Below are 243,793 nucleotides of genomic sequence, written 5' to 3'. Positions count from 1 at the left end.
AAACAATAGGGTAATATTGCCCCAGTCACATCACTCGGTTGTGTGATGTTCTCTTCTTCGAAAAGAGCTTCCGTGTCAGAAGGGTCGTGTTCGTCTCCCATAGTAGGGTCCACCGCGTGTTTTCAATGGCGAATGAATGTCCAAGGTGACGTCACGGGCAGGGGATGCAGCCAATATGGCGACCACTCGGATGCCATCGAATGACACTTCCGCAACTTGGCGCATGGATGACGTGCTCCCTGCTAATATTTATTTTTTCGTATAGACATTGAAGTGAATAATGTTATATGTATTTTTTTTTCATTACAATATCTATTTTAGAATGTTTATGACACTTGACCTTTAAGAGTCTTGAAGCAAGCCACCACACATTTTTGGAGATGTGGGAGGAAAGTGGAAACCCCCGCAGGAGTGTGTGCACCCATACAGATGAGATCTGATTTAAACCTCAGAACTGTGAACTGTGTATCATTTCGATAACCTATAATACCTAAATAATTCACCTTTTTCACACGATTGGAGGAAATTAGAAAATGGACAAAGTTGTTGTTTGTGGTCGTAGTGAAACTGGTTAAACACAAAATAGTTTAAACATGTTGGAGTTCCCCTTTGCCACCAGAAATAGCCCAAAAAAGAAGAGAAAGGAGAAGACTTTGTATTTTGTCACGTCTGTATTTTGTCTCATTTTCACAAAACATTTACAGGGGAAGGAAAAGCCTTTCAATGGAACCTGAGGTAATCTTAGCATCAAGCAGCCTAGGTATCAGGATTTTTCACTTAAAAACTCAGTGTTCTTCCATGTGTTGCTATTTACAACCACTTACTCATAATAATAACAATATAGAAATTCAATAACAGATTTAGCAAATGGGACAGCCTGCATCATATTTGTTACATATAAATAATCCGAACAACAATTTTAAAAACAACATGGAGGAGGGATTCAGGAGCTTGATTGAGCCTTGGGCAAACAAAAGGAATCTATCAGAAGTTGTAGCAGCACAAGGTCAAATGCAAGTCAAGGGTCAAAGGACAACACGGTGTACACGATGAATAAATAAGCATCTCGCACCAGGAGAGCAACATGTTGTTTTTTTTTTTTTTAACTGTTGTTTTTAATTAAAGCAAAAGGGTGAAATAAAAGCGCTAGATGTCAGAGAATTCCATGTGTTGTGCTGGGTTTGGCTCACTGAAAGATCCCCTGAGAAGGACAGAAAAAGGTGTGTGTGCGTATGTGTTTGAGGGCCTAAGCTTTGCCTGTGTAGAAATAAGTGCATACAGTATAGGGTGTGTGTGTGTGTGTGATGCATTGCGCTTTGGTGGGACACACTGGAATTGGCTTTGAGAGGGCAACTGGTTGATCAAGAAGTGTTGTTATGCATGGCCCTCCCAGTGTAATGGCCAAAACGCTCATGTGTTAAAGCCATAATCACAGACTTCTTTTCAGATTTCACTGCGCCGTCCCACAATAGAACTTGGTTACCAGAAAGCATAAAAAGTGCATTTCCAAGTTATATGTCACGCTCCCAAAAGAAGGAACAGCACATATTGCTTGCTTGAATCCGACAAATGTATGTACTGTATTCGTATGAGTGTTCATAAATATCATACAGAAAATAATAAGTCAACAAAAAAAAAGAAATAAATCCACAAAACATTATATTATATCTCATTACCAGAATGACCAATAAATTAAAAAGTGAACATGAAAGTCCTTTTGAGTTGCTATACATATACAGTATATTCATATTGTATATATAGTTATTAGTCTTTCTGTTGCCAGCCATTTGTGGTACATGCTCAGTGGTGACCACAAGGAGCAATGTGATCTGAAACCTGTCTGATGATGCCGCAAAGGCTGGCAACCAGCGAGCCAGCGTCACTGTGCTGTAGGCTCACTGGTGGTAGTGCAGGTGAGCTGAGGCCTTGTCTTTGTTTTGGATGCACTGCGGGGATCAGAATGCTGTCCGTTTTCCTTGTGCTGCAGTGACATGCGCTCTGAAGATGATGTTGCAGATGGACTAAACTGGACAAGGACGTTAGGAGCATTTGAGGCTGTTGGACACCGAACCGGTGGACGCTTTGGGGTAATGCGGGACGCTTGGTTCAGATCATGAGTTGCATACCCATCGGACCCACTTTGCACTTGACTAGAGACAGGATGTTTGTGTCCGTGCTCCATGTTAAGTTATTCTTCGATAAGGATGCAACACAACACAGGCTTTGGGCCCTTTGACCGCAGAGGGTCGGTTCCTATAGCCCACCCTTCACTACTGTGAGAGAGTTCAGAAGGTTGTGGTCAGGTAACCAGCACATTGTCTCTGTTAGAGTGTTTGTCCATCCCTCAGTAAGAGTCTTTAGACAGTCTGTGATACAGACATAGTCCTTCTAAAGAGGGCTCCTTCTGCCTCCAGCAATGTTAATGTCTATTATCTGTCAGGATACCTCAATGATCTCAAGGCTCCCGGAGAAACTCGACTGTTTCCCAATCTTTCCCAGTTCTTCCCGGGACCGTGTATCTGACATCCCCTCCTCGAATTCCATCTGACAGCTGCGGCGCTTAAACTGCTTCTCTGTGGCCGAGCTACTGTTGTTTGTGGTGCCGGATGACGTGAAGTCTCGCTTTTCTCGTTGTGGCATTGGGGGTTTCTCCTTCGGTGCTTTGTCTCGTAACCGCACCTCTTCGCTACATCCGAATGCCAGGTATGCTGAGCTGCTACCGAATCTCACGGACGACTCTGTTCCTCCTCTGCCGCCACCGCCGTCCAGGTCCATATCACCCCCCTCCTCTGCCCCAAAGTGCCAGGGGGCATCGGTGGTGGGGGTCACGGGAGTAACAGGCGTGGTAGCCTGGACAGTGTCTCTATGTTTTGTCCACATGGCCCCAGATCCAATGGAAGGCAGAGAGGGCAGTGTCAGAAGCAGGGAACTTTTCAAGTTCTCATCTTTGTGGTCAAGAGACAGGTTGAGGGACTGTGGCGGATGTTGTTGGAAATGGACCGGTGAACTGCCTGAGCTATGCTTGCCTTTTCTTCTGGGTCTGGATGCTGACGAACCAGGTCGATGGACCCCCTCGCTTCCTCCTTGCCCCAAACCTTCAATGCTTCCCACGGTGCTTGGTGAAGGGAAGGGGGAGTCAGAGAAGCAGGGACTGTCCAGGAGGGGTGACTGTGAGCAGACACCATTGGAGGTGGCTGTTTCAGGGCTGTCCAGTTTGCACAGCTTGGGGACATCTTCAGAGTGTATCGGTGCCATTGGAACAGAGTGCGGACTGGGAGAGGAGTACACAGATTTAATGTCCAATGAGAAGGAGCGTTTCAGACGATTCGTGTCCACGATCCTCTCCGCAGAGAGGTGCAAGCCGTTGAAACCTTGCTGGAGAGAAGTAGGTGATGGCACCTTGGGCTCTGGTGGGTTTTGTGGCTCGACCACAGATGAGTCATAGTTATTGTGGTGACCATTCATCTCGAAAAACTTGGTGACACCATTTAAATCGGAATTTTGCTTGGAGTGGACTTCAAGAATCTTGTCATCAGAGCTTGAAGTTAATGCCTGGAGTAGTCGCAAACCTTTCTCGAACTCCAGCAACTGACCCAGGAAGTTAAAGTTGGGGGATATAGATGGTCTTCGGTCCTTTACAAACCTGTCAGGTGACAGAAAAAGTTTGACTCTATTATAAAAGGCAAAACGTGACCTCATAAAAAAAAAAAATGTTGGGTTTGAAGTCTGTTAATGGTTTCAATGCACTCTACATGACAGAAAAGGAAAATGAGCTACCTTTTGTACATAACCCCTAGCAGCAGCCACATTTATTCTCACAGCTGGCACATTTCTTACAAAAGTCAGTTGGCTTTTTAATATGGCCGTCACCTGAGCTCAGCTGGGTGGGAGAAGTAAGTATACCTGTAGGCATCATCTGATGACAGGCCCATTGTCTTCATGATGTATGCAATGGCGATGGTCGCCGAACGCGAGATTCCAGCCAAACAGTGAACAATCACTCTGCAGTTTGACACCTTAGCTTTGTCTGTTGGAGGAAATGAACAGGTAGGGCTCAGTCCACACAAATAGCGGTACAAAGTCTGGTGACAATCAGCCTCTATTGAAAGAAACCTGACATTTCCTGGATAAGGACAGAAGGACACCCTTAACTGACGTTTTGCATCTGATGCTATTGTTTGGTGGGCTACACGTGAACCAAAAGTTTCAGATATTTTGGTAGCATTTAACAACTAACAAGTCTAGTTATCTTCTATTATATGATATATCGCAAACCAAATTTAAAAAGTAAATTTCCTTCCATCTTACCGATGAATTCATTTGTCTTGTCAAGCCAAGGTAGCAATTTTTCACAGTAGTTGTCGTTAACTGGGATGCGCATGAAGTGACTCTCGCTGATGAAGTCTGGCTTGGGGCAGGTGTTGCTGGCATTTAGCACATATGTGATACCATTCTGAGCCATCAGCTCCTGCACAGATATGAAGGAAACATTAGCACAAGGTCTTGTTTCAATGTATTTTATTTGAGTTCACCAGGTACTTTTTAGATTAACTGTATTTAGTACTCAACTCATGAGACAGACACTACACATCCCACCTGAACTAAAACTTTGGCAAAAGTGGTAAGGATCCCATAAAACTAAGAATTATTCAGGAAAGACTTAGACTGCCGTGCAAGTTCCAGTGCACTACAAACCTTATTGAGAACATCTTTCTGTGAACCCAGGTACAGGTGTGGCAGGATGCGAGTGGGCCCAACATTTGCCACAGGCAAGCAGGGCTGGGACAAGCTCATAGGAAGAGCAGTGGCTGGCTTCCCTTCACACAGGCCGGGGAAGCAGGAGGAGAACGCAGCAAAGCCTCCTGCAGAGACCGAACGAGAACAGCTTGATTACACCAATGGTTTACAGCAATGAAGTCATTCACCATAATGGGATTTATGCAAGGGCACATGAGTAAAAAAAAACAAAAAAAAAAAAAAACAAACACCCCACCCCTAAGCTCCGACAACCTTGCACCATTAGCAGAGTAAACACTTTCTAAACTTTCATAGGTGACCCTGGCTAGTGCAACAGAAGCAAAGAAGAGGCTGTCTTGTTCTGCTGTGTTAGGTTAACTGCAGGGTGGCCAGGAATGTGCGTGTCTGGCCCTTTAAGAGGCAGGCGGCTCCACTTTTGGCATACGTGTATGTCTGTGTGTGTGTGTGTGTGTGTGTGTGTGTGTGTGTGTGTGTCTGTTTCCTGCATGAGCTCATGTCCTGTAAAAGTGCATTGCGTCAGGCTGGGGGAATGAGAAAGGCCACAGGTGCACAGCCAGGACAGAGGCCCAGTAACATCCCCCTGACAAGCCCAAAGCATGACACACACAGAAAACACACACACTTTGACAAATTGTTGCATTTTTTGAAAACATGATCAGATTATCTTTAGCTCTACACTAACTCTTCACTCTCAATGACTCACAATGGCTCCGTGAAAGGCACCATCGCTTTCCAACACACACTCATCATTACTCTGCAGTGCTGTGGTTGTATAACTACAGGGTGGGGGCCAAGGGAAGGAGATGGGGATGGTGTGTGTGTGTGTGTGTGTGCATATATATTGTGGGGGTAATGACCTCTCAGACAAATGCAGAGAAAAAAATTGGAACAATTCTAAGGAACTCTCAAACCTCAGAAGAGATTAGAACCTAATCTAAATTCAGCCATGCCTGACCAAATTTGGGACAGACAAACACACACACACACACACACCACACACACACACACACACACACACACACACACGTCCACAGAGTGAGAGTGAGTGAGACATGACATCACTGTAAAAGAGTAGCGCACACAGCACTGTGCAGGCTGCTGGTCTAAAAGCACACCCAGATGCCCACATTCGAAGCACTGCATCAGCAGTGCTTACTGTGAACTTGGCAAATATGCAGGGAAGCAAAAAGAATCCAAATGTGCCAATGAGGGCACAGCTTGGAGAAATAAAACTACAGCCTTTGAGGAAAGAGGGCATCGGTAAAATTCATAATCTCGCGGTACGGTTGGGAGGGGCACCGTGCCTCTCAGTGCAATGTGGATCTCTGTTAGACTCCTGTTATTAATGGCAACTGACAGATGACATCAGCGCTCCTCCGTGCATGACGTTGATGAGATAACGCCCAAGAACCAGGACTGAAGGCTTTAACGCAAACTGCTCTGAAAATATGCCCCCATACTTCATCTATTTGGCCTCTGTGCAATCCTGTCAGAATATTCTCTATGGGTGCTGTGCCTCTGATAGTGACAACGTGAAAGAGAAAGGGTCGTTTACAAGGGTTTCTTCCTGGACTGCTGTTACATTTAGCTTCAGTGCATTGTAACAAGGAAGCTGTATGTTCCTGGCGACAGTAAAAACAAGAGTACGTTCATGTCACACAACAACCATTTCCCTTTCTACTTGAGAACATTGTTAGAGAGTTTGTTAAAAGTACACAAGACAGGACATTCCACTGTGGACATAGCGTGTTTGCACAACGGCATGTGTGGGAGAAAGTGCGTGTCAGGGGAAGTGAGAGCGTGATCGGACAGACTCTCTTACTTGCAATGACAATTAAATCTGTCTCAAATAATTCAGTGAAATCATATAGTGTGGGGATACACAAATGGACATAAGAAAGCACGGGAAACATGTCAGGCCGGTGTGTGACTCAAGGAACGAGTGACAGTTACTGGAATGAAGGAGCTCAAGTCAGAGATAAGAGACCTGGAGTGAGTGTTGTTTTAATGGGCTGTTACATGATGTCAGTACAATTACAGACGCCTCCCTGGTAGGCAGACAGCCAGGAGATAGCGCGTTATTGTCATCCTATCACCTGACCTCCCACGCCAGTGAGTTGTCACTACAACAAGGAAGGACAGAGGTGACAGTTAGATCATGGTGTTCCCCTTGTGTGTTGTCACGATGTTATAGTACACACGACCCAGTGTCAAAAGACCTCAAGGACGTACACTTGGTACGAAAAGGTATTCAGACTCCCTTCAATTTTTCACTCAAGAAAAAAAATGAGAATAAATTCCTGAATGCACACACGGCACCCCATATTGACAAAAAAAAAAAAAACAACTGTTGAAATTTTTGCAGCTTTATTAAAAACAATACTGAAGTATCGCACATCCATAAGTATTCCAAAAATCATTAGATCAAAGGAAAGATGAACGCAGCCAAGTACAGGGATATCCCGGATGAAAACCTTCTCCAGAGTGCTCAGGATCTCGAAGGTTCACCTCCCAACAAGACGAAGCCCAAAGCTGAAATAAAGTGGCTTCAGAACAACTGTGACTGCTCTTCAACAGCCCAGCCAGAGCCCTGACTTGAACTCAAATTGAGCATCTCTGAAGAGACCTGAAAATGGCTGTCCACCAACTTTTACCATCCAACCTGACAGAACTGGAGAGGATCTGCAAGGAGGAAATCCCCACATCCAGGTGTGAAAAATCAGTTGGATCATTCCCAAAAAGACTCATGGCTGTATTAGCTCCAAAGGGTGCTTCGATAAATACTGAGAAAAGGGTCTGAATACTTATGGTTGTGTGATTTCTGTTTTTTTTTTTTTTTTTTAAATCAATCTGAGGGGAAAAAAACAATATTGGGTGCTGTGTATACATTTACACACGTAAAAAAACCCAAACCAAAACAAAAAAACTTAAATGATTTAAAAAAAGGGCTACAATATAACAAAGAGTGAAAAATTTAAGGGAGTCTGAACACTTTCCATACCCTCTGTATACCCACTAAATAGAGACATGACCTCACATTCTCCAGAAAAGAAAACGACAACCCATTCCAATCTCAGAGCATAACAAAAAAATACAAGCGAGGACTGACAATGAAGTCATTGAAAATACCCTGTGACACACACCACCCCAGCTGTCTCTCAACATGACATCAGAAGGTCAACTGGGAAGGATGAGTTCATCTTCAGTGCGGCATGATTATCAGTTGAGCGTGACAAGCTGATACTTTACACATGAACACAAACGGCGGCACATATTTGCATGAGCCGCTGTCAAGAATTGTCGTCATCCTTCTGACAAATTGCGAGCTATTCTTTCAATGTTTGCGGAATCTAGGCTTTGGTGAGGGGAAAAAAATACTCTCGATAGTTCTTTTCAGAGGACTTCAGTCCACCTGGAAAATTTACAAGATGTGACAAACCAATTCAGGAACACACCAGCTTTAAAAAGGCAAGCACAGATCTGGGAAAGAGGGCACTGTGTCGCCACCGGCAGCGTTCTGGTCTCCAGTGGTGACTTCCTTTTTCCGATTCCCTCTGCCCAATTCATCACTTATGCAACTGCTTACTGACTCACTCGCCACCCCGTTCCCTGCGAGAGGGGAGTACTCAGGCCTCATGGCTGCTTTTCTCCATATCCTTGAATCTTACGACAAACGAGTCAAATTCAAATCTTCAATCTCACTATTGAGGATCAGTAGCAGATGATTGGATCACACTCTGCGCTTTTGTGAATCGATGCAGAGAGTTGAATGGTGAACGGTCGAGTGAAAGCGGAGAGAACTTTGGGCAGTGTACACATTGTGTGGCTATTGTGGTTAAAGGGAGCTGCGCTGTTACATCTACTTTACTTTACTTTACTCTGACTACTTTATCAATCCATATCAACTCACTCTCCCGTCTCTCTTCAAGCTTCTGTAAACTGTGAAGCTTTCAATCGACTGTTAATGGCGAGGGTAGCCCTGCCAAACGCGCGCACTCGCACACACACACAAACCACCCCCTACAGCCTGCGTCCATTGATCTGCCTGAATGGCCACCCCACACGTCTCCACTGCTCTCCTCTTTGGTTCATATCAGAGGAGACATGACGCCATCCAGTGTGCACCTCCAGCTGTCCCCTCAACCCAATGAGGGTACATTAGCATTTCAATGTGACCCCCCCCCACACACACACAGCCCCCAAAACATGACATCATTGCACACATGTCCCACTCAGCTCGACAAAGGCTGAATTGCAGCCTAGAGAAAGGAAGGGTTGATGTTGTGTGCGTGTGTGTTTAGGGGCGGGGGGGCCGTTGACCAATTGTGTCAAAACAGTCAAGAGTGGCAGTGCACAGATGAGACAGGAGAGTGATGTCATCTTTTCAAGCAGGCTTCAAGTTGAAGGCTGCATGATTAACACGACGTCTTAATGGTTAAACTCTCATTGTTCCTTGATCTTAGCAACAATATGTCTGTCACATTGATCAACTGCTGCACCACGTTAAATATAATGATGTAATGTAGGAGAATATATATATATATATATATTGTACTGTAATGAAGACTGCACCCACTGGAACATTTTGCAAAAGGACAGACCTAAACAACCTGATTTATGAGTTTTTCTGAGAAAACCAGCTTGTCACCTTCAGCAGCTCAGCCTCTATCTAATATGAACTGTAAATGCCGCTTCGCACAAACTCAGAGAGCAGTAGGTGGCTTTGCAAAAATCTCTTACAATAAATGTATACTGTACATGCAAAACCTGCATTTACAGCCACGGGATGAAGGAATCCCTGCGTTGTACTCTGTCCAGTATGCATGTATTGCCTCATGCCTGTGTGAAATTGTTGTCTTAGACACCTGCAGTGCGCACCACACACAATGATAACATAATCTTCACATATATCCTGAAAAGAGAGCGAATGTGAGTACTGAGTAAGAAAAGCCAAGAAGAGAAAGAATGGTGCTTTTGTGGCCGTTTTACATCTCAAAGGCTGCCGGCTGTGCGAGCATGAGCGCTATGTCATACCGTGGGTCACGGCTCTCATTCTCTCAGACGAATCCCTTTCTCTTGACTTTTCATTGTACTTTAGTTTCATGATGTCATCCTCCTAATCCTCCTTCCCATTACATCTCTAAACAGCATAACCGTGAAGACAAAAGATGAGAAACCTCTTGGCAGGTTTAGCAGGATCTGCTCAGAGAGGCCTGTCTGTCTGTTCGCAGCAGAGCCACTTCGAGTCCACACTTGCACATGCCTTCACGGTCTACATAGTAAAAGCATTATCAGTCTCTCCCTCAAATAAATTTGGCTAAACTTGTGAGCGTATTGGGATCAACATGACACTTTTTGGGCCATATTATATATTTCACAAATAAGTAGGTTGTTTTTCATATTACCCTCAATCAAACACAAATACTGTGCACACACATTACTTTGCCTCATGTGTCAAGGTGGGTACACACCTCGTAGCTCTCTCCCCTCCTTCATTCGACGGACCCTGATCTTCAGCCTCATGTCTACGTCCTGCAGGTCCGGCCAAAAATGATCCTCCGCTGGGGATATCACCACATCGAGTGGCATCCCCCAGAACACACTCTGGCTTTTTCAGGAATGGAGAGACCCCTTGCAAGAGTTTCTGACAAAAATGTCCTCCTTAGAAAGCCAAAGGAGGTAAAATTCCAAGATTTTCAAAAGTATATTCGATGTCAGAGTGCACACTGATTATGTGAGCTGTTCCAGGGCCTTGGAAATCACCCCGCAGAAAATGGAACTTGAGCAGTAAAAATTAAGGCACACGTGTCAAAGTATCTGGGGTGCTGCACCTAAAAAAAAAAAAGTCAGGAAAAATCCAATGTGAATGCAAAAATCCCCAAAACACTCTTGTGTAAATATTGATTAATTCTGTGGTTTTGTGAAGATTAGCAGCAACTGAGAGAGCAACAGCAAAGCGAGCGCGTTTCCAGCTGTATTCTGCCTGCAGCCGGTCCGAGAGCTTCTGTGTGTCTTGGTGAGGGCTCTCTCTTCCTCAGTGAGTCCACAGCAAGAAGAGCAACCCACTATTGTTGTGCTCCTCTACTCGCGACGTCTTTCATTGGCTTGCTTGTCAGCCTGAACTCCTCCCTCTGCAATAGACGATGACGCCGCCACTCGCAGGGTGAATGAGCTCACTTGCCGCGAGTCCAGAGCCTGCCCTCACTCCCTCCCTTCACCACCTCCCCTTCCACTCTCCCTCTCCAGAGCTCCGTCATAGCTAATGTCCAAGGCATGTAACCACATTCCTTTGTCAGCCAACAAATATGTAGTCACCTCAGGGGCCGAGCTGCAGAGCTGGCCTCTATTGGGAAAGGTTAGAGGCTAACAGGTACTTCAGCAGCTAAACAATAACTACATTACTTAACAAGTCTTTTCTTTTCTTTTTTTTTTTTAATTTAATGTGGAACTAAACTGTAAAATTGCCACTGAGCACGAGTGATATGTTTTGTAGGACAAGAAAATCTGTCAGAATGCGAGAATGTGTGCTATATCACTGTCCTGCCTGGCCATAGTCCACAGTCCTGTCCAGTGTGGTTTTGTCTTTGAGGTTGAAAATGGAAGTAGGGAAAATATTAAATTACCGTAGAGAATGGAAAAAGAACCAAAGCAGACAAGAGAAGAGAGAGAAGATGAGAGGTGAAAAGCCAACAAGCTTGTGGTGTGCAGACATTCTCCATGTGACTGGCCACTGACGTTTGGTAATCTACTACGGAATGACAAATATGTAGCCCATAAGTTCAGCTAATGGGGATGGGAGCAGCAAATATTACATGACTGCTTTGGGAAACTGAGTGGAAACCAATTCTTTCCTAATCTTAGTTAAACCAACTACTTCTTCTTCTTTACCTTTCGGCTTGTCCCGTTAGGAGTTGCCACAATGTCATCTTTTTCCATCTAAGCCTATTCGTGCATCTACCTCTCTAAAACCCACTGTCCTCATGTCTTCCCTCACAACATCCATCAACCTAGTTGTTAAACCAAAATTTTACAAAAAAAAAAAAAAAACAAATACTATGTCTTAGCTACCATTATGGTTATGTTTATTTTTGCCCACTCAGGCCTGCATACTAAAGTAAACTATTCCAAATACATTTGTCTCTTTCACATTAAGCTGCACTAGTGATGTGTGGGCAATTCCCGAGAGTCTGTTCAACCTCTGGTTGCGATATCACTCAGCTGGCCAGGTGGTCTGCATGAGGTCATTGACAAAGATAAGGGCAAAAAAGCTCTGTAGTTGGGGGCCAGCTGCTCCCATTCTGATCTCATCATCGTCGATCACCGCATATGATCGCAAAGTGATGAGAAGAGCCAAACACAAAGCCTACTTAGTGTGATTAAATAGGTCACTTGGTGGTGATGACCTTTCGAATGACTACTTTGTTTAATGTCTAACAAAAAAAACAACAATAACACATAAGCTATACTTTGATCATTGCAATGCATTTAAATAGACTACAACTGTGAAGAATGATGACAAAATGCAGATCACTTAATAATAGGGATTTGATTAGGTCTACTGAGTAACTCAAGTGAATGATTTTTGTTTTTAGTAGATGAAACTAAGCTTTATTCTTGAAGATTAAAATTCCCCTAAATGTAAAGCTATGTAAGATAACCAAAAAAACATTGTGATCAAGTGCACATTTGTTAGTGGAGTAATGTTATGGTCAAACAGAATTAGAATCACAAACATCTTGATTAGTCAAAAAAAGGGGCAGAAGTGTCACTTGTCTTACAGCAAAAAAAAAAAAAAAAAAAAACACAAAGTTATAGATTCCTGTAGACAGGCAAAAATTACGAAAATAGACAAAAACAGCAATAAGACTTGAGATTACAGCGCAGAGGGTGCCATTCTCGGCTGGCGGGGTTAAAAAAAAAACAAAAACATTCCCAATATGACATGACCCTGTTGCTTCCCGCCTCTCCCTTCTCCCACCCTTCCAAGTAATATGGTTTAGAATAGTAGGTGTGCTAATTGGAGGATTATTGCCGGACATACGGGATAGCAAATGGCAGGCAGGCTGTTTTATTGACCGCACGTGCATTCCTTGCTGCGACAGAAATAGGTGGTACTGTCATTCTGGGCACCCCCCTGATGGCTCGAGGAGCACAACACATAAAGTGCCACCCACTCACTGAGCGCCTTCAATTCAGGAACATTTAGTTAAATCTTTTACAATGTGATGGAATTGTGAATGCAACTCTATTCATGAGTGGACATAAATGATAAACCGCATCACCCAAAAAAGTTCACTTGTGAATTAATTGATATCTTAATAATAAAACTCGATGGATTCACTTTTTATGAAACTTTGAGCTTCATTTGATGTGTTGAGTTTTTCACTGTTCCCGGTCAATAGTGTTTCAATTTTTACAGCTGACAGCATTCGTATTTGGGTTTTTTTTGGGGGTGGAGGGGCATAAAGATTTCAGCATATTGATACTTGAAAATATATATACAGTGAAGAAAACAAGTATTTGAACACCCTGCTATATTGCAAGTTCTCCTACTTAGAAATCATGGAGGGGTCTGAAATTTTCATCGTAGGTGCATGTCTGCTGTGAGAGAGATAATCTAAAAATAAAAATCCAGAAATCACAATGTATGATTTTTTTAAATGGTTTATTTGTGTGATGCAGCTACAAATAAGTATTTGAACACCTGAGAAAACCAATGTTAATATTTGGTACAGTAGCATTTGTTTGCAATTACAGTGGTCAAACGTTTCTTGTAATTGCTCATCAGGTTTGCACACACCGCAGGAGGGATTTTGGCCCACTCCACCACACATCTTCTCTAGATTAGACAGGTTTCTGGGCTGTCGCTGAAAAACAGAGTTTCAGGTCCCTCCAAAGATTTTCTATTGGGTTTAGGTCTGGAGAATGGCTAGGCCACGCCAGAACCTTGATATGCTTCTTACGGACCCACTCCTTGGTTTTTCCCTGTGCTTCGTCCTAACTGTCATTGTCATGTTATAACCCTGTCATTCAATGCTCTGAGGGAAAGAGGTTGTTCCCAATAAAATCTCACAATGCATGGCCGCGGTCATCCTCTCCTTAATAGAGTGCAGTCGTCCTATCCTATGTGCAGAAAAACATCCCCAAAGCATGATGTTACCACCCCCATGCTTCACAGTAGGGATGGAGTTCTTGGGATGGAACTTATTTGTCTTCCTCTAAACACAGTTAGTGGAATTATGACCAAAAAGTTCAATTTTGATCTCATCTGACCACAAAACTTTCTCCCACGACTCCTCTGTATCATCCAAATGGTCATTGGCAGACTTAAGACAGGCCTTGACATGTGCTGGTTTGAGCCTAGAACCTTCCGTGCTATGCATGATTTCAAACCATGACGTCTTCGTGTATTACCTTGGAAACGGTGGTCCCAGGTCATTCCAGGTCATTGACCACGTCCTCTCGTGTAGTCCTGGGCTGATTCCTTACCTTTCTAAGGATCATTGAGACCCCACGAGGTGATATCTTCCATGGGGCTCCACTCTGATTGAGATTGACATGTCATGTTTAGCTTCTTCCATTTTCTAATGATTGCTCCAACAGTGGACCTTTTTTCACCAAGCTGCTTGGCAATTTCTTCGTTGCCCTTTCCAGCCATGTGGAGTTGTAAAATTTTGTTTCTGGTGTCCTTGGACAGCTCTTTGGTCTTGGCCATGTTACAAGTTTGATTGTATGGGGTGGACAGGTGTCTTTATGCAGGTAACGACCTCAGACAGGTGCATCTGATTCAGGATAATACATGGAGTGGATCTGGACTTTTAAAGGTGGACTAACTCTAGGTCTTTGAGGGTCAGAATTATAGCTGATAGACAGGTGTTGGAAAATACTTATTTGTAGCTGTATCACACAAATAAATTGTTGAAAAAAATCATTGTGATATCTGGATTTATCTTTCTAGATGATCTCTCTCACAGTGGACATGGACCTACGATGAAAATTTCAGACCCCTCCATGATTTGTAAGTGAGAGAACTTGCAATAGAGTAGGGTGTTCAAATACTTATTTTCTTCACTGGATTTGTGTAGTGCACGTCCCCTCTTTCCCTCCTGCTAAAACAGGCAGTGACAGAAGTGTAATCCAACACTTCAGATCGTCTGTCAGAATTGCATAGGGAGGGAAGATGTCATTTTCCTGATAGGGGAGGCTATATAAATGAAAACTGTGAGTGTCTCTCTGTGTGTATGAATTCGTGTCAATAAACCATATGAAGAGGTGTGTTGGATTAGAGGCGGAGTAGAGAACAAATTAGCCCTATAAAAACGCAATACTGCACTTTTGCACGAGTGTGTAACTCAGTACGTCCTTGCAATTTACATGTGCGTGCGTTTGTGTGTGTTGATGGTGCTGGTTGTCAGGGGATCAGTAACAAGACTGCTCTTACAGTGATGTCATGCCAACAGGACACAGCTGCCATGCCAAGGGGCTGAGGTAGTTCCTGGAGAGGGATGGAGAAAATGAATGAAGGGGAGGATGGGCAGACTAATTAAGTGAGGGGGGATGATAGCTCATCTGGTCATCTCACAGGGGATATTAGTGGTGCACTACGTAATCATGTACAGTCATGTCCATAAATATTGGGACATGGATGGATTTGAATTGGAACAAACACGATGTGCTGGAACTGCAGACTTTCAACTCTAATTTGAGGGTATTTACATTTAAATCAGATGAACGGTGTAGGAGTTACAATGGTTTTTTATGCATGCTTAATCGGATTCAGGTCAGGTTAGACTTGGCCATTCCACGTCTTTGCCTTAAAAAAACTGGTTCCTTTCACAGAATATTAATTTAACCAGAACCTTCCAAGCACATTTTGTTCATTTATATTTCAAACCCTAAAAGATAAGAATTGTGTTGATATCTGGATATTTGTAGACCTGACTGTATGTGTGTGAGGATGATCAAGTGCAACTACCACATGCAATGTTTCTCATCTCTCAAATGGTAATAAAGTATTTTTCCAAGTATGATTGACTTCACATTTTAGATGGCCACTTCTAAAACTTCCCTATAATCCAGTGGCTTTGAATAAAGCAACAGACGATATCATCATTCAAGAACATATGTGCCAATGCTCGAGTTGGGCATCAAGAATTGAGAACTGATTGGAACCGGGACTAACACTCCGGTTCACCCAGAATCCTTCAAAAAAAAAAAAGTCAGTTCCTAGTTTCGATGCCTAAAGTCTGCTGACTCAGAAAAAGAAAGTGGCAAAAACCAACAAAGATGAACACGCACAAATATTGCTTGTGTCTTATCTCTGTTCAGATTTAATTAAGACTTCAACTCAAGTCAAATTGGGTAAGTGTGAAATAATAAAATATGCCTGCGCCAACATTGAGGCAGCCAATGAGGTACACGTTTGTTTACAGTTTCACACTAATAGTTTTTAGCATTTTAGTCTTCAAAGGAACGTAAAAGCTGATGACAAAAAAAAAACTTTAACATTGAGCTACAACTGCAAAGCTCAAATTAGCAACTTTACAGTTGTCTCACAGTATCACAAACAAACTTTGTGCCTCATCGGTGGGTACGTAGGGAATCTATGTTTTATAGCATTTGGTTCCATTCCTTCTTCTTTTTTACTGACATCTAGGTTTACTTTTATTTTCAAAATTCACCAGTGTCATGCTAAGTTACTTTTGATGCCAAAATGATGAATTTTGATGCATACCTTACAAACTAAAACGCTTCAACCTTAAACAGGAAGTCAAATTAAAACTTGCTGATATAAACTGTTTACCATAACCTTAGCAAAGTGTTTATAGCGTAAAATACATTTTTGAATTGATATTGTTATGATCAGTGAGACTGCGGAAGTGATTTGTGGTAAGGGTTGGTGTTCACTCAGTCACATTGAGGATGACAACAAATCACACTCAGTCACACCTGTGGGCAATTTTGAGTCATAACTACAACAAACTGATATGAGGAAAAAACTTGAGTAGAAAGGAAGAAGATGTAAAGATTAGAAAGAGAGGTGCACATAAATCATATGGTGGCATGTGGTGGATACATACTGCAGTCAGTCAAGCAACAGAGCCCCATGCAGCAAACTACTTAACCCCCTGCAGAAACTGGGCTTACACAGTTATTGGTGCAGTTAGACTGCAAAGAAATCATTTCACCAATCTGTTCAGTGCTGCTGGAACACACACTTGGATGTATGCAAGGACACACACACACACACACACACACCACACACACACACACACACACACACACACAAACACACACACACACACACACACACACACACACACACACACACACACACATATGCAACGCAAGGAGGAGGATAAGCTATCTAAGCCACAAGGGAGGAGGGGGCGTGTGGTTTAGGAGCAGATGGGCCTCATAAAACATAAATTGTACATCATTCAAAATCCCAGTCGGAACTATTAAACCGTGTGCATGTCTTATGAGTTGGGAGACTCCATACTGGCCACTACTGTACGAACAAGGTATAGTTCGCCTTTCGTGACATACTGAACTTGAATAGGTATTTTGTGACGTGAGCGTCATCAGAGCTGTTCCCTTAAAATTGGAAGGTCCCTTTGCATTGTACTTCCTTGTGCATTTCAACTTTACACAATCGGATAAATCATTTTAAGCGCCGGTTGATTCAGAATCCTCAAAAGATGAGTTGGGAAACACTTAATCTTACCTGATTTGCTTTATGTGTGAATGAAAATGGCCGCAGCATAGTATCGCACAGTGCACAAAAAGGGGATCTTAGGCCTCTGCAACAAAGCCTGACTGGCAGGTTCTCAGATTGTTCCGTTTTAATGACCTACCCACAGAACAGAAGGTTGGCACATGGCAAAACAAAGCACATGGTCATATGTTCCTTACAGAAAGGAACACAGCGACCAGGTTCCTATCTGGGGTTAGAAATGTTCTAATGTGCATAAATATTATTAAAAAGATGATGGCCAATCCGTGATTGTGATTTTTTTTTTATAATCGTATTGACTAATAGAAAAGAAAACTTATTCTTGATCTTTTCATGCCTGGTGTAGATTATAAAACAATTGTTATATATATTATTAATGAGTAATACCATACTACAGAAGCTGACATTAAAAGCATTACTCAACTTTTAAGCAACAGTTTCCTCTCATATCCAAGTAAACTGCAGAAATGAGCACTGCACCCTGGAGACAATCAGTGCATGGTGACACCAGCTATTGCAACGCCACCAGAAGCGTGCGTGCGCACGCGCGTGCCAGGTATTGACATCACTCTGCTAGCTACAAAAGAACAATAGAGGAAGTATGACGCCATGCAGAGAGAGGAACTGGACAAGCTGTCTCCACGAGAGCAAAGCCAACGCCCGAGTGATGCTACACTATAGCATGCAAAATGTTAGAACAGGGACACATGTAACCTTTGTAAGGTAAAATTTTGTTCGACATGAACTCAAAGCTTGTAATTTAACACGATCTCCTGACATCTTCTGTTACCCCACAGTGGGCTGTCGTTCTGTCGGTTATGTTTAGCAGGAAACTGTTATACAACAAAAGAGGAAGTGGCTGTTTGTGGGTGGCGTTTATTTGGAGATGTGTGTTTCTGTTTGTGTATGCATGCCTCTGACTATTTATGCATTACAAGACAAGGAGCCATCATGAGCAAAATGAATGATAACTAAAATATTCCTTTTTGTGAGACTTTGTGCTTGCTGTGAACACCAAAATTAGCTCATTGTCATGGTGATAAAAAAAAGCGTCCACTTCACTCAGGAAGTAGCAGCTCCAGATTTTCAGTCCAAAATGGTGTGGTCATGGCGTATTGAAGTATTATGAAAGATCTGACAAGTATTTGCATGAGGAAACGCGTACCTGACGTCTGGCTGATGTCCCTAACATGGACAAGCGTTTGGGGGGGGGGAACTCACCTGGGGGGAGAAACATTGACCAAAAAGGTAAGCAAGGAAGCAGTGCTGTCGAATTGCTGAGATAAAGTGCATCAAACACAGCCCAGCGATAAACAGGAATCCACCATTGTTTGACGGAATGACGCCATAGCAGGAACGGTAGTGGGTAGTCCAAGCATGAATGGAATCTGCTGGATGCACGCAAGCGCTGGGTACAAACTTGCTCGCTTAATTCAGACTGACTCATTTCCTCATTCCTAGTTTTGGTCAAACAAATTACCACAACAGGCTAACAGTAATTAGACTCATGATGCTAGTGAGCTACCGAGCACTTGGGCCAGCCGTCACTGCGAGGCTTGTGTCAAAGGTGCTGATAAGGGAAAACTGTGGAGACACTGATCTAAGGTTAGCTGCTCTACTTCTGCTTCTGTTGACCTAATGTGTTGGCAGTGTCTAGGTAACCGCTTAAACAAACTATTTTTATTTGTCGCTACATGAATGCATTACACGGCCGGCTTGGGATGTTTAAAGGACGCTCAATGATTTCAAATGCAGCTGAAGCCACAAGGCATGCACTATGAATGGTTTGTGTACACAAAACAGCTATGGTTGAAATATTTAGGGCACAGTGGTTCAAACATCCAGCTTTAGGACTTCCACACATTTTTTTTTTTTTAATGAGACCTTAACACTAAGAGCCATTGAGACAGCAGCATTTATTGTGACTTTTTTTTTTTCTAAGCATGAAAGATTTAACTTTGCTCGAGGAAGTTTCATTATGTATTATTATATTATCAATTTATAAAATACAACTACTTTGTTGCAGAAAGGTTGACTGGGCTCGTCAATCATTTGTTCAATCTTGAGAATAAAGGATACAGGTCTGTCCTTTTGCTGCCTTTCCCTACCCAAACCTTCCGACATAAGGCCTTTATTAGATTATCTCACAAACAAAAATGCCTGGATCTTAAATTTAGGCATATGCATGAGGTGCAAGTCTGCACTCTACCCGGTGGGATTCTATATACATAATGGGGTTTTGCAAAAATAACCTCAAATTAGGAATCTGCAAGTAAAAACACACTTTTTTCTGAAACAAAAGCCAAGAACAACAAAATATTCACATTGCAATATTTCTTGACGGTGACTGATGAGCTCATTCTCCTTGCACACCTTAACCAATGAGTCATAAATTGCCTGAAAGCTAATCTCAAGAGTCATTTCATCTTTATCCAGATTGATATGTATCCACAGCCTATAGATAAGGGAGAACATTTCATTCACCTACTGTTGCAAGCTACAAACTGATGATGGCGTATGTGGTTGGGTGAGTTCGTGTCTGGCCCGTTGAGCCGGCAAGGGACTTGTGAGTGATGAAGGAGAAAAAGAAGAGGAGTGGGATAACGTCATGGTAGAAACATTTGGCAGTGGCTCACATTAAAACACATACAGATGAACACAGACACACAAACACACACTGGCCTGTTTTCCTCCCCTTTTTTCAAGGCAAAGAGGGGAAAATGACATCAAGCGCATCATGTGAGGCCAATGACACAGACAAGCTCTGGTAGAGGAACATTGTTACATAAAACTAACTCTGCTGGGCCTTTTTCTAAGGTCTTTTACCATAATGTATGTGAGTCCATATGCAAATGGATTTGATTGCATCTTGGATTACTTTGTGTGCATGTTGTGGAGCTGCACAGGACCTGATAAAGGTGGCAGCCTGAAGGAGGACCTCATTAAATATATGCAAAGAAATGGCAAGAAACAACATGATGTCAATGTGCAACCCTGAGGTTTCTCAGAGTCTGTAACACTTTTTTACAGGTCGGGAAGGTGATGTCATCGCTATTTCCGTAGACCATTTCCATTGACCTTTGCTCTCTCCTGCTGCCGACTGGGGCGGGGTGAATGTGTGTTTGTGTATCTACAGGCCAGAGCCAGCGCATCGAGGCCACTGGCGCCAGATGTGATGACCGCAGGAGTCTGGGCCTAAAAATAGATCTCTGTTCTCAGCACCGTGAAACAGAAGCGAGGAAATCGAGGTGGAGGAGGGGAGAAAAAAGGCGGGAGGTAAAGGGGCTGAAGGAGAAATGGAGGGAGAAGGAGAAAGCCCGTGTCTTTGAGAATAAGGTCAGATATCCCGGGGGAAAGTGAGCTCACCTCCTAATGGCCCCACTGACTCGTTCTCAATGAAATCATTGATTTGCAGCAGTTCCACATGGTGTAATGAAGCGGGGTCAGATGAGAGCAGGCTGAAGGGGGTGAAGAAGGCGTGAGGTCGTGCAAAAAAGCTAGGTGAGGAGGTTAAGATGGGAGTCGTCACAAGCATTCAGAGGGCCAATGATGGCTGGAGCTCAAAAATAATAAAAGTCATGCTCATTTATAAATGTCACTTAACTTTTGCTTTCAATGCTGAATTGATGAAAAGGTGTATACTTTTCCCATTCATGTTCATGCTTAGGCCTAAAAGGACAATCCCTTTATTAAAAAAATCATCATGCAAGACCGCATAACCTCAGTTCAGTATGCATCGGTGGATCAACTTGGTTACCGTTTCACTTCTGTTTTAGCTTTTTTTTTGCCATCAGATATTGAAAAGTAAGAACTAGCCAAACCACAGAAGTCGAGAGATGGAAAGATCTCGTAGATCTACACCAGAAAGTATGTGAGGTAAACTGACATTCAAAGACTCCAGCATCGATTGATGTTGTTATTTTGATATCATTTTACTAGTACCCAACTTAATTCACATGTGTATGACACTTGATAGTGTTATAATTGCATGTACTGGTGTATACAAAAATGTAGAATGGAAAGATTCTGACCCTTGAATGGAATATTATTTCCAGTGTTGTTTTATACAACACAGCAAATCATCCAAGATTAAGACAAATGTGCAAATATACTTTATCTGCTAGGGACCCATTGGCAAGGTTTTATGATGCAGAATAGACAGGATTGTCTATGTGCATATGCTTTTGTTATCCATAAATCAACACAAACACGGCGATTATTTCAAGTGGTAGGTGTGAGTTTTGTTTCTCCGAAAGCGCAGAACATGATGAGCTTATGTTTGCTGGGGTCGGTACCAAGCAACCGCGTCCCCGTACGTCTCCAAACGCTGACGCTTGTCCAAGCGAACAGAAAGCTTCATTTAAAACAGTATGAGACGTGATACATTTTCATATGGGGTGCAGCTCCAGCGGAGATGAAAACCATGACGAATGAGCACTGCTTTCAAGGACGGTATGAGCGGCATGAGGCCCCGTTATACTTTACAGCCTTGAAGACCACACACTCTCTTGATGTGCACATGAAAGGACACAAATGAGGTTGCTTGAACACACACACACACACACACGTGCACCCACACACACGCACGCGCGCGCGCATGGACTATTACCTCATCTCCTTAATAGTTCTCTTTTTGTTTTGTCTCCCTTTCCCCCTTTACACACGCTCTCTCAAACATTGGCTCACCCTCATGCACACACTACTTCATATGCACATATTCAGTCCAACTTACGCGCAGACACACAAAAACACACACTGAAACAAGCAGACCTCCTTGTGTAGCTCATTGTCATGTCTCTGTGAAGGGCCGCATTGAGAGATTCAGCTTCCACCCATTACCTCACCTCGTCTATTCCTCTCAGATGCTCTCATGTACACACGCACGCGCAAACACACAAGGGGCCACCACCCCTTTGTATAACTGCCCTGAAGAATGACACATAATTGAATTGACCTTTGTACCTGTGCTGTCACACCCAAACCTGATGTCATCTTGCTTGCCCTGTGTTACACAGCAGCTCCTGTGAGGAAAAAAAACAAAAAAAAACAAATGCAAGCAAAAAAAAAAATATATATATATAGCGGTAGAGATGTTTGTTCTTGTTTGTTTGCTCTTTTGATATTCATTCAGTTGACAACATGGGAGCCAACATTCTCACCTTTAATGTGTCTCAATAGTCTTTACATATTATTCAATTCATAGACAAGAGATAGTTGAAAAAACTAAAAACATACCACTATTCAAAAAAACTATTTTAGTATTGGTTTGTGTCCACATTGATTGAATAGCTGGGAGTGAGCATCCGGGTCAATGCTCTCGAACAACAAGAATGAATCATCCGGGCTGGTGTTGACAACTTTTCTGTCACATAACGTCACCTCAGACTCGTGTTAGGAATCCACCCTTGAATTGGCGCGAGAAATCTCTCTTCCCTGTCCTACCCTTTTCTTGCACTAGTGGTGTATGCTTTCGTTATCCTCTGAGAAAGAAAACTGCACACACACACAAGCACACGCACGAGCAGAAAACGCACAATCTCTCACCACCTTCATTTTCTTTTTTTGTGACCTACACTCTGAAACCATAAACTAACATTTATCCATCTATCCATTATTGAGCTGGTTATCCACACATGGGTCACAGGTTTCCTGGAGCATATCCAGCTATCTTCGGGCAGGAGGCCTCCTTCCTCACCCTCACATTCACACGTATGGGGAATTTAGAGTCTCCAATCAATGCATGTTTTGGGGATGTGGGAGGAAACTAGTGTGCCCGGCGAAAACCCACGCAGGAAGGAAGAGAACATGCAAAGTCCACACAGGGCGGCCAGGATTTGAACCCCGGACCTCAGAACTGTGAGGAAGATGCTCTAACCAGTTGCCCACCGTGCTGCTTAAACTAACATTTATTTATTTCAAGTATGCCACAATCTCATTTGATATGTATTTTCTGACACAAGGACTACACATTTTTTCACACGTCATCAAGAGGATCACCAGTGAGATGCGGCCTATCTTGGCTGAGTTTTGGTGAGAGGTGGAAGGGGTGTATGCCATGCAATACCAAATATATGATTTCATTATTTTAATTACTTTAATTCCGGCGGCACAGAGAAGAACTGGTGAGCACATCTCCTTCACAGTTCTGAGGACCTGGGTTCAAATTCTGGCCCCGTCCCTGTGGAGTTTACATGTTCTACCCGTGCCTGCGTGGATTTTCTCCCGGTAAGCCATTTTCCTCTCACATCCTAAAAACATGCCGGCTAGATTTATTGAAGACTCCAAGTTGCACATCCATTTATCCATTTTCTGAGCCGCGTATCCTCACAAGGGTCATGGGAGTGCTGGAGCCTATCACAGCTATCATCAGGAAGGAGGCGAGGTAGAGCCTGAACTGGTCGCCAGCCAATTGCAATCAATTGCACATATAAATACCAGTTGACACGCACAGCCACACCTTGGGATAATCACAGATCTGCACTGACATGGATATTTTTGGAAGTCGCTGGAGAAAACCTACTCAAGCACAAGGAGAACATGGAAGCACCGCGCAGGAAGGCAGCAGTCGAGCATCAAACCTAGAACCTCACAACTGTGAGGCAGATCTGCTAACTAATCGTCTGCTCTGCTACCGACACAAAAAAATGTTTCCAAAAACTTTCCGTCAAGACTCCCTTGCCTGTAGCAGTTAATTAGCTTGTCTTTTCAGTCATACCAGCAGCTCTTACGCTGGCTGTCAAAGTTGTATTTGCCCAGGTCACTGTCCTGTATCAACAGCACCCAGGATGGAGGGAAGAGAAGGACAAAAATGAGCTGGCAATATTCCACTGTCAGCGGAAGTAACAGAGGCCTGACACTGTGTTGTATGAAGGTGTTTCCTCAACCGAAACTGAGGTGTGATGTTTAATCCCTGACATTCACTCCTTCCACTCTGTTGTGTTGAAAACCACTGTTGCCATACGTCATTTTATGCCATGCTGGCGCTGACGTCTCTGACATCTAATCATCTGATTGCTGGATTCCGTGTGTCTTTGAAAGCTCCACATTTCGTCAACATCCCACCTTACTTAATAAAAATGCACAAGCAAATACATTCTGGATCTTTGGGTCAAAGAAAAAAACGTGTTGTGACTTCAGCTTTTCTTGCGAAACACAGTTTATCTGTGTCAGCATGTTTTAAATGCGTAGTTCAACATCGGAACTGATGTGACGTGACACGAAAACCCAGATGGCATCAGCAAACATTCCGGCTTGGCACACACTGTCACGAGTTGTGCTGCCTTTGGCTTGGCTGTGTGATGCAAGGTTGGTGGGAAACATGCAAACTTTAGACCTATGAGGGAGGCAGCTGGCTCCATACAAGTCACGTTCTCCTCTGCGACACCACACACACACACGCACAAAAGCACACACAGTCACAAGTCTCTAAAAGGCAAGACATCAGCCTGAGCTCCAACTGAGTGACATCACTTGTGGTAAAAATACTTTTCTCACAAACACTTTCTCACAGTCGGTAAAGTAATAACGCAAACACACTGATGTATACAAACCCAAGTCGAGCACACATTCACACACACAAAATCCTGTGAGGCTGCACGTTTTATATTAAGCAAAAGTCACTCAGTGTGTCTCATTGGTGAGCCAGGGCATTGAAGACAAAGAAATGGCTTGATTGGGATTCTACCTGCTCGATGACATCATCCATGTCGGAAGTGGTTTTGTGTCGTTATCAATCATTTAGTTGAATGACAGAAACCTAAGAGGGGTGGCAGACTGTTTTTCAATCAATACCTGCCCACCACACGACCGTAGGTTGTGTGACATGTCATTTAAGGAACTGATCTATTCCTGATTTTGCCATTGTTAAGAAATCCATCCTGTTTTTTCAATTTAGAGCAGCAAAACCTTCATAGTCAAAATTGCCCTCATACAGACATCTTCATAATTTTTTTTTTCCTGCCCTGACCAATCATGCAAGGAGCGCGACCAGGTCTCTTTTCCGCATTCACTCGCTTAACTCCTGGCTTGATTTGCAGGAGCGCTGCATTATGTACTGTTCGTGCCTGAGTGACTTGCATATGTGCAGGTCAGTCAGATCAAGGATACTCACTGCAGGAATTAGTAACAGTGGAAATCTGTTCAGTAAAAGTACACAGTGAAATGGAGAAAAGGAGGATGAGATGGTGGAATTGACAGAAATAAAAAGATTTTTTTCTTATTCTAAGGTTCCTTGAAGAATGGGGAAGAAGGCAGTAAAGCCAAGTCAAAGTAAGACAATGGCTCAGCTCTATTCTTAAATTCTGCTCTATTTCACAAAATGCTGTCAAAATGACCCTCATCTGCTACTGTATAGCTACATCTGCCGAAGAAAAAAGTTCATGTTTTGTTTCCCTTTTCCGTTTTAAAATACATAGTACATACATAATATTGTTAATATGTCCAGGATAGTAATGGATGCCCCACACACATTAATGCATGCAAGCCTTTGCACACTAATACTGATCTATATTTAAAAGTGTCATAAGTGATGCTATTTTTAGGCATACAGTACAAAGCAGTCAATTTGAAAGAAAGAATCCAGCATCTATTTTCACTCATCTGTCACCTCATCTTTCATGGAAACACCACAGACAACGACCTCCTCCAGCGTTCCACGTTTTAATGCCTAAATTCTTGCTAGAATCCAGAAATGTATAGACAACATCCAGTTTTCTGCACATGCAGCCACATAGCACGCACACAGCGCATCGCGTATGTAGAGTCACTGGCTGTCAGCACCACTGACCCCAATCATACAAACCCCTAAAAGACAGACAATTCTATTGGTTGGGTTCTACAGCAGAATATTCTCTGCCACTATCGTCGTGGAAACGGGAAAAGAAAAGAACTGAAAGACTTAATACAGCAGAGCAATTGCTGACAAGCTCTTTCCCTCTTGAAATCAATCTATGAAGATGTGTGTGTGTGCGTGTGTGTTGGGGGGGGGGGGTAAAATTTATAAGGAGAAAGACAATCCTATATGTAATATAATGCTTGGCTGTGTCCAACCTACCGCAGGATGTTTTTGACTAATTAAGGCGCTCTTGTGCTTTGAGACAATGCATGGCATCTATGAATGACTCTTGAAAAGCGCTGATCTTTCAGTCGAGGAAAAGAACAGTAGTGTAGAATGGATGCAAGGAGAGGGACATATTTACCCCGAGAGGAATGCTCTTGCTGCCTCATTTGCAATCTTGACTGAGGCAGATTACACTTTCTTTTCTGTGCTGACATATTTAACCATGGACTCATAAGCCTCTCCTGCTGTATGTGTGCGAAATAGCCTCCTTGCAAGCGATCAACATGAGACATTACTTAGTCGATGAAACCATTAAGAGTCTCGCTGCTACTAAATTAAGCCTTAGTGTGCTTGGTGGACACTATGACAGAATATTAACTGATACTTAAGGGCACAATTTAAACTTCAGCATTATTCCAAATGATGCTAAGTAAGAGAGGGACTCCTGAGAAGCTTAAACATCAGAGTCATAAGAGAGCAGTCATGGCTAAGCATCAGGGATGTACAGTTTCGTTTGTCAGGCTTATTCCTAAAAATATGTGGTCCTGCAGTAAGAATTACTCTATTACAGCTAGATACAACCCTGAGGTTCTGTTATTTATAATGCACAACAGTGACATCTACTGGTCAAACTACGTCACGACAAACTTCCTCAGCTCACTGCAAAGAAATGCAAACTAATAAAGAAGTATTCGACCATTGTGATGTAGTGTAGAAGGTATAATTGATAACGTAAAAAAAAAAAAAAAAAAAAAGAACAAAAATCCAACTTTACACAAAGCACACACCCACACCAACTCGCACTCCCGACAGATGCATACCAGTAAGCAGGGAAACTTTGTGGAAAGTGCCCTCCAACTTCCCCATGAGAATGTGCATGAAGCCGTCTTTGGACAGATGGCCAGCTTCTTTGGAACTCTGGTCATAAACCACCACTTCCTGCTTCCTGCCCAACTCCACCTGCACAGAAAACAAGACAATAATTATTAAACTAAAATGAAAAAGAGGATTAAACACAAAGAATTAATGAAAAATGTATTTATGTATGCATTTATATGTACATAGGGTGGTTGCAATACGTAAGGTATTGAACGTGTCACCATTTTAAAAAATATAGTTCCAAAGGTCCTATTGACCTAAACATGTCACCAGATATTGGTAAAAGCTAGACGTTTACATAGACTGTGCAAAAATACATCTTTAGTTTTTTTGTCTCACTGTCTGAGGTCAAATCATACTAAACCTCTCTTGTTTCAGGTCAGTTAGGATCACAAAAATCTCATTTTGTTAAATGCCCCAATAATGATAGAATTTCTTAGATAATTTTAGATTATTTTCTCTGAAGTCAAATGTTTGCATACACAAAAAGTATGTCTTTAAAGAACATGGGGAAGCCCAAATGATTAGGTCATGGCTATGGAAGCTTCTGATGGGTTATCTGACAACGAGTGCGTTAATTGATGGCACACTTGGGGATGATTTCAAGGCCAAACCTCAAACACTCTGTTTCCTTGTTTGAAATCATTGAAATCATGTCAAAAGAAATCAGACATGAAATCAGAGAAAAAAAATCATGGAACTCCACAAGTCTGGCTCATCCGTGGTTACAATTTCCAGGTGGTTGAAGGTGCCATGTTCATCTGTTCAATTATACGCAAGTCCAGCCATCACAAAACTCAGGTAGGAAACCAGCTATGTGTCTCAGAGTTGAACGTGTTTCGTTCCGAAATGTGCAAATCAACCTCAGAACAAAAGCCAAAGACCTTGTGAATATGGTGGATAAAGCTGGTGTGAAAGTGTCATTATCCACAGGTTTCACTGAGTCCTGCATTGACATGAGCTGAAAGGCCACACACTGAGAACCGTAAAAAAGATGGATTACAGTTTGCAAAAAGACACCAAGACAAATATCTTAACTTGTGTACACATGTCCTGTGGTCTAATGAAACTAAAGCAGCGCTGTTTGGCCACAATGACCAACATTACATCGGAAGGAAAAAAGGGGAAGCTTGTAGACCTGAGAACACCATACCAACTGTAAAGCATGGCAGTGGCAGCATCATGTTGTGGGGCTGTTTTCCTGCAGCGGGAAATGGAGCTCTCCATAAAATAGACAGCACCACGAAGAAACAATATTGCATGGCGATAAAAAAAATCAAGGAGGAAGCTAAAACATGGGTGCATATGGGTCTTCCGAATGGACAATGACCCGAAGCATACTGCCAAAATGGTTAAGAAGTGGCTTGAAGATAAAGTTAATGTCTTGGAGTAGCCGTCACAAAGCAAAAACTTTGTTTTTTGTATGTACATTTCTGGCTTCAACTGTATAATCAAGACAATTCAAGTAATTCATGTATACTAAGAAAGTAGAACAAATAAGATCAGAAATTAAGTTGTGGATAAAAATGTGAAATGACACAAGGAAAAGGTACTAAACACATGAAGAAAGGGAGGTGGAAAAAAGCATGGAAAGCCAAGACAACGCCTAAAATGTTTCAATTAATCAAACAGCAATCCAGCCAACACCAGTGCAAATTAATAACAGTCGTAATTTGTTGCCTAAAAAAGGTCACATTGCCAAAGTGTAAGTCAAGACATCTCACGAGTGGAAACCCAATCATACCACCATAAATTTGCCTTGATCAGGTCCTCCTCGCAAGATTACTGACAGAGGAGTGCATAGACCTTTTTGTAAAAAGTATTAAATAAATACCAGTTGGCCTGTTCAATATTTTTTCCCTGTGTCCTTTCGAATGATTACACACAACAATGTCTGAGTTTATTTGTTCGACTTTCTTTGTATGGATGGACGACTTGGGTTGTTCGCAACATCTGGTGATATTTTCATGTCATTAGCATCTTTGGAAATATATTTAATGAGAAGAATGGTAATGTTTTCAAAACTTATTTCAGCCACCGTGTATATGCATGTAGTTATTTCATTTTTTGGAGGGAGAGTAGAAATGTAATCTTGAAAAATGTTCTAAGAATGAGCACATAAAATCAACTGCAGGATTTGAATTAAATAACCAATAAACATACTGCTGACATTTATGGTACTCAATACGAGCGTCGGTGAAGAAAATGTCTGCAACAGTAAACAGTAATTTGGTTGTAAATTAGAAATATAAAGCATTACTGTATGAATAATATATAATTGCATGAATGTATAATTTTAATATTTATGTTGCTGATAGTCCTGTGCTTGGTGTGAAGGCATTTTGTAACAGGAAGATTTAAAAAGCAGATTATTCTGCTCCAACACAATGCAGTCTTGATCACTGTGCTGCTGTTGATGTCAGGCTTAAGGGAGGGATGTGCGGGTGTGCTTCCACGCAAAAATGAGCATGCGCATCTGTGCCCATCGTGTTGTTCTTCCCCATGTTGTCAGGCAAGCTTTGGTCACATGACCAAGAGCCAGCTCCTACTGCAGCTCTGAATCGCTGCATCACTGAAGTACCACTGGATGGCAACGGAGGAAAGAGGAAGAGGAGGGAGGGACGAGGCGGGTGTTGGTGTCAGAGTGGAGTACCAAGAAAAAAAGATGTAAGAAAAAGATGACAAAAAGTCACGCAAGAGACGAATACAAATTTTTTTTACAATTACCTCATCGAAAACAGCTTCCAGGCAAAAATGCACTTCCCTACAACCTTCATTCACTCAGTCCATTCAACAAAGCATATGCAGTACACTGGTGATGATGGCCCCACGGCGTGCACAGCTGTAATGCACCGTTCAAAGCTAGTGTCCTTGTGTCTAGTGTCAGACGCAGGGGGGTGAGGGGGTGAATATATTTTTGTTAACATAGAAACTGTAGCAGAGTGTCTTGGCAGACAGCCATGCAGGTTATTTGGACTGGACAAGGTCAGCGTGCGGTCACATTCGAGGCTACTTTAATCTGGTCGAGTAAAATCAAGCATATCTTGGACACACACACACACACATTATATATATATATATATATATATATATATATATAAACACATTTGATATTTAAGGATCCTTCTTTGCGCTCAGTCATCTTTCATTTTGAGTGATAATCCAAACGGGATCAGATATAATTTAACAGCTTGATGTCAATGCCTGCGGATTACAGTGAATATGTTCACAACAAACACATGCTACATAACTCATTGCAGTCAGTGGATAAAGTTTTATTGTTGGGAGACACACAAAAAACAACAAGAACAACAAAAAACTAAGCAGTGGTATAAAAAAATAGATCAGATGCTTAGTCGGTGTTAGGAACGCAGGAGGTCAAACACTGAGCATCTGCACAACAAAATTCAGAATTTAAAGACGTTTGCACACGTGACTAACTAATCTAATAAAGGAAAGATCCTTTAGTTGGTTTCCACATTTTTTAATGTTCTAAAGTCAAAAAGAATTGAAAAATCTTGCACGGGAAGAGTGTCAGGTTGTGACAGACTGAAACTTTTTAGTTCTAAAATTGTTCACGATAAAAAGAAAAGTCACATGGGTTTTATGCATGAGTTTGGCGCAGTAAAGGTGAACGATCGAGCAGTGTGGAGCTGCAGACTTGTCAGAATGCAGCATTAGAACAGAGTCTCCATCCCTCTGCAGTGATGGCCCGGGCGTTGTGACGCATGAACACTGCAGGTAAACAAGGAATGCTAGTGGTAGGACGGCAGGATAAAGGAGGGGCCATGGAGAGAGTGCTGTAGAGAGGATGGTAAAGAGGGAAAAACGGAAAATGAAAGTAAAGAAGGGCATGAGACAAAACAGTGAAGCTGAGGAAGACAGCTGCACACGCAAGCTGCCACTCTAAAATCATGTCTTCTTGAAAGGGATATGACATTATTGCAGTACCAAAATGCAGCATGCATAGAAATGAAACCGCTATGTCTCATTTACGAAGCATTGCATAAACTACAAATGTGATGACTGTTATATGCCAAATCGATGTGTTGATAATGGCAACGCTGGAACACACATCTTCAGTTCGATTCAGGTGTCGGGACAAAGCCCGTTTACTTACATTACATTTTAATTCGGCCTGCCTCCATACACACAGCTGCGGGAACAAGACACAGGGCGAGCTGGGTGGCGGTGTAAGAACGCGAAACATCTTGACCTCAGCAAGGCGACTGACCAAAGATATGCGCATGTGTTTGTGTCGAGCAACGTGATGGCCTCACGTTTGTGCACTGCTAAAACACCAAACATGCAAGCAGCTAACATCAATTACACAATATTGCATGCAAATAGGTACACCTCCTCTGGCAATCAATCTGTCATTTGAATACTGAACCACACAGGGCGTGACGGTTAGCTCTCACCGCTGTAAAGACCCAGAGGCCTGATGATGTCATTGACTGGCACTGACAGCTGCCGCTGGCGTCAACGTGATCAATGTGTCTTGGGGCTCCTTTACTTCTTTCTAACCTTATTGGGGGTGAGATTCTCAGTGCTGGTTGTGTGTGCTTTGCATGGTATTGCAATGCTACCCTTGAGGTGAGGGAGCATGAGCATATTTGTGGTGAATGGTTATCTGCGGCGTGGAACTACTAATTGCTTCTACAGAGTCATGCAAGAGATAGCTATTTAAAACTCATAAGTGTAGCTGACAAGAAAAAAAATGGTAAGCCTAAAGCACATAGTGTATGTTCCAATTGGTCATTGACTGTCTTCATTGTGTTAAGACAATGGCAGTACACTAGAATCTATGTGGTTATCCAGATGGAATTGACAATCTTATTTTTGGCAGGAGTATGGGTGGCAGTGGATGACCTCACATTCAGAGCAGTGTCATTATATATGACATTGATTATTCATTCATTTTAAGTGTGTATGATGATTTTGTGAAAGTCTGATTCGCTTTGCATAATGACTTCATCATACGTCAAAGCCTGGGTGGTATATTGTTTTTGTGATTTGTTTAACGCAGTGGTTAACTCATCTTCATATTTGTATGGCAGCTAGCTTTTATAATGTTACTTAACATTTCTTGAAAAATTAATGATTACGACAGTTTTCAGCACCTCTCACTCTCACGCATACGTGCGTCACACACACATGCATGCTGCAGATCCGGTTAAACCAAGACGTCCTTCTTACGTAAAGCATGTTTCCTTTCCAAAATAACACCAGTGAATCATCAACCCCTTCTTACACATTATTTCCCCCCCTAAATTTGTTGTAAACGATATATAGCTTTTATCAAACTGGGAGCTCTTTAAACAATGAACTTGAACATACTGTTATGACCTCACCAAAATAACGTCATTACTGGGTCAGAAAAAAAGTCATTGTTTCAACAAGTTATACAAGAAACATGAATGAAAATTCCAGGGTTGACACATTGTGCAATGTGGAAATGAATCCACATAGTTAATCATCAACCATATATGACAAAAGGAACTCTCATTTCATGTTGCCCTTCATTATGAAATACTTTTCAATGTAGTTATTGGAAAATCTATGAAGTCCAGAACTGTAATATTAAATAAAACAAATGTTTCTGGAATGTGGGAGGAACCCAGTGTACCCGAAGAACCCACACAAGCATGTGGACGATATACAAACTCCATTTAGGAGGACTGCATTTGAACCCACGACCTTTTGACTGAGGCAGACGTGAAAACCACTACCAACGTGCTTTGACGCTAAAACAACTTAACTAATTTCAAGGAAGCTTAGTGGTCCCAAGTGGTCAGGTATTTTTTTTCCTACGCTCTTCTTATTTCCAAGTATTTATGAAAACAATCAGCTATTTGCAGCCAGTGTGTCTCTACTCAGGTAAGCAAGTTAGTAGAGTTTATTCATTCAGTCATTCTTCCGTTCCGCGTATCCTCAGAAGCATTGCGGGAGTCCCGGAGCCTTTCCCAGCTACCTTTGGGCAAAAGGTGGGATACACGCTGAGTGTTTGCCAGCCTATCGCAGGGCACATAGAATTAAAAATATTCGCACTCACATTAACACCAACGGGCATTTTAGAGTGTCCAATTAATGCATGTTTTGTGGATGTGGGAGAAAAACAGAGTGGTGGAGAAAAGATGCGCAGGCACGGGGAGAACATGCAAACGCGTGAACGAAACAGGTGAGATTGGATTTGAACATTATTCAAAAACAACACTATTAACATCCATCAATTTTCTTCACCGCTTATCCTCACGTGGGTTGCGGGGAGTGCTGGAGCTTATCCCAGCTGTCAACAGGCAGGAGGCGGGGTACACCCTGAACTGGCTGCCAGCTAATCGCAGGGCACATTGAAACAAACAGCCACACTCACAATCACACCTCGGGGCAATTTAGAGTGTCCAATTAATGTTGCATGTTTTTGGAATGTGGGAGGAAGCCGGAGTGCCCGGAGGAAACCCACGCAGGCACGGAAAGAACATGCAAACTCCACACAGCGGGTCCAGGATTGCACTGGGGACCTCAGAACTGTGAGGCCAACACTTTTACCAGCTGAGCCACCGTGCCGCTCCACTATTTATATAGTTTAACCAAATACCTTCTTTATGTTTCAGCCTATATTCAAAGGAAGTAAATATTTGAAAAAAACAAAGTTGCTCAGTGTGAACATGTCTGAATTTTATTTACATTTGAGACATTTCCAAGTCTTCATTGGAAGTGAGGTTTGTGTAGTCGCCCATGAAGATGCTGTGAGGTAATGTGAAAAAGAGAAGAAAGCGGATGGTTTGGATTTCTGGAATACCAATGGATGGACGCTCAATCAACTCTGTTAACTGAAGCATTAGGAGCTTTTATAAAAGCGGGTGAGCGCAGCGCCTGGGGGATGCAGGCTATTAGAACTCAGTGGGATGTGAGGTGGCGGAGGCTGCAGCCCTACCATGAATGCCCTCAGTGCTGCTCTCCCGCTTCCTGGCTTCCTTTATTCATTTCCCTAACAAAGAGCCACAATGGTGTCCTTTGCCGTCTTGGCCGGTCGACTCGGCCCTTGGCGTTGCTCAGAGCCATGTGGGGGGGGGGGGGGGGGTAGTGTGTTTGTGCGTGTGTGTTGGGGATGAGCTGGAAGCCAGTATTAACATCGCACAGCCAGTCTGCACGTGCCGAGCCCGCGGCCTGCCAGTGGCCACACAAAAGGGATGATGTCATGCTTAACCAATTACAAAAGAGTCTTGGTTTGTCAGGCCCTCCTCTCTCACCCGGCTAGTTCCAGCTTTATCCAGTCTAGCATTAATCACAAGCCTCATCCTCTTTACTGGGTGAGTGGGGGGTAGATAATAACAAAGCAATGGGGCAACACTAGATAGGGAAATGCAGAAGAGGAAAATGAATAAACTTTGAAGCAATGGTGGGTAGAAGTTGACGGTCCAATGTTATGAGACTGACAATTATCTAATAATTCATGGCTGCATGCTGAGATGGACCCTCTAGAACGCCCATCCCAATACCAACTCTCTCCCTGTCTAAATTTGTAACCCAATCATGTGATAAGACATTTTAAAATAAACATTTCTGAGAATAAATGTGTTCTTATTGTTGAGGATGAGTTTGCCCATTCTTTCTTCAGACATAGCACAGACTATTTTTATGTTTGCACCCGAGGATGGGAAAATCCAAGAGATGTTGTAAATTTTGGTTGAGAAAATGGGCATCAGGGTTGCTGCAATACACCGAATTGGGACTCTAATTGGCTACAAATATAGTGGGAAATAGCTGGTGTATGTAGATTCTCTGCCTGGTAATAATCATGCAGTTGACATGATGTTAACAGCAAAAAAAAAAAAAACCAAAAAAAAAAACAATATATTGGATTCGAACAAGAAGTGTTTTTCCTATTTCACTTATTGACCCATACGAGTTAGACGTTTGTGAGCTCCTCATCTCAAAGACATATATACCGTCTGTGTAGGTAGGTAAGCTAAAAGATGCAAGAAAGCACAAGGAATAATAAACAAATACGTAACCTCAAAATTCCATGAACCTTACATCTAAGGGCAAAAAGAACAACAGGTGACATTTACCTTGGTGTGTAAGTATTAGATTGCATTACATGTAAAAAAAGAAACTAAAAATAGATTTTGGAGAAACAACCGGACCAACTAGGAAGAATTTCACTCGTCGTAATCCCTGCTTTGTTGCTGTCCAGTCGTTAATACTGTAGGCAACCCTCCCAACTTAGGTTTCCACTCTCAGACTTTCTTGAGTTTCACACAGTGACTAAAAATACAGGAGTCAGCATGCCAGGGCTGGACAGAACATGGAAAAAGGTTGTCATATTCAGAGAAGTCATGGCAAATGAGGATCTTATTGCAGGGCCACTGAAAAGCAACGAACCTACAGTTTGTGCGGCTGTCAAAAATATATAGCACTGGGCTAGCATTAGTGCTCTTTGCAGCAGAGGGATTATGCTGTGGAAGTGTCACCAAGGTAGTGACTTGCCTGAGGGCACTTACGCAGGGTAAATATTTGTTGACAGGAGAGCCTTTGGATTAGTTTGGTTTTAGTCCGTAATACAGCAATGTGTTGCATCCACAGAGTAAGTATCTTGACTTATTGTATGCACACAAAGATATTGTAAAAATATTTTATATTATTATTCTTACGAGTACAACATCTTAGCTTGGCTCCCTCTCTATTAAAAACTAGTCAAATATTGAACATGGGAAATTGCAGTGAAAGAAAAAAAAAAGAATCTGCTGCTTTGATCTATCATAGAGGGAAGTGTGGCGAAGCGGGCACATAAATTCTTGGAAGCCTCTTCACATATGAGTCAGAAAACGTAAAGAACGACTGTCACAAAAGATAGATTTGTAAGCCAAACTACAAACATTGAGTTTTTCACTTGTAATGTAATGTAATGTAATCATCCTGCAGTAGTTTCACTGTGACCTGAGCTTTCTGCAGCAATTCAATCGATTTTTCCACATGCTTTTGTAAACATATCTTGTCTAGCGATGAGGAGGGTGAAAGATGAGATCAATTAGAGCAGACTTGCTAGGGTCATGCGTCTTTATGTACAACCCAAAGATTCCAAAATATTTAGTGGAAGAGTTCGACATCACCAAGGATGAAGAAAGAAAAACAAAGTCCAAAGTCAAAGTCACGTCAATTGCATTCTTTGACATTTTGACATGTGATTGGTTCACGGTGACAACGCACTTGCTCAGGATGCTCACATCTGACTGAGTTGCTGACCGAGAACAATATCGCTATTGCTGGAGCATCCTTTCTACTTACATGACCTGGCTCAGTGAGATTTTTTTTCCTCTTTCGGAAAGTCAAGGGGGGGATCAACAGGGGAAGCCCTTTAAAGACATGGATGACAGCAGGGCAGCCATGATGATGGCTCTTCTAAGGATCCTGGAAGAATCCTTCCCAGAGTGCATGAAAGCGCAGCAGCGAAGGCTTAAAAAGTGTAATAGGCTATCTTTTGTGAAGTTGTGCTAAAAAAGAATAGTCACCCCTGCAGTGTCAACATTTTTTAGCACAACTGTGGTGTCTCTATTATATATATACATTTGCTTGCTATTCTGGCATTTGGCAAATATGAATAGTTTAAAAACACTTTTGAATGTTTGCTAAGCGTCGAACTCACCTTTATTTTGCCATTGGGCTGCAGTAGTTCGGTGACAGAGACCTTGTCTTGCTGCAGCCGTCTCTTCACAAGCTTGGAGCAGCAAACGTTGACTGCTCCCTGCACGTGAGAAGCATTGTACTCGGAAAACGTCCTGCTGTCTATCACCAGCAAGCGACCTGTCCCTCTCTGGATTAGGCTCGCCAGGCGCTTGATGTCCATGGAACTTCGCCTCATTGGGCCTTTCTCCCCTGCCATGATGGAGGAGGAGTGCTGTGGTCCCTCTGGGCCAAAGATGAAGGTGTGGATGAGGAGTGGCACAAGAGGAGGAAAAGATGCGCAAAAGAAGGCAGCGTCAGAGGATGAAGGGCACAATGGAGGCAGGTGTTGAGGGATTCATTTTGCCTGAAGAAAGAAAAATACATACTTAAGTCAGGTTAAAAGGCTAGATTAGTGCCTTTTAAAATGTGATAGTGAACAAGAAGTGACTGAATAGCTGATGCAACAAATATGACCCCCTCAACAATACCAGCAGGAATCGAAGAGAATACTGTCTCAGACAGGGGAGCACATTTTTATATTTGAGTTACACTTGCACACAAAAATGGTAGCTTGTTTTGTTGTTGATAAGACTCTGGCACAGCAGCTCATGAAACAGGAAACGATGGGACTGGGAGTGAGATAAATTAAGCAGGGGAAATTTGGAGCACAGGTCTGGACATGAAGGAGTAGCAGGTGAGATATATGTGCATGTGAGTGCGCGGATGTGTGACCGTGTGCATACGTGCGTTTGTGTTCAACTCGCCATAAACTTGATGGACTGCCTCTTTCAATCTGTCATTGCTGATCGCTCCTCTTGGTTCACGTTCACTTCAGCATTTGCAGCGCAAAGTATGTATAGGCAATGCATGAGTAAAACTAGGCTACGCATGAACATCAACAACTTGTGTAAAATTGTTTGACGGAAAATATGATATAAGTTTGCGACGCTTCCCTGACAACAATGCGTCGGGCGATAAGCGAGAAGGTCAGTGTGAATGCAATGCTGTTTTATTCATTCACAGGCACATGGTGTCATGAAATATAGATGAACCTCCTCTCATTTACCCCTGAAGGCTAAATGGAAGTTTAAACCTTAGGTGAAAAGAGAGAGTAACCTGAGGCAGAGGAGTACAAACAGGAAGTGGAGAGAAAGAGTCAAAAGACAAGGCTTTCTCAGAAAAGGTACAATTTAGCAAATGAAGGCGAAGCCACAGAAATAAATATATTGCCACATGATTAAGACAAAGTCAAGATAAAAATGCTTGTGAAACCTCAAAATTCAAGTCGCGCAACACTTGAGTCATAATGCGTGACCATATTCCAAAAGACTCTAGCTCAGACAGCGTCAAAATGATTTTTATCTTTATGTTTTTGGTGTCACCAGCACAGAATATTTACTATGGCAAAGATGAAAACATGTACAGTAATTATAAAAATATTGTATTAATAGGTCATTGAGCAGCACGGTGGAGCAGCTGTCGAGCATTGGCCTTACTGTTCTGAGGACCAGGGTTAAAATCCCGGCCCCACCTGTGTGGAATTTACATGTTCTCTCGTGCCTGTGTGGGTTTTCTCCAGGCACTCTGGTTTCCTCCCACATCCCAAAAACATGCATTAATTGGACACTCTAAATTACCCCTAGGTGTGATTATGAGTGTGCCTGTTGTCTGTCTCCATGTTCCCTGCGATAAGATGGCAACCGGTTCATGGTGTAGCCTGCCTCCTGCCCGATGACACCTGGCATAGGCTCCAGCACTCCCAGTGACCCTTGTGAGGATAAGCAGCTCAGAAAATGGATGGATGGATGGATCATTGATACAGGGAAAGTGAGCGTACTATTGAGAACTACATAAATATGGTTACTGTGACAGGAATGTGCGTTCTATATTGATAAAAGATACACAGTATTATACAAGAGCGGCTTACGATACGAGTTAAATTTCTTCCTTTGACACACTTCAAGCAAAACACTAGTATATCGACTCGTACTCATTAAAATGAATTGAAATGCTATTTACCTATTCCTTCCTATCCCTGAAAAAAATAGTAAACATTATAATTCATAAAAACATTAAGTAATGACATAAAACAAACAAAAAATCTGCAGCACGGTGGCTCAGCTGCAAAGTATTGATCTCACAGTTCTGAGGTCCGTGTTCAATCCTGGACCCGCCTGTGTGGAGTTTGCATGTTCGCCCCGGCCCTACGTGGGTTTTCTCCGGGCACTGCGGTTTCCCCCTCACATCCCAAAAATATGCAACATTAATTGAACACTCTAAATTGCCACTAAGTGTGATTGTGAGTGTGGCTGTTTATCTCGATGTGCCCTGCTGGCAAGCAGTTCAGGGTATATCCTGCCTCCTGCCCCTTGAAGCCGGGATAGGCTCCAGCACACCAGTGACCCTTGTGAGGATTAGTGGCTAAGAAAATGGATGGATGGGCATACAACAAATTAAAAAGAACTAAACAGCATATGTCACACCTTCTCGTGCAATGGACATTGTGCTCCCCCATTTTGGTATGCATGCCTTGGCCACCTTTGGACAGACAAGACAGATATACAGTACTTTTTATTGATACGTCTTAATTCCATTCTCAACTCATCAGTACAGCACTAAAATTAGTCATTCTTTGCGGAGGATAACAATTATATGCTTTTGTGTGAGTATTGATATATTGTCTGCATGTGTAACTTCCTGCACCATTTGTGGCAAATATGTCTGTTCTGGTTCTTCAGTTCAAAATTACTGACAAGAACATGCAAATACTATGGGAAAGAATGTTTGTATATTTGGAAAAAAATGACAAACATGCAGAAAAGTTCTGCTCAGTTGCAGATGGCCAAGATAAGATGCAACCACCTTCAGATCGACAGCCGGGGGATGGGAGAGGGGTGTGGTGAGATCATTTATTAAGCCAAAAGCAACTCAGACAGCTTAAGGTAAGGGAGTGGTGAACCTTTGAGGGAACAGAAAGACATGCCACCTGGTGACTGTAAACTGAGTCAACCAATTGCTACAGTAGAGCCTGTGGATCCAAATTAAAAGTCCTTGGAAATTCATCTGCAATGCTCAAAGGTGGTGTGTTGCTTGGGAAACTGCCTGATGCAGAAGTGGCAGTGAATGAGCATAGAAAGGAATCAGAGGAATTGCAAACATATCCCTGGAACATAGAAAAGTCATTCAATGTGTTCATCTCATCTCATCAGTTGTGTTTTCTGCGTTGCTTGCTGTAAAGCCATTCCACACCCCAAGCAGCCATTACAACCTGCCCATCATTTGTCATCTAGCATACTTTACATGATCATGCACAGCTCAGGCAAGGATCTAAAACACAGCTTCGAAAGGTGTGTTTTTCCTGTTTGCTTACTGCTGAGCACAAAACCCTATGCTACATAAGTCTAATGGTGGCTCCTCCACACCCTCCCATAACCAAGTTTTCTCTTGTAGAATGTCCTGCCTCTTCCATGTGTTTGATTATAAAACATGAATGGGAGGTGTGGGCAGCTTTACACAATATTCACCACATCATTTAACATTTCTAATATCAAGCCTTTGCGCAACCAGAAATGTGTTTGGACAAGAGAGGAAAAGATGTGGGTAGCAACAGAAACAAGTGAAAAAAACAAGCTGATGGACAATGACAGGGCATGTACTCATAACCAGGCGGTTGATGTCTATGGTGGAAAAAAACCCAAACAAAAACAAACGTGCTATTCAAGCGAAAGGAGGCAGGCACGAGGAGCTAGCTGATAGTCAGGAGCGATGGAAAAGATTCTGAGGTAAGATGGAGGAGAGTTGATAGTTTGCAGGCCCAGAGCAGATTCTGCTGTTGCCATAGAGACAGTCCAGCTGGGGTGATGAAAGGGTGTGGGGTGGGTGATGGTGATGGAATCGTTCTAACAAAAATGCTAGCTAAGGATAAAGAGGAGATGCAGCCTATAACTGACTTTCTCATCACCTGTGTCAGGAGTGTTTACTTTGATCATTATCAAAGTTCAATTTTTCCAGGTTCTTTAACCTCCCTTCCACTTAAATGTTTACAAACATGTTGACAGGGTGGACGCAGTTACGAAATTGGCATTATTGTTACACATTGAGTATAGGCAGAAGAACTAGAGAAACTGGTTCGTCAGTAGTTTAATTAGTCCTTGTTGTCAAATTTGAATATGTGAAGTTCCCTACAGAACTTGACCTGCAAAGGTACTTCATAAAAACATGACTGTCATAGGATACACACCTAAAGCAGTAAGAGACAACAACAAGGAATTTTTATGACTTTGTCTTAGTATATTAATTCTATGGGTTTAAATGGAATTCTCATTCACCTAGGGCCAGGTGTCAAACTCAAGGCCCGGGAGCCAAATCCAGCCCACAACCTTGTGAGGATAAGCCAGTTGGACAATGGACATGGGCTCACAAGCCATCAAAAACACCTTACATGGCCAAGCCAGCTAGTGCTACTGCTCACGGTGGTGTGTAAACATGCTGCGGTGCTGTTGAAAACATGATCGGACCAGAGCAGCGAATTCCAACCTTTTTGAAGACAAGGAACAAACTTTACAAATGAAAAATCTCATGGCACACCAACAAACAAAAATATCATTTCATTGTTGTATAGACTTACAGCCATCTAATAGAAGATCATTAATTTCTTCGGCCTGTCACATGCCTCACTGACATAAATATATAACCAAAGACATACTGGACTACTTAATGTAAATATGCATTTTTTTTAACAATTACACAAGTATGAACAGGTCATTTAAAGGGCCACTAACAGGAAAAGCATGATTTTTAGTATACATCCATCCATTTTCTTCACTGCTTATCCTCACGAGGGTCGCAGTAGTGCTGCTATCCCAGATGTCAACGGGCAGGAGGCAGGGTACACCCTAAACTGGTTGCCAGCTAATCACAGGGCACATGGAGACAAACAAGTCTCACTCACAATCACACCTCGGGGAAATTTAAAGTGTCCAATAAATGTTGCATGTTTTTGGGAAGTAGGAGGAAACCCACACAGGCCCGGGGCGAACATGCAAACTCCACACAGGCGGGTCCGGGATTGAACACGGGACCTCAGAACTGTGAGGCCAACACTTTGCAGCTTATCCACCATGCTGCCGATTTTTTGTATGTTTTTAATGACAAAAACGCAGCCGGAATGGACCCATCCATTTTTTCTCCACACAACATAATTTTGACGTTTATGGCTTTGGAGAAGAAGCAGAAAGTGACGTTATCAGCAGGAGCGCACTGTTTATACCAGTTTTACCAGCAGGAAGGTAGCTCTTTGTTTCTTCATGTTAGCCAAAATGCCGGCTCATTGTATTGCTGGATAGTCTTTGAATACTTGGGAAGATGGATTTACTCTTCATATGTTTCCAAAAGACCCGGTTCGTCATGAAAAATGGATTGCACAGGTGCAAAGGATGAGAGCTTCTTGGGTTCCAAATGACAGGTAGGTGTGTATAGAGCTACTCAAAAGAAAAAAAGTTGGGGCGGGAGAACGTAATCCTTCTTTCAGCGAGCGACCGGTGGCCGTTAGTATGTGATGTCACGTGAAGAAGAAAGCGTAACTGCGATTGGCTGGGTGTTCGGTTCTGACCTGAAGTAACCCTGCCTGGTGGCACAGACGGTCAATTTCAGACAGCGAATTGTAGCCGGTTGAATTTCAGATAGCGAATTGTAGCTAATTGAAGTGTTAACATTGAAAAGTTACACTGAAATACAACTATTGAAAATGTGATCACTTTCCATTTCAAATTCAAATCCTGTTTTCTGTGGCATTTCAAATTCAAATCCTGGTTGCACACATTTACTTCCATACAGTAGCAGCTATTAATACTGTTGGTAAAATATAAATACAGTGGACCCCCACATACTCACCTTTGATTCAGCTTTTCGCGAGTTTTTTTCTGATGTTTTTTCCCTTTATTTCCAATAATTTATGCTGATTAGGTTGAATTAAAAAAAGATGCAGTTATAATGATGTGTGAATTATCTGTGGAGTTTTCCCTACACCCCGCAAAAAGCAGAGGTCCACTGTATTACCACAGCAGACATTGGGTCAGTGTACGGAAAACAACTAGAGAGCAGCTCCAGCTCTTGTAACACCATAAAGGTTATTCATTAACCCGCGCGAAACATCTCCTGTGGCCAGTCTGTCGGGTGACGGTAGCCAATTCTGTGTTTCACAAATGTACAACACAATTGATGGTGAGGACCACATGCGTTTGTGAGGGTCTTTTAGTCTTTGAGTGTTGTGTGGCACCCGTGATTGTGAATAGATAATAATTTAGGGGTAACACAACATTAATAGTACTTTGCAATGAATCAACTATACAAATTAGTTTGATTTGAAAAGCATTTTTTGTAATTGAAAGTGGTCATCAGTTGTGGTTGAATTACAATAGGATGCAAATGTTCTTCACCATATGGCTTTTGATCAAATGGTAATATTTGCAGCAGCAAATGCATGCAGCTTTTTGTTAAAAATACATATGAAGCTTCATATGTTGAGACTCATTTATTTGATCTTTATATATATATATATATATATATATATATATATATATATATATATATATATATATATAAAGGTAAAGCTAGCACTGTTTAGTTTGGTTGAACATTTTCAAATGTATTAATTCAACGTTATGTTTATTATGCTTTAGTGTTCGGAATCATATTGACAGATGTTTATGACAAGGAAGATTATTACAAAATTATTATTGTGTTGGTAATTGCCTCTTGTGCTTTCTGCAAACAGACCAAGTGAGTCTGTTTCAATATTCCCTTTCAACAAAGAATTACACAAGCTGTGGCTTCTCATTTAAGAAAGGAACATACACAACGTACCCGTATGTGGAGGTTCCACTATGATTCTGAAGCCAATGAATTGGTACCAGCTTGTACAGTGATGAACCTTGAAAGCTTGAAGTACGCGAAACATTTTAGATATTGACGGATTCGACATACTAAAATGTGGAAAGGAAACTCTTAAGTAATTCAATATTTGCTAAATCATGACATGTGAGCTTAATTCACACACACACTCCATTCCGTTGACTCGGCTTGCGACAAAACGTGTCATCCCCATCCGCGTATTCACCTCATCATATCCGCAACATTTGGAGACGTACAGGGAGAGAGCCGTTTAACAACAACCAAAGATGGGGGGGGGGGAAGCAAAAATTCAGCTCTTGTTGTTGCTCGCATTCCCGCGTCAATAGGGGGCTTTGTTAGTTTGTTCATAGCGAACATGCCGTGTGTTTGTTATGACGCGTGGATATGTCAGCATGCACAGACAAAAAAAAAAAAAAACAACAAAACGCTCAATTGCTTGAGCTGATTAGTTCTTGTTGTAAAATAGGAAGGATGATGGGGTTCTTACCTCGCAACTGGCCGCTGTCAATCGATTATTATCTGTCTCAACAATAAACGACGCAATCAATCATGTTTCATTCAGGGGAGACGCACGCGCGCACTGACAGTGGAAGTGTTGGGGGGGGCGGCATTGAGCTAACGACGGCTAACTGGGGCTAGCAATGTGGAGAACGACACGCACGCGCACGCGCGCCACCGTGCCTTACCTCGTCTTTATCCGGTGTGTGTCTGGCGGCCTCTGAATGGAGTCCGTGTGACGAGAGGGGAGAGCGGCGGGGTCGTCATGAGTGCGGCCGCTCGTGGGTGGCCGCGTACCGCGGCACAGGACAGCTGACAGCGGCTGACAGCGCCAGGAGGGAGCCGCAGATGAGCATTGAGTTTTTAGGTGAAGGAGGGGTGCGCAGTAAAGTCAATCAGCTATGATATGTTCACGGCTAGCGAAGATCTGCATGTGTTTGGTTGAAAGGGATGCGGGGGTGGGTACCAAAGGTACCCTTAAAGCACTTTCCTGAACTGGTGAACGCGATGAGGTCATGGTTTAGAAAAACGGAGGGGGGAGGCGAAATATGAAGTTTACGTCACTCCTGGCCAATCAGCGCTCGCGGCTCGAGGGCTGAATGACGTCAAAGACGGATTAAAGGGCCTGCCCGATTTATTTTTCTTAAAGGAGACAAACGCAGTACTTATGACGACTACAATGTTGGGGAAAGTACTGTAGAACCATCTAACATTCGACTTCATATCATATCTATATTGTGATTTACTTGACGACAGAATGAAATGTTGATTTTGAAAAAAAAAAAAAAAAAAAAAAAAAAAAACCTCTTCCAACCCCCACAAAACCCCACGACTGTTATTTTATTACATAAACAAAGCCGCGCCTCCATGGAGCCCGAAGCTAAATTTGATTGGAGGCTACTCTATTTATTCTCGCATGTTTTACATATTCATACACTGACGTCTAGTGGCACTTTCATTGAACTGCACTGTTGCTCTACGTCGGCTAAAAACTCAATAAATGGGGCTTAATTCTGGCATTATTAGTTTTATAGTGTGAACAAAATGAAATAGATGACGATACAAGTTCATGTAAATCTACTTTATTTGCAAAAATTCACAACTTAAAGCAATACTGTTGCAGAGGGAAGGAATACTGATTGCTGGTTTACTTACTGGTTACTGTTTCATAATTTCTTCTTTTTTTCTTTCTCTCTCACAATGAGATCCCGTAAGCATTTTAGACAAGCAAAGTATTTGTTCTAACTTTTAATGGACATAATCAGAGGATCAGGTAAAGTGAATGACGAATGTTTGTTAGCCAGTTGCTTACTGCAAGAATCTATACAGTCAATTCTAAGCAGATGCATTTATTCAAGAAAAAAATATGTAAGTCTTAATCATTTTAGCTGCCTTGCACATAGCAATGACTTTCGATGTGTTTGAGAGTCAAAGATGGACAACAGTGGCGACTGTGTTACTCAGTCTGAGGTAAAATTCTCCAAGAAAATAATACAAACATACATATAAGCAAAGCATATTAAAGCAAAGCCGAAATGCACAACATAATACTACTGAAGACCAAACATAATCACATTTTTGTGTACTGTAAGGTAACTTAGGTAGTTGTCACATTTTATTCTGTCTTCAACCTTGCAATAAAAAGGGGATGTTTTTCTTAATTCACAGCATGAGCTACATACTGGTGGGGATGGAAATGTACACAAAAGGATTGTATCAAAATGTTCTAAAAATATCTCTGGTTGGTTTCACAAAAAGCAAACTGTATCAAAAGCATTGGCTTAGAGCAAGCAATATACTGTAGTAGGCTTTAACGCAATTTTACACAACAAAAAAGCAGGACAACCAATTACGTCGCTTTGATTGTGGACCTACGAAGTCCCATACAGCACATGCAAGCCATTAATTAAACAATACAAGAAAAAGAAAAAAAGGTTTACAGCTGAACATAAGAGAGAGAACCTCAGTTGCTCTATTGTGCTTCATACAGATTAGGCTGTCTACGCAACAATCATGGGCATCTTCATTTACGCAAGTGTTAAAGCTACGATTGAGAGCAGAGGCATCACAGAGCAAGCGGCTCCGAGTTGCACGATAGAAATTTGACGTTTACAAGGACGTGAGGTGTTTCTGAACACAAAGCGATCGGCTTGAATTCCGGCTCCCTCTCGACCTCGCCGGTTCTGTGAAGCCTCTGTAAATTCCTGGATGTGGCCTTAACACAAGAGGTCTTCACCGTAAACTTCATGAACCATGACAAACTGCACAGGCAGCATGGTAAAACTAGTGTACTATAGAATGGGCAAAATTCATAATGAGTTCAATAATCACCTAACTGTTATACATTCCTCTGTTCCATTACATTGCACATGCCTTGAAGGAACACTTAGCACCATGCAACCTGAAAATGAGGTGGCTCCTGAATGTATCAAATGTAGAAACAGGCCTTGTGTGTGTGATATATATATATATATATATATATATATATATATATATATATATATATATATATATAAACTTAATAGTAAGATATGATGGAAAAGGTTAACTAGCCAAGATTGCCTTAAGGTGAATATAATGCTGCAGAAAAGTAAATGTATGTAAACTTTAACTAAATGTGAGTTGGAAGTCCAGCGATGACTTCTGGAAATATTCAGTTGGATACTTCATGGGAGTAATATTAGCAATTTTTAGGAAAGTCATAAAAACTATGTTATCACTATGAAAAAACATGTTCTATTGTCATAAGTGGATAAGCAGTAAAATAAATTCTAAAAAAATGTAAGTTGGTCTTTAAATATTTTATGATTTGTATTTTATCCAATCTGGTTTCACACAGAATGGTGAGAGGTGCAGAGCAGCTGTGAGGCTATAGAGATCGACATTGGGAGAAGTTCGAAGAAACTACGGTCCATCATCTGACGTTTTAGGATTGGGAAGCTGTGCACCATCAACACTGAATAGTGGGAACGGGGTGCTGTTGTTGCGACTGGCAGGGAGAATACTTTGATGACCTCAACTCCACTGACATTACTTCATTTTGTGGAAGCAAAGTCTGGCGACTCTGAAGTGGGATCTCCTATCTCAGGGGTTGAAGGCACCGAGCTGCTTAAGAAGCTCCATTATGGTAGAGCCCACCGGCGTGGATTAGATCCTAAAGCCTCTAGATGTGTGTGTGTGTGGGGGGGCTGTCCTGGTTGACATGCCTGTGGACATTGGGACAGTGGCTCTGAATTTTCAGAAGGGGGGGATCAGAGGATGTGTTCTAACTATGGGGTGATTACACCCCTAACCTCCCCGTGGTAAGGTCTATTAATAGGTGTTGAGAGGAGGGTCCTTTGGGAAGTTGAATCTCAGAAGAATCAGGAGGAGCAATGTGGGTTTTCGTCATGGCCTTGGAACAGTTTAGCAGCTTGACACCCATGGTAGAGTCCTTGAGAGCGGGTGGGGTTTCGTCCCAGCCAGTCTACATGTGTTTTGTGGACTTGGGAGAAGGTTTTCAACCGTGTCCCTCCGGGGGTCCTGTGGAGGGTGCCCAGGACTATCGAGTACTGGACCCCTTATTACCAGTTGTCCGGTCCCTTTACAACCACTTGTAGAGTTTGGTGCGCATTGCCGGCAGCAAGTCAGATTTGTTGGAGATCGACAAGGTCACGGCTGCCCGTTGTCACCAATTCTCTTCATTGCCTGAATGGCCAGAATTTGTTAGACGCAGCTGAGGTCTGGATTTGTTGGCCTCACTAGTATGTCTCTGTTTTTGCAGATGATGTTGTCCTAATTGCTGAATCAAGCACCAATCTTCATATTCTGCATCAGTAGTGAAGAAGGAGTTTCAATGAAAGCCGAAGTTCCTAACTTAGTGGTTGATCTACTTTCTTACCCTCAACTATAGGCCACGAGCTGTGTCTCATGATAGAAAAAACAAGATCTTGGATACAAGTGGCCGAAACTGGTTTTGTCTACAGAGTGTCCGGTCTTTCCGGACACTCTACGATCACAAGGAGGGGCTCAAAGTCGAGCCCCTGCTTCTCAGCATCGAGAGGAGCCAGATGAGGTGAGTTGGGCATCTAGTTATGAAACCTCCCGGATGCTTCCCTGGTGAGGTGTTCCAGATATGTTCCAGTAGGAGGAGGCCCTTGAAATGACTCAGGACACAGTGGAGAGACCATGTCTCCTAACTGGCCTGGGAACAGCTCTGCATTCCCCCCGGCCCCAGAAGAGCTGGAACAAGTGGCTGGGGGAAGTCTCTTTAAATGCAATATTTATTTCAATAAGTCTTCCAATGGATTCCCATTTATTTATGTAGATTCACATTGATGCCACTAACCCCTCCACATAAAGTTTCCCACTTTTTAAAATTACCGGCACTGTAACCCTAACTATATGGAATCAGCTTTAAGCATCAAGCCCAGTCAAACACTTAGAAGTGTGTGACGAGTCTGTGGCGTGTCATGCAGATAAATGTGAAAACCTCAGTACTCGCAGGAAGATGAGAACATTTCTTAGTATTATGTACCACTTTACACATTAATTTTATTTTTAGGGCAATGTGAATAAGTACAGGTTTCTATTCAAGAATCCTGCCAGAACAAATCTGTCAAGGATGAAGATGATGTGCAACCTTGTTGAAAGGGTGATACATGAGATGCTGCTTGGTACAGTGGTGTATACCGCTCAAGGCGGTACAGTGTACAGTGGTGTGTCTTGGTGCGCTTGGCCGGAGTTCAAGCACTACTCTTCAGAGGGGTGAGACAGCTGCTTTTCATACAGGCTGAGGACGTGATGCACAAACTGGTACTGCTCGCAAGTCTGGATCATCCCACCCCTGACAAACACATGGTCACAATCAATGGAGGTTAAAACATCACTGTACTGCATTCATGATTGGCTGTGAGGGTTCGTTGCTGGATAATAAATTTTGGTAATCTTGGTTTTAATAAATGGGATTAATATGCTCCATGATCTGCAATTGGCTGGCAACCGGTTCTGGGTGTACCCAGGTCATCACCCCAAGATAGCTGGAATAGGCTCCAGGAACCTTGTGACCCTTGTGAGGATAAGCAGAAGGGAAGATGAATGAATGCTCGATGATTAATTCATTTGTTCATTCATTTAGAACACTGGTGTAAAAACTCAAGGCCAGAGCAAGGCATGCAGATCATTTTCTGTGGCAATCTAAAACAATTTTTACTTGACTTCATTGTTCAAGACAAATTTTAAGTGTCAGAAAATTCATGGAAAACTCGTCATAAAAAGGATAATATTCAAATGCAGGGGGAAAATGCGTAATATAATGGGGAGACAATAAGGAGTTTCAAAGAGAACATTAAATGACTATTAGGAACAGGGCATATTGGGTGCGGGGCAAGAAATGTGCCCCCTACTCTCGCCGCCCTCCCTTCTCAAGACAAAGAGAAGTAACTCAACAATCCAAACCGGCTACTGATTACAACAACCATCTGGACTAAATTATTGTAATTAAAAACATCTTTATAAGGTGGCTCTGCAAAGCCACAAACCGGTGGATCAGCTCCCTTTTGAACCGCCAGACAAGGGGGTGTCCTCAGAATTACTAAACAGTGAAGCAACAGCACCCCCAAGGGGGAACTCTTTGGACTGACAAACTCTCGATGCGAAGTTCCAAATCGTGTTCTGATTTGTGTTGCGCTTACATTGCAGATGACGAAATGTGATGTTATGTTATAAAGCGATTTGGGGACTCTTCATAGATACAGTATAGCGCGAGTGCAGTACATTTACCATCTAGCCCAGCTATCTTCGGGCGAGAGGCAGGGTACAACCTGAACTGGTCGCCAGCCATTAGCCGGGCACATGGAAACAAACAGCATTCACTCTCACATTAACAACTATGGACAATTTAAGCTCTTCTATCAACCTAATTTGGTGTAGCATTACACATCTGGCGATTGTAGTTTTACTGTTATGACCAGCCCCCCCAGCTTGCAATCTTGCAATTGCCATCTCAATTGGTTGTTATGTGTGTGTGTGAGTGCAACCTCCAGCCACAATTGACCCCTCCGTACAGGGCACTTAACCACGCCTCCTGAAGTGACGTCACGCCACGTGCACTGACGTAAGACAAACAGTAAAAATAGCAAATACAATACAATACATTCTGAACTGAGACAGACTCTACGCTTCTGATTTCATTCAAATCAACGATATATTAGAGATTCTAAATACAATACATTCTTAACTGAGAGAGACACCATGCTTCTGATTTCATTCAATCATTCACACGTAGCAATGTTATGCTAGCGGAGAACGTCTCATTCATTTATACGAGACGTGTATTAAAAATCAAATTTAGGGCATATCTTCGTGCGAACACAGTCAGGTTAAGCTTCTGGCCGCGAGCCAGCAAGAAATCAATACGTTTGTGCAGTCCGATCATCGCTAAATATCGTTCAACAAAGAATAAGTGTGTCAATCGTTTACACGCAGCAGTGTTATGCTAGCGAAGAACTTCGAATTCATTTATACGAGACATGTATTGAAAATCAAATATAGGGCATACCTTCGTGCAAACATATGTGTTCCGGTTGACATTAGATGGATTTAGTTGATGATGCGGTCTTCCACAAAGTTTGATCCATCGAAGGCATTTTTCGTACTGCTGGCTCTTCGGTTTTGGAAAGGGTATGAATTGAACTCCACCAACTAGCCTTTCAGGATACCTGTCGTCACTATTACAAAGTCCGTGACTACACCTCTTAACCATATTTTTTGTTAAATAACCCAAATACGCGATAAAACGCTAACTAAACCTATACTGGACCATTCAATGTTGTCAGAGAAAATGGCGGGAGCAAAAACGGGCTTTGGTCTATGCAGATATCTGGCCTCTGATTGGTCAGTGACGCGGATTGCGCAATATCCACGGAGGGGTCAATTGCGCGACACAGTAGATAAAGAGAGGGGAATACATCACCTGTCCAGACGCAGTTGGCAGGTGGTTCCCAGAATATCAACCACGCCCTCCGTCCTCAGCTGCTTGCACAGGATGGAGGTGGCAATGAAGCAGCCGGTCCGACCGATTCCAGCACTGCAGATACAATGACGAAGAGGAATTGATGCGTAAAGCAGAAAGATTGTCATACTGTATACATAAAGTGAAACATTTTAAATCCATACCTGCAATGCACTATTATAGGGCCACTAGTGGGCGGGGCCTCCTCTCTGGCTTTCTCCACTTCCTGTACCAGTTCCAAAAGAGGTGGCGCTTTGTCTGGAGTCTTCTGGTCAGGCCACGAGGTGTACCAGTACTGCCGGAGACTTCGCTCCGTATCGCCACACTGACATGTGCATATGGACACGCGCACAGTGACAAATGCAGATAAACAGATGGGATCGTAGTTTACTTTATCTGTGAAGCAGGAGAACTGTGAAGAATTTCTCATCAACACGTGCACAGGACATCCAAAGTAGAAGGTCTGTGTAGAAATTAGTGCAGAGCAAGACAAAAGTCCCATAATTTCCTCTCCTACACTGACTTTGCTGTTTGATCCCATCCATTGTTTTATATTTGCCGATTATTGTTGAGGCTTTTCCAGCCATGTTTGCATATTACTGCAAGGTCCTATAAATAATTAGGTAGCATCTCCCTGGACCATGTCAGGATGTCAGACCTTTGGTTTTCAGCATTGACAATAGGATCATATTAAAACAATTTGAAGATCCTATCATTGGCATTTCAAAAATATAAGTTTGAGGCCCCTTTACAAAAACACTGATATTAAACACAAAACATAAATAAATAGACATTTCTATATTTTTACAATGAAATTGTTTATTTTGAAATACTCATCCATCCATCCTTGGAATCTTGAACGAACTTGTAACTTCAAGTATTTTCAGTTGCATTGATGTACTATATTAACCAATTGTATTTAGTTAGATCATTTCAAAATGCAAAAACTCACACACTGTATTATGTAGATTCAACACACAAAGGGGAGATTCATGATTTCTTCTTTTCCTTCCGGCTTGTCCCGTTAGGGGTCGCCACAGCGTGTAATCTTAGATGAACACATATTTGTTTGGCACAGTTTTTACGCCAGATGCCCTTCCTGAACCAACGTCTCTGCATTTTAGCAGAGGAGAGAAGCTTACAGCACCTGGTATTCCCAGGCAGCTTCCGAGAGTTGACGAGATTGGGCGTTCTCAGGGTATGATCATGATTTATATTTCTAATTTGGATTATTATAGCTACCATCTAACAGAGACCCCAAATTCAACATCATGCTCCCTTTGAAGTATAAATATTAGACAAGAAACAATCTCAATTTTTTTCAATGTGTAAATTAGGAATTGACCTTCCAAAAAGTATTTTACAGTATTTAATAAACTTGTATATGGTAGTTTCACTTTATGCATTGAACTGTGGGACTAAAATGAATTTATTATGATGCAAAATCTACGCAGGCACAATAAAAACATGAAAACTGCCTAATGTGATCTCTGCTCTGAGATTTTGATTAGTCGAACCTGTGACTGTGAGGCAAACCTGCTAAACATGTGAAGCATATTTGTTTTCAAATTCATTCAAATTTCTCTTTTATTATTATTATTTTCAAACTTTGCTTGTCGTACCTTGAGAGTAAAGACCCTCAGACTGTAGTCATCCTCTTGTGTTACCGTAACAACGGTGATTTCAATACCCTCATGGGTCACAGTATCTTCAGGCCAGTACTCGGCACATTTCTGGAAAGGACACAGACAAAAACACGCAAAATGAACATGATAGTTGTAGTGACAGATCACACACACATCGTGGAATATTTTCACTGTTCTATACACCTCATTTTTCTCCTCCAAGTTAGTGATCATCACAATGATGGGGGTCTTCTCTTGCCACACCATCCTCCAGAAGTCCCCAACTGTGTTGACCGTCGGGCCCTGCGTGGCGATGTACGCATGCTCTTCACCCCCGTAACCCTGCATAACATATAATCATCGCTTTGTAAATGATGATATTCAGTTACGGACGACATTTGCAGAAATATGAAATGAAATCATGATGATCCGATTTTGTTTTCGGACACATCTGACTCACTTTGAGATAATTGGCGTTGATGTAAGTAGTGAGGAAATCGTCTTCGTCTTGTGACTTTAAGATCACCCGGCTGTGTGTGTCTGAAGACAGGCAGAATTATCAACAGACGCAAAGAATGGAAAAAGCACATTTTACTTCTCCCTTTTGGACAAAGAAAGTCTGCCTTTACAAATCCCATCCAATCAGTTTTGACTGAGACTACCATGATAATTCAACACTATGTTTATTATTGTTTATTATTGTTGTTATTCTGTTTTTAGGGTGCATCTGAAACATCGCTCAGTGTAAAGCAGTGCTGCTCGAGAGAAATATGAAAAACACCCACAACAATAAATATAGCTCTTTGACAGCATCAATCTAAACTGAGCATTGCTTTCCAAATGCAGTGGGAAAAAAATCAAAGATACAGTTAGAAAGAAAATAAAACTTGGGGCTGAGCCAGGCAGATTTTTTTTTGTACATAGCTGTTGTATTGGATTGCAAAACACTAATATAATCTTTATGTATCATTATCAAAAAAATCACATCTTTGTTCCAAATATGTATGTCATGTTGAAAAGAGCCATACTCACTGGGTAAGATGGTTTTGTAGCGGTTCTTTCTCACAAGCCCTGGGTAGTTGTACTCCTTAGGGTCTACAAAGTTCATGGGAGTTTCCTGCAAATGGACAAACAACAAAAAGGAATAAACAGTGCACAGCAACAATTGGCCGATGCTATGTGGGAGTTACAATCCACCCACAAGATAATCAAGTGGTAAAGATTCAGTCTTCGAAAATATTTGTTATGTGTAGCGAGTGGACATCACTGAGGGATTGTGTGATTTATTTGCAATCTTGAATCCATCCCTGATTGCCCAGCATGCAGCAAAATCCTCCGTGAGTCTGTATGCAAATTGGGCAAAGATTCTTTCCATCTTTCGCCCACTGTCAGACAGAGGCAAAGCTTACGGGTGTGCAGAGGTCCTTTGGGTGTACACTATGAGCGGGTGAGTCCTTGTTCATATTTGTGTATATATACTGTATCTGACAAGTTGTGTAGGTGGATGAGATGCCCTTGTTGCACTCAACTCACATAGAACTCAGCCTGCAGGCTTTGGTCATCCATGGCCCGTGTGTGGAGCCTGGCAGGGGTAAGGATGTGTGTTCCCTGCCGGAGGTACTCCTGGGCCGACTGGTCTCTCGGGGAAAGCTGGGCTCCATAGCCATACGGCTCTGTGCAGCCCGGTGTACACATGTCCAAGGTCAAGGAAACATTGGAGCCCCTCCTGTGTGAGAAATGTAGGCTCAGAAATCCACCTACTGTATATACACTTGTGAGCATGTGTACCTACCACATCAATACAAATCGAAAGAGCGCCAAAGTTTTAACAGTGGTGACTCATTCAATGGCGGAACTATCATCCCAGTTTCAATGGCTCCATTGTAAACTTTAAAATCAGTCAAGATTTGACAAATATACAGAACTGTATTTTCTATGTTGGTCTTTAAATGAACTCCCTTTTAGCCATAAACAAGCATTATTTTATTTATCTCTTTAAAAAGAAGTGAATGTTGCCATAAAATAGGGTCACGGTGCTCACAACCACCCCTTCACGCACATAATCCCGGACCAATGGAGTGGTGTTGCCATGCAAGGTGCTGCCAGGGCCACCCACAGCAACTTGGGGTTCAGTGTCTTCCTCAACGACACTGGGTTTGAATTGCAGATCGTTCGGTCACTGGACGGCCCCTCTACTAACTGAACGATGACTGGCCAAAAATGGTATAGACACTCCAGTGAAAAGAATAATGCTCAAACGGTTCACCATAGACCTAGGAAGAACTAATTATGATCAGGGTCTAGATAAAAGTATGGAAACAGAAATGTCAATTACATTTCTCAATACTCTGTATGATAATCCAATGTGTTTGCCACTCTCCGTGAACCAGGATGTAGCCTGCTGACCGTCAAACCCGAATACTGTATAGCCCACTGATTATTTTTTTTCAATATTGTTAATAGTTTGACCTTGGCATAGGTCAGATTAAATGTAATTTCAGTGTCATTTTTCTTTCATATGGTACATTTGATTTTCAACACTATATATGAAGAGTTCAGACGCAAAAGCAGATATATCACTTTTTCGTTTCTAAAGAATCTACAGAAACAACAAAAATGGACATATCTTCTTTTGCATCTGAACTCTTCATATCTTTTTTATATTTTATGCCATATGCATATAAAAAATGGTAGCTAAGTATTAGGTTGTATACAAACCAACAACGAAGTAAAATCAACCCACGAAACACATACTGTAAATGAAACAACTCTTTCAGGACAATAACAAACCTCTCCTGAAGCCCGACTGGCGTGACTGTGAGAGTTACAGCATCTCCCTCTGGCTTGATGTCAATTCCCATTTCAAAGACAGGAGTCTGAGGCACGGCATCTAGATCTATCAAGTCCTCCTGGGCATCTGTCCACTCTGAGAGGGTGAAGGAGGGCTGGCGGCTCACTGACTGACGTCGATCTCCAACGTCGTTTGAAGTGCTCACCGGTGACCACAAGCCAGAACCGTAACGCCACCTACACACCATGTGGATGACCTGAAGGCGGATGAGTGGAGGAGAATGTTATGTGTAGCGACTTGTCAGGCAAATAAACAGTACAGTTCAACAACAACAAAAAAATAGAATTACATGGATTTCTACATACACTGGTCGTAAAATATTATCTGATCTCAAGCAACAGTAAGTCAAAATAACAAACTCAGTTCTAATTAATACAATGACAACAAATATGGTAGAAGTTGCAGTGAACGGTGGATAAAGTATGTGTGTGAAACTTTTGTATTTAATAATCCAGAAATAACTATTTGTTTCCTGTAATTGACGATCAGACTTGCACAAGGGCCAAGCGACAATTGGGACCATTCCTCTTCACAAAACCTTTTCATTGTCTTAAGTTGGTTGAGGTCAAGATTTTGGTAGGGACACCTCAGAAAGAGTATTTTCTTCTGTTGAAACAATTCTATTGTTGACTAGCTACATTGAGAAGCATGGCACACAGTCATTGTGCACTTAATCCACGTTGGTTATGGATGTATGTGGTTGGATGTTCATTGGTGGTCTGAGAGGCTGTAGGAGCAGAATGGCAACTGTGCTACAGTCAGACTGCCCCAGATTTCCTGTAAAATTCCTTGATAAACCAAGGAATTATTTTTTCTTTTGAGGATAGCGATCTGTCCATGCTCTGCAGTAGCAAATCAGTCCAAAACTATTATGCCCGCTCCGTCATTTGTGTTTCTTCTAAACAACTCAACTTTGGTTTAATCTGTTCACACAATAGTTTGTGGACTGATAAACATTAAGGCTTTGAGAGATCTAAAAAAAAAAAAAAAGCATAAAAAAGAAGCACCCTCAGATTGATGGGAGTTGAGGCTGGCTGAATTTCGATTAGCTTTTGGTGAATTAATTTGTCAGGGGGGTTGATTTATTGTACCTTTCCCACCTTATGCTGTGAATGTTGATGTAGTGTGTAACCTAAACTGAAATAACCTGGAAACATGTCATTTTGTTGTATTAGTTCAAACAGACCGTGTTTGTCTATTATTGTGACTTAGATGAAGATCAGATCACATTTGAAAACAAATTCATGCAGAAATTCAGCAACTACCAAAGGGTTCACAAAAATATGTTTGTTGTCAAAAGTCCATCCTTGAAAGGCTTTCCTTCCTCTTCTTCTTGTTCTTTCTATCTGTTTTTTTTTTTTTTTTTTAAATAGTGCTCCTGTGGCTGGCAGCCCAGGCTTTTAAGCCTGCAGGTTAGTGCATAAAAGTCAACATTATGCGAATGGTGGTTGCATGTGTGGACCACCATCGCACTGGTGCCATGACCCAGATTGGGAATGAGGTTTTTGGGGGATGAGTGTAATGAATGCCAGCCTGAGCTGTCTAAAAGTACATTAGTTAAATGGCACTTCTCGGAACCCTAAAGAGTATTGCTAGCTGGTGGATTGGCTGTCTGGGTTCTTCGCCTTCTCGTTAGCGTTCCAGCTAATGTTCGTTCAAATGTGGAGATAAGAAGACCAGAAGTGAGGAAGAAACATGGCTACTACATCTAGTAACCCTGAAATGTGACTCACTACTACTGCGTTACTTTAGGTAAGGAGCATGGGAGCATTTTGTCTGCTCGTTTGGCAACAGAAATGGAACTCAAATAGTCAACACGACCCGAGCTAATTGCCGCAAGGGCTTAAAAAAAAAGAAACGCTCCCAAGTCACATGCAGCATTTCAAACGTAATAATGCAACTTCAAAGTCACCATTGCAAAATCAGAATTAATGGAGCATGTAAGAAAACACAAGTTAATTCTTTTTTCCTCCATGGGACAACGTTCCAGCACAGATGAAAAAGTCTCTCACTGGAAAATGTTCACATGGTGATGTTTCTGATGAAGAATTTGCAACTTTTTTAAATCAGCTCGGCAATGCTCTTAAAAAAAAGTTTTTTTTGTTTACGGCCATTGGCTAATTTTTACACTTTTGTGGTTTATGGCACAGATGACATGACAAGTTTGTTACCTAAACGTAAATAATGTCCACAAACAAGTTTAGATTTGATGATTTGTAACAGTATTTTGCAAAAGATTTTTCATTTATTTACTTATTTTATTTCTGGCAACTCTGTTACCTCAATTTTTACATACTTGCATCTTACAGCCCAGACAGGACGCTTGTTTCTTGTTTGTTTAGTTTTCTGTATTTTTCAAAAGTATTTTGTTTTTATATAATTTTATTTGTTGCAGAGATGGGAAGTCCGTTACATCAGACACTATAATTTCATTTGTAAAAAATTGAAGCAATCAAGTGTTTGCTAAAAAAAAAATACAAAATCTAATCAAATCAAAATCTACCCCCCCCAAAAAAAAAAAAAAAAAAAAAAACACATATCAAACCATTGGTCAGAAATGGAGATTTTGACTTTGGTGTATTGTTACAGACCGAGTTCACAAAGCATTTTTGCAACTTTAAATATATCTGAAACAACGATAAAATAATTTGCATTGCATCAAAGCACATTTAAGATCCACTACACGTATGCGCAGTAACCACAATAATTTACCAACGTGCATATCAACTTGCATTAAGATAATAATCCCTGACAAAATAAAAAAGAGCAAAATTGTGTGCCCCAGTTTGTGCATACCATAAAAATACAGATGGTCACACCAATGCCTGCAGTGACGTAAATGATCCATGTTTGCTGCGTTGTGTTGACCACATCCTTCATCAGTGCCATGGACTGACAAAAGCAGAAAGAGAGTTCAAAGACTGGATACATCACATCTTTGCATTCACAATACTTATTTGTAAAGTTGCTTGCTAATGACAAAATATCAATTGTAATATCAATAAATGGAGTATTTTTAGGAACTCAGATGAGTTACAGCTCCACGTCCATATCAAGTCACCCATTGATTATTTTGTCTTATATGAAATTGCGGATGTACTAAAGAAACCATGTCCAAATTATTAGAGTGTAAAAAAAAACTCATTTATACCCATTTTGGTTATACATGAAAAGAAAAACAATACAAATGTATATTTTTTAAACTTACATCCATTCCAAATATTGGGTGGCAGGGTAAGACAAACCCGAAATAGAAGTCGATGACCTGCAGGGCTTTATAGATAGACGCAAAGGGCCCATTTCCTTCCACAACAAAGAAGATCCAGTACCCCTGAGAGGAGAGAGGGAAGGCACACTGTCACTGTGTTGCCCTTCAGGCACGTGTGCACAGCACCAAGGCTGCTTGAAAGGTGAAAAGCACGAAGCAAAGAAAAGAGCACAGCCAATTACACAAGCATTCAAATACAGTGCGTGGAAATTGTCCGAGTGCGGCCAGGTGACGTAATCAGTGGTGCATTTTCAAGGCCTCTCGTCTTCTTTCTGCCTGTGGTACTATTGTTTACACAAGAATGTGCTCAGAAGAGCTCTCATTTGTAATAATACAAAAAAAGGTTATAGTGTACTTCCACATTCAAGCATTGTTTGGATTCCACCTACTGTACATGATTTTAGATAATCTCATTTATTTCTTATTATTTGGCTCTCATTTATCGTGTGGATGCTTCCAACAGCAACATGGGCCAAAGGTAATGCTGGAACCTATCCCAGCAGACTTCGGGCAAAGACAAACTACACGTTGGACTGGTCGCAAGTATGTCACATATAAAAATGACCAACCATTCACACTGTCACATTGTATTGGATCTGAACCCAAGCTGTTAACACAGAAGTGAGCGAGTGAACTGCGACAAATTCTGTGACTCGTATTTACACATGAACTGAGCAAATACTTATAAGCAATTTGTTGGGTTTTTTTGTTTCATTTTTACATTGGCCTACATCCATTCACATACCGTGACTTGGGAGATGACAAAAAGAGAAGCCCAGTACTGGAACTCAATCACCAACGTATACACTTTGTGCAAGAAAAGTTCTTCTCCTTGTGAACTTTGCCCCCCTGTGGTTCCATCTTTGCTCCTTAGCAACTCTTCCGTCTTTGTGGCTGCATCAACTCTTTTTGCCGTCTTTGTGGGCTCATCCAGCCAAACAGGGTCCTCGTCGGGCCTTAGGAAGATGGAGTCCTCAGTGGGGGAGCGAGTGGAGCTGCTCAGGCGGCGGGTCATGATCCTCCTGCTGATAAAGGCTCCTATCGGTTGGGAAGGATTTGACACAGGAATGTTCCTCAAACACAGTGTTGAGAAAAACAAAACAAAACTACTGTAAACATCCTACCAGTTATGCGATATCCACATTTGTGTATGTGTATATATATATATATATATATATATATATAATATATATATATATATATATACATTGCATCAACAGTATTAGCAATGCTATCTTGACTGCATATTCACAAAAGTGGAGAGAGTACTTACTTCCTGGTTGACGCGTGGTGCCATGATTCTCGAGAGTGGCTCATTTTTATAACATCGTTATGACTCAAACAGTGAAATAAAATTTCAGCAAGTACAAATTTATCCAGATTCACCCCAAAATTTCATTTGAAAAAGTTTCTTTGAATGATCACATGTGGTGACCTTTGCACACGAAAGTTTTGCTTCTTTTTTTTAAAATCTTCAGTGCGATATTTACAAAGGTTCTATCCTTGATTAATAAGTAACAATATATTAGAGAACAATAGCTCACTCTCAGAACCCTTTGACTATCTTCCATGATGCTCCTCGACCTTATATCTGCTGCTTAGCCACTAAAATACAAAATATTGGAGATAATACAATGTTTTCCAGTTCAATGGCCTCCTCATTGTGTTTCTTCTCGTTTGTCGGTTTCAGTTTGTGTGCATGATGGGTCTGATATTTGAAATCAGAGTGAGAGAGCGAGAGAGGGAGACAGCGAGAGAGCGAGAGAGCGAGACAGAAAGAGTGTGTGTGGGGGGGTGGCGAGGCGGTTGAGCGTGTGTGTGTGTGTGAGAAATTCTCCATTGTGGTGAGATGAGTCAGGGGTAACGTGTTTACAGCCCTGTCCGTTGCCTTGGCAACAGAGTGGCTCTCATCCCTGTCCTCCATCCTGAGCATTATCATCTACTGACAACACACTTGCGCGTGCACCCATGCACACACAAACACGTACACACACACACACACACACACACACACACACACACACACACAAACACACAGCCCTATCGTTGTGCTCTTGTCATGATCCATTCGGAGTTTTCTTTTTTTTTTTTTTAACTGTATGTAAGTCAGCTCCTCCCTATTTTTGGGGTGGGGTTGAGGGAGGAGCGAAGCAAGATGGCATGCACCTGCGAGCTACTGTTGATCAGCTCCCCGTCTTTAGCTCTGTTGCCACACCAGGAAGTCACCATCATGCTCCTTTTTATCCACCGTTTGGATACAGTTGGACGTTTATATCCTCCTTTTTTTTCCCCCCTGTACACTATGACAATCTCCTAGTATTCTTCCTGGTTTTGTAATTTAGTCCAGATTGGGTTGTACTTTGTTGATTAATTTTCTCCCTTCTCGGCGGTAGTGCTCTATGTTCATTAATCTTTTCGTTTCCACTTTTTATAGTATATACACGTATATTACAGCTGCAGAAGCTGCCCATAGACACATGGAATATCACCTCTCATAGTAGGGAAGGAGCCTGAATTGGTATATGAGGTTCAGAGGATCTTACTCGATAGTGACATATTTTTTGAGTGGTTATGGTCTCTTTCATTGAGCTCCCTTGGTGAAGGGCGCTGAGGAAGAGTGGTATTACTTATCACTGGCTATATGGTGGGATTCACCCCAGTGGACGTGAGGGTAGCCTCCCTTTACAGGTGGCATTCAATCATGTCCCTCATGGGGTCCTGGTGGGTACTCCATCATCACTCCATCAAGCAGGAATCTTCAACTCTCGCTTGAACAGTACGGAGATGAGTATGAAGCAGCATCTCCAAATCTGAGGCCATTTCTCGGAAAAGAGTGGAGTGTGCTCTCAGGGTCAGGAATTAGATCCTTCCCCAAGTTGTGGAGTTTAAGTATCTCGCGGACTTGTCCATGCTTGAGGGAAGAATGGAGCGGGAGATCACCAGACTGAGTGATGCAGCATCTGCCGTGAAGTGGAGTCTGATAAAGAAGGCGCTTTGGCGAAAGGTAACGCTCTCCATTGATCGCACAATCTACATTCCGAGCCTCATCTATGGACGCGACCTATGGATGAATATGGAGGCTTGTCAAGTAGTTAGCTATTTGGCATGATGATGTCTAAATCTGTTATAAGTGAGTTTGGAGCATTTAAAAAAAATTGGCTACAAACACATAAGACGAGAAAAATAATGACTTGAAGGATCATATTTGGAAAGCATCTAGGCGTCACATGGCTCACTCACTCAAGGTAGAGCAAAGAAAAGGACGGAGTGGGAGTCAGATCACATGATGAAGATAAATCCTCTATTTTGCAGCAACCAGAGTGTTGACCATTGAGCAGCAACCTGTAAGGCAGAAGATGGCAGATATTCTATAGATATTGTTAGAAGACATCTAAACACAGCTTTAATCGTGTCCCGAAATACATGCTGAAGCCTCGTTGTGACTCAAGCACGAACAGTCCTGCTGAGGCAGTGTTAGTAATTCTCCATTTGAGTAGCACTCTTGTCAGCTGCCAGCTGCGCCTTCATGCTAGGGATGTAAGGTGACACAGTAAACTGTTAATATGTCTTCCTTCGTAGTTTCCTGCGCCTTCCTACCTCTCCTTCTCGAAGAGCCAGAGATGAATCCAGACAGGCGCCCTCCCAAAACATTCCCATTGCTTTAGTTGCAATCAGTATGCATGAGCTCTCTTTTCTCTCAACCTCACTTTTTCCTCCGTGCCTTGCTGTGAACCAATAGATGAGCTCAGTGCAAAATGGGAGCACGTCAGCGTGTGTGTGCATGTGTCTGTAAACAGGTGATGCGCTTAGGGTAGCTGCAGCTATGCTCACTATGAAAGTGGTTTTGAAGTGATGACACCGCTTCGTGCAGTCCCAGGTTTCCGTAGCCATGGCAACATGCATACATACAACATACACACATACATATTGTACACCCAAGCACTGAAGGAACGCCGAGGAACAGTCTTGTGTGGGAGGAACTGTAAAATGTTGCAAGGTGCAGATGGACAGGTGTGTGGATGCGGGTATGAATGGGAGATGAAGCATGCTGAGGCAGTGACGCTGGCGTTTTGGTAACCGTGGTAACCCAAATATTATATTGAGCACTCACACAACCATATGTACACACACAGACGCAGCCTCAAGTGGAAGTGGAACAATGTGCAAGTTTGCTTTCAGTCTTCAAGACAAGTCTTTTGCCAAAATGAAACTACAAGACAATTTTGGTGTCTCAAGATGGCACTCTATAAGGCCAACGCCATATAATCTTCTTTTGTGTCGTTCAGACACTGGCAAATTTGATTTGGATATATATCAATATTTTTTTTTGTGTGGAAAACTACACGTATACGTGATTGCAACTGTCAGACGTTAGATGGATGGATTGATGGATGGAGGGACAAACGGAAATTACCAGGATTTTTTCCAATGTAAAAAGTAATGAAAATGATGAATAATTTTCTTTCATCACATTACACAACTTTATTTTTCCCCCTGATGCTTATGGGTCATTGGCACACAGAAGACAAGGATTTTGCAAACCCAAATCTGGCCCTGATATGAATATGAATTTGGGCCTCATTGCATGAGGATGCGCTTATAAGGTTAGATCACATTGTGACAGTAATCTAGACCCAGATCGAGAGGATTTGTGATGTGCAAAACATGAGGGCTGGTTCAATCTGACTCGTCAATGAGGCTCCTCTGGCTATGGAACCATACAACGCCCCCTCCCCCTTCGTCTTCATATAGATCATGTGGATTCTATTGATTTGATCACATTAACACATCAAAGTGAGTGCAAACAAAAGCATTTAATTTGCGAGATCCTTTTCTACGGGCAGGCACTTCATGAACAAGGAGAATGACTTTCATTATTTTCCTCTTTGGATGACAGATGGCTCGTGTTTTAATGGATGTTCCTGATGATCTTCTTCCTCTGTCTGGAAAATAATGGAGGCATAACAGCATGTCACCATATGGCCATTCTTTTTTTTGGTGAATGTTTTCGGAAGCTCTGGTCTGTAAGTTTAACCCCTAACCATTTTTTTATGAAAAAAATAAAGTTCAGCATCAACCACTTACTTATAGGATGCATGCAGTACAGAGATTTTTTGGTGCATGCTTTTTTCACTCCTTAAATTCATTTTTCAATGACAATGTACTAAACCACACACAAATTATAACAGTCATCACAACTTTTTTTTTAATAACTTTTCAGCTAGATGTCAAGTACAGCTCGGCAGACTTAGTTCTTTCCTGGTCAGAACTTGCTATTTGTTGCAAGATGTAGTTCATTGGCTCAAGTCTTCAATGAAAGTATGTCAGCTAAAAATGTGTCTCAAAGTTGTTCACCACCATAAAAATTACCACACGAAACAGAAAAAACAAGTTACCGTGGCTGCTTGTATTTCTTCTTCACTTATTACTACCACTACTACTATGACTATGACTGTGACTACTACTACGACTGTCGGTAGTAAAAGTAGTATTACTAATATTATGATTACTACTACTACTGGAGCTGTAAATAACTCCTGAAATTCTTACCACTACTACCACTGCTACTATTATTACCACTGGTGTTGTACGACAACTAAAACTCCTCCTACTACTACCACTTCTATCCATCCATCCATCCATCCAATCTATTTTCACAGCTACCTGTACTTATCCTCACGAGTGCCACGGGAGTGCTGGAGCCTATCCCAGCTGTTAACGGGCAGGAGGCAGGGTACACCCCGAACTGGTTGCTAGCCAATCGCAGGGCACATAGAAACAAATAACAGTCACACTCACAATCACACATGGGAGCAATTTAGAGTGTTCGATTAATGCATGTTTTGGGGATGTGGGAGGAAACCGGAGTGCCTGGAGAAAATCGACACAGGCATGGGGAGAACATGCAAACTCCAGACAGCCGGGGCTGTAATTTGGAACCCTGTCCTCAGAACTGTGAGGCTAACCCTCAAACCCATCACACCACCACACCGCCCTAATACTACTACTATACTAACATTACTACTACTATTACCAATACAACTACTACTGCGGGTACTGTACGAGGACTACGACAATTCCTACTACGACAACAACAACCACTACTACTACTTCTACGATTTCTTGTTCTTTCTATTCTCTATCAGTCTGGTTGCCCTATGGCAATATGCTGCCTCTCACATCACAAGTCTGTCATTGTGTATGTTGTGCTGCTTATCTCGAGTATACCACACAGTATAAAAGCAGCAAGCAATTGTTATGGAGCTCCAGGTGCCATAGAACACCTTACATTAAGATACACTCTCTCTCTCTCTCTCTCTCTCTCTCTCTGGTGAACCTGTTCTCGACCATAATTTTTTTCGACCCCAAAGGTGATGAATTTTTGACATTTTACTTGCTTGTGTACAAACACTAGTCTCTGGGTGTAAAATTAAGACAGAAATCCTTCATTGACCGTTTTTTTTTCCTGAAAGTGTGTCTGTGAACAAGCTGTTTGGCACTTCCCCCACTAGCCCCACTCTTGCGTAACAGTGGTAATAATTTACATAATAACCAGCCCGACAGTAAACCTTTCCTCCGTGACATGATCAACTTGGCTGGGAAAAGATGCGAAGCTACTTTCAAGAGATGAACACAGGCCAGCCAGTGGACTGCACAGTCGGAAACACCACTACACCACTAACCCTCACGAGTGCGAGGTCCCTGTAATCATGTCAAAGCCAAAAGGTAGGTAGATACAGTACTGTATATATTAATTTGTGGTGGATGGACAAGTTAGCATTTGCCATCAGTCTTAGTCTCTAATAAGAAGTTTGTACTTTCATTTATCTATAAAATTGTCGATACAGTAGAAGGCAATATTATGTAGTGGGTGAATTGTCCACTTAGGACATAGGCCAACACACAGTGTATAATCTCCTGCCTCCATAAGTGTAAATCACAATGGGAACGAAATCCGTTTTCACCATTGGTCCAATAGTATATGTTACAATATATGAATAGTCGCTCACTTGAATTAGACAGATCCTACCCTTGATGAATTGATTTCAATGAGATCAGAAATGGGGCATGTCACGTATGCTGTATTTAATTATCCTTTGTGTGTCTTATTTAAACACCTGGTACTATCATAAATTGTAGGGGGGAGTCTCCTTTAAAGATTTCCATATGCATTATGTCAAAATGACAAATTGCAGCATCTGGTGGATCTCAAATGAAGAGTCACCACTGTCTATCTCTATAGTTTCAGGAATAAAATGTACAGGTACAGCAGTATTTCCTCTTTCCTGCTGACTCAAAGCTGAGTATCAAGTGTGCTGCTGATGTGCTTGTGTGGCAGTGAGACGAGTCCAAGAGGAAGTGCAGATTCAATGTGACGATGGAATGGAAACATGAGATTGAGTCACTAGCGCCTAGGCCTTCTTCAGTGACCTCTAATTGTTGATCATCAATACAAACACTAACTTACAACAAATGACCTTAAAGTTTAAATTTGGTGTCCTGCATCTGTGGCGGGAGAGGTAATCAATCACCTTCATTAGTTTACCGGACTCCTTCAGAATTCTAATAAAAATGTAACCCACACCACATGTAAACATGTAATTCATCCTAAAATGTATTGCATGAATAATGAAAAATACGCTGCATAGCAAATGGATTTACAGGCTGAAGTAGCTAAATCTGGATTTGCGGCGACGGAAAATGCTATGACATGAGTGTATGGCATCGAAACATCGATGCAGAAATGGCAATCCCAGGCAGTCATTCATACTTAGACAAAAGGCCATTCATATCATGTACGTAGTTACGATGTGCTCGAGCAACCACACAGAGCAGAGAGGGATGGATTAGTAATGAATCACCAAGGGAGGTGGACTGTTGCATCTCTTGCTGGTAACTCCCACATCGTCTCACATTCACACACACACACACACACACACACCACACACACACACACACACACACACACACACACATGAGTCAAGCTATCAGTGATGTTAGAGGAATGTGAAAATGCAAGGGTGATGAAGAACCAACCTGTTGTTCATGTTGGCTATATCACAGTACCTTTTGACAGCCAGGAGTGCGCAGTAGCCAGATGAACCACAGGGGCTTCATTGTGCTTTTGGTATTCACCTCATGTCGCGCAACCACAAAGGGGGAGAGAAAGAGGGAGGGAGGGCCGGAACACTCATCCCCCAGCCTTAAGTCTACGGTTAGGATAAGTCCTCTTACCTGACTGAGGCTTTCTTCAAATGGCCATCTGGTGCTCTTCTCCCTCAGAGCCAAAGAGCAGCAGCCAAACACCGATTCCTTTGCTGCTTCTCTGCCTGCTGCAGAGAAAACGTGCTCGTGTGCCAGGAGGAGACAGACCGACGACGATGGGGTGAAAGATGCGTGCGAGGTTAGCGGGGGCTTAGGGGACTTGAGTGGTGGGTGTTCGCCTGCGAGGACGAGCGCCAGACAAACGTGATGGCTTCTATATTGTTTGTATCCGGAACACAGCGAGATCCACAGGCGGCAGCTTCATCTAGGTGTATGCAGCAAGAGGCTGTGCGGTAGCCTTGGCAACAGAGCGAGAATGAGGGAGTGTGAGTGAGAGTGAAGGGGTGGGAGAGAGAGAGAGAGAGAGAGAGAGAGAGGATGAGAAAGCGAGAAAGAGAGAGAGTGAGAGAGAGAGAGAGAGAGAGAGAGAGAAGAGAGAGAGAGAGAGGAGAGAGAGAGAGAGAGAGAGAGAGAGAGAGAGAGAGAGCATCACATTGTTGGGACATAAATCTTCCAAATAATCTGGTTTCTATAAAGTGCTCAACCTTTGCTCAACTAAACTTTCTCGGCAGTATTCATGTTCTATATGGTTAAATTATGTACAAATAGCCTTCTTTTTACAATTTTACTATTTACAAATCATGGAAAGTTGCCATTCATGTAGTGTTGGGATCGGTTTTGAGCAGTGAAAATTTTGACCTTGGACCTGGGGAGTACCATCAAGGGTTAGCGTCGGGGGCACTGTTCAAGCAGCCCCTTTCCTGAAGGGCACATTGAGCGAAGGATCATTATTTCTGTTGTCTTTCATTTGCAACTGATGTAGTTCTCATTATTATGCGATGTATAATTGCTCTGATTGCTCATCTTCTCCATTTTAAATATGGGAAACAGCTTGGCTCTGATTGGTCTATATCACAACATCTGGTAGAGCAGAAGCTTGGGGTGACTGAGCATTCTTTGTGGCGTTCTGTGCTTCAATGCAATGTTCAGACTTGTGCCCCTCAGATGAAACCGGAGGGCAGGGGTCATGATTGATACCCACTAATGCCCAAGGATTTAGATGGAAGGGAGCTTCAGACCAAAACACAATCCATGATCTATCAGGTAAGTGTTCACCACAGTGATTTCTAATACTGATAAACATTTACAAATATTTAATAGCGAACAAGTATCACAGAAGAAAGAAGAAGCAGAAAGAAAGAAATCTGTGTGAAACAGGCGAGACAATATAGACGACAAGAAATGTGACTGAAGTACAGTCTTCAACAGCTTGTCCCTGCATCCTTCACAGTATTTATGAGGCACTTCACTCCCCATCCATATGCCCAACCCACATGTGGCCATCCTCCACAGGTCCAAATCACCCAAATGACCTCCTCTTTCTTGTTATTGCACATCCTCCTTATGTCTTTTAAGGTCACCAGCTCACCTCGCTCTTTCTGTCTGTCTTGAGTAGACCACACAGACGCACACACGTATTACATAAAAGCGAGCACCTAATCAGTTTTTAAAAGATTGTTGACATGACAAATGTGAATATCCAGCAGAGAGCAAAGTTTGAGTGACATGCATACATTTATAAAGAGCAAATTGCTTTTCAGTTTTCATTTCTGTCAAAATGTGTCAGTCAAGAAACATTCACGCAGGTTTGTGAGGCATCTGGACTGGGGATACAAAAGGGAGACATCTAGTGTTCACTTCTGGATTGACTTCAAGCCAACTGAATGTAGAAAGTCACCTTTCAAACGCCCTTGTGGAACGACAGGAGTCAATCTAACAGAGTGAGAGCAAATTTGCAATGGAAGACTCTTTATTCCTCACTTAAGTTCTGGACGTCTTGTTTTGACAATAAAAAACAATACAAAAAGTCACGAGTCACTGCTGATGCTCATCACAGACCCCAGTGTGTCATGATCCTGCCGCTTCAGCACGAGCTGTGCGGGTGCCCGTGCGGCTGCGCTAATTGGGAGGCGCACACCTGTGCCTCATGCGGGCTGATCATCCCCCGTATATATAGGACCCGGTGACGACTGGTCCTCCGCCAGTTCGTTGAGCTTTATGTCCCGTTCCAGCACTCTCGTACTCCTGATTGATCCTGTGTGAACCGACCTCCGTCCGTTCTCCGACCAACCTTGCAAGCCTGACTCCTTGATCCTTCTGCCTGCGTTGATTGTTTCCCCGTGTACCGACTCCTGCCTGTCCGCTCATCTGTTCTCGTCGCTCGACGTCCCAACTACCGCTGCTGCACCGGACTGCCTGCTCGATCCCCGACCTCGGCATACAATAAACGTGTCTCTTCTTGAACTACCTTGCGTCTTCCGAGTTCCTGCATTTGGGTCCTACTCTCGTTTCCGATGGGACGCGACAGAATGAACTGGCCAATACAGGACCCAGCAGGAAAGACCCGGCGTCGCCGGGACCGACGCAAGGTAGACCGTCTGCCGGAGGACCAAGCCTGTCCAATCAGGGTAGGCTCCCTGATGTCCTCCGATTCCGTGTCTTACGCTCCGCCAGCGAGGTATGAATACGTCCCGAACACAACCCGTCCGGCTCCTCATATTCTTCTGGACTCTGACTTTTCGGAATATGAGGAGTATGCCGGGCTGCCTGAGTACGACTCCGACGACTTTGATTTTGAGTCTCTTTGCCCGGCTTTTGATCCCAGTCAGTTTGCCCCGCCTTCCCGCGTTTCCAGCACCCGAGCGACTTCGCCCAGTAGATCCAAGTGCACCTTTCGGTACGAGGGAACACGCTTGGCCATCTACCCGGGACCTCCGTGTGGCGGCCAGAGGAGACGCCCCGGCCGGGCGCTTCCTGGTGTCTCTCGCTGCGCAGCAACGAAGACACCGTCCTCCCACTCCTCGCCGGCAACGGTGAGACCGGCAGACCCGCAGCTGGTGGCGAAGCTTCCAGCCCAGAGGGAGGAGGAGCCGTCAAACCACGAGGCGTTCTGTCGCGAAATGCGGGTGCAGATAGAGAGGCAGAGCGCCGAATTGGCGGCTCTCACGGCCCAGGTCCGGCAAGGATTGGCGAACCGGCCGAGCTACGCTGACGTCGCAACGGCAACGGACTCACTGCTGACTCAGGTTCACGTTGCCGTGGAAACCGACCCGCCCCCTTGCCAAGTGCACGCCACAGTGGGAACAGACTCGCCACCTCAAGTGCACGTCGCAGTGTTGGCGGTTCCGAGCAGAGCTCACGCGGCAGTTGGAACTGACCCGCTCCCGAGACACGCCCACGTGTCAGTTTCGACTGACTCTCCGCCTACTCAGGTTCACGTTGCCCTGGAAACGGATTCGCCACCGCGCCACGCCCACGTTGCTGTTTCAACGGATGCACTGCAAGCTCACGTGGCAGTGGGGACCGACCCCATGCCGCCTCACGTTGCTGTCCAGGAGGTGGCGACGTCTCCACAGCCGCTTCTCGTCCGTGCTCTGGAGTGGCAGTGGCGACTGGTCCACGGACGTTCCCCGTTCCTGCTCTGTCGGCGACCGGCCCGCGGATGTTCCCCGTTCCTGCTCTGTCGGCGACCGGCACGCCCTCACATTCCTGTCCAGGAGGTGGCGACAGTTCTCCAGCCGCCTCACGCTCCCGTCCAGGAGGAGGTGGAGTTGGTGATGCTGCTGCTGCCTTCTCACGTTCCTGTCCAGGAGGCGGCGACGGGGTCGCTGCCTTCTCACGTTCCTGTCCAGTAGGCGGCGACGGGGTCGCTGCCTTCTCACGTTCCTGTCCAGGAGGGGGCGGTACTGGTGCCGCCTTCTCAAGTTGCTGTCCAGCAGGGGGCGGTACTGGCGCCGCCTTCTCAAGTTGCTGTCCAGCAGGGGGCGGTACTGGCGCCGCCTTCTCAAGTTGCTGTCCAGGAGGGGGCGGTACTGGCGCCGCCTTCTCAAGTTGCTGTCCAGGAGGGAGCGGTACGGGCGCCACCTTCTCAAGTTGCTGTCCAGGAGGGGGCGGTACTGGCGCCGCCTTCTCAAGTTGCTGTCCAGGAGGGGGCGGTACTGGCGCCGCCTTCTCACGTTGCTGTCCAGGAGGGGGCGGTACTGGCGCCGCCTTCTCAAGTTGCTGTCCAGGAGTGGGCGGTACTGGCGCCGCCTTCTCAAGTTGCTGTCCAGGAGGGGGCTGTAAGCCTGACTCCTTGACACTTCTGCCTGCGTTGATTGTTTCCCCGTGTACCGACTCCTGCCTGTCCGCTCATCTGTTCTCGTCGCTCGACGTCCCAACTACCGCTGCTGCACCGGACTGCCTGCTTGATCCCCGACCTCGGCATACAATAAACGTGTCTCTTCTTGAACTACCTTGCGTCTTCCGAGTTCCTGCATTTGGGTCCTACTCTCGTTTCCGATGGGACGCGACACAGTGTGCATATTTTGGTATCTAAAGATAGGATGTCATTATAAACAATGTTATACACCCCAATTACTTTCTTTTTTTAGTTTTCAGTTTGGGAAAAGCATCTCTCGGGATTCAAATGAGAGGTGGGGGACGTTTTTTACATTTCAATTGTTAACTCCTCTATATTAAATAAAAAAAAAAAAAAAAACATCTTCTTGATCTTGTTTGGCCTCCTGCCCGTTGACAGCTGGGATAGGCTCCAGCACTCCCCGCGACCCTTGTGAGGATAAGCAGCTAAGAAAACGGATGTATGGATGTATGGATATTTTTGTAAGTGGGAATAAATATTGAATAAAAGTGGTTGTAAACACATTTCTTTTCAGTGTCCATAATTGGCTTGGCACTGTAGCCCTGTTGAGCCACAGATGTCAATTTGGAGCTCTTTTTAAAGCACACATTGTTCTGTGACAGAAACAAAAGATCGGGAAACTGTTGTTTCAGAAATGGTGCAACTACACAAAGAGTAGGCACGTGAGCAGAGTACGTGAGAAAATGAAAGCTGCGACTGCATCCCAGTCTGGGTGTGACTTTGCCGGGAAAGATGACTCCTTTGGTCCCACTTCCAGAGAAGTGTTGGTGTGGATTGAAGTGGGACATCTGCATGATACTCAGTACTGTATTCTCCTTTTTTCATACACTGACTGTTACCGTGGGTATGTGCATGCTCATTCGTTGGGGTGTGTGTTTCCTGTGAAATAAAAGTGAAAAATTGTGCTCTGGGAAATTGAAAATGGTCACCACCTTCCCTGCAGGGCCCTGATTCCTTGCCAGCTATCCGATGACAGTAAACATCCACCCATGTTGGGGGGGGGGGGGGGGGCAAACAAACACATCATGACAAATATTAGACTTGTTTGCTCTGACATTTAAATCCAAACAACACATTATGAGAGTGAAAAACAAACGTTCAGCTACAATTATACCAATTTCCTCTGCATAAACAAGCAATTAAGATAGTTATGCAGATGGGGTGATGGGATGGCACAGCGGTCTGGAGGGATGAGGTAGACTATGCTACTGTATGCAGGCGTCACTCTAGCGTAATTGGTTACATTTAAACAATTTTGCACCTTTAAAACAACCCATAGTTGTACAGGTGGTAGTGTACATGGTCTCCATAGTATCGAGGGCAACGTTGGAGGCACATCCGATACTTGGTAATTTCGTGGCTGGGCCATATTTTATCCATTTAATGATGCCTCTTCAATGTGTATGATTTTTTTTCCCTTCTCCTGATTGATACTTTTGAAAAATTATATCCACGATATGGTTAAAATTGAACTGAATGCGCCAGTTCAGGATGTACCTTGCCTCCTGCCTGTTGACAGCTGGGATAAGCTCCAGCACTCCCTGCGACCCTTGTGGAGATAAGCGGTTAACAAAATGGATGAATGACCAATTCCCAAAAGCAGTCCTCCTCACATATTTCAAGGTTCAGGCGATGAACTTTCAGTTTGGGTGTGGGGATTTTCTCTGGGTGCTCTGGCGTTTTTCCACATTTCAAAGACATTCGGGTTAAGGGAATTGAAGAGGTCCTCCATAAGTTGGAAAGTGAGTGGGTGACTAGCTGTCTGCCTAGATGTCCAGCTGTCTGGAACCAGTTCTGGGTGTTCCCCACTTCCTGCCCGAAGATAGCTGGGATAGGCTCCATCACTCTCACAACCCTTGTGAGGATAAGCGTTTCAGATAATGGACGTTGACGTCAGTAGAGGTAGCAGTGAGTAGCAAAGTGTTGACTGTCTCCAATATGAAGTCAACTAAACTATAAAAATAACAACACGAGACTGGAAAATCTCAAGTCTGAACTCATGTTCCTCGGCAATGACCCCATTTGTGAATAATCATATTTCCAACATACAGAAGGCCATGGCAAACGTTTATTGAAATGCTTCAAAGGCATCCTCCCACATTGTTTCATCACCTTAACACGCGGGATGGTTAAGACTGAGGAAAATTGGCCTTCTTCCCATGTAGGAACTTCATACCACCCCGACTGAGGCTAAGGTTTCCACAATCCTCCCTGGAACACCTCATTAGCTTTGATAAAACATCTATTATGAGCTGATGGCAAGCAGCCAAAATATACAACCATGCATTAGTGCATTCTTCCATTGTCTTCTTTATTTGATTTGGAATGTTAAACACTTTGGTTTATTTCCTGCTTATAATCTTTGAAGGAGGGAAAACACTCACCTTATCAGCCTGATGTTGGAACTCCAACAAGGTCATTGTGCGTCTCTTTGAAGCTTTTTCCAAACACTGATAAAACATAGGACACAATTACAAGTTTTTCTTCAGTGCTCGCTGCTCAGTATTACGTAACAAACTTCTGTAATATTTAGACTGTCTACATTTGTAAACTTTTCAACAACATAAAGAAGCATATAAGAGGACCTAACAAAGGAACTAAAAATCAGTTTATAATTCAACATAAACTATCCCTCCATTTCCCAATTCATTCATTTAAATATCATTCTAAAAGCATCTTACAAAATTACTGGTCATGTTTTACAGTATACAGAGTATTTGATTTTGAAAACGTCATCTGAAGTGCAAGGTCAAACATGTCGCTTCGCATTCCTGAAAAAGTAGCAGCTGACAAACAATTAAAGAGAACTCCACGGTTTTTTTTTTTTTTTTTTGAGTTTAAGCTTGTTAAAGGTCACTCAGCAGGCCAAAAACATACATACGCACTGAAGATTTTCTCATGACTTTTTCCTTTAACTGTATGGCCTAAACTTAGCTCTTGTGCAAGGTAAAAACATTTTTGTATCACAGTCAAGACCCATCACTTGAACGTTCTTCTACAAAGTAGCACATTCCTATTAGTCACAGCTTTTAGCGTCATCATGTGGACATTACAGAAAGAGGACAAAAACGTTAGTCTGTGTTGGTCCATCACATAAAATTTCCACAAACTACAGTATGTTCTATTTTGTGATTGTATGCTCAGAAAATGCGAAAAGGGTTAAATGGGTATGAATACATTTTCAAGCCATTGTATCTAATACTGACAGCACAGTGGAGCAACTAGATAGAGCTTTGGTTTCACAGTTTTGTGGACCGAGGTTCAAATCCCGTCCCCGCCATGCGGAGTTTGCAAGTTCTTCCCATGCCTGGGTAGGTTTCCTCCGGGCATGCCGGTTTCCTCCCACATCCCCAAAACATGCATTCATTGGAGACTCTAATTTGCCCCTTGTTGTGTTGTTGAATGTCATCTGCTTCTATATGCAGAGCATATTGTATGTGTGTTGGTTGCCGTTTCCTGCAAAGTTTTCTGTGAGAAAGCTGATAATAAATAAATAAATAAATAAATAAATAAATAAATAAAAACTTGTAAATAAACTTGACACAAGCTCTCCATCTGCATTGTATCATGGCAGAAGAGGGCACACTGCCGTGACCCTGTCACAATCGCTCCAATTTTTTCCTGTTAGGGACGAGAGCAACTGTATCCGAGCTCGGCTGACTTTGGGTGAGAGGTGGCATATACCTAAGATTGGTTGCCAGTCAATCATAGGTGTATCCCGGCACCTGCCCATTGACAGCTGCAATAGGCTCCAGCACTCCCCGTGACCCTCATGAGGATAAGCGGCTAAGAAAATGGATGGATGGATGAATGGATGTTTCTCTAAGTGGGAAAAAAATGTTGAACAAAAGCGGCGAAGAAAAAAAAATTACCACATAAGCCTCGCTGCTCAGAGGACCTGGGTTCAAATTCGGCCTCACCTGTGTGGAGTTTGCATGTTCTACCCTTGCCTGCGTGAGTTTTCTCCAGGTACTGCGGTTTACTCCCACATCCCAAAAACATGCATGGTAGGTTCATTTGCGCATGAATATGCTAATTCGCAAATCCAAAACCTGCAAATATCCCTTTGTCAACCTAATTGTTTGATAACATGGGCACTATGGCGGTTTCTGGCATGTGCAAAATGTGCGGCTGCATGGGATGGGGGCATTTTTGTGAGGGCGGCACCAACAATCCAAGACGACGTAAAATGGTTTTCTACTGGCATTAATGTCATTGACTGGCATCGTGATGTGTAAATCATGAGCGTTTTGTTTGTATGGGGACCTTGCGCCCCCTTGTGGGGTGGAAGCGATCCGAACAGATGGACAACAATCGGATCATTTGATTGATGATTTCCAGTTTCATTGTTTCCAAAGAATGTTTGTAAACAAATCAATTCCCTCCTCCCCTCCAAAAAAAGATTTGTTGACCTAATGATCTTCACATCCTTTTGATAAATCTGCGAAATAACATTTTGAATAACCCTCAATACACCTCGTTCTTTCTTGAGGAGTATAACCATTTTGAAAGGGTTGACCTAAAATAACTCATCAACAAATTGCCTGAACTACACAAATGGTTTGTGATTAAAAAAGTGAATAACCATAAAGCACCCTCTGTAGTTGCTTTTTAAATATGTTTCTTTAATTATACAGAAACGTTGTGGACACCCTGTCTGTACTCCATCTATTTTCCCTGCATGCAAAACTCCCACGTGTATCCCTGTTCATCTTCTTCTCGTACTTGAGTCTATTCCTGCATGTAGCCTATACAATAATACTGCACCATCCCTCCCGTCCACCGCGAAGAAGATCACGATAAGTTTAAGGGAGATTTCCTGCAAATATTTGCCTTGGCTGCTCTGTTCGACGATGCATTCCTACACCCTTTGTGGCCAAGTTATGGTCGGAATGTGGGATGACTCTTTCAATTCTGCTTGAGCAATTGGCCCACGGTGGTGGTGATGATGATGATGATGATGATGATGATGATGACAATGAGTGAGGAGGAGGAGGAGGAGGAGTGTAAACTACTTCATGAAACTTTCACCGAATGACGCGCTCCTCCCTGTTCCCAGAGAGGAACAAAGGTTTCCCCATCGCACTCTGCCCTTCTTGTGTCTTGACGCTTTGATGGTGGAAGAAGAGGGGTAAAAACAATATTTCGGGTGATGTCAAGTGGCTAGAAAATGTTTCTACGCGAATTTTTTGGAGTGAGCATCATGAAGAATTACCCGCTGTGCTCTGTCGCTTCTCTGTGGATTTTTCTTCACTTCGGCGTGCTTCTCAAGGTAAAGTTCGTTTGCTGGGCGCTTTCAAATTCCCGCATTAGAAGCAGGCTTGCTGGTAGCAGCGGAGAAACTTGCGTGATTGTTCCCTGGTTGGTGGGTGAGCGCACCTGTTGCGCAGCAGGATGGCTCTGCTTTGCATCTGGTGAGCAGTTTGCGGAGAAATGTGACGCAAGGAGACGTTTCTGTGACAATGGCTGCTTTTGAATGCTTGTGAGGGTTTATTAGCATATGAATGCGCCGTTTTAATAAGAGACAGTTTCACGCCAGCGAATAATTAATACAGAGAGTTTCGTTAAAGATGGTGGTCTGTGCGCAGTGTTGAGTGAAGTCGAGAATAAAACCACTGTCTTGTCTATTAACTTCATCTGCACAAGCCAATGAGAGCTAGAATTAAATCTCATTTAGGAACTCACAGTCTAAAATTTCATTTAAGCATTGGAATTTGCATCGTGTTAATGTATATTTCTTAATATTTGAACAATGGATCAGATTGACCCATGAACATTACTCTTAAGAAATGAACCTTCGTGGTTATAAAGGAGAAAAAAAGCTACTTAAAATTAAATTCTAATAATCATGATTAAATAATGCATACATAGATCATAACAAATTCTAATAAAGATAGATAGATAGATAGATAGATAGATAGATAGATAGATAGATAGATAGATAGATAGATAGATAGATAGATAGATAGATAGATAGATAGATAGATAGATAGATAGATAGATAGATAGATAGATAGATAGATAGATAGATAGATAGATAGATAGATAGATAGATAGATAGATAGATAGATAGATAGATAGATAGATAGATAGATAGATAGATAGATAGATAGATAGATAGATAGATAGATAGATAGATATGGCAGCACAGTAGGGGAACTGGAGAGGATTGGCCTCACAGTTCGGAGGACTGGGGTTCAAATCCTGGCCTCCCTCTGCATGGAGTTGGCATGTTCCTCCCGTGCCTGCGTGGGTTTTGTCCAGGCACTCCGGTTTCCTTCCACATCCCAAAAAAATGCAACATTAATTAAACACCCTAAATTGCCCCTAGGTGTGATTGTGAGCACAGCTGTTTGTCTCTATGTGCCCTGCGATTGATATATATATAGTGTCTGTTACTTACTTGCAGTGATGTAGAACTGCAATGCATCAATATACGGTATAGTGCTAGAGATATCTGTCATCATGATGCAGTTCTGATTTTACACCAAACCATGACCCCAATGATAAGACATTGTTAAATTTGTCCGTCACTGAGTCACTGGTGCTGTTTGTAGTGGTACAGTCGCTTTGTATTTGGTGCAGGTGGTGTGAATGTGAATGTGAACGGTTGACTCTCTGCGACTGACTGGCGACCAGTTCAGGGTGTAGTCTGCTTTTTCTCCTGAAGTCAGTAGGGATAGGCTCCAGCCCCCCTGTGTCCCTATTCAAGATAAGTGGTGCTAAGAATAGATGAATAATCTGCCACTGTCAGCATTAGTCAATTTGTAAAACCAGGCAAAAAAATATTGTGGTCATTTTGGCCACTGTTAGATAATGCAGGTGTACCTAAAGAGGTGTCCTGTGACTGTATTAGTGTAGAAACGTTTTTTGTTTTTTTTTTGGTTTGTAGATATGAAAAACAGAATGAACCCATTAATACCAGCCGTGCGGGGGACAGAATGCATCCCAGTGAGGTGGGATTACATAATTGCATGTGTGTGTGTGTGTGTGTGTGGAGAGGCCCACCTGTCCTTGCTACACTGGTCTTTCTGGAGGGAAAAGGCAAATGGGGTTGAGAATGGCATGTGGACGTGTGTGGCCAACACAGAGGGGTCAGGACTGGAATGGGAGACCGCTCAGTGTCCATGTCACGCCTGCGGCCAACAACAAGTCTTCACACCACAAACAGTTGATTTGATCCAGCTATCCTGTTTAGTGACGTGAATTGTTCCCAGTCACAGGCTGTGTCCCACTATCTCTTCTTGGAATGATTTTACATATGTACCACACAGCAGTGACAACACTGACAAGTGGCCATTGTGTTATAGTGAACATGGTGCATTTCGGCTGACATAAGAAACCGCACAGTGGCCACGGCGCTTGTACAGATCAGTATAACATCCTGTACAGTTTTGTGCACGTTTAAGGTCATACATTCTCACCAATGAAATCGTCGCCGTTGTTTGCAACTCAGCAAATGCAGAAGTAGCGTTTTATTTTTGGAGTGCACCAATTGCAACGGAGGAAGTTGGTGTGAATGTTCACAGTAGAACAACAAAATGTCTAATTTTGTTTTGACTTTGTATAACAGTTTTCGCGTGAGGAACAACACATTTCATTCCATATAGTCTTCTAAAAAGCACAAATAACATGTTTGTCATGAAAAAATATATAGACTGCTCAAGCAACGAAAAACTTTAATTGATAACTGTATAAATCGTGATTTGTATCTAATGTTTTTAAGACACTGGATATTTCTGCTCATGCTCCATAGTGTGGTCTGAGGGTTACTGTATTTTACTCTATCAGGTCATAAAAATATATTCATTATTAGCTATATATAGTATTGAAACATTTTAACTCGGGCAGATACATCTATGGGCAAAATAAGGAAGTTCAGCCTGAAAAGGGGGAAATTTTTGCCTTCCTCATTTTGGGTGGTTTGCATACTGATACCCGTTATTTGTATTTCTTCATGTCTCAAAGTATAGTAAGAATAGTCCTCTTAACGCTGGTGTTCTTTAAAGGAAACCAATTTTTTTTTAAGAAATTGAGTACGTGCCTAACACAGCTAATGCTAATCTGCACGCAACAGAACTCCAGTTATCTCTACAATGCAGTACTTTTTTTTTCTTTTTTTACGAAGTCATGACATACTTTAACTGTATCCTCCTCACACACCAGCTAATGGCCAGAGCGTTTCATCGTGTTGGTATTCGCGGATGCAGCATTTCATCACCAAGATGGCGAGTTACATTTGTCAACTTAACATGCGGTACATGTCATCATCAAATACAAATACCAACAAAATCCTGTTAATAGAACTGAGCTGAATATTGTTATAACATTATATGGCTGCCCTGGATTCACGGTATAATATAAATAAAGTGTCATATTCAGTGAGTTGGCACTGGCAAGCCACACACTTAAATCCTCGCGGGAGTACACAATACTGTATAAATTTTTTTAATGCACAGAAGTCATTAAAAAAAGGTCATAAAACGGAAGTCGTTTTATGACCGTTAAGAGTGTCAAAAATTCTGACACATAAAGACTCCCTTACCATCACTTCTTTTGTTTCAGAAATAATCCGATATAAGGCAGAACCGTGGGAACCTTGTTAGCACATCTGCCTCACAGTTCTGAGGCTCGGGGTTCAAAACCCGGCCCTACTTGTGTGGAGTCTGGATGTTCTCCGTGTGTCTGTGTAGGTGTTCGCCGGGTACTCCAGTTTCCTTTCACATCCCAAAATCATGCAGGGTCGGTTAATTGAAGACTTTAAATTGGTCGTAGGTATGAAATTGAGTGTGAATGGTTCTTTATCTGTGCCCAACGATTGGCTGGAAACCAGTTCAGGGTGTACCTCTCTTCATTCCCGACAATGAATGAGATAGGCTCCAGCACGCCCATGACCCTTTTGAGGATAAATGGCTCAGATGAACGCTGATTACAAAGAACTTGGTTAACTTGACATTTAATGCATTGTCAGGCACTTCAAAGACCAGACTAATTGTATACAAGAGATGAAGTCAATTTTCTGTTCTCTCATATAGCTAAAGTGTTAATAAAGTTTTTATAACGTAGTAATGAAACCAAATAATTTATTTCCGTTATTGTTTACTGGCAAAAAAAACCTTTAGAAATGGATTCAGCTTTAGGGTAAAAAAAAATAAAATAAAAAACACAGCATGCTTTGTTAATGTTTCAAAAATAAATTTAGTCATGACTCCTTCCTGTTCGGTAGAACCTATTGTGGTTTGCTCAGACCAGGATTGAATAAGCACAATGCTTCCTTGTGTCCCTTCATCTGATCAATTAGTTACCAGGCCTGTGAACCTCTGAGGGGTCAGACGGATTCTTTCATCCAAAGAGGCTTAGCAGGGCATCTGGCCGACTCGTTCCAGGTGGGAAATTTTCTCCTCTGTTAATTGGGAAGAAAAACCTACTAAAACATAGCAATAGTGCTACAAGGCCGACAGCAACTAATGTAAACAACACGGAGGATATGAACGTAGAATGGCATGAATCTTCAATAAATATAATCGAAAATCATTATGAAATGGGATTGGAGCGTGTTTGAACTCAGGAAAAGTACAAGACTTCCCATGAGTTTATCATGGTATGGAGAGATTGGCCATGCCTTTATATGGTTCTACTCTTTCTCTCCCCGTTGGGCCCAGTCACTGTATGAAAAATGAAATGGTGGTGACGCTGCTATCAGTGGGAAACATCTTGGAACAAGGAAATGGGACGTTTGGTAAATTTCATAAGTGGCCTGAAGTAACTATGAACAGTGTGTGACTGATTCTGTGTCACGAGCTAGCTTTCCTCATCTTGTTCATGATACTTTTCCTTAAATTACAGCTGATGGGTGAATGATGTATAGGATACGGACATCAGATTTCTCTAAATGTATCTGAATGAGGGAAATGTCTCACGTAATGGTCTGGAGTATGTGCGCAAGTCACAAAGCAAGAGTTTTCTGTGGAATGCCACAGCCTCCACCCACTCACAAAATAGTTGAGACTGGATGAGGACGGTCCAGTTTTAAATTAACATGGTTGCCTATGACCAGGGGGCTACTTGAGGCTGTTCATGTACAAGATGAATTACAAAGAGTCACAGTTCCCCTAATGCATGTAAATGAGACACAGGCTCGTCCTCGGACCTCAAAGGCCTTATTGTCAGCAGATAGTAGATAATTTTATCAGTGACCTCCTGGCAGGTCACGGCCAAATGAGGCAGCAGGTCGAAAAGAATTCCTCGTTTTATTCATCATTGTCTGCTCAGTAACAATTCAATGCCCAGACATAATACACCTTACTGCCAAAAAAAAAAAAATATATATCTCGACCTAATGGTGTGATATTTGAGATTTGAGAGGTTTGAGATTCCAATCTTGGCTGAAGCCTTCCAAAAATATTCTCAAACCATCCTAAATAATTTATTTTAATATACTTATTCAAGAATTACTATTGTTGTTATTTGGGGAACTGGCGGCATGGTGGAGTGACTGCTTGAAGCGTCTGTCTCAAAGTTAGGAGGACTGGGGAGTTTGCATGTTCTCCCGGTGCCTGTGTGGGTTTCCTCCAGGCACTCTGTTTTCCTCCCAACTCCCCAAAACATGCTCATGGCCTTCATTAGGCCGTGATCTCCTACTCTCACTAGAGGGGTTTGCAGCTGAGTGTAAAGTGGCTGGAATTAGAATCAGCTCCTCCAAATCTGAGACCACGGTCCTCAGTCAGAAAAGGAAGGATTGCCCTTTCCAGGTCACGGATGAGATCGTGCCCCAAGTGGAGGATTTCAAGTATCTTGGGGTCTAGTTCATGAGTGAGGGAAAAATGGAATGGGAGATCGACAGGCAGATAGGTGCAACGTGTGCAGTGATTTGGAATTTTAATCGGTTTGCTATGGTTAAGAAGGAGCTAAGCAGAAAAGTGAAGCTGTCGATTTACCTGTGGATCTACGTTCCTACCCTCACCATTGGTCACAACCTGTGGGTTGTGACCGAAACAACAAGAGCCTGGATACAAGTGGCTGAAATTAGTTTCCTCCGCAGGATGTCTGGGCTCTCCTGTAGAGATAGGGTGAGAAGCTCAGTCACCCAAGAGGGGCTCGGAGTCGAGTTGCTGTTCCTCCGCATTGAGAAGTGCCAGAAGAGAGGCATTTGTTTAGAAGGACTCCTGGACGCCTCCCTGGGAGGAGACCCCGGTGACGTGCTAGGACACGCCAGAGAAACTACGTCTCTTGGCTGGCAGGGGAACACTCCTGGACCCCCTCGGAAGAGCTGGAGGAATTGGCTGAGGAGAGGGAAGCCTGGGCTACTGCCCCCACGCCCCCAACCCAACCTCAGATAAATGGAAGAAAATAGATGGCTGGATGGATGGATGGATGGATGGATGGATGGATGGATGGATGGATGGATGGATGAGTCCCCGCTGGTCTGTGACACAGGGAGGATAAAAAAGTGCTGGCTCATTCCCTACCCAATAATAGACATCTAAACATGCGTTTAGTAAAAAGCACAGTATGTATGTATGTGTTTCTTTCGGCTCGTCCCGTTACGGGTCGCCACAGTATTTTGATCAAACTACATTCCTTTTAAATCTTAAAATATTATACATCGTCAACATTGGCAATCCTATATCGAGCCTCCGGCACATTAGCTATGGACTTAATTTCATGCTTATATGTAGGAAACTTTGCTTTGAAAGTTACCTCAATCGATGTTCCAAGGGTATGCCTACATTTACGCATGTTTTTCCACCATGTGACTCTGTACACAGTCAATGTGAACAGAACTCTGATGGCTATCTGAAACACACTGTGTACACTAGGTAGTACTGTGCTGGGGACATTACATCCCATATTTCCATGTCCTCTGATCTACACAGTGATAGATAAGTCAGGATTGTGCTATGCGAGGAGGATACCAGGTCACACACGCACAAATGTAGTCTTATGGTGAGAGATATTTGGAAGTAGCCCCTCGACCACATTTTGGCTGCTCCTACAATATTCTCTTGTCGAATATGGTGTTACTATGCTGCTTTCACAGAAGTATTAACACACATAGACCATCTGAATCACAACTCATTGGATCGATACCAGTTCATATAGATCAACTTTGAGTTTCTCAAGAAAGAAGGTTTCACAAGCCTGAAAATTAAATTTACGTCAAAATTATGAGTAAGTCACACATACAGAACTGATTTATAAATGTAGGGAATTTTCAAAGGAGTGGCCAATATAGTTAATGGGAAATGAATGGTGTCATATATAATAATATAGTAACTACTTTTCTTTGTTAGTTATCAGTTTGTTGCAAAGATGCTTCATCCACATTTTGTATTTTTCAATATTTTATTTATTTTCCATATTATTTATACTTAATTATGATATGTAATATATTGTACCTTTACTTTATTCATTTTTTACTCGATCTCCTTTTGTTCATTTGTTTTAAATTTTGGATGGATGGATGAATGAAAGAAATGCTGTAGGTTAGGTATGTGTACTATAATTATACTTGGGGTATGTTGATCAAAGTACGTCACAGATATGTTAGATACATAACTTTGAGCTGTTTGAAATTTTGAAAAAAAATAGTATGGGTCCATCTAGCTAACATATTCATGCATGTTTTCCCCCTCAGCACTCTTCTGTTAAATGTCAATTTATTTTTATCATCAACAACACTAAAGAATAATGAAAAAAAAATCTTCAGAGCTCGTTATTATTACTGCCAAATCCAAAATGATTGTTCACAACATTTTAGAGAACTACAACAAAATAATACACATCATTTAAATGTGAGAGTTAATGTATTCTTCAAACTCTTGTGGTTCTTTTCATTCTTGTAACAGACCTTAATTAGACTGAGGTTAGAAATACAGCAAAATATTTATCTTAAAAGTCCTTTATGTTGATCTGTTATCCGGGGTCTCTGGGTGTGTACAGGAAGTCATGCTTGCACAGAAACAATGAATGTGTTTCTCAGGAGAAACTTCTGAGCCAATGAACTGGAGAAACAAATACTTACTCTGACCTTTAAAAATGAATTCGTGACATTTGCTGCAATGATAAATGTACACATTGTCCTACTCTGTGATGTGGGGCGAGGGGTAGGGTACACCCTGGACTGGCTGCTGACCAATTGCATGGAAAATATAAACAAGAATTCATACTCATGTTCAAACCAACATGGAATATACAGTCTTCAGTGAACCTACCATGCATGTTTTGGAATGTGCACCTGGGGAAAACCCATCCAGGCATGGGGAGAACGTGCAAACTCCACACAGGTTGGGTTGGGATTTCAACCTCGTAACAAAAAAGATACAGATGAGATTTGGTACTGTAACACTACCAGTGGCATAGAAATACTATCTTTGCAGCATGTACACACGCAGGCATGCAACCATGTACATCCAAGGCATTCCATGCCGAGCAGTATATTTTTGTTTCGACTAATCAGACTATATGTAGCCGAGGTCAACAAGGCACGCCCTTGGGTGGCAGCATTGAAGGTGATGTCTTGATTGTGCTGAAGTCCAAGCCTTGTTCCAGAGGAAGGAACTGGGGTGTTATCTGGAGGCGCTTACCAAAGACGGCCTAATAGGACCCAGAGCGGCAGGCCAGCCGGCTGCCTTTCGGGTGGATGTAATGTTTATGTAGCCATCAGTGCGGTCACTTCCTCCTCCTCCTCTTCCCCAGACTTACTCAAAGAGCAATGACTGAGGACGCAGGACCAGAGGGTCGCCGGCTGAGGTCCATATAAGACATGTTTGACCATTCAAAAATAATTTCACCCTTTAAACTTTTTCTTGGATATTATTTCCCTCCTGGGGCTTTGGAGTATGGTTTACATCTTGTCTCGGTCCTTGGTATAAAGACTTGAAACATGCCTTGTTTATTTTGGCTGAAGAGAATATATGAAACATTAGCGCACAAAGTATACAAAGCACACTCAGAGAAGTCCTATTGGTCAGAGACAGTTGAAGATTAATTTGATAAAAACAACAAAATTGCAAAAGTATAATGATGCATCTTTCACAACAATTTTTTTTATTCTTTTGGCAGTGGTGTCAAACATTTTGTAGATGATCCAGTTCAAACTAATCCCATTAAGGACTACTGAGTCATTTGTAGTCAAAATATGAATGGGGAAATGATGTCCACAACTTGGAGGCCACCAGCAGAGGCTGGTCCTGATTCAATTCTAACCTGTTGGCCACTTAAAGAAGGTATTACGATAAGCTTTGTCACCGGAAACAATTACTTTGTGCAACATGATATTTTTATAGAAACAGGAGTTTTGATGCTATTTCACTACAATTCCCTTGACCTCAACCCTTCAAACTGGTGAAAGTCTGAAAAATCCAATAACCGCAATGTTTCCTCAAAGAGAACTAATAAGTTGTTTTTTTTACTGAAATTAAAAAGAAGCAAGGAAAAATTGTAAAGTGTCTGTCTAAAGTGTCATGCAATAGTGACAAAAAGGATTAGAAGCATAAGTCCAATCTTGGCTCAAGTTAGTTTTGTCCTTGTCCAAATCATTTGTGGAAACTGACATTTTCTGACTTTCACAAGGCCAAGAAAATGGCAAACAACATGATGGGTTTCAGTTGTGTTCTCCATCAGAGCGTTTACAGCATTTTGTCCTTTGGCAAACTGACCCCAGTGCAGCACAATGTGAATGCTTGTTGCTTTTATTCCAGTATGAAAGCCAAGAAAACTAACCTCAGTCTTGGTTCGCTACGCAGGCCTGTCACATTAAAAGGACTTTTTGAAAGAATACATTGCGTAGTATTGGGAATCGTACTGTGGAAAATCTATTCAAAACAATTAAAAATAAATACCATGGCTGTTTGTCTCTATGTGCCTTGCGATTGGCTGGAAACCAGTTCAGGGGTGTACCCTGCCTCCTGCCCGTTGACAGCTGGGATAGGCTCAAGCACTCCCTTGTGAGGATACGCGGCTAAGAAAATGGATGGATGGATAATAAATACCACAACATCCCCGGAGCTTAAACTGACTGGCCAACGGCAGACATGATGGTTCTCAAAATATCTGTTCTAGAAAACCAGCAAAGCCAGTGAGATCTCGGAAGAGCGCACTTCTTGTGACAGTTTTGTGACACTTATGCCAAAGTAAGAACCTACCCCAGCAAGACACGTTGAGAGAAGAACAAGAGTACAATGTAGTAGGACATTGTGTTTGACTTTAGTGGTTCCATATGTACTTACTACTTTATGTCTCGGTCATACAAAAGGTCAGTAACTTGCTAGCACTGCCTCAACAAAACCTGGGGGCACTGCCATATTTAGAAAGAATAGAGGCCCAGAGGGTATGGCAGGAAGGCTGCGGTCAGCATTGTGATTAAAAAAATGAAATGCAAAGTCTGGTCTCTGGGGAGAGGTGGGTGGCTGTGCTGTATTAATTTGCAAAACCTTGCAACTGTGACTGTTTTGAAGAAAATTCCGCTAACTTTAGAGTGAATTACCTTTTTTTCAAATAAAGATTTATTATTTGTGATGTGCTCTTCTTGAGGAATATGAAGAAGCAAATATTTAATCTGTATTTTAGTTATTTAACTTCTATAAGAAACATTTACAAAACTATAGTCATAAACGTTGTTATTGAAAATAAGGTTTGGAGGCAGTTTGTACAACATCATTCGATGCCACCCTCCTTACATTTGCTTTCCAAATTGGTCATCGAAAATGACAGATTTAAGGAAGGGCAGAATATTCCATAAATGTTTGAGCCGAGCACTAAGGTGTAATATTTAATTTACTTGTTCATTCGTGGTTTGATCTTTTGTGTTGCTCTCTCTGTGTCAAAGTTAATATTTGGCTACCAAGTTGGACTTTTCTTTCTTTTTCTTTTTTTTTTTTTTGAGAAGTGAAACATGTTCAAATGTTTGGTCTTGTGAAACACAAATTGAAAGGAAACATCTGAGTGATTGTGGTCAATCAGTAATTTGCATGCAGAGCTAAATAAAGTCTTAACTCACATATAGGAAGGCCGGTGTATGGAGATAATGTCGTGTCCGTGGCTGTTGGTTAGAATGAGGCTATTTATTGACCAATGAGTTGAATGTCAGGTGAACTGCTTGGAATCAAATTCCAATGCACTGAAATCAACATATTTCAGGATCCACTTCCGTGTTTTTTTCCCCCTCAAGTTTCATCAGTTGCAAAGACTTGTCTGCTTCAGTATTACCAATAGAACAAAGTATCACTTTCAGTCATTCTTTCATATACAATACTGTATTTATATTCAGAGCCTTTACAAAGGGTTGAGGGAATTGATCAAAATAAATATGAGGTAGGACATTTTATGATTAATGTTTGCATTGACAGTGTTCTTCTGTTCTTGTTTTTTTCAAGGTCTGTGTTGTTTTTAGGGGAGGAATAGTATTTGTGAAATAATCTTACATATTGTCACAGACTTTTGCCACTCATGGTTGTTCCACCTTCCTTTTCTGCTTGATGATTCAAAGTCTGGACTGACATTTGCGGTTGCATGGAACTAAAAGAGTTTTTTTTTCCTCTTTCCTTGCAGGGCTCTGATGTATACTGTGATGGTGCGTAGACACATTCATTTTACACACGCATTTATAGGGGTGCAGTATATTCCTCTGAAAATATACATTTGTATTCACTGTTAGTATTGTGTATTGTGTAATGTGTATTGTGAATTCAAATGAAAAAGTATTTTGGGATCTTCATTTTCTTGTTCTTCCCATCTTTGTTGTTGTTCTCTCACAGAAAAGCCGTGTAACAGCAAGGAAACAACAACAACAACAACAAATATAACACTTGCCTCACCTCCAAGTTGCATTTTATCCCTTGGGAACGTCTTTGGAATTGGTACACTCACTGGGTTGACCCCTGGAGCCAAGTATCAAGTCTTCCTCAACTGTTCAAGCTGCTGTCAAGAGGTCACAATGAGTGAGTTCTACTGGAATGAGGAAAGGGCTATAAAACAGACAGCACTGAAAAGTGCTTGCCAATGGATGAAAATGTGAGGAATAGGCCCTGGGAGTGGCTTGACTGGGATACCCTCCAGGTCACAGCTCCCCCTGAACAGGATAAGTGGTAGAAAATGGATGAATCATGGAATCAATTAAATGAATATATGATTTAAAAATATTTATATAGTGTTATCCTAATAGCATATATATGTATTTTTTTTTCTTTTCCTGATGTCAGTGCACATTTTTATTCATCCAGGTCATGGTAATTCTCAAAAGTCGAATTGAGGCAACTCATTGGCTCTGCTTGGTTGTTGAATTTATTGTGTTATTTCTTTTTTCGTAAAATGTTCATAAATCTCGAAGACAATTATGTTATTAGGTTACTGACATAGTAATATACAATAGTATCGTGTTCCCTTGTTTAATGCAGTTACCTTTCCAAAAATACTTGCGTTCAGTGATATTCTCATAGTAGTTTTTTATTTGAAATGTTTTTTCATTCATTATATATTTTTTTACATTTACAGGATATATTTTTTGATTTAGAAGATTTTTTTTCAGCATTTTTTTTTCGTTTACAGTATGTTTTTTTATTTATATTTTTTTCTGTTTCTTATATGTTTTAATGCTGTTAAGTCCCTAACCACACAATTTATAAACTTTCGTCAGACAGGCATTTAAGTTTTCTCACAATTCTCTCATTTAAACACTCAAAGTTCAAACCTTTGTAGATAAAAAAAAAAAAATACACTACTGTGTTCCAGAATGAAACCAATGATCAAAACTTGTTTGAGGCCAAAATATTTATTTGAGAAATAAATGTAGAAAATCCATCCATTTTCTTCTGCTTTATTCAGTACCAGGTACAAGTGTTTTCCTATAAAAAGAAGAGTATTGTAGTTCTGATAAATACTTTTTATGTAAATGATCATTCTATGATGTTAGACACGAGTAATTATTAATAGCAATGTAGGTGTATTTTACAGTTCCTCTGGCCGGTTGGCGCGATGCGTCGTTGTTGGCGCCTTTTTTTCTGGCTGAGGATATTCTCATTAACAGACATTACACCTTCGATTATGTTTGAGAACTGAAACCGTGACGCTTTTTGCGGGTGCGCTGAAATGCCCCGGGGTCTGCCACCCGCCCCCGGTACATATGGCGGGCGATCACGGCGGACGCTTCTGAGGTAGACCCCGAACTTTGCTACCTGACAAGGGCACTTGAGCTCAGTGCCATCCACTGAAAGTCAATCAATCTCCTCAATGCCATGTGTCCAGAACAGAACAGATCAGAATGCGTTCAAAAAGCAAACATTTTTTTTCAATGGATTATAGCAAGATTTTGGACAAAAGACCCACAAAATTGTTGTAAGGACATGCTCAAAACTGCCAACCTGACCATTCTAGATGACACCCCATAATAACCCTTCTCCTCTTTTGCTCAGAGCCTGAGAAAGCCACCAATCTTGTTGTCAACGATTTCACAACATCTTCTATAACGGTGAGCTGGACCCAACCAGAGGGAAACTTCTCATTCTATGTAATACAATGGACTGATGGAAAAGATCCCCAAAGAGAGAATGTGACTACAACGTCAAAAACCATGACTGGCTTGTCTCCTGGGACCTTGTACGATATAAGTGTAACTACAGTAGCAGATGATAGAATGACTGAAGGTGGTCCTGCAGCAGCGTCTCAGTATACCAGTAAGTAGATCTTTGACTGTGATTTACAAAATAATGGATAACTCACAAAAGTGCAGCATAGTAGCTTATTTGTTAGCTTTTAACATAAAATCCCTGAACTGAAAAAATACATTGTTGCCAATACACTGCATAGATCTCAGTATAATATTAAATGTGAACTAAATCCAACCCTCCTCATCCATTAAAATGAACAAATGCAAAGCTATACATAACCTACACATAAAACATTACCTTTTACATGACGTATAACCTGTGGTTAACCAGTTTATTATCACTAAGCATAAAAAGCTCATTTGGCAGTTTACACCTTCACTCAGTGCTGCTTCTTGTCAACAAGAACAATCAGGTGGATGCTAATGCACGACACTGAAGAGTCAAATGTTTCCAAAAAGATGCTTGCTATACAAGTTGTCATGAGCAAGACTTGGCAACTGCCAAAAGGGGCGTGGCCACACCGCTGCTCTGGGCGGTGACACCTATCCGACCCGTATCAGAGGTTTGTGACACAAGCTGAAAGTCCTTTTCAGCCAACGGGATCAGAACAAAGAAAAAACCCTTCTGATTAAAAGAAAAAAAAAAAACCCTGCTAAATATTGTATGACATACTGTACACCCGGGGTGCCCAGACATTTTTACCCCAAGATCTACTTTTCAAGCAGCCAGCCTCTCACGAGCAACCGACAACAGGGGTTATGATGATGATGATGCTCCCAAACTGTATTGCCTGTGCTTTCATCCTGGATCAGCCTGTGGCAAGGTGGCATTTTAAAATTAGACACCATCTCATCCTGTACTTTCTACTTTGGCTTCCGACCAGACCTTTCCCACTGAAGAAAGAGAAAATCTCATCCAGTTTAACAACTTTTTCTTCGATTATTCACATACACATACACAGTCATTGGATCTTAAAACAACAGCATTTCTTTTTTAACTTTCTCTCTTAATATCGAAATTAAACATAAGCAGCATATCGAGCTCGCTTGGTCTACGTTGCTAACTAAAACAGCGGTGGTGGACGCTGTCATTATAAAACACATTGATGGGTTGCGTAAGAACTGTAACATTTGTAATTATGAGTAGGGGGCGGGTGTAAAGTAAACTAGGAAAAATAGTGTGGTAAAACAGCGGTCTTTGTTAGAGAAAGTTTTGTGTCCTGCCTAAAAGAAACCAGTGGATTCTTCTTTTCATTTTTTACAGTAAGTATGTGAATTGTGCCATTGTGTGGAACAACCAGTCATCCCTCAGTTATTGAATCACATTGCAAAATGCCACAAACTGAAGAGCTGTATGTTTCATGATCCTGCCGCTTCAGCACGAGCTGTGCGGGTGCCCGTGCGGCTGCGCTAATTGGGAGGCACACACCTGTGCCTCATGCGGTCTGATCATCCCCCGTATATATAGGACCCGGTGACGACTGGTCCTCCGCCAGTTCGTTGAGCTTTATGTCCCGTTCCAGCACTCTCGTACTCCTGATTGATCCTGTGTGAACCGACCTTCGTCCGTTCTCCGACCAACCTTGCAAGCCTGACTCCTTGATCCTTCTGCCTCCGTTGATTGTTTCCCCGTGTACCGACTCCTGCCTGTCCGCTCATCTGTTCTTTTTCCCCGACGTCACAACTACCGCTGCCGCACCGGACTGCCTGCTCGATCCCCGACCTCTGCATACAATAAACGAGTCTCTTCTTGAACTACCTTGCGTCTTCCGAGTTCCTGCATTTGGGTCCTACCTCTCGTTCCGATGGGACGTGACAGTATGTTATACTTTCAATTTGCATTGGATTTTTTTTTGCGCGTTAATGCTGAGCAAAATGAGTCAGACTGTTTACATGAAATTAATTTCTGGTGGGTTTTCTTTTTACTTTGTTGTTACATAGCAAAAATTGCCATGTAAAACAAACATGGTTTTCTATGGATTATAGCAAAATTTTGGACAAAAGTCCCCAAAAAATTGTTGTAAGGACATGATCAAATCTGCTAACCTGACCATTCTAGATGACACAACATAATAACTCATCTCCTCTTTTGCTCAGAACCTGAGAAAGCTACCAATCTTGTTGTCAACAATTTCACAACATCTTCTATAACGGTGAGCTGGACCCAACCAGAAGGAAACTTTTCATTCTACATAGTACAATGGACTGATGGAAATGATCCCCAAAGAGAGAATGTGACAACAATGTCAAAAAGCATTACTGGCTTGTCTCCTGGGACCTTGTACAATATAAGTGTAACTACAGTTGCGGATGACAGAATGACTGAAGGTGCTCCTGCAGCTGTGTCTCACTATACCAGTAAGTACAGTATCTTTGAATGTGCTTTACAATTAACATAAAGTCCTAGAACTGTTCCTCAGAAAGTTGGAAACATATGATCATTGAAAATATATTCTTCTATGACTTTGTCTGCCACCACCATGTTTTTTGCCAAAAAACATGTTTGAAGAAACCATGTAGATTCCTTTGATGAAAGTTCATTGCAAACAATGCACGCACGGCAGCATCAGGGCAGTTTTTACTGTATTTAATTTTTTTTACACTCAAGAAGGATAAATGAGCCGTGTGTGTGTTCTAGGTAAGAGTCTAAGGAGTACACCTGCTCATGGAGACTTATTTGACTACATGGCATTTATTATTTGATATCTTTCCTCGCATGTAGAACCAGATATCATGCATGAACCCTTCGCTTCTACAAACACCTCCACAATGTCTTTGAAATGGACCCCACCAGATGGTGCGGTCTTTATGTACCAGATGAAGTGAGAGGAAGGGAGTTCACCAAATACAGACTTTGATCTCTGGTACATCATACACAGTCACAATTGTTTCCATTGCTGGAAACAACTAAATAGAGGAAGAAGTCTACACATTTGCTCAAGTCACAAGTATTAAGAAACACATCTTCAGCCAGCATGGCAAAATTGTTGTGTCTGAGATAAATTAATTTCATCCATCCATCCATCCATCCATCCATTATCTACCACTTTTCCGGGTCAGGTTGGGGGAAGTAGCTTCAGCAGGGATACCCAGACTTCCCTTTCCCCAGCCACTTCTTCCAGCTCTTTCAGAGGGATACCGAGGCGTTCCCAAACCAGCTGAGAGACATTGTCTCTCCCGCGTGTCCTGGGTCATCCTCGGGGTCTCTTTCCGGTGGGACATGCCCGGAACACCTCACCAGGGAGGTGTCCGTGAGGCATCCGAATCAGATGCCCCAGCCACCTGATCTGGCTCCTCTCAATGTGGAGGAGTAGCGGCTCGACACTGAGCCCCTTCTTTCGGTCACGACCCACAGCTCATGCCCGTAGGTGAGGGTAGGAACGTAGATCGACTGGTAAATTGAGAGCTCTGCTAAGTTGATGTTAACATGTAAAACATCAGCATATGGAACAGTGTACGTCCTGTTCAATTTGGATCAAGCTGTTCTTGGCTTGCTTTGTCATAACCAACACAGAGGTGTCTTGAGTCTCTGCAGGGTGCACTGAAATGTGTAAACGTTCAAGGCCTCCTGGGTGAAATGCTTTATTTGCATATCGGTTATTGATCAATACTGGCGATGTCATGGGTGTGATCATTCCATCCCACCTTCCACGCACCTGCTCCTTGGATCACCCTCCCCACCTGTTCCTCATTTGTGTTAATTGTGCCATGCATTTCAGCCTTGTGCCTCATGTGCTCTTTGATAGTTTGTTGTACCTCATTGTCACTGTCATGCATTCTGTTCGACATTTTTGACTTGTAGTAATTTGACCTTGCGTTGCCATTTGGATACTGTTGCCTTCTGGTCTGCCTGCCTGTGTACTGATCTTTGCCTGCCATTAAACCCTCTTTTTCAACTGCATCTTGTTCTTGAGTCGTGCATTTGGGTCCTCTCCCATGTTCTGTCCTTGACAGGTCACTCATGTGCCTATGGGGCATCTGCAACATTTGCACAATTGACATTGTCCCAGATCATCACACAACTAGTCACTGTGAACCGCATACATTTATTGATGTCTCTGCACCTTTTGCATGATGGTCATTGTACATGACTATTGTTCCATCAGTCATTTCAAACTGCTGTAATTGTGAGAGGACTCTGCCTCTTCTTGCACAGTTGTCAAGAAAAAAAAAAAGTTTTAAGAGGAATACATTACAGGCAACCTTTTTATGTCCAGTGAGTGTTTTTAAGTCTTTATGTCTCAAAAGTACTGTATTCTCTGTCAATTGACTCTCTGTTGTCGTAATGGAGCGGTCCGAATTACTGGAGACGAATTCTTTGTTTGTTTGTTTTTTTACTCAGTCATCAATATAACTAATAAATATCTCTCCAGCTATAATGACCACAAGGCATGTTAATGCTCGGCCAAATGAGTAAGAGCGTTTTCATCACATGAACCTTTGGTGGATTTTCTCTTTCCTTTTTTTACATGGCACACATTGGAATGTAATACAAACATTTTTTCTATGAATGTAGCAAGATTTTGGACAAAAATGCCAGAAAATATTTGTAAGGACATGCTTAACACTGCTTATCTGATGGTTTTGAATGACAGCCCCCACTCAAAACTGCCAACCTGACCATTCTAGATGGCACCCCATAATAACCCTTCTCCTCTTTTGCCCAGAGCCCGAGAAAGCCACCAATCTTGTTGTCAACAGTTTCACAACATCTTCTATAACAGTGAGCTGGATCCAACCAGAAGGAAACTTCTCATTCTACATAGTACAATGGACTAATGGAAAAGATACCCAAAGAGAGAATGCGACTACAATGTCAAAAAGCATTACTGGCTTGTCTCCTGGGACCTTGTACAATATAAGTGTAACTACAGTCGCGGATGATAGAATGACTGAAGGTGCTCCTGCAGCTGTGTCTCAGTATACAAGTAAGTACATCTTTGACTATGATTTACACAATAATAGATAATTGACAAAAGTGCAGCATTATAGCTCATTTGTTAACTGTTAACACGAAGTCCCTGAACTGTTCCCCAGAAAGTTGGAAACATATGGTCATTGAGTATATCTTCTTCTATAGCTTTATATGCCATCACCACGTTAGTCGCGAAGAAACATGTTTGGTTCAACCATGTAGATTTATTTGCTGAAAGTTCATTGCAGACAATGCACACACAAAAGCATCAGGGCCGTTTTAACTGTATTTAGGTATTTGGTACACACAAGAAGGATAAATGAGCTGTGAGTAGGTACTAGGTCAGAGTTGAAGGAGTACACTCGCTAGTGAAGATTTATTCGACAACTTGCTTTCTTATTTGATATCTCTCCTCACGTGTAGAACCAGGTATCATTCGTAAACCCTCCGCTTCTACAAATACCTCGGCAATGGTTTTTGAAATGAACCTGACCTTTTGGTGAGGTCTTTATGTACCAGGTGAAGTGGAATAACAGAGGAAGTGAGTTCACTAAATACACAAATGACAGCTTCGCTGAGCTATCAGACTTTGTCTCTGATACATCATACACAGTCCCAATTATTCGCATTGCTGGAAACAACCAAACAGAGGGAGAAGCCTACACATTTGCTCAAGTCAGACACACGTCTTTTGGCAGCATGGCAAAATTGTTGGTAAAAATTCAATCTGGCTTCAACTTGAAACTGATTTGACAAGTTACCAAAATGCATGTTGACAAACCGCAAAGTGTCTGACAAATTCGTTTTCACAGATGATACAAACCTGGAGTTTGTTTTATGAGTCACATTAATGCCGTGTTAAGATGTAAAACATTACCATATATAAAATGGCAGTGTACCTCCTGTTCGTGGCTTGCTTTGTTTGGCATAACCAACACAGAGGTGTCTTGAATCTGTGCAAGGTACACTGAAATCCAGCTCGCTAGCAAGCTATCTGTGATATAGGTATTTATCATAGATAGCTAAATATCTATGATAGATAGGTATCTATTATACAGTAGATCTGATATGAGCAAAACTGTTAATGTGGTGGTTCCTGATAACCCCCCAGAATAATCCATCCCCTCTTTTGGTCAGACCTTGAGAAAGTCACTATCTTAGATAGATAGATAGATAGATAGATAGATAGATAGATAGATAGATACACTATGATTTATTCTGTATCCACTATAAACTCCAAAAGGATGTCGTGTTTAATTAAAACTACAGTGCAAAAGTAGCCTATTACAGCCAACACTCTGCTTTCTTATTTTCTAGGGCCTGAGAGGCCTGAAGAAATAATGGTTACAGCAGGAACTGAGAACATGAAAATTGAGTGGAACTTATTCCATGGAAGAGCTGATTTTTATGTGGTGAATATCTCAAATGAAGAGGTGTCGTATTCCTTCAGCAAAAACACAACAGCAAACACAACCAATTTTACTGGTTTGTACCCCGGCAGAGTTTATTTCATTTCAGTCATTGCCTTTGCTGGAACCCTAAGCAACACATCAAACCAGATCTCATTCGCTACCTGTAAGTTCATTCCCTTTTTAAAATAATTTCATACTGATTGTGAATTGAATTAGTGTTAAAGGTGTGCATATAAAGCTCTAGATATGTAAACATCTGACACAATGTTTTGTTGTTGTTTCCATCTATCAGTTCCTACACCACCCGGTTCCCTTAATGTCATGCAAAGGACAAATGCTTCAATTCACCTTCAATGGGAGACTCCCACCAAGATGGAGGGCGCGCCTTTGATCAGTTACCACATCGCTTACCAACAAGCAGGTGGTTCATTGCAAACTGCTAACACCACCAATAACAGCATGGTGTTGTCACAACTCTCATCTGGAACATTGTATAATGTAACTGTGGACACAGTCGGACCCCAAAATCTGATGAGCTCGGTTGTCCATAGATCAGCATACACCTGTGAGTACTCCAAAAAGATCTAGCTTAACTTTTTCATACTTGACATGCTTTCTTTATTTATGTTAGAATAACAACTGTAACAATATTATCATTTAAGTAATTGTCATTAAAATATTACCTGACTACAGTGCCTGATGGAAAATATTGAACTTTCACTACTCAAGTTGTAATGTTTCTATTTGTTAGGACTATTGTCACAAAAAGGCAAAAAGTAAAAGTATTTGGAAATGTATTGTTAGACTCATTGATCAAAGGTGAATTTTGCCATTCAACTCCTTGTGAGAGAACAGCACATTGCGCAAAACATACTGTTGCATTGAAAAAAATGTAAAAGTTATAGTGCATTTTAGGTTCATCTTTAAACGTCACCCAAATTACAAATATCGCTAACTTTTTTTTGAGCACTTTGTTTCATATTGTAAGAATTTCCAATTATTGGAGGTCATTTTCGAATAGATCCAGAGGGCCAGTCCAACCCCCAGTAAAAAGACTAAAACTGCTATCATGGCAGCAACTATCAAATTCTCTTCAAACATTCCTTCAAAGTTTGGGGGGCTTTTTGGGGGGTGATATCTAAAACAAACTACCACCTCTTTCTCATATGTATTTTGACTGGTCCAACCTTCTATAGTTGTATCAGCTTCTTTATTTTTAATACTCTATGGTGTTTTATTTTTCTCCTAGTGCCCAACCCTGTGGTAAACCTTGTCTCCAGTCCTTTCAATGCTACCTCAATAAAAGTGGCATGGTCAAGCCCGTATGGAGTGCAAACATATTACGAATACTTGGTACAAACCTATAAGTCCACAGGAACACTTGTGAAGCCACAAACAGTCAGTAATAACAATGCTGACGTACATGACCTGGAACCAGGAACTAAGTACAACATTAGTGTTACCACATTAGCAACAGCAGGAAGTGAATCCACAGAAGAGCACACTCTTGCTTGTACAAGTAAGATATGCTATTTGAAATCTGCAAATACAGGAATAGTTTCTAATCCTGACTTTGCCCCAGACATGTCCTACATGACCATATTAATTATTACAAAAAACATTTGCCTTATGTGGATTCTGACAAAAGCTTCTGGTCTGTTTGTTGTAGTGCCCAACCCTGTGACGAAACTCCAAGTTCAGGATTTCAACACAACAGCCATCCAATTGATATGGCACAGATCAAGTGACTACAAGGACACCTACACCTATCTGCTAACCACATTCCAAGATGACACAATGGTTTACAATGTGACAACAAAAACAGAAATGTATACTCTTCTCAATCTGACTCCTGGAACTCTTTACAATTTGCATGTGTTCACAGTAGTTGAAGCGCTGAAGTCTACACCACAACAAGCATGGCAATATACAAGTAAGGCTCCTTAATTTATGGTTTTTAAAATAAAATAAAAAGTAATTCTCTTCGCACCAACAAATGAATTCCCCAATTTATTGTGAATGGCATATTCACATAAATAATTAGAATTAAGGATTGGGAAAAAAAAAAAACCAACAACCTTATGTTGAAGAACAACACAGGGTACCCTTTTAAAGGGATGAGAAAAATAGATACAATTCTGACCAATGTACACTAAGCAGCAACATTATGACCAATAGGAAAGTATAATTATGTCAAATGCAAGAGCTTTATCAAATATCCTACATTTGCAAAGTTTTATAATGTCAACTATAAATCCATCCATCCATTTTCTGTACGGCTTATGGTCACCAGGGTTCCTGGGATGCTGGACCCTATCCCAGCTATCTGTGGCAGGGTACACCCGGAATTGGTTGGCAGCTAATCGCAGGACACATAAAAACAAAGAACAATTTATGTACAAATTCACACCAATTGGTCCTTTAACAGCAGAACTGCAGGATGGCTTATGACAGATTTTCAATCATAGAGGTCATGGTATTTCTTAAAAGTTGAATCGAGGAAATTAATCAATTCTTGAATTCTTCATTTGTTTGGTGTGCATAAATGTCTAAGTCAATTATGCTATTGGCTTACTAATATAGCAATACACAGTATGATACAATGTAACAATATCAGTACTTAAAAATTTGATCTCATCAAAATGTTACAATTATATTTGGGATCTGATCCAGTCTGTCACCATCAATCTTTCGAGGCAATATTTTAACATTATTATCACTAATCATAAAACTCTAATTTGATTTAATTTCAGTGCTGCTCCTTGTCAAAAAGAAAAAGCAGGCAGATGGTAATGCATGACACCGAAGAGTAAAATTTTTACAAAAAGATGCTTGCTATACTAGCTGAGTCCTTTTCAGCCAATGGGATCAGAACAAAGACAAACCCTTCTGATTAAAAAAAATGTGCAAAATATTGTATTACATAAACAGTATAAGACTTCGAGTCAGTAATTCATATAACGAATAGAGAGCCCTCCAGCTATCATGATACCGAAGCACGTTAATGCTGAGCAAAAAGAGTGCGACTGTTTACATCAAATGAACTACTGGTGGGTTTTCTTTTTACTTTTTTGTTACAAGCACAAATTGCTATGTAAAACTAACTTTTTTTCCTATGGATTATAGCAAGATTTTGGACAAAAGACCAACAAAATTGTTGTAAGGACATGATCAAATCTGCTAACCTGATGATTCTAGATGACACCCCATAATAACCCATCTCCTCTTTTGCTCAGAACCTGAGAAAGCTACCAATCTTGTTGTCAACAATTTCACAACATCTTCTATAACGGTGAGCTGGACCCAACCAGAAGGAAACTTTTCATTCTACATAGTACAATGGACTGATGGAAAAGATCCCCAAAGAGAGAATGTGACAATAACGTCAAAAAGCCTTACTGGCTTGTCTCCTGGGACCTTGTACAATATAAGTGTAACTACAGTGGCGGATGATAGAATGACTGAAGGTGCTCCTGCAGCTGTGTCTCAGTATACAAGTAAGTACATCTTTGACTATGATTTACACAACAAAAGATAATTGACAAAAGTGCAGCATTATAGCTCATTTGTTAACTGTTAACATAAAGTCCCTGAACTGTTCCCCAGAAAGTTGGAAACATTTGGTCATTGAACATATTTTCCATGACTTTGTCTACCATCACCGTGTTAGATGCCCAGAAACATGTATGGGGCAACCATATAGATTCCTTTGCCCCCACAGCGGCGGTCCTGTACTTAGGGCTGATCACAATGGTCTACAGTCCAAATCGCGACGCAGAACACGATGGGGTGTCTCCCTTAGCGAATCAGGATACAGAACACAATATGCATTCATACACTGTAAAAAAAAACAAAAACACCTGGTAAAAATCACACACACACACACATCCATCAATCTTCTGAGCTGCTTGTCCTCACAGGGGTCTCAAGAGTGCTGGAACCTATCACAGCTATAATCAGCAGTCACAATCACACCAATTGATAGATGTTTTTGGGATAGCACAAACTGCTATGTAAAGCAAATGTTTTTTCCTATGGACTTTTACGTTTAACACTGCTAACCTGATGATTCTAGATGACATGCCATAATAATCCATCTGCTCTTTTGCACAGAGCCTGAGAAAGCCACAAATCTTGTTGTCAATAATTTCACAACAACTTCTATAATGGTGAGCTGGACCCAGCCAGAAGGATACTTCTCATTCTATGTAATACAATGGACTGTTGGAAACGTTCTCCGAAAAGAGAATTTGACTCCAACATCAAAAAATATTACTGGCTTGTCTCCTGGGACCTTGTGTGATATAAGTGTGACTATAGTGGCGGATGATGGAATGACTGAAGGTGCACCTGCAGCTGTGTCTCACTATACCAGTAAGTACATCCTTGACTGTGATTTACAAAATAATAGATAACTGACAAAAGTGCAGTACAGTAGCTTATTTGTTAGCTCTTCACATATAGTCCCTGAATTTGTCCCCAGAAAGTTGGAAACATATGATCATTAAAAATATCACCCCACCCTTACTCTATGGGTGACACAAGCCCGTGCAAACTTTAAACCAGGATAAATGCAGAGGGTTGCGTCAGGAAGAACATCCAGCTTAAAACTTTGCTCAACAAATATGAGCATTCATCAAATGAATCCCGTACCGGATCGGTCATCGCCTGGGTGAACAGCGTCCACTCCTGGCACCATTAACCTGCATAACAGATTCTTTGGCAGAAAAAAAGACAGGAAAGCACAAAGCCTACAACAGAGTGTGGGGACTTTGAATCTTGGGACTATACGGGGAAACTCAGGAATTGGTTGACATGATGATTAAGAGAAAGGTTGATAGATTGTGCATTCAAGAGAGCAGGTGGAAAGGCAGTAGGGCTAGAACATTAGGGGCAGGGTTTAAATAATTTTACCATGGTGTGGATGAGAAGAGAAATGGAGTAGGGTTTATTTCAAAAGAAGAATGATCTAAGAATATCTTTGAGATGAAAAGAGTATCAGATCTAGTGATGAGGTTGAAACGTGGAAGTGCCAGTGTTGCGTACGAGTATTATGAAATTAGCGGCTACGCCCCACAGATAGGATGTGACCTTGTCATGGTCTCCATTTCGGTTGGGTTGGTTTTGCTCAGCAACTGTGGCAGGTCACCGGCGGCTGCAGCAGGCCGTAGCGGGGAGCTGTAGGAATGGGAGCCTCCCGGGGAGCAGCAATGGGGTCTGCAGTCTCCTCCTCAGCCTGCTGCAATTGAGGCTTAGAAGGTGTGGATACCAGAGGGCCAAAGTGCACTCTGGAAGGTGATATTTGAAACATGGGTGGTACGGGCCGTGAATCAAGCTCATCTTCAAAATCAGAAAAGTCTGAGTCTAGGAAAATGTGGCGGTGAAATGGTTGGGTGTGGTGAATAACTATGACAAGTGGGGGATACAGGTGAAAAGGAAGGAGAGGACAAAATGACAGCGCTTACTCAAAGAAGGCAGGCTTATTTGGGAGGCAGAAAGTGCTGGGAGGCAGACTGGCGCTGTTACAGGCGACACCATGTTCTTCCCGCTGGGTCCTGTCTTGGTCAGCCCATTCTGTCAAGGTGTGCAGTACCCAAATACAGGGAAGCAGGCCAGCAAGGCAGGAATCCATGAATCTCAAAAATATTTAATTTTTAAAGACAAATAAACAAATTAACAACCGTTAACAAACGATGTACATATAACTTAAATAAACCTAAAGCTAGATACTAGACAGGACGTGGCACAGCGAGATCATGGCATGGGCATGGACGGACATGACCCCCATGCATTTTGGAAAAAATTTTAAGACTTTTAAGTACGACTTACGGTCATTAAAATAGAGTACTTTTTTGCCATTGCCATGTTTATTGCCAAGGAAAATGTTTAGGGAGACCATGTAGATTCATTTGCTGAAAGTTCATTGCAGACAGTGCACACAGAAGCATCAGGAAAGTTTATATTTAATTTTTGATTTAATAAATGAGCCTTGATTAGGTATTAGAAGTCTAAGGAAGACACCTGCTAGAGAAGACTTATTTGCCTGTTTTCTATTTATTAATTTATATTTCTCTACTTTTGTAGAACCAGGTATCATTTGTGAACCCTCCGCTTCTACAAACACCTCCACAATGTCTTTGAAATGGACCCCACCTGATGGTGAGGTCTTTATGTACCAGGTGAAGTGGAACAACAGAGGAAAGCAATTCACCAAATACACAAATGATAGCTTCACTTTGCTATCAGACTTGGTCTCTGGTACATCATACACAGTCACAGTTGTTTGCATTGCTGGAGACAATCAAACGGAGGGAGAAGCCTACACATTTGTCCAAGTCACAAGTAAGTCACACATGTCCAGGCGGTATGGCAGTATTTTTGGTATTCTTCTATAAAAGGTCAGAGGACAGAGATGTCTGTATTGTTTGTTATGTAATTCATGCATATCACTTTTAGCAAGCTGTCAACTGTAGTTTAGGTAAAAAATAGGTTTTTATTATGAGTATTGAGCACTCCGTGAACTTACCCAAAACTCAAGACACCAGAAAAGAAAACCTGACTTAAACTTGAAACTAATTGAAGAAGCTGCCAAAACATTTTGACAAACCACAAATCGTCTGACATCATTTCATTTAGACAGATGATACAAAACTGGAAGGTTTTTTTTTGTTCTGGGGTTGCCTTGTCATAGCCAGCACAGAGGTGTCTTGCAGGGTATAATCAATTCTGGGAAGCCAGGTTGTCTAGGGCGACATGCCTCTGGTATGGTCACCTATGGCAAACGGGTTATGGGAAGGGACCAGACAAACCACAGCTCCAAAAACACCAGTGATGTTAAAAAAATTAAGAAGTCTAAATAGAGTCTTTGAAATTGTGGGGTTGGCTTGCTAACTAGTCATCCAACGTGGTGCCACAGATGTATTTACATCCTAATTTTGTAAGTCTGGGAAACCTCATTTCATCAACCTAACAATTTTTTTTTTTTGCTCTCTTCATATTTAACTTTTGCTTAGTTTTTTCCCAGCACATGTATGCAGCAAAGTAGTTGATCCACATAGTCACCACCATTATTGCTGAATTTCTTTTACACACACATACAGTACTAGAGTTTCTTTCTTTTTTTTTTTTTTTTTTATTGTCCTGAATTATCAGGCCACTCCCTTGGGCAGACAAAGTGGTTCCCACATTAGTAAAAAAAAGTTCCTGGGCAAATCCATGCAGTGTCTATGTTCATTGCTGCTTCTTGGTCAGCCAATCCAAAGGAAACATTCTGCCTGTGTTTTCTAGGACCAAACAAGATTGATAAACTGGAGGCATACACTGTAAACTCAACGGCAATACGCCTGGTTTGGATGAAACCGCAGGAGCACAAGTCTAACTATACGTATAGGATTCAGACAACTGGCTGTGGCTCCCAAAACACAACTGCGGCAGACAACGTTGCAGTGATCTTAGAGCTCAATCCTGGCACACAGTGCACTTTCTGTGTTTTTGTCCAAACAGCAGGTGGCATAGAAGGGGAAGCAGAGTGCATCTCTCAGTTCACAAGTAAGACTTTAATTTTGGCTCATTCCCCTTCATTTTGTGATCTTAAATAATTGTTTTCTTCTCATATGTTATCAGTGCCTGAGGCAGTACAACCTAGTATCTCTAGTCAAGGCTCAAATATGTCAGTCCTGGTGTCATGGATAAGACCACCAGGAAATGTAGACGGGTACAGTGTTCACCTCAACAGCTCTTCTGCATCACAAACACAACCAGTAGGGTCTACCGACAACTCCTTGCTTTTCAAGGGGTTGTCTGCTGGAAGGCTGTACAGTGCCATGGTGATGTCCCATAGTGGAACATTCAATGCATCATCTGAATATGTTACGAGTGCTACCTGTAAGTACAAATTTATTCCTGTGATTTTCTGCAACACAAATATATACACTCCCCAGCCACATTAGGTACACCTACACAATCTGAATGTTTTCATGGCAAAAAGTGTGTTGAAAGTGAATTTATAATTAGGTCAGATTTTGGGGACCTCCTTTAGCAACATTGTTCAGTGTGACACTGTCCATCTTAATGAGTCAGAATTTCAAATATACTCCTCGGAATGTGTCTATGCGTGATTAATCCTGTGGTTAATGTATTTTTTTTTACAAATTAAGGGAGTTTTGTCAGTTTAATGATACCTATTCCCTCTGATTTATATGGTGTTTGACAAATACTGTATATTATAGTTATTAATGTAAACCTATATAGTTTGCAATTTGAAAAATGTCACATATCACCAAACCAGCTATCTAAACAAAAATATACAATGTTGTAATAAGACCTTATTGAAAAGAAAAAAATATAGTCCGTATGATGCCACATAAACCTTAATGCATCATTCTGAGACAAGGTGCCACTGTCATTTACATGACACTTATTGTTTAAGTAGTTTCATTTAATAAGTGTTTAAAACACCATTGACAGTTACCCAGTATCAAAAAAGGACCAATTTATGTGTGCTTGGGTTCTTTCTCAGTAACATGCACAAACAATTGCATCAACACAAACTTCTCACTGATGACGATGTGTCGAAACATTAATTCTATTGTTTGCGAAACTTAAGATACTAAAGCACAACGGGATCCTCAATTGTCCTCATCCTAACTGTAACTATATCTTTACTGTATTTATCATCCCCCAAAGTTCCAAACCCACCTGGGCCGATTGAGATCCTCACAAAAACAACAAACTCAATAGAAGGAAGGTGGACAGAAGCTCCCCTGATGGAAAGCACATCGTTCTACTACCAGCTAACAATTGCTCCACTTGACGGACGTGGATATATTAATACCACAAACTCAAGTCATACTTTTGAATCCTTGCACTCTGGGACGCCTTACAACATTTCCGTAGCAACAGTTGGGGTTTTGGGTTTTAGGAGTGAAGTGATCCAAGCCTATTTGGTTACCACAAGTAAGCACCTTTTTTTTTCTTTTTGCTGTGCCTGCACAGATATGCCTGTTCTCTGGGTTAATTCCTATCCCTCTCAAATTCTCTTAGAACCCTCGGCTGTGACGTTCCTGAGCACTTTTGCGGAGGAGGATTACATCACAGTCACATGGCTTCAACCTGATGAAAACAAAGAAAGTTATCTTTATTATTTGACCTGGGAACGTACAGATTGGCCATTTAATGGCACTATTGCGACTAACGAAACAATGTATACTGTCAAAAACCTGGTGCCTGGCAGTAGGTATAACTTTTCTGTCATCTCTAAGACTCAGGATGGAACTCAGAGTGCTCCCAGATGGATTTCAAATTGCACAGGTATGGTCATAACACACCATCTGGATTGACACATAGTGCACCAGTGTTTACTTTTCTTACTGGTCTTCATGATTATAGGTTTAGTAAGAATATTGCAGATGGGTATATGGGAGGGCTGAATTTTGCATGCTCCTTCATTATTTTCATACTTTAACAATTACACAATAAAATGGTTATTGATAGGTATTGTTAAACAAAACAAAACTTTCTGAGATTTGCAATAGGGAAATAATTTCTCTGGGGGAATAGCTTATCCTGCTGTTGTTATGAACGCCCAATTTTATCAATTGAATAAACACTCAGGAGTGTGTGACTGGCTCAACTCCAGATTAGACCACAGAATCTCCACTCCACAGCAAGAATTTGTCTGCCAGGAGTGCGGTTGTGCACTGCACATTACAACTACACTCTTGAGTGATCATCTGTGTTGAGTTCTGTTAGCAGGGCACTCCATCATTTCTACTTCTAACTTCTGGAGGCTGTCTCTTAAACAAAAAAAAAAACACACACACAGCACGCACATGGCTGTTGTGGAGGTGGTTGTTTCTCCATCAGCTAGAGTGGCTCTGGATCGTAAATAAAGTAGATCGTAGCAGGAGAAACCACGATTTAGCAGTAAAGTTTTGACATAGTTTCTATTGATGCAAGTTATTCTGCTCATCCCACAAATTAATATTACTTACCATTTTTTTTACAACCTTGTATTTGATAAATTTAAATTCTTGTATTTCTTCTCCAGGTTCAAGCCCTGTAAGAAATGTAACTTGCCAAGGTCCGGACAATCCAAATGCAGAAATCGTCTTGTCCTGGGCTAAGCCCATTGGTCAGTTTAATGACTTTCGCATCACTATAAATAATATGGAAATCATCTGTGGGAAAAGCACTTGTGACCAAAGCTGCAGTCAGACCATTTCCAACCTAAGTCACTACACTTTATACAAAATCACGATGGAGACATTGAGCTGTGGACAATCTGCTACTCCGGTGTCTCACCACTGCAGGACTGGCATCACAGGTTGTGCATGTCTTCAGTATAGCTTTTTTTTAAAAAAAAAAAAAACACAAGACAAAATCAATATTTTTCCATCCTGTTTTGGTAGACCCACCAATTCCAGTGGGCTACAAGTCATTGGTTAGTGTGAAAGAAAAAGTGTACAACAGATTCACCATTCAGATCAACACCAGCCTGATGGTTGAGACCATGGGGCCAATCACTCATTTTGGTGTGCTGCTAACAGACATTATAAAAGGTTTGCTTTGTTTTTATTTTCTTTTTTTTCAGATTACTCTAATTTCATCATCCTCACTTTAAACACTGTAGTGCATGCTTTGCAAGTAATAAGTTACAGTAATAATCACTCTCTTCTGCCTGTACCTTTAGAATCTGGCATGGCTAATATGAGTGCCTACTTGGGGAAAACACATCAACAGTGGCTTGGCAAACAGACTCCGGTATACCTGGCAACAGTCAAGGAAAGAACTGGTCAGTCACGCAGTGAAGACAACATGTTGTCTGTAGACATTGGAGACGGGTCGGAATGGAAGGGCTACACCAATGGAGCCCTTCTTGCCAATCGAAGATACCAGTAAGACTTAAAAAAAAAAAAAACATGCCACTACTTGTAGCAACTAAACCATTTGCACAAATATACATCTGAGATGTAATAAAATAGCCAAATAATATACCTTTACAAAGATAATAGCACACAATTTTTATTAACAGTGGATTAATTCAGCCGTATAAATTATTGTTATAGTAGCTATAGTTTGTAGTGGTGAAGAACTGTTGTGCACCATAGCAAGACGTGTTCTGAATATTTTTTCTTTCACACGTCTAAATAAGGTAACTGAAGTAAAATAAAAAAACATAAACAATGTAAAGACAGAAAATGTTTAATTAACAAACAGTTGCTTTTGCTCAAAAATGATTTAGAGAACAATAATCCAATCAGACTCATTTTAGTAGACTTTGCTTGTTTACGCAGTACTTTTACTCTGGTGTTTTTTTTTAACAAACATTTGTACTTTTCAACTATAGCACATTTTTTAAAGTACGGTACAGTTCAGTTGTATTGAACTTTTAAGTAACTTACAGCTGTTTGTTTTTAAACATTTGTTTGAGTCATTTGTTATTTACCTTATTTATAACACATTTAATTGAGTCATTGTTCAAGTACACTTTTATTGTCGCTCCATATTTAAGCACATTGTTAATGTTCAAACTGTGCATGTTGGAGTTGCTTATCGATAACCGAATCATAAAACCTCCTATCTGAAAAGTCTTTGAAGAACTAGGCCCACGAAAAAATGTCATACAGAATTCTGTGTCAAGGTGAAATCCGCAAATCAGTAATTGATGTTGATTAACCTTTTGCAGTAAAACCTCTTCTTTGTTTTTAATGAATCTGTTGGCCATCATAAGAGTGCCTGCACTTAGCAAGTTACATATTTTGGGATGTGGTACTTCGGGTAAAATATTTGAGAATCACTGCTCATTTTTCCCCTTCGGAAAAAAAAGTACCTGAGGTGCCACTGTACGTATCTTTACTTTACTACAGAAATTTTTAAGGTACTGTGCAAAATGTACAAGTAGACTTTTGCTTGAGTTCCAACTAATCGGAGAATCTAATCATACGCAGTCATTAATTTTGAACCTGGCTTTCATTACGCAATGTTCATTACACTATTCAGTCCATCTCACATGATTGTTTTGGTTTCAGATGTTTTATTTGTTTTATCCTACAGGTATGCCATTGTTTTGTTCACTAGAATGAAGCTCCAAGACAACATAGCGTTAGTGTCATATGAATCAAAGTTCTCTATTACAAATGTCTATCAAGTGATAGAACTCCCACAAAACCCAGGTACCATGCAGTTTCACTGTGAAATCCTGTTATCATGTGTTCACTCTCCATTACTTTAACGTCCAGTCATAATCTTTATCAATGTCGTAGTTGTTATCAGCGTTGCTGTCGGAGCAACTTTGGGGATTTTCATCATTCTCTTCATCATTCTCATTGGCTTCATTGTCTACTGGAAAAGGTTTGTCGCCATCATGAAGTCATGTCAAGTCACGACTGTGTGCGTGTGTGTGTGTCTTTGTGTGCGTGTGTGTGTATAGGGCACACCATTCAACTCATTATCTGTATGATGTAGGTTATCCAAAAAAGAATCCTCAGACATCCAGATTCATTCCATGAGGTAAAAATGTTCACTCAATCATATGTATATGTGCAGAACATGTCAATGTTTGCCATAATTTACATTTTTTTTTTTTTGCCAAAAGTGTATGAACCTTTTTCATCAATGTTAAGGAAAACGAGACATTTGTACTCAATATTCCTGTATTCTTGTCATCTGAGCAGAAGCGCAGCAGTGAGGGTTGAGGACTATGAAGCTCACTACAAGAAGCAGAAGGCGGACTCGAATTGCGGCTTTGCTGAGGAGTTTGAGGTGAAATATTTGCTAAACATCTTAAACGTGTCAGTCCTCAAATTCACTTTCATTGGTTAAAGATAGGTATCTGTATTGTTTGTGTAGCTTAGTAATATATAGAGTGACATCCTTTCAACATAGGCATACCATGACTAACAATGGTTTTTGCTTGCTTTGAAGGAACTAAAGCTGGTTGGTACATGTCAGTCAAAAGCGAGTGCCCTGATTCAAGAGAACAAGGTCAAGAATCGCTACAACAATGTGCTTCCATGTGAGTCCACTAAATTGATCCAACTCAATAATAGCACCTGTCTTTCTATAAACTAGGATACCTTGTGCTCGTCTTTATAATCAGTATAACCATTCATGCCTCTGCCTCTTACCACAAAAAAAGAAAGAAATACTATACACCATGAAATTAGTTACACCTACATAATTTAACAAGATCCAGTCTAAGAGTTGGACTGGTATATTCAAATAAAAGATAGCGGTGTTCAGTTTTATTGTCATATATGTAAACAACAATTGAACATTTATTAATAGCAGCCGTGTTGCTTCACAACAGTAAAGTCGTTGGTTCGATTCTGTGTTTTCTTTCCTCCCTGTGAATAGTATGTTCTTCATTTCGGCTTTCTCCCTCAGTACTAAGTAAAAGGCACAGTGCATGTGCTGTATGTAGTCCGATTAATAAACTTGGGAGCTCCTCTAGTTACCTGAAATGATGGGCATTCGGAAAGTAGTGATACGTTCTGCTGCCATTTTTTCCCACACAAAGTATTAAAATACAGTACGATGCATTGTAACAACACAGTGTATGTGTACTGCTAGTCAAGACTGGGAAATATTATCATTGCAAAACCAGAATTTTGATACAGCTCTAATATTGGATGTTGTTACATTATAGAGGTGTACTTGATAAAGTTTCATGTGATGGTTCATTGCAGCAATGAAACTTTTTTTGTGTGCACGACACACTCATTCTCATTAGTACTCCCTTGTTTAACGCTGGCACTTCTCATACCTCCTAGATGATTCCTCTCGAGTAAAACTCTCTATTATTCATGGAAGTCCATATGACGACTACATCAATGCTAACTACATGCTGGTGCGTACTGACTCCCTCTGCCCAAGTCATTGCTTCATCATTCTACACCTTTTGTCTTCACCCCTTCATTCATATTGTCACCCAAGTCACTTGGAAATCTGACCAGTGTTGATGTTTGTGCATGGATTTCTGTGTCATTCGGCAGGGTTACAACTCCAAAAAGGAGTTTATTGCAGCCCAGGGTCCTTTGCCCATCACTGTCAAGGATTTTTGGAGGATGATATGGGAAAAGAATGTGCACACCCTGGTCATGCTGACACGCTGTAATGAACAGGGCAGAGTGAGTATATGCTGATCACACACAAAACTGTCTTAAATAATTCTGAACAAGAATATTTCTATGGATACATTGACAATAAAGTGGTCACATTTTGTGCCCTCTTCTCTTTTATTTGTATGATCCCACACATGTGACATTAAATTGTATATTGTATTAGAATAAAGCGATAAACCTTACCACAGTTGTATAAAGACATGACTATTCCTGACACTGCCGTCTACAGAGAACTTGAAAATTATGTTGTTTTTCTTTCTTTCTTTCTTTCTTACAATCATCCATTAATTCTCTACAGCTTAACCTGTTCAGAGTTACCGTAAAGGCCGTCCCTTGATGGTCATGAGTTAATTTCAGGGTACAGTCAAGGAACTTTTGCACTCACATTCACACTTTCAATCACAGAAGGACAACTGAGCTCGCATTGCGATTGACTGAGCCCTCAGAAGTATGGACAAATTAATAGAATCAGATGACAGTCACAGTCGATAAGAGTTGGATTCTATCAACTGTAAGTTATGTAAACCAGTAGAGCAGCTGTCAGAAAGGAAAGCACTGGACAGGAAGGAGGGTAGCTTGGCAGGCAGTGCTATCGGTGTGTGGTGGCAAACATCCATGTAAAGCATTGGAGTACAAATGAGAGGCCACTTCAGGAAGGTAACATAATCACCAATGAGAGAGTGGCCCCACACCAAGCCACCAATGAGCATGCATGCAACTACAGAGACCTGTTATTTAATCAACACTGTCAAATATGCACATTTGTCACTGGAAAAATAATTTTAAAAAATGTTCTCGATGTATTTTAAAACTCAGGTCATTGGTTTCTTCTTCTTTTTACAGATCAAGTGTGAACAGTACTGGCATTCAAGCACCAAGCACTTTGAATACATCCGTGTAACAACAACCTCTGAAATACCACTTGATGACTGGACCATTAGGGACTTTGAGATTAAAAATGTGAGGGGAACTTGCAATATCTTTATAGTGTCTTACTTAATGGGAATTCTAAATCTCACTTTTCAACTGTATGTTATATTGAATATGCTCTAAAGTGTATGTAATGCAAGAGACACATGTAGAAACCCATAACGTAATATATAACGTAATGTATAACCTAATAAAACTCCTGAATCTATACCATAATAATTTTTACATTGTTTGTTGTTTATAATGTTCTTGACCTAGAGAACAGTACAGGTCTTAGAACGCAAGAAATGCAAGGGATGGAGGAACCAGGTGGCAAACTGGGAGGCAAAGCAGGAGTCCCAGAGTCTCAATAAAATATTATTTAATCCCAAAAGAAGGCAAACAATGCACATGGGAAAAAAAGTAGACAAAGTAACAAAGAAACCCTTAACTAAACTTAAAACTACAAAAAACACAACTGACAATTAATGGCACACACACGAACAAACATGAATGGAGACATTCCCAAACAATGGACTGACAAGAACAGAAAAAAAAATACGGGGCTAAATACACAAAGTGACGAGACAACGAGAAACACTTGTACAAGACACAAGTGACTGGAGGGAGCTGATTGGTCAACACAAGGAAGGAGCTTCACAAGAACACGTGGACACAAATAATGAACACAAGAAATTAAACACAGGAAAAACTCCATGTATCCATCCATTTTATTAGCCGCTTATCCTAACGAGGGTCACAGGAGTGCTGGAACCTATCCCAGCTGTCAACGGGCAGTAGGCAGGGTACACCCTCAACTGGTTGCCAGCCAATCGCAGGGCACAAAGAGACAAACAGCCACACTCACAATCACACCTCGGGGCCATTTAGAGTGTCCAATTAATGTTGCATGTTTTTGGGTTGTGGGAGGAAACTGGACTCCCCAGAGAAAATCCACACAGACACAGGGAGAACATGCAAACTCCACACGGGCGGGTCCGAGATTGAACCCGGGACCTCCGCACTGTGAGGTCAAAGCTTTCCAGCTGATCTACTGTGCCCCACAGGAAAACATATAAAATATAAATAGACCAAAACACAGGCCATGAAAAATGATCAAACATTAAATTAATTATTTTGTTTTGCATTTCATTTGTTTTAGCAGGCCAATGATGAAATAATCATCCAGCAACGTAATAAATTATTTTGTTAATGGCAAAACGTTACGATGTTATAAATTCAAGAATCGGGCCAGTTTTTAAAAGGGGCCTTTTTATTATGTTGGGCGCTGTTGTTGCATTATAGGCTGTTATTACCTTGTGGGCTTCTATGGACTCCAAAGTGAGATACTTCCTGACCTTTGGCCGCAAAATCAAACTCTTACAGTTTGAGCAAATATCATCATAAAAGTGCTAAAAATATTTTCATTATGTGATACAGAGAAATCAATCATGTTAGTGATTGGTGAAAACTTCACCCAAGTTTGACAAACAGTAAATTAACGTGCAGTCAGTATAGTGTATAAGGCTAAATGTTTTCTCGTTTGGAAATAAGTGTTAAAACTATGTTAGGACTTGGGATTTTGACTCTAAGTTACAAGTCATATTTGTTGATCCTCATCCATGCAAATGTGTGTCCAATAGGTGAAAACAGCAGAGACTCGTTCAGTACGCCAATTCCACTTCATAGCTTGGCCCGACCACGGAGTACCAGAAACCACCGAGCTCCTTATCAGCTTCAGACATCTGGTCAGAGAACATATGGATCAATATTCCACCAACTCTCCCACTGTGGTCCACTGCAGGTTTGTCAGAACAAATAGTCTGGGACCCTTTTGAAATGTTTGGAGTTTGGGGGGGATTCACTGACAAACTGCAAATAGACTGCAATCAAGTACTGTACTTGAGACTAAGTGGGTATCTAAATCCATCTGCTAGATGGGACCAGTTCAGGATGTACCATGCCGCTTGCCCAGAGTCAGCTGAGATAGGCACCGGCACACGCATGATCCTAATGAGGATAAGCGGTTTGGAAAATGGATGGATGGATGGATGGATGGATGGATGGATGGAATTTAATGTGATGCAGTACAATAAATTGCGTAACCATGTTGCCTTTATAAGAGCAATTGTGCCAGAGCTAGAAATGATTGTCACAATGTGAAATAAATACCATCCATCTGCCACTTGCAATCATTTGGGTTACGAATGAATTGTAGCATCTCTCAGCTGACTTTGGAGGAGAGAGAGGGTATACAGTTGCCAACCAATCGGAAGACACATTCAAAAAACTACTTACACTCACATTTTTTCCGTCAACAAACCTTACTTTTACATCTTTGGAGTGAGGGAGAAAGCTGAAACACACACACACACAAGCAGAGGAGGAATTAGCAAATTTACACAGGAAGGCTGATATTTTTCTGATCGAATTTTCTCAGGTTCCTGTCAGGTGGCCATACCAATTTTAAGGCCGGTGATGCAAAGTTAGCCCTTCCACGGTCTCTAAACATTCACCTGGCATTGTGTCTTTCTCCCTGTCAGCGCTGGGGTGGGCCGCACTGGCACCTTCATAGCCATAGATCGTCTCATCTTCCAAATTGAAAGGGAAAATGTGGTGGATGTATACGGCGTCGTCCATGACCTCCGTATGCATCGCCCTCTCATGGTGCAGACAGAGGTACATACACGACACAGCTCCATTCAGTATTTTTTGTGTGGTAATACTTTTCTGTGCTCAACGTGCTTAACATCTGTATTTGATGTGCAGGACCAGTATGTGTTTTTAAACCAATGTGCAATGGACATAATCCGATCAAGAACTGGAACCAACGTGGATCTAATCTACCAAAACACTGCCGCCCTCTCAATTTATGAAAATGTAGAACCAAGAAAAGGTTATTATAAAAACAGATATCACAATACATAAACCCAGCTGAAGCGCTCATGTCTTCTGCTTCATTTTCATTCAAGGAAAAGGGAGTGCTTTTCTAAAATTGCACCTGTCACATAGTTCTTGTTGAGGACTGTTGTAGTTCTCCAAATCAAAAAAACTTTTTCTTTTAATTTAAATTGTTAAGCAATTCATTGAACTGGTGAGAGAATTTCCTGTAACATATTTGAATTGTGTAGCTCTCTACTGTAATTATGCTGCCCTATTACTGTACATGACTCCTCAGGTTTATGGCTATGACTGACACTTTTAAAGTGTAAAAAATAAATTGTTTTAAACTCAACTGTTGGTCTGGGGCCTCTGCAATTGGCAGGCGACCAGTTCAGGGTGTACCCTGCCTCTCACCCAGTCAGCTGGGATAGGCTCCGGAACACCCCCAACACTTTTGAAGATAAGCAGTACAGAAAATGGATGTATGGATGGATGGATGGGCTTGTGCCTCTCTGATGAGGCTTGAAACCAGCAGACGGGACTCAAGTGATCCCCAAATTTAAATAGCGCTAAACTTACTATTGTAAATAGAACTGAATAATATAACATATTTATCATGACTTCATCATTCTTTATTTTGAACTATGCAATGATGTGTTTTTTTTGTGTACTAAGTTTTTTTTGTATTTTTTTACACTGATGTGAAGCATGCACTGGAGGCATTTATGGCTCATACTCATTTGTTAGTAAGGAAGCATTTTTTTAATCAGCCGTATTATTTGGCTAGTTTTGAATATTCATCATTATGTTTTATGAGGTCACTCTATTTTGAAATCTCATTATTCATTTGCATTCTCAGATCACCTCCTGCTGAGTATAATGTTAAACATTCATGTACTGCATATGGTATTAACATTATTGTAATACTAGTCTCTGCTTTTAGAAAAGATATGTTTTGAAAATGAGGGTGTTACATACTTTTTAAAAAATATATTCAAAATCTCAGCCGACCAGTGTTTTTTTTTTTTTTTTTGTGGTTTGTTTTTTCCAGAAGCACTTTAAGAAAATCAGGAAGTGCATACTCACAAAAAAAAATGTGTAAAATGGAGTTTGTTGTTATTATTTGCTATGAGATGCTTGCTGGTACAATGCAAACGTGTAAATGACCCGCCCTTTTTTCTCTGGTGTGTAATGAAACAAAACGGTGATGTACACTATGGTCTTAGAACCGGACTTCTTACTTGGTTATGTAGATGCCACTAGAGGGCGCTCGTCTATGTGTGACATTTCTAATGAATGAGAATGCGTGCGTAAACAAGTAACACACACAAACCATCCATATATGTTTTTTTTGTTCATTTTGAACTTCCCACGCAAATAATGGATGCTTATAGGATCTTTTGCTCCTTTTGTCGAGAGAGATGGCGAGAGAGAGAGACAGAGAGACAGCGAGAGCGAGTCAGAGAGAGAGAGAGAGAGAGAGAGAGAAAGAAAGAGAGCGATAGAGTCATCACAGGTTTTGCACATTGTGTTTTGAAAGAGTTGCAGACTGTTTTTGGCTGTCAAATGCATTTAAAATAAAATTATATTGAAAGTGAAAGTGATATTTAAATGGTGCTGCATGACGGACGACCGGTTAGCAAATTTGCCTCACAGTTCTGAGGACTCGGGTCCAAATCCGGCCTGGGCCCTTTGCATGTTCTCCCTGTGCCTGTGTGGGTAATCCGTTTTCCACCTACATGCTCAAAACATGTATGGTAGGTTAACTGAAGATACTAAATGACAAATGTAGTGAGTGCAAATGATTGTTTGTTTGCATATGCCCTGCGATTGGCCGGCGACTAGTTCGGGGCCTTTCACCCAGAGTACGAGCGCGACCGTATAGTGCGAGCAAGTGTCCAAAGGTCTTGGCCTTGTCTCGAGAATGTTTTGGTTGAGTGTGGTCTTGATCACAACACTGCATGTTGTCAAATAATGTCGTTTGGGCTGGGTTTTACATGTTATACGCTGGTCGGACAGCAGGGGGCACCAATGCTCGCCGCTGCGGCTGTCCAAGCAGGCACGCAGTCGTCTCCCCTCCGTCGATGTCGAGACGGGAGCAACTTCTCCGGAACACAACAGTCCTCCAGTCTCGCAGCGCAGCCTTATGCACCACGGCAACCTCCACCCTACTCGGACCTTGTAGGTATGGCGCCGAACCGAGACAGGAGCCAGGAAACGACCGCATGAACACAGAAACCCGGTCGCCACAGAGTAAGTTTGCATTTTGGGGAGCTTCCTCACTGCATCGCGTCGGTTGAGAGAACTTGCTATTTTTAGCTAACGTTACTTGTAGAATTTCTCGGAATAATGTGCGTTTACTGGTTTTATTCTGCGGCGTGGTTGCGAAAATTGCACGAACGCTCAAATATATGACCTTCTGTACATTGTGTCCTTTAAAGCGACGGTTATTTAGACATGCGTAACGGTTCGCCGTTTGGAGGAATTCGCCCACTTTTGTCTGTTGGGAGGCAGAGCAGAGGCTAACGTGTCTAGCCTAGCGTTAGCCACACGAGCCACGTTAGCGAATTCGCCCAGGCTTCTGACCAAGGTTTTTTTTTTTTTTTTTTTAATATATATTCTGCTAGATTGTGAACAACACTAACCATTGATCTGTGGAAAGGAATGGGCATCTCTGTCGGACTGCTTGACCTACTGAATCGTAAAGCTCCATCCAGCCACATGTGACAGACCGATCCCTCGAGATAAACAGCAAGGATGGATGTGAATTGGATTGTCATCCTTGAACGTGATGCACGACTTGAGCTCACGATGCGGCAATGTAATGTGAGAAATAAAGCGCTGTGCCATGGCGAGGGTTTCCAAAGATCACGGAGTGACTGGGAGACATTAAAATTGTGTAACGTGTAGGCGTTGCCATTTTCTGATTGGGGGTGTTGATTGAAGAGAATCATATTATTTTCCCATGGCAAATGCGTGTTTACATCCAGGCCAGTGTCTTTAGAGTATTGCAGTATTTGTGTCAACTTTCTTGGCTTCAAATCTGCCAGTCTGATATGCAGACGAGTTTCAGATTATTTTGGCACCCATCGTCCCTTTGAAGTCTTTGAAATGTTCTTAAAAGAAACAAACAAAAGCATTCAATAGTGTTCTGCTTTGCCCAATTCTGCTCTCCCTAGGGTGTTGACACAAACAAGAAGCCTGTTATATAGAAATGTCTGTGCTGGAGAATAACCCTTTATGTACACTTAAATTAAAAAGTCTGAAGAACGTCACTAAAGCTCATTTGAAAAAAATAACATTCCGATAGACATTAGAAACAATTGATCATTAAGAATGTGATTGTTGCGTCTGGAAGCACTTGAGGAAGTGAGTTGATTCAGCCTGTGCTAGTTTGTCTAAAGAAAGAAAACATGATATAAACCATTGTGTGGTGAGCTTCTACTCATAGACCTTCATTCTGTATGTCCTGAAGGCAGTTATTCTGCTCATCACTGCAGAAGTTCAAAGGAGCCAGAGTATTTTGCACTTTGCTGCAAAATACTATTAAAAACACAGTTAATCAATTAAAGTTGGAAGTTTCCCCGTTGTTGATCAAGGACATTTAAGAAAATGTCCATTTCGTTTATCGATGCCTTGACAACATATGTACACAATTCCACTCAATCCTGTGCGTTCTTTTGTTATCCAGAGTGGGAAAGGTTTAATGACTAGTCGTGGCTGTGTAATAATCTACTATTGAATGACCGTGTAATGACACCCAGCAGAAATAGAATGCCTTTCTGATTAGTAATACCGACAGCCCAACGGAAGTAGGTCAAACGATCAATAAAAAATGCACTCTGCTTTCATCTTTGTTGCTTTATACACTGAACATCGTATGTCCTTTTGATAAACGCTAAGTGCACCATTAACAACAAAATTGTCCATTCATTTTTTTTCCATGATAGCTTTAGTAATGATTAACATCTTCCGGAGTTGATCTGTTAATGCCAAGGTCGGCTCATGACGTGTGACGCGCTACCTTCCTCAGGCGGGGATTTTTAATGGTGTTGCTCCCTAAGCCTATCAACTAGAACTCTAGCTTTGGTTGGCTGAAGAGAACGATGGCTCGTGAGAATTTGAAGATCTGTTCGAGTCATGTTCTGTGGGTGATTTGTGCTGTGTTTAATCACTCTTGCTTTGAGCAGTGAGGCACAACAGATGTCCCAGGTCCCATGCTGTGCAGTGGTAAATACTTGACGCCATGTTCAAGCAGACACTTAAGACCTGACCTCGACACCCTTCTCTTTGCGCTGAAAGCTGCTGGGACTTGTATTGCATGCCCTGTGCCATGCCCACAATAATTTCACTTCACCGTCCATTATAGGCAAACATTAGAACCTGGAAGTTCACGCAGGGAGCAGTTGTGAAAAATCATGCAAACTTGAATGATATGGTGAACACTGAGTTCAGCAAATTCATGGATTATGTGAGTGTGACAATTTATGGAACAATAGCAAAATAAAAAAATTCCCTTAGCGCGTATTGTTGTTGGACACAAATAGAGGAGTAATTAGTTGCGTTGCGTGTATATAAAACACATCTCCCAAGTCATTTGCCACAATTAAAATAACAAAGACAAGTCTGCAACTATAACGTTGTTACTGGATAACTAATAGTCTACCTTCATGTATTGCTTTAACCACTGTTTCTCCTTTTTATCCCCGGAAGACTGGATACCCTGTGGCCCCATGCTGGTTCTCATATCAGTCTCACCACTATAACTGACATCATTCATGTGTGTTATGGTGTTTTTGATAATCTTGAGTACATTACACCCTAGAAACAGCAATCTCACATGAAGTGTGCGTGGTCTCTCACATTCATCCATCCATTTTCTGAGTCGCTTATCCTCACGATTGTCGTGGGGAGTACTGGAGCCTATCTTAGCTGTCATCGGGCAGGAGGCAGGGTACACCTTGAACTCGTTCCCAGCCAATCGGAGCACACATGGAGACAGACAGCAGTCAATCGTCGGGCACAGATAAACAACCATTCACACTCACAATCACACCTGGGGGTAATTTAGAGTGTGCAATTAACGTTGCATGTTTTCGGGATGTGGGAGGAAACCGGAGTGCCCGGAGAAAACCCACGCAGGCACGGGGAGAACATGCAAACTCCACACAGGCGCGGCTGAGATTGAACTCAAGAACTGTGAGGCCAACGCTTTACAGCTGCACCACTGTGCCGCCCACTATCATTATGTATGTAGTTAATATATTCAATGTTATCAGTCTTTAAAAAAAGTCCATTATGCATCCATTGGATGGTACTTTTTTTCCCATTTTGTTTTACAAAATAACTGCATCCACTTTAAGAGGCTATCTTGAAAATAAAGGGCTTGCCATTAGCTCTCAAAGTACCATTCACTGGCAGGCTGCTTTGACAAGAAAGTTGTATCATTTTACCAAATACTGTATCTTAAAGGGCTCCTATCATGGAATGGAGGATTTTTAGTATGTTATTAATGAAAAAACATTAGCCAATATGGGCCCACTTTACACCACAAAACATGATTTTGACGTATACAGCTTTTTGTTACTCCCGCCATGAAAATCCTCTCAAGGGATTTGTTTTCAAGAAGAAGCAGGAAGTGACGTAAAGGACAGCGGCCCCCCCGGGTGGACTCGTTTGTTTCCATTAGTTTTACCTCCGTGAATATAGGTCGTTGTTCCTTCGTGTTAGCCAAAATGCCGGCTCATTGCATTGCTGGACATTGCTTGAACACTCGGGAGAATGGATTTAGCCTTCATAAGTTTGCATGAGACCCGGTTCGTTGTGAAAAATGGATTGCACGGGTGCAGAGGACGAGAGCTTCGTGGGTTCCAAATAAGAGGCAGGTGTGTATACAGCTACTAAAAATAATAATAGTTTGGGGCGGACCACGTAATCGGTCTCTCATAACGTAACAAAAAGATCCGCATACGAAATATGTCGATGTGTGCGTCGGATGGCGGCAAATCTGATGAACCCAGCCGAGAATGCCTCACTCAGCCGTGTGCAAACAGTAATGCACCCCGGCTCGACAGTGTTAATCGAGTACTGCGGTGTCTTTCAACATCCCCCTAAAAGCAGCACAGCTCGGCTCCATTATATGCCACCACGGTGCAGAAAATCAGCCACACCGGCTGAGGCGCCGCGTTGTGAGGTCATGGCTTCTGCGAAGGCTGCGCGTCGGACTTTGCGGACGGGAGCGGCTCTGAAAAACCCAGCCGAGAATGCCTCACTCGGCCGCGTACGCACATAAAGTGGCCCAGCTCGACTGTGTTGCTCAGTACTGCCGCGTCTGTGAACAACCCCTAAAGCAGCATGGCTCAGCTCAGTCATAAGCCACACCGGCCGGCTGCAATGAGCCGTAATGGCTAATATCTGCCGCGGAAGAGGATCGGACGGGGATGCGGTTTGGCTGTGATCGCATATCATCTGAATATGGCTCGAAACAATAGTGTAATATTGCCCTGAGGGCTCGAAACTATAGTGTAATATTGCCCCGATAACTTCACTCGGTTGTGTGGTGTTCTCCTTTTCGAAAAGAGCTTCCGTGTCAGAAGGGGCGCGTTTGTCTCCCATAGTTAGGGTGCACCGCGTGTTTTTATTTACGAATGTCCGGGTGACGTCACGGACGGAGGACGCAGCCAATATGGTGACCACTTGGATATCGTAGAATGACACTTCTGCAACTTTGCGCGTGGATGACTTTTACTTTGAATCTCATTTTGCTTTAAGAGCGACTGCACTCAAGGGTTGTTTGTGGCTCAGTGATGTTCCTCTGAGACATAATTGTTTCCCCCTCATGAGTGTAGGAGAATATGGGCTGATGGTGCTCCATCTTAGATGTGTCTCATTGCCCCCAGAGAGTAAAATACAGTACACTTTTAGCTATGTTGTGGTAAGATTCCTCTTGCTCCCTTGGCTAGTATTCACTTCAAGCGACTCAACAGCTGTATGTTGTAAAAAAGTACCTTGCTTTCAAATGTCACATTTTTCCCACAGAAAAGTCATGTTTGTGAAATAAGACTGCATGACTGTCAGGAATTTTATTATTAACTCAGCGATAATTATGAAATATGTATGAAAATAATAAAAAACTTAGAAGTGTGAAAATCAGTGCACATCTTATTCCCTCTCTGACTTATTTTTTTGACAGTTTATAATATCTAAGCTTTACATGATCAGGATGTTTGGGGCTGAGACGATAACAGATCACTGATCCGATCACAAGCTGGAGCAATGTGTCTAAATGACTCGTTCATTTACTATACATACTTGTGCACGGTTTTCTGTGTATCTTAAAAAACATCTTGACAGGCCAGGTATTCCAATCAGTCAGGTCAAACCAATATTTCAACATGACATAAATAATGGGTGCTAATTCACTGTAATTAAATTATTCAAATTAAATTACTTCACACACAGAGAAACTTTAGAGCATGATTTGACAGAATGGCAGTACACTCGTTAGTGATACCACTAGGTTGCTAAGCTACCTTACATTTTGTTTCCAGCTTGCAGCCGTATTGTATTAAAATGACGGGAACATACCTCAAGCAAACCTTGAAATAAAGTCTGCTCCCGAGCACCAGTGATTACCAGCACACATTTTTCCCCCACTTTGTTCTTGGAATACACATGACGCCATAAATTTTTTTGTTGTTGTGGTTGTTGTTGATGTCATTTGAGTTGACAAGAAAAAGCTCAGTGATCGTTAAAGACGGGATGTGAAGGTATCAGAATACAATGGTTAATTGTGGTAGTCCGACACAGTGCAATCGTGATATACTAAATTTGTCCTGTAGTCTGATCCAGGCATTATGTGTCATCCGTCCCACATTGCCAACATCATATAAAAAAAATAACTTTATTGCCCGTCAGATATTTACAGTACTATGTCAAAAGGTTGCGACAACTTCGGCTAAAAATAAACCACCTTTTGGATTCAAGTATGCTATATAACAGCAGCGCTCAATGTGTCGATCGAGATTGACCAGTCGATCACCAAGGCAGTTTTGGTCGATCACATAACTGCATGCCAAAAAAGCCCATCATCCATCTCGTCGGTTGATTCGGGTGTGGCAAATACGTTGATCGCGCCCACTAAAGGCTCGTTCTAGCAAGGTGGCCTCCTATTTACCGTCTCTCTCTTACATTCTTTACGGCAGTCGCAGCGATGTGTGCGCCCCCCCCCCCCCCACACACACACACACACTCACACACACTTTTTACTTTTGCTGTATATACAGTCTATCTATGCCACACCTTGACAGCCGGTCTGTGGAAAAATAATGCCTACTCTAAAAAGGTCCGTGTTGCAAAAAGGGTTGGGGACTACTGGTCTAGAATGTTTGTTTTTTTTTCACTAGTGGAACATAAAATGTGCTGCTTGTATTTGATATTCTATCAGTGGGTGGAAACCAGAGCAAGGAAGTCTTCATTGATGTTACTTGTTTGCACGCACGTACGCCCACACTCACGCACGCACATGCATGCATATGCACACACACTCACACATAGGCAAATAACCTGTTGACCCTTGAGGTTTGTTCCTAGGCTGCGGGGTGCGTGGCATGTGTATTTTTAGACCGGTTTTAACGTCGTACATGCAATTATTCTTTTATAGTGCATTTTTATGTCTTGAGAGACTTCTCAGCAGTTTGCACCTTTTATCATCAATAGTTTTGTCTCTCTGATCGCAAGAGCAATTTAAGGAGCCAATTTTTTTTAATTAAAAAAAATTGTTTTGTCGGTGGTGTAGATGCAATTGCACCATTAAACAAAGAGGAAAAAGTTATTAGGATTATGCTAATGAAAAAGTGCTTATTGAGTACTGAAATTACAAACGCCATTTTTTGATCAAGTTAAAATTTGACCAGAGATTACTTACCTGTTAAAATAACCTACACACGGTCTTATTTCGTGGGCATTAAAAAACGTTTTAGTCAACCACGAATTGTACAAGTTGTGAGAGGCCTGTAGTTTTCATCATAGGTGTATCTCATCTATGAAAGACTAAATGAGAAATCCAGAAAATCACAGCTGGATTTTTAAATAATTTATTAGCAAAATATGGTGAAAAATAAGAATTTACAGTCTTCCCTCACTACGTGGTTCACTTTAGGCGCCCTCGCTATTACACGTATTTATGTGTATGTGTGTGTATGTGTGTGTGTGTATATATATATATATATATATATATATATATATATATATATACGGGGAAAAAATACTGTGAATAGAAAAAAATATAGTGAATGAAAAACATGAAAAATGAAAATAAATCACGGATTTCACTTAATGCGGCCATTTTTGGGGAACATACCCCCCCATGTTAAAAACACTATTCAATGACACAAGTTCATCTCAATACTTTGTTGTATGCCCTTTGATGGCTATGATGGAGGCCAAACGTTTTCTGTAAGTCTTCGCATGGTTTTCTCACACCGTTGCTGCTATTTTGGTACTTTCTTCCATTTATATTTCTAGAGCAGTGATGTTTTGGAGCTTCCTTAAAAGGTTTTGTATGGGGTTAAGATCTGGCTACTGGGTTGGCCACCCCAAGACCTTGAACTGCTACTTATGACGCACCACTCCATCGTTGCCCGGGTGGTGGGTTTAGGATTATTGTCATGCTGAAAGACCCAGCCATGTTTCATCTTCAGTCGCCTTGCTGATGGAGGGAGCCTTTCACTCAAAATCTACACGGCCCCATTCATTCTTTGATTTACACGGATTAGTTGTGCTGGTCCCTTTGCAGAAAAACAGCCCTAAAGCATGATGTTTCCACCCTGATTCTTCACAATGCATATGGTGTTCTCAGGTCTACAAGCCTCCAGCTTTGTCCTCCAGATGTAACATTTGTCATAATGGCCAAAGAATGCCACTTAAGTTTCATCGGACCACAGGACATGTTTCCAGAAGTTAAGATCTTTGTCTTGGTGTTTGTTTGCAAACTGTAATCTTGATTTTTTTGTTTTGTTTTTTTGTTTCTTTTGGAGTATTTGTTTCATTCTTGATGAGTGGCCTTTCAAGACCCACTTCACACATTCTTACCATCTTTATCCAGCATCTTCACAAGGTCTTTAGCTTTTGATCTGGGTTTGATTCAAACATTTTGAACTAAAACACGTTCATCTCTGGGACACAGAGACCCTCTCCTTCCTGAGCGGTGTGATGGCTGGACATTTCCATGATGTTTATACTTGCGTATACAGTAATTGTTTAAACAGATGAATGTGGAAGGATGAGCCAGACTTGTGAAAGATTTCTCTGATTTATTGGCCGATTTCTTTTGATTTTCCCATGATTCCAAAATTTGAGGTGTGGCTTTAAATATATCCCCAGGTGTGAACTCATTTAACTCACATTGTCAACCTATCAAGAGCTTCCAAAGGCATGACCTCATCCTCTGGGCACCATGTTTATTGAAAGTCATAGGACTTTTTGTGGATCCAAACTTGTGACCTTGAAGAAAATAATATAAAATTCTCTAAGAAATTCTCTCATTATAGGGGCATCCAAAAAGTATATTAATTTTGCTGATCCCAACTGACCTGTAACCGAAGAGGTTTAGTCTGATTTGACTTCAGACACTGACATAAATAAAAAGAAATATGTTTTTTCACTGTATGAAAACTTCTGGCTTCAACTGTTTATGTGAGTGTGTGTTTCTACATATGTGTATGTATGGATAGAATTAAATTGCCCCTCAGTGTGATTGTGAGTGCAGCTGCTGTCTGTCTCCATATGTCCTGCGATTGGCTGACAACCTGTTAGAGATGTACCCCGCCTCCTGCCCAATGACGAATGGGATAGGCTCCAGCAATCCCGAGACACTTGTGAGGATAAGCAGCTCAGAAAATGGATGGCTGTATTTCACTTAGCACAGGATTTTTTTGGAACGTAACCTGTGCGTTAAACGTGGGAACACTGTACATTGATTGCTGTATCTACTTTTTTCCAATAGATGACCATTTTTTTGTCAGTCACTGTGCCTTACTGGCATAAATAGATCAACAAAGATATGTTATCTATTGTAAATACATTTTTTTTTAGCAATTAAATACACAAGTACGGTGAAAAAAACAAGTATTTGAACACCCTGCTATATTCTAAGTTCTCCCACTTAGAAATCATGGAGGGGTGTGAAATTTTCATCGTAGGTGTAGCTGCATATCCACTGTGAGAGAAATATTCTAAAAAGAAAAATCTGGAAATCACAATGTATGATTTTTTTTTTTAAGTATTTGTGATACAGCTGCAGATAAATATTTGAACACCTGTCCATCAGATAGAATTTTGAACCTTAAAGATCTGTTACAGGGTTCGCACGTGGCCCTAAAGTCCCTAAAAACCCCTAAATTTTCGAAGCTGCATTTAGGGGCTCCTAAAAGTCCTTCAAATCCGCAAAAACCGGTCAAGCCCCTAAAAAGCAGTTTAAATTAAAAAAAAGTCAAAGGGAGGACCTCTACTGCCAAAATTCTCCCTAAAAAATAAATTAATCTTTTATTTAAAAAAAATAGCGATTCATCTGGCGTCCAAAACAGCTGGAAATTGTCAACGGAAGTCACCGTGTTGACAAGTAGTCGCCATCTTGTCGATATTCCATTGTTTGTTTCCGTGAGTAGGCATTTCACTTCGTCTTCGTTACGACGTAGCGTAGTTCTTTTATCGATCCAACTTGTATCACAGGGAAGTGCATTTTTCAAGAAGCTTGGGTTGAAAGTAAGGAGTTTGGGAGTTGGGTTCGTCGAGATCCAAAAGATCGGCACATGGGGAGTCATGTGAGTCAGATGAACGAAAGTGACGTGTCATGTGCTTGGTTACGTACCTACACAGTTATTGTCAGCGCTGATTTCTTGGATTTATCCTCATCTGATGAATGTCGATTAATCGAGAAAACGGAGGAATACGTCCATACAGATTTGAACCTGTGGCTGGAAATAATGTTGAATATTTGGAAGGTTCTTTGGATGGGAATGACGCAGTCTGATGTGCGAACTCCGCCGCCGAAGCTCGGCTAACAGCCTCCCCGGCCGCCGAAGCTCGGCTAACGGCCTCTCATACAGATTTGAACCTGTGGCTGTCAATAATGTTGAATATTCGGACGGTTCTTCGGACGGGAATGATGCAGAGTCTGACTAGGTGGAGGTCTACGCGCAGGACATAAGTGCGTAAACAAAGGCCCCCGGAGGTCAGGGCCAGCAGCCGTGGATGGTTCTCAAATGTGAGTGACTGTGTATCACGCAAATAAATTGTTAAAAAGTCATACATTGTGATTTCTGGATTTTTCTTTTTAGATTATCTCTCTCACAGTGGACATGGACCTACGATGAAAATTTCACCTCTCCATGATTTCTAAGTGGGAGAACTTGCAATATAGCAGGGTTTTCAAATACTTATTTTCTTCACTGTATATACAGTAGACTAAGAGATAATTAAAAGTGACTCGCTGCTCCATTTTATGATCAGATTGGTGAATGTTTATGGGATTTTTAAACTCACTGACCACTGATTGGCCCCAAAAGTCCAGATCGTGTGAAGCCTAATTTTAATGGGATTTGATTAAAATGCAACCTTAACAGTTTATTTTTATTTTAAAATTAGACCACCTATTTTTGTAAATTCAAACCCCGTGTTTTTGCACTTCAAAGAGAGCAAAGAAAATTTCTGTTGCACCGGCATTTCCTGTGCTCAAGCGTCTTAACAACAGAACCTCTAAATGCAATTTTGCATGCACATTGGTTTTCCAAAGTAATTAAATTATTATAAAAAAATACAGGTTGTACAAGGATGGAATGTTTTGTTATTATAGCTTCACATTGAGAACAAGATGAAAATAGTTGATCTGTTGCACAAAATGTTCTGCCACTAAGAAGGAAACAAATTTAGTGTGTGTTTCTTTCGGCTTGTCCCTTTCGGGGTCGCCACAGCATGTCATCTCAGATGAACGCATATATATGTTTGGCACAACTTTTACGCCGGATGCCCTTCCTGACGCAACCCTTCTCAGGGAGTGGAGGCCCCAGTGGGATACGAGCCCACAACCCCTGGTTTACCAAACCAGTGCTCCAACCACTGAGCTACAGGGCCTCTAAGGAAACAAATTTAGTAATAGCAGCAAAATCAGCAGCTTTGGAAAATGATTGCAGACTACTCGTATGCATGACACTACTACTTTGAGTGATTCAGTGGAAAAAGGCAACATTGGATTCATCTGAATTCCACCCAAGTGTTTGTTTAATAAAACTTTGAATAGGGTAAGTACATATTTGTATACAGTTTATTCTTAATGAAGTGAAGACATTGTGAAGAGCGTTGCTGTCAGTTTTACTGTTACTCCCAATCACCTTCCTTTAATAATGCGTGTCAACCATTATTATAGTACCAGTATTTCTTTATTTGCAGCTTTACAGAATTAGTAGTTGTGTGTGTTCAGTTGACAAATAGTCTCAGAAAGGCACCTCCCCTGGGATTGAGCCTGGAGCTGGGAGAGTTGTGGCTCCACCCTCCTTAGTGAGGTGCACTGAAAGGAGGAACCAAGGATGTAATGTAGTTAGTGCTTTGTCTAAGTGACCTCTTTTTTGTATTTCTGCACCCCTCCAGGGGAGACAGGGGGCTTTGACAAAGGCCTCTGGATGTGGTGTGTGCTGCAACTCAGGTGAAAGGTAAGCTGAGCTCTCCCCTTACTTGACTTGCATTTTTGTGCAATAAAAATGAAAAAACTCAGATCAATTAACAGTGATGATTTGTCCGATGTTGAAATTACTGCTACTTTCTTTTCATTATACTTCATCTTTTTCCTTCTAATTTTACATTAAGAAGGCATTTGCTTACTGAAGCTCATTTGTCAGTATGTTAATATTTGACTGAAAGTACATTTCTATGATTTGGTCCTGATCAGTAGAGTCAAAATAACTCTTAAATTAAAATAAAAAAATCCTGTTACTGTACATTACCATTGTTATTAAAATGTTCCCTGTTCTTCTCTTCGAATTTAAATGGTTGCTATTTTAAATTAAACATGTAAGAGTGTTGATGTAGTTCTCACACTCTGATGTTGATATTTTTCATTTGGCCCTTTGACACTGTCTGTAGCTATGCGGTTTATGTTCTGATGTTTTTATCGGTGATGCTTTTTTTTGGTACATTTTATGAGTTTGTTAATTTTGGGATTGTTCAGGGTTGGGTGATGTTTTGTTTGTTATGTTTTATGTTCAGCATTCTAGATGGAAATTAGCTTTCTGCTAAATCTGGTGCAAGCATCCTTTCATGTACACATTGATTGTCCATAAATTAAAATGCTAAATAATCTCAAAGATTTCTGCATTTCCAAGTTAAAAAAGGAGAGCAATGATAGAGCGTTGATGCTTGTGATGCATATAGCTGGTTTGAAGAAATATTTCATAAATTGATAAAACTATTGAGTGCTTTATCATTGGAATTAGAAGGCAGGAAATGTTTGGTATTGCACAAAAATGACTAAATATAGATGGAGATATGAGAGATTTGTCACAGATGTTAACTGAGAGTACTTGCTCATCTTGCATATATGGTTACAAAGTCTAATGACTAGGTACTGGTTCTTTTCAGCCACCTATCTTTAGAAGAGGGAGTATTTTGATGTCTTCTGACAGGATAATTACACTGTGCACCATCTATATTTATGTTCGTCAGGAGTCAGTTGAGTGGATGGAGTCATGGTACCAAATAACACCAATATCACCAATAGTCACATAGGTGTACATGAGTATAATGTAGCTCTGATTGATCTCTGCACAGGTTGCACTTTTCCCTCGAGTTAAAACCTTCACATACCTGCTATGGGGAATTATTGGTGTCCTTACCTGGTATTTACTAGAAGTTCAAACTCCCTGCTACAGGAGAAGCAAAATAAAAATAATGGTTTGTTTTCAAGGCTGTATTCGTAAGGCTGCCATTCCACTGAAAGAATTCTGTGTCCCTATTAAATCTGTTAGTTGATTGGCACTAACCTTCTCAACCATATCACTTGTGCATTCGGGAAGCAGCGTATCAGCGGCAGCAGGGTAAAAATGATAAAAATTACCATAGTTATGGTTTGCCAGAGTCAGAGGTGGTCCTTTTTCAAGTTCAGTTTTGCCTTGTAGGCCATCTCTACATTCAAATCCCTTAAATATACCTTCACTATTGGCAAGACCCAGAATAGAACATTACCACATACAGTATCCTCCCACAGAGTGCCACAAATTATCCAGTGTCTCTTCTTTTCTCTAGCAGTTTACTTTTATTCTTTTTCAGTTTGCTTTTTTTGCAGAGTAAATTACTTTTACATAAAACTAATGAGAACACCCTTGTATCAATGCCAACACCATCTATTAATTTAGCAATTGAATACACCTGGGATTTCTCTTTTTTCTTGATCATGTTTTCTTCATTTAGTGGTCAGGGTGTGTTTATTAATGCCATTTGAGCATCAGGAGATTTTTATGATAATGGAAATAATAATGATTAAATTTTTACTCTCTACCATCACTTATTTCACTCAATAAATGATATATATATATTTTTTTCAAATATTCTTCACTGCATGCATCCACATTTTCTTTCGACATCTTCACAAACGCAATATCTGCCCTGCAAGGCTACACTGACGTGGTGGCGTTTGTCATATTAACAGAAATTAGTAGGGGAAAATGAGGCACCTGTTTGAGGGCCAACATGTATCTTTGCAAAAGGGCAATGACCCCCTGATCTGGAATCATTGGGTCCTGGTTATTTAATTGTATCCACCACAGAGCGATGGGACAGTGGGATATATGACCGTTTATGAGTTCAGATTATTTAATTAAATTGCACTAAACTTAAATATTTTGATTTGAATTAGGTTAATACTTTGTGCACTTCAATGTTTTGTAGCTGCACACTGTTAGATTCAGGAATACACTTAAATCAGTTAAAATCAGTTTATGGCAGGGGTGCCCAGACATTTTTACCCCAAATCTACTTTTCAAGCAGCAATTCTCTCGCGATTGCGATGAAATAGAATAACCAAGTCACAAAGATCTACCCACTACAAAAATGCAAAACATGTTTATTTTAAAGTATATTGAGGATTCTTCATGTGTAAAGTTAAGTTTGTGTGCCTTGCATGACCACATGAGCCAATATTCCACAACACAACATAACTATAAATTTTTTTTGTAACTATCTGAGTTCACGTTGATGATCACTAAACACCATACAAATGAAAATGCACACCTGGGCTGTGTCACTCACGTCTGTGGATTCGTCCAACTACAGTGAGAAATCCTCACAATATTCAATGTCCTTCAACACATCAGCTATGGCTTCACAGCGACGTGTAACTGTACTCCTTTAGAGCTCCAGAGATTTTATTGAAGATAATATTTCTGCCTTACTTTTAAAAGATCGGAACAACGAATCAGATATGCCTTTTTTACCATCTCTCCGTCTAGGAAGGACTTCTTGTTATTAACGATGATGTGACGAACCCGGAAACAATGTTTCAATGGTGGCTTTCGCTGTTGAACATTATTGTGTAAAAAGTGACTGCTGTGGAGCCAATTTGGATTTTAGTTTGTTCACTTTTCTCATTCTCAGCTTGGTTTACATGGAATGTCAGCGTCGTATTTTCAATAAACACTTTGAAAATGTCACTACACATTTCACTCCACTGGCAGATGAGGCAAACCCATTTGAAAATGACATGAAAAATAAGTCTGGCTCCCATTCTGTATGAAAGTGATATCTTTTGGTTTTCGTCTTTATGCCAGCATCTTTACTCATGTTTGATAAGATTTCCTACGTGAGGGCTTAAAATAGGGGGGAATTTGCTTACTAGGTTGTTTTTCTGTACCAAGTTTCGTTGTTTGCAAATGCGTGGTGAGCTAAAGGTCAGAAAAATACTTTTTTTTGTTTTTTTTTCTTCGGCACGCCGTCGCGATCAACCCCAACTGCCCAGTCAATCGCGATTGACGCATTGAGTGCCCCTGGTTTATGGGTATTTCTTAAAAGGCACGACAGTAATGTGCCAAAGTCTTAGGCCATGACTCGTTTGTTTTTTTATGAGCCCATTTCACAATAATACTAATACTCTGATTCTTACTTATGAATATCTTCAGTATTAGGGATTGGGTTAATGAATAATGTCATTTGAATGTGTGGAATGTTCTTGATGTAACATTTTTATCAAGGTCATGTTCTGCAGTTATCATCTTGTAGCAAGCGGCGCAGCATGGATTTCATTAATTGGCAGCAAGAAACTAGCTCCACTCACTCCACAAAAAGTAGCAGTTTCACTGATATAATTAGTAAATAATAAAGCTTCTTGCAAAAAGTAGATATTAGATGACAAATGATTGCCATTGCCAGTTGGAATTTAATATCAAACTAAGTCTTGGAATGGCCTGATCTGAATCCTATCAAAAATTTGTGGCCAGATCTGAAAAGGTGTGTGCGAGCAAGGCAACCAACAAACCTGCCTCAGTTACACCAGTTCTGTCAGGAGGAATGTGCCAGGATTCCAGCAGAGTACTGTCAGAAGCTTGTGGAAGGCTACCCAAAACATTTGACCCAAGTCATGGAGTTCAAAGGAAATGCTACTAGATACTAAGGATATGTATGTAAACTTTTGGCCTCCAAGTAAAAAAATATAAAAGAAATTCTCTCTCATATTGTTTTGGCATTGAAGAAAAATAAATAAAGTTGGTGATCCTGACTGACCTGAAAATGCTGGAGCGTTTTAGTATGATTTGACCTCAGACAGTAGAACAAAAAATTAAATGTGAGTTTTTGCACAATGTATGTAAACGTCTGGCTTCAACTCTAAATTATTTTAGCAAATGGTCGGAATAACATTTAAGAAACATTTGAAAGATGGTCTGAGTAATTTCCATACACTTTGCACATGTCTCTGCTTGAAGAATATTGTGTATTTTTCCATGTTGTAATTTTTGGAGTCTTCCAGATTGCTTAATTTATGTTAAAATTAAAAATATATATATTTGCGGAGGCCAAGGACATCCCCTGGGACTCCCCACAATATTTCTTTTTTTTTTTGGTCTCATTTTTCAGTTCCTTTGGTGTTTGCATGTCTGGAAAATGGTTACAACTAAACCACATCTTCTAATAATTTTAATCAAGCTATAATAAATGGGGTTTTTTTGTATTGCAGTTCTAGGTGCCATCTTGAATAGATGGATGGTGTTCCACGTACTGTATATCCACATAATAGAATGGTCTAAAGCAATTTTGAGTTGTCATACCTTTTGAGTGTGCGTTTTCAGCTGCTTAGATTATTGTTACTTTGTGCTGATTAATTGATTGTAACTATATTGAAATATTTACTCTATACCCTCTAAAGGTACACTTTCACAAAGTATGGTTAGTTGTGATCTTGGAAACATTCAGTGGATATGGACAAGAAAAATGTGTGTTTGAATGGCCATTTCTGCCAAAAGCCACCAGCATGGTTCCATCCTCCCTCCTGCTACAATATGGTGTATTTTTTGTTGTTGTGTGTATTATGTGTTTAGTCTTTTGGACTAATTGTGCTCGTAATTTCCATCATCAGAACCCATGAAAAATGTAGAATTTCAGTCTTTTAATAGAATATACGTATGTTTAATATACAATACAAAAATGGGTGTGTGCGCGTGTGTGTGTGTGTGTGTGTGTGTGTGTGTGTGTGTCATATAACGCATGTATGTGTGTACTAATAGTTAAGATGGAAATGCAAACCACATGTGTTAACGGAACATTTTGTTACCAGTAACTTAAGGTTCTTGACCTGGTTGGTGGAAAAGCTCCTGTTGACCATCAGCACTTTGTATGTACTGTGGTACCTCTACTTACGAAATTAATCTGGTCCGGAAGTCGTTTCTAACATGAAATGTTCATAAGTAGATAGTAAATAGCCTAATCCATTCCACACATACCAAGAGACGGGATGTGCGTCATGCCTAAAGACTGACATCCCTTCTAGCTAATGTGATGCCAGGAAAATGCTCCAGAGGTGGCCAATGGGAGAGCAGCTCTATCGTGCCACTTTCAAACCAAGATACAGTACAGGATGTTTACGTTCAGTTGAATCTAGCACCATTTTTTTCCTTTTGTATCCTGAATTGCTTCGTAACTAGAGACAAAAAATTTCCAAGGAAGCTTTTTGTAACCTGAATCTTTTGTTAGCAGAGCCTTTTGTAAGTAGAGGTACCACTGTACTTGAAGGAGTGCCCAGTGAAGTTCCACACAACAACGGGAAGAACATGCAAACTCCACACAGGGGGGCCCAGATTGAACCCCGGTCCTCAAAACTGTGAGGCCAAAGCTCTACAGCTGTTCCACCATGTTACCCCTAACCAAATATTGAAGATTGACATACTGTATCATTTTGAAAGTACCATATTTTGATTACTTTAATATGACCCTAATTTTTCTTTTTTTTCCCCAACAAATTTTAATTCCTGTTTCTGTGGGTTTTATGAGGTCCAATTGAATTATGTAAACAAAATAAGTACTTCAAATTGTTTAAATTGTGGGCCCTTAAATTTGTGATTTTTGAAAGTTTTTTGAATGGAATTATGTAAATAAAAAAACTTTGCCATTGTATTCATTATTTTTTTTCGAAAGGGTCTTTTTAGAGGTCAAATCAGATCTAGAGCCTATGACACAGCACCCAATGATGAATTGTGGTACTGCGTGCAGAAGTCTGAAGTGGCAGAGAAGTATGTTAGAATAGTACAGCACATGTATGAGGGCAGCAGAACTGTGGTGAAGTGTGCTGAAGATGTGACAGGAATTTAATGTGTGCTCAAGGCACCAAAGCATTCAATTTTATTTTAATGGGATTCTAATTAAACAGTCAGGCATTTCAGAAAAGCATTACGATGAAATAAAACCTAACCATAAAGAAATTCATGATGGTTATTTGTTCATCAGTCATTATTTAAAAAAATAATAAATCACAAATTCTGCACATGTATATAAACTTATGGGTACAACTGTACATATATCCAGTCATATGTGGTACATATTTCATATTGGAATTAAAGTGTAGACTACACCCTTTTCATAACCACTAGGTGGCGGTAGCATATAAGAATGAAAGTGTCCACCTTATTCATAACTTTTAGGTGGTGGGGGCATTTTGAATTGAAAGTGTACATCTTTTTCACAACCTCTAGATCAGTGGTCTCAAATTCAGTTTACCTTGGGGCCACTGAAAGCAGAGTCTGGCTGGTGCTGTCTGGGCCTCAGCCTTGGTGCACATGGATGCACCCGCAATTTAAATTAGAAAGTTTTAAAAAAAAAAATCTTCTCAAAGGTCTTCTAATTTTTTTTTAAACACAAAATAACATGAGAGACGCTGGTGTGAACAACTTGTATGAAAACTCTATGGCAATGCTGCTATAACTTTCACTAATTAAAAAATGCTTCTCTGCTTGCATCAAGCCCAGTCAATGTCACACCCCTGAGAGCCATCCACCCACTGTTCCCCTTAAATGGTGCACACGTGCCACTGTGCACTGCTGATGTGGTTTTTCTGCACAGATATTCTGAGTTGCACGCACGCACACACACACACACACACACACACACACACACACACACACACACAAATACAACCCAAATACAAAGTACTATTTAAAACAACTATTCAGTTTCTAACATCTTGCAATAAGATTAAATGAGTGAGGGGTGACTAACTGCATAAAATTCACATACGTACTGACGCAGCCCATCAACTGACGTTTACAACGACAGCATCCTTACCGATGTTGAGTTAGTAAAGTGGTGTGGCCGTCGTAGAATAAAGCCCAGCGAGACGCTACTTATGTTTGCCATCATGGTGAAAGTAAAAAAAGAAATGCTCTTATGATGCAATGACTGTCGGCATATGTACAAGTAGAACAAAAAGCAGTAAAACTGGACAAGATTTTTCTTTTTCCATCGAGAAAGGTCTGGTCTGAAAATTGTGCTGCGAAGCTAATGTAGCAAGCAACTTTCCAGAAGGAAACGCATGGACAGAATGCAAGCTGGACTACTTCAAGCGTCTCATTCTGCACAAGTCATTTGAAAGCAATTAGAATTGTACGCAGATGAAAGTTTGGAATCGGGATCGATACTTCGTTGGGGGAGACCGCCAGAGGCAAAGAGAAAAGGAATGAGCTGACCCTGGTAAACAAATCGTTCCCAGAGCGTATTAAAATGCTCATTGACAATGTTCTGCTAGTCATCAACAGGAATGCATCTCTGCGTCAGTTTAACAAATTCACAATCACATGGCAAAGTACCTGAGTATACCAGAAAGCTGACATGGCAAAAGTTATGCCTTGGAATTTTTTTATTCAGTCAATGTAATAGATCAATTAAACAATCAATTAGTAATGTTCCAGCTTGGCACACCTTCAGACCTGGATGAAAGCACAGAATGCAGGGCACAAACATCTAGTTCTGTATTTTAAATACAGTACAAATAACGTTCACCATCAAAGTCTTAGGGAGCATCATTCAGATGTCAGCATGCACTGCAAAATAATATTGTGCAAGCAATAATTCAGTTTTACACCAAGAAAAACAGACAGGGAAATGATTGTGAATTTTGAAAAAATTAAATACTGTAAATTGGGATGGGGGGGCTTTCAAATTTATAGTCCATAGTTTATAGTCTTGATTTGGTTACATTGTGTTTTTTGTGTAGTTAAAAGAGCAAAAAATTGTTGACACTTTGATTGTAAATTTGCAACAACTTAAATAAAATTATTCTTAAAAGTGTTCTGATGGGAATGTAAATGCTCTAATCTGTTTCTTGTAATAAGCCATGTAACGTCAATGGATGACACATCTGATCTTGCTCATAGTGGTCATATGGGCCACTCAGGGGCTCAGTCTGTTTGCTCTGACGCAAAAAAAATTGAGGAAACATTGTATCAACCCCACTGTGATTGATAGGGTCATCAGCTCGTCACATCTTGCTGTTTGAGGGCCGCAGTAACAAACCTTCATGTTAAGATGGGGACACAAAATATAGTCTTCTGAGCGGCAAATAGCCCACAAGCCCCCAGTTTGAGACCCCTGCTCTTGTTGGTGGCATACATTTGTAAAATGGGATTTTTTTTTTTCCATTTTTCCCTACACATATGCACACTATTGAATTGACGTTTTTTTTTAAATGCTCATTATGCATGAGCAATGACTACTTTTTCACACACTGCCAGGTTCACTGAATACTTTTTAGTTTAATAAATGAAATCATTCAAAAACAGCATTTTAAGTTTGCTTGAGTTATATTTGTGTGATATTTATATTTGCTTGATGATCTTGAACATTAAAGTGGGGAAACTGACCAAAAGTATAAGAATTTGAGAATCGGCTCAATACTTTTTCTCTGCTGTGTGTGCCATTCACAGTATGTAGAGAAATAGTGCTTTTCCCCTTTGAAAAAAAAATCTTAGCCTGCAGCTATGAGGACCAGCTTTCCATGCCTGACCTCCATATCTTTACCCGCCTTTAGTCCTGCACTGTTTGTGTGCCCAGACAGTTCTGTTTGCTGTTGTGTAATGGAAAAGCTTCACTGTCAGCTCTCTATGCGGGCTACGCTCAACTACTCTTGCCCTGCAGCAACAAAATGCTTCTTATAGACGTTCTGTACAAGGACAAATAAAGCTCTTGTTTTGGGGGAAAAAATCAATTTCCCACATGCCTCAGTGCCTTTAAAAAAAAAGCAGAAAGTGGGATGTCGGAAAATAACATACAGTGCAAGATTCAAAAGAAGAGACTGGAAAGTAGAGAGAATGAGTCATGAGAAGAAGAGTTGGCCATGTTGAAGTATTCAGTTGTATATGTGTTTTTGTATCCATTAGGTACTCTAAATAAGTAGGGAGATTACAGTTGGACTACTAATGTGCCTCAAATGATTGAAAATTGTTTATGGTTTTACCCATGGTCCGGATAAAGTGCTTTTTGGATGTGAAAACTTACACAGAGCTAATGGGCGGACATAAAGTAGCCATATTTACACAGCTTTCAGTTTCTGTGTGTGTAGTTGCCAAGTTTTAAATACATACAGGTGAGGTACATGGAGTCAAATTATTAATCTTGGAGGAATACTCTGTGACATTGTAGACACTGCTCGCTGGTAACAGCTGTGCTCCATTGGCCCTTGTATTCTATTGTCAGCTCTGATTGAGACATCTTCTCTAAGGCTGCGGGCGTACTGGATGCTTTCTCCCAGCCATCTTCGTGGGGATACACACTGAACTAGTTGCCAGCTAATCATAAGGCATATATAGTCTTTACTACCATGGATGTTTTTGTGCTATGGGGGGACCAGAGTACCAGAAGAAAACCATCACAAGCACAGGGAAAACATACAAACTACAAAAAGGCAAGGTTGGGGACTAAGGACACTAATTGTTCAAGCACTGTAGGTAGAATTCTTTCCCATTCTTCCTTGATGTGCAGTCTCCGTTGTCATATTTTACGCGTCTTAATCCACAGCTCATTTTCAATGGGAGACTGGGTTTGATTCCAGGCAGACCAGTCTAGTACCCACACTCTTTTACTACGAAACCACTCTGTTGTAATGTCGAGAATGTGGTTTGGCATTGTCTTGCTGAAATAAGCAGGGGTATCCATGAAAAAGACTTTGCGTGGTTGGCAGTATGTTTCTACAAAACCTGTATGTACCTTTCAGCATTAATATTGCCTTCATAGATGTGTAAGATCCCCGTGCCACTTCCACAGGCCCATACCATTGCAAATGCTGGCTTTTGAACGTTGCGTCCATAAGTCCAGATGTTTTTTTTTTCTCATTTGCCCAAAAGACACAATGTCCACGATTTCCCCAAAAATATGAATTGTGCTCTCGCCAGACGACTGACCACTTTTATACTTTGCATTAGCCCTTAGATGAGCTCAGGCCCAGAGAAGCCACCAGGTTTCTGGGTGTTGTTGATAAATGACTTTCGCTTTGCATAGCTGCTGTAGCGTCGAACTGTATTTACTGACATTGATGACCCTCACCCCATCTTTGCTTGTTAATGAAGCTCCTTTTATACTTAGTCATGGCACCCACCTGTTCCCAATTAGCTTGTTTACCTGTGGGATGTTCCAAACAGGTGTTTGATGAGCATTCTTCAACTTTCTCTTTTTTGCAACCTGTCCTACCTTTTTTGGAACATGTTGCAGCCATGAAATTCTACGTGGATGGTTATTTGTTTAAAACAATATGGTTTATTAGTTTGAGCAATAGATATATTTTCTTTGTAGTGGATTCATTTAAATATAGGTTAAGCATGATTTGCAAATTGTATTCTGATTTTAAGTTTAACACGACATCCCTACTTGATTGGAATTGGGTTTGTATAATTATTCATATACTGAGAGCATTGACCCTTAACATTTGTTAAACCTGGGTTATGACTAGCTCTTATAATTGTGTCAGTGTTCTTGCAGTTGTCGGAAAAAACTGAGATGATACACACAAGCAGCGTGTAAGGACCCGTAGTGAACCATATTGTGATGCCATTGTGTCTGTTAAAACTATCAATTGAATGTACTTTTACTCATGAAGGTTTGCAACCCAATGATGAATGGAGAAACTCAAAATCGGCAGGATTATGCTTGTGTTTGTGCAGCACCCAGTCTGGGGAACGTGTGCTTTGTGGGCTGTCTGTTGAGAGTGATGATGATGTGACACATTCTGTCTTCATTTACAGCCAATGTGCCTTCTGAGCAGCTTGTCTCACTACTTCATCGTGTAGTGAGAATGACAAGTTACTCTACAGTATGTCTTTATGAACCAAAGGGTGGGGGCCCAGACAGACACAACATAGTGAGGGAGCCTTGAATTTGAGAGATCAGTGGGTGTGACAGGGTGGCACAAAGGTACCAATTACTTTATGCAAGATGTGTCAATAACAATATATTTTATTCATATTTTCCTGTCATTTTATCATTTTCACAGAGGGGGCAAGCTAATTGTTAGCATGAAGGAGGAGAGTTTGTACCACCGTAGGTTGTCTTTGTGTCCAAATGCCACTTCCCCGCCCAAAATTGACCCCCGCACCCTCATGAGAAACCTATCTTATGGAGGCGACAATGACCTCTACAACTTCAGCTCAGGTAAGATGCCACATACAAATGAACAGACTTGAGCAGCTGTTTATGAGCATTTTAGGCTCTGTCAGCTGACAGGCTCCCAGAGTTCATGTCTGTGTGTGTGACTGTGTTTTGTGGGTTCCCACCAGGCAGTGAGACAGACAGACACGATATCTCCATGATGAATAATGAACTTAGTCCTGCCCAATCACCAGGCAGCAAGGTAAGAACACTATTCCCGATTGGGAGATTCCACAACAGCTTCCCCTATATGTATTTTTTCATTTTAATAAAACCGTTATTAACTGTATTTAACTCGCATGCTGTCCATTTCTTATGATCATCATTGAGGTGGTTCTACAACTTCATTGGAGTTCAGTTGTTTGATTATACTGATAAGAGTTGTTTGGAAAAGCCACACACCTGTCTACTGTATATAAGACCTTACAGTGCATGTCAGAGAAAATGAGAATCACGAAGTCAAAGCAGCTGCCTTGAGAGGTCAGAGACAGAATTGTGGCCAGGCACATATCTGGCCACATTTACAAAAAAAGCTGACTGAATTTAAGGTTCCCAAGACCACAATGGCCTCCATAATCCTTAGGGGACTTTTAGGATGACCAAAACCATTCTTAGAGCTGGCCTAAGCAATTGTAGAAGAAGAGCCTTGGTGAGAGCGGTAAATGGAACCCAAAGATCACTCTGGCTGAGCTTCCAAGATGCAGTCAGAAGATGTGAGAAGGTTCTATAAAGCCAACCATCATTGACCCTTCCACCACTCGAGGCTTTATGGCAGAGTAGCCTGACAGAAAACACCTGAAGGGGACTCCAAGATAGTGAGAAATTCTGAGAAAGAGAGAGCTTGAGAGAATTTCTGGTCTGATGAGTCCAAGGTAAAACATTTTGGCCTTAACGCTATGTGGCATGTGTGGAGAAAACCTGGCCGTTCTCATCACCAGTCCAATACATTCCCAACAGTGAAGCAAGGCTGTGGGGAAGATTTTGTAGCCGCAGGGAAAGGACAACTGCTTGCAATCGCAAGAAGGAAAAATGAATGTGCCTAATATAGAGATAAGTAATAATAAGAGATATTCTGGACGAAAACCTTCTTCAGAGTGCTCACGACCTCAAACTGGGCTGAACGTTTACCTTCCAACGAGACAATGACCCTAAGCACAAAGCTAAAACAATGAAGCAGCGTCTTCAGAACAATTCCGTGACTGTTGATTAATGCCCCAGCCAGAGCCCTGACTTAAACCCAATTGACCATATCTGGAGAGACCTGGAAATGCCTGTCCACCAACATTCACCACACAACCTGATAGAACTGGAGAGTATCTATGAGGAAGAATGGCAGAAAATAACCAAAATCCAGATGTGAAAAACTAGTTGAATGATTCCCAAAAAGCCTCATGGCTGTATTAGTTCAGAAAAGTGCTTCTACTAAATACTGAACAAAAGAGTCTGAATACTTATTGCTGTGTGATATTGCTGTTTTTCTTTTTAATAAATCTGATTTTTCTCTCAATGTGAGGTGCTGTGTGTTTATTTAGGGGAAAAAAGTTAATATTGTTTTTAGCATATGGCTGCAATATAATAGACTGAAAAATGTAAGTGGGTCTTAATACTGTCCGTACCCACTGTTTTTCAGTGGCATATAGAGTATTGTCTTTTTTTATGCTTCTCTCTGATGATTTGTCCTTCACATTTTTAGCCAATACTAGCTTTTCAAATGGCTTTTTGTTGCATAGGAAAAACCGGGACTAAGGCCAATTACACACATAAAGACAATCAGTTGGGGTGCTTTTGTCAGGATTTTGCCCCCTCCTGTCCAAGGAAGACAAACCTATCGCATGATCTTGTCTCTTATCTTATAAGATTATCCTTCAGTCTGAGGTGTGTTATGAGTGGATTTATCCTGAAAAGGGACAATCTTAGTTCAGTATTTATGTCCAAAAATATTAGTTTGAGAAAAGCAGAGTACTCTTTGAGTCATGGTGCAATGGATTGTGACATCAAACAGAATCTTGCCAGTCAAAGAAGCAACATTACGGACTAAAAATAAAGTGGTCAACACTGAGATGCAAGAGTTGTTTATTTTTTCATTTTTTACCCTGCTTAACTAATCTTTCTTTGCTCCAGTCTGAGTCTAGGATGTTTAATGGTCTGGAGAAGGAATGTCCCTCCCCGACAGAGAAACTTGCTCGAAAGGCATCTCTTAAGGTACGCAGATGCATCATCGTATCATCATTATCATTGGAATGAGATGAGTTTTCCATTCATAAGTTAAAAATTCTTTATCTATTATCAATTATCAATCAATCAATTATCTTATGTCAACGTATTTTAGTCCGGTGCAGGGCTAGACATTGTTTGAATTTGAGGGATTGTGGTTCCCTATTTGGTTTCTGGTCAGGGTCTGGCCATGGATTAATAGGATGGTTGGATTCTGCTTTATTCTTGTAGTATGTTGTCTCATCACTTAGTCTGATGATTTATGTGTCATTTTTTTCTTTTGTAGGTCCAAAAGCAGAATTACCGTCAAGAAAAGAAGCGTGCTGCCAAAGAACTGTTTAGTGCCCTCAAGGACCCTAGTGTTGTCATCATGTCCAACTGGCTAAAGGTGATGTTCCTGAAGTTATGTACACTTGTTAATAGTGATCATATAGACAAAGATGTAGGTATTACTTACAGTGTTGTGACATTGGTATTCTCTGAACAGATAGATCCACCAACTGCAGGAATTATTTTAGAATTGCATTAAAGGACAGCATTCTAGAAATCAGCGGCCTCTTCAATAAACTTCCATAACAGCAGTCATATTGGAACTTAATGAGATTTAGGGTCAATCGATATTCTTCTCCTTAGCAATTCACGTTCAATTTCCCATTCCCTAGAGCCCCGTTTGGAGGGCCAAGATCAAGGGCGAAGAAAATGTCCCAAAGGAATCGGGACAATATTTGATTACTACACAAGGCAGATGTGCACACTTATCCGAGTGTAACAAAAGTGGCAAAGTAATAGCAACAAGCAATGTACAATATCTCACATTTTCCTCCTGCCTCTCCCATGCTTAACCCATTCATGGGCAGGGTGGCAATTATTTGCCTGAATGAGATAAAAGTCTTCTAACAGGCCACAATCAAGGAAATAACACTTCTTTTTCGTTTATGGTTAAGTTAAAGGGGAAATCCAGTGCTTTGCATTAACTTCTTCTTCTTTTCCTTTCGGCTTGTCCCGTTAGGGGTCGCCACAGCGTGTCATCTTTTGCCATCTTAGCCTATCTCCTGCATCTTCCTCTCTAACCCCAACTGCCCTCATGTCTTCCCTCACCACATCCATAAACCTTCTCTTTGGTCTTCCTCTCGCTCTTTTGCCTGGGAGCTCCATCCTCAGCATCCTTCTACCAATATACTCACTCTCTCGCCTCTGAACATGTCCAAACCATCGAAGTCTGCTCTCTCGAATCTTGTCTCCAAAACATCCAGCTTTGCTGTCCCTCTAATGAGCTCATTTCTAATCCTATCCAACCTGGTCACTCCGAGCGAGAACCTCAACATCTTCATTTCTGCCACCTCCAGTTCAGATTCCTGTTGTTTCTTCAGTGCCACTGTCTCTAATCCGTACATCATGGCCGGCCTCACCACTGTTTTGTAAACTTTGCCCTTCATCCTAGCAGAGGCTCTTCTGTCACATAACACACCAGACACCTTTCGCCAGCTGTTCCAACCTGCTTGGACCCGTTTCTTCACTTCCTGACCACACTCTCCATTGCTCTGTATTGTTGACCCCAAGTATTTGAAGTCATCCACCCTCGCTATCTCTTCTCCCTGTAGCCTCACTCTTCCTCCTCTACTTTTCTCATTCACGCACATATATTCTGTTTTACTTCGGCTAATCTTCATTCCTCTCCTTTCCAGTGCATGTCTCCATCTTTCCAATTGTTCCTCTGCATGCTCCCTGCTTTCACTGCATATGACAATATCATCTGCGAACATCATGGTCCAAGGGGATTCCAGTCTAACCTCATCTGTCAGCCTATCCATTACCACTGCAAACAGGAAGGGGCTCAGAGCTGATCCCTGATGCTGTCCCACCTCCACCTTAAATTCCTTTGTCACACCTAAGGCACACCTCACCATTGTTCTGCTGCCATCATACATGTCCTGTACTATTTTAACATACTTCTCTGCCACACCAGACTTACGCATGCAGTACCACAGTTCCTCTCTTGGTACTCTGTCATAGGCTTTCTCTAGATCCACAAAGACACAATGTAGCTCCTTCTGACCTTCTCTGTACTTTTCCACGAGCATCCTCAAGGCAAATAATGCATCTGTGGTACTCTTTCTAGGCATGAAACCATACTGTTGCTCGCAGATACTTACTTCTGACCTGAGTCTAGCCTCCACTACTCTTTCCCATAACTTCATTGTGTGGCTCATCAACTTTATTCCTCTATAGTTCCCACAGCTCTGAACATCCCCTTTGTTCTTAAAAATGGGAACTAGAACACTTTTCCTCCATTCTTCAGGCATCTTTTCGCCCGCTAGTATTCTGTTGAATAAGTTGGTCAAAAACTCCACAGCCATCTCTCCAAATTGCTTCCATACCTCTACCGGTATGTCATCAGGACCAACTGCCTTCCCATTTTTCATCCTTTGTAATGCCTTTCTGACTTCCCCCTTAGTAATCATTTCCACTTCCTGGTCCTTTACTCTTGCCTCTTCAACTCTTCCTTCTCTCTCATTTTCTTCATTCATCAACTTCTCAAAGTATTCTTTCCATCTATTTAGCACACTACCGGCACCAGTCAACACATTTCCATCTCTATCCTTAATCAGCCTAACCTGCTGCACATCCTTCCCATCTCTATCCCTCTGTCTGGCCAACCTGTAGAGATCCTTTTCTCCTTCTTTCGTGTCCAACCTGGTGTACATGTCTTCATATGCCTCTTGTTTAGCCTTTGCCACCTCTACCTTTGCCCTACGTCGCATCTCGATGTACTCCTTTCGCCTCTCCTCAGTCCTCTCAGTATCCCACTTCTTCTTCGCTAATCTCTTTCCTTGTATGACTCCCTGTATTATGGGGTTCCACCACCAAGTCTCCTTCTCCCCTTTCCTACCAGATGACACACCAAGTACTCTCCTGCCTGTCTCTCTGATCATCTTGGCTGTCGTCGTCCAGTCTTCCAGGAGCTTCGGTTGTCCATCGAGAGCCTGTCTCACCTCTTTCCGGAAGGCCGCACAACATTCTTCCTTTCTCAGCTTCCACCACATGGTTCTCTGCTCTACCTTTGTCTTCTTAATCTTCCTACCCACCACCAGAATCATCCTACATACTACCATCCTATGCTGTCGAGCTACACTCTCCCCTACCACTACTTTACAGTCAGTAACCTCCTTCAGATTACATCGTCTGCACAAAATATAATCTACCTGCGTGGTTCTACCGCCGCTCTTGTAGGTCACTATATGTTCCTCCCTCTTTTGGAAATAAGTGTTCACTACAGCCATCTCCATCCTTTTTGCAAAGTCCACCACCATCTGCCCTTCAAAGTTCCTTTCCTGGATGCCGTACTTACCCATCACTTCTTCATCGCCCCTGTTTCCTTTACCAATATGTCCATTACAATCTGCACCAATCACAACTCTCTCGCTGTCTGGGATGCTCAGAACTACTTCATCTAGTTCCTTCCAGAATTTCTCTTTCAACTCTAGGTCACATCCTACCTGTGGTGCATAGCTGCTAACCACATTATACATAACACCCTCAATTTCAAATTTTAGTCTCATCACTCGATCTGATACTCTTTTCACCTCCAAGACATTCTTAGCCAGCTCTTCCTTTAAAATAACCCCTACTCCATTTCTCTTCCCATCTACTCCGTGGTAGAATAATTTAAACCCTGCTCCCAAACTTCTAGCCTTACTACCTTTCCACCTGCTCTCTTGGATGCACAGAATATCAACCTTTCTCCTAATCATCATGTCAACCAACTCCTGAGCTTTTCCTGTCATAGTCCCAACATTCAAAGTCCCTACACTCAGTTGTAGGCTCTGTGCATTCCTTTTTTTCTTCTGACGCTGGATCCGGTTTCCTCCTCTTCTTTGTCTTCGACCCACAGTAGCTGAATTTCCACCGACGCCCTGCAGGTTAGCAGTGCCGGGGGCGGGCGTTGTTAACCCGGGCCACGACCGATCCGGTATGGGATTCTTTAGATGAACGCTCATATTTGTTTGGCACAGTTTTTACGCCGGATGCCCTTCCTGACGCAACCCTCTGCATTTATCCGGGCTTGGGACCGGCCTACAGATTGCACTGGTTTGTGCCCCCATAGGGCTGCATTGTGCTTTGCATTAACAATGTATCCAATAGGTCATGTAATATCTACCCTATTTTGACGATGTAATGTTAAATCCTCTCTCATTTAATAGGGTTTTGAGAAGATTTTTATCAACAATTACGAATTTTCAGGGGCGCTGCCATTTTCGCGAGTCACATGACCTACGTGTGCGGATGCGACGTTTACCGTGCCGCAACAAAGGTTCAATTACACGAGACACCATTTATGCCCTGCGCCGATTTCACATATTTATCCTCATCTGATGTAGAAATATCAGTAACGGTTGATTGGGAAGTCGAAAGAATACTTCCATACAGATTTGAACCTGTGGCTGTAATTAATGATGAATATTCGGATGGTTCTTCAGGTGGAGTCTGACTACTAGGAGGCCTACGCGTGACATAAGTGCGTAAACAAAGGCTCCCGAGAGCTCCGGGCCGGCAGCCGCGGATCGTTCTTTGGACGGGAATGACACGGAGTCTGACGAGCGATCTCTGGCGGGCCGCGATGAGCTTCCAGGCGGCGGATGCCATTAGCCCCGGACGCTGAAGCTCGGCTAAAGTCCTCCGCCGCCTCCGAGGCTCGGCTAAAGTCCTCCGCCGCCGCCGAGGCTCGGCTAAGGTCCTCCGCCGCTGCTGAAGCTCGCCTAAAGGCCTCCACCACCACTGAAGCTCAGCTAAAGGCCTCCCCGGACAACGAAGACCGGCTCGCGGCCCGCCCACGGAGCTCGCTCGTCGCGCTCTGTGTCATTCCTGTCTGAAGAACCATCCACGACTGCCGGCCCGGAGCTCCTGGGGGCCTTTGTTTACGCAGTTATGTCACGGGTAGGGCTCCAAGTAGTCAGATTCCGCGTCATTCTACCCGGAGAACCATCCAACATTAATTACAGCCACAGGTTCAAAGTATTTCTCAGTCTTCCTGATCATCCGATACTGCTATTTCTTCATCAGATTAGGATAAATACGAGAAATCGGTGCTGGGCATAAATGGTGTCACATGTAATGGAGCCTTTGTTGCGGCACGGTACACGTCACATCCAGGCATGTAGGTCATGTGACTCCCGAAAATGGCAGCGCCCCGGAAAATTCCTAATTGTCGATAAAAATCTCTACTAAATGAGAGAGGATTTAACATCACATTGTCAAGATACATATTACATGACCTATTGGATTCACTGTTCATGCAAAGCACTGGATTTCCCCTTTAAGGGCAAAAAAGAAGTATCCTCTTTCGGGCAGCGTCCCAAAACTGGGACAGGTATGTTATCAGTTCTGTGAAGTGGTACATACTAGAGATATGTTTAATTAATTCTTATTGTAGGACAACACTTACGCATTAATAATACACAGTACAGTACTGTACTAATGTATGATGGTATTTTATTTATTAATTTATTTAGCTTCATTGGTTCATGTCGTCTTGCACTGGGGAAGCTGCATTATACCCTATCAATGCGGCTTCCCGCTACAGTAATGTATGCCAGTTTTTTTTTCAATTTTTTTTTTTAGGTGCTTAATCGGTCCATGTGGTTGCGCCAGGGATGGCCCATTAGTATGTAGTGAGCCGGCCTTTTTTTATGGGAGGGTGGGGGAGTCCCACAAATCCATGATGTATTGAATCTGCGATAGGTGATCCGTGAAGTAGAGAGGGCTTACTGTAGACACATGTATGGTGTTGTGTGTGTGAGCGGTATGCTGATTTCAGCATTGCGATTCTTATGACCTATTGTAGTGGTTAAGTTATGTTATGGGCAGAACAAATGGGTAACAAAAGTACATTTTATTGATGTTATTTTGAATCCCCAGAGATAATGTCATGAGATCCTGGGGTCCATTTTGATGCCATTCACAATCATCAACCCATGTAACTGTATTTTAAGTTTTGAGTAATTCATGAAATATTTCATGAACTGTGCAGTTCCTCTGTGCACCTCTGCAATTCCATTTAAATTTCATGACCACATCAAATCCCATAGTGAGTGTATTTGGGATGCTCTGGATTGGCTTATTTGGTAGCATGTTCAAGTTTCTGCCTATATCCACCAACTTTGCACAGCCATTTAAGAGTGAACTAACCTTCTACCGGGCACAATCAACAATGTGATCAACTTTATGCGAAGATGTATGACATTGTGTGAGGAAAATCATTGTCACACCTCTAGTTTTCCTACCCCAATTCCCCAACTATAGTAACACTGCACTTTTTAGAGTGGCTTTTTATTGTTGTCAGCCTATTGTACACCTGTCCACTAATTGTGCTGTCTATTCAGCATCTTGATCAGCCACATTGTTGAAATATGTGGACTTTGGTCAAATTTAGAGATTTGTGAACATTTGACAATATTAGGCCATTTATGTACATAGAAACTGCCTTATAGCTTTGAGTTTAGACCATGAAAAATGGGTAGTAAAAAAAAAAAATATAAAACAAATTAATACATTTTGTACAATGCATCAATTAAAGGTACAGTATGTATGGTACATTACACATGTGGGAATCATTATTGGTTGCACTTTAATTTCTCAATTTACTGTATATCATTTCTATTTTCATCATGTGTTCCCATATGTGATAATGAAGTATAATATTCAAAGTTTCTCTCCTTTGGTCTTTTTAAGATCCGTGGCTCTTTAAAGAGTTGGACCAAGCTGTGGTGTGCCTTGAAGCCTGGTGTTCTTTTGATATATAAGACCCCTAAAAGTGACCACTGGGTTGGTACCGTCCTGCTGAGTGCCTGCAAGCTCATTGAGAGGCCCTCTAAGAAGGATGGCTTCTGCTTCAAGCTTTACCATCCACTGGACAAGTCCATTTGGGCTGTCAAGGTCAGAAATGCTTGTAGTCAAGGTGCCCCAATTGTGTGACCACCAATTGCTGATGGGAAATTTTTGTTTTAAAAAAAACCTTGTGTCAATGCCCTCCTTTCCCCTATTTAAAAGACTATGCAAAACAGTCGGTGAGCAGATAGATGGTATGGCTGAAGGAAATTATGCATGGTGGACCATAAAACACCACCATTAAGATTAGCAATGGTAACTGTTGCTCTCTGTCATTCTTTTATTAGTAATTAATGAAGATGGAATTCAAGAATACAAATAATACCTTCAGAATCTCTGTTTCAGTCCCATTGCATGAGACAACATTTAATCTGGATGTTTAGGGTCCCAAAGGAGAGACTGTTGGTTCGATCACACAGCCTTTACCAAGTAACTACCTGATCTTCAGAGCGTCCTCAGAGTCTGATGGTGAGAAAGTGTTTGGCAGTGTTGACTATAAACGTGTGTCAGGTAAACATTTTTATCATTCAATTGTTTGCCTCTTCAGGCCGATGCTGGATGGATGCACTGGAGCTTGCGCTGAGTTGCTCCAGCCTCTACAAGCTAACAGCCAAGTCAGGAAAAGAAGGTGATATCAACACAACTTCTGAGTCTTCCCACTTCCTCCATCTTCTGCAGTCTGCCACACTAGCAGACACTGATCTTTTGCAGTAAGTATTGCACTCACTGATGTTATTGCATACTCAACAGTAGTGATACTTAACCATTGTGGTGCGGCACATCGTAAATCATCACGTGTGTAATAATTATCCAAATTTCCAATTTCACCCAATTGCAAAGAAAGTTATCATTTATCCATCCATCCATTTTCTTCACCACTTATCCTCACAAGGGTCGCGGGGAGTCTATCCCAGCTGTCAACGGGCAAGAGGCGCGGTACACCCTGAACTGGTTGCCAGCCAATCGCAGCGCACATTGAGACAAACAGCTGCACTCACAATCATACCTAGGGACAATTTAGAGTGAGGTTATCATTTATTCTCTACAAATTGTTTTTTTCTTCATCTGTCTATGCCTGTGACAAATTGGGCAGGACTCTTCCTTGAAGGAAAGCTATTGTATCTCAATGGAACAATTCCTGGTTAAATAAAGGGGTTTTAAAAACAAGTATTTTAAAAAAAGTGCCAGGCAGAACAATTAAATGCTCTCCCACTCAATGGCAGAAGGTTGGATTAACCCATATATCCACCTGTTGCCATTCCTACAAAACCTCTTTTTTTAGTAAATTGAGATGAAATGATGAATATTTAAGTCCAGTAAACACCTTCATATTTGTAATTGACACTCAAGGAACTACATTGAAGTGAGTTCAGTTTCATCTACAAAAAAACACTATTTTTATTGCTATCATGTGGAGTCTAGAAACAATTTTTTTTCTGGCTATTTCTGAATTACTTGGATTTTTTTGCTCTTCAAATAACAGTGGAATACAGTACCTTGTGACATTTTTGTTCTATAGTCTCCTAATTTGGTTGCTGATTTTCCGAAGTAGAAATGTCTCCCTTGGCTCAATTAAGGTTTGAACCACTCACTGTTATACAGCCCTTCCCAGATGAAAGTTATACGCTGTTTACACTCCGCAGCAGTTGCATCATGTTTTTGTGCTTTGTCACATTATGCGCATCAGCGTTCTTAGAATCTCTTTATGATGGTTTGCTTTTTGAGTATTTTTGCATTATATCCATGTGAAAGCCCTGTTTGAATCTCCCAAGAAAGCCATTTCTGGGGCTCCTTTTTTCTGTAGTTTCACATTGTATCTAAACCTCTTCCAGCCAATGACAACAGGGAACAGGCTCACGTGACAGAACCAGGAAACTCATGGAAAATGTGAGCTGTGCACTTGTCAGAAAGAACAAGTGTTGGCATCCAGCACACATTAATGAACACATTGATGCGTTGCAAATAAGAATAGAGCACTTTATCTTTTGACCCATTTTTGGGTGAAGACATCATCGTACACGAAGGAGGACATCTGCTCACATATGCGTCAGGATTTAGTGGTAACAATTTGTATTCCTTGAAAAAAGAATGAGATTATCAATGTGCCAATGACCGTTTTCGGGCCAAGGGAAGGAAGTATACCTTTGTTGCAGAGCGTTTTAGAGTTTGTAAATTAAAAATTGTATTATTTTCTGATGTTACTTTGTTCTGGAATGTGCTTTTTCTGGTCTGTCAACTTGAGCGTTTGAGTTCCTTGATTTTGGCTTCTTAGTTTTTTTCAGGGAAGGAAGGATAGCTTTGTTGCAGAGCGTTTTAGTTTGTAAATTAAAAATTTCATTATTTTCTGATGTTACTTTGTTCTGGAATGTGCTTTTTCTGGTTTGTCAACGTGAGCGTTTCAGTTCCTTGATTTTGGCTTCTTAGTTTTTTTCATGGTCATGCGATTCTTGTTGTTTAATTTTGGACGAGAGGGTGTTGCACGTTGATTGAAGAAGACTTATTTGATTTTGTGCATTTGTGTTCCTGTTTTTAAAGGTATCATTGTTTGAATAGTCAATGGGCAGTAACACACCTGGTGCACTGACATCTATTGATAGATGGCTAATTTTGCCTTTCACGTAGATTTATGTCACCTTTCTCTGGGCTTTTACAAACATCTGTATCTAACTTAAACTAATGTGTGGATCTTTAAACAAAGTGTTAAAAGCCCAGTACTGCCATCTAGTGGCTGTGTGGGTCTAGGATGACAGAGGAATTCCTAATTTCAAGTACATTTGAAAAAAAAAAGGTGCCCCCCCCTGCCCCCCCCAATATTATTTTTTTCTATTTTTCTCCTATTTCAAGAGTGTGTTTAATCCAAAAAGCCCTCAGCCTCCATGGTAAGTCTATTGAGGGGTTCTGGGACTGGGAAGTCGAATTTCAAATTAGAGGGGAGCAGTGTGGTTTTCATCCTGGCTGTGGAACAGCAGACAAGCTCAACATCCTCAGCAGGGTCTTGAATGGTGCAAAGGAGTCCTCTGGTAGGTGCTCCTTGCAGATGAGGTAACAGACCCCCTCATATAGTGTGTTTGGTCTCCATTCAGCCAGTGTCAGAGTTCTGTCCTCATTACCGGGACTAAAGTCAGATTCATTTAAAGTGGTGGTTTGACTCCGGGAGAGAATATCTCGGCAGAGCCAACTTGTTGAAGGGACCAGGTTTTGTTGCCTCAGAAAATATCCCCTTATTCGATAGGATGTGGTGATGATGGCTTCATCAGGTTTTGATTGTCATATGCATGAGTGGCTGACATTCGGTGTGAAGCGGTTGGGCAGAGAATCATGACCTCTGTTTTAAAACATTTCTGATACCTCGCTCAGGAGTTCGGTATCAAATTTTAATAGGTTCGTCGGAGATAGGCACTCAGAAATGAAGACAAGACACACTTCTGGCTACCAACAATTGGCACTTTATTGGTCCCACACAGAAATGGTAACACAAGCACAAGCACAAATCACGTGGTATGAAGCTAAGTAATATCCAATCAGCTCTTAGAAGAATATCCAGCTCTTACCGTGCGCCAATAGGAGGGAGAGCCAACACTCCAGGTAGAGAGCAGCTTCAATACCGGCTGGGCATCCGTACGCAACCCGCAGCAGACTCTACCGAGAGTATCTAAAGTTCTCCTTTTATACTCTAAGCGTGTGCGGAAGGAGGGTTGAGTGGCCAATTCATCCCGCCTGACGCCACACTATTCTTTGTTACCAACAAATGGCGTTGCACGACATCATATAACACAAAAACATCTTTTTATGACATTGCTGGTTATTCAAAGCTATTGCGATCGTCTTTTAGGTTATACAAAGCTATTGCGAAACATATACGAAGCTATTGCGAAACATCTTTTAATTATGGAAAAACAACACAATAAAATTATTCTTACTTCATTCCACTCTTGATGTTTTTCCATCATTCAAAATGTAAGCAATTGATTATAGGCGATTATATATTTCCTTCTCTACCTCAAGCCGGATGCGTCGCACATAATAGCAAGTTCCCATATTGCATAGCGTAAGCACACAAATAACAATCATTAACACGATCAAGGGTGGCAAGAAAGTAGTACGCGCAGTGGAGGACATTCCTGTGAAGATGTCCCACCAATGATAAGCTGAAGCCTGTTGTACTAATTTAGCGGCATGCACTATTTCCCCTTTTACTACCATAGTTGACACCATGAGACTGGAAATCTTAGACGTATGTGACTTGATGAGTTTTTGGATGTCTGTAGAACTCTCCAATGCGCATTTGAATCGTTCCAGAGACACTGACCAGGGGGAGCGTAGTACCTCCCACTGGACCGCAGTCAACCTGCGGGACTCCGAATAGTTAATCAAACGATACGTCATGTTTCCCCAGCGCCATATGTGTACATCTTGAAGGCATCCTACAAAAGGAACCGAAGGTACTTGTGAGTTATTTTGTGTTGTAGCCACACAGAGAGTATGCGGTCCAACTTGCCACATCATCTCTCTGGGTGGCTCCCTAGTCCAATCACAAAGTACAACCTCTTGAGTCGGTTAGGCACGGATTCGAGTACGCATGTTGTAATCTGCAAGCCAACCCTTGGTCTGTTAAATCACATAAATCTGATTTAAAGGTTTTGTTGGTTTTTGGTTCACACCACTCTCCGTCCATGTGTAAAAACCAATATCCACTTGTCGTTATAACAGGCAAAACCTGATATTTACAAACCACCTTTGTTGTCGTCACGTTGTACTGGGTCCAATACCCCGTACATTTATTTTTGTTACATTTGGTGTGTTCGGGATGTAATGTCAACCACAAAGAGTCAGAAATGTTCCAAACCTTCCGCCACTCTTGATAATTTCCCGACGTAACTATCCTTAGAAACGACTCCTTTTGAGCCGCAGCGTGTAGAGTTTGAATACTACATACTGTCCAGCTACTCTGTTCTGTCAAGTTCTGAAGCACGTTCTCTGCTTCGTCCCATAATTTGATATCCCAATTAAACACTGTTTTCCAAAGTTTTGCATTTTCTTTTTGTCCCACCAGAGCTTTAGGAAGCCAAACCCCTATTTGATGCAAGGCCCTGGCAGAGTGTTCTCCAGTATTGGACAGCATGGTCCTAGTTACCTCATTATCAGCAGTATTTGCCAATCCCAATACGGTTCCCGTTCCCCCCAACAAAGTATCATACCATGCCCTTTTTATTCTGTTACATATCGGAATCGGGGGAAAGTGAATTGTCCAGTATATCTTGGTTTCAACCACTGCTTGAGCTAGGTGTGTACAGGTGTCACGAATTGGAGTCAAGTGTGTTTGAATGACCGTGACCACATACCCCCACCTCAAATCACCATCATCCCCAACCTCCCCGATGGTGAAATCCTCCTCTGCAATTGCCGTCCAAGTCGTTCCTCGATGATATCCCGATGAACTGGCTTGTCTCGCACGCATGACCTTCGGTCATTCCCCAGGAGAGTCGGACCATGGCCCCAACGGCAAGGAGGCAGATGACCCAGTCATTTCCAATTCCTCGGCGCCGGATGTCCTCCATCTCTGCGTCCTCCCGTCGAGGGTCGTCCAATCAGCAGCTCCCACTTCAACAAGCACCCACCAAGCTGCAACAGATATGGTTACCACTATTGACAAAAGAAAACATGATTAGTATTCTCGCATGTAACATTTATTCACGGGTACGTTCACCCATTTTTCCTCTCCTTGATATAAAACACTGACTGTGGCATCAGACCCCTGAGCTATAATTTCCGCAGCTCGAGGAGGTCCTGATTGCATTTTCCCCAAAGATATGGGAAACGGTGTCATTTTTACCTTTCCCACCAATATTGTCCGCACATCAATTCCTGTTCCAAATTGAAATTTACCTATTCTCAAATACAAAGTCATTCCAGCCAGGATGTCCATTCCAATTATCCACTCTGGGATGGGGGTGACGACCACTTCAAATTTCCATATTGGCATTTTCCCAATTTTTAATGGAAGAATTACTGCTTTTCCATTTACAATTTGTCCCCCCAATCCTCGCAGTGGAACATTTTCACCCTTCATTTTATCAGGGTTTCCGTGTCCAATTGAACATGGGGTCTGATGTCCCCAACTGACCATCGATTGATAATTTTGTTCTGGCTGGTTGACTGAGTTTGTCCTCCATCCTAGCTGAGGAGGTCAAAGGTACGTGACCTCTTGTCCTTATTTTTCCCCTTACTCTTGGGTTTCGCTCGGCCCTTTCTCACAGCAGCCACATAGCTGGGGCCTCTTGTGTCTACTAGCGTGTCGTCGCTTGAGTCTGTATCTTCCTCTTCCTCTTCTTCATCCTCAAATGCATCCAAGGGAGGGGCTGTTGGTTGAGCTGCCGGCGTCATCATTCCCTTTATGATGGTGGCCAGCTGAGCAATTTCTGATTTTCCCTTTGATCCCCTGCTCAAGCAATTTACCTTCAATCCCCTTTGTTTGCATCTTGCAGCCAAGGCACTTGTGGGTAGCCCGTCAATTTCTTCTGCCGGTACTCCCGCTACAATGAGTGCTTTCCACATTTCCCGCCTACTACTCCCGGCTTCGGGCGGTTTCGCGCGCGGTCGTCGTTGCCATCTGTTTCAGACCTGTAATTCTCAGGGCAAGGCTGATGTACTGTGTCTCCCCAATCTCCCAAAGTCGCCAACTCCAACAAGCGCGTTTTTACGTCACTGAAGCTGTTATCGACGGCTCCTAACAAAATAGTAAGTATCGCAGACCTGTAGTGGGGGGGTGCGTCTCGAATCATTGCATCACGCACCACCTTTGGCACTGCTGTTTCATCAATAAAAGCATGACCCGCTCGCGATATCGACTCGCGCGTACACAATCTCCCCATTCTGTGAATTGCGTCGCGGATGGTTACCCAAGGCCCTTTGATCTCGGGCCAATCATGCCACGTTGGATACACAGATTGCGCTGTCATAGCATACAAGGCAAATAGCGAAAAAGAATCACCTGCCGCCATTGCTCTCCCGCTTGCACGAAACTCGGCATTCATTCGAGAATCTGAACTCAAGCCTCCAAATCGCGAAAAGTCCTCTGAGTCAAGCTCTATGGTGTCAGCTCCTTCCTCATACATCCGCCTGAGCCAAGAATCAGCTGGTTCTCCCTGCTTTTGTCGATATTTTGATGTTAAATGGGCTATCTCTTCCTGAGAGAAGTCCTCTTTTGTTTTCGTCATTCTGGGCGGCGGCTGAGGCTGTTCTATTCGCCTCATTATAGGGTTTCCTTCCCTATCAACTATAGGTACATTATTCTCATCTCACTGTTCTTCAAAGACGGGCAAGACAACATGCTGTTCCTCCCGTCTCCGCGAGATCGGTTTAACTTGGAGATGTCCAAGTTGTGGATACAGCGGTTGGGGTTTCATTTCCCCGCCATATTGCATGTCGCCATCTCCCCATATGTCGCCATTCCATCCCTCTGGCTCCCAGTCTTCCTGGAGTGCCACAGCGAAAGAGCGGACCTGTTTTGGGTCGATGCGACGCGGTCTTTTATTACTTTTCTCGCGCGCCATTGAAGAAATAAAAGCCACTGATTTCTCCAAGATTTTCTGCGCTTTAGCTTGGTCAGATTCGAGCGCTTTAATATTCTCTTCAAGTTGCGCTATCTTTTTTGCATTTCAGAAGCGCATACTTTATCCAAAGCCTTTGTTCTTTCCTTCCAGGCTTCGGCAAAAATCCACAACATCTCTCGGACGCCACCCAGCGGGGCTTTGTCCCTCACATCCACCCTGCTTAACATGCGCTGTAGCAGCGGTGGAGTTGCCAAGGGAATTTCTCCTATCCACGGCTTAGGGCGTCCCCCGTACCGTCTAAGGAGTTTCCCTATTTCTTCAAATCCAAGGCTCTCCCAGTCGGAGACGCCATCCTCATTGGGAGCCACCTCCGCTCCCTTCACAGTTTTACACTTAAAACTTGAGGCCACTTCCGCCTCCTTCACAGTTTTGCTCTTAAAGCAACAAGCCATTTCTGAATGTATTCTCCGCGATCCTGCCGACAACGCCAAAAATGTTTTAAAACATTTCTGATACCTCGCTCAGGAGTTCGGTATCAAATTTTAATAGGTTCGTCGGAGATAGGCACTCAGAAATGAAGACAAGACACACTTCTGGCTACCAACAATTGGCACTTTATTGGTCCCACACAGAAATGGTAACACAAGCACAAGCACAAATCACGTGGTATGAAGCTAAGTAATATCCAATCAGCTCTTAGAAGAATATCCAGCTCTTACCGTGCGCCAATAGGAGGGAGAGCCAACACTCCAGGTAGAGAGCAGCTTCAATACCGGCTGGGCATCCGTACGCAACCCGCAGCAGACTCTACCGAGAGTATCTAAAGTTCTCCTTTTATACTCTAAGCGTGTGCGGAAGGAGGGTTGAGTGGCCAATTCATCCCGCCTGACGCCACACTATTCTTTGTTACCAACAAATGGCGTTGCACGACATCGTATAACACAAAAACATCTTTTTATGACATTGCTGGTTATTCAAAGCTATTGCGATCGTCTTTTAGGTTATACAAAGCTATTGCGAAACATATACGAAGCTATTGCGAAACATCTTTTAATTATGGAAAAACAACACAATAAAATTATTCTTACTTCAACCTCCAAATCTGAGGCTGTTGTCCTTAGGTAAAAAGGTGGAGTGCCTTGTCAAGCTCAGGTAAGCGAGCAGGAGGAGTTCAAGTATCGCTTGTTCAATAGTGAGAAAAGACTGGAGTAAGAGATTTGACAGGCAGATTGATGCTGTATCTGGAGTGATGCAGACTCTGCATGCATCATTGTGTCGTGGTGAAGGGTTAGCTGAAGTAAAAGGCAAGTCTCTCAGTTAGCTGGTCGATTTACAACCCCCCCCCACAAGCTGTGGGTCATGACCGGAAGAACAAGATCCTGGATCCAAACAGCAGAAATTAGTTTGTTCCCCAGATTGTTGCACTTTCCCTCAGAGACAGACTTGTTCATCCAGCAAGGGCTCAGAGTAGAGCTGCTGCTCCTTGACATCAAGAGGAACCAAATGGCCCGGAGAAAAAACAGGACATCCTCGAGAGACTACTCTTCTGGGTGGCCTGGGAACACCATGGAATCCCCAAAAGAGTTGGCTGAAGTGGCTGGGGAGAGTGCAGTCTGGCTTTCCCTACTTAAAGTGTATGGAATGTATGGAATAATTTCAAATGCAAATTATCTTATCTAGATGAAAATACATGGTCAACTGTACCATAAAATGCATACATTTTTCAACGTTTTTACCCAAAAATGTAAGTGTTTATGAATTAAAGCCCGTAAACTTTGACCTAGTTTCCCGTGTCTGAAAAACGCATTGGGCTGACGTTTGACGTCACTACAGGTATACACATCGTAGTGCAGATAGTTTCTCATACATGCACAGGCAGATCCATCGCATTGTACAATGAATGGCCGGGTGGTCGCGTACCTGTTTACTAAATACATGCAGTTTGCATAATTTTAAAACAAGACCGAAAACTTCGCATATGCATTCAGGATATCGAAGCCTTCACTATTTATCAGTTTATGACTGACTAAACCAAAGAAGACCTTCACAAATGCTTACCAGTCTTTGTTTCCAACATTCGGCATACATATCCTGCTCCCTGCGTACTCGGCACTTTCTTCATGGCCAGCTATTTCGTCTGCATTCGAACGTGTATGCTGTCTAACTGGCTCAAATTAATAACCTTTAATGCCTTTATACAGCTTGTATTGTCTGCCGTCTTTCCGGGACCCTTCAGAATAGTGTTCGTCGCTCAAAATATCGGAAAATTCAGCATCGTTCTTACAACGTATTTCAATGCTCGCTATTGTTGTCACCGGTTCTGAGGTCACGTTCCTACTCGGCTGTTTCCTCTTCGTGACCGTCTTTTTCCAGCGAATCCAGCAATATGCAATCATTTTTTGCCGATAATCGAAACATAAAAAAGTTTCCTTCATAATGGATTTCAGATTCGAGTTCTGCATAAAAAACTATAATACTAGCAAAAAGGTGCATTGAGGACCTTCCATACACTTTAAGAGGAAGTTGCATGGACGAAAGCTCAATGTGTATTCCCACACCCATCAAGTATGAATTTAATCAACCAAGTAAATCTGGAGTTATTTGCCCAATTCGTAACAAAAAAAAAATTCCAAACAGATTTTTTTACTTTAACTGGAAATTGTAACTGCAGATTTTTCACTGCAGCTAAAATATGGTGCACAAGCAGCGCAAATTAAGTTTTCATGTGTATCTGACCAGCCCACAACTAGGGCATAATTCTTTTCAATCAGCTTGTTTTGCAAGCTTCACAACAAAGATGCACTTTCTTGCCAACAGAATACTCAGTAGTCTGCAAAAGCATTACGTAGTGACAAGTTAAAGTGTGTTTGAATAGTCTATTTTATACGTAACTTTTAATCCTTTTAATTCCTATGTCTGTCTTACTCTAAGGTTGAATGACTCTGTCTTGATGGACAATCACCAGATGGACCAGGACAGATTTTCCGACAAATCTGAGCGCGATGGTCACGATGAGTGGGACACCTCTGCGATTGATAATGGAGGAAGGTTGACAGAGGAGAGTGATGTGGACCAATCAGATGAGGCGATGTCTCCCATGCCACAAGGGACACTTTATGTAGATCAGGGCACAGAAGAGATGGCTGAGGTAACATCCTGAGTACACTAGGATTCCCATCTTGTCTTAATTACAATTTTGTCGCAGACTTGCAGCTATCGCATGTGATCTCATGTCCACATATGTTTTGTGTGCTACTTCAGGCTGGGGAGGCGTCACAAGTTGAGACTGTGTCAGAGGAAAACAAGGGTCTAATTTGGGGTATTTTGAAGCAGCTGAGACCGGGCATGGACCTCTCAAAAGTGGTGCTACCCACGTTCATTCTGGAGCCTCGCTCCTTCCTGGACAAGCTGTCCGACTATTATTATCATGCTGATCTGCTTTCACAGTCAGTATGGCCATATCATTGTAACTCAGACATGTCTGATTGTCATTGTCGTCACACTGTCTAATGATTACTGACTCCCTTAGAGCTGCACAGGAGGACAGCGCATATGATCGGATGAAGCAGGTAGTCAGATGGTACTTGTCTGGCTTTTACAAGAAGCCCAAGGTGAGATGTCGTCCAGGTCAAGTCATTTATCTCCCATTGGCTCAAGCATAGGATGACCTTAAATTAAAACATGCAGCTTCTTTTGACAACAGTCAGAGAAAGTTAAACCATCTTCAATTAAACATGAGAAACTGATTTGCGACTGATTGGAAATCAAGATGCATTCACCTTTTCATTCATTTCAACATCTCATACCTAATACTATTGGTTATATTGTGACCTATTGTTCCCATGATTCCAGAAATCGTGGAAGACTTTGTGGCTGCATACATTTCATTGATGTTATTGCTTATGTCTACAGTTTTCAAGTTAATTGTATAATTGTCCAAATGCACATTTTGAAAACAAGTTCTACATTTATTGTGCAATTAATTGAACATATTAGCATATTGTTGATTGTATTATACATTCTATCTTTGAATTTTCCAGGGTTTAAAAAAGCCTTACAACCCAATATTGGGTGAAACATTTCGCTGCTGCTGGCTTCATCCCGGAAGTGAAAGCTGCACTTTCTACATAGCGGAACAGGTGAAAACACGCACAGAACTAAAATAGCTCGTAAAATTCTGCACACCCTCTAATCACACACCTTTGCAAATGTTACTAGTTTAAAGCCAGCCATATCATCCTTTTCTTACACTCCAGCTCACATGTCCCCATTTATTTTTCCAGATTTCGCACCATCCACCCATTTCTGCCTTTTATGTCTGCAATAGAAAGGATGGGTTTTCCATCAGTGGAAGCATTCTGGCAAAGTCCAAATTCTACGGTACACAGTATTCAACAGTTTTAGCTGATTTCCATCACAATGCTTGATATTCATACATGAAATAATGACAGACCTATACAGTAAACAAAATTTGTTTTAATAATTTATTATTAATTATCCATTGTTCAATAGTAGATGTTTAAATGATGAGACTGTCTCTGGTGATACTGAGTTTGTCTTTTTTAGTATTCATTTTTATTCAACATCATTTGTACCTATTTTACATTTTGTAATGACGAGATATTGTTCTCAAAAGAATGTTAGTTTTCAGTGTGAAGACTGTTCAAGTTCTGCTCGACTGCTCTGTGGCACAGGTAACTCTCTGTCTGCTATTCTGGAGGGCAAAGCGAGGCTGCGCTTTCTGAGCAGGGAGGAGGAGTACGTCATCACCATGCCCTATGCTCATTGCAAAGGTAGCTGCTGGTACCATTTAGTTATTCCACTTAGACAGAACATTTGGATCACTGTTAAAAAAATCTTTCAGTTTACACATTGTCAAGATGAAGTTCTAATTTGTATGTCCGTCCTGCAAAGGTATACTGTACGGCACTATGACACTCGAGCTGGGTGGAAAGATTACCATTGAGTGTGATAAAACAAAATGTTTCACTGAGCTGGAGTTCAAGCTAAAGGTACACTCCTAACATTTGCTGTTCAGTTATTAGAGCATAACATGTTAATTTCTTGGTCAAATTAATTTTGATTTTGTTCATTGCAGCCTTTCTTGGGGGGCCCCTGCTCTGTGAATCAGATCACCGGCAAGATCTTTGTGGGGGATGAGCTTGGTGCCACAGTTTATGGACATTGGGTGCAAAATGTTTCCTTTTTTTCTGATGTCGTTCTTTTATTAAGTACTTAATAATTAGATTAAGTTAAAGTTGTGGTCAGAGATAGGAATAAAATAAAGAAAACAATGGAATGAAACGAACAAATACTTGTTGTATATACGGGATAAATACCACTTATAAATGTCAGCTGTAGATCTGTTATCTAAACAACAAAATCAATCACTGAGCCTGACAACTAGTCTATTTTCCAAATTGAGTATCAGCACGATTGGTAATAGACTTATTGATTAAAAAAACATTTACATAACACTTGGAAAAGAGAAGTACAGTATTTAAATTAGAGCAGGGATCACCTACATGGTGGCTGAAGGCACCAGGTTGCCCTCAAGGATTACATGAAGGGTCTATTTTAAAAATACCTTAAATTAAACTCCCTATAACAATGATTAAGTGATGATAAATAATTTTGAGTTAGTTCGCATATGAATTATTATTAATTTACAATTACAGCAAGGTAATTATTCCAGATGTGTACAAATAGGTGACAATCAATGCTCAACAAGCAGCAATGAGGCACTCTTGCTCACCTCCTAATATACAGATAAAATAAATCAATGCATCCTTTTTACATAAATTTCTTGCCTTTTATGACAGTGTGTTTTTTTTTTTTAATATAATCAGGACAGTGAGGTTTTTATTCATGAGAAGCGCTCTGGACAGCAGGCAACATTGTGGAACCCAAGCCCTGATGTCCGTAGCAGTCGTCTCAAAAGACGAGTGGTTCACTTTGACCAGCAGGGGGAGTTTGAGTCCGAAAGGTAAATTTGATGTTCTCGAGTAGATCTCACAGCGTTAAATTACAATATCCCACAATTTATTTTTTGTGGATTTTGGTTATTGAGTTTCAAGTGACTTGTCAGCATTGTTTTTGTTTTTTTTTTTTTTAACCTCATCTGTCCTTGATGAGGAAAACTGTCAGCAGTGGGGGAAAAAATCTACCATGAGTTTAGGCGACATTTATTTTTATGTATTGTTTATTGGTGTTGCTTTTTCAGTTGTGTTCCATTTGCTTATAGGCTGTGGCAGCACGTGACCAGAGCAATCATAGACCGTGACCAGGTGCAGGCCACACAGGAGAAGTTTGTCCTGGAAGAAGCTCAGCGCAAAGAGTCCAGGGAGAGGGGCGAAAAACCCTGGACCCCGCGACTTTTCTACCAGGACCCAGTGACCACAGAGTGGACCTACAAGCATGTGGAGTAGGGAACACGTTTAAATAAAGCACAGACCTGTCTCTTCATTTTTCAGATTCGCACGTAGGGTGAGGACTGACCTGAAGACTAACCAGTTTGATGATGTTTAATTTAGAGCCCAGCCGTGGGAGCCAGAACTTTGCCTAATTCAGTTTGAGAGGAATGGAGTCATTCAAACGCTGGAGAGAAAACAGAGACAACACAATGGCCTCTCTAACAGTGACAGCTGGCCCAGCAAACGCAATGTTAGTCGCACAACTTTTAACATTTGTGGGAGCTCTTTATTATTTTTGATTGAGACAGACAAGTCATGTCATCAACTGACTATTATTCACTCCAGTAACTTATTCTAGTTGTAACATGCTCCATTTCCATTTCTTAGTATTAGACCAATGCCAAGACCAACAAAGTTGTCTTTTTTTTTTTTTGTCCAGGTTAAGATGAAGGGCACACGCAGGAAAGCCAGCAGTCAGCCATCCAGCTGCAGCCAGAACACCGAGAGCAGCAGCAGCACTCCAGAACCGACACACGAGTCCTCTGATAATGAAGGTGAGCTGATGACACACTTCAATCATCCATCCATTTTCTACAGCACTTATCCTCACTATGGTCATGGGTTTGCTGCAGCTTATCCCATCTTACTACAGGCAAGAGGCAGGTTACACTTTGAACTGGTTCCCAAGCAATTGCAGAACACGTAGAAACGACCAAACATTGGCTTTCACGTTCACACTCATGGGCAATTTACAGTCTTCAATACACAGATTTCCGATGACATGACCACAGTCCCAGGATTCCCTTATCCACCATCTTGTGTGTCACTACCGGTAATTGGAAACTATTAAACTTTAAACAATTTGAACCCCTCAATCGTGTTTGTGTGTGTGCATGTACGCAATATGATATATTCTATATGAAGTCAGCGCTCTTATCCTGCTAGTTTTTCCACTGATTATTGTTCTCAGATAAATATTTTAAAAAATGCCAAACTGTCTTTATTTACAATTAAAGGCGTCCCTGGTTTGCAGTTGTTTTGCCATCCAAAGTTTTGAAATTACAAATAGTGCTCAATTAACGAGTTTTCGCTGTGGTAGTCGTCACACGTAGCAAGAAGGCACCATGATTACTGCTGTACCGACTTTTTTCATGTAAATGTTTCATATTATTGACCTATGTAGAGGTTTTTCTTGCAACCATTTACAGTAATCATGACTCCAGTATTGTACCTTTTGACTTTGGTAAAAATTTGGGTTTTTCTGTTGTAAACCAAGGTCCCCTGTAGAAGTGTATTCTGATTTTATGAATAGAGAACATTTTTGCTGCCTGATGCAATGATTTAATTTGATTGGAATTCTGAGGATTATTGTTTGTTTTGTCATTGATGATAATGTGAGCTCTCTGTAAGATGATCTCTTAAATTCTTTTTTATGCTCCAGCCTGATTTAATCCACATTGTTTAATGCATTGTGTGTAATTCCAAAGTTTTTCACTAATCTGATATTTTAGCAGGTTGAATGAAGTGCTGAAGTCACCCCTGACAATGCTCACTGAGCTAGAAATTATGTCACTTTTTGTGATAATTTGTAAGATTTTCATTGTGGTCTTGTTCATGACATTAACTGTACGTATGTTGATGTTTAACATTTGTAACCTTGGTGCGCTCAGAATTCTCAAGCCACTGTGCACGGTGTAGCAAGGACATGGCCCTCCTCCAGACCTCCATCTCCTCCATACAGAAGACTCAGCAAGACATTCAGAGGTGATGCAACGCACTGCAGCAGTATTTATCGTATCCAGGGTACACACACACACACACACACACACACACACTGATTTTAACATCTCAACCATGTTGTGTGCTTACTGCTCTTCAATGTTGGACCTGAATGAGTTCACTGACAAAGTCAAGTACCTTTTTCATATTTTGGGTGAACGTAAACTGAAAAAAAGTTATTTTGCTCATTGAACAATATGACTGAAGCACTCATTGTGGCATCTGTGAAGCGCTTTTGAACAGCAGTTAATTTTTGTTGTAGATTGGCAAGTTTCCTGTAGACCAAGGGGAAATGTTTTTGGGGAAAAACATTTTGGGCAAAATGGGGGGGGGGTCACGACTATGTCTTCGGTTTAAGAGCGCAGACGACTACAAGTGAGCCAAAATTGTAGGTCACATCTCAGCACCTCAGTATGTATGTTGAGGTATCTTGCACAACAGAACACAACATTAACAATTTTTTTGTCACTACCCGAGTTTACTCTAAGGACTTGTACTGAAGTGAATAAGACAGGGATGCATTTAGTCCGGATCGTAGCTGCTTACAGTCATCCTCAAGCACACTTCCTAATGTTCTGCAGTTCGTGTGGAATAGTAAAATACTCATCCTTGCATTCTGGATAGCAGTGGTAGGTTTTTCCTCCTTACGTGGTCCAGCTTTCCCACTAATTTTTATACCCTTTCTTGAGTTGAAGGAAAAACAGTGATAAAAATTGGCGCTAGTTCACTGACTAGCTTGTTAGCGCCATTGACCCAGCTGCTGTTACCTTTTAGCGGTTGTTCGCGCATGTGCGTGACCTAAGAGTTAAAAAAAAATTCTGATGTCAGCAATTATATTTGTATATGAAACAAGCGACAAGATGGATAATGGGCTGACTTTTTTTTTTTTTTTTTGGGGGGGGGTCGTGCGATTGACCAACACAACTCAGTCGATCGTGATTAATCAAGCCTGCTTCAGACTCTTTACAGGTTTTGTGGTACTGACCAAACATAAGGACCAATTTCATGAGAGTTAAGCTGTAATCACTGACTGCAAGAAGAAGGCAGAGAAGGGAGAAAGTTCAGAAAATGCCAGTTAAAGGAATCAAACATTTGGAATACTGTAAATGGTTGGCCAACCCTACGTTTTACCTCATAAGCACTTAGTCTGTTGGCTGGTCAAAATCGGTGTTGACAACACACACAAGTTGAACAAGTTGTCAGCGCCGAACAATTTAAAGCACACCTTCCCTGTCTTTGTAGGAACCTGTCGGCTCTGAGTCGTCAGCTTACTCAGCAGAGGGCAGCCAGTGACAGCATGTCATGGATGGGTCGTCACTGTGTTATCGTCTGTTTGGTGCTCCTCTCGCACCTCCTCCTCCGCTACATCTTCGCTTGAGAACCTCGGAGGGTTCTTTGTCCAGCACTGATCTGACATTTGATCCCTCTCAACAAGCACAAACTAATAAAGGGGGGGGCTTTGAACTCAGTTGAGTGTTAGATGAGGTATTTAGTCCCATTCTTTTGAGGCTTAGCATGATCATTATAGCAATAAACACAGCCAATGCCTGTCATCTTCAAAATAATATTAATGACACTCCCCCTAGTGTAGCCAGACTGAAAGAGCACCGGCACCCACGCACTTTGGATGCGAGAGGAGGGACGACAGAAAGGGATAACGAGGGTCTTTTAACAACAAAAAAAGGTTGAATTGTACAATGAAAAATGAGTAACAAAGATTAACAGACAGGATGGTTCATGTGTCTGTTTCGACTTGCCCTGCAATACTGTCTGTCTGTGGCTGTGTCTGCGTGTAGTTTTTATGTACTGTAGGCCCTATGTGAGTGGGTAGATCACCATGCCAATGTCTCCTCCACCTTCTACTCCAGATTTTGGGCCTTAACCGCTGATGCCAAAAAATAAATAACGATGAAAATTGTCACATACAAACAAAAGAAGGAATATCTTCCAACAGTGCAATCCTGTGTTTTGTATTTACTCTATTCACACATTCGCTGTCTTGTCTTTTAAAGAGAATTTTACCAAAACAGTATTTATAATCCGAAAGGACAAAGAGTTCTTGTTTACAGGGAGCACTATGTGTGTCTGTGTGTGTCTGTTTCCAGTGACACATACTGTAGGCAAGAAGGCTGATGTAGGTCATGTGTGAGAGCCATACAAAGTGTCTTTATATTTGTGCCTACTGTGGCATAATGGAAGTGGGAAATGTGTAGCACTCGTTTTGGTTAGCTTGAAAGAAGCATGTGGATAGCATTCAAGAAATAATCTTTGCTTATGCCTCCTAGAGAACATACTGAGAGGTGTCTCGTTTGATATTTTATTTTTAATAGTGTTTCCTGCAACCCACCCTGAAAAATACCTACAGATGTTTTTAACATATATAACCCAAAGTTAGCACCTACATTTGTATGAGTTGATCTTTTTAGTCTGATAACAAACTATCTGTAACAGATGGGTCTAGCACCATGTTCACACACATGTTAACTTGTAAAGGTCAGTTAGTTTATAATGATGGGATTTGGCTAACAGTGAATTAAATGAAGTTGCATTTACTAAGTCTCTGACCCCATGTTCACACACATGTTAACTTGTAAAGGTCAGTTAGTTTATAATGATGGGATTTGGCTAACAGTGAATTAAATGAAGTTGCATTTACTAAGTCTCTGACCCTTAGGTAGACTACAGGTTGAAAACACTGAACCTGGCGTTCATCTTGGTCCACATGTTCAAGTGGCTTTGAAAATGTAAACGCTAATGATTTGGTATTTGTGTTCTTGAAGAAGAAATGTACATATTTGTCTGCAGTGCTTTTACACTCTGTCAAAAAGCGATTTCAGAATGTATTTATTTTTTGATTTACCCCCTTAGTAACTCAAATAATCTTGGCGTCTAGATTTTAGAGAGCAGGGATGACAATCATGCTCCAAGAATTGCGTGCTGTCCTCTCATGTGTTTTATATGTGTGAGAAAGCCATTTGAGTTATGCTAAAAGCAAAGCCATCTATATCTGCGACCTTGTTTTTTTTTTTTTTTTTAGCAGTAAACAACTTTACAGTCCAATGCCCTGTTTGTAACGTTTCAGTCTAGTGCCAGTACTGATCTATTCAACGGGAGCAAATTTTAGCGATGAAAGTCGACTGAATGATTCTGTGCGCTATTTAAGTTCTTTTTATTTTCCTGTTTTTATACTCTGTCACCATTTTCTGGGATTGTATATGCCACCTATCTTTGTTATATTGAAGAAAAACTTTAGAACGTAATGATGCCCAATTTTTTCATTCACACTTGTTGCACACTGTAGCACTACAGTAAAAACCTTTAACCCAGAAACTCCCTTTTGTCCTTATTAATGTCTGACTGATGCTTCAAAAGTATTGTTGGATGAGAGAGTCAAGCTTTCACTCTTACATTTATTTGGTCAAAGATCATTTGTTGACAGAATTAGAATTAACCCAAATATACAACTCATTTGTAAAGGTCGTGTTATTTTTGTCATCCTTATAGACCTTATAGATTTCAAAATACAGTGTTGGGCTTTTTTCCTTCTGGAAGACAACAAAATAATTTGAGGTCATTGAAAATGTCGGAAGTCTCCCTCTGTTGTCACATTCACTTGAGGGCGATGAGGGACTGCACTATGAAAAATACCTGTCTCCGGATTCTGTCCAGCAGCAGCTTGCAAACTCATACCAAGTACATAACTAAGATGAGAGTGTTAAGGTGATGAGTGCAAACCCTCGTGCTGTCCTTGGAGTAGAACCTGAGCAGGTGAAAATCCTGACAGTAACAGAATATTTTGGGGGCTTTCACATAATGCTAGAAGCCTAGGAGCAAGTGACAACTTGCATTATTAAGTTTACTGAGAGTTGGGTGGGAGAGGGGAGGGGTGACCATTCCCTTCTCTTTAGGACAGGTAGGGGCACTTTGGTTGGGCCCATCCACAAATAAGAAAACAAGTTGAGTGTTATAAATGTTACTTCTGTTCAACTTTCTTACTATTGTTCTGCTGTGATACACACCCCGATTTCCCTTATCCTTTTTCACCCTCTTGTCTGTCCCCTCAAGCTATTTTCCATCCATCCATTTTCTTTGCCGCTTAGCCTCACGAGGGTCGCGGGTTGTGCTGGAGCCTATACCAGCTGTCAACGGGCAGGAGGCGGGGTGCACCCTGAATTGGTTGCCAGCAAATCGCAAGCCACATAAGAGACCAACAGCCACACTCACAATCACACCTAGGTGCAATTTAGAGTATCCAATTAATGTTGCATGTTTTTGGAGTGTGGGAGGAAACCGGAGAGCCCAGAGAAAACTCACCCAGTCACGAGAAGTACATGCAAGCTCCACACAGACGGAGCTGGGATTGAACTGTGAGGCCAACGCTTTACCAGCTGACCGCCGTACCGCCCAAACTATTTTCTTTCTGAATAAATTTTTAATAAACAGAATTAAAAATAAATAACCAGAGGAAGTATGTCACAGCAAAATTCCAGAACATACCGATCCATCATTCTCCATGGACTGCAGCTGAACAGGACATGTATAATCATAATAATAACGGTTATTTTTCAAACTCCATTTATTTTTCATCAATAATGTGACAGGTTGAAAATAACAAAAGCTATTTAAACTATATACTAACTTGCAGCCTTTTTTTTTCTAAATTCTTTATGAATGATGTTAACTAACATCTGCATATTTCGCATATAACATTTCATTTTTATTATCTCTGTAGACTTGTCAAATTGTTTAAACATGCGTTTGGTGGGTTTGTTGCATCTGTCGTTTTGCATGTGGAACACATCAGCTTGTGGGTGTTTGCTGTCTCCTGAGAATGTCCCTTGCACTGATAACTAAATGATGATAGCAGAGTCGCTCTCCTGGTTGGAGGCCCATCCTCAGGGTCGCTTAAAGTGTGTGTGTGTGTGTGTGTGTGTGTGTGTGGTGTGTGTGTGTGTGTGTGTGTGTGTGTGTGTGTGTGTGTGTGTGTGTGTTGGTCTCCCTCTCTCCCCATAATTTGTGCCAATAACTGAGAGAGACACAGGTATGTATGAACCTGCAACAACACCCTTCATATAAGCTACTCTACATATTTTATAGCGTATATACAAATAGTTGTCATTTGAAGGAGAGTCTGTTAAAGTCTTTAGCAGTTGGCCCTGCCATCTCTCTCACTGTGCTGGAAAGACTTCAGGTAAAAATGTCCTGGATGGCAGTGTTTGTGCTAATCTAGCCTAATGATTTATTTGGGCTTTCTTTTACTGTCAGTGCCAGTTCAAACCTCCAGAGGTTAGTTTTTGCTCTGGAGCAGGATGTTTGCACAATCACTCCACCCCCACCCCACCAAAACAAAACAAAAAAAGCCAGACCACATTTTGAGTCCAGACAGAGGACTTGTTGGGACTTGTTTAATCTCAAAGTAGAGCAGGATGGCGAGGGAGTGGAGTGTGGCTGCATGCTGCTCCCCGAGGCTCTCCATGTGTGTCTCTCTTTGTCTTTCTTGATCTAACTTGCTTGCGACCAGTTGGGCGTGTAGGGGCAAGATTCTTTGCTGATATGGTAAACTCAGGGCACACGTCTCCTGTAATAGTTACTCATGGAGTTTATGGTCCAATCAAAAAAAATCCTTTCTGAAATCATGTCTGTACATATCCTTACTGTTTTGGAAGGGAAAGCAAATGTATTTAAATTTCATACACAAGGTAACGCAATGTGCTTTACATGATTAAATGCATTTGAATGCAAAGAGATAAAATATTTAAAACCATAAAAAGACAACAAAATATATATTTTAAAAAATAAAACTCAAAAACAGCGTACAGTGCAAGAAATATCATGAAATTGGAAATACTCTAAAAAGCATGAGAACAAAAAGTTTTCAACCTGGATTTAAAAACATTCACACATGGGGCTGACCTCACCTCTGTTGGCAACTTATTCCATTTGTGTGCTGCATAATAGCTAAATGCTGCTTCACCATGTTTGCTTTGGACTCTGTGGTCCACTATTTGACCTGAGCCAGTCGATCTCAGAGCTCTACTGAGTTTGTATTCCGTATTTTTTTGTGTGTGTATTCAGGACCTAAATCATTTAGTGATTTATAGAACAGTAGCAGAACTTTAAAATCTATTCTAAAGCTGACTGGAAGCCAGTGCAAGGACTTTAGGATTGGAGTTATAGGCTCTTCCCGCTTTGTTTTGGTCAGAAACCGAGCTGCGGCAGTTTAATTCTCTTTTTGGGGAGTCCATTTAGAAGACCATTACAGTAGTCAAGTCTACTTGCGTTAGCAGCGTGGATGAGTTTTTCCTGATCTGTCGGACACATACAAGCCTTCAGTCTAGATCGGATGATTAAAGCCAGTTTTTGTGATTGATTGAAAGTCTGGTCGGAATCAATCACAACACCAACGTTTCGGACTTGGTCTTTGGTTTTTAAAGCTAGCGAGTCCAGGTACCACACATACTTTCAGGCAATTTCAATAATTGAATATGTTGCTTATGTCTGCCTCACAGTTGAGTCCCTGGTTCAAATTTGGAATCCTCTGTGGAGTTTGCGAGTATTTGCCATGCTTCCACCCTCGTCCCAAAACATCCATGACCATGACATTTGCCTCACAGTTGAGAGGTCCTCAGTTCGAAATGGCTGGGGCTCTCCTGCATGGAGTTTGTATATTCTTTGGGTGCTACCACATTTGCAACACAGGGGTATTAGGTCCAGAGAAGACTCTTAATCATCCATGGGTGTGAATGTGAGTGTGAATGGTTGTTAGTTCTACGCTACATGCCATGCAATTGGCCAGTGACCAGTCCAGCATGTATCCCATCTCGCAAAGTTATCTGGAATAGACTGCAGCTCACCTCTGACCCGAACGAGAAAATGTGCTATGTACAATTAATGAATGGAAGGATATGTACCTCCATGAGTCATTTGTTGTGGATTTCAACGTATTACCCATTGTAGTCTTCTATTTGAAAATTGTTTTAACTTCATGTGATAAATTGAAAAGGTTAAAGTTGTCATTTAGAATGATCAGTATTGTTTTATTCATTCATTTTTTTCTCGTGGAAGACATCGAGAGAAACACCCTTTTCGTTTCAAAGTTCAAAGTTGACTCACCAAAGCTTCATCCATCGTGATCGGAAAGATGAATCATTGACACCGACTCGTTTGCCTTCAGGGTTGGACATTTATTTGTTTGGGAATAAAGTGGTGCCTCTTCTTGTCAACTTGTGGGAGGTTGGTGTAGTTATACAGGAAAGATGTGCGGTGATGGGGACGGTCCTGTGCAGACAGGTGAAGGACAAACCATACACTTAAAGGAGTGAGATCATGCGATAACGATTAGTTATAAAAATCATAATGATGGTAAATTACCAACAACCACAATATCATCCCTTAGCTCTGCTGTATTTTTAAAAATCAGTGCATTCGATTTCATGGCACCAAGTTGCATGCCGTATTGTAAAACTACAGGACCAGTGACCGAGTCATGTCCCAGACTTTTACAAGACCAACGATAGCCTGGGAGAGATTTACGACCACAAACCTCATTCATCTCATCATAAATAGCTTCAATTAATCATGGAAAAAGTAAGCTACTATACTAACAGAGGTGGCAAAAGGACTCACACTCTGTACTTATGTAGATGTACTTTCTTGCATTAAAAAAAAAAGACTGGTTAAAGGTAATACTGTACCTGTTCCTGTAACTAAGTAATAGTAAAGAAAAGAAGAGTCTTTAGATCACGTCGTCATCTGTGAAGGTAAAAAAAAAAATACTTTAACAAAATAAGGAGTATTTAGTTAAATGTCTTCAAAAACGGCAGTTACCTAATTAATTAACCGAAGTATAATCATAAATGAATTTTACTTTGTTACTTCCCCTCACTGCATATTAAGTTGTGTCTGTTGAAGCACAAAATCCCACCAAGGATATTGGGAGCATTCTGTCATTTTTACCACACCTCCTAAAAGTTTATAGACTACATTGTGGCCTAAATGACCTGCGACCTAAAGTGTATGTTTGCCTTCTTGTAGCCTCGTGTGGTTATACTTGTATGGTAACTAAAGATAGATGAGACTGTGTGAGTGCTACTTGTTTGATCTTGTTTCCTCACCCTGTTTACTTGCGGCGTGTTAGATGTGATTGGCCACTTCCTGTTCTCACCATTAGTCATTCTGTCATCTCAGCATGGCGAAGTTGTGGCGTAAGTGCGGCATAAGCCATTTATCTTCTTTAGTCTCATTCCTTCATCACTCGTGGTAAACCGCTGGTGGTCTGTCAAAATCCATCCATCAATCCATTCATTTACTTTGCCGCTCATCCTCACAAGGCTCGTGGGGAGTGCTGAAGCCTATCCCAGCTGTCAACGGGCAGGAGGCTGGGTACACCCTGAACTGGTTGCCAGCCATTCGCAGGGCACATCGAGACAAACAGCCGCATTCACAATCACACCTTGGGGCAATTTAGAATGTCTAATTAATGTTGCATGTTTTGGGGATGTGGGAGGAAACTGGCGTGCCCGGAGAAAACCCACGCAGGCACGGGGAGAACATGCAACCTCCACACCGATGGGTCCGGGATTGAACCCAGGACCTCAACACATTGAGGCCAACGCTTTACCAGCTGAGGCTGGTGGTCTAGCGAAACAATAATTGAAAACTGCCAAAATTTGACAAATTTACATGCAAGGTCCACATACGCCGCTGCTCGAGGAAAGCGAAAAAAATAGCTAGCTGTAGCTTTGACCCTACAAACAAAAAATAAAAAACATGGGTAAAAACATGATGCTGGAATGGCCTTTTTTTAAAAACAAAAAGGGGACTATTTTGTCCTTATTTTGCAAACAGACAATACAATATCTCACCATTGTTCCATCTGGGGCATTTTCTTCTATTCTTCTCTGCAGAGCATTTCAAGCATTGGTGGACAGCTATTTTTAGTTCTTTCCAGAGATGTTCAATTGGATTCACGTCTCGGCTGTGACTGGGCCACTCAAGGACATTCACAGGTTGCTTCTGAAGCCACTCCTATGTTGTGTTGACTGTGTGCTCTGGGTCATCGTCGTGTTGGAGGTGAATCAAAGCCCTAGTCTGAGTTCCAGAGTGCTTTGGAGCATGTTCTTTTGAGGAATTTTTCTATATTTGGCAGCAATTCTCTTACTCTCTTTGGGGCCAAGTCGTCCAGTTCCTGCAGCAGAAAAACAGCCCCGCAGCATGACGCTGCCGTCACCATGGTTCACAGTAGGGATGGCGTTGACCAGGCGATGAGCAGTACCTTCTCTTCTCCAGATATGACTCTTGAAATTCAGGCCAAAAATGTCCAATTTGGTTTCATCAGACCAGAGAATTTTGGTTCTGCAGGCCTGCAAATCCCTATGGTGCCTTTTGGGGAACTCAAAGCAGGTTGGCATCTGCCTTTGAGTGAGAAGTGGGATCCATCTGGCCACTCTACAATAAAGGCAGGATTGGTGCAATGGTTAACAATGGTTGACACTTCTGGATGGTTCTCCTATTCTTGCAAGGGAACACTGGAGTTCTTCTTAAGTGACCACAGGCTTCTTGTTCAGCTCTCTGACCAAGGCCCTTCTATCCTGCTTACTGAACTTTGTCGAAGGGCCAGATCCTGGAAAGGTCCCGGTGGTTCTAAAGTTCTTCCATATGCAAATACGCAAGAACAGACTGTTTTTTGGGACCCTCAATGCTGAAATTCTTTTGTATCCTAACCAGATTTGTGCCTTGACACACTCTTGTCTTGGAGTTCAGCAGACAATTCCTCAGACTTTGAGACTGTGAGACCTTAACTACACAGGCGTGTGCCATTCCAAGTAAAGTTCAATCAACTGGATTTACCACAGGTGAATTCCATTTATGTTCTACAAGGATCTCAAGAATGATCAGTCGAAGTCAATTCCACCTGACCATAAGTTTGAGTGGTATTGCAATGGTATAAATACTCATGTCCCTATCTATGATTTTTGAACGATTACATTTAAAAAAAATTACACAATGTATGAAAATATGTTGTAGAAATCAAATCAGATTTTGCACAAGTCTGTAACATAGCAAAATGTGGAAAACATGAAGTGGTGTGAATAATTTCTGGTACCACTGTATGTGTGGTACTTACCATGTCGCTAATTATGAGCTACACCACTACTGCAGGCTGTTGGTATTGTATCAATTTTATTAGGATTAAGGACAATTCTCAAAGCAGAATCTGTTTTGTTATACAGCACATAATCAAGCTCCATGTGGAAAGATAATAAATTGCATTGCTCACAAAGCATAGACAAGTGCTACTGTACATTCATCCTCCAAATGTTCTACACTAGTGGCCATTATCAGAGCGCTCGTGTCCTTTGGAACAGAAACTTGACCTCTCTGCGGCTCACTCCTATGTGGACTTGTGGACACTCAGCTCTTCCATCCAGGCGCAGATTCTTGCGGACCTCCCTGCTCGGGTGCAAGAGGCAGAAGGTTCCGGAGGTTGCGCAGCAAGCTTTGAAGGAGGCTCCAGTGACTCATTATCCAACAATCCACCCACCCTCCATGTGCCCTACATCTCCCCCCTTGAAAACGTCTCTCTCCTCACCTCGGCCAAAACCCCTGCCCCTCAGGCCCGGAAAGCCGACACTTCCCAGTCGTTGACTGAAGAAAGCAGATTGTGTTTCAGATTTCTGTCAAAGGCTCCTCTGTGTTCATGTGTGTTGTTTTGTGTTGTAGGACATCTGACCAGTGGCCTCTCTGCTTGAGGGGGAAGAAAGCAATAACCTGCCACATCCAGCAGATGGATCTTTCCTCCAAATACAGATTTTATTATTGACGCAGAGTATTGATTAAATTAAGAAATTATGTGAACGGCCCTCTCTTTATCGTAGTTTTTAGTGTTGCTGTAGAAGTATTTTTTAATAGTAATAGTAGAGTGTTTGTTCAAGACCTCTGGCTGTCTGTCCGCAGGCAAATTGTCATAAGACCCTGTCATTTGATTGGCATAGTTTTTCATATGTAAAATAACTGCGGCTGATCGGTCTCCATTTCAACTGTATGCGGTAAATGTTTTATAAGACTATCCACTTAGCATCTTTAATCTTCTCATTGGTCATGCAGATGGCTGAAATCTTGTCTCTTCATACTTCCCTTGGTGCTTTGTAAAGGTACACCTTGAAATCGGGTTCCCACAACTCACACTGCTCTTCACTTTAACGGCTGTGGACATGCACTGTACCTCTTGGGGATAAAAACCAGACGTTTGCAGTCATGTTTTAGCCATTGGCTGAGGAGATGTGTATGCTTTTGAGATCCTGCCATGTGTCTACATGTAGCTGTTCGCTTTAAAGATGACATCCGTCGGAGATGAGATCATTGGGACTTCCTGTCTGGAACACAAGGCCCAAAATTGCATTCCCAAGTAACCGGTGATTCAGAATAACCTCACAGAATTTCAATTGCATCTGTGGGAAAATATTATTTTTTTTACTGTAAACTGCTTGGCTTGTGCTGTTTTCTCTGACATGGATTGTACATGGATTTCCCCCAAACTGCCGCACAATATATGCATCATTGGATTATTTACTCTTTTGACATGCCATTTTTCTATATGTTCCACACAAATTTTCCATTAGGGAAAAATAGAAAAGACTGACATTCCTGAACAATTGTACATCACACTGGGCATCCGAACCCTGAGCTTTAGTACAAGTGATCTGAAAAAACTAAAACCCAGATATGCTCACATGTCTGGTGCTACTGTGGCAGTGTACCATCATTTTGAAAGAAAAATTCATCATATCACACTATGCTACGCTACGACCAAGATCTGCGAGGTTATCTGGATGAGAATTTGCATGGCCAGTTGCTGGGACAAAGAAGTACAGTTGAGTTCCCAGCACATTCTCCTGATTTAACACCTGCAGACTCGTGGTCTTGTCTGTCTACATCGGAACACAGGAAGTTGCAATGTTTTTGTCCACCTTCACAATCACACAGTCATTTTTACCACTGTGACAGTGTTAAACCTAAAACTACAGACATTATAGCCTTTGAAAAGACAAGACACCATTAAACTGGATTTTGTAAGAGTTCACGGTAGTACCTAATAAAGAGTGTTGCAAGGGCACTGGATTTGCATGCTGTCTGATTTGATTAATGTTTCATGCAAAACAACTGTTGAATATTTTGCAAAATGTTGCTAGTTTGCTCAGTCATGAGGGCAGCATTTGGACTGAAGGGACCATTGTTCTTCTTGGGAAAGACCCTTTAAGCCATAAAAAACTGCATTTCCTCATTTTGCAAGGCTTAGTCTTCCTGTTTCCTCCCTCAATGCACATAGGATCTATAAAATGGATTCTCAAAGTGTAATTGGGCTTCAAATTAGCCATTTGATGTGAACACGATGTATAATCACGTCAATGAATAATTACGTCTGAATGATTCATTTCCCAGGCTTGGGTGATTGTGAAGGCATGCAGACTTAAAGTGAACCCTACGCCCTGTATAAACATTGTCTGCTAGACATCTTTTGTTATACGATCAATCGGGAGTGATTTTGCATTCAGGTTAAAGCTGCAATGCTGAGGTGAACTGTGACTGGAGCCAGGTTGCCAACCAATCTCATGAGTCTGCTACAGCAGTCACGGTTTGTGTGAGAAATAACTTTTTTTTTTTTTCCAGCCTATCCTGTTCAGGTGCATGGTCATACAGACTACTACTTCGTGAGCACCGACCGTTTGAAGGGCTACGTGACCTGCTTGCGCCAAATTTCAGACTCAGTTCATTACACGTACATAAAATATTTTTGTTTTCATTTATTGTAGTAAATCACATTACAGGTATTTTAACATTTTAATTCATGTAAGCAAGTCAGATTCAGAATTTAAAGCACAAATAATAGTAACAATTTGTACCTCGCGGGCGCCTTATATGGTCCTCATGGGCTACCATTGACCCATGGGCACCGCGTTGGTGACCCCTGCTATAGCCTTTAAACTGAAATATGACTTGCAAAAAAAGATGTATTTTTGTATAAAAAGGGCATTCTCATCCCAGAAGCTTTGAGCTCATTTTACAGTTACTGTAAGTCCATAAATAATTGATCAAAGAACGTTGTGATTGAAGTGTAGCATTTCAACTTTGATACAGTTTAATTGCATATGAATCACTACTTTGCATTAAATACAAATGATCATTTCCCCATAATGCAAATCCCCTCCCTGTTTGTCAAACAGTAAAAAGTAATCTGGAAATTTGCTCCTTTTAAAATACCAAATAATCAAATCAAGTAGGAATGTATCCAGACAGCGTTTGCTAATGAGTGTCTTTGTTTGCTCGCGCAAATCCATTTCCTACAAGAAAGCATTGAACAGATTCCTGCCTCGGGTGCAGTATCTTTGCACTTGACTGTTTAGTGCACCGTTTTACCCTCAGCTTCTTACTCTTATATTATTCTCTGTAGTGGATCCCCCCCAACGACCTTCATTGCCTTGCTTTCCTCTGGTGACGAATTCACCAAGAACTTATTTCCCCTCATTTTACAATGACCTTACTTGCCAACATTGTTACATTATATTGGAGGAATTTGTTTCACCTTCACTTTCATGTCGGTTACACAATGTGCTGCGTTGGAGTTTTTGAGCTGCGCCTTGATGACAATTAGTCACCTTGTCAACGCTTGTCCCGTCCTGATCTTCTCACTTTCTACAGCTGTTTGTATTTTTTCAAGTTACTCACTAATGGATCTACTTACATGCAATGGCTTACGATTCAACAACATGTCTGACACTCGAAGCTTGAAGAAACAGCCGTATCGTTGAAACAACTAAATAGAGAGTTGGGAATAGTTTCTCATATTTGGCTTCCAGAGAGGGAGCTTTCATGTTTTTGTAATCTGCTCTTGGTCATTTGTCTATACACCCACTCAGGCAGGTGCAAGCAAGAAGAATGTCTCTCCGGAGCCTCTTTTGACGCTGTGAGGAAATGCAAACCTTCTGAACTACCAATCCTCTCTTCAGTCAGTCATTGTGGAAATCCCTATCCACTTTTCAGATAAGCCACATGTGCTCGAAAACAATGCAGACAAATGCTTTGTTTGGTTTTCCTCTTAATTGACCCCTCCGTGGATATTGCGCAATCCACGTCACTGACCAATCAGAGGCCAGAGATCTGCATAAACCACGCCCCTTTTTGCTCCCGCCATTTTCTCTAACAACATTGAATGGTCCAGTATAGGTTTAGTTAGCGTTTTATCGCGTATTTGGGTTATTTAACAAAAAATATGGTTAAGAGGTGTAGTCATGGACTTTGTAATAGTGACGACAGGTATCCTGAAAGGCTAGTTGGTGGAGTTCGATTCGTACCCTTTCCAAAACCAAAGACCCAGTACGAAAAATGCTTTCGATGGATCAAACTTTGTGGAAGACCGCATCATCAACTAAATCCATCTAATATCAACCGGAACACATATGTTTGCACGAAGGTATGCCCTATATTTGATTTTCAATACATGTCTCGTATAAATGAATTCAAAGTTCTTCGCTAGCATAACATTGCTACGTGTGAACGATTGACACACTTATTCTTTGTTGAGCGATATTTAGCGATGATCGGACTGCACAAACGTGTCGCTTTCTTGTCGGCTCGCGGCCGAAGCTTAACCAGACTGTGTTTGCACGAAGATATGCCCTACATTTGATTTTTAATACACGTCTCGTATAAATGAATGAGACGTTCTTCGCTAGCATAACATTGCTACGTGTGAATGATTGAATGAAATCAGAAGCATGGCGTCTCAGTTAAGAATGTATTGTATTTGGAATCTATAATATATCGTTGATTTGAATGAAATCAGAAGTATGGCGTCTGTCTCAGTTAAGAATGTATTGTATTTGCCATTTTTACGAATTGTTTGTCTTACGTCAGCGCACGTGGCGTGACGTCACTTCAGGAGGCGTGGTTAAGTGCTCTGTACGGAGGGGTCAATTTGAGTTCATCCATCCGTTTTGTAACTGAACCAAATATATGTATAATTTAGTTTCCAGTTGTCTTAACTATTAAATCTTTGGGGACGGTGGGAAGCGTTGGAGAGAGTCCACACAGATTCATGGTTTTTAACTCTTTCTGTGAGTTTTGCGAGTTAGGGGTCATTCATCCAGCGAGCCAGCAGTCTTCTTCAGTGCATATTTCTCAGTTTTCTGGGGTGCTGGAAGCCATCCCTCTATTTTCTGCACTGCTTATCCTCACTAGGTTAACAGACATGGCGAAGCCTATTCCAGCGGTCTTTGGGTGAGAGGTGGGGAAGACACAGAATTGGTCACCGACCAATCACTGGTCACACATAAATAAACAAATATCCCCGTCAAAGGTCATTTTGTTGTTGTTGTATTTGTTAAATATGAAATTGGATCAAGATAGAGGGCACTTTGCTTTATTAAAATAAGAAGCATTCTACAGTTAATTTTATCGTACATTTATCGACGGAATAGCCTATACACTTTTGGTCAATACAAGTCGAGCAAGTCAAAAGTTCGTCTTCTTTACTCCGCTATGCGTTTGTAGTAGTGATGGTGTACAAAATCGGTGATGATTCTTGTGCTAATGTTCATCAAAATCCGGGCCCCAACCAGCCCAATTGAATAAGCTCCCGCACAAGCTCAAATCTGCATTTGAAGGTAGTTTTAATACTGGAAAAGAATTGATACATACAGTAGATACATTACATTAATACACAGCTGACTGTTCATCATGACTTTTCACTGCTTCAGTTGGATTCAATCAGATTTTTCATTCTATAGCTAACGTTTATAGTGGGTGAGAGTTTAAGCAATACTCATAGAACTAGACTTTTTGATGTTGTTTCATCGTACTGTATATGTTGAACTCTTAACTTAAATTTCAAATCTGGTTAGATTTATGATAAGCACTTCCTGTGAAGCCTCTATCTGGTGTAAATTTTGCGACGCCATCATGTGCTCGTCCTCACATGTTCACCTCCTGGCTGCCTCGTAGACATTCCTGACAGCGTCTCCTGTCTCACCCCCAAAGGATTTCTGCGGACAGCTGAGGCCCAGGAACCCGATCCCCCGCACGCTGCCCTTATACTAATACTCTATGTGTATGTTTGTCTGTGTATACTTCCCACATTCTCAAGATTCCCTTTGAAAAACAGTCTTACTCACTATATTTAGGACAATATTGCCACACTTTGGCATGTAAATGCTCGTTTCAAGGGATTGTGTTTACTTCCAGTGTTTCCTTGGTAATACTGTAGTAGAAAGAATAATGTCAGTGTCAGGGAAAATGCTCTCAAATACAAAGTGTAGTCATTGTTGAGGATAATTTGGTTTCTACCTGGTGATTCCCAACCAGGGTTGTTTAGCAATGAATCTGTATGTTGTTATCTGTTGTATCTCTGTCGTGGCTTTGTGCCCAGAGGTCTTGATGTCACCAACTTTGTTTCACAAACTAGGCCAGAGGAGTGGATGGGTGGACATCTTTTCCCCTGAGTCACTTGGCAAAAATGAATGTCTGTTGAAGAACATAAACAAACATTGTTGTCATGACAACATAGAATGAAGACTAGGGGATTTTGGGACACCATCATGTGGATCTCTTGCTCTCTCTTTCTTTCGATATATACTCCCTTAAATGTTTCACTTTATATTGCAGCCACTTGCTATAATAATCTAAGTTTGTTTTTTTCCCTCAACAATGTACACACAGCATCCCGTATCGCTCTCTCTCCCTCTCCCTCTCTCTCTCTTAGGTGGAACAGTGGAACAACTGTGTCGCGTTGGCCTCAATTCTGAGGATCGTGGTTCAAATCCCGGCCTCCCCCTGTGTGGAGTTTGCATGTTCTCTCCATGCCTGCGTGTGTTTTCTCTGGACTGGGGTTTCCTCCCACATCCCAAAAACATGCAACATTAATTGGACACTCTAAATTGCCCCATGATGTGTTTGTGATGTGACTTTTGTCCGTCTCTATGCGCCCTGTTATTGGCTGACAACCAGGTCAGGGTGTACCCCGCCTCCTGCCCGTTGACAGCTGGGATAGGCTCCAGCACTCAGATGACACTCGTGAGGATGGATATATATTTAGAGTGTATATTATACATACACACACACCGGTATAAAGACTTCTCGGCCAACAATCATTTAAGTGTCACTTGAAAAGTTTGCCTGATCAAGCCGTTACCCTCATATTGCCTTCAGGGTGTGTATCTGACTGACGTAATAGGCTCAGGTATGTGGTCACCTGAGTGATGTTTCACAGCTCGGTAAAATACCAAAGAGGGTTGTTTCCAGTAAAACAAGCTGGTGAACATCTCTTCTCGGAAGGAATTCCCAAAATGCACGTCTCGTATGAAACGACTCTGGAAGGTTGACAGTAGTGAGCAGACCTCTTGGGCTTTTACATCACTTCTTGGTGGGTTGTGATGTTTGGGTTTGAGAGCGTTTATATTTACACGCCGCTGCCAATGTTTTATCCTGCTGGCGTCACTATGGCTTCATAGAAGAAGCAAGGGGGCGACCGTGGGTTTGTCGGCTTCCTGTAAGCAGAGTGACAGCCCCGTTGGAGCTGTTGCACCATCCAGTGATAGTAAAACACGATCTTGTGAAAATTACAGGAAAATTGGACAAAAAGCTGGTATCGTGTCCAGCCAAGCAGCAACGTGCTCTTCAGACATGGCAGTCAATGCTGGACCACTAAGTCCCTTCAACCTTAATTGAAATAAACCCTTAAACCTTCAGTTTCAAAAGGAGAGACAAGTCACATTGATTGCACAATGAAGTTATTTATTTTGTTGTTGCTACCGTCAAGATCTTGTCTATCCGCTTGAGTGCATCCAACAGCGGTAAAGGCTTCCGTGTCAAATCCGCAGACTTGACCGCGACCAGCAATCTCACCGTGACCTTTGACTTTCATTAGGTTCACTTTCATTTCATTACATCATCTTTCTTGAGCTGTTCCAGACAATTAACATTTTGTACTCTCACTTTCAAGCCTAATTGTAAGCTATATTAGCAGTGAGTTGATGAGAACTAATCTCCGATGGACATAGAATGTACATGAGGAGTGATGAGTCTTTAAGGACGCAAAAACGCAAAAGCTTGCGATTGGCTTCCCACGAGATGCTGCTGCAGTAAAATATGTACATCTTGTTAGTTTCTAAAATAAAACCTTAATTTTCCCCGAGTTATTTAAATGGGTTGTTCAGTTTAGCGGGGTTAAGGAAGAATCCACACAATATGATGTCGTGATAGGCAGTCCGCTAGTAGGCGTGGCTCTATTTTGGTTTAAATTGCACTTGTTGGGATTTACGATAATCGATTATAAAGATTCCGTCATAACAGCCCTCGTAGTATTTGCGTGAATATTGAAAATGAGTTGAATGAAAAGTATCCTGCATGTCTTAGCACACTCATCTTTTTCTTACACAATGCATTCCCTGTGATGCTGCAAGTAGGAAATGGGGATGTGCGCCATGAGAGGATGTTTGTATAGTTACCACTTAAGAGTGAGGACACATTGTGTGTGTGTGTATCCAGGGTTCATTACACACGTTACAATGTGCGCCTGATGTACAGCTCCTGACCTGCTACTGACTGAGGAATGCACCCCGTGAGCAGCAACTAAACGTTGCGCACTCACAAAGAAGAATGAGCAGCAGCTCTCCCGCAGTACCAAACACTTGAGCCCAAGTGACCTCCTGGGCCGTTTGGCTCCAGTACCGCTGCTTTATGCGAATGTGATTGAAAGCGGTGCCAACTTGCAAGACCATATTTTTAGAGAGGGAGGACCATCCGCCTTCATTGTTGCGTGATCCCACTTCAAAGTCGGATGAAGCACTGCGACCCCCACGTGCACTTCCTGACTGCTTTAGCCTTTCCTTCACCTCTGACCTCGGCATATGTGTGCTCACTTCACGGCTTTGCGCCACTTTATTTACATGGCCTCGCTCTTTTCAGGAACATGACATTATTACGTGATAATAGATGCTGTTATAAAAATGAATATTACTGTTCACGTGCTGGCAGGGTCGTTAATGTACATTTCGCAATCTTCCAACAGTGGTAAAACTTTTATACCTGCTTTTATGTAAGAAATTTAGATGTAGTAATATTAATTGAAGACTCAAAATTGTCCACAAGCGTGCATGTCCGTATGACTGTATTTTAGTCTACAAATGCCCTGTGTTCGTCTGGCGACCAATTCAGGGAGGCCCCCATCTCTCCCAATCGAGTCCACATGTCACATGTGAGCCTGATGAAGATAAGCTGAAGAGAAAATGGACAGATGTGTACACATAATGGATGACGAAAAACTCGATTCCTGTGTCGTTCGTCATCCATTTATGTGTACAGTGCAGTACAGTATATATAGTATAGTATATTGCTCCTCTGGCAATACATGATGTATTTTAGTAAGTGTGGGTCCTGGGGAAGAAGCAACATTTAAAAAAAATGTAGGGTTTTGAAGAGTAAAAATGCATCTCACCCATAATTACATGTAATTACATTATCCCTTAATATATCAGTTGTTATATGTTGTTGTGCATAACCCTTTCTTGGAATGAATCTGCTGTCTTTTGCGACGAGTCACTGACAGAAAGTCAGCTTTAGTTTAGCTAATGAGCAGGTCATCTTTGTTTATTTTTATTAATTTAGGCACTGTGCTTTCTAGCAAAAAAAAAATTAGCTGACATTTCACTCACTTTCTATGTTGAGAATTTCAGACAAAAGCAAGCACAAAAGGAAGGAATACTTTAGATCATTCAACACGTTCCTTTAACAACTGCCAGAAAAATCAGCCAACGTGTTTCAGATCATTATAAGGCAGATTGTGAAATATGTCCATAAATGTGCCAAATCACAGTGTCACACATGCCCCACACCTTGGAAGTAGTTAAGGTGTGTTCACAAGGGCTCAACCCTGCCCTTATCACTTCTGTGACTAAAGATCGAAAGGCTACCGCTGACAATAAAGGGCCACATTCCACCTGACTCTGCTCTGGAAAGGAAAGAAAGGGACTTTCCGGCCCGCCCTTCTCCTTTGACCTAGCATGTCTGGCGTTTACTGAGAAATGTGCTTGCTGAGAACTTTCCCAGACTCAAGTACTGTATATGTATATGACAGTACTGCCTCGGTCATATGCGTGGAGCTGCACACGACATGCTGGGGAAAAATACTCTCAAGAATGACACTCAGTATGGAAAGCGAACCGCTCTTGAAGTCCAAATAATTCCAATTCGTTGGCGTCATTGGCGACAAATAGTTTTATAAATTACAGTACCCACCGTATGTGCCAAGTTTTGCCCTTAAAGACTTCATTGGCAATGTGAACAAAACCTAATGCTTAAGTGAACGTATTATACTGGTGTTCTAGGTGACATTCAGGTAAAAGCAAATCATGTATGAAGAAATTCACAAAGATTGAAATGTACTTTCATACAAAACTGATTTGTATTTAAAAACAAAAGTCACTCTTCTGACAACCAGGCACAATGGGTGAAATAAACTCATCATGTGCAATGACTGAAAAAAAGTAACAAGCCTATTTCGACAGCAGCAATGAAAAGTTTCAGATTTTGTGAAAAAGATACACATATTTATTGAAATAAATACAAAAATGTATCATGCTTTGAAACAAGCAAATAATTTAAACAATACAAGTGCAGTTTTTTACCATGAGACACAATATGCTGGAAACCAATAAATTAACAAATATCTTTTTTTGTTCCCTCCAGTGAGAGAATCTTAATCCATGTGAATGGAGTTTGGAAAATGTCTGCTGGATTTGTGAGCGTCATTGTGACAGCTCAGTCCGCAATCCTTCATCTCTGGACCGGGTGACGTCATCGTTCCCTTCTGGTTGGTCCTTGAATGATTATTTCTTGTGTGGTCCACAGGCACACACCCTGGGTGGGGGGGACAAGGAGAAGAGAGTTTGAAACACAAAACTTTACACATGTAGTTCACCAACAAAGTAACTTTAAATCTCTTGAGACTCCTTTCTATTGCCGTTAATCTACATTTTTTGTGGAAGTGGGGTAACTTTGAATTTCTCAATATTTGTATTTCATCCCTTGACAGTTCTCGGTATAAAAGACTTTAGAACTTAATTCGAAAAGCTATTACTACACGAGGATGCCAACTCACCCTATTAGGTGGTCGAGGGAAAGAGTGAGGCGAGGAGGCGGGGGCCTCACGGTGCCCTCGCCATGCGACGCTCCTGCTGGCCCGGCGACGTGCTCTCGTTGTCCTGGCGTGTCTTAAAGTCCTGGATGGCCTTGCGGTTCTGGTAATCGATGAGGGCCATGGTGATCACCGCATTCCAGCAGTTGTCCTCGCCCGGGCAGCGGAAGTCGATCTCCTTGTTGTCAGTCGTGACGATGGTGAAGTAGACAAACTTGCCGGTGCGCTCCACGCAGTCCACCTTCTTGATGCATTGCAACTTGAGCTCTTTGCCCCGGGAGCGCTTGTGGGTGTCGGTGTACATGTTGAGGCTGTCGGGGGTCAGGACACACGTCTTCCTCTTCCAGAATTGGAGCAGGTTGTCGCTCCTCTTCTCCAGCTCACCCTCTTTGAGCACCTGGGAGATCTCGGCCGCAGACATTTTCATTGTCTGAATCGCTTAGACAAAAATTGCTTTGGTTGACTTGGGTCAGAGCGGCCTGAGGAAGGAGCCTCTTGTCGGGTCGGAGTAATCCACGGCGACTATTTGTGAATGAACTGCAACGTAGAGGAGCACCATTTTATAGCCCGGCCCCAGCCTGGGCCCTTCCCACATGACGTCAGTTTGGTTGGGGAATGCATCAGCAGTTGCCAGTGGGTTGATTCAAGGCTGTGGTGTGTGTGTGTGTGTGTGTGTGTGTGTGTGTGTGTGTGTGTGTGGGCGGAAAGCTGGAGGCTCAGAAGCCAGAGGAAGTTCTAAACGTGGACAAAACCACGCACACACCCAACAAGCAATCAGTTACTAATTAACCCTCATCCTTCTGTGGAGATGAGGCGAAACATGTCCTCTCTAGCAGTGGCTGTGAAACCGAATGTGTTTCAAACATCACAAATATACACTGTCCAAGAAAAAAAACCCCATCAAATTATCAAATGGTGGGGGGGAGAATTTGGTCACTTTCAAACTCAAGTTCAAATGGATCACTAAGATTCTGTCTAATCATTATAGCTGAATAAGCTATCATAAAACACAATTATGCTTTTGTCTTATCGTTCTAATTGTGATGTTGGAAGATAATATCTGGAGAATGAACAGTGTCGTGCACTGCAATCATTTTCTAGCACAGTGTTTACCAAAACATTCTCATGAAGTACCACCTAAAAAAATACTTAATCCTTTAAGTATCACCATTATGACCAACATTAAAATGCAGTAGCATGGTAGGCCTAGAGTAAGTAATCATTTTATTTGTAAACTGGATACTTCATCTTATTGTGGTGCACTGTAAGATTATGCACTTTGAACATTAACACTGCGATTCAATATGGGGGGGAAAAAATTACCTTCATGATTCAACTAAAATGGACAACACATAAAAGTTAATTTGACCTAAATAAAAGTTCAAAACTAAACAGTCCTTAAAAATCACATTTGGACTTGGACTAAAAAGTAAAATACAGCCTCTAAGTACAGTGATTTGGTAAAATTATACAGTACTGCATTCTGGAAATTTGAAATTTTGTTGATAAGTTGTTGCTTCAAAGGAAAATAAAGGATTCCACACTCTGAAGAAAAACAAACAAAACTATTAACCAGTCTTATGAATGCCCAAAATAAGGGCATAGTAGGAAACTATTAATAGCTTCTAAACTCTACACTAATAATCGGCTACCTTTTCTAGCACCATAAAAGTGCGGGTCCAAAAGCACTTTCACCCCCTAAACGTTAAACAGAAGCATTTTCTTTATGATGTTTTATAGCACCGCACAGTTTTCTCATGATTGTTCTGATGTTGTTCTTGTGTTGGTGGTTGCCAAACCACTGAAAGCCACACCTGAACCAGTCACAAGCACTTTCCTTCTAGAGGGCATCCTAATTGCGAAAAAAAAAAAAAAAGCGACGTAGGTCAGAAAGGTCACACAAGACAGGAAAGCCGGCGATGCTTGATTCGTTCACAAAGACGGTAGCAAGAAGATTACACTTCCTTTCGTGGAGCTCCCAAAAATGATCCAACTTCAAAGAAACAATGGTGAGTCAACATGACGCCATTCTCCTCTCGCCGTGTTATCTTCACATGGTCCAATCGCTCTACAACTGACTTCATCACATGACTCATGTTTGCTGTCTTCTGCAGTTGGTTACGAAAAGAAAAGCTTGCCAAGAAGACGGGTGTCATCCAGTCTCCTCCCAGTGCTTGTTTTGTACAGTGCTTGACTCGGAACACCCCCCTCCGCCCCCCAAGGGGCTCCAGATCTTAAATGTCCCTCTCTCATCCTATTATTAGTTTTCTTTTTCATTCAGGAAACTTGCTGATCCTCCCATCTGTTATTTTTTTTATTTTTTTTAGGGGCTTTCGCTCTTGCCTCACCTGTTGAATCCTTTTTCGGGAAAATTGCAGCGAAGGCCTGCCCGGGTTGAGTGACTCAGCGTGTGCTGCGGCATATTCCGGTGGAACGCTTTGCTTGCCAAAGGAGGACCCGCTGACTAAGTTGGATTCCACTTACGTCTGTGTGTTTGTCAAAGGAGCAAAGAGGATACTTTAAATAGAGGACAAAATGAGACCAATTGGAGTCTTGAATGAAAAGACATAAGTATTCCAATGGCAAGGCTTGACAGACATAGGATAAATTGAATGATTATTTAAATTTTTAAAATAGCATCTGCGCAATTTATAAGACAGCGTTTGGAAATTGGGGATAAAAAGGCAAATTAATGAATAATGGAGGAATGATGTTCTGTTTACCCAAAATGTTGGTGGCTCCATTTTTCTGATAGTCGTAGCAAAACACAAAAAATGAGCAATGAATCATCAAGAGAACATGACAGAGTAAACAAAAGACACTGAAGGACATCCAGAAATTTGAGCTGTCGTCTTGTGCTTACAAGATCTAGATTTGTTTTGAAAGAGGTTCCTTTGGTGTTCTTTCCGTTTCAGTCTGTCAACGATGACAGATTTGCCAACACAACTGCAGTTGGAGGGGCAAGGGAGCAGGTCAAATGTAAAAAATAAAATAAATTATTCCTCAGAACTGCCGGCACGGTGGATCAGCTAGAAAGCGTGGCCTCACAGTTCTGAGGAACCCAGTTCGATCCTGGCCCTCCTCGTGCCTGCGTGTTTTTTCTCCAGGTACTCCGGTTTCCTCCCACATCCCAAAAACATGCAACGTTAACTGGACACTCTAAATTGCTCCTAGGCGTGATTGTGAGTGCGGCTGTTTGTCTCCATGTGCCCTGCGATTGGCTAGCAAGCCTTTCAGGGTGTACCCTGCCTACTGCCCGTTGCCAGCTGGGATAGGCTCCATCACTCCCACGACCCTTGAGAGGATAAGCGGCTAAGAAAATGGATGAATGAATTGGATTTATCATGCTTAATATACACAAGGTGAGATGGGCCACCCCGTTCCTTGCATTTTTCTGCATTTGACTTTCACTGGAAAAAAATTCAGACCAATCAAGATCATTGTAATCATGAATCATCATCATCATCATAATATTGAACATTAATTAAAAGTTCTGTAGTGCACCAAGCTGCCAGGATTTGTTGTAAATAGAAACGGCGCGCACGAGCCCTGTTGTAAAAAACAGAACATGTCACTGCTTGCGGGAAAGAACAACGGCTTCTTCTGAGCGTCAAACACAGAACCAGGAGGTGTGTGTGTGTTTTTTGATGTGTGCTGTGGCAACCTTGGCTTAACATCAGCACTTTCCGGTTCTCACTCCTTCTGCACGGACTAAACTGAAGCCCCCCGAGCCGCACAGCAGAAACATGATAAGGCGCAAGGTGCAAATGGAGAAGAGGTTCGTAATCATGACATAAAAGAGTTTTGGGATTGGATCTTTTGTTCTCAGTGTGAGGGAGTTTTGCAGCCGGGGGCAACGGGTGTGAGGTTGTCATGTTGGGGCATGAAGTCCCCATTTTGTTCATCATGACTCACAGCACACTAGACACTTTTTTTTAAATTAACTTTAAATAGTTAGCGTCAAAAATAACTCCAGAGGTTATATTTATCCTTATGCGTCAGCGCCTGTGTGATAATAACAATAATATATATAGTGCATGTACCGTATATATTCCTTGAATGATTAAGAAGCACACGTCACTGAGGGTGTCGTGGTAACCTCGCCTGACTTTGGTGCAGACAGTTTAGGTTCCGCTTCGCTCTCAGTGATGGTGTGAATGCAGGTGTGAATAATACTCTGTCTCCATACGTGCCCTGACAGTGGCCACCAGTCCAGGCCAGGGTGCAGTCCGCCGGGATGGGCTCCAAGTCCTTGCAACCTCCTAAACACCATTAGAATGGATAGACGGATGGCGGGATTAAGAAGTCACGTACAGTCATTGTTGTCATTTTGCTCCTGCCTCACAGCCCTTTACAACACAGTTGTGGAGTGTTAGTTACTTAAGCCACTCTGGAAAAGCCATTAAATGCTAAACAGATGCTACTCGAGAACATGCTGTCTGATTGTGTTAGCGCCTGTTTGTGGCACAAAGTTTGTTCAAGCATTGCACACACTTGAGGTAAAGTGTGGAGTGGAAGCACAAAAATCATACAACTTTAATTCCAGAGTACTTGTTGACCTCAGGTTTTCCAAAGGAAATAATGACAAAAGAAAACTCCTGCTCAAGGATCCAATTGTTGCTAAGATTAAACTTAGTTCAGTTCTACAGGCAAGAAGAGTCATACAACTAACAATAAGTAACTCGTAAAACAAAAAAACAAAAAAATGTATACCATTCAAATGTAACTTGAGTGATTGGTAATGCTATTGTTAGGATACATACATGTGAAAAAAGAAGTAACCCACTGTAAAATGCAAAAAGAATGACAACATGACAACTTTGACGCATATAGAGTTGATATTAAGTCATGTACCCCTGTTTCCACTTGTCATCTGATTTAAGATTTCATTTCAAAACGTTTTCCACATTAATGTCTCTTAGATTATAAAATGTAATAGAATGAATATATATATATATATATATTATATATATATATATATATATATATATAAACAGAGATAATGTGTTCACACAAGTGTACATACCCTCAGAAAATTCCACATTCACATTCAAACTGATGTTTAATGTGCGTCATCACACATCTGCCAGCTTTCAGCGTGCATCTGATTAACCCAAAATAAATTCCTGACATATTGTTGGTTTCTAGCAGAAGCTTGAATTTTTTTTTTTTTTTTTTGTCACCAGGGGCGCAGTAAGAATTTTTTTCCTTGGGGTGGGTTGGGGTGAATACTGAGGACAAGGGTGGGTGGCAGACATTCTGTCTGGTGTGGCTGTGTGGCCACCGCTGGCCACCACGTAGCTCCAGCCCTGCATTCCACCATGTCTAAGGCTGTAAATCTATCTGAAGAAAAACTAGTCCAAAACATGATGCTGCCACCCCCATGCTTCAGTGGAGGTATGGCGTTCCTTTGGTACTGTGTTTGTGCCAACAAGTTCAACCTTGGTTTCACTGGACCATAACAAAACCTGTCAAGCACATGTGGAAGTGGTGGTGGTGGTCCTGCGTGTTTCCAATTGAACTGTGCATATTTTAGGTTTTGAACAGGGGTGTGTAGACTTTTTCCATCGTCTGTAATAACACCGTAGTTCTAGTACTTGGATGTGAGTCTAAAAAGCTAATGGAAAAAAACTAATCCGTATGTAGAGTTAATCCTGAATAATCAGTACTCATGGTTGGAAGTTTACACTTATTTTTTGCCCAAACTTTAGAGCAAAATTTCACCACACCAGAGGCATTCACCTTTAGAGGTTCCAACCCCCATACCTCCCCCCAAAAAATAATACTACTTAATTTGCTGTTGCACATTATTTAAATGTGATAAACTGACGTTATTTCCTGTTACTTTAACACATTTTAATCATGTCCAAGCAATGTACATTAAACACATTTAAGGGACTTTTTTTCATTCCATCATTTCCCACATGATGGGAAGAGCAGAGGCGTGGGCCACGGCGGAGTGGAGTCGCAACTCCGGAGCATGCTACTCCTGGACGGTGTTCGTTTGCACTATGATGCAGGTGTTTCAGCAGCGACGTTGATCACGCTACGCCAGGGACAGTGTCGTGTGGCTGATTACGCCATCGAGTTCCGCATCAAATCCGAAAGCCGATGGAACGAGGACGCTCGACGTCTTCTTCCAAGGGTTCTCACCACTGATCCGCAGCCACCTCATCGCCTTGGACCTGCCTACCTCCCGGGATTCACTCATCGTCCGAGCTTTCAAGAACGACCAGAGGCTAACGATCCAGGGACAAGTGGACGCGCTTATCGGAGTAGAGCCCGGAGCGTCCGTCCCGCCGGCTTCCCTGCTATCAACGCCCACACCCGCGACAGAGCCTATGCAGGTTGAAGGACTCGATGGTCCGGCAGAGGAGCGCCTGCGACGGCTGCGAGAGGGACGATGCTTCTACTGTGGCCGACTGGGCCACTTAGTAGCCCACTGTCCGGTCAGGCCCAAGCGCCCCGCTCTCAGGATCACGACTCCGGTGAGTGTGAAATACACAATACTCGGAATCGAGTCGAACATTGCTTCACCTTAAGCACAGAGGGCCGTACTTATTCCACAACAGCTTTTATTGACTCGGGCTCTGTCACTAATCTGATCAACCCATGTGATCATGCCTGTTAACGTACAGGAATCGAGAGCCGTACCGGAGTTACCAGCAGTACCATCCTGTTATCAGGACCTCAAGGTGGTCTTTTCATAGGCAAAAGCCAAATCCCTGCTGCCACACCGTCTGTACGATTGCCCCATTGAGTTACTCCACGGTACCTCACCCGCTCAAGGCAGGCTCTTTTCATTAACAGGTCACCAAGCCATGAAGGAGTACGTGGAGGAGTTGCTCGCGGCAGGACTCATCCGACTATCATTATCCTGCCGGTCCAGCCCTGGCTGTGCACGTCCCCGCACACCTGCGCCTCATCTGCAATAATTAACCCTGGTATATATAGGACCCAGCGGACGGTCTGTCTTTGCCAGCTCATCGCCATCCATGCTTCGTTCCCGCACTTCTGCATTCCTGACTCGGAAATGCTGCATACCGACCTCCGCCTGTTCCCTGACCAACTCCGTAAGCCTGTCACTTCTGATTCTACTGCTCGCTCTGACTGACTCCCCGGCTTTCGACATTGGAACGTATAAAGACTGTATTTCAAGTGCCTTCCTGTCCACCGAGTCGTGCATTTGGATCCCCCCTAGTGTTCTGGTTATGACAAAAAACTATGTTAATACTTCGTACAGTAGCCTTTGTTTGCAATTACGCTTATGCTTTTTTTTTTTTTTTTTTTTTTAATAAACGATTTGTGTGATACAGCTGCAAATAAGTATTTGAACACCTGAGAAAACCAATGTTAATATTTGGTACAGTAGCATTTGTTAGCAATTACAGAGGTCAAACGTTTCCTGTAGTTGTTCACCAGGTTTGCACACACTGCAAGAGGGATTTTAGTCCACTCTTCCACACAGATCTTCTCTAGATCAGACAGATTTCTGGGCTGTCACTGAGAAATGTGGGGTTTCAGCTCCATCCAAAGATTTTTTATTGGGTTTAGGTCTGGAGACTGGTTAGGCCACGTCAGAACCTTGATATGCTAATTACGGAGCCATTCCCTTGGTTTCCTGGCTGTGTGCTTCGGGTCATTGTCATGTTGAAAGACCCAGCCACGACCTATCTTCAATGCTATGACTGAGGGAAAGAGGTTGTTCCCAAATATCTCACAATACTTGGCCGCGGTCATCCTCTCCTTGATACAGTGCAGTCGTCCTGTCCCATGTGCAGAAAAACACCCCCAAGCATGATGCTACTACCCCCATGCTTCAATGGTGTTCTTGGGATGAAAGTCATCATTTGTCTTCCTCCAAACAGTTAGTGGAATTATAACCAAAAAAGTTCCATTTTGGTCTCATCTGACCACAAAACCTTCCACCGTTGACTCCTCTGTATCATCCAAATGGTCATTGGCAAACTTAAGACGGGTTCGCTGGTTTAAGCATGGGAACCTTCGATGCCATGCATGATTTAAAACCATGACGCTATTACCAACAGTCACCTTGGAAACGGTGGTCCCAGCTCTTTTCAGGTCATTGACCAAGTCCCGTCGTGTAGTCCTGGGCTGATTCCTCACCTTTCTAAGGATATTGAGACCCCACAAGGTGATATCTTGCATGGGGCTCCACTCCGATTATGAATGACCGTCATGTTTAGCTTCTTCCATTTTCTAATGATTGCTCCAACAGTGGACCTTTTTTCACCAAGCTGCTTGGCAATTTCTCTGTAGCCCCTTCCAGCTGTGTGGAGTTGTACAATTTTGTCTCTGGTGTCTTTGGACAGGTCTTCGGTCTTGGCCATGTTTCAAGTTTGAGTCTTACTGATTGTATGGGGTGAACAGGTGTCTTTATGCAGCTAACGATCTCACACAGGTGAATCTGATTCAGGATAATAGAGGTGGACTTTTACAAGCAGACTAACAGGTCTTTGAGGGTTAGAATTCTAGCTGATAGACAGGTGTTGAAATACTTATTTGCAGCTGTATCACACAAATAAATTGTTAAAAAAAATCACGCATTGTGATTTCTAGATTTTTCTTTTTAGATTATCTCTCTCACAGTGGACATGCAGCTACGATGAAAATTTCAGACCCCTACATGACTTCTAAGTGGGAGAACTTGCAGTACAGCAGGGTACTCAAATAGTTAATTTTCTTCAGTGTATCTAGATTCTTAAAAGCATATTGTGCGGGGGTCACTGTGGCACTGCCAGGGATGACATGCTTTTGATTATAAGCCATCTTACTGTAGTTATTTAAACTTTCTGGCTTGTCCCAATTAATTTCACAACACATTTCCACATTCTTTTGAATTTCTCCACATAAATTAGTGCTAGGCCATGTGTTGTAATATCCGGTGAAAACCGGCTGAGCTATACATGGCTGCTGTAACAATAGGGAGGAGTGCGGATGTGCTTGCTGTGACGGCCTGCTGACATGCACGGCAGAGCTCGCAGGTAACAGCTGCACTGTGCCCCCCTCCCCCCAGACACACACACACACACTCTTAGAAACCAGTTGTAAAGTCGTAACTGCGCCTTTGCTCTTTACTGACGTGCCCTCGTGATGAGACTGTGGCAGCTATTTGAAGCATTGTTCTGATAAGCCCAGTGTGTGTATGTGTGGCATTCAGCAGCGTGGGAAAAAGAACAAATGGCGGATGAATGTCAAACATAGTGTTGCCTTAGGAATTTTTGGAGGAGAAAAAGTTTCCGTCATGCATTCTGCACAAGTCAGTTATGTTATCTGTGAAGTTCCACATCCTGATTTGAATGCATATCATACTGGTCAGGCATTTTTGTAAGCGTTAAGCGCCGTCTGAAAAAACATAAACCAAGCCGTCGCATACATGCGGTGTGATAAAATGTGTAGAACTTCTTTCTGGACTTTAATCTCTTTACATGTGATCCTACTTAGGTAGACTGTTACAGACAACACGTGCGACAGAATGCCATTAGACACTGGAAAGTATGTCCTAAATGTCAGGCCGCATTAATTGAAGCGTGCCTATCTGTAATTAAGCAGGCGTGACACTTCCTCCACAGTGAAGACATTGAAGAGTTCCCGGCGAGAGATACTGTGATGAGATGTACCTCTGTTTTGTTCCAGTGACTTTGCGAAAGAATGGCAGCTATGCAGGTCCGGTGCCCGCCGCGATACAATGAAGTGTCTGCAAAGCGTCATCGGAGATCATGTGATCAAAGTGGACTGTTTTCATAATAGTGAAGAAAATCCGCACTGCAAGCAGGACCACGGGTGGAATTTCACACTAAAAAATGGGTTAGACCTTGTAATCACCCTACAGCCAAAGCAACAAAGAATAGGGGCACTGTGTAAAACAATACAGATACACTTTTTGTTGGAACTACCGCAGTGATTCCCGCTCACATTAGTGCGCCATCAGCGATCAATAGGTGTGCAACAGGAATGTACAGTGGGCTAATTGGTAGGAAATTATTTTTATTGATCAAATTATGTTACCTGTGTGACAGCTAGAGCAATTAAATACCATTTAACTGTTGCCATTCATTCAACTGATGAAAGCCTTGTGTTGAAAATAAATAATTATTTGATGGTCAAGTCAATGACCCGACTTTAACACAATAGAGTATGGTTTTCACTCTCCAAGGGGGTAAAAAAGACAACTCTGAACTTCAAATCCTTTGTCTGTAAGGATTTTCATCCAAGTAATGAAAATTATTGCTGTAATTGTAATAACATAAAATTTGAATTTAGGAAGAGTGTGTTCCAACTGCAGGGGGATTTTCTATTTGGGGGTTCTGGGGGGGACTACGTTTCCCGGCTGGCCTTGGAATGCCTCAGGATCCCTCCAGAAGAGCTGGACAAAGTGTTTGGGGGGAGACAGGAACGTGTGGCCTTCCCTTCTTAAAATGAAGCCCCCACGACCCAACCACTGATGAGCCATAGATAAGATAGATGAATGGATTAAAAATATATATAGTTCACTTTGGCCCAATACTATTGAGCGTCATTAAATGGAAGACAGAAATGGTTATAATTCTTAAATGTAAACAAATTTCGAGTGAAACCTCTTCATTTCAATATTCCAGCCTTCAAAATTTAACTGTACAGTAGGGATTGCCATAATTAAGAGATGAAAGTGGACTTTCGTGAAAATTCCTGAAAACACAAATGCGAGCACTGAAGGTATGAAGTCCTGCAAAGCCCCCCCGAACCCCTTGGAAATTTTTGAAAAAATGGATGGCTGTGGTGCATTCCAGCGATATCTGAACAAAATTCAGACAAAAATTGAAAGTAAAATTTCCAAGTCCTGACCAAAAAAAAAAAAAAAATGGGCAGAAGTTCCTCAAGGGCCAAGCCCAGATTTTTTTTGCCTCCCATCCCCCTATCACTGGATAGCACAAAATCACATTTGTTATTAAAATATGCCATCTCAAGACAAATTAATTAAGTGAACTATTCAGTAAAAAGAGAATGCAGCCCTATGGGGGCACAAACCAGTGCAATCTGTAGGCCGGTCCCAAGCCCGGATAAATGCAGAGGGTTGCGTCAGGAAGGGCATCCGGCGTAAAAACTGTGCCAAACAAATATGAGCGTTCATCTAAAGAATCCCATACCGGATCGGTCGTGGCCCGGGTTAACAACGCCCGCCCCCGGCACTGCTAACCTGCAGGGCGTCGGTGGAAATTCAGCTACTGTGGGTCGAAGACAAAGAAGAGGAGGAAACCGGATCCAGCGTCAGAAGAAAAAGAGGAATGCACAGAGCCTACAACTGAGTGTAGGGACTTTGAATGTTGGGACTATGACAGGAAAAGCTCAGGAGTTGGTTGACATGATGATTAGGAGAAAGGTTGATATTCTGTGCATCCAAGAGAGCAGGTGGAAAGGTAGTAAGGCTAGAAGTTTGGGAGCAGGGTTTAAATTATTCTACCACGGAGTAGATGGGAAGAGAAATGGAGTAGGGGTTATTTTAAAGGAAGAGCTGGCTAAGAATGTCTTGGAGGTGAAAAGAGTATCAGATCGAGTGATGAGACTAAAATTTGAAATTGAGGGTGTTATGTATAATGTGGTTAGCGGCTATGCACCACAGGTAGGATGTGACCTAGAGTTGAAAGAGAAATTCTGGAAGGAACTAGATGAAGTAGTTCTGAGCATCCCAGACAGCGAGAGAGTTGTGATTGGTGCAGATTGTAATGGACATATTGGTAAAGGAAACAGGGGCGATGAAGAAGTGATGGGTAAGTACGGCATCCATGAAAGGAACTTTGAAGGGCAGATGGTGGTGGACTTTGCAAAAAGGATGGAGATGGCTGTAGTGAACACTTATTTCCAAAAGAGGGAGGAACATATAGTGACCTACAAGAGCGGAGGTAGAACCACGCAGGTAGATTATATTTTGTGCAGACGATGTAATCTGAAGGAGGTTACTGACTGTAAAGTAGTGGTAGGGGAGAGTGTAGCTCGACAGCATAGGATGGTAGTATGTAGGATGATTCTGGTGGTGGGTAGGAAGATTAAGAAGACAAAGGTAGAGCAGAGAACCATGTGGTGGAAGCTGAGAAAGGAAGAATGTCGTGCGGCCTTCCGGAAAGACGTGAGACAGGCTCTCGATGGACAACCGAAGCTCCCGGAAGACTGGACGACGACAGCCAAGGTGATCAGAGAGACAGGCAGGAGAGTACTTGGTGTGTCATCTGGTAGGAAAGGGGAGAAGGAGACTTGGTGGTGGAACCCCAAAATACAGGGAGTCATACAAGGAAAGAGATTAGCGAAGAAGAAGTGGGACACTGAGAGGACTGAGGAGAGGCGAAAGGAGTACATCGAGATGCGACGTAGGGCAAAGGTAGAGGTGGCAAAGGCTAAACAAGAGGCATATGAAGACATGTACACCAGGTTGGACACGAAAGAAGGAGAAAAGGATCTCTACAGGTTGGCCAGACAGAGGGATAGAGATGGGAAGGATGTGCAGCAGGTAAGGGTGATTAAGGATAGAGATGGAAATGTGTTGACTGGTGCCGGTAGTGTACTAAATAGATGGAAAGAATACTTTGAGAAGTTGATGAATGAAGAAAATGAGAGAGAAGGAAGAGTTGAAGAGGCAAGAGTGAAGGACCAGGAAGTGGAAATGATTACTAAGGGGGAAGTCAGAAAGGCACTACAAAGGATGAAAAATGGAAAGGCAGTTGGTCCTGATGACATACCGGTAGAGGTATGGAAGCAATTTGGAGAGATGGCTGTGGAGTTTTTGACCAACTTATTCAACAGAATACTAGCGGGCGAAAAGATGCCTGAAGAATGGAGGAAAAGTGTTCTAGTTCCCATTTTTAAGAACAAAGGGGATGTTCAGAGGTGTGGGAACTATAGAGGAATAAAGTTGATGAGCCACACAATGAAGTTATGGGAAAGAGTAGTGGAGGCTAGACTCAGGACAGAAGTAAGTATCTGCGAGCAACAGTATGGTTTCATGCCTAGAAAGAGTACCACAGATGCATTATTTGCCTTGAGGATGCTCGTGGAAAAGTACAGAGAAGGTCAGAAGGAGCTACATTGTGTCTTTGTGGATCTAGAGAAAGCCTATGACAGAGTACCAAGAGAGGAACTGTGGTACTGCATGCGTAAGTCTGGTGTGGCAGAGAAGTATGTTAAAATAGTACAGGACATGTATGATGGCAGCAGAACAATGGTGAGGTGTGCCTTAGGTGTGACAGAGGAATTTAAGGTGGAGGTGGGACTGCATCAGGGATCAGCTCTGAGCCCCTTCCTGTTTGCAGTGGTAATGGATAGGCTGACAGATGAGGTTAGACTGGAATCCCCTTGGACCATGATGTTCGCAGATGATATTGTCATATGCAGTGAAAGCAGGGAGCACGCAGAGGAACAATTGGAAAGATGGAGACATGCACTGGAAAGGAGAGGAATGAAGATTAGCCGAAGTAAAACAGAATATATGTGCGTGAATGAGAAAAGTAGAGGGGGAAGAGTGAGGCTACAGGGAGAAGAGATAGCGAGGGTGGACGACTTCAAATACTTGGGGTCAACAATACAGAGCAATGGAGAGTGTGGTCAGGAAGTGAAGAAACGGGTCCAAGCAGGTTGGAACAGCTGGCGAAAGGTGTCTGGTGTGTTATGTGACAGAAGAGTGTCTGCTAGGATGAAGGGCAAAGTTTACAAAACAGTGGTGAGGCCGCCATGATGTACGGATTAGAGACAGTGGCACTGAAGAAACAACAGGAAGCTGAACTGGAGGTGGCAGAAATGAAGATGTTGAGGTTCTCGCTCGGAGTGACCAGGTTGGATAGGATTAGAAATGAGCTCATTAGAGGGACAGCCAAAGCTGGATGTTTTGGAGACAAGATTCGAGAGAGCAGACTTCGATGGTTTGGACATGTTCAGAGGCGAGAGAGAGAGAGTATATTGGTAGAAGGATGCTGAGGATGGAGCTCCCAGGCAAAAGGGCGAGAGGAAGACCAAAGAGAAGGTTTATGGATGTGGTGAGGGAAGACATGAGGGCAGTTGGGGTTAGAGAAGAAGATGCAGGAGATAGGCTAAGATGGCAAAAGATGACACGCTGTGGCGACCCCTAACGGGACAAGCTGAAAGGAAAAGAAGAATTCAGTAAAAAGAGATCTAAAAATGTCCTTTTGCCGTACAGCACAACATGTTAAAGAAGTTGATCTGTAGTAATTCTATTCACGTTTAAGTCTCAAACTTGTTACGTCGCGTTGTACTGATACACTCGACCACATTACTTACTATCTTAGATATACTATAGATGATCGTCTGTCTTTTTTTTGGGGGGGGGCACGCCGTCACACTGCCTTGTGATCGACGCAATGATAACCCATGGTGTAACTGAATTTCCTTTGACATGGCTCATGACGTTGATGACTTTCAACTTGAAGCAGCTCTGAACATGCGCTTTCGGCCTAACTTCCGTACATGCTCAGTACGGTTTACTTGCATTTCCTGTTTCCGGGTGAATACCAGTTGTTTTGGAGCAGGCTTGTTTACTTAACGTTCATGAAATAAACACGTAAATTAATGTCAAAACTACACAAAATAAGAGACGTCTTGAGAGAATGCGAGGGGAGGGGCGTTACTGTTACTTGTGTTTGCCTCAACATGGCTATGCTCGTGAAAGCAAAACTATGAACTCAAACGCAGGTTCGTTCAATGTTGTCAACTAATATCCGGATTAATTTTAGGCAACTTTTCCTCAATTTTCCGGAGGAGTTTACATGAAAACTTGAAAATCCGGAATTCCACGAAAATCCGGAGGACTTTCTTCACTGCATAATCTTGGCATAGGTAAGCATTTACATTGACTGGCCTCATGTTGGCTTTTCACAGAGTCAAACTGAATTATCAGCTTGTCTGGCCTGATGAGGCCTCCCTTTTTTCATGACTGTTACCATACATACTAACCCACATAAAATTCTATCTTTGATTGTTGCCTGTAAAGGCGTTTGATCTATGTGTCAACCCCACCAGCAACGTAATCACAACTAAGGTAATGAGCGATGAGCTCTTTATCACGCTCATTGACTTGTGAAGTTCAACGCAAGCTCATCCGCATAAGCGAGCCTCTATCCCCTCCTCCTCCCTGGAACCCGATTTGGCTCACATCACTTCCGAGCCCACACAAGGCTACTTGTTCGCATGCTCTGCGTCCACATATGCGCATTAAAGAAGTGCTGCCAAATGCACCTTGCGGCCAAGAGCGTAACAGTGGCTGCGACTGCAGCTGCTAGAGATGAAGCGAGTGCCTTGTGTCCACTTCTGTTGCACGACGAAAAAAAGATGGCGATTATTTTAGATTCAGGTCCATATATATTGGGACATGGACATAAATTTTCACCTTTCTGCTTTGAAAAACCGCAATATGGATCTGGAATAAAACGAACAAGACGTGACTTTCAGCTTTAATTGGAGGGTCATTATTAACAAAGAAACGTCTTTCACTGGGATAATTCAAATTTACTTCAAGATGAATTTTGGGGGACCACAATTTTATTCTTCAACCTACCTTGCCTGTTTTTTTTTTTAATCGAGTGCATTAACACAATCTTTCCAGTACATAACTGATTTTTCCCACAATCACACGGCAATAATCACATTTGTATCGATTCAGCAGCAATCGTGAATACCAAGAAACAAAAAACAGCACACAAGAGAAGACATTTGGCTGCAAATGAATGTGGCTCATGCAGTTAAACACTTAAATTACAAATGTTGAAGTCATAATTTATTAGTGATTTTAGAGTAATGATAATTGTATAAAGTGTGATTTAATAACCATTAATAAATGCTCTACAGTTATATTCTTGACTGATTTTTTAAAATATGGAAATTCACAGGCCTGTGGGACGCTGAGGCAACAACTTGGGCATGAGAGGATTCCAGCGAGTGGCAAGCCCCCCCCCCCAGAGTCTCATGATTGGCAGACTGGGGTGGTGGGACCAGAGGGTGTTCCAACTACAGTGGCACCTCTACTTAGCAAATGAATTCGTTCAGGACATTGTTTCATAACGTGAATTTTTCGTAAGTAGAAGCATACATGTAAATAGCCTAATCTGTCCATTGCTGGCACTGAAGTACAGGTAATCATCTTAAAAGGTATTTGTCAGCTAACAAACGTGTGCTTTTCATTTTTTTAATTGAATTTTTGAATGGCTAACCTTTTTTGTTTTCTGAGCAAGCACATAGTGTATGAATCAGGCAAAAGTCGAAGTTGGCGAGTTTCTTTGCTTTTGGTGTCTGTGATATCTTCTTTGATCATACTTTTGTGCTCACTTACCTCCATATTGACCGGGTCAATTTGGAGGTAAGAATCAAGAATTGAGAAAAAATTTGTGATGAGTAACTCTTCAAGTTTGGAAAAGTTGAAGGTTGGTGGTCAGGATTTTGTCAAAAGTCTTCATGTGCCAAATTTGCATGTTTCTCTTCTCATGGATGTTTTTTCCAGGTGCAAAAATGTAATGGAGGTTGACTCCTTATCCTCATTTAGGCTGCAGATTTGACACATATGTAGAAAATTAAGACAATTTCAATGTTTTTAATGAACCAATAGGCCACAGGCCGGATTTGAACCCTGGAGCTGCAAAGTGACATTCCATCATCTTATTCATGCCCTTACCCACATGGATGTATGGAATTTTTTTTTTTTTTATACTAGAGCAGGGGTGCTCAATGAGTCGATCGTGACCGACTGGTCTCTTCGCAGATATTCTGCATTGTGCGCAAAAAAAAATTCCAATGTAAATTCAATGTTTGTGGCATTTTGCAACATGATTCAATGAGTGAGGGATGACTGGTTGTTTCATCCAATGGTACAATTCAAATACGTACTGTAAAAAAATGAAAAGAAGCAATTGGTTTCTTTTAGGCAGGATATGGAACTTTCTCTAACGACCACAGCTCTGCCACACATTTTCCTATTTTACCTTACCCGCATCTCTTAAAGACGTGCACTCATAATTACACGTCACCGTAGTCACGCAGCCCATCAATCTGTTTTATAATGGCAGCGTCCAGAGACTGGGCAAGGTAGCACAAAGACGAGCTAGACATGCTGCTTATGTTTACTTGCAATATTAATGGAGAAAGTTAAAAAATAAATGCTGTTGTTTTAAGATGCAATGACTGTCGGAGTATGTGAATAATTGAAGAAAAAGTAGTTAAACTGGACGAGATTCCATCTTTTCGAGTGGGAAAGGTCTGGTCTGAAGCCAAGTAGAAAGTGCAGGATCAGACGGTGTGTAAATTTAAAATTCCACCTTGGCAGAGCCTGATCTAGGATGAAAGCACAGACAATACAGTGCACAAAAAGCTCATTCTGTATTTTAAATATAGAAGGAAACATAACCTTAAAACAGTTTGGGAGCATCATCATCATTATCCCACCCCCGTCGCTGGTAGCTTGCGAGAGGCTGGCTGCTTGAAAAGTAGATCTTGGGGTAAAAAAGTCTGGGCACCCCTGTACTAGACCATCCATGTCGTTACTAAAAACCATGTTAAATTTCCATCTGATCAAGAGGAAAAATGGAACACAGGATCCTTTGTTTAAATGAGGAATTATTGAAACCCACGCACAGCATCAATAGCACATTGTTCTGCAGCCTAAACGCCAAAGCACAAAGAGAAAATAAAATTTCTTTGCTGTGAATAAATCAGACCAAAAATTAAATGATTAAATATAGGTGTTTTGGTTTCAGAGTTTAGACTTGGCTGTCATCGCGATCTGAGCCACGCATGTTTTCTCACACCGTCACCTCAGCTCGCCTCAAGTGTAAAACTCAACACAGCTGAGAAGTGATTCTGCAAAAGGTGATAGGATAAGAAAGGACAAAATCTGGGTCGCTACATAGGACACAAGCCGGGCCCGCCTCCTTCTACACCTCCAGAAACCTCAGACCACTTGGCCTTATCTCCCGTGATGCATTAGGAAAATCTCTGTCCGGGACAGAATTCCTGACATTCTGGTTCTCTTGCATGATGCTTGGCACCCCAGCAAATTCTTCAAGGGTGAAGTCTGCTTTGCTGTGATTGAGGGAAACCATGATGGTCCACTCTTCCTGATTTCATCATAGCCTACTTGAATATGAGTGATTTGAAAATGGCCAGTAACGCCTGTTGACAAGAACTAACACTGGGTAAATACACTTGTTTACAACACCTTGAATCTTATTCATCATATTCCAATGACATTTTGGTTAATTGCATGCTTTCACGACTGTTTCCCCAGTGCAAAGCAAGGGCCATAGAGGCATGTTCCATTGTTGGATCTGAAGGAATTGGGGGAGGTGGCAGGGACCAGATTGAGGGGGGAAAAAAAAAAAAATACAGAACCTCTGACTATCTTTTTGATACATTGAATACTCTGATTCTGGACAGACATTTCTGGACAGACATTTTTTTCTACAGTACTTAGTTTATCGCATGAGTAAACAAAAGAAGCTGTGCAACTGTGTTTTGTATGTGACTTGTCTATATATTGAGAATACGTGACTGCACTTGGGTGATTTACGGAATGGTGTGTTGTAAGAACTTTCAAATATAGGATTGGTTTATTTTTTTGCACAATAAATTACATTGGTGTTATAAATGGTACTTTAAATCACAGAAAAATGAAATCTCCAAAAGTATATGCTCGAAACAGCAACTAGGCCAATGTATTAAGTCAAGTTCAGTGGAATTGACATTCATCTGCTCATTTTGTACATTTTCCTGAAGAACAAACTGCAGACACTGAAAATCCGTGGAAACTTCTCACTTGTGCTGTTTTTTTTTTTTGCCTTTGTGTAATCGTGCTGGCATTTTATTCTAGCCATGCATTGAGGGTTTTGCTACTCTTCGGTTTCCTGACATTCCTTCTCCCCTCTTTTCTGGATACGTTCTTCTTTTGGCATTGGGCTGCAGACAGGATTGAAATTATTTTATTAGTCTTGTGCTTCCTAAAAGTATGCAATAGAAAACAACCTCCTGAATACTGATCCATTATCAAAATGTTAATTTAAAAATGATTGTTAGCTTGGCAGAGACAACTTCCCAATGGCTTAATTTTAAGATTTCAGTTTTATGCAAAATAAGAACACCTCTGGAGTGAAATGTTCACTACACTACTCAAAATATTCAGCTCACTGATCCAATTCCAGGATGGACTGCATTATAAATGTCATGTGAATTTCATGACTTCTTAGCTGACCTACTCAATGTTTCAGTACACCTTGCACAACTTTGCTCTCAAACAAGATGAATGGCAAAATTCCAAGTTTGATATGTGGACCAACAAAGACACTTGTATGCTTTTCTCTAGTTTTCCAGTCACTTTTTCAAGGCATGTCCAACAAAAGTATCCTGTTTGATACCCAAGTCTCTTAAACTGGTGTAGGGGTTTGAGATTCAAATGCCCATTTTCAGCTTCTTAAGAGAAAAAAAAAACTGCTGTGTATTAAAAAGGTCAAAACATCACAAAAGCATTTTAAATTCTAAAATTTCACCCAAAAGCCAAATACCCAAGTTCCGTAAACTATTACTCCAGTTTCCTAAATAGATTTTCTCCATTACAAAGTGAAATGAGAACATTTATCACAGGGTTAAGTTTGACCTACCAGCTATTAAAAAAAAAAAAAAAAAAAAAAAAAAAAAAAAAAAAAAAAAAAATCACTGAGCAAGACATTGACACAGAAATGCGCTTTTCAACTGTGCACAACTTTAATAGAATATCGTTAACTCTGTACAAACTGTAAGCCAACAAGTTAAGGCCGTCCATTAGCGCACGACGCCACAGCTCAGATGCCAACAACCAGCTCGGTACAATCGAGAGAAGCGGGCGCTGACCTGCCAACAGTGGAATCCACAAACTAATTCTAAATGGGAGTACAAAATACATTGGCAATATATTTTCAACAAACCATTCAAAAGCAAACCCATATACAATAAAATATATTTGAGCAACTTTTAATGTTGATTACAATGTGTAAGTGGGCAAACAATGCATGAACATTCAATTTGGCTTAGTAGAGAAGAAAAACACCCCCAAAAAAACTAAATGTGGTTATGTAACAGGAAGGTCAAGAAGAATTCAAATGGTCACGTTATGTGAAAAATGCTTGTTTAAATCAACCACCCACAATGATTTGTTTAAAATCAGAACATGGCAGTTGGTTGTTTGTCTTAAGGGGTGAGCCGCCATGTGGTTTGCTGAAATGCATTCTGCTGCATGAAATAAATAATTCAATGACAAGCACGAGTATGAAAAATTTAAATTATACACTGTAACAAAAAAAAAAAAAAGCCCCCAAAGCCAAGGCAAATAAACTTGGTTCAGATAACTGCTGAAATTACATTTAAAAAAAACTTAAAAAAAAAACCCCTGAGTAACAGATCTATTACAACTCAAGTTTGAAGTCTTTTAGGCTCCTATTTTTTCTTATGGTGTGCTGAGATTTATGGCAGTAATGCACTAAACTCCATTTTACCAAAGGATGGCAAAGACCATGACACTTCCCTGTTTGGAAGGTGAAAAAAGAGGCCAAAGAAGGGCGAAGTGACTAAGAGGGGCAGGGGGTCCATGCACACAGCAAAACGTTTGGTTTGCATACGACTGCATTGGGATGACAGTTCATAGGAGAAGCGGAAGGACAATGGGGGCCGCAAGAGGAGGACTTGCTGATTGGCTGAATTGAAGGAGGACTCCAGGTCTGTGTGTCCACTGGTCACCGTGGTTACTGCTGCTTGCATTCAGCAGGCTGGGTGGGTGCTACTTTCTGTGTGACACAAACATTACACTCGGTCAAGAAGGGGGGCATACGTTTGGCTAAAGGAAAGGAAATAGGTGCAACCCGGGGCTGGGTGTTAGTGCAAACAAAGCCAAAAAAAAAAAAAAAAAGTGCGGGGTTCCTACACATTTTTTCAAAATTTCATACTTTCCGCAGAGACTTAAAAAGAGTTCCCAGTAAAAAAAAAAAAAAAAGTTCAAATGTTCTTAGGACATTTGAGTAAATGGATGTGGATTGTTTATCTGCAATTATCGCAACAAACCTACTTTGTGAAATCCATTAATCCCTTCTAAATTGTACACCTCAACTAATCAACTTATACCATGTTCACCTGAAAAGGGACGTTTATATGGATTTGACAATTTTTGGCAGGGAGTGTCTCAGCATTTGGCAATTTTTGTTTTCTACATGTTGATTTTATCTTCGACCGCCCTATTTTATTTAGTTAACTCTTTGTCTCCTAACTTTTCCATCAACTCCTCAGCAACATCAACCAAAAGGTGTATTAAACACCAACTCATGTAAATGATTAAATCACCAACTGTAGTTTTAACCACTAATTTGTCTTCAGAATGCTTTAAGTTTACTTATCAGAAAATGTGACTGTCCAGTTTCTGTTTCATTATACAATGGAACAGCTTAGTTTGCTGTGGATTTTCATTGGAGTCTGGGTAACCTAAATCTACTTTTGTGTATCAATCATTCAGACTTGTTCCGAGTATCCTACTTCCTTAAGATCCTACATAGTTGGATGCATAGTTTCTATATTTCTTAGTTTCATGAAAACCTAGTAGTAAGTGTCCTCTGTTCCCTTAGTCTATGTATCCTCCTCGTATATGCGTCCTAGTCCATGAATTTGGAACAATGTCTGAAATTCCACAATTGCACAGGAACCCCGAGAGTGGGATGCTCAAGATTTTAGTTGAGAAATCACCAAAAGCACCTCCCTTGATTACAGAGAAATGTAAGCAAAAAAAGCGAGCGAAATGGGACAGAATCAGAGGCAGTTTAAAATGGACTGAGAAGATAGTATTGGGGCAGGGGGAGGGGGGTGCGGTCGGTGGGGTGGCCATTGTTAGTTTTCCCTTACCTAGATATGCATGATTGATTAGGCCTGTGATGGGAGGAGAGACAATGTCATGCACACAGTTGACAGTTTCACAAATCAAGTAGGCTGTCACTACACACAGGAGAGAATTGTTGGGAGCACTCTGTTCAAGAATAGCCCAGCAGAGTGGTCACAGAAAAGAAACAATGTGACAAAAGTAGATAATTTTATGGAAATTGACCAAGGAAATTAAGACTGCTTTTGAATTGTGGTTCTTCACAAACAAACTACTCCAGTTGTATCAGGTTTTAAAGGTTTCTTCCTACAGTTCAATAGGCTTTAGATCAGGGTTACAGAAGTGTTTTTATTTATTTATTTATTTTTAAGTTGTTTTGGGTAATTATCCTCATGCAAGATACTCAGACTGAGCTTTGTGACACAGCGCAACAAATTTTTGACCTGATAGTTTTTCCAATGCACCCTTCAACTGTATGCGCTCTTACGAAATCCCACGAAATAACACGACGTGCCAGAGGAGTAAATTTTAGCCGAGGTCTTAGTTAATTTGCATATGCTCCCTCTTGCCATTGGCATCAGGAGGCGTGCAGTGAACCTCCATGGCTACGCAGCTATACGTCTTCGTTTCACCCGGTGAGACCAGTCCAATGAATGCGCCATCACTATATTGTAGACAAATCCTGGACAGCTGAACTTTCTCCAGGAGAATACTGTAGCTTTAAGTTATCGGCCCTCAACACCCTAAGAGAGGAAAAACCCTTAAAAACACACACCACCGGTGAAAATTATTTGAGACTGAGCTCACTCTTATTTCAAACACTAAAAATATAGTAAAAACAGCAACAAGACTGACACAAAGCACACAGCTAAAATAACGAGTGGTTTCAGAACAACTAACCGTTGTTGAATGGCCCAGCCAGAGCCCTGACTTAAACACAATTGAGCATCTGTGGAGGGACCTAAAAATGTCTGCCCATCAACATTCACCATGACAGAAGTGGAGAGGCTAAGGGCAAAGGATCCCCAAATCCAGCTGTGAAAAAAATTTGTAGCATCATTCCAAAAAGACTCATGGCTGTATTAGCTCAAAGGGGTGCTTTCACTAAATACTGAGCAAAGGGTATAGTTATGGCTATGTGCAATTGCATCATCCATTTTCTTCAGTGCCTTGTGAACATATTCGGACCTCCTTGAACTTTTTGCCACATTTCAGGCTTCAAACAAATATTTTATTATTTTATTTATTTTTTGTCAAGAATCAACAAGTGGGACACAATCGTGAAGTGGAACAAAATTTATTAGATATTTTATACTTTAACAAACGAAAAACTGAAAAGTGTATCAAACTCACTCTAGAAGTTAAGTGAGGATTTCTGAATGATCCAATGTTGACTACTGATGATAAATAGAATCCACCTGTGTGTAATCACGTCTCTGTTTCAGGGGTTTCCTTAAAGTGCATAGATCTTCATAAAGACCAAGGAACACAACAGGCAGGTCCGAGATACTGTTGTGGAGAAGTTTAAAGCCGGATTTGGATACAAAATTTCCCAAGCTTTAAACATTTCAAGAACCGTGCAAGCAATCATATTGAAATGGAAGGAGTATCAGACCACTGCAAATCTACCAAGACCCGGCCAGGCGTCCCTCTAAACTTTCACCTTGAACAAGGACAAGACTGATCAGAGATACAGCCAAGAGGCCCATGGTCACTCTGGATGAACTGCAGAGATCTACAGCTGAGGTGGGAGGGTCTGTCCATAGGACAACAATCAAGTCGTACACTGCACAAATCTGGGCTTTATGGAAGAGTGGGAAAAAGAGAGCTATTTCTCAAAGATACCCATAAAAAGTCTCATTCTAAAATTTGCCACAAGCCACCTGCGAGACGGACCAAACATGTGGAATAAGGCACTCTGGTCAGATGAAATTAAAATTGAACTGTTTGGCCACAATGCAAAACGATATATATGGATTAAAAGCAACATAGCTCATCACCCTGAGGACACCATGTCCACTGTCAACCATGGTGGTGACAGCCTCATGGTTTGGGCTTACTTTTCTTCAGCAGAGACAGGGAATATGGTTAAAATTGATGGGAAGATGAATGGAGCCAAATGCAGGACTTTCTGGAAGAAAACCTGTTGGAGTCTGCAAAAGACTTGAGACTGGGATGGAGATTTATCTTCCAACAGGACAAAGATCCAAAACAAAGCCAAATTTACAATGGAATTGTTCATAAAAACATGTTGGCAGAACTGAAGACTGTTCACAAACGATCTCCATCGAACCTCAGAGCTCGAGCTGTTTTGCAAGGAAGAATGGGCAAGAATTTCAGTCTCTCGAAAACTGATGAGACATACCCCAAGCAACTTGCAGCTATAATTGCAGCAAAAGGTGGCACTACAAAGTATTAATGCAAGAGGGCTGAATAATATTGCACGCCCCACTTTTCAGGTTTGTATTTGTTAAAAAAAAAAAAAAGTTTAAAATATCCAATAAATCTCGTTCCACTTCACAATTATCCCACTTGTTTTTGATTGAGAAAAAGAAAAAATACATATACTATATATATATATATATATATATATATATATATATATACACACACACACACACACACACACACACATAGAGAATGTTTGAAGCCTGAAATGTGGCGAAAGGTTTAAAGTTCAAGGGGGCAGAATACTTTCACAAGGCACTGTATATCAGGGGATGTGAACACTTTCTGTACCTACTGTATTAAGGTTCAGTAAGTTTCTGTGCTGCAGAAGCAAAAGAATCAAAAGATTTTCATGAAAATGTAATTGAACTGTACAAAACAGGGAAGAGATACAATTACATATACAAGGAAATGAGAATGCCAAATCAGCAGTCTCTCTAAGAAGTGGAAGATTGTTGAAACCAAGCCACCATCAGCTTGACCTTCAAAAATTTCTGCCACAATGGGCAAGAAATTTTTTGGAGATTCAGAGAAAACCCCACAGATGAATTCAGCTGAAGTACAGGACTATAAAAAGTTTGAAGTTTGAAGATGCACAATAAAGAGGTACTTGAAATATGGGCTACATGGTCTAGTTGCCAGATGAATGCCATGACTACTCTAATGTCAGAGGGTGAAACACTTTATTAACAATAGACTACACTGCACAGAGACAAGGCTCAAAACCTCTGGAAGAAAATGATTGAGAGTAAAAGTAAGTTTCTTTCAGCTTGTCCTGTTTAGGGGTCACCACGGTGTGTCAGCTCAGATGAACGCTCATTTGTTTTGCACAGTTTTTATGCCGGATGCCCTTCCTGATATAACCCCTCTTGAGGAGTGGAGGCCCCAATGAGAAACAAACTCACGACCCCTGGTTTACCAAACCAATGCTCTAACCACTGAGCTATGGGGCCCCTACAAAGTGATGACACCTATAGTCAACTTTTTGGCCACTTCCATAATGAGGAGTCAAGTATTGTGATGAAAGAACACCATTCCTACTGTGAAACATGGAGCTAGATTACTGAGGTCTTTGGATGTATGAGCTACAAAGGCATGTAAAACGGTTAAAATTGATGGCAAGATGAATGCAGCATGCTATCCCCGCAAAAAAAAAAAAAAAAAAAAAAAGTCAGCCAGGAAGCTGCGCACGTATGCATGCTTTGATACCCCAACATTATTCTGATCCAAAACACAAAGCCAACCTGACCAGTCATTGTCTAGAGCAAAATAAAGTTTCAGGAGTGGCCATTTCGGTCTCCTGACCTCACTGTCATTAAGCCACTCTGGAGAGAGCTCCACCATGCAGATCATACAAGACAGCCCAAGAATTTACAGTAACTGGAGGCCTTTACCAAGAAGGGTTTGTCAGAGGAAAAAGGCACATCCACAACTAAAACTTGTCCAAGATGTCATTGGTGTTAACCGAGGCAATTCACTTAAAAACTGGGGTTATGTAAAATTTTAGCCATGGTATGTAAAGATATTAGCAAAACTGTACATGCCCCTCTACAGTGGGGGGGAGGGTTAGCTAGCTTCCAATTGTGCGACTTCTACTTAAAAAGATGACACATCATGGGTATACCTCACCGTTGAGCGAATCTGAGGTGTGGGGGGCAGAAAAATGACTCTTGCAAATTATGGTGGAAAATAAGTACTTTGTCACCTTACAAACAAGCAAAATTTTTGGCTCGCACATGTAAATTCTTGATGAGGCTCATCTTTTGTTATTGACTACTTATTTTCCACCTTCCATTTTATGAACCGCTTATCCTTACAAGAGAGTGCACACTCAATCACACCTAAGGGGCAATCTAGATTCTCCACTTAATGCATGTTTTTGCAATGAGGAGGAAACTGGAGTGCCTGGAGAAAAGCCACGCAAGCACAGGGAGAACATGCAAACTCCACACCCTGGTCTTCAGAACTGTGGGGCTAATGCTCTAACCAGTTGCTCCACCTTGCCACCTATTCCCCACCCACCATCATAATTGGCTAATAAGTTTTTGTTTCATAGGTGATACCCATAAAAATTACAGGCCTCATGTTTTTTAGAGGAAGAACTTGCACAATTGGTGCATGAAATTACATTTTTGCCCCACTGTACATGCCCTTTCCCTTCTAATTAAAGTACACTGAAATGTTTGCAATACTGTATCTCATGAATCAGTGTTAATCTCACAGTATAATAATTAGGGTAACAGGAGAAAGCTCACTGTATTGTAGGAAGGTTGACTGTACAGGTGGGGCAAAGAAATGAAAGATTATAGAAACCTGTAGAAAATTGATGAATGTTTTGGAATTTTTAGACATCTTATGGATAGATATATACAAACTTCGGTTACATCAGTCCTATAGGCACAGAACTTCGTTATAAACCCAGGACTCCTTGCACTGGCAAAAGCAGACAAGAAGTGATCATATAATCAATGGATTCATACTGACCCTTGGGTCAAAGTCTCCCTCATCGTCATCATCATCGTCGTCGTCATCGTCTTCGTCATCATCATCATCATCTTGCTCCTGATATACATGAAGAAAAAGAAAGTTACCATTAAGTACTCAAGACAGGATCTGCCCTTTGCCAGGATATCTGCCGGTAAAGGGAAGTCCAAAAAAAATAAGCAAAAATAAAAATAGTATAAATAACTAAGGCCACATTCCCCAATTGTTTATTCTAAAACAGGCTCAGTATTGTATCATTATTTCTCAAATAATACAAACTAGAGATTTTGAATGATAATGAAATCAAGATTAATAAATTTCATTGTCTTCAAAACTATCAAAACTCAATTTTATGAAGTTATTCAAACAAACTAACGAGACATTACTCATGCGATGCTGTGTTTGAGAACACTTTCCCCTCATTTTTATATTTTCCTTATTTTTTTTTAATTTAGACTATTGTGAATTTTTAAGAAGCAGTCACTGTTTTTGAGGCTACCGCCTTCATTCACATCACAGCCAGACACCTACCAGGCTTTCTTCGGCTATACCACAGACTCAAGTCACTAACGATTTAAAAAATGTACGGGTGTGGTCAGTCATGTCCACAGATATAAAGTTGTGAGTGTAGTTGGGGATGGAATCTCAACACCATAAAATAATTTACTGAGTTCTTATACCAGAGTATGTAGTTGTTACCTAATACCATAATCATAATTTATCGACACTGCACAGAAAGACATTTTTAAAGAGGTCAATAGACATTCAATTTCAAAACTAAGTATTCATTATGATCAAATCCTTTTATTTCATGATGTATTCTTATAATCCAGCGTAATTTATGGCGCCATCTATTGTCAATCCATTGATGAAAGCTAGCAGATCGATATCTTCCTAAAAATGGGACAAGTTTTCAACTTCAATATAATGCAGTACCACAGGAGAAAATGATCGTTCAATTTTAGAGACACATGGACAGACTAGTCTGTTTGAATTTATATCAACTCAAGTAAATCACAATCTCATACTTATTATGGTTAGATACTGAAACATTACCTGTGTTATATCCCAGGAATGTTTCAGTATAACTGAATTTCCTTTGACATGGCTCATGATGTTGATGACTTTCGACAAACACACTCGCAGTACGTAAAGAAGCTCGGAACATGTGCTTTTGGCATAATTTCTGAACATGCTCAGTACGGTTAACTTGCATTTCCTGTTTACAGGTGAACATTGTGTAAAATCAGGCTTGTTTTGTTACCAACGTTTATGAAATAAACCCATAAATTAATGTCAAGACCAACGTTCCCTTTTTTTATGTGTCTGAGCAAATACACTAAGACCGTGAGCACCCCCTTTGACCACTGTGAGAAACAGATGTATTGTGGTCAGATCAGTGTCATCCATTCAGATTATTCTATCCAGATTATATCAAAGATTCAGATTACAGCATTTAGATTTCCATCAGAATATTTTTAAGAAGAATTTGGGTTTTTTGCAAACTTACAATGAAAATGTCAACAAACCAAGAAATGCAATGCTAACTAAACCAAGCCAACTATGAACTATAAATTCGAAAGGTCATTTGCACCTTTGTTTCATTTTTTATTTAAACCCACAATGATATCCTTGTCTGTTTTTCTTGGTGTAAAACTGATGTATTGCTTTCAGAATATCTTTAGCAATGCATGTTGAAAGCTGAATGACACTCCCAAACAGTTTGAAGGTTAATGTTATGTTGCCTCCTATATTTAAAATACAGAATTAGCTATTTATGCACTGTATCTGTGCTTTCATCCTTGATCAGGCTGTGCCAAGGTGGAATTTTAACATTATACACCATCTCATCCTGTACTTTGTACTTTGGCTTCAGACCAGACCTTTTTTATTAAAAAAAAAAAAAAAAAAAAAAAACTGATCCAGTTTCACCAGTTTTTCCTCTATTATTCACATACCCCTACATTCATTAAAGCAAAAGCACTTTTTTTTTTTTTTTTTTTACTTTTATCATTATAAAGCATAAACACAAGCGGCATGTCTAACTCTTTGCTCTAGGTTGCCCAGACTGTGTTGCTAACTGAAGCACTGGTGGTGTCAATCAGGTAAACTAGCAGGAGACAGTGTGCTTCTACGCTGGATGGGGGTGGGGGTGGGGGGGGGGGTTGTCATGCTGTGGTTCACTGTGCTGGATCAGTTTTCATATGCACTGAGAATGCAATTGCATTGGTCAAGACTACACAAAATAAGCAACGTCTTTCAATATCCATGTATTTCTACTCGTAACAAATTCCACGCATGTGATTTTTCGTGTTCAACTGTGCTGATTTACGAGTGCGATGGCGCCCTCGTTGAATCACAGTGACTGCAGACTAGACTCCAAATGAGAGTATGGACTCATACGCCACTTGCACTCTTCTCGAGAGGCTTTCCCTACCAGAGGGATGTGTGCAATGTTTAAATTTAAGCCATGACTATTTGCTGTGTGTTTTTTGTCAAATTCTTCTAATTGTTTGTTGAAATGCTCAAACTTTCGATCTCCAATGCTGACACGGGCAAGCTGTAGGAGTACTAGGTTTATCACATGGTTAACCCATATGAGGCCTAGTGCACATGTGTCATTAGAAAGACCCAGAGTATCACTACTTTGTGTGTGTCATCATAACAGGAAAACAGTAGAAGGTTTCGGGCAGTTTTGAGGAAAAAAAAAAACTGCAATTTTGATAATCATGTAATCGTAACTAGTCAACTAATCTTGGCAGCCCTAGACACCTATCATGAAAACGTCACCCAACCTTGAAGTGTAAAGGTTGTAAAAGCATTTTTTTTAAAAATCATTGTAAAAGCTGAACGTGGATGCAGCTTCAATTGCGAGATTGTGCAGTGAATGTGACCAAAGATGAGAAAATTGACAAACCTCATCGCCTTCTTCCAGTTCCTCATCAAACTGTATAAACAAAAAAAGTAATCAGCTCATGTTAATTGCAGCAAACATCACATCTTTAGACTCACACTCTCATCATCTTCCATTGCCTCTCCAGTGAAATACAGGACTGCTCGGGGAACTATTCTCTCACGGAACAAATGACCAATCTCAAAGTCAAAAGCTAGATCAGAGTCCTCATCCTTGGGCATAAAAACAAAAAAAAAAAAAAAACTGATCCAGTTTCACCAGTTTTTCCTCTATTATTCACATACCCCTACATTCATTAAAGCAAAAGCACTTTTTTTTTTTTTTTTTACTTTTATCATTATAAAGCATAAACACAAGCGGCATGTCTAACTCTTTGCTCTAGGTTGCCCAGACTGTGTTGCTAACTGAAGCACTGGTGGTGTCAATCAGGTAAACTAGCAGGAGACAGTGTGCTTCTACGCTGGATGGGGGTGGGGGGGGGGGTTGTCATGCTGTGGTTCACTGTGCTGGATCAGTTTTCATATGCACTGAGAATGCAATTGCATTGGTCAAGACTACACAAAATAAGCAACGTCTTTCAATATCCATGTATTTCTACTCGTAACAAATTCCACGCATGTGATTTTTCGTGTTCAACTGTGCTGATTTACGAGTGCGATGGCGCCCTCGTTGAATCACAGTGACTGCAGACTAGACTCCAAATGAGAGTATGGACTCATACGCCACTTGCACTCTTCTCGAGAGGCTTTCCCTACCAGAGGGATGTGTGCAATGTTTAAATTTAAGCCATGACTATTTGCTGTGTGTTTTTTGTCAAATTCTTCTAATTGTTTGTTGAAATGCTCAAACTTTCGATCTCCAATGCTGACACGGGCAAGCTGTAGGAGTACTAGGTTTATCACATGGTTAACCCATATGAGGCCTAGTGCACATGTGTCATTAGAAAGACCCAGAGTATCACTACTTTGTGTGTGTCATCATAACAGGAAAACAGTAGAAGGTTTCGGGCAGTTTTGAGGAAAAAAAAAAACTGCAATTTTGATAATCATGTAATCGTAACTAGTCAACTAATCTTGGCAGCCCTAGACACCTATCATGAAAACGTCACCCAACCTTGAAGTGTAAAGGTTGTAAAAGCATTTTTTTTAAAAATCATTGTAAAAGCTGAACGTGGATGCAGCTTCAATTGCGAGATTGTGCAGTGAATGTGACCAAAGATGAGAAAATTGACAAACCTCATCGCCTTCTTCCAGTTCCTCATCAAACTGTATAAACAAAAAAAGTAATCAGCTCATGTTAATTGCAGCAAACATCACATCTTTAGACTCACACTCTCATCATCTTCCATTGCCTCTCCAGTGAAATACAGGACTGCTCGGGGAACTATTCTCTCACGGAACAAATGACCAATCTCAAAGTCAAAAGCTAGATCAGAGTCCTCATCCTTGGGCATAAAAACAAAAAAAACAAAAAAAAAAAAAAAAAAATCAGTACAGTTTCAAATACAGTTAATATGCTGCTCAGAATGATCTCAACTCACTATTTCATCATCTGGTGAACCTATGGAGGAATAAAATATAAAGAATTATGTTTTTTTAAAATCATCAGCAGATTCACAATGGCTTCTAAAGAATGACTAGAAAGACGTGGAACAACTATTTCACAAAGGCTTGCAAATTTCAAGTTTAAAAAAAAAAGGTTTTAAGTATCTTATTTTTCGTAATTAAGTGCATCCTGGCTTGTGTGGACTACTTCCACAAACAAGGCTGTGAACACAGTGGCACAAGTTTACTAAAGCAGTGTTGCCAAATGAACAACCTTTCCTTTAATGAAGAGTTCACGTAGAGAGATGTCAAGTGTTAAAATTTCACCAAATTTTATTACCCAGATACACAAGCCAATTACAGAACACAGACAACAACCATTCACACCTAAGGACAATTAACTTTCTAAGTCACCATGCATGCTTTTGGAATATGTGGAGTAAAAATGTCAACATGATAAACCTTTGGAAATATATTTACCGATAAAAAAGGGGACGTGTTACTTATTTCAGCAGCTGTGTGTATACAGTGGGTATGAAAAGTATCGCTGGTATATGCAGCCATTTGCTAAATCTCTTCTCACCCCCTCCCACTCTCCACCATATACACAGCAGCCTATATTGACAGAACACAATTTTTTGTAATTAAAAAGAAAAATATGACAGCCATAAGTATTCTTGCCTAGTATTTAGTAGAAGCACCCTTTTAAGCTAATTCTGTAAAGCCATGAGTTTTGGGAATGTTGCCACAAGTTTTTTCATATTGATTTGGAGGATCTTCTGCCATTCTCCCTTACAGGTCCTTACAATTCTGTCAAACAGGATAGCTAACATTGACTGATAGCCATTTTCAGGTCTCTCCAGAGATGTTCAATTGGGATTAAGTCAGGGGTCTGGCTGTACCTTTCAAGAACAGTCACTGAGTTGTTCTGAAGCCACTCAGTTATTATAGCTGTGTGCTTAGGGTCCTGCGATTGGCTGGTAACTAGCTCAGGGTGTACCCTGCCTCTCGAAAGTCAGCTGGGATAGGCGCAACTGCGATTAATAGGTAAATATTCTACTGCAAATGTTTTTTTTTCCCCCATTAAAAAAAAAAAAAAAAAAAAAAAAATTCAAGATTTGTTCTTAATTCATAACAGTGAGGAATGGGCTACAGGAGAGTTTATTTTTGGGCGCAATCCAATGTTTTACTGGTCATACTATAGAATTTTGTGCTTAGGGGAATAATGCTGAAGGGGGGAAAAAAAAAAAAAAAACCTTCACCTGGGGAAAAAAAAAAATGCATTGTAAATCTCAATGGCAAGATGTGTTTGAAACATACCCCCCCATCATTCAGCCCTAGTGTTTGAGAAGTATAATTTTAATTGGGCCCACATCCTCTCATCCCCTTCACAGTAATGAGGACTGGTTAAATTTGGTTAATCTTTTTTTAGCCACAAACACGTGATTCTGTGGCTAACTACACCAGTGTTGCCAGGTGATTTTTAAATACTGTACAGTTAAGCCACATTGGCTAAGAGGTTTCATGTAACCTGGTGCCAACACTGAATCAGACATCAGGTCACCCAATCAAGACATCTCGGATACACAATCAGAAGGGGATTATGAAAACATCGATCCCCACTGGATGTAAATTACTACATTGAATACGTACATGGAAATATCAATAAGACTTCATCTACCCCTTAAATTGACTGTACATAGATTAATTTATGTTGCTGCTTAAATATATTTTAAGAATTAAATGGGAAAATTATAATTGCAAGTTCCACACGTTAGTCTGGGACCTGCCACAAAATTGACACTTGTCCAGCATTTTAGCAGTCTACCTAAAAACAGCCCAGTTTAAGTAAAACTGTGGCGACCTCTAGTGTTGAGTTTAACTTAAGACCAGCAAGTTGCTCGCGAGCAAGTGTAGACATGGAAAATGTTAGCTCAAAGGATGCCAACAGCTTGCTCAAGCTACCAAACTCGTCCATTCAGAATTGACAAATACTGTATATTACTGCTTTGAGTAATATAGAAACAAGTACTGAATGAGTCTACACACCTGCTCTGCACTCACCTTTGACAGGGTTGAAGAAGTTGAAAAAGGACAGGTTAGAAACCTGTTTGGTGACTGTACGGACAGTGCCACGACCTTTGTGCTTTTGCTTCTTCTTGATCGTTTTCACAGTCACATCCTTTCCCTTCTGCCAATCAATCACACAGCTAAAGGGGGAAAACAATGGCATTTATTCATAGTATTCTAGTAGTCATCGTAGAGACCCACATTGTACCCCACAGGGCATCCTCAATTGTTATATTGGAGTGGCTGTAGAAATGCTCTATGTATCATTAAAGAAAAAAATGAAAATTAAAAAGTCTCCCAAATACCACTTCAAGGTAATTTAAGACTTATTGAAAAACATAAATTCAATAACATTCCAATTTTCATTGACTTGAAAATTCATTAATTCAACAATGTTAACTACTGTGGGTGAATTTTACAATGGCCAAGTATGCACACTCCTTGAGCTATAACCTTAGCGTGGTGGTGGTGTTTGCGTAGTGATCATAGGAATAGTTGCGAGGTTTATGTTCCCCAAACAGATTTGAGGTGAGGGACCAGACAAAGCACAACTAAAAGACCCAACATCAACTGATGAGATTTTCCTCTCACCCTGATGTGGGGGTACCCTATTCCAGCCAGGCCCAGAGGTGGGGCTAAATGGCAAGCACCCGGTGGCGGTCTGCACCTTAATTCTGAAGAGGCAGCGTAGGACCACTGCAATTGGATCAGGTGCAATGTTAGCTGGGTAGCGGCTGTAGGCGGGGGACCTCGCCAGTCTAATTCCCTGCAAGAGAATCTAGCACCAAGGATGTGGAATATCCCCTCTATGGCAGAGTGAGAGAGGTCGCGAGATTCCGCCTGCACAGTCAGGTTCCCTTTGTGGCATTCTTTGACATCCGGTTGTTGTCTTCTTGAGAGGGGTTGGACTCTCAACCAATCCGGGATTCCCTTGATAAAGAGGTGCCGAGCTGGCATGGCCGTACTTATTCAACCCAGTAGATGGGAAAATTCCCTTCCTCCACCTACGGGAGGAGGGTTAAGTGTTGTTTGTGCCAATGCACCAAACATCAGCATCGAGTACCAACTCTCGCTGGATTTCATTGGAAAGTGTGCTAGAGAGTCCCTTGCTCTGGCTGAGAGACTCAGATTGCCATTCTTAGAGAGACCTTGGAATAGGAGGAGTACTTGGGAATGCCACTGCACGTAAAAACCAACCCAAGCACCAACACAACTTTCACAATTTTAAGGACTTTGTGCAACCAGAGCAAACATTTACTTGAAACATCTTTCTGGGACCGACTCTTTTCTGCTCCTTTGCCCACTGTTGCTTTCGTCATTCATTTTGTTAAAACTATGAGGTTTTTCCCCCTTTGATTACATATAGTTCAGAAATCAATGAAAGGTGTGTCCATACTGCATTCGCATCAGTTACATATATGATTTATAGCCAATATTTTGCCATATTGGCCCTGCGTCGGATACTGAGAAAAACTAAAATCTGAAATCTGATGTACTGTTCACAATGACATGGGGGGGGGGAGTAATGTAATTTAAGGAACCTGCAAATGCACTCGAGTCTCACCCGGTACAGTCGATGATCTCTGGGCCTTCGAATGAAAAAGGCTCTGAAGCATCAGGCTCACACTTCATCTTGTAGACCTTAGTGAGGACTGCATTGGTAAAGTAGCTGTTGGGCTCAAAGTGGAACTCTAGTGTAAAACTCTGAAAAGACCAAAAGAGGATTAGAACATTTGATATCTGTGTTTTCACCCAACAGATGAATACTGACCATGTACTGTCCTGGTTCAGAAAACTTAACTTGAATATCTTTCAAGTGCTTGAGGATGGGCTCATCATGTTCCTAGCAGAAAAACATTTCAGATAAAACTCGAAAAATGTTCTGAGAGAATACTGGCAGGTAAGTAAAGAGGTAAATATACTTGGATCATGTCAGTGAGCATATCTGCATTCCTTAATATGGTGAGCCAGAAGTCCGGGACACCTTTTGGATCTTCCGCTGGTGCAGAATCTTCCTTTTTTGCAGGGTCGATAGCTAATTTTCTCTTCATCTGCTCCTGTACCATTAGGACAGAAAGGTTTAGTTTAAAAAAAAAAAAAATTTCAGAAATGTGCATCACTGGTAGCCTTTCATATTAGTACTAAAGAAGCAGCTGTTTGAAAAAGGTTGATGACCCTGCTATACAAGAGAGGGGCTCTATACTGATTTTTTTTTTTTTTTTAATTGTAATTAACTTTAAAGAACCAAGAGGGTTACCCTACATTCAAGCATCAGCCAAATTATTTTAGACAATTACTGAAGTCCCTGACTTAGTATAATTTATTTTTTTAAATGCAATATCCTAGAGTAAAATCCACACCCACCAAAATTTACTAGAAAAATATGTAAAACCGTTTTATGATGTACATCCATGACTTTCAATCTGTTGATATATCTTATTTAATAAATGTTCATGGTGACCCCCTTATTTGTTTTTCAAGTTGATTAATTTCATAAGGTTGACTTGTTCCTTAGTAATTTGTATGAACAACTGTGGCAGACCCTACTGCTTAATTTTAACAATGTGGTTTGAGAGGTATTTTATTATTTTAGTACCTCTAAAATACTACTGTTAAAATTAAAGGGAGCATCATCGCTTCAATACTTAGAATATAGGAGTAGGGGACCTTTAACATTTTAAATGTGACCCTAAATATGTATGATAAATCACAAGATTTTAAACATTGATGGGATTGTTCAAAACATCTCATTTCACTTAGAAGGTGTTTAACTTACTATCTGCATGTGTAATGCATAGTGTAATGTGCATTTTACATGAGAAATAACTTTTATTGATCAGAATTTTGCTGCTTGGAGGATATGCCAGAACAGATGTTTATGTAAATGTTGCACCCTAATTAGGGATGTCGACCCCCCAACTTTTTCACTTCCAATCCAATTCCAATATAGAGCCTTCAATTTCTGCAGATTTGTCCAATCCAATTTCAGCAATAATCATACACGGTTTATTTAGTGGCATGGAATGTTGGAAAAGACTTGAAGTTATCATTAACCAACAGATTACATAGAGCAAAAATATACTAACTACAACTGAATAAAATATTTGCAAATCCTGAGAAATTAATACAAATTTTAAAATCCAACTTAATTGAGCATATAAAGTGGTACCTCTAACTTATGAACGTCTCCAGTAATGAAAAATTCTGGTTATGAAATGCCTCCTTGGAAAAACAGTCTCAAGTTACAAAGGAAATTCAGGATACGAAGAAAAAAAATAAATTAAAGCGCTGATTTCCCAAATTCCACTGAACGTAAACATCCTGTATCTATGTTTGTGTGGGGTGACAGAGCTGCTCTCCCAGTGGCTATCGCCATAGCATCTTCCTAGCATCCCATTGTCTCGGAGGGACGTCAATCTTTACCCATGATGCTTTTCGATTCCCTTGACACTCAACTGTCACACAGTCACGCTAGCGCTGTCATAAGATGACGCACCTTGGAAAAGTACAACTTTTTTGTTTGTGATTTTGTCAAGTTTATTCATCCTTCTCCACCATGGGCCCCAAGAAACTTGTGGAATTAAGTTCTGCGTGGGTACATGTTTTCTCTCAGTTGTGCTAGTTTGCCTCCTCCTCTGTTCCCAACGATGGCTTTTGGTTGTCACTCACCGTTCTCTTCAGTCACCCAACGCTGAAGGTAAATGAACAATTTTTTTTTTTTTAATTAATCTTTACAATATGTACTTTGAATGCTTTGGCACGTGAGGGGTCTTGGAACGGATTACACTATTTATGTGTAAAATGTGCTGCTTGTGAAAAAAAAAAAAATTCACGTGACGAAAAAATTTTCAGAACAAAATTAATTTTGTAAGAGGTACCACTGTACTACAAACTTCTTGGTAGTTCATTGTTTTTTGCCTGGTGAAATAGTCAGTGGAGGCATCAAGGAGGGTAAAAAAAATAGCAACAGATCCTGGAAACATTGAGTAACCTCCACCTTTGGATGCTGTGGTAACAAAAGCCACAATAGTCACTTGCATAGGACAGAAGCCCCCCCCTCCTCTCGAAATTGTGCAATTTCATGGAAAGTACCACTATATACACTGTATTCTGTACGTTGTAACTCATTAACCTATGTATTGTGACCTAAGTATGTCAGATCTTAATTGTGGTGAAAAAATGATCGTTTAGTAAAAGTAGAGTTATACTCTTAGTAGTAAGAGTAATCCTAAGAAAGAACACAACTTACAGTTAGTTCCTCATCTTTGTCACTGCTCCACTCACACTCAGCATCTGTGGGTTCCACTGTGCCTGTGACAAAATCTCTTCGCTGTGAAACAGACATGAAAATGACTATTATAGCAAACAAAGGGTATGAAAACGGTCAAAAAAAAGTCTGGATGGATCCCTAGAGTTTATTTTAACAAATTATGCAAAATGAAACATTGAAGAGTATCATAAGGCAAATATACATATCTTCACAGAAAAACTCAAAGTACATGATATACAAATAAGATGAAAATTAAATTTGACTAATTTCTTATTTTTCCTCTTGCTTCCAATTTAAACTAAGCCCATATCCACCTGCATCAAACTCTGCCACATGAATTCTGGAAAATGGTTGGCTCGTTTCACTTAGTTTTTCACTATAATCAACCTGAAAGGCTAATCCCAAAAGCACCCTCCGGGGAAACATAACATATAATATTTCAGTTTTTAATTGTCAGTTTCTGAATTTGAAGTTAGTTCACAAAATGTGACATAATCCCTAGGATTGTTTAATATATTTAATTAATAAGATGTACAAGCAGATCAACTCTTGTTGCGCGTTTCTGCTGGGACCGCAACCAGAACTACGACGTGCAGCACCTTCAACGCAAAAGGAACAACCAGTGCAGCAAATACGACACTGGCTTATGTGATGACCAAAAATGCTGCTTAAACGCAAGCCTAGCAAAAGAGGATGTTCCGGTCCAGAGTTGATTTGAGTAGACAAACATTGTACTGAAGTAACAAAAATGTGACAACTTAAAAAAGCCGCCCCATCCCCCACCCCAAAATGAGTAAAAAGTATGTCGTGACAAATATTCAAGCACTAAGTAAATAGTGAGTAACTTCAGTTTTTTTCAATACAGCATGAAAATCAATTCAAAATAGAATGCCCATTTTCTGAGCCGCTTATCCGAACAAGGGTGATGGGAGTATTGGAGCCAATCCAGCTATCATTGTGCAGAAGGCAGAGAAAGCTGCAGCTGGCTACAAGTATGGATGCAATAGGTGGCAACAACAGGAAAATGAAATGTGAACATTTTGAGAGAAATAGTCTGTCATCAGCAAAAAGGGCAGTGGAGGGGTCATTATGAACTATTTTGTTTTTTGATTGGTGAATTTAGTTCAAAATTTTTGTAATAAATAATTTTCAACTCAATGTTGAACTAGTTTGCATAGAAAATGAACTTTCCCCAGAGAATTATTACCAGTACTTCACCTCATAATATATATAGTAAAAAGTATTTGAACACCTTGCTATATTACAAGTCCTCCCACTTAGAAATCATTCAATAAAATAAAAAAAAAAAATCACAATGTTTTTTTTAATGATTTGTGTGGTACAGCTGCAAATGAGTATTTGAACACCAGTCTATCAGCTAGAATTTTGACCCTCAAAGACCTGTTAGTCCACCTTTAAAGTCCACCTCCACTCCATGTATTATCCTGAATCAGATGAATCTATGTGAAGTTAACTGTATAGACACCTGTCCACCCCATACAATAAGTAAAAGTAAAAAAGAGCTGTCCAAAGACAGAGAAAATTGTACAACACCACACGGCACGAAAGGGCTACAGAGAAATTGCCAAGCAGCTTGGTGAAAAAAAGTCCACTGTTGTAGCAATTATTAGAAAATGGAAGAAGCTAAAGATGACAATCTCTGAGTGGCGCCCCATGCAAGATATCACCTTGTGGGGTCTCAATGATCCTGGGAATCAGCCCAGGACTACACAAGAGGACTTTGTCAATGACCTGAAAACAGCTGGGACCACCATTTCCAAGGTGACTGTTGGTAATAGTGTCATGGTTTGAAATCATGCATGGCACGGAAGGTTCCCCTGCTTAAACCAGCACATGTCAAGGCCCATCTTAAGTTTGTCAATGACCATCTGGATGATACAGAAGAGTCAGGGGATAATGTTTTGTGGTCAGATGAGGCCAAAATGGAAGTTTTTGGTCATAGTTCCACTAACTGTGTTTGGAGGAAGACAAAAGATTAGTTCCATCACTGTAATAAGGAGAGGAAGACCGCAGCCATGTATTGTGACATTTGGGGAAGAACCTCTTTCCCCTCAGTCAGAGCACTGAAAATGGGTCGCGGCCGGGTCTTTCAACATGACAATGACCCGAAGCACACAGCCAGGAAAACCAAGAAGTGCCTCTGTAAGAAGCATATCAAGGTTCTGGTGTGGCCGAGCCACTCTCCAGACTTAAACCCAATAGAAAATCTTTGAAGGGAGCTGAAACTCCATGTTTCTCAGCGAGAGCCCAGAAACCTATCTGATCTAGAGAAGATCTGCGTGAAGTAGGCCAAAATCCCTCCTGCAGTCTGTGCAACCCTGGTGAACAACTACAGCAAATATTTGATTTCTGTAATTGCTAACAAATGCTACTGTACCAAATATTAACATTGGTTTTCTCAGGTGTTCAAATACTTATTTGCAGCTGTATCACACAAATCATTTAAAAAAAAAAAAAAAAAAAAAAAAGCATACACTGTGACTTCTGGATTTTTCTTTTTATATTATCTCTGTCACAGTGGACATGCACCTACGATGAAAATTTCAGACCCCTCCATGATTTCTAAGTGAGAGAACTTGCAATATAGCAGGGTGTTCAAAAACTATATACATATAATATATATACATACATATACATATATACACATACATATATATATATACATACATATACATATATACACATACATATACATATATACATACACATATACACATACACACATATATACACATACATATTACACACATACATAATATACACACATATACACACACCATATACACATATATACACACATATATATACACAAACACACAATATATACACATATATATACACATACATATATATACATACATACATACATATACACCTACATATATATAACACACATACATATATACATACATCTACATCCTATACATACATTACTACATACATACATATATACATACACACATACAATACATATAACATAGACACCACATACATACATATATATATACACATACATATACACTACACAACATACACAGACCACACCACACATATACACAGACATACCACCACACACACATATACACATACATACACCCACACTACTACACATACATACCACACACACACACATTTACACATACACACACATACACACACCACATTACACACACACATATACACATATATACATATACCACATACATATATAACATTATCAGAGTATAACATTATACATAGACAGATATACATACACATATATACATACACATATAGACATACACATATATACATACACAGATAAGACAACCATATATATACACACACATATATATACACACACATATATACACACACAGATTATCACACCATATTATACACACACATATATACACATATATATATACACATATATTAACACATATTATATACACATATATATACACATATATATACACATATATATATACACATATATATATACACATATATATATACACATATATATATATTTCCAGTTTTGTGCAGCGGTGACCACATGCCCGTGTACATATATATATACATACACATATACACATACATATATACACACACACACACCACACACACACACACACACACACACACACACACATACACACACCCACATACACACACACCATACACACACCACCTACACAACACACACATACACACACACCACTACACACACACACATACACACACACACATATACACACACACACATATACACACACACACATATACACACACACACATATACCACACACACATATACATACATATATACACATATACATACATATAACACAATACACATATATACAACATATACCTACATATATACACATATACTACATTATTACATATACATACATAGACAGACATATACATACATATATAGAATATACATACACATAATACATACATATTATATACATATACATACACATATACATACATATACATACACATATACATACATACACAGACCATATACATACATACACATATAACATACATACACATATACATACACATATACCTACATATATACATACAATATATTACATACACATAATAACAATACACATAATTACTACCATATATATACCTACACATTATAACTACACATATATATACAACACCTATATATACATACACATTATATACATACACATATATATCCACCATCTATTACACACACATATATATACACATATATGATACCCATATATATATACACTATATTATACACTAGAAATAATACACATATATAATACACATATATATAGACACATATAATATACACATATATATATAACACATATAATGATATACACATATATATATACACATATATAATATACACATATATATATACACTCTATATATAGTTCCAGTTTTGTGCAGCTGTGACCACATGCCCGTGTACATATATATATACATACATATATACCATATACACTATCACATACATATATACACATATTAACACATACATATATACACATATACACATACATATATACACACACACACACACCCCACACCACACACATACATATATACACAACACACCCACACACACTACATATATACACACACCACACCACCACAACACACACACATCTACATAATATACTAATCATATACATTCACACCACAAATATATTACATATACATACATATATATAACATAGACATACATATATATACCTATCATACATAGATATACCGACCATACACATATACATACATATATATACATATACAACAACACACAATACAACACACACATAAAACACATAGACACATATACATACATATACATAACATATACAGACTATACATACACATATACATACCATATACATACACATATAACATACACATATACACAGACACATTACACACACATACCATACATAACACACATATACACACATATACACCATATACACACATAACACACATATACACACCTCTACACACATATACATATATACACATATACATAATATATACTATATATATATTAATATATATAATATATACATATATATATATATATATACATAATATATATATAAAAATACATATATATATTATATATACATCTACATACATATTACCTATACATATACATACTATTACATATACATATATACATGAAATTTACATATACATATATACATATATAACAGAGACACATACCTATATACATTTCACCGACATATATACATATACAACATATATACATATACACACCCCCATAAACACATACAAATTACATATATACCATACATATATACATATATATATACATTATATCATATATATACATATATACACATATATACAATACCACATATACACATATACACATATACACATATACACTATACACATATACCGATATCACATATACACATATACACATATACACATATACACATTACACATATACACATATACACAATATACACATATACACATATACACATATACACATATATACATATACACATATATACATATTACATACACATAATACAATATACATATATATACATAATATACATACAATATATAACACATACATATACATATATATACATACATACATATACATATACATACATAATATACATATACATACATACATATACATATACATACATATACATACATATACATACATATATATACCATACATACATATATAACATAATACATACATATATATACACATATACATACATTAATACATAACATACATATATATACACATACATATACATATATACATATACATATACATATATACATATACATATACATATACACATACATATACATACATATATACACATATATATACATATACATATATACACATACATATACATACATATACATACATATACATATACATATATATATATATTTCCAGTTTTGTGCAGCGGTGACCACATGCCCGTGCTGTCAGAATTCACTATTTCGATCAGGAAAAACATGTGTGCACCAGGCCTTAGACTAAGATCTGCACACACAGGTGCAGGCAAACTTAACTGTCAATCAAAAAGAGCAACTGAGAACAGTTCTTGTCACTTGCTCTGGAAATAGCCTTGACTGACAAAATAGTTGGCTATCTCATTGGACGAGTGTAGCTAAATTTATGCCTGATCAGATACACATCTAGTGCCATCTTTAGGTGATTGTTTACATTGGCAATTAAATATTTTAAAAATAGCTATCTTGAAGAGTACCTTGTCATATAGTGGCCGATAGAGCTCAGCATACTTCCTCTCCAGTTCATGGACCTCCTCGTAAAATTTGGCTTCAATGTGGGCAGACTGCAACTGAAGCCTTTTCAAGGCATGCACCCGCCTCTTCACCGCTTTAGGAAGCGTACTATATGGCAAATGGTAAAGCAAAGTGAGTTTTGAGGAGTCACTTGTCAATTTTTCATTCCTGGATCTTTAAAAAAAAAAAAATTAAAAAATTCATTTTTCATTGTCAAAAACACCAAAATATTTGTAGTTAAAACATTGCAGTTTTACTTTAGGAGTCAAACCACATTAAGCCACACAGATATAATTGATTGGGTATGGAAACAAAAGCAGGACCTCACTGCCATTCTTTTATGTAATTTTCATATAACCTACAATGCAACTGAACCAACCTTTCAAATGCATGGTAGTTCACGGGTTTGTCCATCTGCCCGGCAGGAGTCTGTAATCCCGGCTCCCCTTTAGCTGCTTAATAAAAATACATTAGGTTGCACTTATAATGATGGACAATAGATGCAATGGACTCATTAGGCCATTAAAAAAAAATTCTTTGTAAAAATTGTATTAAGACAACCTCTGAAGCAAACACAAGGAAATAACCCCGTTTCACCAGGGTGGACAATTACAGATTAAGAAATTATATTCACCTTTATTGACATCCATTAGAGTTGCTGCTCCTTCCTGCAATTAAAAAAAAAATCTAACAAGAGTAGCGAAAGTAATCGAGTCTACGTTTCCTCATGAAATTACTCGAGAATCTCATCTATGGATGTAGGTCTTGGAAACAGTCATTCACTCAAGGCCGCTGGTTGCTGAGTCATTCGGTCCGGCATGTGCCACAAAGAAAAGTACGTTATTACAAAGCGGGCAACGCTCGAGCAAACAGGTGTGTGACGGGCACTGAGTTCCAAACAAGCGCAGGCCGGTGACGCACTGACACGCTGCTCGGAGCCCAGCTTGCCTCCGACGAAAAAGTTAGCGTTTACTCGCGAGTGAACGTGACAGTCACAGTCATAGCAACATAAGACACACTACACCATTTTGAGCGTTTGACACGTTCGGCAGCAATTAAAAGTGATGTGTGACGAACAACAAAGTACGAGGCAACGTGCCGTGACCTATTAACGCTGACAGAGGAAAGGGGCGGGGGTGGGTTAATTGTGTAACATTCATAAACGTCGGGTAGGGTCACTCAGAGTAAACGATTGACTTCATAACTACGATGGGGTTCCATTGTAGTGACAAGGTTAACACAGCCCGATTATATACAGCTGTTAGCTCTTCGCTAGCAGCATGGATAAGCTAGTCGTTCTTGGCTATCGTGTTAGCACTGACCCTCGTTGCTAAAAGTAGAGAAAGCAATTTTACGGCAGTTCACCTGAAAGCTTTTTAAGAGTGCGGTAACTCACAGTACAACAGCAACTACTTGTCACGCATGCTTAGCGACGATTGATTTTTATTATTTTATTTTAATTACCTGTGACGTTTGGCGAGCGAGTCGCAGCCCTCTCACGTCTTAGATTCTTCTTCGCTGCTCTGACAGGTGCGATTTCAGCGATGTACTACTTCCCTCTATCGAGTCATATTAGTATTACTTTGTGACCCCAGACAAGCGGAAGTTAATAGCTGGATGGGTGCGATATGGATGCTTATCAAAAATTAAAATTACGCTTTCGTTTTTCAGGTGCTTTATCCTCCCTTTGTTTTCTCAACCATAAATAAACGTGTAAAGATCGATTTGTTTCACGAAGATTTTCAAGATGATGATTTTTCATGATGATGATGATGATGACCATGATGATGATCATGACGATGGTCATTATGATGTATCTATTCACTCAATGATCCCATTACATTTTAAGGAGAATCCGCATGATAGTGACCTCATTTGGCAGTGACTGTTTCATTTAAATCTGATTCACTCCGGATTTGAAGCAATTTAGCAATTTTCTTATGATTCAAGGAAATTAAATTATCCTCATGTTATGCAATGCTAATGTAATCTATGGATAGTTTTCAAATGACGACACCACAGTCCTTATTACTCACAGTCCTTCCAAATTAACGATAGAAAAAAACTTCATGCTTCACCTATCACCAGTGTTCTCTGACCTATATGACACACAAGATGATTTGAAACCTATCCATTGCTGTCACAGACGTTTTCATGTCTCACTAGTATAGCCTACACCAAGCAAACTAAAGTCCAACAAGCAATAAACTTTAACCTTTTTTCTAAAATTGCTTTGGGAGAATTTTAAATCAGTTTCATTCTTTTCGATGTACCTACACTGTACCTCATAAGAACTCCAATGTTAAACCTTTAAACCATAGATCTATATTTTTGGTGAGTGTGGTTGTCCTTCAACCTCCAGAAGGCTTCATAGTTCTTCATCTCATGCAGAAAAAGATTCCACAATGATAAGATGATTCTCATTGGATGTCATCCAACTTAATATATGATCAATGTTCTGAGTGATTGTTTTATGTTATTCCCCATTGATTAGTGGCAATATCAGTTTTCCAATTGTATTGGGAACACCATTAACATAAATTAGCTTTAATTTTTTTTTCTCTTGCCCAATGTTAATTATTGTAAGAGTTGGTGGATAAGGGAAAGTAGGGGAGCATCTAGTCAGCCCTGTATTCAAATATTTGTTGAAATTGTATTTTTTTTTTCAAATCAAACCAAAACAATTATAGTGAGAGTGATTTTAACAATGTATGTGACAGATAGAATTCCAAATGACAACGTGTGATTATGTTATGCCATAGTTTAGAGTAGAGTCACTTTCTCTCAACATACACAGACCTATATTATTTTTTTTAAACATCTCAAATGAGCACATTTACAGCCTCTTAACACATCACTAATTTACCGTATAAACAGGATAAACAAAATCAAATCGGTAAGTTAAGATGCGGTCATCATTTCTGAAATAATGCATCTTTTTTTGTCTAGAACATGTGTTCTTTACAAAAATAGCAGATTCCGTAAAAGGCATAAAGTCACTAAAATCGGGCCCTTTTTCTGTTTGCTATCAACTTCTGCAACGTGCGCACACTTGAGAGGAAGTGACAGTACTGGGATCCCTCAGGGTATGATTGTGGTGACCAGGCTTTGTGCCTGTCACACTGTGACATTTACCAGAACAGATTTGTACTCACAGAAGAAATCAAATGTGATTGTAGCAATTTGGATCGAGCCACGGATGTAGACAAATGTTACACTAGTTGCTAATTTCGGAAAACTGCAGATCATACTGGTGCATTTATGTATGGAATTGGTCTAAATGTTCACATATGGACAAATGTTATACACGTTGGTTCAAGAAAGAAAAAGTCACGATAGCCCTGTATTCATAGATGTAAAACTGAAACACACAAAGAAAAGAACATTGTACCTATTGTGAAATGTGGAGGAAGCTTGGCTATGATTTGGAACTGCTTTCTGCATCCGGGTCTTGAATCTGGGGTATACTGAAATAGCAAGTCTATTTTGGCATTCTGGAGCAAAATGTGACCCCTAGTGTCAGTAAGCTTGATCTCAGATGCAAATAAATAAATAAATAAATAAATAATAAATAAATAAATAAATAAATAAATAAATAAATAAATGAATAAATAAATAAATAAATGAATCTAAAACCACCCAAGGAACAAAATGTAGGCCTATCTCAAGAAGCCCTTTGAACATCTGCGCTAGTAGTTTGGAGACAGCACCTTTCAAAGCAAAGACAAGTCCAGTAGTTGTCACACAAGATTTTCAATACCTGTCGACAAGTGTCTGAGTCTCGCTGAGACAATTTGTTTTTTAAAAAAAAAAAATAATAATAATAATATTTCCTGCAAACCTTGTGCGGAGAAGTGGCTTTGTTAATGGATGGATGGATAGTAACAATATTCAACCACAAAAAGGACCACCTTATTTTCAATAAATACTGTTTTTTCCATTAGCTTTTGTATGTCAATTTCAATTAGTTCCAGTGACAATTGCAAGTTTTTCCTTTATTGGTAGAACAGAGCACACCACGTTGAGACTCTAGTAATGTATTGCTTTGTGGATCTATGACTTTAGAGAGATACAGTAACAGATTTAAAAGTATCTTGTGAAACTTTTGAGGCTTTTGATCTGTGTTTTTGTTGACCTTGTTTCGATTTGATTTTGTTTTTGTTTCGTGTTTTGTCATTTTGTTGGGTCTCTTGTTCCTGTCTACTTGTTAGGTTTTGGTCTCCACCTGTTCTTGTCAGCCCTGTCTACCAATGAACTCCCTCCACCTACTCATTTCTTGTCCAGGTGTGCCTCATTGTCTCACCAATATTTAGTTCCATGTTCTGTTTCGGTGCATTGTAATTATACATTACATTTCTTTAGTTCTATTTAATTATGTTTTCTGTCATGCTGAGCCTTTTACTGGCATGTGATTTTACTTTTAAATCTTGTTTTTCTTGACTATGTTATATTTTTTTCCCTGTGCTTGCCTTTTTGTTTTTGAAAACAGATGGTCCCCTGAGCTCCTGCTTATGAATCCACCCTTTACTATACCAACACAACTAAAATCTTCAGACCTGAAATTGACGGCACCATGTTATTCACTAACACAACAGTAACACCTGCAGCTCTTGCACAAAGCTATACTTCATAGTCAGTGAGTCTTTCAGTTCCAGACCCAGATGACAACCCTCTTGTTATTTTGTACTATGTCCCCTCCCTGAATGGGCTTATGCTGTTTTGATGCAAAATTTGATGGTGCATTTCTATATGATGGGGTTTACGAGAATACACTCGCTTTAATGTTCTGAGATGTGCAAACATTTACTGTGCAAGACAAGATATGGTCACAGGTCCATACATTCAGTCATACAGGTTGATGGAAGAGACTCTTTACAATTTTGTCAAAAAAAAAAAATACAGGTGAAGCAAAACAAAACAGATAAGGGAAAATAAAAGGTGAGAAATAAATGAAATATGCGCTTCCATTTAGCCATCATCCATCGATCCATTTTCTACACTTGCCTATTCTGTGCATGGTGAAGGGCTGAAACTCAAAAGACATTTTCTGAGATGTATCACGGTATATTTTTGTTGCTTTATGGAGAAACTTAAAATTACGTAGTGTCTTGTATTTATAGCATGTCCAATTGAAACAATGGGTGGAAACTGGTTAGCACATCTGCCTCATAGCTCTGAGGACCATCTGTGTGGAGTTTGCATGTCCTCCCCGTGCCTGTTTGGGTTTCCTCCCATATCCCCAAAACATGCATAGTCAGTTGATTGAAGATTCTAAATTGCACAAAGGTTTCAATGTGAGTGCAAATGGCTGTTCGTTTCCGTCCTCTGTGACTGGCTGGTGACCATTTCGGTGTGTACCTCACCTCTCGCACAAAGATAGCTTGGATATGCTCCAGGATGCCCATGACTCTAATGAGGATAAACGGTACAGAAAATGGATGGATGTAAAGAATGTTTTATTCAAGTTAGGACTGGAATTTCTGTGTCCATTTCTACAAGACTTTTTTTTAACTCATCATTAGATCTCCCACCTGATTTTTGGCTATTTTATTGAATGCCCTTCTGTAATATGTAAGCTTTGGTCAATGTAATCAATCTGTCAACATCAATCTCCCTTTTCACCAGATTTCTGACAGGTATATTGTTCATGTTTGTAATGCACAAAAAAATTGTTATGCATGATCTTTCAATACAAGGGTATTGTAATGATTTGAACACTTTTAACACTTTTGTAACCTAATTTCAGTCATGGTCTGGGAGAGAATTGTATAGACTCAAAGTTACACTGCAAGTTGAAATGATGTTGCACAAGCACAATCATCAACAGAAGAGAAAAATGAAAAAAAATGAAGGGTTGATAGCCCTTGTCTGTTTCTGGTGATTCAACACGTATCTGAACGTGCAATGTAGCCCACCTTATTCCACTGGGGTATTGGTTTTTGTGAATGAAGTGGCCAATCTCCCAGATGGCATGGATGGTGTTATTGATATAACCGGAGAAGAGGGCGGTGTTTACGAGCCGCCCTGTCCCTGCATTCTCTGTTGTCCATTAAACCTCTCTCTTCCTAACGCAAGAGTAATGGCCTATTTGTACGCCATAATCAGAGAGACACACGTTTCTACTGACTGTAGAAAACAATCAAAATAAGACACACAGGGAAGCAGCCGCATTGACACAGCTGCACTCATTATTCACAAGAGGAGGTCTTGTGTTGGGGGTTGAATAATGGCAAATGGAAGTACTATGTCACATCTGATGTGGATGCGTCACAAAACTCTATATGCGTAATAAATTTAGCAGACTCATTGATCCAGTTTATGGCAGACTCAAATCTGTTTTTTGCAATTTGAATGAAATGTATTTTTATCCGCAAAAATAAGGGATTTTAATCATGACATCTTTATTTGGTATTCCTTTCACTCTACAGCCAGATTTTATGACTAAACCTTTTAGCCACCAATTGATAATTATTTAAAATACCTTTGTGCACATGTAACAATGAACAAAAGAGTGACAGTGGGTTGACAAAATGCAAAAAACTAACCTCAGTGATTCCAAGCAATTTGACGAAAATACTGTCAATTATAAAACAGAGTTTATTCATATTTTGACAGTTAAGGATTTTCATTCAAGGGCAAACTAACTTTCAACCATCATAATTTTTTTAACTTTAATAGTCTAAAACAGGCATGGTGGTTCAGCTGGTAAAGCCTTGGCCTCACAGTTCTGAGATCCCGGGTTCAATCCCAGACCCGGCTGTGTGGAGTTTGCATGTTCTCCCCATGCCTGCATGGGTTTCCTCCGGGCATTCCGGTTTCCTCCCACATTCCAAAAACATGCAACATTAATTGGACACTCTAAATTGCCCCTAAGTGTGATTATGAGTGTGGCTGTTTGTTTCGATGTGCCCTGCGATTGTGTGGCAACAAGTTCAGGGTGTACCCCGCCTCCTTCTAGTTGATAGCTGGGATAGGCTCCAGCACACCCCGCGACCCTTGTGAGGATAAGTGGTGAAAATGGATGGATGGATGGATGGATGGATGGATGGATGGATGGATAGTCCAAAACAAAGTAGAGTATAAGGCATCCCCATGTTAGAAAAGGAAATACTGTATTGGTAGTAGGGTGCGCACTGGTTAATCAGGGGTTGATTTAGACCAGTGGTTATCACCCCCCCACACACACACGCACACACAAACCCTTGAAACTTTGTCTGGGTAAAGGTGGTTGCAGAAAATTATAAAGGGGGCGGGGGTAGACAAAAGTTCTCCTTTATGAAACGTCTTTTGTGATAACAAAACCATACCTGGGAAAAGGTCAGCCTTGTGCATATTGATATAATGTGAAGGTGATGTATAGTGAAGCAGGACATGCATTTTACATGATCCGAAAACAAGCATTTTATGTCGATTAAAATCTCTACATTGTCCATAGGTGTGAATGTGAACGTGAATGGTTGCTTGATTGACTGGTGTCTATCACCTGGACCACAGTGGGATAGGATCTAGATTGCCCATGACCGAAATGAGGATGAGCAGTATGGAAAATGGAGGAATGAATGGATAAATTTTTTGTTGATAATGAGGTGGAGGAATGTAGAATAAACGAAAGAGACCTTTGGATCTCTTCCGTGACATCATTGTGGAGCCATTTTCAACACTACTTATTCTGGTTGGGGTCACAGGGTGCTGGAGCCTATAAAAACTGATTAAGGGCGAAAAGCAGACAACACCCTGAACTGATATACTGAGTAGGAACTGAATCCACGCTGCTGCACCAAAGTCAGGCGAGTGTACTGCTATACCATCACTGATTTTAAATGCTAACATCAAACCATCAAATGGAACCAGACACCATTGTACGTGTACATACAGGTACTACTAATGCCGATTGTACAAAAGAAGAGCATGTATGTGTCACAGTTTAAAGCAAAATGTGGAACATTGCTGGAGTAATGTTTGCCTTTTTCATTCACTGTAGTCCAATGTATCCAACATATTCACATGATTTACCAAAGTCTTCAGTCATTCGTAACTAACATGCTGACAGTGAATATTGAAATGATCATTTTGTTCAGGTGGTATGTATCAGTCTCATGAACAGTGTAGTATTTCTTAACACTGAATTTTACAGTGTCATTTTAAAGTCTGTCTGCGCATTGGTTTGTCATTGGTTTAGCATTGGTTTAAGATTGTCATCCATGCAAGGAACCTTTTCAAAAACAAAATCACAATTAGGTTGTTTTTGTTGTGTAGCCATATTTTGGTACTTCATTCACATTCCTATAGCATGTTGGATAGGTTAGGTGGTGAAGAACCTGTAGACCTAAAAAAAAAAGTATTTATAAAAAAGTGAAAGCTGTTATTACTTTGACCTTTGGCCAAGGTCAGAGAAGAGGAGTATGATAAAAGTGTGATGGACCATAGTGTTAATACCAACATAACTGGTGATCAGCCCAACTTGTGGTAAGTCTACCTCTCTCTAAACCACTGTGCCACCTGAGGTTATAAGATGGACAGAGAAAGGATTGATGGTATCTGTTGACTGCAAATACCGTGATGGGATTCAAACAATTCTAACATTAAAAGTTTTAGGCAAGAAATCAATAGGTTCTTTGTTTCAGCAAAGTCAACTGTACTGTAGATACTGTACATGCAACATATTGCAAGTCAGTAGCCACAGGATAAGGAAATCACTTAATTCTCTACCACTGCGTAGAAACCAACAAACCAAAAATTCAAACACATCAGAATTTGTCAAAGGTGTAGGCAGATACGTACCACAAGCAGGTGGTGTGTATCTGTGTCCCCAGCTGCTTCATGTTCATTAAGCACCAGCTTCACGCTGCAGGCTGGTGGTTGACAGCGGGCCATTAAGGAAAGGTAAATCTAATTGGCAGTCTCTAGAGTCACAGAGCTTGTGTGTCAATGCTAGAGGGGAGATGGCCACATCATATTCTTGTTACTACTGCCATGACCCCACAAGTGTGGAAATGGTTGAACAACTTGTGCTTCGCCTCCATCCATCCATGCATTTTCTGACCTGCTTATACTCTTGAGGTGTCGCGGGACACAACTGTGAGGCCAAGGCTCTACAGCTGCACTACCGTGCCGCCTATGCTTAACCTGTTTACGGTTAGTAAAAATTAGTGGATATGTTGTGACACTGACATGGTTGCAACCCATGATAGATGGAAAAGCAATTTGTTGTTTGATTTATTTTCTTTTTAATGTTTATTTTCTTTAGAATGTTTGAAATATTATCTTACAAATGTTTTTGATTGTGTGGAGTACTAGCAAAATCATGGAGCAGTGGAAGAAAAATAACTTCTTCTCAACTGCTTTGAGGGTAGGGGTCACTGATGATGTAGTGGTACACTCGCTTGACTTTGATACATACAGTGTGGGTTCAGTTCCCACTCAGTGTTGGTGTGAATGTAAGTCCGAATGGTTGTCCCTGTCTTTATGTGCTCTACGATTGACTAGTTCAGGGTGTAGTCCACCTTCTGCCCAAAGTCAGCTTGAATAGACTCCAGCGCTCCCGGGTCCTAAACAGGATAAGCAGTCTTGAAAATGGATGGATGGATGGATGGATAGTTTTAACTGCATTAAAATCACATAGCGAACTGTAGTAACCAATTTGCAGTGATCAGAATCAGAATCAGCTTTATTTGCCCAAGTGTGTAAAAAACACTGAAGGAATTTTTTTCTCCAGCAGACGGTGCTTCCCTGGTACGACAAACTGAACAAAGAACAACAAAGCAGCAAGAACAAAGAAGAAGAGACATTTCTATTTAGAGGAAGTATTCCTTATAAAAGTCATGCAAGATGTAAAAACGTCTTCGTTTAGAACAGGTACGAGATAAGTGTCTCTTGTACAGAGTCCCTTTACCAGTTTGCGGTTCCCGTAATAGACCAATGCAATGACAGGTGTGCAAAGGGAGCAGGTTAAAGTGACAAATCGTGCAATAGTGTACAAGATAAATTACTAATACTGTTATTGATTGGACCAGCAGAATGTGAGTGTCCCAACTTTGGCACAAGGCAAAAAATAATAAATTTGCTGACGAAGAATGTAATGACTTAATTACTAGAGGGAAAAAATAATAATTTCTTACTCCGCTCAACATAACTATGGTAGTAAAACAAAACTTCTGGAGAGTCTCTTGCCTCGATGCCAACTCTATGGACTACTATGGAGGTTTGAAAGGAAAGTCGCCTGTCAAGCACCAGAATTGTTTTCAGCCTGCCAGGCAAACTTAGTATGCCCCTACTCCCCAACAAGATGGAGTAAGTTGTTTTATGTTAAATTTAGGAGAAGCTCTTACCAATAAAAAATGCTCATTTACTAGTTTCCATTCATCCATACATCCATTTTCTTAGCCGCTTATCCTCATGAGGGTCGTAGGAGTGCTAGACCCTATCCCAGCTGTTTACGGGCAGGAGCCAGGGTACACCCTGAACTCGTTGCCAGCCAATTGCTGGCCACATCGAGACATACAGCCACTGTAGTTTTCCTACTGTGCATTATTTTCCAGTGTTTTGGTCCAACATTCTGACATTTTTCTACTTTATTCTGAGATTGATGGAACTCTTTTTCATGCCTGAGTTCCCATAACTCCTCCCCTAAAATTGTTTTTCCCATCCTGCTGAGTTTAAGGAACATGGCACCTTGGGTAGACATATGGCCACATCAGGACCGTAGATAGTCTAATCAAATGTGACGTTTTGAGCCCTTGTGAACAAAGCTAGAGAGAGGCACAGCTAATGTTGCCGGAGGCACTGATAATATGGTGTGGATGTGTCACAACATCACTTGTAATGTCATATCTTTTTAGATGATCAATCAAAGCACTTCAGTGAAAGTATAAATTATATGGATCTTTGCATTCTGTCAAGGCTGATTTGGATGCCCTCCCCCCTTTTTTTTTTGAGGTAGGCAACCTCTCCAGTGCAAAATAATGGGTCAACAGTCAACAGCCACAATGCAGCCATGATGCTAAAGTAGGACTCTACATGCTGTTGTAGAGTCTGGAGAAGTATTTTGGTGCATCCAAAATCATAGAGCGTATGATGTTAAAGAGTGTTAACAACTTCCAAAATGAGACTAATGGAAACTATTAATGTAAGGATCCAGGTGAGGAAAGAAAACAATGGTGGGAGCCAACCACACTGAGAGGTGCCACAGTTGTGGCATTTTAGGTGATGAAATTGTGCTTTATCGGATAGTCCAGGTCCAACATAAGCAGGCACAGCTGCAGCTGACGCCACAACCCTGGTTCCGCTGTAACAATGACAGCACATACATCATTTAGGATCAGTCTACCACCCAGACACGCACCTCAGAACACTTTTTGGCACCTCTGTCAAATTACAAATGTAGACAGAAACTCTGGAGAAGCACTCTGAGGGATTTCTCAATCAGCTTTACAGCTGTATTTTGACAAATGCAGATGCAATTACAGGGTTCCATTGCCGGACTATTTGTGAGAAATGATGCATCATAATATACAAAGAGGAACAGGTAGGACTTCTCAAATTTGACAGATGAAATTCTTGGAGCACCGAGGTCCCTTAGTAGTAGTAGTAGTAGTAGTAGTAGTAGTAGTAGTAGTAGTTTGGGGCAACAGTAGAAGAAGGGGATTTTAGGTTGTTTTTTTTTAGCTTGATTTATTTTGTGTTAAAAAAAAAAACAGAAAAGAAAAGAAACATTTTACAGAAAAATAAATTTCCAGGAAAGGATGTCAGTTAGTCTATTTTCCTAGTTTCTTTTAGAAAAAGAATGGATGTATGGATTATATTTCCACTGATAATCGCTAGTCCCCAGTCCCGAACCAGCTTTTGTGTAGTACCAAGACTGACTTATAAGAAGCAGAAACAGTACCACAGGAATATGAAAAATAGAAGAAGAAGATGAAAAATTAATATCCCAATGACTTAGAATAAAAACTGGACTGCGTACTCTGCATCCATCATTGGCTCCGCCATGGTCAACAGGCTTTGACTTCTGGTCAGGGCAAAAAGTATGGTAAATATTCACACATTGTTATGGAAAATGATGCGATAAATATATCATAATTATTTATGAAGGTTAAGCTGAAACACACTTACCGGTGAAAAGGTACTTCTTTGCGACCGCCTGCATGGTTTTGACAGCCAAAAGTGTAACAAAAAAGCAAAACCTAATGTATTCCAATTAAATTTGATGTTATTATACTTTACAATGGACAATTGTAAGGATATCAAAGGACATCAATTTTCACGTGAAAAAGTACCCAAAGGAATGTTTTGCCCTGACTGGAAGTTGACCATCTGAAAGGGGCCTGTGCGCAGTCCAGTTTTTAGTGTGCGTCACTGATGCATCCACCCATTTCCTTAGCCACTTATCCTCACAAGCGTCGCAGGAGTGCTGGAGCCTATCCTATCCTATCCCAGGGTAGAGACATAAACAACAATTTGCACACACATTCGTGCATATGGGCAATTTATAGTCTTCAGTTTATGTTTGTTTATCAGGTTATCTTTATTGTAGTTGTTCTTCTCATCATTTGTATTGTGGGAATGGCTTGATGGAGACATTATACAGGACAAACACTCTGTACAACTTGCTGCTCTTCCAATAATAAAGCCAGACAACTGTGTGAGATTCAGGTCATTTCTTTTTTAGCTAGCACCCAATCATAGACTTTAGATGAAAAAAGATGTCACACTGTGGCGACTCCTAATCGGGTCAAGCCGAAAAGAAAAGAAGAAGACCAAATAACATGGACTTGGTAGCTCAGCCAAACTCGGTGTCGACCATGAGTATTTGCAATCATAAATATTGAACAGATTTGACATTTACGATTGTACGTCCAAACCATTTTCTTGGAGGAGGAATTACTCTGAACACACACCACACACCAGAGATCTATTAAGATGACCTTTTAGAGATATGCAGTAATGGGGTCTTTGCTATGTTTGATTGGAAGAGAGGGAAATGCTCCACTTAGACGTGATTATTAGTATGTATGCTTAGCTTTTGGAGACATAATCGACAAAATATACCCCCTATGCACCACAAGTTGCAAATGTTTGTACAACATTGTACCAATTAATTGGACAGCATTATGTGTATCCCTTTTTCATCATGAACATGTTGTGATGCTCAACTCATACTGTAGGTGAGTGCTGTTGTTCAGCAGCCCTGCAAAGAAAGAAATGTGGAGGATGATGGATAATAGCCCAGCTGGTCTCGTTAGGTACAATTAACCCGTCTGAGGTCCCACAATTATGCAGGCAAAAGCTGACACTTACAATGCCACAATGCGAACAATGAATCAATGCATAATTGTAATAATTATCATTCCAGTGTCATTTACGTACACCTCCAAAACTTTGAAAAAAAGAAGATAGAATTGGATAAGCACAGAGGGATGAATGGATGAGAGACGTCACCTCTTCACAATTTTGACAAACGTTTGTCTCGTAACTAGATGAGCAATAGCTGGGCGGTCTGCAACTGACTCATTAGTTGATATTTTAAAGCGTTTACCCTGTTATCCATCCATCCATCCATCCATCAATCTCCTTCTACCTGCCCGAGGCGGGTCATGGGGAAGGGAAGCGCAGACGTCCCTCCCCTCTGCCATTTCTTCTAGCTCTTCTGGTGGGATCTCTTTGGCTACTCAAGAGACACAGTCTCTCCAGCGTCTCCTGGGTCATCACCGGCGTACCTAGAACACCTCATCATGGAGGAGTCCGGGAGATATCCTAACCAGATGTCTGAGCCACCTCATCAACCTATTTGATTCCCCATGCAAGATATTACCTCGTGGGTTCTCAATGATCCTTAGAAAGGTGGTTCTTATTTTCTTCACTGTAGTTCAGCTTTGGTGGAGGATCACTCTACTGAACGCTTCTCTAATTTTTTGGGGCATTCGGGGTCATGCAAATGGAGAAATTGAGAAAATGTCTGTTTTCTTTGTGTTTTCACCTGAAAATTATTTGCAAAAATAAAGAATAAAATGGTTTCTTGGTGTTTTGAGCCATCATAATACTGTCGTATGCAATCTCAATAAATATTAGGTTTGTCACCTAACTTGCTGGA

The 243,793-nt window shown here is 41.1% G+C and overlaps 7 protein-coding genes and 1 long non-coding RNA gene across 22 annotated transcripts; 2 read left to right on the top strand and 6 right to left on the bottom strand.

Moving 5' to 3' along the window:
• Window positions 1-667: 667 nt before the first annotated feature.
• dusp8a (dual specificity phosphatase 8a) lies at window positions 668-45,051 on the bottom strand. 3 transcript variants are annotated; one of them, XM_061823294.1, is made up of 7 exons: window positions 44,699-45,051; window positions 37,081-37,464; window positions 27,374-27,512; window positions 4,696-4,862; window positions 4,309-4,468; window positions 3,904-4,027; window positions 668-3,643 (listed from the first exon to the last, which is right to left on the bottom strand). In XM_061823294.1, exons 2-7 carry the CDS (start codon window positions 37,315-37,317, stop codon window positions 2,437-2,439), a joined length of 2,034 nt encoding a protein of 677 aa, XP_061679278.1. In that variant the 5' UTR covers window positions 37,318-37,464; window positions 44,699-45,051; the 3' UTR covers window positions 668-2,436. The 3 variants fall into 3 exon arrangements, with proteins under 3 accessions (XP_061679278.1, XP_061679279.1, XP_061679280.1); XM_061823295.1 differs by lacking the exon at window positions 44,699-45,051 and adding an exon at window positions 44,500-44,686; XM_061823296.1 differs by lacking the exons at window positions 27,374-27,512; window positions 37,081-37,464; window positions 44,699-45,051 and adding an exon at window positions 10,230-10,784.
• Window positions 45,052-47,100: 2,049 nt separating this feature from the next.
• On the bottom strand, window positions 47,101-67,759 carry ptpn5 (protein tyrosine phosphatase non-receptor type 5). 2 transcript variants are annotated; one of them, XM_061823696.1, is made up of 14 exons: window positions 67,481-67,759; window positions 62,486-62,587; window positions 59,991-60,283; window positions 59,186-59,308; window positions 58,774-58,869; window positions 55,917-56,173; window positions 54,660-54,852; window positions 54,159-54,243; window positions 53,587-53,666; window positions 53,331-53,468; window positions 53,124-53,234; window positions 51,666-51,826; window positions 51,463-51,576; window positions 47,101-49,335 (listed from the first exon to the last, which is right to left on the bottom strand). In XM_061823696.1, exons 3-14 carry the CDS (start codon window positions 60,258-60,260, stop codon window positions 49,242-49,244), a joined length of 1,722 nt encoding a protein of 573 aa, XP_061679680.1. In that variant the 5' UTR covers window positions 60,261-60,283; window positions 62,486-62,587; window positions 67,481-67,759; the 3' UTR covers window positions 47,101-49,241. The 2 variants fall into 2 exon arrangements, with proteins under 2 accessions (XP_061679680.1, XP_061679681.1); XM_061823697.1 differs by lacking the exon at window positions 62,486-62,587.
• Window positions 67,760-76,758: 8,999 nt separating this feature from the next.
• On the top strand, window positions 76,759-116,056 carry LOC133501651 (receptor-type tyrosine-protein phosphatase eta-like). Of its 3 annotated transcripts, XM_061821463.1 has the most exons (31): window positions 76,762-76,983; window positions 88,263-88,284; window positions 88,469-88,651; window positions 90,122-90,382; window positions 92,413-92,673; window positions 94,983-95,243; window positions 96,548-96,805; window positions 96,935-97,207; window positions 97,892-98,161; window positions 98,312-98,575; window positions 99,879-100,139; window positions 100,756-101,016; window positions 102,727-102,984; window positions 103,930-104,190; window positions 104,266-104,526; window positions 105,328-105,597; window positions 105,685-105,951; window positions 106,691-106,966; window positions 107,052-107,201; window positions 107,333-107,537; window positions 108,697-108,815; window positions 108,906-108,993; window positions 109,108-109,152; window positions 109,317-109,404; window positions 109,567-109,657; window positions 110,415-110,491; window positions 110,637-110,771; window positions 111,609-111,725; window positions 113,318-113,478; window positions 114,218-114,353; window positions 114,444-116,056. In XM_061821463.1, exons 1-31 carry the CDS (start codon window positions 76,882-76,884, stop codon window positions 114,600-114,602), a joined length of 5,841 nt encoding a protein of 1,946 aa, XP_061677447.1. In that variant the 5' UTR covers window positions 76,762-76,881; the 3' UTR covers window positions 114,603-116,056. The 3 variants fall into 3 exon arrangements, with proteins under 3 accessions (XP_061677449.1, XP_061677447.1, XP_061677448.1); XM_061821464.1 differs by lacking the exons at window positions 76,762-76,983; window positions 88,263-88,284; window positions 88,469-88,651; window positions 90,122-90,382 and adding an exon at window positions 92,106-92,133; XM_061821465.1 differs by lacking the exons at window positions 110,415-110,491; window positions 113,318-113,478; window positions 114,218-114,353; window positions 114,444-116,056 and having other exon boundaries at window positions 76,759-76,983; window positions 111,609-111,731.
• LOC133501654 (uncharacterized) lies at window positions 113,289-118,341 on the bottom strand. Of its 2 annotated transcripts, none has more exons than XR_009795234.1 (4): window positions 117,203-118,341; window positions 114,191-114,335; window positions 113,979-114,030; window positions 113,289-113,419 (listed from the first exon to the last, which is right to left on the bottom strand). It is a non-coding gene; the product is annotated as an uncharacterized LOC133501654 (long non-coding RNA). The 2 variants fall into 2 exon arrangements; XR_009795235.1 differs by having other exon boundaries at window positions 113,312-113,419; window positions 113,973-114,030.
• osbpl5 (oxysterol binding protein-like 5) lies at window positions 116,505-167,908 on the top strand. Of its 4 annotated transcripts, XR_009795233.1 has the most exons (25): window positions 116,506-116,810; window positions 128,202-128,263; window positions 139,316-139,484; window positions 139,564-139,721; window positions 139,847-139,920; window positions 141,840-141,920; window positions 142,219-142,320; window positions 148,662-148,865; window positions 149,201-149,285; window positions 149,365-149,527; window positions 159,302-159,518; window positions 159,632-159,816; window positions 159,900-159,981; window positions 160,411-160,509; window positions 160,654-160,750; window positions 161,065-161,163; window positions 161,285-161,382; window positions 161,469-161,558; window positions 162,220-162,356; window positions 162,615-162,794; window positions 162,904-163,033; window positions 163,223-163,337; window positions 164,454-164,547; window positions 165,805-167,055; window positions 167,159-167,908. XR_009795233.1 is itself a non-coding variant. In XM_061821466.1 (24 exons), exons 4-24 carry the CDS (start codon window positions 139,586-139,588, stop codon window positions 165,938-165,940), a joined length of 2,604 nt encoding a protein of 867 aa, XP_061677450.1. In that variant the 5' UTR covers window positions 116,506-116,810; window positions 128,202-128,263; window positions 139,316-139,484; window positions 139,564-139,585; the 3' UTR covers window positions 165,941-167,908. The 4 variants fall into 4 exon arrangements, 3 of the variants coding, with proteins under 3 accessions (XP_061677452.1, XP_061677450.1, XP_061677451.1); XM_061821466.1 differs by having other exon boundaries at window positions 165,805-167,908; XM_061821467.1 differs by lacking the exon at window positions 139,316-139,484 and having other exon boundaries at window positions 165,805-167,908.
• LOC133501653 (uncharacterized) lies at window positions 152,561-157,257 on the bottom strand. Its single transcript, XM_061821469.1, has 2 exons — window positions 157,090-157,257; window positions 152,561-154,439 (listed from the first exon to the last, which is right to left on the bottom strand). The coding sequence occupies exon 2, from the start codon at window positions 154,273-154,275 to the stop codon at window positions 153,349-153,351; it is 927 nt and encodes a 308-aa protein (XP_061677453.1). The 5' UTR covers window positions 154,276-154,439; window positions 157,090-157,257; the 3' UTR covers window positions 152,561-153,348.
• A 17,098-nt stretch (window positions 167,909-185,006) lies between the features above and the next one.
• On the bottom strand, window positions 185,007-186,385 carry phlda2 (pleckstrin homology-like domain, family A, member 2). The gene is made up of 2 exons (XM_061822792.1): window positions 185,714-186,385; window positions 185,007-185,472 (listed from the first exon to the last, which is right to left on the bottom strand). The coding sequence occupies exon 1, from the start codon at window positions 186,174-186,176 to the stop codon at window positions 185,760-185,762; it is 417 nt and encodes a 138-aa protein (XP_061678776.1). The 5' UTR covers window positions 186,177-186,385; the 3' UTR covers window positions 185,007-185,472; window positions 185,714-185,759.
• A 19,073-nt stretch (window positions 186,386-205,458) lies between these two features.
• On the bottom strand, window positions 205,459-231,311 carry nap1l4a (nucleosome assembly protein 1-like 4a). 6 transcript variants are annotated; one of them, XM_061822619.1, is made up of 14 exons: window positions 231,169-231,311; window positions 230,339-230,372; window positions 230,084-230,156; window positions 229,668-229,812; window positions 223,333-223,413; window positions 221,006-221,140; window positions 220,855-220,926; window positions 220,648-220,787; window positions 219,078-219,223; window positions 217,010-217,029; window positions 216,800-216,913; window positions 216,705-216,734; window positions 212,556-212,633; window positions 205,459-206,547 (listed from the first exon to the last, which is right to left on the bottom strand). In XM_061822619.1, exons 2-14 carry the CDS (start codon window positions 230,352-230,354, stop codon window positions 206,506-206,508), a joined length of 1,092 nt encoding a protein of 363 aa, XP_061678603.1. In that variant the 5' UTR covers window positions 230,355-230,372; window positions 231,169-231,311; the 3' UTR covers window positions 205,459-206,505. The 6 variants fall into 6 exon arrangements, with proteins under 6 accessions (XP_061678603.1, XP_061678597.1, XP_061678600.1 ...); XM_061822613.1 differs by lacking the exons at window positions 205,459-206,547; window positions 212,556-212,633 and having other exon boundaries at window positions 216,583-216,734; window positions 230,084-230,159; window positions 231,169-231,310; XM_061822616.1 differs by lacking the exons at window positions 205,459-206,547; window positions 212,556-212,633; window positions 231,169-231,311 and adding an exon at window positions 231,070-231,091 and having other exon boundaries at window positions 216,583-216,734; window positions 230,084-230,159.
• Window positions 231,312-243,793: the final 12,482 nt, after the last annotated feature.

The sequence above is a fragment of the Syngnathoides biaculeatus genome, chromosome 6, assembly GCF_019802595.1.
Source record: "Syngnathoides biaculeatus isolate LvHL_M chromosome 6, ASM1980259v1, whole genome shotgun sequence".
Lineage (NCBI taxonomy): Eukaryota > Metazoa > Chordata > Actinopteri > Syngnathiformes > Syngnathidae > Syngnathoides > Syngnathoides biaculeatus.
This window is presented reverse-complemented; position numbering and strand designations above follow the sequence as displayed.

Excerpts from the sequence above, each read along its gene's own strand:
- dusp8a (XM_061823294.1), bottom strand. The coding sequence starts at position 37,317 with ATGGCAGGGGAGAAAGGCCCAATGAGGCGAAGTTCCATGGACATCAAG. Across the intron at positions 4,863-27,373 it reads CAAAGTTTCCCTGCTTACTG|GAGGCTTTGCTGCGTTCTCC; the intron begins GTATGCATCTGT and ends CGGTCTCTGCAG. Across the intron at positions 4,028-4,308 it reads CAAGACAAATGAATTCATCG|ACAAAGCTAAGGTGTCAAAC; the intron begins GTAAGATGGAAG and ends TTCCTCCAACAG.
- ptpn5 (XM_061823696.1), bottom strand. The coding sequence starts at position 60,260 with ATGACCCGCCGCCTGAGCAGCTCCACTCGCTCCCCCACTGAGGACTCC. Across the intron at positions 58,870-59,185 it reads ACCCAATATTTGGAATGGAT|TCCATGGCACTGATGAAGGA; the intron begins GTAAGTTTAAAA and ends TGCTTTTGTCAG. Across the intron at positions 56,174-58,773 it reads TGACCATCTGTATTTTTATG|GTCATCCACATGGTGTGTAG; the intron begins GTATGCACAAAC and ends ATCCGCCTTCAG.
- LOC133501651 (XM_061821463.1), top strand. The coding sequence starts at position 76,882 with ATGTTTCTACGCGAATTTTTTGGAGTGAGCATCATGAAGAATTACCCG. Across the intron at positions 88,285-88,468 it reads CTCTGATGTATACTGTGATG|AAAAGCCGTGTAACAGCAAG; the intron begins GTGCGTAGACAC and ends GTTCTCTCACAG. Across the intron at positions 109,658-110,414 it reads CTACAACAATGTGCTTCCAT|ATGATTCCTCTCGAGTAAAA; the intron begins GTGAGTCCACTA and ends CATACCTCCTAG.
- osbpl5 (XM_061821468.1), top strand. The coding sequence starts at position 139,586 with ATGAAGGAGGAGAGTTTGTACCACCGTAGGTTGTCTTTGTGTCCAAAT. Across the intron at positions 139,722-139,846 it reads CCTCTACAACTTCAGCTCAG|GCAGTGAGACAGACAGACAC; the intron begins GTAAGATGCCAC and ends GGTTCCCACCAG. Across the intron at positions 162,357-162,614 it reads GGGGAGTTTGAGTCCGAAAG|GCTGTGGCAGCACGTGACCA; the intron begins GTAAATTTGATG and ends ATTTGCTTATAG.
- LOC133501653 (XM_061821469.1), bottom strand. The coding sequence starts at position 154,275 with ATGCGTGCGAGACAAGCCAGTTCATCGGGATATCATCGAGGAACGACT.
- phlda2 (XM_061822792.1), bottom strand. The coding sequence starts at position 186,176 with ATGAAAATGTCTGCGGCCGAGATCTCCCAGGTGCTCAAAGAGGGTGAG.
- nap1l4a (XM_061822619.1), bottom strand. Across the intron at positions 229,813-230,083 it reads AACTACCATGCATTTGAAAG|TACGCTTCCTAAAGCGGTGA; the intron begins GTTGGTTCAGTT and ends TTTGCCATATAG. Across the intron at positions 223,414-229,667 it reads ATCGGCCACTATATGACAAG|CGAAGAGATTTTGTCACAGG; the intron begins GTACTCTTCAAG and ends TCTGTTTCACAG.